Below are 240,363 nucleotides of genomic sequence, written 5' to 3' on the forward strand. Positions count from 1 at the left end.
CTCCACTAGTTTTACCCAACTGCTCCTTACATAAAATCAACCTACCCTAGAATTTTGAACCACCCACTCTACCCATTCAACACCATAAACCACAAAGACTTCTCTCTCTTCCTTCCCTTTTTTTCCCCCTCCTCACTCCAATTCCCCCTGCAATTCCTTCCTATCCTTATCACTTTCTTCCCTGTGTTTACGTTTTGTCCCAATCGGGTAAACACCTTTAATTCCTCATACTCTATCTTCTCTGGCACTTACCTAGCACCTGCCTGAATCCATGTCCACTTCTCCGTCCCGTCTGCCTTTGCGTCAGAACAATAGAGTTATTCTGGCCTCTACGGGTCTTTGCAAGCTACAACTTTCCCCAAAAAGACAGCCTCAGGAAGCTACTACTAGATATGGCCAAAAACTGCCAAAACTGCCAAAAACAAAGCTGAAACCGCTTCTTCAGGTGGAAGCTGCACAGCCAGAGCCAACCAAAAACGAGCTTCTTTCGAAGTTGGCTCAAAAACAGGCTAAGCTTACGGAACTCGAGAATCAAGCGGAGCTTGTGCGTTTTGAGCTACTAGAAATTCAGGCCCAGCTCAAGGAGACTTATGAGCCCAAAGATAGCGCATTGAATGGCCTTTCTAGGAAAGTTTCCACGATATTTCTGGCTCCACAAGCTCCACAACTTCGAAAGACAGCATCAAAAGTGTTCAATACGGAAACCACCATGTTGAAGCAAAAAGCCTCTCAGATATTCAACAATAATCGCTTTTTTGATGATGTCAAGAGGAAAATGGACAAGCAACAGGCAGATTTCGAGGAGTTGACAAAAAAGGGACAAGATTTCGCTAGGAACTTTTTGGGGATGGCAAAACCAAAAGAAAATTCGACAAATGCCGCCGATTCGTCGTTTGTGCTTGACAATTTGGATACTGAACAGAAAACCATGGAGAAATCGATTCTTTTGAGCGAAGAAGACCTGTTGATAGACATAGACGACTACGACTCGGATTATTCGAGGTGAAAGGCAAAAATGAACTGTGAAATGATATAGAGTGGGTATCAGCACTTGTAGATTTTCATACATTATAAATATTTCTAGAAAGGTAGTCTAGAAAGCTAAGTAAAATGAGGCTTTTGGTATCAATGAATGGACCACTGAGGGTATAAGATAGCTCAAAGTCAAGGTTGGCGCAGGTATAAGGGGAGCTTAGTCGTCTCTATCCTCATCGAGCCAGCCCCTGGCTCTCTCAATGGCCTTTTCCCAGCGCTTCCAGTTCTTTCTTCTATCGGCATCGGGGAGTTTGGCCTTGAAAACATTGGCATCGCCATCTTTACCGCTCAAAGACTCAATCACATCATCAAAGTTCTTCCACAAGCGCTCGTTGGGGTCCTTGAGTCCAAGACCAGCGGCAATGGCTGCGCCCAACGCCGTACACTCGGCATTTTCTGCTCTCTTCACAGAAACACAGGGCCCAAGAATGTCAGCCTGGATTTGAAGCACCTCATCGGCCTTGGACATACCGCCATCGACTGCCAAAGTGGACAATGGAGATTTTTCAGACTGTGTGGTCATTGCCTCTTCCAAAAAGTCCTTTGATCCACCAGCATCCTCTGACATGGCTCTCAAAATGGCTCTCACCTGGAAACACACACCTTCCAACGCAGCACGAGCAATGTGCGAGGACGAAGTGTACTGGGTCATCCCGAAAATGGTACCTCTGGCGCCTCTATCCCAGTATGGAGCGTAAAGACCAGAAAAGGCAGGAATGAACACCACTCCTCCGGAATTGTCCACCTGTGACGCCAAGGGCCCAATGTCTTTGGCATTATCTATGAGCTTCAAGTTGTCTCTCAACCACTGGATGATGGAGCCAGCAACGGCAACGGACCCCTCTAGAGCAAAATGAGGCTCACCGTCGTCGCCATCCAAATGGGGGAACCAAAACCCAAAAGTGGTCAAGGCACCGTGATCTGACACCAATTTTCTCGTGCCTGTATTGTAAAGAAGGAAACAGCCAGTACCGTAAGTACATTTGGCCGAGCCTGGCTTCACGGCCATTTGACCTACCAAGGAGGCCGACTGGTCACCTAAACAGCCACAAATAGGCACGTTGTAGATGGTCTTCAACATGTCGTAGGCGTCCTGGGTGATCTTGTTGTGGAAACCCAAGTGGGATAAGTTTGGAGCGGCAAAAGAACCGTAGTGTTCAGAAGAAGACACAATCTTGGGGAAATGGATCTTGTCACGGTCGATTCCCCAAAATTCAAACAACTCGTCGTCGTAGTCGTGCGTCTCCAAGTTCATAAACGACGTTCTCAGGGCGTTGGTCACGTCGGTCACGTACGACCTCTCCTTGGTCAAATGGTAGATGAGCCAGGTGTCGACCGTCCCAAACATCAAGTTGCCCTCGCCAGACTCGTACTCTTCTCTGATCTGGTCGTCGTTGTCCAAGAGCCAACGAACTTTAGCAGCACTGAAATACGTCGACAAGGGCAACCCTGTTTTCAGATGCAAGGCATCTTTGGTCTCCTTATCTGTCATGTGCTCCAAATGCTCGACAATCTGGGCTGTTCTGGTATCTGTCCAGGTGATACCGTTGCACAACGGCTTACCTGTTTTCCGGTGCCATATAAGCGTGGTTTCTCTCATGTTGGCTATGCCAATGCACTTGACCTTGTACTTGATCTTGATGTCTGGATTCTGGTTGATCTTACGCAACGTGATAAGACAAGCCACAAGACACTCGACGGCGTTGGCCAAGATGTGCACGGGCATGCACTCGACCCAGCCGGGCTGGGGAAAACGAAGCGTGGGGCCCAAAGAAGCAGCGTTGTTCTCGATCTCCACGTTATCGGTGATCAGAATCGCCACACCCTCGGCAGTGAAAATGGGCTCGTTGTGGCGCATAAGCGACGACCTTCTACGGTACTGGTCGGTGTTCAGTGACGTTTCTGGAGCCTCGGACGCTGACGTCGAGTACTCGATCTGGTGTTTGGCCACCTCGGTGCCGTCTTTGGCGAAAAGAATGCATCTGGCTGACGTGGTGCCGATATCGATGGTGGCCACGACGGGGTTCAGGGGGGCGTTGGACGAGCGACGGGGCATGGCGGTGGGATTTTGGTGATGACGTGTTCTTTTCGGGGGGTTAGCAGGTTCACGTGTTCTTTTCGGGGGGCTTTAGCAGCTTCTTTTGACTTTTGATAAACTTCAGTTGGGGATTGTCTCAGTTGATGTGTATAGTTCAAGAGGAGTTTGATGGATCAGCTGGAGGGGTGAATCAGCTGGATTGCTCGAATTGAAGCACGCGGAGAAGAAATAATACAAATTCAACAAAAGGAGGGCGTTTTTAACGAGCCAGGGGGAGAAAGAAAAGTGGTTGGTTGGGGTGATTTTTCACGGCGCGAGCCGCAAACTAGCAAAAATTAGAGGGCAAAAGTCGAAGATGAACTGCATTGGAAAGGGAAACAAAATGAAGGAGAAACTCCAAGCTTTCGAAGGAGCTTCTTCTACTTGCAATTTTCGGAAATGGCCGAATCGTTTAGTTGTTGGAGCATTTTACAAAAGTTTGTCAGGAAACTCGATTATCTCTGGAGTGCAGACAGCACGGGGCATAATTGAAACGAATGCCCAGAGAGTTTGGAAGAAACTACCTTTGAAGAAGCGAGGTAAAATTTTTTTTTAGACTTTTTGCTTGATTTTTTGGGGATGTCGTAGTTTATTCGGAGAAACCAACAAACGACCGAAATTGGGGTCCCTGAGGTTGCTGAATCGTGTGGGTGTTTGTTGCTGTGCTGGCTGCGAAAACATGTATGCCGAGGCAGAGGCCCGCTGGAGAAACCGAGACACCGAAAACACAGGTAATTGTGTTCAGATGAGGGCAAAGAGAGGCGGCCCCGAGACTCGGTGGGTTGAAAAGGTGTAATCACAATTCCTATTTGGGAAAGTCTTTCAAATTTCCCTGCTACGCTTCTCTTTGTGGCCACAGACTTGCAGCCGTGAGGTGACTTTTTGTGGGGCCCCACGAAACACACAAAAGGGTGCAGTTGGAGGGTCCCCGAAGATATTGACACAAATTGATTTGCAGACGTGAAAAACGGGGAACTTAAAATCTCTACTAGACTTTTGAAGAATTATAAATACCACTGTTGCTTCCTCTTCATTGGTACTTGCAAATGTGGGGGGCCGCGGATGAGGGCTCGAACCCCAGAGAATCCAGATGAACCAGACAGTGGAAGAAGACAAAGTAGGGAGAAGCCTGGGTTGTCGTATATGCGTCAAATTTCTGCCGGAAAATGGTGTTTTGACTGAATCTTCTTTTGGCTCAATGTGAGGAATACAGAGATTACAAATATTGCAGTCTAATGCTGAAGAAGCTCATCAGACAACCTTATTGGGTTGTACAGTGAAAACGCCCTCATTGTAGAGATCTGGTGGATTTTAAAGAGTCTAACTCTTGTGGACTACCTGGTCTGAGCTTGTTATAGTTAAAGATGTGGAACCTAATTTAGTTCTTCATGGACTTTTCGCAGCCATTTAATGCTGAAGTATTCGGGAGATGAAGTAGCTTATTTTCGCTTTTTTCTCTGCTTTTTTTTTTTTTTTTTTCTTGTTTTATTCTTCGTTTGAATTTATCGTGGTGATTCTCCTCGGAAATCTCTTCTTTAATCCTCCTTGCGTCTGCTTTTTGTATGTTCAGTATTGTTGGTTTTTGGTTTCTTCCATTTTCCTTACACTCAAGTTCATTTCAACAATCTTCCGAAGTCTTACATTAGACTCTGGATTTTGCTACACAAATGCTTCATTAAGCTTCCTGCTTCAATACAAAATTGCCTGGCACGCTCCTTCTCTACACCGTATAATTCAACTCTCGAGACAACGTCTCATGCTTAAATATACCTGTTCTAACATGCTATCAATGCAATAGAATTTTTTTTTTCTAAATCTGGTCGCCGTCCTTGTACTCTTTGCCCTTGACAAACTCCATGTGCTCTCCGTGGTAACTTGTCAATCCTGACACCTCCACAAACGCTCCTTCGGGAACAATGCCTCCTTGCTCTCTGACCCACTTGGTGCCCAACTCAAGGTAATGCTTCTTGCACGTGTGGGCATTGTCGTTGGCGGCAGCAGTGTTGTTCTTCAACGGACTGAACTCCTCGGCTCTCTCCACTTCCAAGCACCCAAACTTGTCCAACTCAACCGAGGGAAACACATCAAAAATGAACTGCTCCAACTTGATACCGTTGGGCACTTCGGGCTTGACAAACTCGCCAGTTTCCAAGTCGAGCGAAGGGATCTTCTTCTTGGCAATATGGAACGGTAAGTGTTCTTGCGACGACGTCCACTTGTCCAACATCTGCTCGAGCAAATCCACCGAGTAGTAGTGGTTGACAATGTTGGCTGCACGCAAATACAACTTGGCCGGATCATGCGGATCAGCCTTTTGAGCCAACTCGGGCGAAATTTCACTGTACTCAATCACACAGGGTCTTTGCTTCTGCTCATCCAACACTATGAGCCCAACAGACTCGCCGGCATCACGCTTCCTCACGGTCTTGGTGGCCAAGGCAAACTCACGCTCAATAGCAAAACCAAGGAATTGCGGATCGGCCACTTTGACAAGACAGTTGTCTACGCAGTACATGTGTATGTGCTTAATGTGCTTCTTGTGGAAATCCTCCACGAGGTTGGCCTTGACGATCGCCTTGTAAAGACCACCGTTGCCGTCGGGAGACTCGCAAATAGCCGATTTCAGGCTCATCAACATCTTGGAGCCGTCCAAACTGAAGCAGGGCAACGTGCCCTGGTTGAAGAACGTTATCTGGTCCTTTTTCAAGCCAAAGTTGTTCATCTTGGCAAAATGGCTCTCTGTGGCTTCACGGGTCGCTCCCGAAGTCATAATGTACCACTGGACCGTGGGCTCCAGCTGAGGATGCTTCTCCTTCGCCAACTGCTGCACCTTCAAGATCTTCTCTGCCTGGATCTGAAACAACGTCTTTCCCGAGGGCAAGCCAATGTCGTAGCAGCCCTTTGGATCCAGACACCCCAAACGAGTGCCCTGGCCACCAGCCAATAGAAGCACCGCCACCTCGTTGTTGGCAATGGCCTTCAAACCAAGATCAAACCAGCGGTCCAAGTGTTCTTTCAGCTGTTCGATGGTCGACGACGTCAGTTGCTTGGGGAGCTGGGCAAACGATTTTTCGCCCGCCAGTTTTGAGAACTGAATGGCCTCTTGCACGGTGGCCACGAGGTTCTTTGGGTTTTCGATTTCGCTGAGCTGGAGCTCGAGGTGCTTCTTTTCCTGATCCAGCAACGAGCCGTAGTGCTTAAACAAGTGGGCCTGGCCGGCCTCGACAAATGAATCCATGCGGCTACGAGTTGAAAGAAGTATGTGAAGAAGGGACTTTTTCTGAAGCTGCTGGGAAGCGTCTTCTTTTATAGATCAGGTTAATAATAGCAGGGGTCGCGGTTTTCCAGGCCCATGTAATTTATCGAATCAGGAAAGTCACCAAAACAAACTGCAGGGCGGGCGAGGCAGACAGCAAATTCTGGTTGGCCAGAAAAGCATAAAGATGGTGGGTAGTCAGGAAACAAACGGCTTTGGTCAATGTACCATTGATTACAATTATTCTAAATTTCTCTTGCGTCTGCCTCAACATGAACAAGCTGCTACTACCAATGTTACGTAACTTAGATCATTAGTGTACTGATCTTTTTGATCTTTATTTTAAGTAGAGAAACTTGACTGGCCGGCTTCGTAGATAAAAAAGTACTTGCGTTATGCCTGTCTCTACCTTGCCGTCAAGGTGCCAAATCTACCTCAAATTGAAGCTATCGATCATGCATTAGACCAATTGCTTGAGATTCACAAAGTGACAGATTGTAGTGGAATCGTTCTTCAGCAAATTCACTAATCCTACATTTGTGCCACGATATATCCTCGACATCCGGTTTTGTGGTTCCTCTCCTGTTTTTGTTTACCCCTGTTAACCGCCTTGCCGTATAAACACATTACTGCAAATGGCCAGATTCAGATCCGACCGTGTTTGTATTTGAAAACGACCGGCTCTGAGATGCCGTTAAACAATTGACAGCCATTGTCGTTCAAACTAAGCGAAGTTCTTGACCTTTTAAATTCACCGCAAGTACAGAGAAATGTGGTAGCAGTAGTAGACATAGTGGCTTCGATGGAGGAGAATACGTCTCCAACGATTCCAGATGTAAATACCAGATTGTATATTGACCAAAGCTAGCTAAACGCAATTAAAGTGTCAAAGGTGTGACGTTGTTTCAAACAACTTACACCAAGAGGGCAAGAACAGTGCCCACGAGCGAAGACAAGAACATACCTGGGGTCAAGTAGGCAGCAGAAGATTTCTTAGAAGAAGAAGAAGAAGAGGAGTCGCTTGAACCGGAGCCAGAGCTCTTGGATGAGCCGGAGCTCTTGGAAGAGCCAGACTCAGACGAAGCGCTAGTAGAAGAAGATGGCTCAGAGCAGTTGAAGTTGTGGCCCTTGATCTTCTTCTTGTCGTGCAACTCCTTGAATGGCTTACAAGAAAAGTCCTCGTTGGTGGAGCTGACGGAAAAGTCACCGTCGACCTCTTGCAACTCTGGCAAGGAGAAGTTGCCAAATTCACCGTCGATGTTGATGGCACCCTTGACGGTCTCCAATGAGGAAAGCTCCATCTCCTCCAACTTGGAGTTGTTGAAGATACGGAGCTCGCCGTTGATCTCAGTCAAGTTGTCCATGGAGAAGGCAGTCAACTCGTCGTTGGCGAAAAGCTGCAAGGAGGAGCCCACGCTCTTCAAGTTGTCGAAAGAAACCTCCTCAAAGAGGTTGTAGGCAAGCTGGAAAGAGCCGTTGACGTACTCCAAGTTGGAGATCGACAAGTCTCCCACATCCTGGATGGTCAAGTTGGCGGCCCACTGCAAGTTCTCCAACTTGACGGTGGCATTGTCGGCGTTGAAAGACAAAGTCAAGCCCTCAGAAACGGTCTTCAAGCCAGACAAGTCGATCGAGGTGACGTTCTTGTTGTTGTTGATGTTCAACACGCCAATGTTGTCGAACTGAAGAAGCTTGTCGACAGAAGAAATGGCGGTGTCGGACAAAGTCAACGACGAAACCTCGGCAAGGCCCGAGTTCAAGTTAAGCAGCGAGAACGAGGGCAACGAGATGAAAGAGAGCTCCTTGGCTTTCTGCAACTGGTTGAACTGGATAGCGTGCAACTGGGTCAAGGCATCGAACGACAAAGAACCGGTGATGTTGCCCAAACCGGAGAAATCGACGGCAGTGATGGAACTCGAGTTGAAGATGTGGATGTCACCCTTGACGGTTTGAACCTGGCCCAACTGGAGGTTGCCAATGGCGTCACCGGTGATTTCAATGGTACCATCCAAAGTAGGACACAGGGCAAGCTCAGATACGGCGGAGGCGGCCGAGATGGTTGTTGAGTAGGAGCATTTCTGGGAGGAGGAGTCTGCGGCAGCGGCGAGGCCGGCAAGAGATAAAACGAGGGACTGGAGCAACATCCTTGGAGTGAGAAGAAAAGGTGGGTGAAAAGAAGAAGGGAAAGAATGCTGGAGAATTGAGCGTTGATAAATGGTTGCGAAAAGCCCCCGGGGGGAGGCTTCAGGACATGTGCCTGCAGTCCCCACGTGACAGTATGCATACTAAGCACAATCAGTTACGAGGGCAAGCCCGAGGGCGCCGCCGGGGGCCAGCGAAGCGTCAAAAGTTCGCTAGCGCCCGCGTCAGTAAACAAACAGGGCGTGTTCCCAGGCACAGCCCACGTAGGCTGTGAGGGGCCCACAGGGATCCCAGCAGAGCCGGTAATAAAAAAAAAGAGTCCAAGAAAATGAAGAGTCTGTGAAGAACCCGAAATTGAGCAAAAATAAAGGTCAATTTATATGAGCATTGCTAAATGCAATTTGATTCTTTTCGATTTTCTCACCCTTCACGCTGTCATTCTCGCTTCTGGTTGACAGGGTTGCAAAATTCTTGGGCGGCAGGGGCAGCATTGTGAAAGGTGCCATTCTCGCGACCCGCTAGAAACCGAGGTCCCCCGGCCCGGAACGTGATAGAACGAAAAAAAAATAGCTAGAAGAAATAGTTTGAAAAATAACAGACAAAAAGGGAAAGTAGGCAAAAGGAAAATAAAAAAGGATACAGAAAATTGTTCAAATCCACCCAAATATGTAGCTTCAAATGCCCCATGTGAGACTTGGGCGGGAAGGAAATTTTTCGCGGCCGGCCTTGCATCAGTTTTGCAACCGTGTTTTCCACGCTGTGCGGTAAAAGAGGATTAAAGAAAGGAAAAAGGAAAAAAGAAAAAAAAATCCAGCCAATTGGCCCCTTCTGAGCAAGAAAGTCAAAAGTAGCGTGCTATTTTCAATTCCTTCTCTTCAGGGGATCGCCTCAATGGAAGCCTCTGAGCACAAGTTCGCGCCCAGAAAGCCCTTCGCAGCCTCCAGCTGCCAGCCTCCAGCGGCCGGCCTCTGGCAAACGCTCTCACATTCGAACAAACGCTGTGCTAAATTGCAACTTTCGGAAAGCCCCAACTGGCCAGTGTCCAGCGCCCGGGCCTGATTTTGATAAATATGCTGTTTGTTCGACTTCAATCTGTCAATCTTGCTTCACTGACTTTGTTGTTAAATTTTTCTTTGGTCATGTCCAATTAGGCTAATTTTCGTCTTTTTGTTTTCCCTCTTCACCACCTTTTTTTCTCACTGCCGTTCTCATCCCAAACGTCACTTCAGGCACCGCACAAACTTTTGCACGTCTTTTTCCCCCAGGCTCCTCTGAAATGTGGCCTCTGCCCGCGAAAATGCCCTCGGTTTGCCAATGGCTGTGCAATGGCTTGCTACACTTGAGCCACTGGATATCCACAATTTTTGTTAGGAGCCAGTAGCTCTACGAGGTAAGTTGCTCAAAATGCTCAGGCAATTTCGTTCTAGTTGTTGTTGTTGCTGTTGTTGTTTCTTGGGGGCTTCGGGTGTTGCTAGATTGCTCGTTTGGGAAGCACTGGAAATGGCTGCAAAATGCTGCAAGTAGCTGGGTGCAGTGAGGTGGAAGAAGTACTTCTGCTCTAGTTGTAGAAAGTGTTGTATGCCGTTGATTTGGTCAATTTGGCCTGGCTTTGGATGGTGCATCTTACTCCTTACTCAAAACTTGTCTATGGAAAACGGCACTTGCCTGTAATAATAACTCTGGGAAGCACAGTCTGTAGCTTACAGTGCTGGTGAGATGCGTAGGTCAAAGTGGTCAGATTCCGTTCTGAATTAATCAGTAGCCAGGATTCTGGAGATGACAAAGTAGACTTCGTTATTTCCACTTGATCGGGACCTGTCAACTCTTGAGTTTGTGAGTTGCCTGGGCTCGTCTTTCCTCTATCCTCTCATGACACTTTGGCATGACACTCATGGTGAGTTTCTAGAATGGGTCAAACCGGAATGTGATTTCTTCAGCGAAATTTTTCGAACCTGACCTTGGCTTTCGACATTTGTGCAGCTTGGTCTCAAATTAGGGCACTACTGAGACATCGCAAGAGATTCATTTTTGTGCTTTCTCTACCACTATGTCGAGGGCAAAACACCAAGTGAGGTAGTGTAGGCATGCCAAAATGGCAAAGATGCTGTTGTAATCTAGCTGTAGCACAAGTTCAGGCTGTCTCCTTGGCTTCAAATGGAGTTGGTTGTAACGCTAGGCAGTGCAAGTAGAAGGTGATGAGTAGAGTTTGCTCGAAGTATTGTTACGGCAAACTATCATAGTCAGCTTTTGGTAAATGCATCGTTGAAATATTAAAAGTTGAGCATTTATCTTGCAACTGTTACAAAGCTGCGTATTGGAAGATATTTGATGGACGGTAAGCAGTTTCAACAAGCATATAGAATTTTCACAAATACTACAACCAGCTACAATTACTTAAATAGCATCATCTTTTAGCGGTATGGACTATCCCACCTTGAGTTCGACAACGACTCTATCAGTACTCAATCTACCCCAAAATAGTAGGAAGTCTCCAAATTCGTGCTTCAACAATTATCCCTGATTCCGGTGCCTCCCAACTTTCCCCTTCACTTCTTTTCGTATACCAACGGATGGGTCTACGTCTTGTAACTGCAACCATGGTATACTCAGTAAACGAGTCTTAAATTTAAACGCTGTTCACACAGTTGCAGCCGTTCCACTATAAATCAATGAAGCATTTACGCCACCTTTTTAAGTAAATGAAAGGTTTGCTTGACAGCCTACAGAAGTCGGCCATAAGTTATTGAAGCAAGCGCTACGGGCCAACTCAGGTACACCAAACAGCCGATTTCAGCCTGAATGGGTTGAAAAATCAAAACAGATCATTTCTGCAGATCACCTTTTTCGAAGCCTTCCGTATTCCATCTGGCGCCTGATCAAGATCACCTGAATGGGCCCAGCCGCCTGCTGAAGCCTTATTGTTCTCTGGGGTATTTTTTCTCAATCTGGAGTCCTCGATCCTACAGATCGCGTTTGGCAACCGGTCAAGACTGCCCACTAAATCACCCAAAACTCAATACTCCCATAAAAATTAAAAGCACCATGAGCATCAGAAAACAAACGTCGCTCCAATTGACATCTAACCTCTTACGTACGTCACGTTGCTCATTGGCAATTGCTGTTATTCGGCGGGCGCCGCTCCAACGTGGTCACGTGATCACTGTTTACAATTAACCCGTTCCAGGCTCGAACCAAACATCAAAAACAATAAACCCTACTCTGTGTGCTCTTCCCTTCCCATTCTTCTCTCCCAGCAATGACCGCTCTGCCTGAAAAGCAGTCGCTTTTGCAAGACATGGATGATCCCTTCACCCACGAAAACCGTACGTATCATTTTCTTTTGGCCATTTTTTTATTTTTTTTTTCACCCCATACTAACCCTCCCCCAGGCTCAGTAGACTTGCTTCTACAGCAGATCGATCCAGAGGGACTCAACGCAGAAATCGACACCTCCTTTTCCGCCACGGCGTCTCCAACAAAACCACTCAATTTCCCGCAAATGGGATCGAGACCTGGCCCAGACATCGACAGCTTGGAAATGGCCCGCAAAGAGTTCAACTCAAGCTCAGATACCTACGTGAGCGAACATAGCGACCGAATCGACAACAACAATCACAGCGACAACCAGAATAATCTTCACATCGACTCCTTCGACCGCAACTTTGCCACCGAGGCCAACCTCAACAAAACCATCAGCTTGAACCTCGACCAGATGGCCAGCCACTTGACGTTACATGATGAAAGAGCTCCTTCTCCTTCAAGATCGGCTATGAAGTCTCCTACAAACCCCAGCTCTCCCAGAAAAAGCGTGGCGTTCCCAGATGCCGATTTGGAGGTGCATCACCACTACGCAATAGAGAACGAGCTGAGCTCGAGAATCGAAGAAGAAGAGGTCCCCTACCAGCCCATGAATCACGCGTGGTCTGGTGTTCCGAAATCACACTCACAGCAAGCTTCCGAAAAGCTGGTGCTGACTTCACCACCACAACCTCCTCCTCACAAATCAGACACTATTTCCAGTCTCCTAGGCAATTCCGAAAAGTCAGCAGACGTGGACCGTAATGTCCTATCGCAGTACCGTGTCAACCAGAAAAACTTTAGCAGAATGTCCCTCCACGAAAAATTGGACCTCTACTTAGGCCAGAAGCACCAAGACGACTTGGACATCCATATGGACCGCTTGGACAGGTTGCACCAGGCAGAAACCAACGAAACAAACCAAAACATCCGCAGTCTCTCGCATCACATCGAGTTGAACCACCCCCAGGTCGAGAATCCGCTCAGCATGCTTTCAAACTCGAAGGAAGTGCATTTGCGCTCCGCCGGCTCTTCGCAGTCTTCCCTCCCGTCCTTGGTCGACCTGAACCGATATTTGTCTGGTAGTCCTGTGAAGAGCCACAGTCCTGGATTGGCGCTCAATGACGGTATCAAAGGTTTCCCCGACCACATGGCCGATGCCTTATTTCCACAGACAAACGAAGCTCACCACTCCGATGACTCTGGTGTGATCACTTTTGGTGTTCGCCAGCCAGCAAGTCACGAGGAACTGCTGGGTATTTCAGACAACAATGAGGAATCCGTGGAGCACTCTTTCAATTCGACGAAGCAATCCATCATGGACCTTCTCAACTCAGCGTCCAATCATGAACTTGAAGCAAGGAGATCCAGTGACGAGCTTGAACAAGGCAACGAAAAGGGAGTGGCCTTTGAAGAAGCAACGAATAATAAAGACGAAAAAGTGATCAGGATGGAGGGACACCAACGAGAAGATCTCCTGCGAGAGCAATTTCAGCATGAGGAAGGTAGATACCTGAATCATCAGGAAGAATATCATCACCACGAGATTCAACAGGAATCTGTGTCAGATGTCTCTGTCAAAAATGAAGAGATGTCCTTCGTTAAGCCAGAGGAGACATCCGATATAAAGCAGGAGCAGTATTCATTTGTCAAGCAAGAACAGAATTCTTTTCTTGGTCAAGAAGAGAATGAGCCGGCAGCCCTTGGTCTGCCTATCAAGGAAGAAGAACAAGAAAGCTCACCTTATCCCGATGCGGACGATAAAATGGCAGGTCCATATATCAAACAGGAGGATCACACTGTGGAATTTGCTGAACCTCCTCAAATGTTTCTCTACCCCGTGAAGGAAGAGACAGAGACCACCCTCAGTGCTCCCCCCACATCTAATCAAAGCGAGGATGCATTCGTAGTGCCTATCAAGGAGGATGCAGAACAAGATAAGAAGCCATCGCCACAAAGCGTTTATGAAGAAGCACAACAAGTAGGGAAGGGTTTTTCAAAGGATGATCTCGATAATGATACAGGTTCGTTTTGCGAGCAACGTTCTCCAAGCCTGTGGGATGAATTTTCGAAAGCATTGAAGCTACGAAACTCAGCAGAGGATCTTTCTGAACCTAATGAAGTCGATGACGATGCACCAAATGCTCGCAATTACGATAGAACGGCGTCTTTGCTTGAATCAAAGGATCTCAGCAGACTTACAATTGAGCATCTGGACAACACAGCTCCACAGGTTGGTATTGCTGAGAGAGGAGTCAAGGCGCAACCACATCAGGTCAAGCTAGTGAAATCACCAATAAACTCGTTGTCTAATACTCCGATTATATCTCCACTTGAAGGCAAATTTAGAGACGATTTCAAGGACTCGGGCGTTGATGGTGACGATGACGACTCCGAGGAAATGCAAGAGAAATTAGCCACGACACATCATACTCCACGGAACTCAGACGCGATTTTCCAAAATGAATCAGGCGCATCATCAGTGGACAACTTCGAAGACTCGTCGGAAGTCCCTCTCGGTAAAACTCTCGCCCCACCTAAAGTCAACCAAGTTGTTGATGCTACGAAGCCCCCCGCCAAACCTGAATCAGACGCTGAATCGAAATCGAGCGAAAAGGAAGCAATTGATGCTGATAAAGATTCGAGTGCGCTTGCGAATTCTTCCAACGTCAATCCGCCGAATGACATAAGACTTCCAGAAGTGGAGACAAATAATGCTTCGTTCGCAGACTTCACCGCCAAGCTAAGAGTATCATCTGGAAATTCGGCAAATTCGATGTCGTACGAGGAGCTTCTATCAGCCGAACATGACAAGGAGAAGGCAGCCCTCGATTTCTTATCTATTTGGCATTCTCAGCGCAAACAACGTCAGAGTCAAAACTCAGCATCGCAGTCTAATGTCTACGATGTACCATCTGTGCTGAACTATAACACTGCTGACTTGTCTCAATACGAGAGGTACAGAATTCCCTCTAGCTTACAGCCTAGAAAATTTAAGGAAATTAACCTCGTCTCAAAGCGGATCGTTAGCCCAGATCATGTTGATTTAAATGTCAGTGGATTCTTGCCTGAAATTTCTCAAATGTCTGGCTTTGAAGATCACTTGAATGATTTCATCAAACCTGAGGACGAGACTTCGATTAGATCCATGAGCCGTACCAATCTGAAGAGAAATGTTAGTGGAGGTTTGCAAGGTGCCAGAAGAGTCTCGTCGAGATATAACTCCTTGAGACCAGTAAGAGTCTACAGCAGGGAGATTGTCCCCTCTCTGTTCGTCAATTCTGAAGGAGGTCCTAAGCGTTCCAGATTCCATGTGCCATCGTTTGAGATCAAGAGATCCAACTCAATCTTGTCGCCTAAGAATCAGTACAACGACATTTTTGAAGACACCCAGCCAACAATCAGGGCAAGCGGAATGAAAACACTTCCAAGCATGGATAGAGATGATGTGAAGCGGATTATGCAATTAAAGAAGTCCATGAGCCAGGAAGAGTATTCAAATTTAAAATTTGGCGGTGCAAGTCAGAAAATTGTTCAGGGACAAGCGGGCAACTTCGAACATGTTCAGCAAAAGGCTTCTATTTACTCTTCAATGTTATCGTCCATCCCAACTCATACTGAAGAGAGGACCACGCTTGATCACGTTTCAAATGAACTTTCTGCCAAACCTATTGCCCTCGAAAGCCATGAGGCGTTCGTACGCGAGGCTGATCAGGATGACATGCCAAGTTCTAATCGCCAAGTTGCTCCCAAGAGTAGTGAGCAGTCGTTTCTTCCAGATCCAGAACCGGAGTATGTTGGGTTCCCAAGCGAAAACATTGATGAAAAGGAGAGTCACGCAAACGTCACCCCCTTGGCGGAAAGCGATAGCAATAGGCTCAATGTTATTCCTGGAGCTTACGATATTTCTGACGCTTCTAGGACTCCCAAGAAGGAAAACATGAACACCTCCCCTGTCAAAGTGGTAATAGCACCATACAAAGAGGACCAGCCAAGATCTCCAATCAAGGTCAATAGCTCGCCTATCAAGCTTGTCAGGCAAGGCTCGTCGATCACAGGGATCAAGCTTGAAGATAAATTCAATGGAAACGCTTCCTTCGATGGGACGCAAATCGTAAACAATAAAATCAGGGAAAATAAGGGCCATCACTTCGCTCTAAGCACGGTTTCCGTGCCGACACTCAACGCTGATGTTGAGTCTGAGCAAAGATCAACGGGACCAGAGATACTTGACGATTCTAAAGTTCACTCAGGGACTGCTTCTGCTGCCAGGAGCAGGGAGCCTTCTGCGGTGCAAGAAATTCCAAAAGAACGTGGAAAGCTATTCTTACGTGTTACAGGTATCAAGAACATTAATCTTCCTGACATACAAGAAAGAAATGGTAGGTTCAATATTACCTTAGACAATGGTGTGCATTGCATCAAGACTCCAAACTACAAGATGCACAAGTCGGCTGTCTATGTTGGCAAAGAGTTTGAGTTGACAGTCGGGGAGTCATTGGAATTTATTTTGACAATGAAGGCAATCTTCGAGAAGCCCAGAGAAACGATGAAGGAAATCAAAGAGAGACGTGTGGTTAAATCCAAAAACAAGATCGGCAGAATGTTTGGATCGAAGGATATCATTACCACCACAAAATTTGTGCCACAGAAAGTGGAAGACTCGTGGAGTCACATTGTTGCGAATGATGGCTCTTTCGCAAGATGCTATGTTGATTTAGATCAGTACGTTGACCAAATAACTGGCACCGCTGCTAATTTCAACCTCAACTGCTTCAATGAGTGGGCAACTAAGAGCGGCAGTGGTGCGAGATGTGAGCCATACACAATTGCTCAGCTCGAAGTCAAGATGCTATTCGTTCCAAGAACTGAGCCTTATGAGATTTTGCCCACAAGTATTAAATCTGCCTACGAGAGTCTTGACGACTTGCGTGCTGAAAAGGACTTGAAGCTTGAAGGGTACTTACATCAGGAAGGTGGAGATTGCGAGACGTGGAAGAAGCGGTTCTTCAAACTTTCCGGTACCAATTTGATTGCCCACTCTGAGTTCTCCCACAAGACCAGAGCTAAAATCAACTTAGCGAAGGTCGTCGAGGTAATCTACGTTGACAAAGAGAACATGAATCGGTCTTCATCGAACTATAGAAACTTCAGTGATATTTTACTCGTCGAGAATGCCTTCAAGATACGTTTTGCCAATGGGGAGATAATTGACTTTGGCGCCCCTAACAAGGAGGAAAAAATTAAGTGGATTTCGACCATCCAAGACATTGTTTACAGAAATAAGTTCCGCAGACAACCATGGGTAAAAATCATGCAAAAAAACAACGTGGGAAAACCACGGCCTCGGTCGATTATGTCATTTGCGAGTGATTTGAGGAACTAGCAAGAGTGAGTAAGAGAGTATGGATGTTTCGCAGCCAATGATATTGGTGCACGGGTGTATACTATAATGAAAACATGTACCAAAATATCAGTCAAAACCACGAGACATACTAGACTAGAATGGCCAATTCAGATGACGAAGACGCCTATCTATATGGATCTGAGGATGAGCTGCCCGCTACCAAAAAGCAGAAAATAGAAGCACCTCCCGCAGACACGAGCTCCAAGGAGGAACCCAATGATGATATGGACCAAGATAAAGAAGACGACAATGAAGATGAGGACGAAGACGAGTCTTCAGACGACGATATCGAGTTTGTAATTGGCGACCTGGCCCCAAAAATCAGTACCACCACAACCACTGCAACGAGCGCAGCGCCAGCAGCGGCAAACGATACCACAGAAGCTAAGGAAGAAAGCAAAGACAAGGAGGGTATCGAGGTGGCCAAAGACGCAGGAGCTTCGCTGATAGACATCAACAAAGTTGCAGAATTGGATGGCAAACCACTCACTCAAGTGGACTTGAACGAGCTCAAAGACAAGCCGTGGAGAATCCCTGGAGCGGATATCTCTGATTACTTCAATTACGGGTTCGACGAATTCACGTGGACAGCATACTGCCATAAACAAGATAAGCTACGGGGAGAGTTCAATCCGCAAAAAGTGATGGCCGACATGATGGGAGGAGGATCACAAGGAGGTATGCCAATGTTCCCATTCCCGATGCCCAACATGCCGATGCCACCCAATATGCCCAACATGCCAAACATGCCAAACATGCCAAACATGCCAAACATGCCGAACATGCCAAATATGCCAATGCCTCCAAATGTGTCTATGCCTCCTGGAATGCCCATGCCACCAAACATGCAAGGGATGCAAGGACAAGGAGGAGGGAACTCGAAAGCACCTCAGCAGAAGCCGCAGAACCAGCGATCAGGGCGTGGGTACAGAAACTCGCCTCAGCCGCCTAAGAGGTGATGCACGTGGGATTTTGGTGCAAGAAGGACGGTCTAGTCTCTCACTACGGTTTCAATCATGAACTCTATTGTAGTTCAAATGGCAAGCGCTAAGCATGGTTAGTCTCTTGAGACGAGAGAGCTCAGTGGACCCTTGAGCAAACCTAACAAAATGCATTGCAGGGTGTGACGGGATAAAAGGACTTCATAAAAGCGCTCGATGAGCCGTCGATACGAAATCAAAAAATTATATACTTAAAACATTTGGCGCAGTTATACATCGCAAGCACAGCACCCTAATTGAAGCTTTTACTAACGTAATCGGGCCCTAAGCAAGAAGCAATTCCAAGATTTGGCGGTCTTCACAACCCTGCAACAATGAGAGTTGTTGAAGCCCTTATAAGTGAGATTATGTTCAAGCAACCGAATCCTCCTTCACACTGTCTTGAAGGAGAAAGGCATAGGACAGCAAAGCAAGCCAACCAAGAATTGCTGACTCTGTTTCATGACATTGAATTAGGCTGAAACAATCTTGTTTATGTCGCCTTGAAATTCCAAGTATTTGCAGCCATTTCAGCCAGTGGCAGTTTCACAGTCAGGACAAAAAAAGAAACGTAAATCAAAAAAAAACAGACAGCAATTCTCTACGTAACATACATGTACATTGAAACTTCAAGGTTATTTCCAAATCGATCAAGTCTCCTCGTATGCTTTCACAATTTTATAATAGAGCACTACGGATTATTTGAACATGTGGGGTTTCTGGTATCAAATTCTATCCGTAAGAGTATTACTATCTATGAGATGTGGCAACCTGCTTATTTTCTTTAACGACGCTTGTCGTGTATTTTTGTTGGCTTCTCAAGATACCGCTTTGTGCTGAATCTCTGTTAAGTGGTTAAAATAATATAAACTGCAGAAGCAAAGCAACGGAAGAAGATAATGTAAACTTTGCTAGAAATTCACTTGAACAGCAAACAAATCGAACATTATTTCTTCGAGAAAATTAAATGTTTTTAACACTTGAGCATCTTTCAATTGTGTAATTTCGAATTTGGCTATCTCACCTCGACTTGGTATTTAGATTTTCACTCCTACAACAATAAAATGGGCTAAATTTTCGAAGACAACAAACAGACCTTTCAAATTGATTCCGTTCTGACCAAATTACCCTTGAGATAGTGATACTCTGCTTACACTTCAACTCTATCAAAACCAATGAAACCACGATATTTAAGATATTCAGGAAGCCCTTCCGTACATTGCTGGACAGGTATCCATCAGTAAACTGATGCCCGTGCTAAGATACATTAACTATTGACGTGCTCGTCCCACGCCCTGCTGTGATGCTATTTATTCGTCGTCCGATTCCTCGTCGGCCTCCTTCAACCACTTGATGAATGGCTTGGCGGCCTTTCTCACCTTTTTAGACACATCCTTGGGGACGTACTTCTTAGAAACCTTCAGACCCCAGTTGAGAATTTCCTCTTCACTTGCCAAATCCTTTTCGTACATCTTAGCGAGAATCTTTGGCACAAGAGGAATCAACTCTGGTTTCTCCAAGCCCAAGAATCTCTCAAGACCACCCAAGAAGGCCTTTTCATAGTCGCTTTTCTCTTCGATCAACTTGACCAACAATCCGTGATGCTGATCGAGCTGCTCGAGAATATCCTCGTCAAACAACACTTGACCCAACACGAGCATCACCTCTGGCTTTTCCAAGAGCTCCAACTCGACAATCTTCTTGTAAATATCAATGTCAGAAGGCAAATCTTCCTTGTCGTCGCCGGCGTCCTTCAACACCCACTCACCAAATTCGGTAAGCTTTGTCTGAGAGTCGTTTAGCGAAAGACCTTCCAATTCTCTGGCTCTGGCCTCAATAGCTTCCTTGGACATGTCAACGGCCCAGTCGTCATCCGCGACCTCGACGGTTTCGTTAGCTAGAGCAGCTGCCTCGGCATTGATCTTTTTCGTCAAAGCATCATCGTCATCATCACCGTTGGCCTGCTTGGCCTCGCCGTTGTCGGCGGACTGAGCAATATCGGAAATGGACTTACCACCACCAACGACGTTCGCCTGGGCGGTGGCGGCTTTTTTGCCACTGGACGTTGGTGGAGGATTCTTCAAGATGTACGAGGACAACTTGTGTCTCAAATCAATATCAGTGATACGACCGCAAGCTTTACAGTCTTTCTGCAAGAATCCTTTGCTCTTGATGATGATCTGAGTCTCTGGGTTCTTACAAGCGCCGCAGAGAACAAATCTGTTGATGAACCCGTCCAAGGAGTCTTGTAGTTCAGCTTGCGAGTGGGCACCGTTAACGAGGAATCTGTCTTCGTCCTCGTTAATCTTCGTCTGCGCACCCAATTCAGAACCAAAATACTTGACCACGTATGCTGGAGGTCTACCCAAGGCTCTGGCAACTTCGCTCAAGTTGGGGATGGCCGTCTTGATACCGTTACCTCTACCTTCCACCTTCGATTGGATTGGAGGCATTTTATAACGGTAAAAGGGGTCCGTGTTCTCACGGCAGATATTTATGAACGACATTCTGGAAACACGATGATTTTGATGTAGTGGAGATGAAGATAATGTGCTCAGGAAATTTTTCCATTGACAAAAAAGCTCTTTATGAGAGCATGCGAACCCGTGCACCCACACAGATTTCCTTGTTGGAGAGTCACGTGGACTCAAGTGGCTGCAACACTTGGTTTGGGAAACGCTTCAGTCTTCAGTAGAACAATACATTTGTTGGTATGAGATAGGTAGCCCTTGACGCGTCGCTGGACTATCAAGTTTGCCAAAATACACTCAACCTCTTCGACGGGTACTTCCTCTTGGTCATCTTTAGACATCTTAAGCGCCCTTTGCAAATACAGGAAGGGAACAATATGGGGATTCTCTTGCGTAAACAGTTTGTAGTAGAGGGCTGTCTTCTTAAATAACAGTAGATAGCACAAGTATTTGAGTTTGACAATCAAAATGTAGATGTGTCTATTGAGAAAGATCTTGTGGAGCTTTTGCACTGCCGCTTCGAAGCTGAGGACGTTGCCCTCTTTGATTGCCTTCAAAATATTCTCCTTGTAAACGAGCTTCAAGTGGGGGTACTGGTCGTATATTTCATTTGATGGCGACATCCCCTTCAAATAGTACGTCAATGGGATCAAAAGCATCAAGATCTTCTCTATGTGAGGGCGGACCCGGGGAATTTTTTTGTAGCAAGATAGAAATTGCAAAGCGGTCTGTAGCTTGAGTTCTGCAAAGGAGAACTCTCCGTCATCAAGCGATAGGAGTGAACTATAGTACAAGTATGTTACCACATGTTTTCTGTAATCCACTGGGCAGTACTGGATTGTCGGTATCATGGAATTTGTGCCCAAAAGTGCCTTCTCCATGGACCTGGCAAGTTCAAGGTGATCGAGCTTGAAGTATATTTTAATAAGTGCTGCCAAAAAGAAATGGATACACGATTTTTTAGACGTAGCTGGCTCCACCGATTTATCTGTGAGACAGATTTTGAACAGTCTATTAATGACCACGCCGACTTTTTCTAAAGATGCATCATTTTCCGCCTTATCTTTAGAAGCAGAGCGTACTTGATGTAAAGAAAGAAGCTCGTTGCTGCTATTGATCAAGGCAAGACAAATCCAGTTTGAAGTCACCTCAGCGACTCGATTAAAGTCGCTCATGAACGCGAGAAAGTTCTCAAATGCAGTGTCTATGGCTCTATGTACGTGAATTGACTTCATGAGTTTAATATACGAACGAATGAGCGGCTTGAACTTGTCAGGAAGCAAATATAGGTCTATCTCGCTGGGATCAGGGAAAGAGGCGATGGCAGCCGCGGTTTCTGACGGAGGGTTGATGGTGAGTTGTTGTTCTAGCCATTGGGAGTTGTAAGTGCCGACTGACTGATGGACCCCATAGATGTAGGTCTGAAGATCGAGTCCCATTGGGTCTTAGGAGGAAATTAGGAGAAGAGGAAGTGGTAGCGAAATGTTGATGTATATCATGTGACATCCATCATGTGACTACAGTAGGTGTTGCGGGCTCTTCAGGGGACCGAATTTTCTGTATATCTCTTCGTCTTCATATAGGTTTTATGACCAAAGTTACATCAAGTTGATAAAATTGAATATTGAAATAGCAATTGACTTGAATTTAGATTCTCATGGTAGCGTCCCTCCAGAAGTTGAACACTGACAGATCTCAATTGCGGGCTTGTCTACTCTGCCACAATGTTTCATAGATCACAGAAACCCATTAGAGCGTTTTGACGGAGGCAAATTGATTACTCATAATAGCAACACTAATGCAACAAGCAAAATTGGGTGTTTCTAAAACGGTTGTGAGGATGTGCTGAGGTGAAACACTAGTAATACCTCCTTGGTACTTGGTTCGCACGGGAAGTGGATTTTGCAGCCATTCGTATTTAACGTGAACGGGTCCGGGGGAAGCGGAAATCACTATTATTTGCTTTTATTACTATATAACAGCTCAAGTAAAACTTACCAATGAACTTGGATCTTACTAGGCCAGTCAAGAATGCCTATATTCCGCCCACACCGGCTAGTATCGCGCCGAAGGAAAGAAGAGAGTTATACGTACACACAGAGGAGCAGGTAGAGCGTCTTTGTAAAGGAAAGTCCGGAAAAGCCAGCGAAAATGAAGGAATTGCTGATAACATTGGGGAGGAGACTGGTCTGGGCGACTCCACTGAAGAAAACGCAGAAGAGGACTCTACTGCGGAAGCAAAAGATAATAATGATATCGAGGAGTCCGTTAAGAACTCAGACCAAGCCGGAAGATGTGAGCATGACGTTACATTTCATGTTGATGTTGAAGAGGGCCTGGCGCTAGTTATGGGGATTAGTGATAGGTCCAGAAACAAGTCTGATTCTACAGACGGTGAAACCTCAGGCATAGGAGTAAAACCAGCGAGAAAACTGGTTTCTATAAAGCAGTTGCTTTCAGATATTTTCCTTGACCCCTCTGCAGAAAGCTCTTCTGAAGAAGGCGCTCCACTCGCTGCACAAGATGATGATTCGCCCATTTGGTCGAAATCCTCGAGCCAAAGTCCCCAAATAGGAACATATTTTTTTGAAGAGGTTGCCAATGAAAATGAAGCGGCTCCAGGCGTTGAGCTAGGGGAGATTCCAGCTCTCGTTGATAGAGATCGTGGTGAAACCAACAATGGACAGGGTAAAATTATTCATGAAGAAGAGGAGATACCTTCTGAAGACTTTGCCGATAACGTGATACCTGAATTGGACGAGGGAACCTTTCTCGGCGATATAGATCAAGCTGAAACAATGAGAGCAGTGGAAGACTTCTGGAACGAGAACGTGGATATGACTGAAATTCTTGAGTCATCGCCGGAGAGATTGAGAATAGAAGTCTTGCGTCGTAGTGGAATATTCAGTTATAGTGTTGATGAAGGAAATGCAGAATTGCCTCAGGAGAACTATGAAGAAGGACAGGAATACTGGATCAACATCTCAGATTTAGATGATCCTCCTGAAGATACGAGGAGTCTGTTTTGTGACTTCTCATTCACAGATAGTCGTGTCAACTTGGAAGACGAAGTATCGTATACTCTGGAGTCAGAGCTGGATGAGGAAATCCCAAGAACAATTCAATATTTGCAGTATCTTGGCCATTTTACTGCCATTGTTGACTCATTTAAAACGTACCTATTGGATCTGCGAGTTGCAAAACTCGTAAAGTACTTTTTAAGAGGCCTATACGATATTCTTGAAGACGCATTCAGACCAACATTGTATCTTTTGTTTGTTCTTGTGCCTGAGCTCAAACCCATTATCGACAGTTTGCGTCTCGAGTTGGATCTGACAGTCTTGCATTGGTTCCACACAAACAGGCTTTTCAAAGGTCTCAGAGGTATAACACCAACTCCTAGTAAGATTCGCTTAAATTCACCTATCGACATTATCATGGGAACTAGCAAGTATGCCAGTCTTAGGAAGATGGTTTCTACGGCCAAACAATTGCGTTCGATGCTGACCAAAGCGATGTCAACAAAAACGGAACCATCAGGAAAGAGAAACTCAGTCATTTTTGGCACAAAGTGCCAAAAAAAGCTTCATCCAATCGACGAATAAGAAAATTTTTTTATAGTAAGAGGACTTGACTTTTTATTTTTTTTTCCAGTAGTATGTATGAGCTCTTGATTCTCTACCACTTAACAGCAATACAAGTATTAGTCAAATCAAAGTAGGCCCAGGACGCAGAATGTGTTTCTGGATTCTGTAAGGTCATTGGCCAATTTGGTGAGTATTTCGCCAAGTTTTCACATTTTACTAGTACAATTCTCAATAAAGTAAGATCGGATTCAGGTTTTGGACCGTACTTACAATTGGCTTTTGAAGAGCTTTCAAGGTAGAGTGTCGGGAACATTTGCTCTTTATTGTCTACAGAGTCAGAGCTGGAATTGATCTTTAAAATTCAGGAAGAGCCAAACTACACATCTTTGATTTCCCGATGATTCAAGATTAGAAATGCCAGGCACAATGTCAAAATTCTGCAAATGCAATTCTATGTTACGTCAGCTGACTGAAGTGGTTTTCAGAGCTTGAATGACCCGTAGCACTTTTTCAACGATTTACCTCTTTACCTCTGGCGAGTCCGACTTTGGTTAAGACATATCCAAAGGCATGAGATTTAACAAACACTATTCGCTTTCAACACCATTCTAACCAGCCAATGGGATCACTCAAATTTTACAAAGCATGAACTTTATATCATACCACTATTTGAGGACTAAAACAGAAACTTTCTATTCGTACCTTTCGCCTGCACTGGGCGCAAAAGGACGTCAAAACGCACCACATGGAAAAAAAAAAAAAACGTTACTCGTGGATGTCCACCACTATATACAGTACAAACAATCACAGTTCGGTTCGAAGCGATGCACCAGGCACCACTTACAAAGAAAGTTAACTGTCAGGGGTGAATCGCAATCGATGAGAGTACGATGACAATGGCTGGGGAAGGGGCTTTTACAGGCATTTTCGGCGGGATCACGTGACCTGAGACCACTGCTCTGAGATAGGGGTTGATCAGGCCTCTGAGCAGCACAATCACAGCTTTTTCGCAGCAACCGAAGCGATCAGGAAAAAAAAAAGATGGGGTGGAGCTCTTTCCAGTATTTGACCAATCAGAAAGCTTCAACTCGACCAGTAGTAAAGAGAGTCGTGCGTTGCCAAAATTTCTACAAATGTTTGGGCGATTCACGATGGAGTTGGTCCAAGAAATGCTAGGCGGTTGGCGGTTGGTGGTTACATCACAGCACCTCTAGTTGCGCCAGGAGGAAGGAAGTGCGACAATGTCGTGGTGCCCGTTGTCAGCAGAAGCGACCACCAGCGAAGAAGAATATTTCGAAACCTAGAAGGCAACCATTAAATTTCTCACATTTTTCTGATCTCAATGGTGTAAATCTCATTGCTCTACGGCATCTGTGGCGAAATTTGAATGGGGGTAGTCGAGTCAAAGAACGACTGACCAAGCGACGACATTTTTCGCAGCCAACGGCAGAGGCAGTGGTAGTTTTAAGTGGAAGAATTGGAAGGGCCCAAAGAACAGAGACATTTTGCCCAGTATAATGGGAATAAAAGCATTACGTTGACTCAATTTCATCACACACAAAGACTCAAATAGCCATATTGCAATGCATGGCTAAACCTGTTCATCAGACGTACCTACTGGCTTAGGCTTAGCGAGCGAGGAAGGCTTCAACCGTGTTGTAGTGACTATGCGAATGAAAACAGCAAAAAAACGCAATAACAAAACGAACTCGTTCAATTGAGAGAGCCCTTAGTCAGCTCACAGTTTCTGTATTCCATTTTTTCTCGTTTTCCCCCAACTTCCATATCCTTACCTCTTCCTCTCGCCTAGCGCTTCTTTGTCGCACTCTCGCCTAGAAACCGTTGACCTAGCCCACTCCGCCTCCAGGCACTGAAACCGAACAAATAGAAGGAGCAAAAGAAAACAAAAAAAAAATAAATAAAAAGTCCATTAAAATCATCAATTGACACTGGCCAATTCACATTATCTCTCCTTTTCCATCAATCTCTTCCCCTCGGCACGTAGTCACCCTCCCACCCTCAAGGCAAGCTTCTTCGCACCCTCCGACATTCTCCCGCCTCCACTGGACCTTTGTTCTGTCACTTTCTCACTTCTCCTATTCTCAGGCCAACACCCACTAGCGTCACCACCGAGGCCGTCAAACACGCAAACACCCCTTCACCTTCAAAGTTTTAACAAAATTTCGAACCCTCCAGCAAATTAGGTCATAAAACACCAAAAGAAAAAAAAAGAAACACCCTCCCAAGACCAACATTCCACCTCTCACTCCATTTTCACTCCCAACCGCCTGCCTGCCTTCCTCACTCCTCCAGCTTCTCCCATGGTGAACCTATCGCCGCCGACAATCTCGCTTCTGGCGCCCGAGGGAAGCACTCCCAACCCGCAAAGTGCCACTGCCAACACAAGCTCCACCACCGCCTGGCCATCCCTGGCCCAGCTGATCCCCATCCCGCAAAGAGACCTGTTTCTGCTGCTGACCCTGCCACTTGCGCTGGCAGCGGCTCCTGGCGGCCTTTCAGTAGCCACCGAAGCTCCCATAGCGCTTTCGGCGTCTCCATCCCACGACTTTGGTCTCAGCCCGGGCGCAGGGCCTTCAAGCAATGGCCACGGCAACACCAACCCCAACGGCCACAGCAACGGCTCTGGTTCTGGCAACGGCAACGGCAACGGCACCAGCCGCCGGATGCGCCTGGGGTCGCTATTTTCGACGATGCTGATCTGGAACGACGACGCTGTATCTCTTAACTCGCCGGGCCACAACCTGGGGCTGAGCTTTTTGGACTTTGGTGATCTGTCGCTTTCTTCGAGTCAGGGCCCGTTCATTAGTCCCACGCTAGGCGCCCAGCCGTCCTCGTTGGAGAACGGCCTCTTGTCGAATCCAACAGCAACTGCCACGAGAAACAGGTCCCACACTACTAGCGGCGCCCACGGCTACCTGCTCCAGCACCCACTAGCGGATAGCTCCTCCCAGCATTCCCAGCTGGCGCAAAATGCTCAACACCACCAGCATTCTCAACAGGCCCAGTTCCTGGCCCCTCACTCTGAAAACTCCATGTTTTTGGATAATCTTATGCTTAATATCCCCGACTCCGCCATGGCCTCCTTGGGCACCAGAAATAGGTCCCAGACATACCTGGGCGTTGCTCTGAACGTGCCAGAGCTCTCCATGGCGGCCAACCTGATAATGCTTCTTCAACAAGCGCAAAACCAGGGCCAAGGCCATACACTGGCCCAGTCTCGCGACAGAACGCAGACTCCTAATCAGCATCCTAATACTACTTTCAACTTGCCCCCGTTCCGTCCCCACCACGACACCATCTCAGGAACCGCTTCCAACTTGTACCAGCCGCTTTTGGAAAATGACTTCAACTTTGCCCTGGTGGTGATCACCACCAATTTCGAAAACCCAAGCTTGGGTCCCACCTCCACCCTCCTTCTCGACAATGTGCCCCAATTCATGGATGCAGCGAAATTGTGGCAATTGATAGCAAGCTTCCCAGGCGCTATGGGCAACCCATTGCACGGCAGAGGCGTAATCTACATCAGAATGAGCCCTACAAACACTACCAAGTTGGCCTTGGTGGAGTGTTCTTCGATCGAGGTGGCCATGAATTTGAAGGCCAATTTTAATCACTTGGAGCTTGTTCCTGGGCTTATCTTGTACGTTGCGTTTGCTAAACTCTCCGAGAGACCCCTTGCATCTGTGCCTTCATCTGGTCAGTCTCAACAATCGTTCAAACAAGGCAACGGCAGCTACAAAAATGACTCGAGCAACGTGTCTGTCAAGTCAAACTCTGGCAGTTTGAACAGGTCTCTGAGTAAAGCCAAGAAAGCCCGTCCGCAGGGGTCTACTGAGGTTGATCTTGAAGGTATCCAAGGGGACTTGGTCCACTTGGTGTCAACATTGTCTATGCTCACTAGTGTGGATGTGAACAAGGTAAAACTGTTCTTGAGCGATACCTTGAAGTACCCAAAGGAAAACTACGAAAGCAACTTTGGTCGATTACCTGATCCAATCCCTGTGCGCCAATTTGACTCTCCTAAGTTGAGAGAGTTGCGTAAGGTTTTTGAAGCAACAGAAAAGGCCACCTCTGCTGGTCAAAGTGACAAAGCCGACAAGAACGATACGGAAACGGAAATCATGACACAGAAAGAATTGGAGAGCTTGTGCAACTCCATGATGGAGGAATTGCCTGAGTTGTGTTACGATCACATTGGTAATACCATTGTGCAGAAGTTGTTCACTCTAGTGGAGTCTCCTCAGATCAAATTGGCCATGGTCAAACAGCTTGCTCCATACATGACCCAGTTCAGTATCCACAAAAACGGAACGTGGGCAATCCAAAAAATTATCAATTTGTGTCACGATGATAACGAACAGAAGGCTATTATTGCTGCAAGCTTGAAGCCTTATGCCGTGAAGTTGTTTAATGATCAGTTCGGTAACTATGTGTTACAATGTTGTCTCAAGTTCGGTCCACCGTACAACAACTTCATCTTTGAGGCCATTTTGCAGAACTTCTTGGAAATCTCGTATGGCAGATTTGGAGCCCGTTGTATCCGTACGATTCTTGAAACTGCTTGTGACACGAAGTCTCCAAACAGGGGTTGTGTGACCAACGAGCAAATGTTCCTAGTTGCGGGCATGATTGTAGAGTTTGCCAATGAATTGGTGGTCAACAACAACGGTTCACTTCTCATCACCTGGTTCTTAGAGACCTTCACGGGTTGCAAGTCGTTGCAACATGACTATCGCTACGAGTTGATGTGTGACAAATTTTTGCCACAACTAGGTCATTTGTGCACTCATAAATTGGCCAACTTGACCATCTTCAACATTCTCAACAACCGTACGGACATGGCGGTAAGAAATCGAATCATGAATGAGATATTTGGCCCTTTCAACGAACATGACCTCGAAGGAATGAGCGCTCGTCCTCCTACAACACTCTTAGAGACCATTTTGGCCGAGAATCAAGAACAAACCACAGGTCCACTATTTATTTACAAAATCTTGTCGAACCCCATGCTTATGAACATTGGCAACGAGCTTACGAACGCGAGATACAAGCAGTATATTGTGGGTCAGGTTAAGCGAGTGCTCATGGAGATTCAAATAACGAACCTCCAGCCGTACAAAAAATTGGTCGATGAAGTCGGGCTCTCCACCAATCGTTTGAGTCGCTCTGGCCTGTCTACTAGGAAAGGTAAGCGTGATCGTCGTGGCAACAAGAGCCATCCTCCACATCATTCGCTGCAGCCATTACCTCCACACTTCGTTCAGCCAGGCCAGGGAATGCCCCCAATGGGTTACGGAATGCCAAAGATGGCCATGGGAGACAACGGCCAGGCCAACATGATGCAACACGGATACTATTCTGAGATGGCCCCAGGGGCCATGTACAATGGAGGCCCAAACGACTTCAGCCCAATCTACCAGCAGAGACCCCCAGCTCCACCACAGCAGCTTCAGCAAGATATCAACGTGATGCAGCAACTTGAGCAGCTTTCGTTGAGCTCAGCCGCCATGGGGTACACTTCGAACCCAGACACTCCCAACACGGGCCACGGCACGCGGTTCGTTTAAAACAAATATAACGATATCATTACGATCATACATAGTCATAGAACATTTACGCAGGCAAGTGTAGACAGTTTTGTAGATAAAATTCTCTTTGCAACCACCTCCTCTTTAGATCACCAGAAGCGACGCCCGACATCCTATGAATTCACTAAATCTGACTAGTACCTATATATCTCATAATCGTTCCAAAAATGGGATACACCGAAAAATCACCATCCATTAATTTTCACATTTAGGTACTGGTTTTACTTTTCCCCAATTCACACCATGGGTCCCTTCACAGCCCTGACCTTCACTCTTTTCAATTTCAACCTGACCACTTGATGACTGAGGCCTTTATTTGCTTGTTGTCCTCGGAAGATATGCTTTAAACATGCCCTTAGCCGTCTCATACGCTCTGCCATTTGAGTGCACTAGAATCAAGTGAATGTGGCAGAAAACAGGGCATAAAGGTCGCTTATATGGCTTTTCAACTGAATTTTCATTTATTCCTGAATTTCTCCTTCCCAAGTCACCCCAAATGGCATTCTTAAAAATGGCTGCAAATTGCCATACTCTGGGTGGATACCCACTTGCACCTGCATACACCCACAGGACAGGACATTCAGAGAAAAACCGCTCCTTATAATGCGACTCTGGTGGTGTGTGTCTAACGTGATCGAGGTGCCACCATTGCCATACAACTGGAGGCAAGAATAAGTAAAGGCAAGAATAAACACCAAAGGCGATTCAGCATCGACGGTTCAGTAAAGAAAAGCAGGCGAAACACCCGTGCACCACACCACTCTCTCACCACAGAGTTGTCATCCACCCCATCCTCGATTTGTCATAATCATCACATCATCAAATCCACCTACATCACTTTCAATCTCCATAATTTCCTCCTTCCATGGTCGCAAACACTAACCAGGACGGCCAGCGGCTGGCTAAACGCGGCAAGGTTGTCGGGTTTTTCCGGGGCCTGAGCAATCAGCACAGCAGTAGTCAGCCTGCGTCTCCCAAGAACAACGATCTCCACTACGTTCTCAACGAGGGGCGTCACTCGCTTGATAACGACCACAATGACTATAACGACCTCAGAGAGCTGTTGTTGCAGAAACGAGGGCTGGGGGCCAACAAAGTGAGGACCCAGATCCAGGCGTACAACTACCACAATTCTCGCCTATTGCAGCTTCCCACAGAGGTGCTTCTTCAGATCTTCAAGCATTTGGACAAGTCTGACTTGTTCTCGTTGCTCACGGTGTGTCGAGAGTTCAGCGAATTGATTGTGGAGATTTTGTGGTACCGGCCCAATTTCCAGGTGGACTCAGCTTTCCATAAGATCACAGAAGTCATGAAGAGGCCGCGGCTGCAAACGCATTGGGATTACCGCAACTACATCAAAAGGCTCAACTTGTCGTTCATGACAAAGCTCATGGACGATGAGCTGCTCTATTTGTTCCGGGGTTGCCCAAAGCTCGAGCGGTTGACGTTGGTGAACTGCCATAAAGTGACCAGCAAGCCAATAACTGAGGTGCTTCAAAATTGCGAGCACTTGCAGTCCATTGACATGACGGGCGTTCAAGATATCCAAGATGAAATCTTCTACGCTTTGGCAAAAAATTGTCCCAGGCTACAAGGGCTTTATGCTCCTGGTTGCGGCAACATTCTGGAAGACGCCATCATTCTGGTGCTCCGAGCATGCCCCATGCTAAAGCGTGTGAAATTCAACAACTCGGAAAACATCACTAACGACACCATCTTGGCCATGTACGAAAACTGCAAGCTGCTAGTAGAGATTGACTTACATAATTGCCCAAAAGTCACCGATAAGCACTTGCGCAGCATCTTCTGTGAGCATTTGCAGCTACGAGAGTTTCGAATCTCAAATGCCCCGGGAATCACTGACGATTTGTTCCTGCTGGTTCCCGAGGACCAAACTCTCGAAAAGTTGCGTATCATTGACGTGACGGGCTGTAATGCTATTACGGATAAGTTAGTTGAGCGCATGGTCCGCTGTGCTCCTCGTCTTCGAAACGTTGTGCTTTCCAAATGCATGCAAATCACAGACGCCTCGTTGCGCCATTTAACAAAATTGGGCAGGCTGCTTCATTACATCCACTTGGGCCACTGTGCTCTTCTCACGGATTTTGGCGTCCAGGCTCTTGTAAGATCCTGCCATCGCATACAATACATCGACTTGGCATGCTGCTCGCAGTTGACTGACTGGACGCTAATAGAGCTTCTGAGTCTTCCCAAGTTGCGGAGAATTGGGTTGGTCAAGTGCAATTTAATATCAGACGCAGGCATCATGGAGTTGGTTCGTCGGCGTGGCGAGCAGGACTGTTTGGAAAGAGTCCACCTTTCATATTGCACCAACTTGACCATCGGACCAATTTACTTTTTGTTGAAGAACTGTCCACGATTGACCCACTTATCGCTCACAGGTATATCTGCATTTCTACGTCGCGAGATCACCCAGTATTGCCGTGATCCACCTCCTGATTTCACCGAGAACCAGAAGTCATCATTCTGTGTCTTCTCGGGGCATGGTGTTGTACAACTACGTAACTACCTCGACACCTTGATGGATCAGCGTGCGTACATTCTCGAGCATTACGGGTTCCAGGACGACGTTGCACCAACATTCTTACCTGATAGAAGACGCAGGCAATTTGGAGATAACGAAGAGGGCGGGACATTCCCAACAGGAACCCAACTTCCAGCTAACCAAATGGGCTTTGGTCAAGTGTTGCCGTTGCCAACCTTGAGGGGCCGTATTTTTACTCAACAAAACGCAAATGCAGATCCTCCTAGCAATCAAGGACAAGGAGATCAGACTCAATATCCAACTCCCGAGCAGTACAACCAGCTTCGCATGGCAGGACCATGGGATGCTCAGAGGAACGTTGGAGCAGGTCGATTTCCTGGAGCCGGTGACGGCAGGAACTTGAATAATGAGGAGGACAATATGTCCACATGGGCTGCTCAGAGAGGACTTGGGGAGTTGAGACAGGCGAGAGAGACGACACCGTCGAGAAGTTGGAATCCGCCAAACATGGAAGGGCTGGAAGGCATATTTAGGCAGCTTCTTGCTGTTGACGGCCAGAACAGACAACGGTTCGGCGCCTTGTACCATCCACTCAACTCTCAGCTTGACAATGTCAATCTGCGGCTTCGAGAACAGGGCCAAGCCCAGGGCCAAGGCGGAGCACCAGTACAAGTGAGGCCCGGCAATGCTCCGCATATAGCCCAGGCACCCGTGTTTGGCAACGACGAGCCCATGGAAGGCGAGGAGGACTCAGAGATGGAGGCTGTTGATTTGTTCCCTCGGATGAGATGACGAGGCATTTAAAAGATAAAATTAGGCTTAGCTCAACGGGTAAGAATAGAAGGTTGCAAACATCAAATGTAGAGTAAACCTATTGCCTTTAGATTGGCGAAAGGTGGTGATGAAGTCGCTCTCTCAATTCGTGAAGTCGATCAGACTCGTTCTGGATCCCCCGCAACCGGAGGTGAAGACAGGCCACGAAGTCAGCCATTTTCCTTCCCAGATGCTTCAGGATCTTGCTAACAAAAGCCCTTTTCAACAGCACCCTGTTCTGTTTGCTCAGTAAGTCGCAGGACTCCTTCGAGCACGTTGTAGACCTCAAATCAGCCAATTCTTCTTCTTCTTCTTCTTCGCCATTCGCCTGCCGCCAAAAGTACTGGTAGTCCAGCAACAATTTCACCAAGCTGCGTTGTCTTGCAAACCACAGTGGATACATTCTCTCTTCCTCCACGAGCCAGCACAAGTGTCTCAGTCTCGTAACCTCAAGCTTCTCAGGAAGCGTATGAGCAGAGCATCCCAACAGCAGTAGGCACATTTTTCTGCCACCAGAAACCACTCCACAAACAAAATCTGTTGTTTTCTGCTGAAGCTGGAGCACCTCGTGTGGACGAAGCGTGACCAAGGCGTTGAACTCTCCATTCTCGCCGAGATACTCGTCGCCGAAACTGCCGTTGGCGTTTACAAGTTTTCGTGGGGACAATGAGACGGGCATGGGATGGATTTTGTGGAAATTCAATGAGGGGGAAGAATTGTTTGATTTTCGAAAGCTTGGGATGAGGAGGGCTATTTTCTTGTGGAGTTGAAAGAGACGGTGGATTTTGCAGCCATTTTGGAGCCAAAAAAATGGCTGCGAAAAGAGAAAGGAAGTTGAGTACTTAGGGAGTTTGGGCTGGGGAACATGTGAGCACAGTCGAATGGCAAGAGAATTCAGAGATGGTATCCGATTACTCTCTCTTCAATGAATACAAAAAACAAAAAAAGAAAAAAAAAATCTTTCAGCAACTTCAATTTCATGCTGGAAGCATTGCTTGGATTTTGACTGTGTCTTAACTTCAGTGGTCACTCTCCATGTGACTATGAGAGTTAGTTGTATAAGATAAATTGCTCATACTACAACTGCTGGATTCAATTGTGTCATCATTCCATGGGATTTAAGATCGTGGCTTCATCGTTTCTGGGGAGGAAGACAGACTATGATAAGTTCTCGCCACTTTAATTGGCCTTACTTGCCATATGTCTCACCCACCGTCAGCAAACAACTCAAGAAGACTGTCATCTTTCTTTGTACTCTATCGTAACGTTTATTGATTTACAAAGTACATCAGAAAGGTTTGGTAGCTTGTAGTAGTTGCAAATGTGTATCCTCAGTGGAAGTGGTGGCTGCGAAAAGAGTCTCATCAAAAGGAGTATTCACCATCTCTGTGAGCCATTTATAGGGTTTTGATGAGTTTTTGGTCTTTGAATTAGTGCATAATTCGACATTCACAGCTTTTTATCAAGTCATGAGCCAAATTGAATTCACCTCTGACACCTGCAGGGTTCAAGCCCTCATCTCTCTTCTTGCCACGTGACTACAAGATCCTGCTCACTGTGCACTTTTCGCCCTGGCACTACTGCGATTTTTTCCACCCCAGCGCACCCAGTAGGAAAAAAAAAAGTCCCAGTAGAAGCCTGGTTTTTTTACCTATCACCTACAACACACAATGTATGTTTGAATAAGACATGAAAGAGGCAGAAGTACTTGAAGAAGCTGTTGTTGTTATTGTTTTTGATATTATTATGATTCCAAAGCCGTCCATATAATTCAAAATAACCACCTCCCCGAGAAGATCCCCAAAAGATGAAAAGTCTATCCAATGAAAATCAGATCAAACTGATCAGAGTAAAGAGCGATTCAAAAATCGTACAACTCGATCTAATCACGAACCTGTAAAAGTATCGCAGAAGTTTCCAAATCCACGATGTCCATCGCCGCTCACTCATCGTCATCGACTTGTTCCACATGTCAAACATGGTGTTCACCACGCCCTCGTCCATAGATTTCCACTGATTACTCCACTTCTGCCTCCATCGCACCCAAACATCTACTAACAAAACAGGACTAAGAGAACTAAGAAGGTCGGCATCACCGGTAAGTTCGGTGTGAGATACGGTTCTTCCTTGAGAAGACAGACCAAGAAGTTGGAGGTGCAGCAGCACGCCAAGTACGACTGTTCTTTCTGCGGTAAGAGAACCACCAGAAGAACCGCTGCTGGTATCTGGCACTGCAAGGCTTGCGGCAAGACCGTTGCCGGTGGCGCTTACACTGTGTCCACTGCCGCTGCCGCCACCGTCAGATCGACCATCCGTCGTTTGAGAGACTTGGCCGAGGCCTAAGTAACCTAATGATATACATTTAAGGAGAAGACTGTAGAAGTAGGATGGCGTGAAAAGATTCAAGGTGCTAATAGTACGTGTGAGTGCATTATCTGGCAGGTGGTCGTTCGAGTAAGTGACATGAGATGTTGGTATTTAAATGATTGTACTCTTAATCTCTTGGCTCTGTTGTGTGGTCATTTGCTAGACGACAGTGCTACGGAAGGCACTAGTAAGATGAACCTCAAAGTTGCTTACCGAGACCCTCTCCCGATTGAACCCCCACAGTAGGCTAATCTACATTTTCTAAATCCTGCAAGTTCATTGGTTCCTTTTTTTTTTATTTTTTTTTTTTTTTTCTTGTTGTGTCCTTGCATGTTCCTTATATCTATCTGCTTCTCACCACTAAGTCTACATTTTCGCACCCACTGTCTACTACTACTCAATTCCTACTGCTAACATAAAAGCGATCGACACCTCTACCTCCACAACTTGAGGTCACAACCACAACAATTGATAAATTCACCAGTATAATTCACCAAATACAATTCACCTGCACATGTTCGAGTTCCCCAAGCTACATTCCTTCCCGCCCTTTTTCACCAAACAGAGCAACTCCACCATCCTAGAACACCAGCTCGAGGCCTGGTCCCTGCTCATTCTCTCCTACTGTGAACACTACCACATCTACAGCCTACTGGCCACGGGATCGGTGCTTTCTGCTCAAAGCAAAGACGAGGAATTCCCGCCACTTTTCGAGAACAAGCTCGTCAACAGATCCTGTCTGGACACTTTCAGAAGAGAAATCCTCAGCCATATGATCCACAAAAACCACAGGGCCATGTACATCGACCAGAAGAAGCTGTATGCGGGCGTTCTCATTCTCTGGCGCACGTTGCCCGAATGGGCAAAGCTTTTAAGAGACTACGTCGACAGCACGGGCCAGCTCGGAACGATTTTGACCGTGTACGAGTTGACGCAGCTGGAGGACTCGACAACGAGTGAGGAGTTCAGGAACATTGACTACAATTTGTTTGTGAAGATCTTGCAGTTGCTCATGAAGCAGGGCAAGGCGCAGATCTTGATGACAGAAGATAACTCGGGTCAGATCGAGGGCGTTAAGATCGTGTGAGGGAGGAGAAATTATAGAGAAGCTGCGGAAGCAGCTCCAAGAAATGCATTGATTGGTTAATTGTTATTGTAGGGGCCTCTGCCCGGTTTTGCCAATGAGAGACGGTGTGTCATCGTCCTCAACAGGCGAATATTGAAGTCTGAAAGAGTGCCGTTTGAAGGTACCTTGGCTGCATCTACAGTCGAAGGCGTATACAACGGCAGACATTCAAAAATGATATGATGCGATAGGTAGCAAAGAGCGCATGATATTTATTCTTCTATGTGATTTTTGGGGTGAGCCGATGAAAGGGAATAATTACAAGGAGCAAGTATGAAAGTGCTAGGAGACGATCTGAAGGAGGATTGATCTTCCCTTACAAACGAGGGCATCCGATTCGGATTATTCCCCATGAAATTCCCAGTTGAAAGGATCAAACGTGTTGATATGAGGCTTTCCTTGAGACTTCAAGCCAGATGCTTCTTTCCTGTGACACTAGAAGCAGAAGATACACTGTTTATCCTGATGTATCGAACTCAACAACTAGTGAAGCACGTCTTTCCCCTCATTTACCTCTACCAACACAAAAATCTGCTTACACCTCCAGATTTTCTCCATTCTTCCTAAACACTCCGTCACTGTATTTGTCGTCCCCAACGACCTTTGCCTTCGTTCTATCATCTCCCCAAATTCATCTCCCTTTGCATTATTCTGTGCATATTTCGCAGCCATTTCCCAGCACATACTCTGTCTACCATCACCAGCCAAGAACCTGAAATTCAGCTTTTCACCAAGCTCACAACTATAAGGGTACCTTAACATGCAAAAAGCATTTATAACCCAACTCTTTTTTCAACTAGCTCTTTCTTCCAAGATGAAATTTCTACCTAGTACTATCGCTACCACCGTCTACTGCACCTCATCGCACGCGCCAAAAATTCTCACCGTTTCCTCTGATTTTTCTTCTTCTTCCCGCTTAATTCTTTAAGAGGGTCCAAACATTCCAAGCCTCAATACTTTACCATGAAATACGTTGTTGTCTCCGGTGGTGTCATTTCGGGAATCGGTAAGGGCGTGCTTGCGTCGTCCACCGGTTTGCTTTTCAAGACCTTGGGTTTCAGAGTCACCTCCATCAAAATCGACCCATACATGAACATCGACGCGGGTACAATGTCTCCCTTGGAGCATGGTGAGTGTTTTGTTTTGAACGACGGTGGAGAGGTCGACTTGGACTTGGGAAACTACGAGCGGTACTTGAACATCACCTTGACCAGAGACCACAACATCACCACGGGGAAGATCTACTCGCATGTTATTGAGAGAGAAAGAAAAGGTGACTACTTGGGCAAGACGGTGCAGGTTGTTCCACACATCACTGAGGCCATCCAGCAGTGGATTGAAAGAGTCGCCAGAATCCCTGTGGACGAATCTGGCTTGGAGCCAGAGGTGTGTATCGTAGAGTTGGGTGGTACTGTGGGAGACATTGAGAGTGCTCCATTTGTGGAGGCCTTGAGACAGTTCCAGTTCAGAGTGGGGCTGGAGAACTTCGCCTTGATTCATGTTTCGCTCGTTTTGGTGATTCACGGTGAACAGAAAACTAAACCAACCCAGGCGGCCATCAAGGAATTGCGCTCCCTCGGTTTGAACCCAGACATGATTGCGTGCAGATGCTCAGAGGAGTTGGAAGTGGCTACCGTTCAAAAGATCGGCATGTTCTGCCACACGGGTCCCGAGCAGGTGGTAGCCATCAGAGACGTCAACTCCACCTACCACGTGCCACTCTTGTTGCAAGAGCAGCGCATGATGAAGTTCTTGCTGAAAAAGTTGCATTTGGATAAAGTCGACTTGACAGAAGCCGCAAGGGCCAAGGGCGCAGCTCTTTTGTCCTCGTGGAGAAAGTTGACCTCTGCTCACGACAAGTCTGTCGAACAAGTCACCATCGCCCTTGTAGGTAAGTACACCAACTTAAAAGACTCGTACCTTTCAGTGATCAAGGCATTGGAGCACTCGGCCATGCGCTGCTACCGCAAGTTGAAGATCGAGTGGGTCGAGTCGAGCGACTTGGAGATTGAGACCAAGGAGTCCTCTCTCGCTGACTACCACAAAGCATGGCACTTGGTGTGCCAAGCGGACGGTATTCTTGTTCCTGGAGGTTTCGGTTCTAGAGGTATTGAGGGAATGATCGCCGCCGCAAACTATGCCAGAGTTAACAATGTGCCATACTTGGGTGTGTGCTTGGGTTTGCAGGTTGCTGTCATTGAGTTTGTCAGAAACATGGTGGGCATTGAGGGCTCTACCTCGATGGAGTTCCACCCTGAGGCCAGTGAAGAAACCTCCTCCGTGGTGTACATGCCAGACGTTGACCAGATCAACTTGGGAGGTACCATGCGATTGGGTATTCATGCTACGAAGTTTGTTGAGGACTCAGAGTGGTCGAAGTTGAGAAAGTTGTACGGCGGTGCCGACTCTGTGCTTGAGAGACACAGACACAGATACGAGGTCAATCCAAAGTTGATTGACAGAATCGAGACGAAGGGGTTGAAGTTCATTGGTAAGGACGAGACCGAAAAGAGAATGGAAATCATTGAGCTTCAGCATCACAAGTTCTTCGTTGGCACCCAGTACCACCCAGAGTATTGTTCCAAGGTGTTGGACCCATCGAGACCATTCTTGGGATTGGTGGCTGCCTCGGCAGGTATTTTGGATGATGTCATGGCCAGACCCGACATCCACGAGAAGGGGGAGTTTTAAGGACCTTCAAGTTTATCAAGGCATTTTTGCTGTAACTTTCTTTTTAGTGTACACTAAGCTATTTTGCATTCTATAATTTTCATAGACAATCATCATGTTATCACGTACGCAAGGCACGCACGCTCCACAATCTTAAGCTATGAGACTCAAGAGGGCCATGTAGAGCAATAAATTTCATGGATATTATGCCGGTTCCGGATGGGCATGCATCGGTAAAATCATTATGTTTGAAACTTTGCAAGCCAAATTTGGTGAATTGAGAAGCTCTTCGCCATACGTCAAGATAGGGATTCATGTTCCATTAAAGCAACGCACGGAAAGTTTGATCAATTCTTTTGTAGTGGCTGCAAACACACCTGGACCTTTTAGACTTTTCGAAGGCCATTGTACCACCTTGCAAATGAAGTCCTGTCCCCAATCAGCCACTCAGAGGCTAATTGGGCCTCTAGAACGCGATAATGAGCCCACATACCTTGAACAAACGGCCCCCTAACGTCCTGGCAACTATATTCTAGCTTTCCACGTGATGGGCTGACCCGTTATGCAACTATTATCGATGCACGGGTTTGCTCCCCGCAGACCCGATCCCGGGTATATAAAGCTGGCCAGCTTGATCAAAAAAATCTCCTTTTTTTTACCCACTCATCATAAATTCAACAACAATGCTTAACTATAACGAACCTGAGAACTGTCCCTGTGGCGACAACTGCCAATGCGGTGAGACCTGCAAGTGCGGCCTGAAGCACAACTAGTGGTGACTTCACCCGATGATATCTATGACATTTGTATAGGAATTTGACAATTGACTTGTTTTACGGACAACATTGTAGCCAAAAGCGCTCTGTCTCTTGACAATCGCCAATTGATTTCACTTCAATAGCTGGGTGAGGTCGGCGTCGGTGGGAAGCTTCTCAAATTCCCTGACCCTCAGCTTTGCCAATTCTCTAGTCTGAATCGTCTCTTTGACAAACTTGGCAACTTTGGAATCACTCGCTAATTTCTTGCTGTCTTCTAATCGCTTGATTATATCGCTGTCACCAACAGCAGCAACACCCACCCAAGCTTTCGTATAGGTGGCACTGAGCTCCACTGCACGAAGGAAGGAATCCCTGGCCTCTTGGAGAAGTGGGTAGAGTGTGAGTAGATCCTTATCCTTCTCTGACTTTGTCTTATCCTGTTGCAAGAAACGATAGAATTGATAGAGACCAGCTTTATAGAACATGTTGTAGGCCAAAGGCTCATGAAGAAGCACCTCCTTAATACAGAAGACGGCCTCGTCGTAGTGACCAATCTTAGCGTACTGATCGGCCAACTCTGCCCAGGTGACCACATCGGCAGGCTGAATGTTTAAGTAAAACACCAAGCTCTTGATGTACTCCGGAACGTTTCCCGACCCGTCAGCCTTGTATTTGGCAAACGTGGCCAACCTTCTTGACGCTCTAAGTTCAGCCTGGTCCAGTCCAAGAGCGTCCACGGCCTCTTTGTCCTTGCCCGTAGCCTCATAGTACATAGACTTCAAGATCTGGTACTTCTGGCTTTTTTTGCCGGAAAACTCATCGTTGAAGCGATCAAGCATCGACTTGGCCAAAACATCGTGGTTGGTGAGAAGCGACACGTGGAAGTATAACTCGTAAACGTCAAAAAGGTCCAGGGGCTCTAGCGTTTCCTGGGCAGTGGGGAGATACTTGCCCACTTGTTGGTGGAGGTCATGAAGCTTCTCTGGGGTGAAACGAGCGTACGATCCCGTGTTGAGGATTTGGATGAATCTTTGGGCAACTCTATCAGACATCGAAAGAAAAGAAGAAGAAAAAGAGGACGCTGCGGAGGAAATCAGGCAGGGTATATATACTTCAACTGTGGTGGTTACGCCATGAGCAAATTCTCCTGCACGGCCACAGTGCTAGCCCAGCACCTCCTCAATCTTCTACAGCTACCGATGGTACTTAACTATGGGTATTCGACGATAAACTTTAGTATTCTGATAGCAGCTGAACTCTGCTTTATCAGCCAAATTTATGAAATGAAGGCAACCTCTAAGATGGGCTCCACTTCGGCTCCGACTTGGGCTCTACAGTCAGTATCTTCATTTTTACAGGCTCGTTGCTCAAGGTTCCACTTCAGCAACAATCTGCTTTTCGCCCGACTTACGCTGTAGTGTTGTAGCCTTTCTCGCTACTCTCTTTGCCTTACTTGCACCTCTTTTCTCGCGGTTCTTCAACACCCTCTCTATCAGCTTGTTCAGTCTCCCTTATTTTTCCACAATTCTTCGAAATCTCTGTTCATTTGTTTCAAAGATTAATTCTTGAGGCCTGGTTCAGCCTAAATCAGGTCATTGAGAGTGGTATCGCTCTGAAAGGTCTCTCTTGCTCTCTGCTGAATATCACCATCACCAATTGGAGGAAACACTCCTTGAAGCAGTTTCTTCGTTCCTTCTCTCCTTCTCCTCCCTTTCCTCGTCTTTGTTGTACTCAATAAAGACTTTTTTTATCTTCTGATTGGAATTGACTTGCAAAATGGCAGTGGGAATCTCCGTGGCTGCAAAGTAAGCACTTGTTCCCATATATGTCGCCCTGAGGGAACTATATAGTCCAACCGTCCTCACGTAGAGTAATTTGAGCTTGTGCCAGTAAATCTGCGGCAACCTTGTCTCTGGAATGGAACTTCGCCACGGCTAAACGGTAGTGGGTGAAGAATTGGGCCAATTCGTGTGGGCCCCATTCGATTGCGACCATGTAGTTGTCTGGAGTCAAGAGTGAACCGTCAGAAGTCCAGATGGTGTTGCATACATTTGCCGAAAACGAGTGACCGTCATACGTTCAGTAAAGTTGTGGACGTGGAGGTGGAGAAGGCGGAAGTGAGTCCATGACTCTGAGGTTGTGTTTGATGGAATTGATACGACGGTGCCGATTATATGAACGTTTATAATTTTGGGTAAGAATTGAGATTTTGAGATTTAATTTTATTGTCAACCGGCTCTTTAAGAAGATGTTGAAAGTAGGCTAGGTGGTAGGTGCCAGATACATTTGCAACCAATTTCAAACGCAGTAGGAGGATTAGAGGAACGCCGTTCGTGAAGAGGGAGCGAAGGGTTGCCTGATTTGACAGGAATCGTTCAATTTACAAGACTATGATGTTTCTAGCCTCATTCGAGTTTACAAATATTACCTCATTTTGGTGTACCTGAACTCTTGATAGGTTCTATAGGGGCCAGGTAATGGCTGCGAAAAATGAGATACTAAGGTGGCCAGTGGAGGCATGAAGACATAAAGGGAGATATCTATGGATTCCAATTACTGGAGATAACGCTGGTCAGTTAGTCAGATGATACGATACTATATGTTTTTTTTTTTTTTTTTTTTTCTCATTCTTCATGATATCTTCACATCTCTCTCCAGATTCTGTCCGTTCCTAACAATTTTGCAACTCTCGCTTTCACACCATAGGGAAAAGTGCACATCAAAAATTCAAAAATCAGCTATGACAACCTAAGTAACCAAGTTCAAGGTTAAAATCACCTCTGCTTACCATGCAATTAGCTTTTGGAGAATCTAAAGCTCCGATTTCTACCTGTCTACATCGACCTTACATGGCACAGAGGTAGTATCGGGGCCAACCCACCGGTCACCAATTAAGACTTTCGTCAGAATCGCTCAAAGTGTACAACTTCACCTTCCATGATTCATTAGGTACCTCATCCCCTATCTCAATCCCAAAATTGCATTGTCAACTGTGAATCCCCAGATTATCAACGCTAATCATACTACATCGCGGTTCGCATCAACAAACACTACTACTTGAACACCTTCAACCACATTCCACAATGTCATTCAGCGAAGCGTGTGACGAGCTCCTCAAAACAGGAATCCTCGACCATGAGCACGGAATCCCAAAACTATGGCACAAACTGGCAGACGAACTCCAGAAACCTCAGGGCCCCCATGATCAGTACTATAATCTCAACAAGAGACTCTTGGCCAATCTAGACGAGATTGTCTACAAAGATAAGTTCAAACAATTGAGGGCTTTGTCCGCTGACGAAATTGATTCCTTGTACGAGGAAATGATACAGCTGGAGCCGTTGAAGCTGTTGCCTCCTGGTACTGATCTCGACGCCTTCTTGGAGAACCACACGAAAGCATTCAAAACGGGAGTGCTCATGGGAGACTACCTTCCGTCTGCTTTGCCTATAGTTCGTGCAATCCACCATGGAAACAACAATTTGGCTGACCTGGAGATCTCAATCTTAAACAACCTCAAGAGGCTCTACTCGCACTATAACGACCACCCAGCCAATGTGAAATATCTCATCAAGGCATACAGAGAGAAGAACAATGTGACAGCAGAGACAGCTTCAGTGGCCGCTGAAGTGCAAAGCTACATCCATTCAGTGTTGCTACCTAAGCTTCAAAGGTTAGAGAAGCTAAACGCAGAATTACAGGTGCTCCAGAACACATACAACAACCAGGTGGAGGCGAGATCTAGTGCTGCGGAGAAGGCGCCTTTGGAAACGAAGAAGCTTCGTGCGGAGGTGCTACTGCTCTCTAAAAGACTTACTTCTCTAGCTGTTCTCTGCGACTTTCTTCCGAACTTGATCTTGTGCCAGGCTTCTAACTGGCACTCAGACAAGCTGCTACGCACCATTCTTGGAGACTGCCAAAACATCGCTGAAGCAATTGAAGGATATATACCCACCCTTCATTACAGAAAAGCAAAATCCTTGAGAGTTGATGACCTTCTACAAATTGATTTTGAACCGCTTGCGAGCGTGTAGTATATTTACAAGATGAGAGTCTATTTGGTTTCTTCAAATCTCAAACAAACGCTTGTTGATAACTTCCCAATTGATGCAATCCCATACCTTCGACAAGTATTCAGTTTTGCCTGTGATGCCATAATCTGTCAAGTAGGACACATCCCACACGTTCAACGCTAAAAGGGGCAAAGTCAAATCAAGCTCCTTGTTTCTGCCTTTTTCCTTGAGCGCATTCAACGCATCAAAGCTCTCTTCCGAAACAGCACCGTTCATGTCCAACAGTTGGTTCTTACCATAAAAGTATGGCGTGCCGTCGTTGTTGCACCGTATAATCTTCATCGACTTATCAGGCAACTCCACCAAAAAAACCCAACCTTGGCCGTTGAGCTTTTCCGCTTCCCTGAGCATGCTATTTTTGAACTCCTCCAAAGTAGGAATATCCTGGTCCGCCAAACGGTCCATGATAAATCTGGACGGCCTGGTGTGCTTCACTGCTTCCTTGTCACCTAGCTGCTGGAAGAAGAAATGGTTGTTATGGGCCTGAGAAGCGTAATGGAAAGTGTGCTGCTCTGTGGTCTGCTTTGCTGTGTTCAACAAGATGAAGTACGCTGTTCTCGTTTCGTTGGCTGTGCCCACAGTTTGTAACGTGAGGTTTGTCGTCAAAAACTTCTGGTAATCGAGCCAAGCGGTTTTGAAGCCTTCCGGCGAGTACAAACCTTCAATGCCGTTTTTCGCATAGTGGCTCTGATTTTTTAAAATGGGAACAGTGTGGATTCCACGAGTAGCTCGGCGTATCGTAAATCCTAGCCGGCGGAACATGACTAGGTTTATATATTCAAGGTGTGTTCTGCCTATGGAGTGAAAAATGCTGCAACACCTACAAGTTTTTTTGATACTGTCGCGTGCACGACCTACAAGGATGTAAGGACAAACAGCACTACAAATGAAATTGAGTAGCTTATACATGCTTTGATTGGTTGAAATGACTAGTGGGGAATCTCTAAGACATTAAATTTGTTTCGAATTGTAGTACCGAGCTCGTCGTATGGTGGTCTCCTTTTCAAAGGAGCCACACCGATACTGCGAAGGAGGCCATGAAGACTACTTCAACTTCACGAGATAAATGTCCGGACACACGATCTTGAAAATGAGACTATAACTGTTTTCATAGTCTGAATGATGAGCCAATGCTTATCACTAAGGTAATATGGCATAATTTTGTGCCCTTCAGGACTGTAGACTGGCTTCTTTACTCAGCTCACCTACGAGCTCTTCTATTTCACGATTCACTAGAGGCATGTTTTGGGAGACCCAACCAGCGTCCCGCAAATGTCTCTTTGGATCAGCTGTTCTGGGTAGTTTCTGGCACATATCATCGTACAGAGCCTCCTGGGTCTTGTACTCTCTCAACACTTCGTTCGACTCAAAGTCAATGAAAACCCTCGTGTCTCTGATTCTGAAGGCCACATCATCCACACGCAAGAAGAACCGACACAAGAGAAGCAAGCACAGGTGCATCACTCTAACTTTGGTGGAGAGCATCGAAATGCCATTGTCGCCTAGCTCGTCCTCGAACAAGATGGACTCATCAAAGAACAAGATGGGGTCGGGTCGAAGAAGCTTCTGCACCGGAATAGCCTTTTCTGTAGGTTTAAATTGAGCCTTCGTTAGTGTGCCCTTGTAGTTTGTAGAGTAGGTCCAATCGTAAGGTTTCACAGATTCAAGCTCTGACCCCGATACCGAGCCAGACCCAGATGCGGGACCGGATCCTGATAAAGCCTCTTTGTTCACGGCATCAGCTTTAGCCTTGGGCCGCGTGCTGAGCCACTCTTCATAGTAACTGACCTTAAAATCGGCCTCTTCGTTTAGTGAGTCCAACGCATCCAAGGTGTTGAATTCAATAGCTGCGCCCGTCTTGTCGTTGACCAATCGCACGTGGTTATTGCCAAATATCATCTCTGGCAAAGGAAACTCGAACCTCGTGTCATTCAAGTGGTCCAATTCGTCCAGCAGGAGAATTGGACCCTTCATCGTGTATATGCTCCAATCGTTTACTGTAATCGAGGGGTTCTGCTCAAACGGAAACGACGCCTTCGGCAGAGGAATGATCACAGTGCCACAATGGCCACACTGTGGGTTCTCACATTTCCCATTGTGACTTTTCGCTGGCACCGAAACTTGTGCCTTTGTGTAATGATTGTGATGGGGATCACTGTAGTTTGGAGCAGCTGTAGTACCTAGAGAGGGGTTCCTCAAGGGCACTCTGGCATGAAGGTCCTGGGTATTCTGAATAACTGTGTTTGCAGTATGTTCTGGACCTCTGGCTACAGCACTGGCGCTAGCGGTAGGCGGTAAACGGCCCAGTGTGTGAAGCTTTACTTGTTCTCTTGCTTGGTTTATATGGAAGGCGCTGATACCGTGTTGCGAAGCCGAGGTCGGAGGCACTTTCGGGTCTGGAGGGTGATCGGGTTTGGAGAATTGCTCTGGCAGAGACATGGAAAATGGTATATAAGGATGTAGGAGATGAGGTTCGGAAGACTGGCGGAAGAAGGTAGGTGTTGAGGTTACTTACTGTCTGGGGTGCCCTTAGTACAGGAAAGGGTAGTTGTACGAAGAGGCTATGGAGATGGGAATAGGAGACGGGAATAGTGGTAAGAGAAGACAATTTTTCTGAATGATGTAAATTCGTCTAAATAAAACTCTAGAAAATAGATGGGGAAGATTCGGGGTGGTGTATGAGATTGTAGGTGAAGGTTAATCAAATGGTGATGATGGTGAGAAATGGTTGCAAAACTCTTTATGAGTCGTCTCACTATGTGGCCAAATAACAATGAGGAATGAGCCGTAGACCCCTATGAGGAAGCAATGAACAGTTGAAGAGGATAGTGTTTACTCTGTTGATACAATCAACCTTTATTCTAGTACACTGCCTCTTCTTCCTTTCTAAGTCCCTCTCTCACCGCCAACACAGAGTCAGCGATCACAGCATCGACACCAGCCTTCATCTGGATCTTGCATGCCTCTGGATCGTTGTTTTCCACGCCGTAAGTCACGCAAACCAAACCGGAGCTCTTGACAACCTGGGCAAGTCTAGGCGTCTTGACCAACGTTTTGGCATTGCTGACAATACCCAATAGATTCCACTTTTTGGCAAATCTGATGGCGTTTTGCAACGAAGATGCTCTGATGTCGGCCATAGGCTCAGTGCCTGCTTCAGTCAAGTATAAAATCGGCATCGTTGGCTGCTTCAAAGAGAGCAAGAGACATATATCAGGATGGAACGACGAGAACAAAATGTCTCTTCCACTATTGTTCTCCTCGTAAACTGTCTTCAAGATGGTATCGACATAGAAGTTCATATCGTAGGCAACCTCTCCCATACTCTCATGCTGAGCCTCATCCAACATAGGGTACTTGAGTTCGATGTTGAAGCCAACATTCTTGGGTAATTTCTGGAATAGCCTTTTCAAGGTGACAAAGTTCGACGCAACAGACAAACCTCTTGCGTTACCCTTGAAGCCCTTCTCCTTCCAAGTTTTCGTAAGCTTCATTCGGTTGGATATCTGGCTCTGAAATTCTCTGTCCAACTCATCCTCCTCTGCTCTGGATGCGAAGTTGGGCGCCGATGGGTACGACGACATCGATCTAGGTCTGTTGTATTTTCCTAAAAGCTCGTCATCAAGGGCGAAGTTTTTTGTGATGTTCAAGTTGTTGTTGACCTTGTCGTAACTCAAAAATTTGGCATTCTTCTTTGTGGATGCCTCATGCTCACTGAGACCCAAGAACTGCTCTTCCGTCAATGCATGCATTGGAATATCGACACCAGACTCCGCAACCAAAAAGTCGTGGTAAATAACAGGAACATGATCTTTGGTGAGTTGGACATCAAACTCTACGTACGAAGCACCCAAAGAAGCAGCGGCGATGAAAGACTCGACCGTGTTTTCACCCAACTGTAAAGAGTCTCTTTTGTTCATGTTTTTGCCCAAACCTCTGTGGCCTATAACTCTTGTGGAAACCAACTGCTTCCAATAAGTGTCAGAGCGAGTGATGGAAATCTGATGGTGGTCGAACGACTTGGCGCACATGTACTCACATTTGAGAGTGCCCAACATCTCAAGTGAGTCCAATTCCAAAATTGGAACGGTGATAGTGTTGTGAAGCGAACGCAATTTTTCGCCCACCTTCGTGTAAGCACTATTCAACAAAGCGACACCTCTGCCCAAAATCTTGCCCTTCATGGCACCCTTGTGTGTGTTCTGAAGGTTACTCGTAGGATACTGATACGTTGGCACGATGTCAAAGTTTACCACCATATCGTCAGCGCAGAAGCCAGCATCGAGCTTAAATGTGATTGGATCGGTGGCACTGCCATGCTGATCTTCCAATGGCAAATCAACCACAACGGGAGCTTCGATCACATCTTTTGTAACTTTATGACGACAAGTGACAACCAACGAAAGAGCAGTATCAAGTTCAGTAAAGAAACTCTGAGACATGGAGATCTTGTTGAGATCAATAGGTTTCAGCTGGTCACGCAAATCTGTTGTACCTAAAGTGATCAAGATCAACAGCTCACCCTTAGCCAAGTATCTATGACCAAAGGACTTGATGGGTTTCATCTTACGACGGCTAGCAGGAGATCTTGATCTGGAATGACTTCTGGCACGCGAGCGGTCTCTGCCATGACCATTCAGACCCCCATTGTTGATGTTGCTGGTTGAGCTGCTGTCGATCTGCTTGAACTGACGGTAAACCTCGTTCACAGCGTTTCTGTTCAGCTCTGGAAGCTTTTCAATAGAAGAAGTTGACATGAGCATTTCCTCGCTAGTTGGATGCAAGAAGGGCGACGTAGTGTTTGATCCATTTCTTGAAGACGGGTTGTGAGTTCTTGGGGTATTCTTTGAAGGGTCGTCGATGTTGTACAAAAGCAAGTTGTCGTCGGAGGGCTTCAACAAGTCTGCAACAGCTAAATGACCACGCAAGGAAGCGTGCTCCATAGGCAACCAACCAGAATCGTCCACCAAATCGTATCTGGCTGCATAATCAATCAAGGTCTTGACGACATCTTCAAAACCTTCTGCGGCAGCAATGAAAATAGGTGTCCATCCAAAAACACACTCACCCAATTCTGTATCAGCACCTTTTTGCAATAAGTACTTGACAGTGTTCAATTGGTTGAGCTTGGAAGCAACATAAAGAGCAGTCTCCTCATTGTTCTCAGCATCAGTGTAGTTGATGTCAACAAGATTACATTCAAGAAGATTGCGAAGAATGTCCTCACAATCAAGCCTAGTTGCCAAGAGCAACAAGTTTGGACACGACAAAGGCAGACTATTCACAGCAAGAAGGTTTGCTGTCGTCTTGGGATGCTTTCCAATGATAGAGAGGTGCAAAGGAGTCAAACCTTCTTGGTCACCCCATGCTTCCACCAGGTCAATAGGAATAGCAGGATCAATCAAGTTCCATTTTTTCATGTACTCCAAAAGCAAAGAAGTGACGTCTTTGGTACCGTATTGAGCAGCATAGTGGACAGGTGTTCGTAAATAGGTATCCTTGGCTATAAGGAGACTTTGATACTCAGGGTATTTCTCTACCTTCTGCAAGATGTGAGCCAAACCATCGATACGAACAGGGGAAAGCTGAGATCCGTCAGGTCCACTCTCGTTTCCGTACAAACGCTTGATGTCGCTCGATTCTCCAGGATTAGTCTGCTTCTGCTCCTTGATTAGCTGCTTCTTGCCCAAAGAAACAACATGTTGATGGAAGAAGTTTCTGCCGGAAATATCTATTGAGTCAAACAAAGCATTACTATCACCCACCTCTGCAGCGTGCGTTTTGGTGAAATCGACTAAATAATCGAAAAGGCGATCAGTACACGTTACCGAGTTAGCGAGAGTGGCCTTGTTGAGCAACGAGAGAAACAACTTGACAGACTTTTGGCCCCAGTCCAAAGCGTCGAGCTCAGCAATAAGCTTGTCTGCTTCGTTCTGGTAGATGAGCTCATAGAAGTTCTCCATAAACTCCTTATCGAATGAATAGCGCCTGTTACCACCAATCTTCAACACGTTCAAGTTCTGCGTTGTTTTCGATACCTCCTTCTCGGCCTCTAAGGTATTCTCCAACTCAATTTGCTGGTCGCCCAATTGGTTCAAGATCTCATTGATCGTATCCAAGCCGGCCTGAAGTTCGACGCCGTTGGCAAAGGGCAAAGCGTCAACTCTGGTGGTCAAGTAGATTTCTTTGTTGTTATTAGGCAAATTCACCTGGGGCACGTTCTCCTGATTGTCTTCATCGGAGCCCAGCGCATCTACACGCAATTGGTCGTTGGCCAAGTTTGTCAAGTAGAGCAACTTCTTATCGAGCTTCTTTAAGATCTTGATGAAACCCTTGTGATTCAACTCGCCGAACCACTTCAAGTTCCTGTAAATTGCACGAAGCTCCAACGAGATCGACACGATCTCATCAAGCTCATCTGTGGTGTCGACCTGGTGGGTGATTTTCCCATTGGTGTAGCCCAACACATGGACAATCCGGGCGGTTCTTCTGGAGTACTCATTATACTTGGCGTTGTAAAATTCAGACACTCTTTCGATATCTCTATCAAGCTCGTAAAAAAATTGGGAAAGGACTGTCAGAATAAGCTCCGGGAGCTCCAAGGGCGAGTAGGTGTGGTAGTTGATGAATTTGTCGATGGTTTTGATCACTTTCTTCAAGTGCTTATAATTCATGTAATGGACCGACCATTCTGGAATCTGGTGGGACAAGAAGGTCTTGCCGAATTTCATGAAGGACGATACAAGCTTTTTTTTCTTTTACTTTCTGTTGTTGTTGGTGTGTCTACGAGTGATATATAGGCATGGCGCTTTCCCGATGCCATTCCTACACTTTGTGCTCGCTGTGGGGGAGGGCGAGCAGAGAAGGATAGACGGGCTCAAAGGAGAAAGCAAAAGCGGGCTGGTTCGGCAAAGCGTCACGTGGGTGGCAAGGGTCCTCCTGAGCCAGGGAAAAAAGTATAAATAGAGAGGAATTTCCCACACTTTTATTCCAAGCTCGTTGTTTTTCGTAGCTTTTCTTCTCGCCACGTGGTGGCCATGTGTGTCACTCCTCGTGGCCCTGGAGCTGTTTTGGTTGCAAAAAGTCTCAGTGGCACACTCCGTTCGCGCCACGGGGACCCTCGCGGCCCTCGCAGAAACGGTTGGCTTCAGCGTGGAGTAAGGGAGAAGACGAAGTGGGAATAAGATTTGAAAAACGAAAAAAAAAAAAAAAGAGGGATTTGATATTCAGTGAGTTGGGGGTTCACTCATTACTTTTGCTTTTGGCTTTCTGACAAAAGCAAGGGTTCGGTTGAGTGCTCAGGTCTCGGAGGGTGCTCGGTGGAGTGGCCGAAAAAAACGTGGTCCAAGCGGGCGCCTGGAGGCATTGACCCTGACAAACAGGGAGTCCAGGGGGAATTCGAAGATTCAAAGATCACTTTACTTCCAAAAGGTGGTCAGTACTTTTTGGAATGTAACTATAATACATCGTGGGTTTTGTGGCTTTGTGGCTTTGTGTGTCTCTTGCTGGTGGACGCTTCTCTGAGATAAAGTATTCTCCACCGTAGAAGTCAAACTTTAAATTTGCAGGAGATTCTGGTGACTCACCTTCACTATGAGTTTGAGCTTTGATTTTTCTGCTTTTTTCTCTTTCTTCATATATTTTTATATATATTTATTTCTTTTTGTCAGAAGTGCTTTCATTAAAGACTCTAATTTCCAGCGACCGATGTGGTTTTGGTGCTGCAAAATGGAGACCAATTGGCACTTTGACGATTCTCGGGGATCTCTGCAACTATGTCGTCATTTTTCAAATCAAACTTGAGATCCACTTTTTTCGACTCTATCATCTATAATAGCCTTGCTGGAGTTGATTTCACGGAGAGTACGGGTACCAATCGTAGAATGAATACTTTTCAGAAAGTATAAAAGGTAATGATATGAGATTCAGCGTGTCGTTCAGCTTAAAGGTGTGGGGCTCTCCCAAGAAAGCAACCGAAGGTTTAATGCGTAGGGTCAGTCACTTAAGCTTACAGTTAGCGTTCTAATAATGCTCGAAGAGGTACTTTGGGAGCTTGATTTTTGCATTCAGATTGAAGATAGAGGGTTACGAATGGGGAGCTACGAACAAAGATATGATCTCAAATGCTCCAGCAGGCTTCAGTCCGCCGTTCAGTGATAAGAAGCACATTCTTAGTACTATTAGTGAAAGGAGGCCAATCTCCATTAGAGAGGGTAACATCAACGAGCCATTCAACAAGTTTCTTTTCCGTTGTCGATTTTAAATGAACCTTCAGGTGAGATAGTTTTGCTTGACATTTCTTCTTAGACAGATACTTTTTTTTACATTAGGTCTTGTGGGTAGATGAAATTTTAAGCTTGTATGTTAGGTGACTCCGGGCCTGTCGTAAAATCTACCAGTCCCGAAAAATTGTGTACGAACCTGGGACATTAGGCTGAGCACACTAAGCATGGTCAAGAATGTTGCGTAAAAATGTATCCTTTCAATAAACAAACCTTTGTAATTAGCAACTTCGAGACTTAGCATTCTCGAGCTTGGAGCACTTCTTGGATAGGTAATGGCTGCGAAATAGTGTTCGAGCAACTTCTGAACAAAGCAGGGGCAGAGTATCACTAAGGTCTGCCGTGTTTCAGGAACTATTATTGAAAAGTTGAGGACTCAAGGATGGACGTCAATTTTTTTTTTTTTTTTTTTCTTTTTTTTTCAATTTTTTTTTTTTTGGACTCAGAGAGTTTATCCCACACATCGAAGACCCTACATCGGTGCTCTACAATCACGACCGGCATATAGCCCATCAACAACACTTCAGATTTCGCTCGATACACTAAGTCAGGTCAACGTCTATAATAAATACCCCCCAATCTAAGCACATTATACTCGACACTCAGAGCAATCTCTCCTCACCATGTCATACTATCAGCATAATCAACCAGATAATATGCAATTCTACCAGTCAAACTATGCCAATGCCGCGTTTCAGCAACCGAACGTCGCCAGCCCCAACTTGGGCTCGATGGACCTGATGTTTGGGGCTCATTTCGACGTCTCTGGCGATATGGGTGGTGAGCTCACGCCAGGCATAATTGCTGCTTTCGGTACCTCGGGATACCCGGGAGAACCGCCATTGTTGGAGGAGTTGGGGATAAACTTTCTGCATATCAAGGGCAAAACGCTAGCGGTGTTGAATCCCATCAGGAGGGACGTGAACCCGGAAATTATGGCTGACTCCGACTTGGCCGGGCCAATCTTGTTTGTGTTGTTGTTTGGCACTTTGCTACTATTATCCGGCAAGCGACAATTCGGTTATGTGTACGGTGTGGGTGTGTTTGGCATTGTCAGTTTGCATTACCTTTTCAAATTGATGAGTAGAGACGTTCAAATTGACTTGACACGCTCAGCGTCGATTGTTGGCTACTGTCTATTACCATTGGTGTTCATATGTGCTTTGGGTCTCGTCATATCATTGGACTCGACAATTGGCTACTTGTTGAGTGCATTTGCCGTTTCTTGGTGCACCTTTAGTGCCTCTGGTCTTTTCATTACTGCTTTGAAATTGCACAACATGCGTTCCTTGATCGCTTACCCCCTCGGCCTTTTCTACTCAGTTTTTGCCTTGATGGCTATCTTCGTCGACTCTAAGCACGGCGACATCAAAATGCTGGCCACGTAGCCGCTTTTTATAGAGCTATTTAACAAAAAATCGAGCACATCTTCGATTAAGAGTTGACTTCTACTTCTTGGTGAATACGACCTGCATACGTTGTCTATGTGTGTTGATTTCCACTATACCCATATCACAGCTCTTCCCATGAAATCGAGCATTCTACGTCATTTTAGCCGACATAGCTCTTCTAAGCCATTCTATTGTACCACTCCCATATTCTATGTGAATGCCAGCCCTCATCTAGGGCACCTTTATTCGATGCTTCTAGCAGACACAAGAGTGAGGTGGGAAAAGCTCAAGAAGGGCCAGAAATCGTACTTTCTCACAGGGACGGACGAACACGGATTGAAGATTCAGGGAGTAGCAGAAAAGCAAAATGTCGAACCCAAGGCTTTAGTCGACAGTGTCTCACAGAATTTCAAGCACATGGCCCGTAAGATGAAGATAGACTATCTGCGATTCATCAGAACCACAGACGATGATCATGTCGAGGCCGTCAAGCATTTCTGGAATGTCATGATGCAGAAAGGGCTTATCTACAAAGGCATACATGATGGGTGGTACTCGGTGAGCGACGAAGCATTCTACACTGAGGCCCAGATAGAGGAAGTGAGTGATGGTAGTGGAGGAGCCCGTAGAGTTTCTAAAGAAACAGGAAGTGAGGTTGTGTACCAAGAAGAAGAAAACTATTTTTTTCGGTTATCTGCTTTCCAGGATAGACTTATCCAGTACATTGAGGAGAATCCCACGTTGATTCAGCCGCAGCACAAGATGAAGCAGGTGTTAGAAGAACTTAAGTCAGAGCCACTCAAGGATTTATCTGTGTCACGCCACACTTCGCGTCTACAATGGGGAATTGAAGTGCCGAATGATCCAACGCAGAAAGTGTATGTATGGTTTGATGCCCTCCTCAACTACTTGACTGCTGCCGGATACCCACACAGAGATCTCAAGGCGCCAAACAACATCTGGCCCGCATGCCACGTTCTTGGGAAGGACATCATGAGGTTCCACTGTATATATTGGCCAATTTTTCTCATGGCCGCCGAAATCGACCTCCCCAAGATGATCTTCGTTCACTCACACTGGCTCTGTGATGGCAAAAAGATGAGCAAGAGCATTGGCAACGTGGTCGATCCCTACCTTATGGCAGACTACTATGGCGTAGATCCGTTGCGGTTTTTCTTGATGGAGCAGTCGAATATCAATACCGACAGCAACTTCAGTGAGGATGCCCTATTCAACCATAGAGGTATGCTTCTTAACAAGTTCGCCAACTTGACATCTCGAGTGTGTGCGCCAAAATTTGAGATAGCGGAGGGTCTAAGACAAGCAAACAATGGTGTCTTCAACGATATAGATAGCCTCTTGTTGGCTGATACCGTCACATCGACAGACAAGAAGAGAACCATTGAGTTAAGAAACGAATTGGTGGTTGCAATTGACAGCTTGAAAGAGGAAATGGATGCTCCACTTCAGCAATTTGATCACATGAAGGCACTTAAATTGTGGTGGAACGTGGTGGAGCTCATCAATGGGTTTTTTCAGGCAACTGAGCCATGGGCATACAACAAGTTTGCGGAAGCAGAGAAGGAAAGAGCTATCAGAAATTACTTGGTGTACGTTGCAACTGAAGGTATTAGAGTGACTACGCTTTGCATCCAGCCATATATGCCAGACTTGTCTGCTGCAATTTTGCACCGTCTTGCTGTTAGCAAGGACAAGAGAGCACTAGACTATGCGAAGTTGGGCGGGGACGCAGACTACGGGAAGGGTTCCAACCGACAGCACAAGGACAAGTTGATGCAAAAAATCGAGCCCAGAACTGAAAACTTGTAAATAGATTGTATAGAGGTGATTGCAGTTGACGGAGGATTTGAAGCACCGTGGATGTGGCGGTGCGCGCACGACCACAAAAACACCCACCCCCGAGCTTGTTCTGAGCAACGTAGACAAGCTACCACCGCCAACCAAAAGCAAAATTTGCCAAAGAAAATGACCTATTTGATTTGTTACCCGGATGCTGCTGCCCATGTGTCCAAAAATCAGAAACCTTCTTTGATATCGGCGAAAACACTATATTCTCTTCGAATCCCCTTCACCAACGGCCCACTTCAACATTTCGTTACTATATCACCTTTTTCTTAGTCAAATGGCAATGTGCATCAGCGTAAGCAGGGGTCTCGTATTTGTCGATAAGCGACAAGGAGGTGGAAAAAAACTAGAGGCGAAAACCTTCGGTGCTTGGGTTTTCTGCAGGACCAACAGCACCGCCGTTAAACAACAGACGTCAACTGTACATATAAATCTGTCTATTTTGACGTGGGTCGAGTTTAATCGAGGTGAGGCGAGCAAGGGGACACGTTCGAGTGGGAGGAAGGAAACTGCAGACAAGACAGCAAACCGGGTAAATTTTGGTACCGTTTGAATCAGCGGCGTCTGAAAATGATGTTTAAGTTTTTAAAATTTCAAAAAGTTGCAATATTTCCCTGTTTTGTCTTGGGGTGTCGGTGACTGGTCACAAAGAGACCCGCCGAGAGGCTTTCGCACGTGACCTAAGCGACAGTGCGGGAGGTTCCTTTCATTTTGTACAGTGCAACTTCTCAAAAACACCCTAAAGCGATCAAGGCAAAGAGCAGTCCAGAAAGTAAATCTACCTGGGTTGTTCATTTCCCCAGATTCAGCTTCATTTCCCGTTTGCACTACTTTCCACCATAATTGTTCCTGTCACATTATCGTACAACCCAGCCAGAGCTAGTAAAATGGCAAGATCTAAAAGAGGCTCTAGGCACTTGCCCAGCAGCGACGACGAAATGGAAGAAGGTGGCCGCCGGCTGAGAAGACCAGTTTCATACTTGGAAGAATCAGACGATGCGTTTGACGAAATCAAAGAAGAAGATGTTCAAAAAGAAGAGGACGGTGTGAAAGAAGAAGACGGAGAGGTCAATGCAGAGCCGGAGGCTGATGCAGAGGAGCCAGAGGAGCCAGAGGAGCCAGAGGAACCTGACTCCCCCGAGGAAGACAATTTAAAAGATGAGGATTTCGATGAAGATGACGAGATCATCCCCGCTAAAAGACTGCGGTCGCTGAGGAGAGTGTCGAGGCGGCTCAGGCAGAGTAAAGGCAGCGACGATTCTGACTTCAAGGAAGATGAAGTCAGTGGAGGCTCCGACAACGAAAGCGATGCTTTTGAGGAAGAAGACGACTACATGGAGAGGCTACGAGAAAAGCAATTTGTGGCGTCTGACGAAGATGGCGAAGAAGACAACTACTATGGCTATTCCTCTACAAGCAAGAGTCGGCTGCGGAGGAAACCAAAATCAAGATCACGATCTGCAGAAGCAAGACGACTGAGGAAGCGCATGAGGCGTGCTGCTGATGATGACGAGGAGGAGGATGCAGAAGACAATGACGACGATGTCGGCGACATCCAACAGGAGATCCAGGAATTGTACGACTCATCGCCCGAGGAAGAGAGCCCGGTCAAGCATAAGCTCCGAGAGCGTGGTGAGAAGGTCAATTACACTATTCCTCCCGCAATCACCAACGAGCAGGACCTCGATGCTTTAAGTGCAGCTAGATATACACCTCCGCTGAAGAGAATCCGGAGAAATGTGGGCAACAAGAGCGATTTCAGAAAACTTCTTTTCCCCACTGCTGGTCCTTTTGGTGGTAGCGACGTCATTTCTCTTTTGGGTCAAAATATTCCTCCTGGCGGAATTCCCATTCCGGGCATGCCAGCTGACGCTCGTAATAACTTGATTGCAGACAACGATTCAGATTCTTCAGATGAGGAGTTCGTGCCTTCGTCGGCTGCTGGAGCCCAACCAAGACCTTCGGTGAGTGGGTCCATGGGCAAGGTGCCAATGGCTGCTAACAACGCAGCGCCAGCCCCTTCAGGTATGCTCAATAATACAAAAATTGTCGGGGCGCTGTCAGTTGGCGATAAGGGCAAGAAAAAAAGCACTCTCAGTGACACAGATCCATTGGGTGTTGATATGAACATTGATTTCTCAGCGGTCGGCGGCCTTGATGGCTACATCGACCAGCTTAAAGAAATGGTTGCACTTCCCCTTCTATATCCTGAGCTTTATCAGAATTTCTCAATTACTCCACCTCGAGGAGTATTGTTCCACGGCCCTCCAGGTACTGGTAAAACTTTGATGGCTAGAGCACTAGCTGCTAGTTGCTCCACCCCGTCTCGAAAAATCACATTTTTCATGCGCAAAGGTGCCGACTGTTTGAGTAAATGGGTTGGTGAGGCAGAGCGTCAGTTGAGATTGTTATTTGAAGAGGCGAAAAATCAGCAACCGTCCATCATTTTCTTCGATGAGATTGATGGCTTGGCTCCAGTCAGATCATCTAAGCAGGAACAGATTCACGCCAGTATCGTGTCTACTTTGCTTGCATTGATGGATGGTATGGATAACAGAGGACAGGTTATAGTCATTGGTGCAACCAATAGGCCAGACTCTGTTGATCCCGCCTTAAGAAGACCAGGCCGTTTTGACAGGGAATTTTACTTCCCACTTCCTGGCTTGGATGCTAGAAAGCAAATTCTCTCAATTCACACAAGAAAATGGGATCCTCCTTTGTCGCCTGTATTCCTTGACAAGATTGCAGGTCTTACTAAGGGTTATGGAGGTGCAGATTTACGTGCTCTTTGCACTGAAGCGGCATTGAACTCTATTCAAAGAAAATATCCTCAAATCTACCGTTCCTCAGACAAACTTAAAGTGGACCCAACGAAGGTCAAGGTGATTGCAAAAGATTTTATGAGAGCAATAGAGAGAATAGTTCCATCAAGTGCGAGGTCAACATCGACGGGTTCTTCGCCTCTTCCAGAGCGTTTGCAGCCTCTTTTACAAGGCTCTCTCGAGCAAATAGTTGAGAAGTTGACCACTTTGCTTCCAGATTCAATCAGCTTAGGTGGCAAGAAGAAGTTGACTAATTTGGAAGAAGCAATGTACCTAGACCCGACTGTCAAAGATGCCGACGGCGGTTTTTCAAAACACGAATTACTTAGAAGCTTAGAGGGCTCGAGAATTTGCAAGCCTCACTTACTTATCTGTGGCGAGGCTGGCGCCGGCCAACAATATCTTGGTGCAGCAATTTTGAACGCTCTCGAAGGCTTTCAAGTGCAGAATTTGGATCTAGCTACGATTTTTGGTGATGTGACTAGAACACCAGAGCTGTGCATTGTGCAGACGTTTATCGAGGCAAGAAGACATCAACCATCGATCGTATTTATTCCAAACATCGACACATGGTTTGACGTCATGACACATTCAGCCAAAGCAACACTTGCCGGCCTTCTTCGGAACTTGAAAAGTAATGAAAAGATTCTTCTACTCGGCATCGCCGAAAGACTGTTCGACGACCTTGATCCCGAAGTCAAGCACACTCTTGGAATTCTGGGTGACAGCAACAACGTGTACCTTGAGAATCCTGACATCGTGGCAAGAAAGAATTTCTTCCAGATTGCCGAAAAAGCTTTGAAAATGAAGCCATATGAGTTTGTGAATGATTTGAGCAATAGACCAAAGAGGAAACTCAAAGAGCTTCCCGTAGTACCACAGGAGACTGTCAGTGTTGCACTGCTAGGTAAGAAGCGTGACAAGCAGCAGGAATATGAAGACAAGAGACTCAAGAACTTGCTCAAGATTAAACTTGCAGGACTTATGGATCTCTTCAAAAACCGCTACAAGCGTTTCAGGAAGCCAATTATCGATGAAGGCTACTTGCACCACTTATTTGAGCCCTCAATTCTTGATAATCCAATGATCACATATGAAGTGGCTTACACAATTTCGGAGGATCCAAAACATCCCAACATGATCAAAGAGCTCAGCACAGGTAAGTTTTTCTTCAACATGGACTTGGACACTATTGAGGAGAGAATCTGGAATGGATTCTACTCTGAAGCTAAACAGTTTCTCAAGGATATTCGGATGATTGTGAAAGATGCTATCCAATCTGGGGATAGAGAGCGGATCCTCAAGGCAAATGAAATGATGACCAACGCCCAGTTTGGCATTGATGATTTCAATAATCCGGAGTTTGCAAAAGCTTGCAAGGACCTAAGAGCCAGAGAAATCGAGAAGCAGGCGAAATTACTTGAAGACTATAAAAAACTCAAGGCCGAATATGAAAAGCAGCAAGCCGCAACTTCACAGGTGGAAGGAGAGCGTCCCAACGGCACAGCACCCATGCAGCTTCTTGGGGACTCTGATCAAGCTACATTGGTAGGTGCTAATGGACACACACACGAGGCTACTGAAAACTCTGTCGAAGACAAACCAGAGGAAATTGATGAGCGAACAATGGAAGACGCTAAGGGGGCTTCTGAGAATGCACCTCAGAATGAGGTGAGGTTCGATGGGGCAGTGGAAGAAGAAGCAACAGACGTCGTCGACGAGTCTCCAAAACTGCAAAAAGTTGTGCCTGTCACGCAGCCTCCAGAGAGTGAGTCTGAGGCGGAAGAGGAGACTCTCACTGACGCCACCCAAGAGTTGGTCATTCCGCCCGAAGCCTATGACTTCTTTGAGGACCGCATCGTCAAGCTCACCGAGGGCTTCACAGTGGAAAAGCTCGAGTTCACCATGGCCAAAATCATGGATATTATCTGGGCAGACCGGTCGCAGTGGAACAAGGCCCAAACCACAGAAAAGCTCTACAAGGTCGCCGAAACACTACACCACTACATTTGAAGGTAAAAGGCAATGTGCTCCAGTTCCAAACTTTTCCGTTACTATGTAATATAATACAAAACATTTACTTCTTCTTGACATGTCTTCCCCACTAATCTTCGGCACTGCCGTCTCTGGGTCTATAACTGATATTCTGATCCTCCAATTCACTGATGATATGTGGCGGCAACTTACCATTCACTTTCACAGCGTACAACCCAGCGACAAAGGAGTCGATACGGAGCCAGCGTGCCACCCACGATGCCTTGTTGTCGTCACCTAAAGCGACCAATCCTTCAAATGCTGGGGACGTGCAATCTTGGATCTGCCCATCTTCGTTGTCGGCGTAATGCAAAACAGACTCGCAGTTCGGGCACCCTACTTCAAGAAATCGCCTATATGGCTGGATTATGCCACAGAGCATGCACGCTCTTTCTGTTTTTGAAGACATGGGTGGATGTAGAAAGTGTAGATGCTGGAGAAGAACACTGAAAATAGGTCCGCCATCACGTGACCGACTAAGGAATTGGGTCGGTTGCCTTTGCCAGAGGGCCAATTGAGGAACGACAAAAAATGAAATATGAAATGTATATGAAGTCTTCCGCATAGACTGCAAAACCTCTTGAAACACCCAGTTGTTAAAGAAACTCATGGTGGTCTTACCTTTCATGCTCTCTGCTTTCTCTGCAGGCCCTGCTGTGTGAGTAACTAAATCTCAGTCCATCTAAGGCAACAATCCATAGTCTATATGCTACGATTGCCAGTTTCTAGTGTCTATGGGTATTCCCTGAGGTCCACAACTTCTCTACTGCGAGCCTCACCTGCGGTATCTACGGTTTTTAAACAACAGCGTCGAAGCTTCTCGGTGGAGCCTACCACCATAGTCAATGTGCTTACAGAATCAGTCGAACATATACATGCTTTCACAGGATTGCCTTGGTGGGCAGTCATACCGTTGACGACGTTCACGCTTCGAGGAGTGTGGACACTTCCGTTGGCAGTGATGCAAAGGCTTCGAGTACAGAAGCAGAACGCTCTCAGGCCCATAGTGGCAGCAACAGGACCCATCTTGAGGTCAAAATTGGCCAAAGAGGCCGCCAAGGCAGCTAAGGTGGCCACGAAACTGACCACCGCTGCTCTTTCGATGTCTCCCACAAAGAATATGAAGTATGATGAAATCATGGTGCTCTCAGCGAAAGAGACCAGGAAAAGACAGAAGAAGCTATTCAAAGACCACGGCGTGCAGCTATACAAGAACTTTTTTCTTCCTGCTGCTCAGGTTCCTCTTTGGGTATGCATGTCGTTGACATTCCGAAACTTGAGCGGATGGTCGACGTGGGACAGTCTTGCAAACAAACCACTAGACCCCACACTTTATAACGAGGGAGCGCTCTGGTTTAATGATCTCACATCTCTCGACCCTTTGCATGCATTTCCTATTGCCATAGGTATAGTGGCTTTGCTCAACGTAGAGTGGACTTTCAAGACGTTTCAGATGATGAAGCCGCCAGGGCGCAAGCGGGCATCTCGACCCACCATCTTCGACTCCTTGGGCAACTTGTCTCGAATGGGTGTTGTGTTTCTTATGGCCATCTCCTTGCACGCTCCCACGGCACTTACGCTATACTGGCTCAGCTCACAAATATTTTCGTTGATTCAAAACGTTTTATTGGATCTTGTTTTCCCATTGAACTACACTCCATATAAGCGTGTGGACTTCAAGCAGCTGAAATCCCCCACCGCCAAGCTGGTGATTCTGTAAATACATATAACCACGAAGACGACCATATAGAATTTAAAAATGACCTAGATTCTGATTTTGAGTACTCGAGATGTCTTATTTACATTTTGCAGCCAATTCTGCTGATTACTAGACGCGCGCATTAGTTACCATCTATACTATGGTTGACTACAAGTTCTCTTTGACTAAAGCTGCTGAAACACTTTACCCTAAAATCATAGATGAGCTATCTTCACAAATTCTGAAAAAGTACTCGCAAGAAAAATGGGACTTTTCGCAATTGGACAAATGGCGAAGTGTGGACTTTCCGAAAGTGCTCGCTAAGAGACACGCCAAGGGAGACTTGAACATCAAAAAGGACGAATTGGCCTTGCTCATGGACTGGAAACTTGCTAAAGGAAAGTTCAGACCAGCTCTTCCGAAACTTATACGAGATAATGCAGAAAGTACGGTTGAAAATGTTACAAGGGAAGGTTTTGAAGCTTTCATCAAGTATGCGCTAACGATATCAAGCTGGAATGACATTGATGTATCACACTATTGTGCTGCTCTTCGCTTGAGCTTGAAGAAATTGACCGAATTAAGAGGCGTGGGACCTGCTACTGCCAGCTTGCTTTTGTCCTTACTTGCCGAAGTGACACCGCTGGCACCGGCTTTTTTCAGTGATGAAGCATTCATGTATTTTGTTCAAGAGCCTCTTCACCCTGGCCAATCGATAAAGTATAATCTCAAGGAATACGTTGATGAATACATTTCTTTGCTTATTTCAGTAGCGAGAAAATTCCAAATTACTTCGCTAAACGAGCTAGAGAGGGGCGCATGGGCATTGAAACTGTACGATTTACATCATATAAACAAGTATGCTGCAGTCGAGCTTCCCTCAGACATCGATATAGGTGCTACTGAAAAGTTTGCTATAGCAAGTGAGTTTGCAGTTGATGCATCAAAAACGTCGACAAAGAAACGCAAGACTTCAACAAAAAGTGAAGCCGCAAACAAAAAGGTGAAAAAGGAAACCTAGATGTCAATATACTGATGCTCGTAATTCACAAGCTTGTAAGTATTGTCATTCTCGGCGCAAAGACTGTTGATATTGTTGCCAGCACTTTGTATCAAGTGTTCTAATTTAGAAACCTTTTCAAAGTTGAGCAGCTCTAGTATCGCAGCATTAAGCCTCCCTGCTAGTTTTTCCACTTCATTATCCTGAGAGTCAAGCTGTTTTTGAGCTAATGGCATTTCGCTCAACTGCTCTCTGTTTTGTATTAAAACAACTCCTGAAAACTTTGCAATTCTCGCTTCTACGGCAGCGTTACCTGAGGCCAGCTTAGATAACATTTCTCCATATTTGACAATGGCCTTCAAGAGTTCTTCTTCCGACATTTCTCCCGAACTGAAATTGAACTCATGACCATATTTTAGGTTGAGGTATTTTTTCACAAGTGAAACATAGTGCTGAAAGCGTAAATCGAACAAAAATTGGTCTAATGATTTGAGATTAGGATAGGTTTGAGCGAGAAATTCAGCTGCCTGTAAAAAGTAGTGCTCGCTTATCATCTTTCGGATCTTTTGCCTTTCGACAGCGTGCGATTCTTCCACAAGAGTGTCCTGTTGGCCATTCATTTCCATTGGCACATCGTCTCGTGTATGGGATGTGAGGTCCTGAATATCTGAATTAAAAGCTTGTAGTGTTTCCAAATATCCATGTTGAATCAAATACCCCTTTATGAATTCGTTCAATACCTCTGGATCATTTCGGATGTCAGAAACGGCTTTCTCAAACGAGTGGTCATTGGCGAACGTCAAATCTGGGCCTGATTGGCCCTCTTCAACAAGCTTACTTGAAAGCTCCTCAGCTTGCATCTCGGTGAACTTTTGAACGTAGCGATTGATATTGAACTCAAACTCCTTCAATCCAAAGTTAGTTCTCACAACTGTCTCGGGAAGTTCTCCTTCGGCGAGCTCCTTAGGAAGCTCTGAGAGCTGAAAGCCTATCATAGGGAATAAAGAGCCCATTTTCATATCATGCTCGAAGATGCTATCTTTGTGTCTGTTGGATTCGATCATCTCTTTTGCAGTGATTTCTTTGACAATGATGCCATTCAATGTGATGAAAAGCGTTTTATTGATAAAATTCACACCACAGCCAACTATGTCTGTCTTGTAGCGTTTCTTTACTCTGTCATTGCTGCTGGAGTGAACACTGAAGGGTACTTCAACGTCAATCTTGCTTGTATCTTGGTCGGCTGGGGTCTGTCTATTGAATTGCGAAAACCTTCTGTTGGTATTTAACGAAGACGTTCTGTAAGTGCTGTCTCCGTGTTTAATGGATGCATATGAGCACGTGTTATTGAAATTAACAGCAAAGCTGCCTTCGAAAGACACTCCAGGCTCAGCCCCGAGAAAAGTGAGGGTATCGTCATCGATCCTTTTGTTGTAAACATTTTGGTTATAATATGAGATCTTGCTTTGTACATCTTTCAAATCCAAACTCTGGTGGTTTATCCCGGTGGTTGTGTTGGTAGGCATCTTGTCGAAACGAACTTTGCGCTTTGTGTATCCAAGGGTGAAGAGCAAGGATGAACCAGCGGCCAACAGTGAGCCATTAAGACATATTAACGGCTTATAATCTGAAGCTGCAGTGGCAATCTGATCCACCAGCACCTCATAGTAATAAATGCCACATTTCTCTTGCACGTCATTGTTAGCAAGGAAGTTGAAGTAGCGTTTCTTACGGTAGAGGTCCTCCAAGGGTAGTCTATCACGCTGTAGCTTAAATTTTAGCAAGGAGTACCCCGTGGAGGTGTCGATCTCCATAGCCAAATTCTTTTCCAAATGCTCTAAATGCTTATCAACGGAGAGTGGTGTCCAGTACATTGGCAAGGGAGAAAGAAACGACTGCTGTCCCACCATCAATGAAGGAAAAAACGAGTATTTGTGTTCAGAGCTCTCCTTTGCCCAATTTATTAGCGCTTCCAAAGAGTAATTGGACAAGCACGAGTTGATATTGCCCAAGAACAGGGGCCCGAACGTGACTTCCCCAAGCTTTGACGACCAAAACGCCGATTTTTTGTGCACAGCATCACCCAGCCCATTGGTAGAGTGATCAGGAGTGGCATTTCGTGAGTTTCCAGTCATATTAGCCTCATTGGACGACCCGTTTTCCTGTGCCATACTAAGTCTTTCCTTGAAGATCTCATACAATTCATACAAGTAGTCGTCAGGGACTTTGTCGGCCGGAGACAGACCTAGCATGCCCAACACAGCAAACTTATCCATGAGTTTCTCCTTGATCATACTGTTGACCGTCGGATCGTTGCAAAAACCGTGTTTTGAAGTTTCAATGTCGCTGGGTTGTCTAAAGTGTACCTGTTTCAGAGGCGAGAACACATTCCTTGCCGCCAAATTGGCATCGATTGCCGCCACTTCCCGCTGAAGATCGAGTCCCACGCATGTATTGAGAAGGTAAGGAGGAACTACGTAAACGAGTTCAGCCATTGTGGGTGGGAGGTGGTAAGGTGACTTGGTGGTGATGGTGGTACTATACAGCGGAAGCGGTATCTGGTCGCACTACACAGGAGGCACCAATGGCTGCAAAAGTTGTTAAAGTGTGACAGAAGCAGAGAACGCTGATGCGACTAATTGAAATCGGGGAAGTTTCGAATGGCACTTTGAAAACAAGGAATTGGAGAGATTTTGGGAGTTTTCATCCCTCAACTATAAATCGATCCAGTTTCGCTGTATCTGTGACGTCTTGGCATTATAAGAAGAGGCATATTTATAGTTCAGCTGTGCAGTTTCATGAATAGAGTACCCCATTCACTCAAAGGTAAGAGGTATAAATAATTTGAGTCGAGATCATTAGGGGCTCGTTTTATGGCCAAAATGTGCCCTGAGAATAATTGAGCACCACCTACATTTGACTTCAGGCATGATCTGTGCGTAGAGAACAGCAACAAGTCATAGTTTGTTTTGATGAAATCCTGACCATTTGTCAATTTCCTGGATTTCACCTTCTTGAAGTACAAGAAAAATCAATAAAAGGATTATTCGAATTTCTATGCTATACTCAATTGGCCAGACATTTGGAGCACCTCACTCTCTCTAGTTTCTCTCTCGCGCTGCTAAGTGGTTTCTCCAATCTACATCTCCAACTAACAACCAACACCTTCAATTCATTCCATGACGGACGCCATTCTCAAACAAGTTCAGCAAGCAATCCCCAACATCCCACTAAGCATTGTTTCGCAAGGCGCTGAAGCTCTCGTTTTCTCCACAGATGTGCACCCATATCTGCCCGAGCCAAGGGCATCGCAATTCATAGTGAAGTTCCGCCCGCAAAACCGTACAGACACCCAAAGATCGATGGACTCATTACGAAGTCACGGACAGTGGGTGAGGCCAAGTTCATGGCGAAGTTGGCGAAAATCGGCGTATCTGCTCCAACGCTCATTCTGCTAGATGCTCCTAATGGAGTGATCTGGATGGAGCATGTAGGAAAGGATCTCCCGAATGGGACGGTGTCGCTGATCAAAAATTACTTGTGGTACTTGGAAAAGGATGTGGGAAGAGAGGCATGTTTATCTGGCGAAGTGGAGCAGGTCTTGAAACGAACAGGGTCTGTCATTGCCAAATTGCATTTGAACGATATGATCCACGGCGACTTGACCACGCTGAACTTGGTTTTGCAAGATGATGATGTCTACCTTATTGACTTTGGGCTTTCGTCGTACTCAAATCTTCCAGAGGACAAAGCCGTTGACTTGTACGTGATGGAAAGGGCCGTGTTGAGCACCCACTCAGACTTTGCCGAACAGTATAACCAGTGGCTCTTAAAAGGGTATGAGGAGCTTCACGAGAGTATGGCTAGCACGGGAGGAAGAAAAAAGTACAAAGAAACGATCAATAAGCTAGAAGATGTCAGGTTGCGTGGACGCAAGAGATCCATGTTGGGCTGAACCTTTATACACATATATACCCTTTATTTATGCATGATGATCATTTCTAGTCCTCCCTGGCTTGCACAGGCTCCCTGGTGTTCTTGCGTCTGGGCCACATTGACGGCAACCGAATCACCTGAAACCGGGGCTCCACACAGCGGTCTTTGAACCAGGAACGCAATTTGCTCTCTATAAGCTCCAGGATCTTGGGCACATCTTGAAGCTTTGCCCTGGACCCAATAAGCGACTTTACGGAGAATTCTAGTCTGTAATCGGGAGAAAATGAGAACATGAGCGCAGTGCCGCCCGAATCTGAGTCCTTGCTGCCACCAACAAAGCCAGTCTCGTTGGTGTTCACCAACGATACAGTAAGACAACCAGAGAAACGCACAATCGACACAGAAATCAGCACTGGCAACGCAGCAGTAAGCGGACGTGGATGGTTGAGCAAAAGACGTGTCTCAATGCCCAATGTGAGCGTGTCAGAGAGGTCCACGTCTATACGTGCCTCTAAGCGCCCAAAGTCGTCTCCACTATGCTTTATACGGCAATTGGAGAAGATGGGGAAGTCGTCCCCGATATCGATCTCGACGAGCCTGATTTTGTCCAAATAATCTGGCGTTTCCAGCTTTTCAAGGAATGCATTCAACAGGTGGTATATATTGTCAGAGAGAAGAGCTTCAGCACGAAGCTGAGAAATCGTCTGAGCCACAAGTACATTGAACCAGTCCAACGACTCTGGCGCATGGTTTTCCACATCGTAGTACGTTTTCTCCAAAATCGCAGCCACTTTCGCTGCATTGTTGCTGCTCTCATCGCCGACTTCCTCCTTTGGTTTATCTCTTTTCACAATCACTGCCGCCACATCTCTTTTTGTAGATTTGCTCAGCGCCGAAGGAGGCGAGCCTTCAGCGAAAACAAAGAATTTAATAAATATCAATATCACGAAAACAACACTCACCTGGCCACATATTAGACCCTGCGTGAACGACCAGGCATTATTGGAAGACGATGCTTGTATCATGGGCATGGGCATTACAGGCGGCTGTTGTTGCTGTTGCTGGAACTCTTTGGGCTGCTCTTGAGCCCATGTCCTCAGAAGGTCTGTATCCTCCATGGTGAAGGCAGTATATGTGGATTGATGATGCTTGGAGTTTTAAGTAGTGAGATTGAAATCTCGATATTATTTCGCACCCAAGTCTGGGGAACCTTAGCAAGGAAGCACTACAATTGGAGATGGGAAAATACATTCAAAGACCACAAATATTGAACTCGATACGCTCTACACTTGGCTGATGAAATAATATTACTCTCATATACAACCGATAGTGGCCGGCACATGCAGTTGAATGGTGCTGAGGACCTCATATATGGGTAGCTCCACGTATCAGTGTTTTTTCATCTAATGCTGCTTTCTTGATCTGGGTCTCTTGATCTTGCGGGGCAGAAGAGGTGCCGCTGGCGCCAGCATCGTCGTTTTCATGCTGGCACTGGAGTTGCTTTTCCTTTCCTCGGCCGACTCCTCATTGTGCGACTCGTCTCTGGAAATCCAGCTATTGAGGTTGAACCCTTTGAATAGCAGGCGCCCTGGTTTCTCGTTTTTGTTGACAATGTATTTGGAGGCAAACTCCGTCAAGGGACTCGACCCACGCGAGGCTTCGTCCAGGTCGCTCACGAGACTAGGGGTGCTGTTGCTGTGGGGCAAATGATTAGCAAGATTAAATGGAAGCTCTGATTTTTTGCCTCTGAGGTACTCTCTCACTTCGAAATAGAGATCTTTGGAAACATTGTTGATGTTGGCCTTGTTGCGCACCCAGTAGGTTCTGAAGTCGTTGATGTGTTTCTTGAAGTCCAACTCGTTTTTCTTCAACCACGACACATTGAGCTCTTTTCTCGTGGCGCCACGAGCGAAGTTTCTCATCAAATACTTGTCGTAGTCTCTGATGATCTTGGTGATGATGTCGGACGTTGAGATGCCTTCGGTTCTCTGGGTGGTCAAGAACATGCCTCGCTCCTTGATGGGCTTGTAAATATCGTCAGAGTCAGCAGAGGCGTACGGCAAGTCGTCATGAGCCACGTAGTCGATCTTGTGCTTCAACAAGAAATCAGCAGTAACACACCACGGAGCATCGGGGATCACCTCGTCTACCCAACGGCAATGCTTGAGGGTATCAATTCTCTGTTTGTCGGTAAGCACCGTGAGCCCCTTTCGCTTGTGGGTTTCCTTGTCTGAGGGAATACCACACACCAATTCGACGTTTTCAAAGCTCTTCTTCGCCTGCTCCAACTGGCGCATGTGGCCCAAGTGGAACAAGTCGAACACACCGTCGGCATAGATTCTCACCGGCCGATCGGTAGGAGGAAGGTTGAATTTGTGACCCTTGGGCCTGAACTTGCGAAGATGTTCGGGCAATTCCGCCTCGTACTGCTTATCTCTTCTCTCAAACTCTTCCTGGGCCTTGGACTTCTCCACCTTCCGCTTCTTAACACTGGCTTCGTCCAGGTCAGAGTCGCTGCCCAGATCAGATGAGTTGTGCCTGTCCAGGTCGGACGAAGACGCCGATCTCTTTCTTTTGCGGAAAAATGACGTCAACGTGGGCGCCAACAGGTCCACCAGAAGAGTTTTCTTGAGGTGGCCGTCGCCCTTGTCTGTGTCTGAGTCAGGCAGCAGCTTCAGCATGATGGGTAGGGTTTAGAGAAAAAAAGTGTCTCAGGTTCTCACTGAGGTGATTCTTCGCCCAACGTGGTGCAGGATCCAGGGTCTTCTCACTTTGGGAAGAATAAACGGTGAATTTGTGAATTGTTGTGGAAAAATAGATGAAATAGCGAAAAGGAGAGGACTTGAGGTGTTAGAGTCATTGCTTGGTCTCGTGGGCCATGTGGAAGCAAGGTCGCTTAACGGAAAAGCTATTACTGGTTGCGAATGTGTGGTTGCGAAAAAGATCCGGGCAGATGGGGTACAGAGAGGGAGAGAGAAGCTGGGAAGATTTTATGGATTTTGTGTGGTGATGTTGTCTTTTGTTTCTATATCGACGCTAATGTATTTTGGGAAGCAAATGACTCAACACTATGGTGTAAATCGTGATTGCTATGTGGTAGGTGCTAGACCATTATGTAGGAGGCTGTTCAGGTCAGCAACTAGGCTAATGCTCTCTTTTTATTGATCCAAAAAAAGGTTCGTCTTGTAGTGATTTTGCACAATTGCGTCTGAGTATTCTATTATATTTGATTCGTTTCACTTCGACTTCCTGCCTTCGGTAATCTGAGCGTACTTGTGGCAGTTCACACAGTTGCTCGAATAAGTATGCGCTTTAATCATTGGATGATGAGCTTTTCGTTTCAGATGCTCCTTAAAGATTGGCTGCAAGTAGATCTCCGCTGAGAAGGTAACATTCACATTGTTTGTTGGGCTTTCTTTCTCCAGGTTCATCCTCACATCGGGTGGTTCTCATTTCGCAGCCATTACAGCCCTATCCTGCCAAAACACATACCCTGATTTCTCTTCCAATAATGTTCCCTCCATTTGCATGCCTCCCGCTAACGTGACAAACACCCTTCATGTTTGCACCATCTCATATATCTCCATCAACTTTATCACCATCAACACTATCTATCCCCTAGACCCTATGCGAAGGCGTCTGGCATAAAGCAAAAGCAACCGCCATCGCCAAATACAACCCACACCCTCCACATTCAACATCCACTTGCAGTTTTGTCGCCTATTCGTTTCCTCAACCAACTCAATCCCTTTAGACCATTTTCATTCAAACCTGCCCGCATGAGCAACGTCACTCTTTCCGACCTCAAGTTCGTGAAACCTTCCACAGTGAAGTCGTGGTTTGATCAAGGCGCCAACTTTGCTGTGGTTGACGTGAGAGACTCCGATTTTGCTGGCGGCCATATCCGCGGGTGCTGGCACTACCCAGCCAATGAGTTTCCTTCAAAGCTAGCTGAGGTTCGACTGAGGCTAGAGGAGAAGGAAGTGGAGAATGTAGTTTTCCACTGTGCTCTATCGCAGGTTCGGGGCCCCAAAGCAGCCCTCTTGTTCTTGAGGTTTCTTGAAGACCAGCCTGACGACCACAAAAATGTCAATGTGTATGTGTTGGAAGGAGGTTTCACCAGGTGGGCCCGGAAGTACGGAGAGGATGCTTCTGTGACAGAGGGTTTTGCGTCAGACATATGGAACGAATGAAGGCGGAAACGGACCCGCTCAAATGCGTTGGATCGGGCACTTAGGTCCTCAGAGAAACGGCGTTGACGCCATGCTTGAAGCCTAGGTTTTGAGCCTGGAATTGGGCTTCTCTAGCGCAAAAATATTTGAGACTCTGTGCCCTTGGAGTGGGTTCGTTTGAGACTCTGGAGGACCAGCGTTGGCTTGAGCTCGCTGTATATAGCTCGTACATCAGCAGGATTGAAATAGGGAAACCTGAGTATGAAGCCATGGTAGTTTGTCTCTCAAGACCACAGGCAGCAAGTGCCAGCACCTTGTTTGAATCAAGAAGCTTATTGACACTTCTGCTCTTGATGCTCAAAGTTCACGGCATCAGGATGTGCTGACTCTGATTCTGTACCCCATTCCCTTTGTGGAACACAAAACACACATGTTGAAAGGTCGTGAATACCTTCCAGGAGGCTGGTTGCTTGATTGCCCTACTCAGAGGGGAATAGTGATTACAGGGACCTTGCAAAGTCAATCACCAAGTGCCTTTTGACTTTCAAGAGCTTGAGGTTAGAAGCTTGACTTTCACGACATTTTGACTTTGATGTTTTCAATTTACCCAGATAGTTCAACCAGCAATCAAATCCTAAGGGGCATTCTTCTATTATTATCACCGACGACGATCAATTGAAGATGGAAGAGCTCGAGGACGCCGGTACTCACTGGTCAGCACTGGCTGCGAAAAAGGCTTCATTTTGTCAAGCCCTCCGCCAAGCAGCGCCCTTTACGAATTCTTTGTTTCGCCCGACAATGCCTTATCTGAATCTCATCATAGTTTAAGCTTCCACTGTTGTGGAACTATGTCCCTTGTTCTACGCTCAATGACCTGTGCTCCATGGGAAGTGCTGGCTCATCTTCCCGAATAGTACAATCTCTGGATGTGCCCAGGAAGAGATCCGCAAAAGGCCACCTCCTTCGAGCTTTTTTCAAATGAGCCTCTTCAACCCCCATATTCTAGACTTTTCCACCGAGCCAATGCCATTTCCTCTCAATGCGGTTAATTGTGCTCTTGCAACCGTCTAAGCCAGACCATGGGCTACAGTGAAGCTATGGCGCGGAGGTGCCTGATACGCGATGAAGAAGCGTGAAGTTGAATTTTGGCTGGAAGGTGAATCACGACAAAATGTAAACCAGTTTGCTTCGAGAAAAAAATTTCACACCGAAACCGACCTTGAAAATTACGCTGGTGTGCTTATTTTTTTTACGGTTATAGGTTAAACTTCATTTAGGCGGGGGCCTTTTTTGGCGACCATTGGCGTCACTGGCGTCACTGGCGCTCGGCTGCGAACATTTTTTCTATTTTTGGCCGCGTCACTCAGCCCTCCCCAGTGACTCCTTCGTCAAAAGCGTGTTCAGGCTCTGGTCATGGACCTGACCAGAACATAATATAAAGAAACACGAATTTCCTCCGGCGAAGGCACCTCAGCGGAAAGTTTGAACCTGCTACTTTTCATCCATAGCCCCATTCTCCACAAAAACATCCAACCATGCTATTCTTCCTAGCGTTGATTGCAAATTTCGCAGCCATTTTGGCAGCCACCTCTGCGCTGTGCAACCCGTTGTCGTCGTCTTGTTCGCCCGACAAGGCCTTGGGAACGGGTCTTGTTGAGCTGTTTACATCGGAAAGCGACCAATTTAGCGTTGTGGCCGTGCCCTCGGGCGTATCGTACACAGACGACGGGTTGGAGTTGACCTTGAAAAAGAAAGGCGACAACCCTGGCATCAAGTCGAACTTCTACATCATGTTTGGACGTGTGGAGGTGATCATGAAGGCAGCGCCCGGCAGAGGCATTGTGTCTTCGTTCTTTATGATGTCGGACGATTTGGACGAAATCGACATTGAGTTGTTGGGCGCCGACGACACTCAGTTCCAGTCGAACTACTTCTCCAAGGGCAACACCACCACATATGACAGAGGCGAGTACCACTCTACACCAGGTTCTCCTCAGGACAATTTCTTCAACTACACCATTGTGTGGACAGAAAACGAGTGTGTGTGGTATTTGGAAGGCACCCCAGTAAGAACCCTCTCGAGCGACAACAGCCAGGGTTACCCTCAAACACCCATGTACATCAAAGCAGGCATTTGGGCAGGCGGTGACGACACCAACGAGCCTGGAACCATTGAGTGGGCAGGCGGGTCGACTGATTACAGCCAGGCGCCCTTCACGATGCACATCAAGAAGTTGGTGGTGGATGACTACTCCACTGGCGATAAGTATGAGTATGGCGACAAGTCTGGAAGCTGGAAGTCGATCAAGGCGGAAAATGGAGAAGTGAACGGGAGAAGCGGGTCCTCCTCCACTAACAAGCAAGGCGACGCAAACAAGTCGAAGTCCAGTTCTTCCAGTTCTTCCAGTTCCTCCAGTTCCTCCAGTTCCTCCAGTTCTTCCAGTTCCTCTAGCTCAAGCTCTTCAGCTGTCTCTTCGAAGAATTCTCCTACGTCTTCGGCTGCCTCATCTACCAGCACGGTTTCTGCTTCCTCTGCCAATGCCGTTGCAGCTTCCACTCACAAAGCTTCGTCGACATCTGGTGATTCCGTGTCTACGAGGCTGCCCTCCACATTGAACACTGTGTTAGCTGCTTCTTCTGGCTCTGGCTCTGGCGGCAGCGATGCCTCATCTACTACAGAAGCTTCTTCCGCTTCTTCCTCGGGTGCTTCGGTGGCCACTGTCTCTTCTGGGGACTTGGCTGCGTCTACTTTCGTTTCTGGTGTGCTTGTGTTTGTCGCTATGGCATTAAACTTTTAGAGGCCGTATATAGAATAATATCAAATTAAGCTGGGTTCGCTGTAAAATGCCTGCTGCTGCTGCTGCTGCTGCTGCTGTTGTTGTTGTTGTTGTTGTAATTGTTGTTGCTGCTGCTGCTGTTGTTGTAATTGTTGTAATTGTTGTTGTAATTGTTGTAATTGTTGTTGTTGTTGTTGTTGTTGTTGTTGTTGTTGTTGTTGTTGCTGCTGCTGCTGTTGCTGTTGAAATTGCTGCTGAAAAAATGTATTCTGAACACTCTGCGGCTGATGCTGTAGATGTGGTTGGCCGTATTGCTGAGTTTGTCCCGAGAATCCTTGTTGACCAGTAGCTTGCAGTATCAAGTTCGCCTGGGCATTCTGAACATAGGCGTTTTTCACTTGCTCACGCTGTGTTTCAGGAAATGCTGGGATCGTGGGCAAGTTCTCCAACCCGCCAGCGGTCGGTTGTTTTTGTAACGCTTGCGTCCGATTGTTCTTCTCTGCCTGATCGAATACATTTGTTGTGGTTTGTGATACCTTGAAAGGGTTGCTTCCCGTGGCCGTCACCGAGACTCGTTTGTCTCTATCCTGCGAAAACGAGTATGGTGTAGTCTGCGGATTGGCGAACCTTGTATTGCCAAATGGGTTGGTAGAATTGACCGCCACAGGCTGACCAGTAGGGTTACTGACCAACTCTGAGAACGGGTTCCTGTTATTAGCTTGTACAGCCTGTTGGACGTGGTTTTGCTGTCCCGTTGGTGCAGCTTGGAATTGCTGAGGCTGGAACTGCTGAGTCTGTTGAACTTGTGGTAAGTTATGCTGCGGGAAAGTCTGTGTTTGTTGCTGTTGCAACTGGTTTTGCGCCGGTTGTGCTTGGTGGAACAGACCATTGTAGTTGGCTGTGTTGTTTTGCATGAAGGGATTAGAGCCGGTGGCTTGTGGTTGGGCACCGTAACCACCAAAACCGACTCCAGTAAAAGTTGGATTGATTTGCGTGGTTTGTTGAGGAATGAAGGTGTACTGCGAGGGGCTGGCCACACTTTGAGCCCATGGATTAAAAGTTGATTGCTGCACCAAAAGAGTGCCCGACCTCTGCAAGCCAACGTCGTGTTGAAGTGGCTGAAATTGGCCGTTATTTGGCACCGGAGCCCCAGGAGCGAAAACTTGGTTCTGAGCGGGTTCTTGCTGCTGCTGCTGCTGTTGCTGCTGCAGAGCCTGTGAAGCCTGGCCTCGCACCTGGCTTTGGAGATCTCTATTAGTTCCCTCGCCGGAGCCCTTAGGCTTATCCTTCTGGTTCTTTTCCAAGATGTAACGGCGCCTGTTCTCCTCGAAATTAGGATCGTTGAGATACTCCTCCAAAGACGAGGTCAATGCTGTGGGCGCATGCTTTATTGTAGGGACATGCAACTCCGTGGCGTATTCAAGGTGCTTGGCAACCCGCAAGTAGTCAATAACGTACTTAGTCTGATCCACAAACTTCACGTACACCTTTAAAGCTCTCTCTGCGTCAAAGCGGGACATCTCGAAGTAGTGCTCCAAAAGGTTGATGACTCCCTCGTTGAGTTCCTGGAACAACGCCAAAAGGTCGTTCACCAACAGTCGGAAAGCCGTCAAGACAATGTCGTTCTTTATTTCGTTTTCCATGAAGCTGTTCTTCAAAAGCGCATCGATCTGCTTCTGCAAGCCTTCCAGCTCCCGTATCAAGCCCTTTTCCACCGGCAACGTTCTCAACCGCCCACCTTGCTGGTCTGTCAGGTTTTTGACTCTCTCGTCCCTCACGTAATCGACGTGAGTCTCACCAAACAGCTTCACTCGCGTGTGCAAATACCGTGAGTAGCGCATGATAAACCTGACGTCGCTGTTTCCCTGGATCCTGGCGATATTAGAGTGGCTCAAGTTTAGCATCCCTGGAGCTTGTGTCGAAAGGTAATCCAACGTCACGTCTCCATCGCCTTCTCTGATCATTATATGGATCACAATAAGCGCCTTGTATACCACCAGCCACGAGCTGTCCTGAAGCCTTGTTCTCAATGTTCTCATGATGGTGTTGAAGTTCTCCAGCGACACCAGATGATTCATGGACGTGGCCATGAGAATAGGCTCGATGTACTTTGGCTTGGGCGCCGCCACCTTGACTTTCGTGGCGCCCTTAACGATCTTTTCGTATGTGGTCATGGAGCGTGGAGGCGAAGAATCAGAAGTGAAAAATGAAGCCTGTTGAGGTTCAAGATTATAGAAACTTGTTTATTCGGAGAGTGCGGGAAATGCAGTCCCGGGTAAAGAGTGGAACTGACGAGGCGTTGAGATTGGACAGCGGGCATGGAGAAATTGGGGCTAAAGAGGAATTACTTGAGTTGATTTAGAGGAATTGAGGCCTTGGTCATAGTTATTTTGTTGTTGGAAGGTTTGCGTGTGTGGATTTGCAGCTGGTGCCCGTGGTAGTCGTTTGGGTGCAAATGTCTCAGATAGATGTGGGGCGGAGCAACCAAAGTTAGTTCTTCAGGTGATTTGAAGATGAGACTACGAGGGGCTGAGAACCTTTGTGATAACTGGGGCTGAAGGGGAAGAGCTGCTTTTTGCTTGTGTTTATTTTTTGTAAAGAAAAATTTTCTAAGGGGATTGGCGGTAGGGATCCACCTTATTCGCAACCGTGGACAAGGACACTGTATAGGAGAAGGAAGGGTGTTATACAAGAAGGTTACTTCATCTGAAGTGGGATCGGATCAAACTATGCAATGGGTTGAAGTGGAACGAGATCCAGTGGAAATCAAAACGCTATAGTCATGCCAGACAATTTATCCGCCAACATGTTGTATACTAACACCACAATGAATTTGGCACCCTCAAGCAGTACAGGACTTCTGTAAAGATTCCCGATTTCTTTTGGTAGCTTTCAGTACACCATAGTTTCAGAATTTGACGACACACATTCGAAGTTCGGCAATGCACTATTTACCGTAGTTCGCTCAACTACAAACATGTAATCGATATATGTATAAGCTCACTACAAGCCCTCTGATCAGATTATGCCAACACCAAAAGAATATTCACCAGTAAATTTGAAGTGCAACTCGGCTTTCTGCCAAGCATCCTCGGTCTATACTATTTACACGCTTGTATCTTATTTATCCTTCATGCCGCCTCTCTTCTCCAAAAAGTCCTTTGCCTCGTTCACTTTCGTGGCCAAAAAGGCCGACCCACCTTTATCCGGGTGGTTTGCCATCATCAACTTCCTATGCTGCTCCTTCAACCTGGCTTTTGACAAGTTTGTCTCTTTCAAGTTCAAGATCTGGAGGGCCTCCTTCGCCGTCATCTTTGGGCCAAACGAGCCCTTGATAAATGCTTTCCCGTGTAGTCCCGGTTGGTTCAGTTTGAACATGCCTGCGGCCACGTAAGCCAACCCGAAAGCTCCAAGTCCCGTGAGCCATGGGTGGTCGCCCATCCAGTCACATGTCCTGTCGAAGTACCACTCAACCGAACCTTCGGGAGCTTTCTTTTTTTGTAACTGGCCCGTGTATGTGGGCTGCTGATACACCTGCTGGGGGTGCTGCAGGTCTGCTGGGGGTTGTAGGGCAGAGTTCATGTGGATATGGGGGGATCAAAGTTGGAGGTGGTGATTTGAAAATCTTCGCCTTTCGCTAATGGTAGTGGTGAAGGCACGTGACTACGGCTGATAAGCTCAACTTTTTCAAGATTGGGCCACTAATTTGGAAATGTAAGAGTAGAAGACTATTATTCAAGGTAATATAGATGGAGTAGAATAGAAGCTCTTCTGAAGTTGGGTTATGGTGTTTCGCTAGGGTCTGGCTTGGACGTATGCTCACACATCAAAGTCGGGCGCACTCAACTTTCTGAACATTCAACCACTTGGGCCAGTACATAAAAAAAAAAATTAAACAAGATCTGTAGAGAACTAGCAGGGGAACCAATGTCTATTATAATTGTCAGGTCAAATTTGGGAGAAACATTGGGGGAACATATGCTTTGGCCTGCATACAACTTGGAGATAACCATAGTACTTTTTTTTTGAATCGCATCTCATCTCTTACAAATCTGCAGCATAAGCCCAAGGGCACTTTTCAAATACATTTAGCATTTTATCACAATGAGAATCTACTCGTGCCATTTCTGCTCGTCCCCGGTGTATCCCAGTAAAGGGATCATGTTCGTAAGAAACGATGCCAAAGAATTTAGGTTCTGCAGAGCCAAGTGCCACAAGGCATTCAAGCAGAGGAGAAACCCTAGAAAGTTGAGATGGACCAAAGCCTTCAGAAAAGCCGCTGGCAAGGAATTGGTTGTGGACTCAACGTTGACGTTCGCTGCTAGAAGAAACGTCCCTGTCAGGTATAACCGTGAATTGGTGGCCACGACGTTGAAGGCGATGTCGAGAATCGAAGAGATCAGACAGAAGAGAGAGCGTGCGTTCTACAAGAACAGAATGAGAGGCAACAAGGAGAGGCAGTTGGCTCTCGACAAGAAGTTGGTGGAGCAGAACCCAGAGTTGTTGAGAATGAGAGAAGTGGAATTGAAGAGAAAGGCAGAGAAGAAGGCGCTCAAGGAAAGTGCCGCCGAGGAGGTGGAGGACGAAGACGAGGACATGATGGATGTGGAGTCCGAGATGGAGTCGGAGTCGGAGTCGGAGTCGGAGGCCGAGACTCAGAAACAGAAGGTTGTGTTGAAGGCCAAGAGGAAGGCGAGAGCCTAAACGCACGGGCACTGGCAAGAGTATGCGCTAAAGCGCTGGTTCAAGCATTTCTCTATTCCTCGGGAGGGCATTTTGGCTCACATAGTTTTCTTCATATCGTCATTCAAGGTTCTATAGACAAGGCATCCAGATTTACCGTTGCCCCTGCTGAATTCCAACGGGACCATCTAACGGCCAACTTTCAAGCATTGCTGCGTGGGTCATCATATATACATTTCGGGCTTTCCAGGCTCCGAGTTAAGGAAAATAATGCAAAAGTACAGGGATTCAAGGTTGTAGGCTTATCTTCTGGCTGACTGTAGAGCAGGCCAAAATGGCTTCTGATAGTAGTTGCATAAATGGCAATCTGTATCACTAGCAGCCTCTTCCTCATCGTCTTGGATCTTGGGAAGCTGTTTTTGGCGTCTCAGAGCTTCCATGAGGGAATTGACTGTATGGATGTGTACTTCCGTGTGAATCTGATGCTGCTGGAGTTTCTTCGTGGGAGAAGAGAAGTCAATCTCATCTCGTGACCGTTTTCGAGATACCGCAGTATCTTGTGACGAGGGAGATGACATGAGCATCATTCAGGGATGTGTTTGGGAGAAGAAGTAGTAGTTAAGGTGGATACGCGCCTAACGCGACACTTATAAAAAGATGAGTATGGCAACGATAGATACCATCAAAATCATGAACTCATAAAGGAATCGAAAAATGACTTTTAGCTGCTGATAAAGATTGATTTCTTACTGCTTTCAAATAGGCATGACACTTAGGGCCAGACCTCCAAGCTGTCTTGAGTTCAGACTAGTACTTTCGCATCTAGACTGAAACTCCATGAACGTGCAGTGGGTCTTTACTTTCACGAGATCCTGAATTGTAATTATGTTGATTAATCTATGTTTCAGGTCAAGGGTACTCAGAAATCTGTAACCTTCAACCCACTTCTCATTCCAGTCCATGGTGGGCATAGCGGTAAAAGTTCAATAGAAAGAAGACAAACAGAGTTTAATCAATGAGCTCACATTGAAAAGGATTAGCCAATGCATTTTGTATTAATCTGGGAACTATTTTCTTCTTTCATTTTTTTTTTTCTTTTTCCTTTTAGCCGACTGCTGCCAGATTGATATTCCTGAGCGGGACTCTAGCAATGATTTTGCAGCCAGACGAAGAAAAACTGTGTTCACAAACCACAGCAGGCCCACAAGATTTTGAAAGCTGTGGAAAGCACTACAATCCACCTCAAACATCTTCATCCAATTTCTTCATGGCCATTACTGAGAAACTACTTTCACTGATGCTTTGCTCACTACCACCACACTCCCCATGTGCTGACCATCACTATTGGAGACACAATTGAAGCAAATAAGAGTGAATAGAGTTGAATAGATACAAACAAGAAAGTATCTCTTCAGAATCTGCAAGTTTTATGCTTAAATGTAAACCTGCTTTAAAATCCTTCGCTTTCTGTCTGCTATTCCTTCTTTCCCTCTATACCATACTATATCGCATCGCTACATCAACACTCTCTATCAGGATGGGCACCAAAATTGTGAAACACAACCCAGACACAAAACTTCGAAGCAAAACTGCGCTTGACACGACCTTCCTTGTGAAAGGATCTACTCCGTTTGTTTCTGCTGTCAAGAGAATTGACAGAATGCTTGAAAAATTCGACACCAATGGAACCGGTTATCGAAAGTATCAGCTGGGAGAGTACAAAAAGGTGAGGTTTCTCACCATAAAGGGAATGGGTAAAGCTATAGATACGGTGGTGTCTTTGGGTCTTCACTACAAGCACAAGAAGCAGTACAAAGTGGACGTGAAAACAGGAACCGTGGAGGTGCTAGATGAGCTCAGGAAACCGCTGGAATACTCGACCAAAGAGAGTGATGACGAGGAGTCAGAGTTCAAGAAAAGAAGTGCAAGCTATGTAGATGTGAAAATCTGGCTCAAAAGAAACACATGAGAAGGTGAATGTCAACTACTACTAAACAGTGTATGGCATTGACGTATTGAAGCTATTGACTACGGCGCTTCTTTAGACAGGCTTCTTTGATGTGTAGGAGATCCACAACGTGACGTTCCACTTTCAGAGACTTTTTCGTTTTCCTTCCCGCCAGAGCAAAATCGTTTTTGATGTCCTCGATGTTGTCGCTGGGTGCTACTCCGAAAAGCTTCTCTGCCTGAGCTATTAGCTCAAGGCATTTGTCGTAGTCACGCATGTAATATGCCTTTTCACACGCATGGAGCATGTGGACTCGATCGGTTTTCTTCAGGTTATCAAGGTTATCTAGGATTTGTTGGTCGTAGAGCCAATCTAGAGTATTGATACGGGGTCCCGATTCAAGAAACTGTGCTTTCTGAGCCTGGAATTCTTCTTCAGTCTGCTGCTTACGCTGCTTCTTTTTGGTCACTGTGAGGTTCGCAACGCCATCTGTGGCTTCCTGTGTTGCTTGGTCTGTGGGTGATGGGGTTGAGGCAGAAGTGTCTATGGATTCTGGTTTTGGTGTCGTTGCGGCCATTATTCGAAATATTCCCGGTAGTTTGTATGTGGTCTGCTTAAATGCTTTTAGCATGAATTTGGCCAGGGAACTGGGTAGTCTTGATGAGTGGAAGCGTCATCGCTTTTGAATCTGATTTCGCAGGTGCGATGAGTGTGTACGAATACGGACATCGAAAGGGACATGGGGGATGAACATGGGTGCACTAAACTCAATGAGTGAAGGAAGAAAATACATTTTTTTGGGCACATTTCATTAAGATCCTGTTGATTTGTGCATTTGGGGGCTGGAGATTCAATTGTATGTTTGGGTGACGAGCGTGGAATGGCTGCGAAAATTGTCATTCTCCAACCATTTCACCTGATTCCGTCGAATGAGCCGGTAGAGCACATAGACACTTCGAGAGGATTTTCAAAAAACGGAAGACAAGTTCATAAGGGCTTCGACATTTCTTCATCAACAATTGTGTACGAATGTTCCAGCATTGGCAGAGTACCTCCATCCCTCTCTCTTGGCGACGAAACCAACCTCAGACCACCTTGAATGAGACAGAAATCATATTCGCTGCAAAGAATATCTTTGCAACACAGCTTTCTTCACGAACACGCTTTTGGCGGTGCCTGTTTTCATCCTATGTGGGGCTCCTGCACCCACTATATGGACCATTTATCACCCTAGCAGTTACACATCTCCAGTGCACGTTTCCACACAAACACTTATAGATTTAGCCCTGATATGAGAGAGAGAATGTTTACAATTTACAGGGAACGGCAAACGACGCGTCCCTTCTTAGTCCGGTTTTTGTGGATCACTCTCTTAGGGGCCATTTTGCTCTCCAGCTCAGTGGCATTGACTATTTTCGTGAAGACAAAGGAGTCTAAAGCAACAGAAAACCTTTTCTTGGACTATGGAAACACTAATAAAGAATCCACGAAACTTCAAGACTGTTTGGGCATCTTTCTAGACCGCATACAAGAGAAGTCGTGTTTAGAGGAATCAGTATTCAGCATCAAGGACCTCCAACATGTTCAAGAAACGTACATATCCTCCTTAAGAAAGGTCCCTTTGAGCTGGTATCATGCTCTGCTTGACCCCATTCCTGATACTTTGTGCCAAAAAACAGAAGTTCGTGACCTTACTAAGCTTGTCATAGCGACAAAGGCGGAATTGCAAAACGCCTTACAATTCGTTGAAATCCATATTGCATCAACCCAAAACAATATACGATCAAGCATGTCAGGTCCTGTTTTCGCCACTTCCCTGGTGGTTGCAAATTGCAACCTTATGGTGGTTACCAGGTACGCTAAAAAGACAGCCGAAGAATTACAGACTTTAGTCGAGAAGGGAGATCTAAGTAGCGCCAAAACATTGTTTTGGGAGATCTTCGAAGCTGTTTCAGTGATAAAATTTTTGGGAAAGTTGGCCCAACTGGATTAGACCTGTTTTTATCAGCGGTGCATTTCCGCACAGGAAAATGCCCATATCCACAGTGGTAATTAAAGTGTCTCACTGAAATTGAGTCACATTGCTTTTTCCACATACCACCGGCCATGACCAAGAAAGCACTTTCCACGAAGAAAATCAGTACCAAGGAAGAAGCTTTGAAGCTCTTAAATCATTATGACCATTTCCTCTTTGATTGCGACGGCGTGATCTGGCTTGGGCCGGACATTATCCCCGGGGCAGCCGAGCTCATTGAGCATTTGACCAAAATGAACAAATCGTACGCTTTTGTTACCAACAACTCTTCTGTTTCCAGAGAGAATTACATGAAAAAGTTTGAGAAGCTTGGAATTTCAAACGTAGCGAAGAACTTGATCTTCCCCTCGTGCTATGCTGCTGCTCTCATTCTCAAAAGAGACTTGAAAATTCCCGAGGGTTCCAAAGTATGGGTGCTTGGTGACGAGGGAATCGAAACGGAGCTCAAGGAGGCAGGATATGTGCCTGTAGGAGGTAACGATCCAGCCTTGGACGACGCGTGGCTGCCAGATCATCCTTTGCTTCAAGTGGACGAGGACGTGAAGGCAGTGGTTGTGGGATCCACGAAGAAGTTCAACTACATGCGTGTATCTACAACGTTGCAGTACCTCTTGCACAAGAACCGGTCTATTCCGTTCATCGGCACAAACATCGATAGAACGTACCCTGGGCCCAACGGCACCACGTTGCCTGCTGGAGGGTCGGTTGTCTTTTATATGAAGTTCACCGCTGATAGAGACTTCATTGATGTTGGCAAGCCCAGCTTGAGACTCCTTGATTCAATCCTCAAGAACTGTCTGTTTGACCGCTGCAAAACTTTGATGGTGGGAGACACTTTGTACACGGATGTAAAATTTGGCAATGACGGAAAACTTGGTGGAGAAGCCGGCTCTTCGTTGCTCGTGCTCAGTGGAGGCACATCTCAGGAGGAGGTTGACCAGTTGGATGGAGAAGACCCCTCGACGGTGCCGCTGTACTACATTGAGTCTGTGGGACATCTTGTGGACCTTCTCAGAGGCTAGAGACACTAAAACATATGCACAACGACAAGCGCATAGAAGGACGCCGCCGTGAATGCCTTGGCTGTTTTACTTTCGGGAAACACGAAGCTGGCGAACAAACTGAACCCAAACGCAGTCAACAAAAGTGCAACTGCCTTTTGCCTAAATGTCGAAACATCCTTGCGGGTCACAGAGCGTTTTGGTCGGGTGGTTCTCTTGTGGTGGTGAGGCCCGCTCGAAAGCAAATTGGGCGTGCTGATGACGATTCTTTGGTCTTTCAAGGTTGATGAAGAGATGCTGCTTTCCACGGCGAAGCTATCTCCCCCGAAGTGACGAGCGTCGCCAAGCGCCTCTTCTTGATTGAAGGGAACTGGTTTTGTCTTCTTTGAGACGATTTTATTCCATCGCTTGGTGAGAAATATCGGCGGATGGAAACCTGGAACCTTAAGCTTTAGGTTCTTGAGAGGAAGGTTTGCCATATTTGAAGTGATGAAATGGGTGCAAAAAGTCAGAGAGCGCGAAGTGAAGTGTGAGGTAGCTTAGAATGAGGCGCCAGATAGACATGAGATCCGTGCTTTTAGAAGATTATATTGTTAGAGTTGAATTTCATTAGAAATAGGGTCTACTTTGCTATTGATTTTTATGATTAAAATAGAATGATATCATCGTTTTTATCATGTTCATCTGGCTCTACACTTGTCTGGTAGGAACTGAAGGCTCTGCCTCATGCCTCCTTGCAAACCTTGAACAGCGTCGTGCCATTCGCCCAAACTATCAAAATTCAATTGTCTAACAATACAAATTCACCTACTCAAATCAGTGAAACCCTCTGCAGGTGACGTTCCTGCTCGACAATTGCCCTTCATTTTCACTCCCAGAATACATCCTGGCTGCGAAAAGCGGTTCCCATACTTTGTAATTGAAGGATCCAACACAGACAGGAGGCGGCATACTTCAAATAAAATAAAGTGAGAGCAACTCAGCTGAAATTTCTTTCTGACACTCCAAACACCAATCTCCATTCTGGTTCTCCATCTGCGACACCTGGTGGTGGCACCAGTGATACTATTCTGCAATGTCCCGGTTTAAATATTTAACAACAATTAAATGTAAACTACCAACCCACAACTCTAATATTAACATTATTTCTATTAACCACGTTCATCCATCTTTAAACTCCTTTGTTGTACTTCTCTGATCTCAGATCCTCTCGGCTCGGTTCCTTTACATAATCTATATGGGCCCTGAGCATATCGGCTCTGATTACCAACCACTTCCTTCTCCATGCTTAACTTCACTGGCACAACAAAAAAGAGAACGGTCAACTTGGGCGAAAGGCGTGCTGTGCCTCGAGGGAAGAACTTCCTCGAGCAGACAAAATTACAGAGACAGCAGAGGGACGAGCAGCGTGCTCGAGAACGCAGTGCTACTTTAATTCAGCGATACGTGCGTAGATGGTTGGAGTTGCACGCTGTCCTGGAGGCGCTAGTGGAGGGTTGGAAAAGTGATGGCGATTGGAACAAATACGCCTTTCAGCTTGAGCTCTTTTCCAGGTACTGCTCGAAGTCTGGTGATTTGGAGAGTGTTGTTCGGTGGTTTGTGGAGGGTCAGAATGGACAGCTTTCACAAAGAGCAGCGTTGGCTGTGTACAAGCTGATCAACAGGCTACTAGGGAAGTCTTCCACTGGAGCTGCTCTCAGCGAATGCCTATATGCTTTGCTAAGGCAATATGGGGCACCGGCAGAACCGCATAGCGCGTTCAGCGGGATCATTCTGAAACTACAGGCGGTGGACAGTGACTTGGCGACGAAATGTATCTTCATGATCAACTCTGCAGATCCTGAGGGCCAATTTCTCGTTTTTCTTGCGTCGTATCGTCCCGAGGGACCCGATCTGGATCTTGCACAAGTATGTGCCTCGGCGATTCACTCTAGCGATCAACGCAAAATCATGTCGCTTTCGAATGAGCAAAAGGTCTCGCTTCTCGTAAACACATTGACTCTTCAGGGAAATCAAGTGGCGCTGCTGAGTGCATACCTTGTTCACGCAAAGATTCTATCCACAATGTCTACGATTACCTTGTCCACAGAACTTCCTGATGAGGATGAGGAAGAAAGCCATCAAAAGTGCACCTTTGTCTCTCAAAAGGATATGGACACTGTACTTAGACTCTTTACTTCCCAGTATGTTTCTATAGTGATGAATCTGTTGGTTAGTATGCATGTGGGCGCTGACGGCGCCAGTATGGCGTTACAAACAATTGCTACCATGATGCACCTAATTCAGCCACCAACAAAACTCTGCATGCTCATCACAATTACACCAGGCTCACATACCAGGTTCTTTCAAGAGCTAAAGAGCAGCCCTATCTTCGATTTTTTCGTCTCTGCTGAAGCCTCGAGAGACTACCTACTGGCTGATTACATTGAGCTGAACCGCCAGTTACTAGATAACAGTGTTTTTTGGAATATGCTTTACACTTTTCAGGAGATCATGTCGTATTGGTTGTTTGTAAGCAACGATACTGAAAGCTTCAACGAAGATAAGATATCTCGAGATGATGCTAGTCAGCTTGCAACTTTCTTGAAGGTCTTATCCCTTACACTCATCTTTAACACCAACAGGCTAGAGCAAGCGAAGATCTTCGGTGATCACAACAAATTGAAGTCGTCTTCCTTGGCATTGCTCAATCTGTTGTACTTCAAGAACTTGAGGATCAAGTTCCTTCTGAAATCTTTCTGGAAGCTCAAGCACCTCAACTTCGACATTGATAGCATGATTGCGCTTGTGTTGGACGATCAAACGTTTACATCTCACGACAACGACGATAACGATTCAGATCATGCAGCAGTTGGTCATGTGAAGTCCAAGCGGACAAACGATGCAATTGCAAAGCTTGAAGTCTTAGATAAGGCATCATATTTCGTGGACTTCAAGGACCGTGTCAAAGTATTCCAAAGCTTGATAGAAGAAAATCGTCAGTCGGAGAATCCGTACAGCTTCTTCATGGATAATCCTCCGCTGCGCTTTGAAGCAGACATCTCAAGAAATGCTGTCCTTGAGGATGCTTTCAAGAATTTCTTTCCTTTAGGACACAAGTTCAAAGAGAAAATTTCCGTCACTTTTCATAGTGAGCATGGCCCTGAAGCCGGAATCGATGGGGGTGGCATCACTAAAGAACTTTTGACGTCTGTTGCTATGGAAGGCTTCAATCCACATCTGAAACATGCATTATTCAAGGAAACTCCGTCACATAATGAGTTGTATCCAAATGATGATATATACATGAGCGTTCATCAGCGGATCGACTTGAAGAGGCAGCAGGAGAGACTTCTATATATTCAGTTTCTCGGCATGGTAATCGGTAAATGCTTTTACGAGAACGTCTTGGTGGACATCGAGTTTGCTCCGTTCTTTCTTACTAAATGGACTAGTGCTCACAGTGCATCCCGGAGTTCAGTGAACGACCTTCAGTACTTGGATGTTGATTTGTACAGCAACCTCATGAAGTTGCTAGAGATGAACGACAAGGAGATCAGAGCTCTCGATTTAAATTTTACCATCAACGAAGTGGTCGATGGCAAAGTTGTGAAGTTTGATCTCCAGCCACCTCATGGAGAGTCTGTGAGTGTCACTTCGACCAATCGACTCAATTACATCCACGAGGTTGCCAACTTCAAGTTGAACCAATGTCTCTATTTGCCTTCGAGACATTTTCTTGAAGGCTTGCACAAGATCATCGACCGAAAATGGCTCAATATGTTTGATCCTTTCGAATTGCAGAAATTGATTAGCGGAGGTGAGAGCAATGTGAATATCGAAGATTGGAAGAACAATGTGAGCTATGGTGGATACTTTGACGATGATATCACCATCAGGTTGTTCTGGGAAGTTGTTGAAGAGATGAGCCCCAAAGAGCGGTGCCGACTTATCAAATTTGTCACTTCGGTCTCTAAAGCACCCCTTCTTGGTTTTGGATCTCTCACGCCAAAGTTTGGTATTCGCAACAGCGGCAAGTACCCAGACAGATTGCCCACGGCGTCGACATGCGTAAACCTTCTCAAGCTTCCCGATTACCAAGACAAAGAGCTCATTCGACAAAAGCTTCTCTACGCCATCAACGTCGATTCCGGTTTTGATTTGTCCTAAGTCAGGCAGGCCCTTTTTTATAGACTATATAAACCTTAGGCTTATCAATCTAGATACTGCACGCCCTGCAGGGGACATGCACCGAAACCAGTATATAGTGGTTTGCCGAAGATTTCCAACGTTTTGTTGATATCGGGTGAAGATGTTCCGACCCGTACTAAGAGCAGCTCGAGTGTCTCCTCGTCTCTCCAGGCAGTTCCAGCTCAGTGCGCCTAGAAGAATCATCAATCCATTGTTGCCCTTCGATGTCTTGGAGGAATTGCAAGACGATGAGAGTGATGAGAACAAAGATCTTAAGAAGGACAAGAAGCGACTCATCCAGCAGAAGAAAAAAATTGTGAAGAAGTACAACGACGAAAAGCAGAAGAATGACGACAAGGGCAATGGAGCGCCTTCAACCGTAACCAAAGACATCACCACCGAGGTGCAGGGACTAGGATGGACAGAAAGCGTCAATGCTGGAGGAGCTGGTGGAGGCGGAAGTGGAGGTGGCGGAAGTGGAGGTGGAAATGGACCGCCAAATAAAAACGAAGACGAAGAGCACAAGCGTAGAAAGGAAGAGGAAGAACGTAAACGGGAGGAAGAGGCATTGGAAGAAGAAGGAGAGAACTTAGAGGAAGAGGAGGGGCCACAATCAAAGTTCAAGGAGACCTTGGAGAAGCTTGGGCGGTTTCTTTTCAAATGTTTAGAAACAATTGGCATCACATTGAGCTCTGTTGGCATTCTAGGACTCTCTGGCTACTTGTACCACCAATTCTACAACCGACACGTTTTGGAGAAAATGAGCGAGGCTTTCCAAAGCGGCGACCCAGCGTATCAATTGGCTGTTCACAAAAAGACCAACAAGCGCCCGGAGGCGGAGGAAGATGACAACACTGAGGACGACTTGTCTGCCTTCTGGGTTGATCGGCCCCAGCAGCGGTTGCTAGATGACATCATGTCAGGGAAGGTCAAGGGGAGATATTTTCTTGTAGTTGGCGAGAAGGGCACGGGCAAGACGACGTTGATCATGGAGGCCATGAAAAAGATCGACGGGCGGAACGTTGCCATTTTCGATGCCCACGCAGACCCGGAGATTTTCCGGATTCGGTTGGGGAGAGCGTTGAATTTCGCCTATTCTGAAGACTACATTGGTTCCTTGTTTAGCATGAGAGGACCTCGTGACACCACTGCCCTTTTGGATATTGAGAGAGCCTTTAATAAGTTGGAAACACTTGCAATCGAAAGGAGAATGCTGGGCAAGAGTGATAAGCCGTTGATTATGGTGATCAATAATCTGCACTTGATCAAGGAAAACGAAGAGGGGATTAAATTATTGGAGCTTCTCCAGCAGAAAGCAGAGGGGCTTAGTGGGAGTGAATTGGTGACCATGGTGTTTAATTCAGACGATTACTGGGTATACGAGAAGCTCAAGCGATTGGGCACAAGACTCGAGCTTGTCCATGTACGAGATTTCAATCGTCACGAAACAGTCAAGGTGCTCCAATTTATTCGTGGCAAGTTCTGGCCCCTGACGAAGTACCCTGAACTCAAGCTCGATCCGAAACTCTGCCATAAAGTGTATGATTTGATTGGTGGGCGTCCTCAGCACATCAGTCAAGTTGCCAGGCACAAGGATGTGATTGAGGCATGCAATGAGATAATCGACCGGGAAAAGACGTGGTTCCTTAATCAGTGCGGTCTTTTGGGAGAGGACATGGACGACGATGTCATGGAGTTTGGCAAGTTTGCAACGAGTGCAATGCTCCTCATGCGGGCTTTTGTGGAGATGGACCGTCAGCGAATGAACACGCTTATCCAGTCGAAAGCAAGTGATGAGGATGTAGTGTTAGAGCATCATGAAAACCACCATCTACCTGAACTTCCCCTCTGGAGAGCACGGCAAATCATGACCCGGCCAGATTACATCCAGCTGTATGACAACCTCAACATTTTCACGGTTGACTCTGATTCACGAGTTCGGGCCGACTCAGTGCCCATGATGCGAGCGTTCCATGAAATAGCATCGCAGCCTCACTTTGACGAGCTTCTACAAAACACTGCCGAGAGAGTTGCAGCCATTGAGTCTCTTGGGCGGACGCGAGAATTGGTGATGAAGGATTTGGTTCATGGCAACCGGTACGAGATAACCAAGAAAGGCGAGAGTTTTGGCGTCACCATGGACGAAAAGAAGAACGATGAGGAGGAATGTGAAGACCAAATGCTTATGGAAGAAGTGAGCAAGAGCGAACATCGCAAGAAGTGGTGGGAGCGACGCATGGGCTCGTTTGACGAGCTGTACATGCCCCGGGAGCCCGACGCTGGGGATAGTAGACAGGCATAAGAAAAGAAGAAAAGTGCAGCCTAGTGAATAAAGTCACAATATGGTGACAATGGCAGTGGCTGAGAAACAAAGAACTGCTAGGTTTGGTAGCGCAAAGATTGAGGATCGTCAGATGCAACTTAAAGCGAATGTTGATTGCCTATGGGGTAAAGGGAGAGATTGAAGAATTTGATTAAGAATAGGCTCTTGATTTACAAAAGAAAACATTGTTCAATTCCTGAAGAAGCTACTTGTCTCGGCAAGAGATTGTTCTAAGGACTCACACGCAAAAAAAAAGCATTCCCACGTCAAGTGTTTACAGGCAGGGCATACACCGGCACATTTTCGCTTCCTTAGCGCACAAATCGCTCGGAACATTTCTCGGGTGATTTCAGGTTGCAGCGCTGGCGCCGGTGCCGCTACTCCATGGGGCGGTCTGTGGTGTGTCGCTCAATAAGCGACTTGCTTCTGGGCCTAGGAGATAACGTGAAACGGTCGTGTTTTTGTGGCATTTGCGAAGAAAAAGGGAACAAAAAAAAGGCATGGCAAGGATGATGAGCGGCGACAGACACCGTGCCGTATACTATTCAGGATGGCTTTATGCCTGGCTTTGTTTTGCTGTTTAGCGCAACTTAGCCATTCATACAACATTTATTCCAAGAACACCTAAACCTTAAGAGACTCCAGAGACGTGCCAAGGCAGTGCTTGCATGCGCGCGCAGAGAAGGGGCCACAAGAAGGTTAACCAGAAGACGTAGTCGGCGAAATCGAGGACAGAGAAGAAGCACATTAAATAGAAGAAACTCTACTGACGGAGCCAGCTTTTTGTTTTTTTGCAACCTCGTCTCGATTATTGAGGATGTGTCAACAGTGCATGGAGAGTGCGTCAATTACGAGGGCGGCTGCAGGCAGTGCTTGAAGACACAAGGATGATGATGAGATTAAATCCGAGAAATATTGGGCGGCGTCTAAAAACAAGGGGCTTTTTGCAGTATCCTCATAAGTCTGTGCAAGAGCAGTCCCTATAGCGGTATTTATTCTCTGCCCTCTATTCATCTTAGAATCGCATTCCCCTTGGGGGCAGGAAGAAAGAATTACCAAACCACAAAGACGAGGATTTACGACGGCAACGTTCCATCAGTGGCCCGGGCAATGTCGGCATGCAACTTTAAGAGAAGAGGAGGAGTGGTCTGTATAGGATTCTCACACGCAACAAAGCGGTCGATTGAGCAACCCGGTGAAGTGATCATGTTTTAGGGACAACGCAACCGCGGAAATTTCGTGGAAAGTTCACCAGTATCGAAGTGACTGCTTCGTTAAATCTAGGGCGGCCCCCAGGCATGTTTTCTTCCACACCTTTGTTGTTGGCTCAGCCATCGCTAACACTTGCTGCACGCTGCATCTTGTGCGCTTCCTAGGCACCGTATTCCGACAAAGTGCCGTAAAAACAGGTCACCCCAGACAGCCACTAACGAGGAGATTTTCCGCAGAAACTTACAACACCAGCCAATCACAGCGTTCCCAGGGCTTTGTCGACTCCCACTCCGTGAACGTCGCTGCCATGCCTCGTATTTCGCTTCGTCGTTTGGTGACCCCCACTCGTATATGCTGCGCGCGCCTGCACACAGCTGCCGTTTCCTGGGCATCCTACAGGCCTTGTAATGGACCTGATAGTGTTTTTCCGCCATCTGCGAAAAACCGGCACAACGTGAGCCTTTACCCATACGACTCTTTTTCTTCCTGAGGTTTTGTTGAAGCTGGCCTATAAGAAAATAGCCCACGCCGAGAAATCCACCTACTCCACACTGCAAATCTAGCAAAAACAGCCTCCCCAGGTGAGCACCTCCAAAAAGTCCCAAATTTCAACCACCTTTGTCCCGGAACAGAGTTGCCGATCTCCACAGCCATGGATGTGTTCAACCTGGCGTTGCGAAACCCGTTGCCTCCAGCACGAAAAGAGGCCGATAAGAGCCCCAAAACACGGAAAAGGGAAAACGGGAGCGAAATCCCCAAGTCGACCCCTTCCAACGGCTCGTCTCCAGGAAACAGCAACAGTGAAAACGGCAGCACCTCCAGTCAAACCAACCAGAGCAACGCTGGCGAAACGTCCCACTCTGACGAGGAAGACCCCTACCGCAAGCGCAAGACGTCCAGAAGAAAACACAGAAACTCCCACTTGGGATGTGGCACTTGCAAGAAGAGAAGAATCAAGTGTGACGAGAACCTCCCGCAGTGCTTCAACTGCGTCAAGGGGAAGTTGCACTGTGCTTATTTGAACTTGGATGCGCCCGCAAGAAACGCTCTTCGATTGGCTCAGTACAACCAGAACTTGCGCCAGGATAACGTCAAGGACAAGAAGGACGAGAACGGTAGCAATGGCAACACCAACAATAACACGAGCAACAACAACAACAATAATAACAAAAACTCAAAAGAACCCATCACCCATATTCTCCTGGGCCACCTCCCGCATCACCCAGTGGCCGCCGTTGCTGGAGCACCGCCAGTCGAACACGTCCAAGCATACATGCCCTACCAGATCGTGACTCAGCCGTCGCTGGACCCTCAGGCGCCGCCAACTGCCGTTCCTGTTCCTCACCAAGCGCCGCCTGGAACAACGGCCACAATCTTGCAGTCTCCATACGGTCCGCTCTTGTCGTTTCAACCTGTGGGTGCTGTGGCCTACTCGCCAGTGCCGGTGCAAATTATGGCCCCACAGGTTCCGGTGATGTATGAGGATCCTTCTCTTATGCCACCGATGCAAGCGGCTCCTCATCCACCACCGCCACCTCCTCCTCCTCCTGCTGCTGCTCCACCTGCTCCAGCAACTACGTCTCCACTCAATCCGTTGCCTAGCCGAGGCACCGCATCGATGACGAATCTGCCGCCCACAAAAAACAGCTCATATACTGATTTGAGTCGAGCCAACATGGCGCCTACGCTGCTCCCTTCGCTGCTCCCACTGGTTTCTATTGCTGGAGGAGCCGCTGAAACGGTGCCTCCACCCCAACTCCCTCAGTTGGTGGTTTCTGATCCAGCACACTATTCGTCGATGTCTTCAGCAAATGGGCTGCCTGCAAACGGGTACGCTCCGGCGATCAAACAAGAGCACGAGCCTGTGAAGCTTCCCAGCATCCAGACGCAGCCCCCAAAACTGACTACCCATTCGACGGTGGCCTCTGCAGGGAACTAGGTTATCAACTCGCATGCGCCCTCCAAGAACAATTCGGCTGCATCGTCGTCAGTTACATCCCCAGTGCTCCATGGCAACGACAAGGTGCCATCAATCTCGAAGTTGCTCTCATAAAATGGAAGTTCACTGGGGAGGTGTGACAAAGAGGGTTGATAGAGATGCACCTCTAGGAGGAAATCCTGCGAATAAGCTCATTTTCAATGCCCTTGCAAAATTGTTTACTTTTCCTCCATCAACTCAGCTATTTATTACGCTGTGACTCAGTGGGCACTGTCTCTTCGGCCTTTTTGCAACCGGTCCGATGCCTGAAAATATCCGCGCCGTATATGTGTGTCTTAAGAGTGTACCCTTGGCACCAATTTTTTTTAGACGTGGGCATGCGCGCTGATCACCACTTAACGCGCCTGACAATAACAGCCGAACATCATTTACCATACTCATGGACAAGTCTCGGCTGTATTATTCCAATTCGCTTTTAAGTGCTTATCTTGATGGCAGCAATGAAAACGTCTCCGACAATGAGCCGTCAGAACAGGCAGAGCATCACGTGCCGAGAGTCCCAGAAATCTCTGTGGTGGCTCCTCAGGAGGCAATGTCCAACAAAGACGCCGGTGCTACATTGAATCCACTAAAGCTGACCCTGTCTCGTCCAGAGTCTTATCGATCACAAGCATCTAGTTGCAATTCGTTGTATTCGTCTCTTTCCAACTTTTCCGACGATACTGACCTTGAGAGTGTGAAGCTCAAGTTGCAGCATTGTTCTCTTGAAAAACCCCGTGGAAACTTGCACAAGCTTCGGCAGTTTTTCAAGCGAAATGGGAAGGTTGGCACTTCCGAGCCTGAAGATGACAACGCTTTGTTTCTTCGCCACGTGCATATGTACTGGAATACCAAATTCTACCACTACGGCAAGAATGAGACGCTAGATGTGAATTGGTCTGAGTCTTGTGAAGTGTTTCTCTTTGGCGACACGCTTCAAGCGATCCTACCGAATGAAGGAGACTTGCTACGTTTCATTTCAGAGAGCGAGTATGAGTTGGGGGAAGTCAAATTTTCAAATTTAAGGCGTTATCATGCTTCTGAGCTGGTCATTCCGGAGGCACTTTTGCAAGACGTTCTTCCTGTGATCAATGATTTCAACCACATTCTTGATCTCTACGCAGAGTCAAAGGCTAATGCCCAAAAGCCTGAGCTCTACGAGAAGCTCATTCGTGATGCCAACCGGTCATCAGGACTTTGCGTGCCTTTGGCTACTGCCATGTTTGGAAACTGGCTACTTTCATACAAAAAGAGTGATGAGGGAACGAGCAATTACGACAACGTGCTTATCATGAACTACTTTCGAAAAGCTGCTCGCTTGTCCGTAGCGCTTCGCCATTTGGCGCCGAAGCTCGAGGTTGCCGTGCCCAATTTTGAACCTCTGGAACAGATTCTTCTACGGCGTTTTCTCAATAAAGATACCGACAGTGCACTTGCGTTGAGTCTACACAATCTTGGCGAATATTATCACCACATCGGAGACGAAGACACGGCGGTCACGCTCTGGGAGCTCAATTGTCACCTCACTGGGGACCAGGAGAGCGCCAACTTGGCGATTCTTGGCCTCACTGATGGTTTTGGCTTGGGCAATAGACTCAAAGAACGCAACCTGATTGGCAAGAAGTCAAAGACCAATAAGTTTAACACCAAGCGGCGCATCGCCCACATATATCGAATTCTCATGAAGCGGCCCGACTACGACGAGTACGGCGTTTCGTGGGCTACAAAAGAGAAATACGACTGAGTGGTCAGTACTATTATGACGAATTTCACCACTAAACCATCATATCATGCATCAATAGAATTCATTACACGCTCCCATAGACATTATATACTGTATTAGTTCTTCCCGCCGGCGGCAGCAGCAGCAGCAGCGGCCTCCTCCCGCTTCTTCTTCTTCTTATCGTCGATCTGCTCCACCTTGACTTCATCCAAGCCTTTCTCCTCTAACAACTTCTCAATGTACGCCCTGGCCTCATCGCTCACATCACCCTGAACGACAATTTCGTCTTTCTTCTCGGCGTTCTTCACCACCGAGGCACCTGTGGCAAACTTCTGCGCAAACGTCTTGGACAATTTCTTCATGTCAATGTTGAACACCTCTAAGCCACCGATGGAAATGACGTGCTTCCTTCTGTTTCTCTCGATCCTCTTGATAACCACCTTTGAGGCGAGCTTCTTCTTCAACTCCCGCTCCGCCTTGGCCTCCTCCTTTGCCTGCTTCTTCTCCAAGTCCTTGTGGATTTTCTCTTCCTTCTCGATCGACAACGTCAGGGTTGCGTTGGCCAACGCTTCATCACTGTACAACTTTTCGAAAATCTCCTTGTGGTTTTGACTGAGCCACTCTCTGCACTTTTTGAACTGGCCTCCAAACTCGCAGTATTCAGGGGGAAACGAGCAAACTTCGCAATATGTGACAGTCTTGGGAGCAATCTCTGTCATGGTTGTGTAAGTTGAAGGGTGATGATGGAGTTTAAAGATGAAGAGTGAAGCCGATCGGTTCTCGTTATGTGTAGGTCGAAGAGGAGGAAGGAGGAGGCATGAGGTGGACGACTTGGGAGTAAGACTTGGCAAAATGGTTTCTTGAATAAGTTTGCAGTAAGGAGTGATGAGTGTTGAGGTCACTTTTAAATTTGTCAGTACTTGTGTGTGCATTGCCGATTTTGAGCTAGGTTACTTGTTTGCAGACATAGATCAAGGAAAGTAGTGATCAGGGCGTTGGGCCGAACCTACCACTTCGATAACTTTCAAGACATTCAGTGGTGCTATGGTGATTTAGAATGATCAAAGATGTTGAAATTTGTAGTTTACGACTCGACCTTCTTACTGAGTAGTGTTTACTCAAAACAACGTGGGTGAATGAGACAACACAGGTGAACTCTCATGGTTCTGTGCTGGAAAAATACCAGATCCCGATTCGCTGCAATTTAGCTGACACCGTGAAGTTATTTATAAATTTATATATAGGTTCAAGTGTGTGGTCCGTTTCTTTCACTCAGTTTTATGGTTATCCTCACGATGAGGTTATTGGCTGCGAAAAGTCATTGCAGCACTTAGATAACGAGTAGCATCTAAACTAATGAGAATGCTTAATATTACGTTGACATTGCCACATCAAAGCTCTTTTTATTTCATCCTATAATTACACATTCTTTCTTTTGTCTCTTTCTTCATTTTTTTTCTTTCTTTTTATTTTGGGGATGCCCCTCTCATTGTCACAGTCTATTTAATTTCAAACCCAGTCCTCACACACAGAGTATGCTCTCACGGGGCGTTGGTTCTCAAGCTCAACACACTTCCAGAGTGCCTCGTTCAACAAGAGCTTGTCGTCAAATTTCTCGTAAATTGCGCTCAAGTAGTACCAAACCTCAGGGCAATTGTATCCATATGGCCAACAGTGTGTGTACTCCTCCAAGTAGTTCTTGATACGGATTAGACCGGCATCAACATCCTTGTTGGAGATGAAGAGAGAGTTGCTTGGATCGTCGTCCTTTAGGAAAAGCTTGCACATGCCAAGTAACGTGACGCCATAGGCTTTTTTGTTGAATTTCTCTTCTGGGTGATGGAACTCCTCCAAAGATCTCTCAAACTCCTGGAGTGACAAGAACTTGCGGTATTTGGACGTCAAGAGACCCAAGTACGTATGTGTCTTAACGTTGGGCGGTGATACCGTTTCCGCCTCGACGATACACTCCTCGGCCTCCTCCATCGATCCCAATCTGAGGTAGATGGACGCAGCCCATAACCAAATCTCTTGCAAAACACGACGGGCGGGCTTAGAAGAGCTAACTGCCTCTTGATGTGCTTTAGTTGAAGTCTTACCGGCGCTGTTGCTCTCAATTCCAACTCTGGACAACCTCTTGATCTTATCTTTGGCAGCACGGTGCTCTCTCAGAGACGACTTGTCGACCTTGAGCTCTGGCACTGAAGGGTCAACCACACTTGGGCGATGTGACCATTTGCTCTCGGCTCTTGAATTAACCACGGACAAGCGTGGAGGCTGGAGACTCTTCTGGGGTGGCTCTGGTTTGGAATCGCCCAGTTCAAATAGCTCACGGTATAAGACAAACACTTCGGCAATAGACTCTAAAATATACTCGATGCCGTGCTTCGCCTCCCACATTGCTAGTTGCGTCATCTTTAATTGCAAAATAGAGTACTTCTTCTGAAATGAAATACTCGTACCTTTCTGCTGACATTTTTGCATGTAAAGGCCAGCAATGTTCAATGCATCCTCCACAAAACTTTCCAGTTCAGATGACGTTAATGGCTCGCTACGAGACTTCTTGAGGTCGTCCAAGACAGCAGCATTATTAGCTTCGTTGGATCTGTCATCAACACTCGATGCCTTTGTTTCATCGGCCGAAAGTAGCAAGACAAGCAAATTCCACACTTGAAATTGCTCCGGGTACTTCTTCAAGATAAATTTGCACAATTTGATGGCAGGTTCCACGAACCCGTTATACGACAACTCCAATGCATAACGGAATAGCAAAGTCGAATTCCCTGTCGAGTTCACAATAAGACTGTTCTTCCAATACTTGAGCACTAAATCGACATTCTTTTTCATGATTTCCGGAGTTGGCGATTGGTGAGAAGTTAAATAAGAATAAAAGTCACCAATGACAAACCACGCTTTTGCCACAGTTTTGACAAACTTAGACTGGTCAGACATCACTAAATTCGTGTTATATCTGTGATAAAGGAATGACAATCTGTTGCTTTGCAAACCGGCCTCTTCGTCGTAGTGCAAATCTGCCACTTTTGCAAGCTCACTCAAGTAATGCAAAAGCTTCTCTGTGAAAACCTTGAGCTGCTCCACTACCGTATACAAATCGTTATACTTGAACTTTTTGGTGATGTCGCCTTCTCTTGCAACTGGAATGAACGAATGTTTGGGATTGAAGTGTTGGAGACACACGGTATAAACGTCAATGACGTCAAGGATATTGTTTACACGACCGTGGTTTTGTTCCTGATCTTTCTCAACGTAGTCAATGTAAGTCTTGAGAGCAGCAATGGCTTCATCGTACTCTTCCAAGTCTAGCAAAGTTCTAATCAAGTTAGAAAGAATCGCAAAACTCTGATATGTCTTTTCCGTCATATTTACCAAAAACTTCTTTGAAAGTTTTGGCTTGAGTACCTGGGCCACGAGCGGTCTCTGTGAGGAAATGTCATTGATAGACTCGTAAAGAGAGTTGATGAAGGTTTCTTCCTCGCAGTTCTCAACAGAAGCATCTGGGAAGTCTTTTTTTTGCTTCACTTTAGTGTTGATGAGCTCCGTCAAAAAGACGTTGAAGTCATTTTTGAATTCCTTGATCACGTACTTTTCGTTCTCTGGTCTCAAGCAAAAGCTCGAGATAGCTATCACACTGCATGCGTTTTCGCTAAATGATTGAGAGATGATATCTTTGAATCTCAACGGCCTGGCGCCATTGGAGCTCAAAAGGCCAACAACTCTAAGCAAGATTGTGTCCTGCCACCTGTTAGCAGCAATCTGGCTCTTAGTACCATAATTCGTCAATTTAGCCAAGTACTCGAGCCAGTGCTTGTAGGCACCCTCTCTCTTGCCCGAGCCGAAAAGAGCGTAGAATCTGGCAGTCAAGTACTCAATGAAGTCAGTTTGTGCTTCAGATTCCAGGTGTGGAGAGCCACTTAACGAGAACAGCGAAAGCGTTGCCGACATGTTCTCATATTCGAAGCTCAAGTAGTGCAAGTCTGCCAACACAACGGTATAATACAAAGATTCTGAGTAAGATTGGCTCCTTTTGGAGTAATTGGCATTGACTGAAGTGATGTAATTCTTCAACTCGGCCAATTTTTCAGTGGCTGACCGGGCAGCCTCGGTGTTCTTATTCGACGAAGCAATAGCATCGCCTAGATCGTGCTGAATTAGCAACTGAAGTTGATAATCGACAAAAGCAATCTGCTGGAAGAAGTCGGGCGACTCTTGAAAGTCTAACACATTTTGTGGGAAACTTCCTAATGAAAGTGTCCTCATATACCTCTCATTTGGAGAGGCCTCGATAAACATTATAGCAGTGATAGGGAAAAACTCTCTAGTAGGAAATGTTCTGAAAATATAAATAAATATCGGGCAAGGACGACTCAAGGAAAGAGGACGCTGAAAAGATCGCTCTCACGGGTAATTTCTTTTACTCGTGCCCAGCTGTCAAAAAGGTACCCCAAATTTTTAGCACCTCCCTCGCTTTTGTCATGTTCTTCACATAGCCGTGGTTGAATGTGCGCCTGAGAAAAATCACACTAATGTCCAGTTCCCTGTTTGGGCAATTTTTCGCAGCCATAGGAAAAAGAAAGTTATGCAAACACATGCTGGGCGCTTCACATGGTTAGAAGTGTGGGGTTCAGTTTAGCATCTTTCGAATACTTTGTAAAGGCCCGGGAGATCGGCTAACTGGACAATATGGTCCATGAGCGTTGCAGGGGCAACGAGACGCAGTCTCACTTGGGGAAACACAAAGTTCTCTAGCAGATCGCTTATGGGATTGCAGTGGATTTGGTCCACTGGTGGTGGAACGTACAAAAGGGCCAACTCGTGTAAGATTTGTGAAAGACAGATTTTCTCGTTCAGGTAGTCGACTTTCGTGCCTAACCTGTAGAGGAAAAAAGGCAACTTCGATGGGGCTGGTTCTGCGCCGGCCAAGAGCAAGGGCACGCAACGAAGTATTCCTTCACTCACGTCGATTTGGAAGTATTCTCTGAACATATCGGTCATAGAAGTAATAGTAGACACAACATCCTGGCGGGGAACGAGGTCAGTGCGCTTATCATAGAGGGGGCTCAATATCTCCTCCAACAGCATGGCTGGCTCAAGTATGAAGCGGCCAAAGTTTGCAAACTCAGTGAGGCCAACCTGGTAGTAAAATTCCGCAAGCACGGCAGCGTAGTCACATAAGAAAAGTTTTACATCGTATTGGAAACAACAAAGTCTTCGCGTGCTATCCACCACTCCCACATACACCAAATTATTAAACACGTTGGTAAGGGGACGGTCCACTTTATCTCGCACTTCTTGACGAAGCTCTCTGATACTGTCAAGATCAATCTCTTTTCGCTCTGTTTCTTGAGAGCTCTCACTTGCTTCATCCTCCGTGTGTCTTGCCTCGTCTAAAATGCTGGTAATGCTCCGGGGTTCCTTGGACACAAAAGCCTCTAGTTTAGGTTGAGATGCATCAACTCGAACAAGCTTATTCTCTTGTCTATACTTCTTCGCCTGGGTGGCCACATCGTCAACACCCTCAGTGACTCTCTTGAACGTGCTTTGTTTGAATGTTCGTGAAGTGTCGTGTGATGAAAGCGTATCGTGAACAAGGCCCGTAATCCACTCAATGATCTCTTCCTCGTGTAAAAAGCGTACTTCACGCTTCGTAGGATGAATGTTGACATCAACGTTTTGTGGTTTGATCTCCAAACTCAAGTAGAAGAACGGATAATTGCCTTTAGGTAGAAATACCAGGTATAAGGAGAGAAGAGCCCTTTTGAGAGGATCACACGTCACAAGCCTGTTATTTATGAAAAACACAGGTATGGCTCTTCTTTTGTTGTTGTAGTTTAGTCCAGTAATGGCTCCGCTGACTTTGGCAAGCCCGTACTCTTCCAAGGGACCGTCCTTCGAGAACTCAATTATATCACTGGCCACACTCACGCCAAAAACAGTTCGCAAGCGCTCTTTGAGCGCTGCCTGTGGTCTCGTGGCTAAAGCTGGTGTCGACTCCCCAAATTTCTTGCAGCTGAACCCCACACCATCAGTATGGATTGCGTACTTGCCCACAACGTCCAAGATCAGAGCAAATTCGTCCAGCTTCAGTTTCATCAGACGAAGACGGGAGGGAACATTGTAGAATAAATCCTCCACGGTGATTTGTGTTCCGTCTTTTCCGGCAACCGGTCTAGGAGCAGTCTTGTCGCTGCTTTCCACTTTGAACTTTGGTGTGGCCAATTGACCGCCCGTATAAAACGCCTTATAAGCCAATTGAGACCCTGGGGTCTTCAGCACCACGCTCAACCTTGCAATGTGCGAAATGGACGCCAATGCCTCGCCACGAAACCCGTAAGTGGCCAAACTTTCAAGATCATCGAACAGCGAGAGCTTCGATGTAGCAAATCGTTCACAAAGCAAAGGCATATCCTCCACGGCAATACCGCAGCCGTTATCTGTGATCTGTAGAAGTTTCAAGCCGCCATCCTTGACAAGAATGTCGACACTTGTAGCACCAGCGTCTATCGAGTTCTCGAGTAACTCTTTGAGCGCGTTCGATGGCTGGATGATGATCTCTCCAGCGGCAATCCTGTTGATCACCAGGGGGTCGAGTTTTTTGATTGCCATTCCACAAATGTGCTTAGTTTATCAAATCAACTCTACTCTGAAAGGACTCTGCTATTAAGCGTGGGTGATAGCGGCTGCAAGGATATTAGCAGTATATGAGCATCGCGTACCCCATAATTCGCACCGAATCATTCACCGAAGCTACTACTCAATATGAGCGAATCTGATCTCGAGAGTGTGGCCCAAAACATCGACAATATCTCTAACAACCTCAAGACCCGCGGGATCGGTGTAATTGCTGAGGCATATGAGCAATATCAGAAAGAGGTGGCAAAGGCAGAGGCCTTAGCATACAAGGGGGAGGCAGGAAAGGTTGTCATGGATAAGATCAATGAATTAGCGCAGATCTTTGCCCAAGTGACACAGAACGATATCAAGGAATTGCCCATGTTCATGAAGGATTCAGAGGCGTTGAAGAAGACAGCGGCGTTTGCTGCGTTGAACGCTGAACATATACGGTTTGGAGACTACAGCGAGTCCATCACTGTCGAAGAGTTTGTTGATGCTGCTAAGAAGTACATGAACCCTGATCACTTTGAGGAAGGAGAGAGAGCGGTGGAGGAAGCTGTCAATAGTGACCAAGCAGCGGCCAATGAGTTATTTAATTCGTTTGACTGGAGGAAGTTGGGCACGATGTTCTACCTGTTGGGGTATAAGCCTATCCAGTCGCAGTTTCTCTACGGGCCTTTGGCTACTCAAAGGAGGAGATTGGGTCCCAGAACAAGGAATGTGGATGATACACTAAATACACAGGGGAAAACCACAGCGCAGAAGGTGTCGGTGGAGGAAATCCATACAGACCCAGAACAGAGCACATCTCATATGGTGAGAAGCATATACAGACAATTGGTGACGAAGAGCGCCGAAGAGAAATTGAATTTCTTCGTATTCTTCTTGAACCCATTTTCATTCGCGCAGCTGGTGGAGAACTTGTTTTATATTAGTTTCCTTGTCAGAGATGGAAAGATCCGTCTAGATAGCGACGAAGACGGCACCCCCTATGTGGAGGTGCTTGACGAGGGAGATACAGCTGACGACGGTGCTCCCATTTCACATCATATTGCCACTTTTGACCACACCACATGGAGGCAGCTTGTTGCTCAGTACAACATCACCGAGCCTTTCATTCCTCATCGGGATGTTCCTGAAGACGAGGATCTTCCGTCCACCCCGTGACTTTTTCAAATTCATAATTATCAACGCTTTCCCAACCGCCTGCGTCTATAAGCTGATCGAGGGGCCACTTCCTTATGGGCAATACGTCTAAAGTGGACTTGAGCCTCAATTGCTCGAAAATTCCCATTCCGGCAACGCCAATCATCAGAGCATTGTCAGTACAGATTTTGAGGTCGGGAAAATGAAAATTGAGCCTGCTTCCAGGCTTCAACTCGGTGAAAAGCCTCCGTCGAAGTTCCTGATTGGCTGCAACGCCTCCAGAACAGACAAAATCTTCGACGCCAGCAAACTCGCCATCTGCCAAATGCTTTTGAAAGGCCAAATTGACCCTATCTATCAAATGCTCAAATACCAGATCCTGAATTTTGTACGCTAGGAATTGTTTGGTATGCTCGTCTATATCGTGACGAGCCATGTGGTCCTTGATCGAGCTGAGAAGAAATGCAAATGTGAAAGTAATTGTGTCAGGCACTTTCTGATGTTTGGCCTTCCGCAAAGGTGGCTTTAGTTTGAAGTTAAAGTGGTTATTTCTATCTAGAGTGCGAATTGTTTGAAACTGTTCTAGTGTGCTCGATGGTATTGATGCAACATACTTTTCAAGCTCGGGTCCTATCATGTTGCCTCTCATTCCCAACTCTCGAGCTGCTTTGTCAATTGCATCGCCACAGGCAATGTCCATCGTGTTTATGATAATCCTGTGATCTGTGAAAGATTTCAGCAAAACTAGCATCGTGTGACCCCCACTACATAGGAGACTGAGAAATGGATATTGTGGAGGAGCCTGCTGGGGATTATGGATGCTAGGCAAATGCAGCGCTAGTATGTGGCCTAGCATATGGTGAGTCCCGATGAAAGGCACATCCCACGCTAAAGAGAGCCCTTTGGCAAATTGCAAAGCCAGGCTTAAGGAACCGACCATTCCTGGTCCTCGTGTGACACATAGTAGATCAGGCTTGTTTTGGGCGTCAATCTTATGTTTCCGGCAAAAGTCTCTTACCAAATCGGGCATCACCTTCAGATGAAACTCATGTGCTGCCGTAGGAATCACTCCTCCAGCCTCAACTGATCTAAGGGTCCTCTTCATCTCATCAATCACCACTGGTTGCGAAGACGGATGCTGCTTCTCAAGCAAAGCCACGCAAGAATCATCACACGACGACTCAAGCGCAAGGGCCCGATAACTTCTAGCAGCAAGACGTTTATTCAAGAACCGTCTCGAAGGAAGCATACATGAGACAGTTGATTGATGATGAGCTAATGTGGGGCGCTTGAAGTCACGTGACATGGACTCAGATCATGACAACGATTTTTTGCATAGCCCGGGGTTAACACATTCTTCGGGGTTATTGCTTGGACATTCTTTGCCTTGGAATTCGAAATTTCATCCATCATCGTGGAATTTATTTTGTTCCGTATTATTCGGCCGAAACGTCAATCGCGCCAATCACCGTCTGCTAAGCGAGATCGCTAGTTGAAGCTCCTACACCACACATCTTACACTCCAAAAACAAAAAACAAAAAAACCATAGAAAACCGCATCCTAAGAATAGCAGTTTTTTGTGATATCCTCCTCGATTTCCACCTTCCTTCCTTGGGTATGCTGCTTCGTCAATGACCTCTTCATGAGTTGGTGTAAAGGTGTGGCCTCGAAAATCTTCACTCGCTGAGCTCTGTTATTAGGATTCCCTTTTCCATTCCATTTGCAGCTTTCTCGACAACTAACGCCGTCACGGCGCCATTTCATTAATTGTTTGCCCCACGCATGAAAGCTTCTTCAAGTAAGGCTGCCATTATTTATTCCTTCGCATTTCCCATCACATAAATGTCACAGTCGTTGACAACGTCCGCTATACCGACGCCGTTCCAGCCCCATCGAGAAGTTCATATCCATCATGAAAAAACGCCACCCTCATCAGAAAGAGAACCATCGAAATCGCCAGAAACTGAAACCGGCTCTCCTCTATTGAGTTGTATGTTGGCTGGTGGCTTCGGCGGCGCTATCGGCGACTCGGCCATGCACTCTTTGGACACAGTGAAGACGAGGCAACAAGGGTTGCTGTTCAATCCGAAATATAAGAATATGGTGCCTGCGTACCTAACGATTTTTAAAGAAGAAGGATTTTTCAGAGGTCTCTACGGAGGTTACACACCAGCGATATTGGGATCTTTTCCATCTACAGCGACGTTTTTCGGCACTTATGAATTCTCCAAACGTTTCATGATAAACACATTGCACATGAACGATACTGTTTCGTACTTCATTGCAGGGATTTTGGGTGATTTGGCCCTGAGTGTATTTTATGTGCCTTCCGAGGTTCTCAAAACGAGATTGCAGTTACAGGGCCGCTACAATAACCCATTTACACAAGGATGCGGATACAATTATAGAAACCTTCGGGACGCCGTCAGGCTGATAGCCAGATCAGAAGGAACGTCGGCTTTGGCGTACGGGTATAAGGAAACACTTTTGAGAGACTTGCCTTTTAGCGCCTTACAGTTTGCGTTTTACGAGCGGTTCAGGAAATGGGCCATCTTATACAACAATTCAGATCAAGATTTATCCTTTGCGCTAGAGTTACTGACAGGTGCGGCGGCAGGTGGGTTGGCGGGTGTACTCACTACTCCCTTGGACGTGATCAAGACGAGAATCCAGACTGCCACCGTTGCCACTGCAGGGTCCCACGCACCATACATCACGTCATCTAAAGGTGTCATTGGCAAATTCCTTCATAAATTCTCCACCATTAGTGCTTTGCATTCAATCTATAGAAACGAGGGCATCTACGGGATGTTCTCTGGCGTGGGACCCCGGTTTATCTGGACGGGTATCCAGAGCTCGATTATGCTCTTGCTTTACCAGATGACACTCAAACGATTAGACGCTGTGTTTACTTCCGAAGATCTGTTGGAAGCTTAACAACAGCCACATGTATATATATGGGCACACAGGTAATACACAACAATAAAGATCCAGTGGGGCGTTATGGTTGCAAATTATTATATGCAGGCCGATTGTCTCCCAAGGTATATAAGCTCCCCTTCAACCCTCCATAGAGAGAAAAATATTCACATCTTTCCTAACTTCTAATTTAAGGCATGCACGAAACCTCGGAGTTCGCCATTACTAGGGCGTCCCAATTAACTGTTCCCAACAAGGATTGGACGCACTACAGACTGGGGTTGAAGCTCAGGTGCACTTACAACACCTCAGGAGTAACCCTTATGATCAACTCCCAAGGCAAGCCCATCGTATGATGCACCCTTCGTAGGCTCATTACTCACTTCTTTCTAATACATAGGACACATCGCATATCACCGAGAAGAATGTCAAGTTTCTCACCAAAGAGCCCATTGTCGGACTCAAGATCTCTGAAGGGGAGACGTTGAAGAAACGCGTGCAGATCACATTCGATTCAGCTGGTCATTTTAACCATTTTGCCCTGAAAATAAAGTTATGGCTTGGACTCAGTGTTATCGGACTGGGCTCTTATCATGGGGACCTTGCTCTGGCATCGCAAAGTGATGTTGGGGCCCAGAAGCGTCAAAATGACGAGGCAGTACTTGATTTGAAAAATCACTTGAGCACAAATGTGAATTTAGGGCAAAAGGATCCCTTAATTTCGTCTCAGCCTACACAAATTTTTCTGCAACCGCCACAAAAAGAAACGCTGATGTCTTCGGCTGTAGAGGGTCCTCAGCAGCAGACCTCCCAACAACCCCTCCCTGTGACCATACCTTCCTGGCAAATGAGTCCCCCGCAGGTTCCAGCGGGACAAGAAAGAGATTTTATTACCCCTCTCGCTGGTAATTTTCCTAAAAGCTTCCAAAAACTCATGGATGCCGCTCTGTGTCTTCATCAAGAGGCCACATTGCCCTTTGGTAACATGCATCAAGCGAGGCCATTTCAGATCGCACCTTCGAAAGAGTATTCGTCAGATCATCTGTTCGATCCGACTAACTTTTTACATATGTTCAACAAAAGGGCCAATGACCGATTTGTGCTCTCAAACCCGGGACAGACTGGGGTCCCTGACGACACCTTCATGTCGCAACTGACACGCCAGTTCGACAATAGCTGTTTCTCTATGAAACAGACTCACAATGTGACCTCCGATTCGGCAAACTCCACTGTTGAAATACCTTTAAGGAGATCGAAAAGATCATCGAAGACAGAGGTCACAGAACAAGATTTGAAGGATGCCCTCAACGACGTGCCCTTCGATGTGCCATTGGAGAATACCCGCAAGAAAGCCAAAAGCGTTGTGAACTCCAAAATGGATAATTTTTTGAGTCAGGCCTTGGAACAAGCTATGCAAAACGAAGCGAGTATGGAGGAGCTTGACGATAAAGCTTTACGGCTAAGAGTAGCTCGTAAATTGAAAAGCAAATCATTTAAGGCGTTAGCGAAAAGGATTGACCGGTTAGTAGGGGACTGCAAGAAGAATTAGAATCTGTATCATGTTTCTATTATCCAAACCTATTGTTATATATTTTACTCCATTGTGTGATTACTAGTCCGTCATCTAGTTTTGTTTCCTCAGGTATGAGATGGTAGCTGAAAAGACGAGGTCCAGCTTCAAACATACAAAGCCAATAAATCCCAGCAAGTGCTAAACTCAACAAGCCCACATATGGATAGGGCAACCAGTTCTTCAAGTCCTTCGGATTAGGGTTATCTCCCACAAGTGGCATCACCACAAGATAGACTGAAATTAAGATGACAACTATCGTCCCGAGTATTGTTGATCGGATGGGCGCCACAAAGTTAGGGTATCGCTTCCTCATGATAAATACTCCCACGGCGCACAAGGCGACAAATATCTGCTGCGGATAGCTTTCGAGCGAAACCACGTAGTTGTAAACGTCGCCATGAGGCGAGCCAAGCACGACAATAGTGGATAGAGTGCAACTTAGAAGAAGCGTGGGAAGGGGTGCACCTCTTGGCCAATTTGACGACATGAACCGAGAAAATGGCAAGAAGCCTTCTCTGAATACCTCCTGGCTCACACGGGAAATAGTGTACAAAACAACAAAAACGTTTCCAGCTGTGCAAACGGCGGATGCAATGGTAAGAAATTGTCTTCCTATGCGAAACCCAAAAATCTTCTCGAATAAAAGCGAGCCAATTAGTTGACCGCTTTGCATGATCTCTTGATCAGGGATCACCACCAAGTACGCCATGTTTATGAAGAGGTAAGTCACGGTGATGATAAGCAAAGAAATCGGTCCAGCTATCTTCAAGGTACAATACGGATCTTTGATTTCATTGGTTACGGTGTGAATGGAGTTCCACCCGGCGCATGCGAATGTCCCCTTTATCACAGCACTGGCAAAAGATCCCAATGTAATTTGCGTTTTTGTCTCGAAAAAGGAACTCATGTGTAACTGCAGCTCTATGTTCGTTACGCTCTGTGGAAGCACTGTGACCCAGAGACCAGTCAATACTATCACTGCTGCTAAGATCAACTTCAAACCGCCAATAAAATTCTGAATTCTTATTCCATGGTGAACACTGACTCCATGAAATGCACATGTGATATAAAGCAACAAGAGCCCAGTCCACCTGATGTTCTAATCTGAGGTTTTGATACCAAGGGCGTGCAAGAAGTACTCACCAAAAACCAAGATGTTCAGAATCGTGAAGCCAAACATCACCGAGTAGATATAAATGACAACACTAGCCAACCTGTACGGTTTGTCATATATGACCTCAAAAAATGCCTTTGTTCCACCGCTTCTCGGGATGAACAGGCCGAGCTCCAAATATACATAGAGCCCTGCAAACGCCAGTCCACATGCTATTAACCATGAGAGGAAAAAGAAAAAAGGCGACCCTCCGCAATCACTATACATGCCACTGGATATCGCTAAAAACCCGGATCCCAAGATTCTGCTAACGAACAAGACTATCGTTGAAAAGAGCCCCAAATGGCGCCCTTGGGGTGCCTCTTCAAGTTGCGGACAAAAGCCGTCAGTTTCTTGTGGGAGAAGATTTGATGAGGAAAACAGCACAGTAGACTCCGTGTCGTCTATAGCAATAGCCACATATTTGTGCTTTTTTGGTAGCATAACATTGGTTGTGGATTCCAAAGTGTGGCTGCTCGGGATTTCTTATCTAGATAAGGCGCGTCAGTCTACGCAGGATTATCAAATGAATACAAACATACAGATGCTACTGGTGTTGTATTTCTCTAATGACGTGGATTTGTAATAAATATCGTTTGTTGTTTGTCGGCATGGCACAACTACTTCTTGTTTTTCCTGCTGACATACGATTCCTTAGCGAGCTTGGTGAGTACGTCCAACTCTCCACTGTTCTCACACATGCTGTAGAACAATGACTCCTTGTTGACAATTAAAGTATATGGGTCGTCGTACTCGACAACTTTGCCAGCGTCCATCACCAAAATCTTGTCATAGTCGATGATCGACCTCAATCTGTGCGCAATGGTGAGAATTGTGGATCCAGAAAACTCCTCTCTGATAGTCTGTTGGATCATAGCGTCCGACTTGTAGTCGATCGATGCGGTAGCCTCATCCAACAAAATCACCTTAGGGCTCTTCAACAATGATCTGGCAAGACACATCAACTGTCTCTGTCCTTGGGACAAATTACTGCCTCCTTCAGACACAGCAGAGTTCAAGTCCAAGAACTTGTTCTTGTTCTCCTGAGAGCTATCAATGTCCCTGGCACGTTCGCCACGCGATATTAAATTCACTCTCTCCAAAGCTTCAAAGATCTGCTTGTCATTGTACTGTTCGAATGGATCCAAGTTAGATCTGATAGTACCTGTGAAAAGAGTAGGATCCTGCGGGATGATAGTAATCGCTTGTCTCAAGTTGCGTAAACCGATGCTGCAAATGTCCACATCATCGATCTTGATGTATCCAGTCTCAGGATCCAAAAATCTGAAAAATGCCGTGATAATGGTGGATTTACCAGCACCAGTTCTACCGACAACACCAACCTTGTTGGAGGGCTCCACGTGGAAAGACACATTCTTGATCACTCTAGGCAAGTGTGGAGCATATCTTAAGGAGACATCTTTAACCTCAATCTCACCTCTAGTTGGCCACTCCGGCTTTGGTTCATTTTCAGGAATCTCGCTGGGTGGCTCTTGGTCCACCTTCATGAACTCTTGTAAACGTTCAACGGAGTTCATGTTCATCTCTACGTTGGCGTAAAGACGAACAATCCACAAAGCATTTTCAGAGAAGGAAATCGCGTACGACAAGGACAAACCTGCCAAACCTGCGTCAATCTTGCCGATGGACAAAATGACAAATATTCCAGCAAACAACATGACAAGAGAGCCTACCGCATCAATTCGCAATGCAAGCCATCTGTTTGCAACCCACATGTAGAAGAAGGGCCTATTATTTTCGTCAATAGCAGCCAAGTTCTGCTTCATGAAACGAGACTCCACACCATATGCTCTAATGGTGGCCACACCAGTCAATGACTCTGAAAAGTGCTGATGAATAGGAGATTTGGTGATAGAGTCGTATCTCTTCAACTCTCTAGAAAGGGTGATGTAGAACGATCCAACCAAATAGTACAAATAGGAAATAATGACAGCAAAGAAAATAAAGCCAGGGGTGATGACACTAATAAGAATGAAAATCGAAACGCAGGACACAAGACATGCGAATGTTGCCTCGCCAAAAGGTGTCAATTCCTGATCGACGGCCTCAATGTCTTTCGAGAATCTGTTCATGATACGACCAAGAGGTGTTTTGTCGAAAAAGCCTAACTTGGCTCTCAAAATTCTAGTCAACACGCGTTTGAAAATTCTATTGGAAGCTCTGATACCGGCAAAAAACGACACAAACACTCTGATGGTCGCCAAAACAGCGTAGCCAAGGCCAATCAATGCGTACCAAATGATGTAGTATTGGACAGTGTGATGAGTCTTGAATGCCGTGACAGCATCAGAGGCGAGCTTGTAAGCAGATGTGATTGAGCCAATAGCCAACTGTGTATTCGCCAAAAAGGTCTTGACAAGAGCAGGCATAGAGTCACTAGATACACCAACAACATTCATAACAGTGGCAATAGTTTCCGGTGTATCCTGAGCCCAATATTTCAACCACCAGGACTGTCCAATGTAGACGAGCTGGGTAAATCCGTAGGTAAAAATAATGATGGACCATGTGGGCCAGCCACCAAACTCTTTAACATACCCTGCGTAGACATCTAACCCGACAACACCTTCAGCTTTTTCCTCTTCTTCAATCAACTTACCGTCAGTACGGATACCCTCCATTTGCTCTTCTTCGCCAGCGAGATTCTTTAACTTGCTCTCTATGATAGCAGCCTTGGACTTCATTTCGGAGTTCTTCGAGTCCAAAGACTTCAAGTTAGTACTAGACTGATTACGAGAGCTCATCACTGAGGACTTGACCAACTCATCGTCACCTAAATGACCATTTTCCAACAATTCATCTGGAGTACCTTGCACCTTGGCCCTTCCGTCTTCCATAACAACTATCCATTCTGCCTTTTGTACAGTCAATGCAACGTTGTGAGATACCAAGATACAAGTTCTGTTGGCCATCAAAGGACCAGAAATACAGTTTTCATAGATCCACAAGGCGGTATGAGAGTCCACAGCAGACAAGCAATCATCCAACAAAACGTGCTTTGAGTTTGAATACAACGCTCTAGCCAAAGAGATACGCTGCTTTTGTCCTCCAGATAAAGCGATACCCTTTTCACCAATCTCAGTTTGATCGCCAGCGGCCAATATCTCCAAGTCACGGGTCAATCCACAAGCTTCAACGACTCTATCGTAACGCTCGGGAATAAAAGGTTGAGCAAAGATGATATTATTTTTAATAGTGTCATTAAGCAACCAAGCTGACTGAGAACAGTAAGCGACAGACTCAGTGAGACCAGTAGCTGGATCAACAACCAATTCATCCCTTGGAATTATACCTGGTAAAAATACTTTACCGTTCAAGAGTTCCATTTCACCCAAAAGTGCCATGAGCAAAGACGTCTTACCAGCACCAGTAGGGCCAATGATCACGTTTAACTTGCCTGGCTTGAATGCGATGTTCAAGTCTCTTAACTTGAAGTCTGCATCAGATGAAGAGTTCCAAGAGAAAGAAGCATTCTCAAATCCAATAAGTGGAGAGTTTTCGGTACGTTTCTGACCCAACTGTTCATACTTGGAAGTTTCGTCTTCCTCCAAAAAGTCACTCACTCTGTCAAGAGACACCTTGGACTGAATCACGATGGCAGTCATGTCGGCCAATTGGTCTAATGGTGCTCTTAAAAGAGTAAAGAACGATAACGCGGTGAAAGCAATAGGAGCAGTCAAAGGCTTGCCCTCGATCATGGTGTAGCAGTAAAATGAAATGACTGTGATGATAGTTGGAATACCAAACCAGATCAAACTCTGGAGGCCCCACAAAATACTTCTCAATTTAAGATAGTATAACTCCTCGTGCCTGATCTTCATGATGTCCGAGAAGAAGTTGTTTTCCCAGGCGAAAAATTTAATGATTCTGATGCTTGAAAAGGTTTCGTTCATCTTTTGAATTCTCTTATCAGTAGTGCCCAACATTGTCTTCTGGGCCTCGCCGGTCATCAAAGAAAGCTTGTAATTGATGGGCAAGAACACAACGATAGCAGCAGAGCCTACCAATGCACTCCATCCCAACAAGTTGTACAAAAGAACCGTACAAACAACAAGCATCAAGGTGCCTCCGACAAAAAAGTGCAAGTAACCACAGACCTCCGACACTTTGAAAGCATCAATTGCCATTAAATTGATGATGGCACCCAACTCTGAGGTGCCAGAAGAGTCAGTGTCCTTCTTTTTATCATCGGAATCTGCTGACTTTTGATCAGACTCAGGCTCATCGTCGCTCACGTCCTTAATGGAGATTTTTCTTCTCAAGGCCTTTGCATACACTTCGCCGATAATGATGGCTCTCATTCTCACGCAGACACGTCTGCCAATGAACAAAGAAAACCCAGAACTCAAGGAGTCGATCAATTTGGTCAATGGCATGAGCAAAACTAGACACCATGCCATGGAGCGTGTGGTGGTTGTGGTGTCCTCAACGTACTCCAAGACTTTCTTGAGCAATATTGTGGGGAGAAAAACCAAAATGGACTCCAACAAGGCCCAGAAACCCTGAAGAGCGAATAACCACTTGAAATGGGAGAAAAGCTTGAAGGTAAATCTAGCGGCCAGTTTTGAAGAATCAAACACCTTGAGAACATGCAATGCATAGTCGTCCTCACGCAAGCCCCAAATGTCTGCCATAGTCAACGGCGACTTGCGGGCTCTCCATATCATCTTATCGATCCACGAGTACGTCGAGAACGACCAAAGACTGGCAATGTTCTCTGGTGATGGAGTAGCACCATCAGAAGTGACGTAGATTTTAGCCGGCTTGTCACCCACGCTGCACGACAACGTAAGGTAGGCAAGAATGACGGTGACGGGGAAATCAAGAGTGTAGTAGTAGGCAACGTGCGACCTCTTGACATGGCCGATGAGAGCCGAGCGGAAGAACACCGCCGACGAAACAAGATGGAACAAGTACAACGCCGTGGAATGCGCCCACAAGTTGGGCAACACAAGACGCTGCTTCTTCATGTTGAGCGTGCGGGCCCCGCACAAGAGGAATGCGTAGCCCCAGTTAGCCGTCAAGCAAGCTTGCACGAGAAACGACGACCTCCACTCATACCGGAAGCCGGCAATGAAAAACGTCAACACCGCCAAAACAAGCTGCAACGTCACCAACACAAACTCAAGCGAGAGACGCAACCGGTCGCCTAGAGACTTGGGCTGCTCCACGCTCTGGCCATGAGGAGTGCCATCATCGTTGGTAAAGGTCAACCTCATCATGTCGAAATGGCGATCTCAAAGACACATCGTTGGTGTTCTTGGTGGTTTGCGTTCCATCGTTGCCAATGGCCCCGTAGGCGTCTGCGCTGGCGAGAAGCGGGCGGGACTCTTCAAGCACAATCTGCTTGGTGCTAGCACAGTAGCTCTTTATCGAAGACACTTGGAGCCACGCCAAGGACACAGCAGCCACGGCCAACGGAAAGAAGGCGGTGATTTCCGTGCGTGCACATCGTGGAACGTCATCGTAGTCCCATAGTAGGCAGGCCATGACGAAGGTGGTTGTACTTTTGGCAAGAAAGGATGAGGAAGAGAAGTGGAAAGAGAGGCGCTAGATATATAGTTAGCGCAGCGCGATGGCAGGAAAGTGCAGGTTGGTGCCGTGCGAGGCCTTGTGGGAGCTGCTAGGGAAAAGTGGAATCTGGGGCAGATTGAAAAAGCAACAATATCCAAGAGTGTACTCTATGAAGTTGGAAGTTCACAAAGGTGTACGTTCAATTTTTTTGATTTTTTTTTTTTTTGTTGTTGTTTAGTTTGTTTTGTGGCGCTTAAGGTGTAGGTGTTCTCGCTCACCTCGCTTCTCTCGGCTGGTTGGCTGCGAAATCGTCTATCCGGGCAAGGTTTCCGCACTGTCTATTATGATTGATTGTGACTCACTTGAATAGAATGGGGAAGAGGCTTGGGAAGAATGTAGCGGGAGGCGGACGGAGACGGACGCTGAAGAAGGCGGATAAGAATTGTTTGGGTTGATTCTGCGTTGGCTGATCGTGCACTGGCTTTTTTCGAACATGGGGTCGCCTCGGTTGGATAGTTGAGGAGCCGACCGGTGCGGTACCCCGACTATGTGGAGCCGCTGGGCGAGGCACAAGATATATTGGTGGTGGCAGGGAAACAGCTGTTTAACGCGGTTTTGACCCCAATTCGTATAGTATATGTATGTTTGAGTTGGAACTGATCTATGGGGGTTGACAATGTTTCATTCAGAGGTCGTGCTAAAGAGGTAGTACGGAAGCCGGGTGAAACGCTGGAGTGAGGGAGCTTTTCGCAGCCATTTTTCCCTGTACCCAGAAGCTCTTAAATGGATGGTTGGTCGGGTGTTTGAGACTACTGCTTGGGCAAACCTTACCTATCTATCAAAAAAGACATTTATTTATAGGCTGTGCATAAAGTTTTCTACTCATTGCTGCTTCTACTTTGTTTATTTTAATTCGTGGCTTATTTTTATTCGTGGCTCTTCAATTCTTTGCCCCATGCGTGTCAGATGAGAAATGGCCATTCGGTGCTGATAATGTGGGGCAACAAAAAGGCCTCAAAAATGAAGCAGCTTGTTGCTCAACCCGACCTGTCGATTTCTGATGATGGTCTATCCAAGGTTTCCGTGTGGACGCTTCGTTGAACTCACTGATTCGAGGTTGGTATCACCTCTCTGGCTATCAATGGAGTCCAGAAGTGAAAGTTTATACATTTTATGAGCCGAATGGTTGAATTTTTCATCCTGATTTCCCCATTACTTGGGCTTGTCTCCCTTCAACAGAGGATATCTTGTAACTTTTTCGCAGCCATCAACAGTCCTTCTTTTGGTGTAATCCCAATAATGCTCGAGCAAGCTACTTATCAAGCCTTTCCGCTATCACCCATCGAAATTGCTTTGTTATCACTACTCAACCCCATTTTCTTTGTCTTCATCCAGCCAACTAAGCCCTTTGTACATTCCCCAGCAATTCCAATAGCTGCTGTATACGAAGTACCTACACCAAATGTCTTTGCAAATTCTTTAATTCAACTAAAACCTGCTCCCTTGATGCTTTTCGGTCGCTCTGGCACCTACAAATATCTCCCGTAACATGCATTATCCTATCTAATCCTGGGTCTTCTGCGTACCTCTCAACAAACCGGTTCTTCTGGCGGCAATCAAACCGGCCTTCTGACCAGGCACGGCGCCTCTCGATATGGTCGATGCTTTACCAATGTGCTGGTGGTTACCACCACCGTGAGGGTGGTCCACTGGGTTCATGGCCACACCTCTGGTCTTGGGCCATGAGTTTCTCTTGGCCTTGTACTTGTGGAACGCTCTGCCGGCCTTCAACAATGGCTTGTCGATTCTACCACCACCGGCAACAACACCAATGACACCTCTGGCGTCGGAGTTGATGATCTTCTTCGCACCACTGGGCAATTTGACTCTCGTCTTGCCCTCATCGTGGTTGTGGCCAATGATGATCACGTAGTTACCGGATGTTCTGCCCAAAGCACCTCTGTCGCCGACTTTCTCTTCAACGTTCGATACAATGGTACCTTCTGGACAGGCGCCCAAGGGCAAGATGTTACCGACGTTCAAAGATGCCTTCTTACCAGCGTACACAAACTGGCCGGTGTAAAGACCTTCGTTGGCAATGAATGTTTCTTCTCTCAACTTGTATCTGTATGGGTCTCTGAACACAACTTTGGCTAAGGGAGCACCTCTACCGGAGTCGTGGATGATCTGTTTCACGACACCACGGATGTACCCGTGGCGCTCGGCGTAGTCAAGGGTCCTCAACTTGGCGGCGCCCTTTCTCAACCGCGTGTGAGCGGTGAAGACGGAACCGGCACCTTTTCTCTGGTTACGGATGACTCTACCCATGGTGGTTTATTAACTAGACGATTGATAGAGAAATTTTCTACTTTGGTGAGGTTTACACGTGATTGATAATCATGTGACTTGCAAACTAGGGTGTTTCATAGATCCCACTAGCCTACCCCTAACAGTTTATAGTGGGTGCGAACATTGAGCCTACTGCGATGAAGTGATCACGTGAGCATTGCCAGGGCTGAACCCCGGCGCAAAGCCAACCCCACGCTACAATCTCTACACTTTCGAACCTCCAAATAGTGTGTTTTATCATTTTTGGCAATCTTCTTCTTCAATAGATTATCTTGCCTTCGGCTGACTTGCACTGGCCTTCGCTTAAGCCTCGGTCTCGGCTTTACCACTCTCAGCAGCGTCGGAGCCCGAGGAAGTCTCCTCGTCCTCATCCGACTTGGGTCTGTCCACAGCAGCCTCAACGATGATCAGTCTGCCGTTCACCTCTCTGCCGTTGTACTCCTCGATGGCACGCTTCTGGGTCTCTTGATCCTTGAACTTGACAAAAGCTATGCCTCTATTGTACACTGGCTTGTGGTTGGCCTTGATTTGCTTGAGAATGTGGCGAGGCACTCTTCTAGTTGGCACATGGATCCACATGGGCTCCAAGTCCTTGAACACAGCGTCCAACACCTTGACGTTCGCCTTGTAGTCCAAGTTAGTGATGAACACAGTGTCTGCAGAAGGAGTACCTTCTGGAGTCTTGGTTTTGTCTTGCTTCTTAGACTCGGCGTCACCATTGGCTGCCTCGTCCGCCTCGGACTTCTCAGCCTTCTCTTCATTCTCATCACTGGCTGCCTTCTCCTTCTTGCCCTTCAGCTTCTTCTTCTTCTCGGTTGCCTGAGCCCTCTTGGCTGCCTTCTTAGCCAAAAACGCCTCGGTTCTCTCTTTCTTCTCCTCAGGCGTGGCTGGAGGCAATGCTTTTCTCAGGTAGAGCGTTCTTGTCTTGAAAGTCTGTCCGTTGGACTGCTCAAGCGCCTTGTCGGCGTCCTCCTTCAGGGCAAATTGAACAAACCCAAACCCTAGGCGTCTTGTGACGGTTTTCTTGCCCCTGGTGAACGTCTTTGTGGGGATCTCCACAGACTCCACCTGCAAACCTTGGAAGAAGTCCTTGAGCTCATCCTCGGTGGCGGAGAAATCCACGTTCCCAATGTAGATTCTCTCTTCAATGACTGGCTTCGACATTTCAGGCAATAGTTTCAATTTAAGATTTCAGTTGGGTTTTTTCGCTCAGTACCGATATGGCAGTGTTTTGCTCAATTGATGTTACGGATTTCACAAGTTGGAAAGGGCCCGTTGTTTTCTCAGTTTATGATGTGACATTGGTGGCATATTGCTTAGAAGGTTCGATCACCCGCTTGTGTGCAGGTCGTGGCCCTCCAGGTACCCGAACCCGCCGACCATCCAGTTTATGATATGTAATTGGGCAAATCTTATGACAGTTCCCAATCACTTGATGATGATTGACCTTGTAAACGAAATTCAACCGTTACTTCTTTCGCTGAGCAACTTGCAGTGACCATTTATTCGTGTTGCCGATTTCGCACCCACTCGGTTATCTTGAGCAATGGTTGCAAATGAAATTCGGTACTTGTGGCCAGCAGCGAAGCTGGAAGAAAATACACAAAAACACTCAAGTAAATGTATTATATTGAAGATGCTAACTGCTGGTTTCAGTCTATTGGCATTGGAGCTGCTTATTCAGAATTGGCGAATCGAAGGTTTGTGGCCCCACTGATTTGAGTAGGAATTTGCAACCGAAAGGGACGTCAGTCGATGGTCGTATACGAGTAAAAAGGACAACCTTCAGACAGAATTGCATCGAGTTTACAGGCCAGTGGGTACTCCCATGACTAAAATGCAAAGAGTCGTAGATTTTAGTTGCAGTATCTGTCACTCAAGCCCTGATCGTCCTTGCTAGTAAAGCCCAGGATATCAAGAATCGAGGCAGATTAAAACAGCAATGGGTATTGCGAGGGACTTTAAAAGTTTCAAGTGGAGCTAGAATTATTTTAACCTCAGGCTTGAGATACGTTTCTGAGGTTTACTTTCACTTTGACAGGCAACTGAAGAGCCAATCAAGAAGATTAAATACCTGCTGCAGTTGTCATGAAACTTGAAGACTTAGCGAGTGAGAGACGCGGCGCAAGCTGAGAGCTCCATTGAAGCCAATTATTTTACTTACAAAGAATGGGTGTTGTAGAGTCAGCTGTTGCATCCAGTTCCACAGCAACACGAAGTAAGAGCAAGACTCAATACAAGGACCCAATTTTTAAACAAGAACTAAGATCACAAACAGATGTGGTCAAAATGTCACAAGCGTGGCCATGCAATCTTTAAAAAGAACAGATGTGAATCCTTTTGAAAAACACCACTAGCATTGAGTGGCTGTCCCTCTGGTTGCTCACTGCTCATCTATTTAGCAGCCAACGTCTACCAGCATCACCTCTGAAGGTCGGGACCGATGTCTAAAGCGTGTTGGGGTGCTCGTCCAGCCCCAGCAAAGCGACTCCTCTACATAGCACCAGAGACTCTGATGCTCTACATTTGTTCACCAGACCCAAGCCCAGTGTCTCAGTACAGTAGCGATTCTATTTGTAAATGCCCTGGTAGCAGAGCGGATGGAGAAAGTGAATGAGGGAGAATAAATGGACATGCAGATATATTTTTTGTGGCAAGCCAGAGACCGGGGCATCCAGGCTGTAATATCAGCCAGAGGCTGCAACAGCCAGAGGCTGGGGCAGCGGCCTCTGCTCTTCAAGTGACGCTCAGGCACTCACTTCAACTTGTAGAACAACCTAGGGGCGGCGCAGTCGTTGATGCAATGCTGCAAGTGGAAGAACTCCTCGACACAGTCCTCCTTGTACGCCTTTTGGGCGTAGTCCTCTTCTTCTTGCTCCTTGTGGACTCTCTCAACACACTCGTCAAAGTGGTGGACGTAAGGCACACACGAGGCGCTCTTGCTGCACTCTTCACGCAATTCGTCAAATGGGTCGGTCACCTCCTCCTCGTCCTCGTCATCTTCGTCCTCGTCGTCTTCATCTTCGTCGTCATCGCCGCCTTCTTCAGCATCGTCAGCGTCTTCACTGGCCTCATCGCTGGCACCCTCGTTGGCGTCCTCGCTGTCATCTTCGCTGGCGTCTTCGCTGGCGTCGTCATTGACTTCGTCGGTGCCGGCCTCAACCTCTTCGTCTGGCTCAGCAGCGTAGGCAACTGGAAAAGTCAGCTCGAGCAAGTCTCTGAGAAATGACATATTTCGAACCCGATCTATTGGAAAGCAAAGATTAGAATTAGTGGTAGTTCACGGATCCTCCGTATAAAGAATGTCCTGTTTCCAGAGGGGTGTCTCTAGAGTGTTGATTTGATGGGACTTTGAGAGTAGCTTTTTTAACACTTGGGTGCGAATTGTTGCAAATCATGAGCCTAGCGATTGGTCAATCCCGCCCGCTAGTTACCCGCCGCCATACAGGAAGAGCAGAATGGGTGGTTTAATGGTGACTTTGGTGCACGGGTTTTACCATGGATTAAGGGCTTTTTGCAAAAAATGAAGGGCATTTTATTCTGGAAATTTTATCCTGAACTCACCATTGCTCGTTACGTTTCTCTTGTGGTGCTTGTAAGGCTGGGTAGTGTGAATTGCTGGGGCGCTGAATGGCTGCGAAAAAAGTTCCCATAGTGAGATTGTTTTATGTGAGTGAAGAAGTGAGCGAGGGACATACAAACAAAATGAAAGATCAAGCAAATGGTTGCCTGAGGAGAAAGCGGGGTTTTCGTGATCTGCTTTAGTTGCTTTGCAGGGTTTGTGTGATAATTAATTCATCTTCAATATGCTTGTATATGAGTTCTTAGAATATGCTATGTACAATAAGTGTAGCACTAGGCAGATATGGTAGTACAGTTCCCTCAGGTAGGGAATCGTCTCTCAACTATCATCTCGTGTCTTTAAATGACACTTAGTGTCTCTCAAGATTGCTCGTGCAGATGAGATCCACTCAACTCAGATGGTGGACAAAGGCTTTAACCTCCTCACTATATGTGTAGTCATACACCCAATCGAAGATGATTTGAATCCTCACGATACAAATAAAAATCATACATACTCACTCTCTACTGCAACCACTTTCTATCAACGTTGACACATCTACGTCAAGCCTCGGTTCTTAAGTTGTCTTTATTAAGTATACATGCAACGCTTAAGCGGAAACCTTTGGCTGAGCAGCCTCCAAAGCCTTAGCCTTCTTGGCAACCTTGTCGTTGTGCTTCTTGCCCATGATACCACCGCCCCAGTGCTTTCTGTGCTCCTCGTACTTATCAATGAAGTTGGCGTTGATGGTGGACACCAACTTGGACAATTCAGCCTCGTCCTCGGCAGCAACCTCGGTCAAGGCAGCAACAGAAGAGGTCTTCTTGTGAACCAAGGTACCCAATCTGGCCTTACCCTTGACAATGGCGTATGGAACACCCATCTTTCTGCACAAAGCAGGCAAGAAGATGACCAACTCAATAGGGTCAACATCGTTGGCAATCAAAACCAACTTGGCCTTCTTGTTCTCGATAAGAGAAACAACGTGGTTCAAACCGTACTTGACAACCACAGGCTTAGGAGAAACATCGTGGGCCTTCTTGCCCTCAGCAATGGCGGCAGCCTCCTTGGTCAATCTCTCCTTCTTCTCAGCAGCAGTCTCAGGTCTGTACTTGTTGAACAACTTGAAGGTCTGGGTGGCGGTGTTCTTGTCCAAAACGTTCTGGAACTGAGCAATGGCAGGAGGGACCTTCAATCTCATGGACAAGATCTTCTTCTGTCTCTGCAATCTGACGTACTGAGGCCATTTGACAAATCTGCTCAAGTTTCTCTTAGGCTGGATGTCCTGACCGATACCGTAGTTTCTCTTTCTTCTTTCAATCAAAGGGTTGGCTGGAGTGGCAGAGACGGCCTGGGCCTTGGCGGCCAAAGGGAGAGGAGCAACTTTCTTAGCTGGAGCCATCGTGATGTAGTATACTAACTAAGCAGGTTGATCTTTTTTTGAGGATTTTTTCGCTACCCAGGGTATGGAGCATGGATTGTGTGCAGGGCGATGGACGCTCTGAGAGTGTGTGTGGTGGTGCCGTGGGTTGAATGTGAGTCATGTGATGGGTGTGACTGCGAAACCAGAGTAGCCCAGCTGGCCCTCTATTAAGATCTACGAAGAGAAAAAGTGTTGCCAATCAAATATTTCTTCATTTCAAGCATGGCAATTTCACATACTTAGTGCAGTCTGCAAGTGCAGCCGATGAATTGGTGGAATTCCAGGTATTCTCTTAATTTCGCAGCCATTAGACGTCGGTGAGAAGAGGTTGGGAGAGTTGAAAAGGTATGTAATCAGTCCAATGGAATTGTGCCAATGGCTGCTTAAAATTGTATATTTGTTAAACACTTGGGAGGAAGAGCCACAAGAAAATATATAGGAGATCCATGATTTTTGGGACACGGTCGAATTTTTCACAGCTAGCAGCTTCGCTTGGCTTCTCCTTCGACGAACGTGTAGTTTCAGTCTCGATTATGGCGTCCACCAATGTTAACATCAGTACAACAAGACATTAGTTTAATGCATTTTGACAAGACAAGCCCACGGTTGTTTTGTGGCGCTTGCAGGGTTCGCTGGAAGAAATGGCTGCAATCGAGCATCGTCAGTTGCCTAATAATTTTGCTGTTTGACTGATCATTTGCAAACAAAAAGGTCCATATACGCTTGGTTGAAATCAATCTCGGCAGGGGCACCAATAACACGATCTGGCCAGCAAATGTGGTTAGTACAATATGCTTTGTAGAACACAATCAGTAACTCACAGTTAGCTACACCATCATTTAGTCATTACGTCATTAAGGTATATAGGCTGTCCGAGGATGCTCTATGTAATGCTATCTCGAGCTCTCTAGTCTATTTTGGCAGCCTAAGAAACTAGGGTATCATGATGAGATGCGTTTTGGAGCCATAGTGCGGTAACTGGGAGAGTGGCCCCGTAGAAACCGAAGATGGAAAACATACACCAGTTAGCAATGTCAGCATATCGGTTGAGACGCGCATTCAAAGTGCATTCAGACTCGCCAATGCCCATTTCAATTGATATAGGTTCATTCTTGACTGGTACTTGCCGATGGTCGTGTGGCCGCTGGTGGTGTCTAAATGGCTGCGAAAAATGCGACTTGCAGCTGAGCCCACTCGAAGAAGCTGGGGATGGAAAGCAGTCACTGAGAACAATGTATAATTAACTGGTCATGCCAGCCGAAGTCAAAAACGGCCGGCCCAACCATCGAGTCAAAACTGGTCGACCTCGTCGCCCAACTTCGCCGGCCTCGCCCTCTCCGGAGCCCACCCCTTCACCGTATACTGCACCACCCGTTTCCCCATCACCAATTCCCCTGCTGGCCGAAGCCACCGCCGGTGAGGCGCCCACGGCACCACTCGACTGGCGCCCGCCCTTCGTTCCATCACAAGCGCTCCTCTCCTCGCACCGTCTTCTGTTCTCACATACTCGCGCCAGTTGGCACACCGCCTGGGGAGCGGGTCGCTGCGCGGAGGCAACACCACACCGTCCCAGAGTTTTCTGGTGGAAAGCGCCAGGATCCGGGCCAAGTCGTGCTCCTTGTCGAACTGCCGAAGCGAGCGCGCCCACTGCCTGGTGCTGGCGCCAGTGGCGCCGCCGGCCCCTAGTACTCGGTTGTATCTGGCGCTGGTGTCGTGCGCGTAGAGACGAAGAAACGCCAGGTTGGCTCTGGCCTCGCGGCTTCGACATCGGCTCATCGCACCCACTGGCACCTCTTCGTCTGGGGGTGTTTTGCATCCCTTGCTGGAGAAGGTCACCAACTCCACATCTGTCTCGTCTGCGGCAATCTTTGCTTCGTCTGCCTCTTCGTCAATCTTTGATCTGCCTCCCTCAATCTTTGTTCCGGCTCCCTCGATCTCTGGCTCCTTGTCCTTGTCTCTTGCAATGATGTACGAGAGCTCGGCGCGAGGGTCTCTGAGGAAACTGGCGGTGGCCTGCGCGGTGACAGCGCACCCAGGCAACGGTGGGTTGCTTTTCGTTGATGCTGCGGAGTCGGTGTCGTGCTCGCCTCTGCTGCCTCTGCTGGCTCTGCTCACGCTGGTATTTGTGGATGCGATACTCTGGCTGCTGTCGCTCATGACACTATCGTCAAACAGCTCCACACTTGCCGCCAGCGACATCAGGGCCACGTCGCTCATGCAATGGATGATAAAAGCTCGATCTGGAAAAGGAAGAAGTAAAAAGCAGTAAAAGAGTTTGATTAAATCAAATGTCTTCCTCGACAGTTGGGGAACCTCGTTTTTATATAGGAGCAAGCCTCTGCCCAAGGCTGCTGCCAACTGCCGCAGGAATCGAGAAGGGGCCAGTTCTGGCTCGGTCGCTTGCGGTGCGGCGGCCCCACAAATAGCATCCTCTGCTCCAGAGCGCACCCAAGCTTTTTTCACCACCACCTGCGAACATGATGTGGGTACCCACCTGAGAAGTGAAGAAGGGTGCCTGAATATTTTGAAGGCTTGCTACGTGGAGGACAGTTTTGGGCCCTTTGTGTTGAAGGCTTTCACGTCCCCTCTTACTTGGATATCAGCTTTCCTGCTTCCTTGCTTCCCTGCTTTCTCTGCATCTTTTTGTGTTTGGCGAAGAGTTATTTTTGCACTCCGTTCCGTTGCATCGCTTCTCGTTCTCACCTGGCCTTCGTTTAGCCACTTTTCGAACGCCTCCTCTCACCCTCCACAATTCTACATCTACACTCTAAGACTCTTCTTAAAAAAAAATCTAATTAGCGCTTTTATGGTAGCCTCTTTTGCCTTCTTTTCACCATGACTCGCTATCGCTCGTCGTGGCACCGTTGGGTACGCACAGCGTCTATCCCACCGTCACTTCGCTTGCGGTGCTCTAATCATGGTGCCGCTCGTTATCTAAACCAAAATGCCTAGCTTTTGTGTCGTCAGGCCTACTCTGCTGTTGGCCTGGCTCCTTTGATCTCGGTTCCCTCCTCGGGTCCCGGCTTGGCCACTCCGAGCTCGTAGTCAAACTCGTCAAGTTCCATCGCAACGTCTCCAACTTGTGTGTATCCAGCACTGACCGTGCCGTAGTACTCATCAAACAACTGGTCGATGTTCTCGAGCTCCACCCCCTTCGTCTCAGGGTAAAAGTACATTACCGTGCATATCGAAAGCGCACAGCTGCTTGCTGGGAAAATATACATGGCCCATCCTATAGTCTCCTGGAAGATTGGCGTGAGCTGGCCCACAATGTAGTTGGCTAGCCAGTTGGTTGCCGTAGAAAGCGACACACCCTTTGATCTCACCGCCAAGGGATACACTTCTGGTGGGATGAGGAACCCGATAGGACCCCAACTGTAGCCAAAGCCAGCATTGTATATCACCACCAAGAGAGCAACCAACAGCGGCGTCGCCTCCACATCGAGCCACATGACAAACGCAATGAAGCTGAGACACACCCCCATTAATAGGCCTCCGCTAATAAGAATAGGTTTGCGGCCCCACCGGTCCACTAAAAACCAGGGCGCAACGGTACTGAGTAAGTATACTGTAGCATTCACTCCTGTCATAAGAAGTGCCATGGAGTCCTTGAAGCCAGCTTCTCCAAACACCATGGGGGCGTAGTAAGATATGATGTTGATGCCATTGAATTGGGCGAACGCCAACGCTGAGCATGCGATGAATATACGAAGCCTGTAGTGGCCGAACATGTGTCTCCACGATCTCTCCTTTTTGGGAATTTTGATTCTCTCCTCGAGAATACTATTTTTGATAAGGAAGAACTCGTGCTCCGCTTTAAGCGGGTCTGGGTCATCGTGATACAAAAGACAGAGCACATGGAAGCCTCGCTGATCCATGTCAACGTCCAAGAGCCATCGAGGGCTTTCGACAACAAAGAAACCGCCTAGGAATAGAATGATCGCCAATATCACTTGGATAAAAAGCGGAAGCCGCCACGAAACATTGGCAGCAAGAGCGTCTGGGTTCTCTCTGGCGTCTCCAATGTCCTGAATGAAGTAGCAAGCGTAATCGATCCACACACTCAAGCAGTAGCCGGCAATGTTACCAGTGAACTCACCACAGACAAGCTTACCACGATCCTCGGACGGAGAGATCTCACATTGGTACGAGGGAACCATAGTGGATAATATACCGACGCCAAACCCGCTGAACACTCTGCCCACGCCGAAAACCCACAAGTTGGTTGCAAATGACTGTAGACACCCGCCCAACATGAAAATGACTGTTCCTAGCAAGATCGTGCGCTTGCGCCCAATGCTGTCAGAGATCTTCGACACCATGAGCGATGAGATCATGGCGCCAATCTCCAAGATGGAAATCACCAACCCAATCTCGGTGGCTGTCGGGTAGTTGAAGTACATCTTGAAAGTGACAAACGTCAAGATCCCCGAGCACACGCCCTGCTCGTATCCGAAAAGCGACACAAACAACGATACAAACGCCGAGGTAAAGTAAACCAACTTCTTCCCCTTGAACTTGAGCTTCCGCGTGTACTTCCTTGCATCGAAGTCTACATGCTCATATGAGTTGCCGTAATTATCCATCCGGACTCCACTATCCACCAGAGGGCCCAAGTCGCGCCGTCTGAGGCGATCTTCCTCTGTTGCCGTGTCAATGGTATCCCACTCAGCGAAGGAGTCACCACCGTCGCTGTTATCACCGTCTCCAACACTGAAGTTATCACTGCCGTCGCCCGAGTCATTAGCTTTGCTCTTTATCATCACGGGTTCCGAGTCAAGGGATCCTCGGCTCCCCGAGCTCGAGCTCACGTGCTCGTGTGCTGGTTTTTCGTAGCTGCTGTCCAAGTTGCTCAAGTGGCCCAACGGCTGTAGCGGGTGTTTCTCGCCCTGATTGTTGGTGTAGTTGGACGAGTGCAATGGGGAAGGTCTGCCTGGCGGGTTTGAGGAGTCGACGGCGTCGTAGTCCAAGTCAGAGTTGGAGCCGCCGCCGTGCTCGTTTAATCTGTGATATTTGCTCATGTCGGCATTTAAAGAGAGAAAACGGGGAAGGTGGTAGGTTGAAGGTGTAGGTTGGTTGGAATTGGAGCTAACTTTAGAGCGCGATCTCCAGTGTGAAGGATTGCTTGGGGCCAACCATGTGTGACGAGGGAGTCAAATAGCCAGGAGGGTTTGATATTTTGATTACTTCACAACATTTTGAGCCTAAACTGGCTTGTTGATGCTCTCGTGTGCTGCTATTTACTTTGTTTACTGACTTGAACTTTGTAGATCCTAGGGCGTTGCAGCAAGGGTCTCGAAAATTTGTGGGGTCAAATTTCGCAGCCATTCTACGCTACTACAAAAACGTGTACTTATAGTTTTGTGTCAATTGCGTGGGAGGACGTCAAGTGGAGAGCAGAAGAAAGAGGGAAGAACTTCCAGATTCTCCCAGAATTCTCTGCATGGCTACTGCAATCTCCTAGTCAGCGTCCCGGCATTAAATAGTAGGCAAAAGTCTATAATACGCATACCAGTGCAAGCAGATTCACTAGAATCCAATGGATCATCTTGTCTCATCGATTTCTGGTCAACAATCACTTCTTCCCGCCCTTGATGTAGCTCTCAATATAGAATGCCGCGAACAACATGGTCAAAGGAGTCAAGTAGGCCACATTGATCATGAGAGGCATCGCCTGCTCAGCATTGTGGATGCAGTTGTTGTACGAGTTGCTCAGGGTGTCGTAGTACCACACAAAAGCGTGGAACACGGCCAAGGAGCCGCCAAACACAAACTGGCAGATTTGGAGCGAGGTGAGTATTCTTTTGGCTATCACTGGCACCCTCACTCTGATACAGCACAAGGAGAAGTAGAAATACATCAACGAGTGGATAAACGAGTTGAACACCACAAAAATCCAGATGGGAGGCGCCCTGTAACGGATGCCGCTCCACATACACATCATGGCGCCCGCATGGTGGTAGCTCTGCAAAAGCGACGAGGGCTTCCCCTTGAGCAAGATGATGATGGTGTCGATGACCTCGTAGAATTTCAGCATGTAGAACCACCAGCCGAGAATGGTCAAGTTCTTCGTCATGAAGTCCTGGTTGAAAACTCCGTTTTCCACGTCACACACGGCGTACACGAAATTCGAGAGCCTGCTCTGGGAGTTGTACCTCAACGACATGGAGGCCACCGTTTTGCCAAAGCACTGGAGCATGCTGACAAACGTCCACACCGAGTAGACGCAAAGAAACACGTTGTGCAAGAGCACGAACAACTTGAACAAGGGCGATTTTGCTATGTGGAACGGAGCGGGCGCCAAGCGCTTGACCTGGGTCTCGGTGAGTTTTTCATTCTCCAAGTGGGCTTTCTTCTTCTGCCTGGCGATCACTAAAGGATTGACGAAGTGCACCACGGAAAAGTACACGATGGCAATGGTCAAGGGCATAGACACTTTCATGGAGGCGTCGAAAACGGCCGCCAAAAGGGCGTTTTCAAAGGGAGCCGAGGGGGGCCCCAAGCTGGTGGATGGGTACTTGAAAAAGTCCGAGTGAGGAAGCCCAAAGTAGTGCATCCTGAGGGATAAAACTGGAATGTGGATGAGAAAGAAGAAGAAGAAAGAAAAGAAAGGGCAATGAAGCGAAGGAAAAAGAAGAGTGGGTTTTGGTTGGCAATTGGGGGTAGGATGGTAGCTAGATGACGGCACCGCTGCCTAATGCGGAAAGCGAAACGAAGAGGGTAGCGCCAGGCAGGTGGATGAGAGACGCTTTTTGGGCGCGAAGCCGTTGCAAGGGTGGGAAGTGCTCGAGGGTCAGGAGCACACACAATAGAGAACAATATAAATGCATAGTCCATATAAATAGTTATAGATAACGGAATACAGAATCCGAATTGTTCAAATTCCATCCATCGAAGTTGTTGGTTTTCTGCTCTCGGGTTTCTTCTTTTTTTTGTCCTTTCGCTCTTCCTCTTCGCTTCCTCGGCAGTAGATTAGCTTTTGGCGCCAGACTGCGGCGCTTGTCTCAGTGCGAAGCAGCTTCCCATGGGGCCACAAATCGACAGCAGAATTGGCACACAGAACCCAATTGGAGGATTTGGTGAGAGCTTTTCCATCTACAGCCAGCTAAAAAGTTCACTGTGCTAATTTCACTTCTCAATTGCTCTTGCTGAAAGTTTTGTGTAGCCATGTCTCACTCAGCTTCGCTTCGCTCGGCTCGCAAGAGGGAGGCACCGAATGTTGGGCTTTTGCTGCCCAATTCCGACCCCAGCCTTCGGAGCGCTCGGTCCACAAGAGAGAACACAAAAATGTCGTTTGACTAAAGCCCGGCGGGTATTTGTTTTCCTGTAAATTTACTAGAGTTTATTTTTTATACTTTTTTTTGTTTGTTGAAGTGTGCTTCTTTGTTCATTCGATTCTTTGTTCACTGTTTATGGTACTTCTTTTAGCTGTTCAATACGTATCGAAATTCACTCTCCCTCCACCGCTTGGCCCTGCAAGGTCTATTACTTCACCGCATCTGGTTTGCAGCCATTGCGGTTTGTGGAGCTACCTCTTGAAACAAAGAACCTTGATTGCCATCCTTTGCAATGGAAAGAACAATAACGACACATTACTCTTTACCAAGCTCTTCCTACACTGTAATTCTTATCCTTTACACTCTCAATCTCTTGTCATGATTCGTTACTTACCAGCAATTGGACTGGGAATTGCGCATGTCTGGGGCTAGCGGGGCCGCAAGACTGGGTATCTTTTTCATGGCGCTGACGTTGTTGGGCTGGTTGGTGATGGCCCGCAACGGTTGCATTTGTGGAGGCCTCGTTGGCGTTCTTTTGGGGGATCCTCTGGGGGACCCGCTGAATTCGCTCGTGTAACTTCGTACGGGCGATCTAGCAGGCGACCGCACTGGCGATCTCGTGGGAGACCGTGCGTAGTCCATGGCAACGTCTACATAGCGCTCGGGAGATCTCGTGGGCGATCTCACGGGAGACCGAACGGGGGAGTGGGCGGGAGATGCCATTGGTGTTGGTGGGAGCATCACCGAAGGGAGGATGGGATCGAAGTGCAATTCCTGCTTGTCCAAGATGAGGAAGCGCTGGTCTCTGAGGAAGATTGTCAAGTCAGCAATGGCCTTTTGGGCTTTGGCCACGTCAAACGAGCTCAAGAAGATTTGGTGGTATGGGAGTGGTTCCTTTGTTTCTGGATCGATGGGGTTGGCGTTCCATGAAAGCTCTACATCCAAAAGAAGTCTGAATGGGATGATGATTTTCTCCCTGATATCCTCGTTTTTCTCGTTGAAGGTGCTCTCGAACTTCCCAAGAGTAAATGTCACTTGGAACTCCCACGTTTGTGGAAGCATCGATGCCAACTTCATCGCACACTGGTGAGGCCTGCTGTCGTTGCCCTTGATCGCCAACAAATGGTAATTCTCGCCTTTGAACGAGTCTAGAGAAGCTGGGAAGTCGATGTAGGTGCTGAAGTCTGACTCCAAGTCGTTGACAAACCGGAGATTCTGGCCCTGTCTCCGAATAAGCATTCTGTAGTGACTCTTCAAAAGCCTGAATCCGACGCTGTTATAGATGGCGGACATCCCACGCAGCTGGGCCAATGTGTTCAGACAGCATTGGGCCACCAATTGGTCGATTTCGTATTTCACATACACGATATTCTTCAGGTTCTTCATTGGGCACTTGATCAACACATTGTTGTCTCTTCTGAAGGAATACAATATTCTGTCGTCGTTATTTTTGTCAGGATTTTTCCTCAGGCTCGAGAACTTAATGAATACATTGTATTTTTTCATGATCGACTGAATAATGGAGCCTCCGTTCCCGATGATGCTTTTATGGAAAACCTCAGGAATGTTGAACTCCATTTCCGCTGGCAACTCCATTTCAATGAGCGAAACGCTTTTCAGTAAAATATCAAACACGGAAGAAAGCTGTCTGTTCTTGACTCCCGCTGCAACTGCAATAGATGAGCAAATGGTGAAGTTGTACTCGTTATGAGGCTTGAATCTGATTTGGGGCATGTGGTTGAGCTGGTTCAAAATCTTGATGACTTTGCCGTTTTTTTTACCACTAAGAAATTCTCTGTGCTCATTGCGGAGCTCCATGCTTACTGAGAAGCGGAACTTCGAAGACTCGTCTGTATTGCTTTCTTCCGTAAATAAACAGCTGGCTTGAAATCCTGCAATGAGATCTTTGAGAAGCAGACGAACCTCACTCTTGAAGCCAACAATGCTCATTCCGTTGCAATTGTACGTGAGAATGCATGTCTTGCGGACGTTAATGAGCTTGATCAAATAGTACTCAAAATCGACAGATCTAAAGTTTGAAGGAAACTTGATATCCAAGCTGTAGTAGTTGCAACTGAGGTTGCTGATCTCTTGAATGGTCTTTTTGACTTCCTCCACGCTGTGACCCTGGACAACAACCCTGTTGTTCCTAGCTTCTCCAAGGCTTGGTATCAGAATGAAGGTGCCATGCTGAAGCATGAGCGACAGGATGTCTCTCTCCGAGTATAAAGTGATGATGTCAAGCTTGTCCTTGGAAAGCTCGATCTCCTGCAAATACAAATTTGCTTTGGAGTTCACTCTCGAGTCTACCGTTGCGATCAAGTCCAGAATAATGCGTTTTGCCAAAAGAATTTCGGGAATCCTTCTAGACGTAATCCATATATAGGAGTCCTCGTTTGTCTTTGCCACCTTGCAGTTGAAGTTAAAAGGCATCAAAGCTGGCAAGTATATGTTCACATTCAGCTGGCGAGCAACCTCGCCAAAGTTGGCGAAGTTGACTCCTCCCAAACCGGGAAGTAAAGATAAGGGCACCCCGATTCTGTGCACTTTAAACCCATGCAACGAGGCGTCAACCAAAATTCGGCACTCTGTTTCTGCCACCCTAAGATTCTCCGTTGGCCCTGCTATGTACAAGGCGAAGGGCGAATCGGTGAGTGGGACCGCCGAAGCCTGCAAGTTCTTAAAGTCGATATGTTTGTCGCTGATCATGATCTCCACCTGGCATTTTGTAGCTATCGCTTCGATTCTCAGCACGAATTCCGGCCCTATCTGAGCAAAATCAGCATCAGAAAGGGCAATCTTTTTAACGTCCACCCTGAAGTAAGTGCGCAATAGCTCGATCCTTGAGATATTTATGAATGTTTCCAGCCCGTTTATCAGAATGGTGATGAGCTGATTGGAAAGCTGTGGCTCGACCAACTTGACGTGGTTCACGTCGTCCATTCCGTTATGGTTGAGTTTCCTTACTGTATTCCTCAAAGGCGCCATGTTGTCCATGATTCTGACATTGGGAGAGGGACATGGAATCAACGTGGGAGTGTAAGCAGCCAGGCTCTGCCAGAGGCCAAAGTCGGACTCGAATAACCCAGCCAGCGGGTTTACCAAGTAGGAATGCTCCAACGAGAGAATAACGAGATTGGAGTCCATGGAGGGGGGAAAGGTTGAAGAAGAAGGTCTCTGGATGTGATAGCAAAGGTGTTGGAGAGTATGACCTATATAAAAGGGGCCTTTTTGCAAAACGGTTTGAGCAAGAAAAAATGGCTGCAAATGTCAATAGGTAAACAAGCGTATGCACCAGGTGCCTATTAGACTTCCCGAAAGAGGAAATTGATAACAGCAGCGCAGGAGACGCCTGCCTCTTTGGGAAAAGACATTAAACCAGGTGCAGGATGGTATGGTCTTGGTGCCTGGTTGCGGTTGGTGAAGGGAAGAATTTTGAAGGCTTTGGGGAGATTATGACATATCACACATAGCAGGCAATGATCAGTGTGTTCGGTAAATCTCCTTATGGGAAGAGGAGGAGGGGGTAAGGTGTTGACAATCTTTTGAGATGAAGCCACAAACAGACCATCTTTTAGAAATCACTGAGAAAGTTATAAGAGCTCCTTTGCAAAAGGCGATAGATGCTCCTTGGGTTTTGTGTGACTCTAGGTTGAAGCAGAAACTTGTTTTCAAGTCTAGAAGCATATATATGGTGCATCGTGGAGTGTCAACATCCATCAGCTGTAGTACAACTACTGTACAACTCGCCAAGCAGTAAGAAGGCTTCGTTATTCCATCGATATTGATATTATTCTGATTTGTATTTTTTCTCATTCGTGGGTGCCAGTCTTCGAAGAAACATACTGGAAGGTCAGATTACTGTTTTTGAGGATGGCTCCGTACGGGCCAATCCACTATACGATTTGCTTCACTTACAAAAGCAAGATTCCTATCACTCCAACTTGCCTCAACTATCAATGAACGACTCTTTACACTTCTACTTGATTTTCAACAGAGTGGCGTTGATTTATCGCATACAACATTGTAAACGGTTCCCGATCCACTTCCAGAGGCAGCAATGGAGTTGTAGTATTGATCTATGGTCTCTCTTCAATTGACAACGATCGTACTTCATAATCTCATTGATGTTTGTCCTTTAAGAATGGCTAATTTGATAGACTCACCGTGATGGAAGTTCCTTGCGTTAACCTCACACTATCTAAAGATCAATATCTTGTTTGAACTTAATTCTAGTTTATCCCCTCAGAACTCATTATCACCCCATGAGTTTTGCAGTCAAGTAAAAGTGCTTCTCACTATACTCGAACCGAAATGGACTTTGTTCAATCAAGATGTTGAGGATCTCACACTTATAATACTGTTTCTTTACTTGTCTAAGAAGACCATGCAAATTAATGTCGCTGTTAGTTCCAATTCTAATTTTGAGCCTTCCAGTTGTCTGATTATATAAAGCCCGACGGTCCGTATAACATATCAATTTGTAGGCATGAAATAGCTAAGTATTTCAAGAAGTGTGGCTTGAACGAGGTGAAAGCGTCACGAACCGACCTTCGTCTAAGTTGAGATCAATTGTTTCTAAACCTTGTAGTCAGGACGTATGCATCGACTAAAGAACCTCATAAATATCATCCATTGATTTTTGTAGAGCATAATCAATTTGTTATCACCTTGGTGGAACCCTCTTCGTGTCCCAGATGTACACCATCTCGTCCCAACCCGTGGTTGCACACCACCCCGGATCTCCCCAGAGACTGTAGTCACAACCCAAAACAAACTCACGGTGCTGTCGCATCACACCTTTGCAGCCGCTACCACCATTATGCAAAAAGCGAGCCTTGTCGTCCAGCTGGTCGATCCAAACCCGGGATGTCATGTCATAAGACGTGGAAAGTAGTTCCTGGCCCAGGTGGGGAGACCAAACGACCTTTCTCACGGCAAATTCGTGCCCTAGCAACTCGTTAAGTGGAGTCGGGCCACGTAAGTGGTATGCTGGCAGAGGCTGGCCCGGAATTAGGTTATCGAGTTTAGCTATCATTCGCAAATCCCACACCCTCACCGACTTGTCCGTGCCCGCAGACGCTACAATGTTGGGCTTGTATTTGTTCCAATCACAAGATAGCGCCTCGAGTCCGCCGTGAGCTACAAAGTCAAGCTGGAGCGGCTGCGGAGCACGAATATCCCATATATTAACATGCGACGACCCATTGCAACTGATGATCGTCAGCGGTGAATGCGGCGAGAATGTCGCGTTGTAAACACACTGAGCTGTGTTGAAGGCGGCCTGGCCCTGTTTATGGCTTGTTGGAGGCGCCGGCTGCGAGTTGGAAGCCTTGGCACTATGGTCCACTTTTGAACTCAACGTGAGCATCGATTGTTGTCTCGAAGGAACCCAGAGTTTGATGTTACCGTCCCACGAGGACGTGACAAAATTCTGTTTTTCAACCAAATTCCAATTGACAGAGAAAACCTCTCGCTGGTGCTCTTTCCAGTTCATCACAGGGAATTGCGGCACTTTGGCGTCGAAAAGCTTCACCAGACCGTCTCCCAGAGCCACAGCTAGCTGGTTTTCGTTAATTTCGCTCCAAGAAGTATCAAAAAGCCCATCCTGGGTTTCCCATGCGATATCGTTGTGGATCTGGCCGCTTGGGTCTATCGATAGAACAAAGAGTTTCCCGTTTCCCACGAGCCCGTAATTGGCTGCTGTGGCCACCGCAAGCTTGTTGTCGAAAAAAGGTGAGTATCGCACGCCGTAGCCGTTGTAACCTGCGGTTCTGAAGGAAAGCATTTGGATGGGTCAGGTTGGCTTGAAAGTGTTGATAATTGAGGGTCTACTTTGAGTGCGCACTACTACTGATGGGACCCCAGAGTCAATGCACTGTTGATTCGATCAACCGATTATATACAGAGATCTATGAAACATATTTAGACGTGGTCTAGTGATACACCCACGAGCGTCTTGCTACTCAATGTCTCTCACGTCTGCGACATCTAAATGTCAAATGTGCGTGTGTCGAGGAACTTGATGAGATTGTGGTGCTCGGGGCGGATGTCGTTGATGCTCAAAAGCCCGAACGAGATCATGTCGCCGACAATTAAGGCAGCCTTTTGCTGCGAGTACTTAAGGTAGTCAAACTCGTCGTCGGTGGATGCAATTATCTCGTCGTCATCTACCACGGCGATGTCGTCGACACTCAAGGCGTCGATACCCGTGGTGATTTTAAAGGTACTTGTAACACCCTTCTCTTCGGAGTTAGACCCTAAAGCCGATGCGTCGGTAGATTTAGGTGGCCCGTTTTGAAGAAGTCCCCAGATGCACCAGAAGAACTGAACTGTGGACCGCCACAATATCACTTCATTGTAGAGCTTCTTCACCTCGTATTCTTGCATCTGCAGCACGTCCGACTCATTAATTGAAGGTTTGCTTATTGTCTTTAAGTTGGATGTAGGGATCCTGAAGTCGTACTCAATGTACGACTTGATCAAGTTGATGATCTCCTCCTGTTTTGGATACGCCTCCTCGTGGATAACATGAGGCTGCTTCTCGTCAGCGTAGTCTGACATCCACTCGGCAAAGTGATCAGCGATATCAAATGCTGGGAAGTTTGCACCAGAGTACTCGAAATCAATCACTGCCAAGTCATTGTCTCTTCTGTTGGTGGTGCTGATCATGCTGCCCTCGGGCGCAGGCTGTATCACCTCTTCGGGGTCAAAAGTGTTTCTCAAAAGCAAATTGCCGTACTGGGTATCGTTATGGCAAAACTTGTAGTTCTCGGAGAATCTTGCCTGGTCATACTTGGCAAAGAGCCAGTCCTTGTAAGCATGAAGCAATTGTTTGAACTGGGGCCACGGCAAAAGCAAAATATCGGTGATTTCGCTTTCTTTATACATGGGCAAGAAGTCCCGTTCGAAATTGCCCAACCACTTGAAGATCTGAATCCACGCCTGCGGAAGCTCGCAAGCACGATCCTTCTCGTCCAAATCAATTTTGTAATGCAAATCCTTCATTCTGCGCCCAATCATCTGGGAAATCACCGGGCTCCGCACATCGTCCTTGGTCATCGTGACGAAACCTTCCAAAAACTGCTCAAAGCGGCCATTGGAGAAGATTCCCAAAAGTTTGGGCCCGATTTTCTTGGGCGAAAGCTTCACCAAGATCCCTAGCTCGTAGTCACGATCAATGATCGACTCCACGTTCTTACCGTACACTCTCAACAACAACGACGGCGCAGAGGTCACGGGGTCCTTCAACTCCACCTTGTATATGCTGTTGGTAAGTGCTCCCGAGATACGAGTCACCACAACGTTTTGCACGGTCAAGTGCTTCTTGTGCCATTTGCTGATCCTGAGGGCTCTAATGAGGGCAATGAGCTCCTGCTTGAAAAAATCCAACGGCAACGTGTTATCTAGCGTCACCAGCACCAGGGGAATCGTCATCTCTGCTCCATGCTCGAAATGCTGCTGCGTTAGCGTGAGACTAGCCAACGACGAGGACGAGAGTGATCTCCTCAGACCCAACGAGGGTCTTCTTGTAGCCAGCGTGGAGCGAGAGTTAGCGGTCGAGTTTCTGGTTCTCGACCGAGAACGTGACCTTGACCGAGTGGTCTCGTAGGGAGTGATTTCCATGGCGAAGACGAAGTGGTAGTAATAAGAGTTGTCAGATTAGATTGGCTAATAATCTGTGAGATTATGTCTTGCGACCTATTCCGGTATATGGGTAGGCAGGGGAAAGTGAAGGGGACATGGGTAGATAGACGTTGGGCTTGGAAAACTGAGTATTCAGGGGTTCTGATATGTTTATTAGGTACTGCTGAGTGTGATAATGTGATTTTTATGAGAATTTGTGGAACTTTTGTGTAACTTACACGGGCGCCTGTAATGGTAGATTTCGCAGCCAAATGCATGGAAGTACATCGAAGGTACATGTGTTGATGATATGAGGTAAATGTATGGCAAGTGATGAAGAATGGTGAAGATTACTTATTGAGGGTGACGAAGTATTAGAGGCACAATTAACTGCCTTTCTTGTGAATTGTAGACGGTTTTGCCGCCCAGAGATTGCGCAAAGATTGGTGAAAATTTTGGTACCGATCTGGTGATATTTGCAGCCATTACGAGACACTATAAGTGACTTCGGATGAGCCTAACATTGTACTTAGGTTGTGCAAAGTATTCATTGTGGATACGTAGTCGTGATTTTGTAATACAGTGAGATCACTTACTTGCTTGGTACAGCTGATTCTCTTGTCTGGACATTAAAGAACCGATGTGCTGATATCCAAGTTACATACTATTGTATTGGAGAATTTTAGATTCTTTTTTTCTCGAAACTACTACTCTTTGAGTGGTTCTCCGATTCCTTACCGGGTTCTTTCTGGAAAGCCAGAGAGCTGGGTTTTAGCCAAAAAAGGTGTCAGTTGGATGAACAGTCTCTAGAATATTTGCCGATACTATTGTATAATAGACATATTGTACAAAATGAACGTATTCAATTGCGTTCAGTCTGCTTGAACTATACCTGTTTGCCAGCATAATGTGATTTTGATTACACATTACTCATTTTCGGATCACTAAAGCTATTGCAGCTACGACAGCCCTCAAGACAAGAATAATTGGGAAAACCTGTGTTGACGTTCAAAAAGAACAGTCCATTGAAGGAAGAATCTTGGTGAATGTTCTTTTTTTATCATTCAGAATCAAACGGGCTGAACTTCATTTCAAAGTTAAAAAAAAATTGAATAGTTTCCAGGACCATGAGAAACAATTTCATTGATAGTCACCCACAAGCAACTCTGTTAAAATGTTACCTCCTTCGATCAATTCTGCCCTTTGTAATTGTCCTACCCGACCCAACTTGAAAATGTCCAACATTATCTGTAGATAATGAGACACCTATTGTAAACAAGCCTCTCTACATACTCCTTCATACCAATACATACATAGACAAAGCGAAACAGTCTGTACATAGAAAGGTCTTCGCTTGCCCATGTCTCATCTTAGACTCAACAATAACCAATCCATACACTAAGTAATCACAGCAGGTAGAGAACACAAGCAAACGGCAGAGAAACAGATAAGCAGCAAGGATAAGCGGCCACAAAGACGTTAAGGAATACGAGTCCTTCATTTTTTGGAGAGCAGCAGATAACGCAAGAGATAACAAAGGGTGTCAAGAGCAAGAAGCACAAAAGTGCAGCGGTAAAGGTAAGACAAGTTCAAAGGTTACCATCGGAGGTCAACACCAGCCAGATTCCAGCCGCTTACAAAAACCGAGCAAGAATTGACAATTTCAAAGGCTCTCTAAGAACTACAGGATTATCGTCAATGGAACCATTGCAGGCTTTATTTCGACCATCACATCTCGTTCCCATTATCTCATCCTCGGGTCCAAATGTGTGCGAACTGTGTGTCTCAAACAGGAATCTGAGCACCCGATGAGGCAAGAGCAAGCAAGGCGGAAAAGCTTTAGGCTTAGCGTTGGAGAAGAAGTTCTGTCAGAGATGAACAGCGAAGACGAGGAGAAACGTTTATAGAAACAACATGAGACAACGATTGAGGGAAGCATGAGTTGGACTTGGCCCAGGAGCATCGGCTGGCCCGGTAATGGCTGCGAAAATATATTAAAGAAAGTAAATAAATAAATAAATGAACAAATGTACCACTACCACAACCACACCACCTTCTTTCCTTGATCTCAGTCCGATCTCGTATAAACATCCCCCACATCAAGCTTCATGACCTCATACCAAACTGTCCTTGTGAGAGCCTCCTTTGAGTTTTTTTCCACCCGCTGACCCCCTTCCATTGGCTCATTGACGGGTGTCTCAGCCACCACCGCGCACACGATCGGCCCAGGGCGCAAACACCACACAATGTGGGCCCGGCAGAACACCAGGCTGCCCACGTTACAAAATTGCCTCAGATGCCCCAGTTACAAAATTGGCCAAGTTACAAAATGCAATTGTTCCAATAGCCCAATTGCCTCGATTGCCTCGATTGCCTCAGTTGCAATTGCCCATTTGCTCTGGTCATCAAATGCACAGAGACGTTGCCGTTTTTCGTTTTCTGTGTTTTTCGTCTCTCTCCCTGACGCTCTCTCTGGTTCGTTTCTGCCTGCCGCTCCCTCCGTGGGCTTGCCGCCAGGCGCCTGCGCTTCCTGAGGCTGCCGATTTCGCAGCCAGGATGAGCTCCAGCGATGACACTTGAGCTTTGGCTTTCTTTCCACGTGAGGGGTTTTACTGTCAAGTTGGCTTTATCTTGCTTGCTTTATTCTTCCTCTTTTTCTTTTTTTCTTTTTTTTTACCTTTTTCTTTTTTTTCTTGCTTTGCTTCTTTTCTTATGCTGCTTTCCTTACTTTCTTCTCCTTCCTTCTCTGTGCCTGCCCTGCCCACTTCGCACCCGCTTCTCAATTGGGCCTCTCAGAGCTCCTTTGGGCGGCCAGGGCCACCTCCAGATGCCCCCAAGCCACCAGCCAATATCCACAGCGATGCCACGAGCTTCAGCTCAAGTGAGCATTCTTACTCTAATAATCTTTTCCTTTTTTTTTCTTTTTTTTTGGTACAAATTCAACCTTATTATATCTCCTTCAATTTCATTCCTCCAACGTTTTTCTCTTCTTCGTCTTCCGCACAGCTTCGACCCTGTCTCTCCTGTCGACTCGCCTCACTCTCACTTTCTTTTGTTTTTTTTAGCTTCCTGCCTGCCTGCCTGCCTGCCTGCCGCCTGCTGGACCTGTACCGCTACAGTGGTGTTTGGTTATCACCAGCAATCTGCTGCCGGGTGCTTCTTTGCTTCACTTCTTTTCTTCGCCTGCTTGCTTGTCAGTTTTCCTTTAATCCTTTGGGTCATCCATTTCGTTTTTTTTTTTATTTCAGAACATCTTTCTTCTTCACTGTTTCGGTGCTCCTGTCCCTCGCTTAAGCTTACTGGCGTGTTTTACCATCCTCACTTGTGCCAAACACCTTTGAATCTTCCCAGCACTAGCCGAAGTCGGGACTCTCGGTTGTTGACTTTGAAATCCGTCGCTTTGCTCCTTCGTTGACCTTTTTTTTTCCAATTCCCGTCCTGCCAATTTGTACTGTCTGTTGAAAATCGCTTCCTAGTTCCCACTCCTGTCGCCTAAGTCTAACAAGCTCACGCTCCCCCCCTTGGCCCCATGCCCATCATACGGTCCTCCTCACTGAGTCGCCGCAAACTGTTGCGTCTGGCAAGGCTGCTGTCGCTGTTGGCGTCTCAGAGCACCTACACGGCCGACGGCTCGGCTCTGGCGATGCTGTTTCTGCCGAAACAGCATCACGACGCTCTGGCCCTGCAAAAGCCGTCTCCCGACGACGACCGCCTGATCAAGTTGCTCTTGAAACAGTACAAGAAGCTCGAGCTTGCCTTGTCGAAGTTCAGCTCCAAGCACAACTCCGTGACAAAGGCCAACTTGCTTAGAACCGTGTTGCTCCCGTTTCTTCGCCTGCACCCGCCTTTAGAATCAACCTTTCTGCCGTCCCTGAAGCTCTACGCCAGTTTTTGCTCCGTTTCAACGTCTATCTTGGGCAAGTGGTGGCGCCTGTTGCTTCTGGCCTTGGTGTCTCAGAACCAGACCTCCCCGGTGTCTGCTCTGGACAGAAATGCCTACTTAGAGTGCATATCTCGCATCATGGCTTTACGAGAATGGGTATCTGCCGATTCTGAGGCTCTGGCGGTGTTCTCTTCGTGTCTAGCGGATACGCTAGATTTCTGTGTGCGCCGGGTGCAATCGTTGAAGATCGTGCCCATTTCTATGTGTGCATTTGTGGGCAAGGTTTTCGCATATGCTTTTTTCAACTTGCCCCATGTTTGCAATGCCTTGTTGTTTTTGCTCAATGTCAAGCAGGCTCTGGTGCTGGCGTTGGTGTCGTACTGTGAAGAGCCTTCTACAAGTGAGGTAGCGGACGCAAAGGCCGCATTCCCCAAACACCTATCGCATCTCATCGCTTTTAAGGGCCTAGATAATGTTCCCAAGGCGAAGCAGGGGGTAATCAACTCGATCCCACCGCCGTCTCATCCCGTCAAGGGCATTCGTGACCCTAGCGGCGTCTGGGTACGTAAATGGTCTTGTTCAGATAGCGATATCTTCAATTCTTTTTTTCGTCATTACATCAGCCTTGCCGATATGTTCTTGGCCAATGCCAACCGCAACAGGGAGGTGTTGCCTGCGGTGCTTCCTGGTTTCTATATCATTGCAACTCACGTTTATCAGGTTTTTGAGTACTCCATCAACAGAATAGTTCACAACATGAGGAATCCAGAAATTCCAGCGGGAACCGTTCCTCCTGTGTCTGCTCAAAGTCCATCGAAGCCATCATCCCCGCCACGAACAAATAAACTGCCAGCATCTCCGGCAACAGCGGGGCCTGTTCCTCAGCTGTCCAACTCGTATCCGTTCAAATCGAACGATACAAATTATACTTGCATTTCAAAGATTCTCAAAACCACCAGAGATATCAGTTTCTCCTCCATTCCATTCGCAAACAATCTCACCCGCTTTATAGACTCGATGTTTGTGAATATTGCTCGCTCCACCAGTATTTATGACTGCAACCGAAACGGGCTCATTCTCAGTCTAGTTCATGTGCATTCAACCCATGTTTTTGACACGAGTAATATTGACTGGGATTTTTGGTTAGGCTGTGTCTATCTCATGCTCTCCGAGACCCACCATCTTCAAATCACACAAAGAAGCATGGCATTCTTGTTCAACGTCTGGGACAGGATCCCTGACCAATTGTGCAAAGTGGAAGTGCCGCAATCGATTCTGTATTTGAAGGGCTGGCTCAGGGACCCGCTGGAGAGCATCAAGATGAACTTTTCAAACTGGTTGACCTCAACAGAAGTATGGATGAAATTCTTTTTACATTGGAACCCCATAGTCAGATCTTATTTCTTGCGGCTTTTGGTTTGGAGAGTCATTGGCATAAACAACTATGAGTCTTCATCTTCGATTCAAACTACGCGAAGAAGTAAGGTGAAGCTCGATGGCATGTTCGATGCCTTGAAGCAAAAGAAGAATCTCCTAACTCCGGAGTTGAACTTGTCTCCGGACAGCCCAATGGTAAATCGAAAGTTTGGGATTTTGCCTTTGAACCCTGCTCTGACTTACTTGGGCCCCGATGACATTGCAACTAGTTACTTGACAGGAAATGCAACAAGAACTAGTGACCTCAGAAAGACGCATCCATATGAAGTGTTCGATGAAGCCATTTACTCTTGCACATCTTTACCCAGCTCTCCAGCTCAGCAGAATGGAAAGATAAGTCCAGCTATGACCCCACTCGGGAAGGCGCAAAAGAACGGGTCATTAATTAATTCCTTAAGCAAGTTCTTCAAAGGCTTATCTACGGAAGACAAAGGCTCGAACATGGGATTGCAGCCTCCACAAACTTTTGCTGAAAGAAAACCGCCAACGCATATGAAACGCAATTCTCGGTCATTCAGCTCGTTAACCAGTTCTCCAAGAATCCCATCGAGAAACTCAAGTCCCAGTCTAGCATCGCATCGTTCAGTGTCTACAGACTCTTCTGTTACATCGGACTCTGAGTCGTCCATGTCTGACTTCATTGCGTCATCTAGCTCATCGTTTTCATCGAGATCCTCAAAGCATACTCAACCGCCAGAGCTTTTGAAAGTGCCTCCAGAAATTGTTCGTCCAATATTTAAATTCGATATTATTATCGATAATGAGGTATTGGCTCATAAGTTCACTCAAATGCAAAAGGCAAACGCTTCAGATATTAGTGGAAAGTTCTACATGCAAGGACAAAACTACTTGCCTTCATCGTTACCGAAGGCAGTCAAGGTCCCATCTGTTTCTGTCTTTCTCAATTCAGATATCTACAACCCTTTTTACATAAGCACCGACAACTACCTTATTGATGAGGAGATCTTTGACGAAGGAGAAGAGAGTGAAAAGAAGCACTTCGTCAAGGAGATCACCCACTGGTGCACCAACAAAGCGTCATTGCAGTGTTTGGGTAAAGCTATCAATGAGTGGAATCTGATTGTTGAAGAATTTGAGCGCTTTTTGTTCCACACCATCGAGGCTGATCAAGCTAACTACATGGCCACAATGTCATCAATACCTGGCGAGGATGTTGAAGGATCTCCCAAGAAAAAGGAAATCAACGAGGAGGAGTACTTCCAACGACTTGTTCCGTTCCTCCCGATTGACAGTTTCACGGAGCTCAAGCTACTCAATGCGTCATAATTATTTACATGGATACCTCATACAATTCAAATTTCATTATCGTTACACATCTATTGTTCTCGTAAACCCGTGACCGTCACTTTGAACTTGATGGCTTTCTCTCTGAGGTGTCTGAGGTTTCCTCTTCCTCGCTGAACTTATTGTAGTAATAGACTGTAGAAAGCATACATATGAAGGAACTCGACGCCCAAAATATCAACACGCCAATGAAAAGACTGAGAAAGTAGTACTTCACAAGATAGTAGCGAATGCCATCCCACTCGATGACGAAATCTAGCGATGTTCGTGAGTTGTCTATGATGATCGGCCGAGTGTCAAGAAACTTGAGATAGCTCTGTTGGTCCCGTAACAATTCAACAAGCTGAGCACCCGTACTGTAGAACAATGGCCAATCTACTTCCACTGTTTTGAAAATATCCACAAATACCGGAGGAACCCAATACCGTAGGTGGTACGGGATCCAACTGTTTCTGTCGACATAGATGTATCTCAGATCGCAATTGATGATGAAGCTGTTCTCTCGAATCAATTGCGGCGTAAGCTTGAACACGTATTGCAAAAGGTGGTACGACTGCTCAACAAAACACACGGCCCTCAAGTTGATCCTCACAGAAAACCGAAGATCAGCGTTCCGTCGAAGAAACGGCAACGCCAACGAAGGGTCAATTTCGCTGAAAACAGGCAGAAGGCCCTGGCCCGATGTATCCTTGAAAAAAGACGCTGGCACGGCAAATCTCTCCACAGGCACCAACATCTTGTAGAAATTCAAGTATGTGACAATGGAGATCGGTAAAAGCACCATGACAATTGCCGAAAAAAGCGAGGCGCCATAGAGAGATTGCCGGGTCATAAACAAGCTAGCTCGAGCATACCGTGTGGCCACGGAGCCTGCCCACGCTAAAAGTCGATCAGTAAGGGTAGCCATGGACGCTCTGTGGTGCACGTTTGCACATGAATCGTGGGGAAGGGAAAAAAACATAGTAGGGTTGGCCAATTGAGTGATGGTGCACGGGTGTATTGGAAGTTGCAAAAAAAAAAAATGGAGCAACGATAACGATGGATACAAAATTAAAAAAGACAAAATGACAAGTTCAGCGAATAAGGAGAGTCGTAATACAGCAAATAAGCAGATCCCAAATAAAAGTGACTAGTTGCCCGCCCTCCTGCGGGGCATAGAAGAAAACGTCTGATGGCACATGTATGTAGATGTAGATGTGGTAGTAATGCAGTTTAACCGTAAAAAAAAAAAAAAGGAAAAAAAACCAATGCAAAGATGATAGGGTGGTGAATGGTTGCTGGATGAAAGGGGAGGCGTAAGGTTTAATGAGTGGTGTGTCCCCTGTGGTACTTGAGCCCGTTGAGGTTCTTGTATCTCTTGCCGCAAACCTCGCAACGGTACGGTTTGTCTTTCTCCATGCCGGCACCATCGAGGTAAGGGGTGTTGGACTCAGGGTCAATGATGGAAAAGGTCCCGTCTTCGTTCTCTTTGAGCGTTTGGTTCTGGTGGCCATGCAAACGGTGATATTTGAGGCCGTTTTGGTTCTTATAGGTTTTTTCACAGCCGATCACAGGACACTTGAAAGGCTTATATTCTTCATTCTCCATCACATACAAGTGTCTAGCTGGATCGTCAATATACATGCTGTCGGAGTCGGCGTCTGCCACTTGAGGATTCACCTTATGGGGCGGAAGATGCCTCTGTTGATGCTGGTTACTGTTGTTGTGGTGGGGCGCACCATTTCCGGTGCCGGCATGGGATATCGACCCAGAAACGGACCCTTGGGCAATCGTCTGGTTCTGTAGATTAAAATGGCTTGCCGGAAGGTGTAACGAGCCCTGTTGCTGCTGCTGTTGTTGCTGATGCTGTTGCTGGTGATGGTGGTTGTTCAAGAACACATCGGTGGTGGAAACGGTCTCCATGACATTGTGGATGTTGTTGAGGTTGTTTCTCTGGCGGTGCGCCGCAAGCAAGTGGGAGTCTGCCTCCTGTTGCGGCGACGCCAGAATGTGTGCCTCCTCGTAGTGCCTCAACAAGTCGTGGAGCGTCGGCAAGAGCTGTCCACAGCACGAGTAGTCTTTACAGTAGTCTGCTTCTAATGTGGTGAGATACAGCGTTGTGTTTGGCGGCGAAAGCGTTCCCGCGTGGAGACTGGCGGCATTTACCGGCTGAGACACCGAGCTCATACGAAACAGGCCCCTTCTTGGGTTTATGAGGTTCCCCGGGAGATTGGCACCGTTGGCATTATTGGAACCCCCTGGATGGTTCTGGTACATCATCACCTCGTCCTTGAGCCACAGGCCAATGGTGACAGAACCCCAAGAAACGCCGCCCATGCCCTGGGAGTGGGCAATCAGCTCTCTGCGGAAACGGGAGTTGTTGAAGATACTGGGTTGTCTCTGATGAGTAATATCTATGGGCTGGGGCACATTTAGAAAATCCTGGGAAGGTTCCAGCAGGCCCGAGCCGCCGTTGTCGAAAATGGAGGTGTTAAACATGCAATGGGATGGTGCACTGGGAGCTGAATGTCTGGGAATTTGTGTTATTAGTGTGACTTAGTTCCCTTAGTTGAAGCACTGGCTAATCTGTCTATTTGCTAGCTCCAGGTGAGACTGGCTAAAAAAGATATAAGTTGATAAGCGAGGCTGCTTTCTTATTGGCTGCCGGTGCACTAACACTAGGAGGAGCTGGCGATACTCTTTCTGAAGTGGCCCTCTATATGGGTGAACTTATGGATTAGTGATAACGAACCTATAGATTGGGACGGATATGGGTATATTTGTCAGGCGTGCATATAGGCGCCGTGATTTCTTTTTTGGGCACAGCACTACCGGCCCTAGCATGGGCCATAATATGTTTTATGAAGTATGAACATCGGTACTAGAGCTTGAAATCAAGGGCTCTTTGATGGTGCTCTTTAATTTTTTTAATTCTGATTGTGTTGGCGATTGCATGGCCTTGTCGCTTCTCCTAAAAGAGTGTACTGCATATGGTTGCACATTGCCTCTCTCCATTCGTCATTAAATTTCCCTTGAAAGCGGGAGCTCAAAGTAGAAAAATTGGTCATAAAGGTAAATTGTCATTCGGTAGACTGTGTATCAATTTTTGGGCTATCTGGGGTCACCGGTTCATGTGGAAACGGCATAAGGATGCTAAATCTAAGGAGACAGTTCCGTGCTGTGTACAGTACACGCTCCAAACTGACCCCCCTCAAATCTGGAAATTTCACTTTGTGACGGCAACGGCATCTCTGGTCACGTGATCTCGTTCCGATGCCCTGAACCAGCCAATCACTGAACACATCAAATAGCGTAGTGAACTTGAAGTCCAGAACAGACAAGCTCTTTGATAAAAAAAAGGACGCAAAATAAGCTTGCAAAGAATAAGAAAGCGCTGTGAATCTGTGGTGATTGCGTAGTTTTGTTCTACGTTCTGTTATCTACTCAGTGACAGCGGTTACGCTGTCTTTGCCTCCCTCGGTTGTTGCACTGTGAGTTGCATCTGCGTGAATTTTGAGAACGTTACTGATCGGGTGACTATAGTCACGTGTATATGGTCCGTCCGATACTCACTAGTTCTGTGCGTCGCATGCAGGGGCATGGCGTCAGGCTAAATATCCCACACATCAAAGAAACACAGATGAGGAATTAGTGAAGATTCCATGAACTTGATAAGATGCAGTCGCAAAAGAACCCCTAATTTATCAAAGAAGAAATCGGAGTTTGCCAAAACCCAGCGAAAGTATCACTACACCGTTCCAGCTTCAAATGGCTGCGAAGTTTTTAATTGTTTGCCAAATGCAACGCTTTTCCAGACTAGCAACTAGCCACGAAACTTCTCAGATTCTAAATGAGTATTGATAAGAAGACCTTAGGTTGCCTCCAAGAAATGCTACAATAGTTCTAATTTTGAAGCAGGCCACGATATTGCAGCCCTTGTGACTCAATACAACCTATGCCATCCAACAGTATTGGTAAATATGGTCAACTCAAAGTCGGCTACTATGATGAAGTTGATCTATTTGTCATTCCCAATATGAAACTCATATTCAATCTTTCTCTGAATCATTTGTTCAGTCATTTGTGTTGTTTGGAGGGTAGCTTCTGATTGCAAAGAAGCACATGAAGATCAGGGTGAGGGCACCTACAAATCTTAAATGGGTATGATTAGATATAATCAGAGATTCTCACGGAGAACTTCTCAAAACACCATCTACTGGTAACAAAAATCAAAGTGCTCCTGCTGCTGTAGTGCTATTTGTCTACTTTGGCACAAGCTTAGAATGCTTCTACTGCCAGGTGCGAAATGGCTGCAAAACGTGGCAGTCTACCCAAACAGAGCACACGAGCAGGGTATGAAAAGAAGAATTAAAAAATATGAACACCAAGAGTCTGAAATGAGAATCTTTCTTTTTCCAATCTGTCAGGCTTCAATTTTCGACATTCATATATGGCCTCTCCCCTTTCTGGACACCACAAACGAAAATATCAGCAATGAATATGCAAACGTATTATTTTTCCCAAATACCACTCTTTTCGTCACAAATTTATTTACATCTTGCTGTTTGTACATGTGCATTGATCATCTGCTGCATTTGATGCACCTGCTTTGCGTATTCCAAACTCTCGGACCTCGGCCAGGGGGACTGTGATTGTGCCTGAATACGCGATTGATTGAATTGCACGTGCGCGAGATCACGTGCAACAGCCACAACTACTACACTTCTGGGCCCTGTCTTCCCTGTACGACTCCGGCCTCTGGTCTCTTTACATCATCTGAGACTTCTTCCGAGTTATTAGCCCATAGTCTCCAAAGAAGCAGACTCGCTCGTCGTCAAAACTCCCATGGAGAACACACCCGACCCAGCCTCTCATTCAATCACGTGATCTCTCCGACTCGGATACCGCCGCCCTTTTTGCACCCAAATGAGCAAATCGGTGCTTCACCACGGTCTGTTGCATATAATGCAAACACTTTGTGGTTTCTGTCTTCACTTTTTTACCCTTTTTCCTCTCCTGTTTCTTCTGTTCTTCATGTCTCTGCCATGCTTCAGCTCCCCTCGGATGTGATCGTCCGCATTGCCTCATATCTACCCCAGGAAGATAAGCTTAATCTCGCTAAGACATGTCTGGAGTTGTACAACACGCTACATCCGCTCATGTACGAGGTCATAGTGCTTGACTCGTCCCGAGTGCACTTAAACGAGCTCCAGGCGTTTGTCAATCGCCACAAATGGTTCGAAGAATACGGTTTTGACTGCTACCCTACGGTGGTGAGGTCTCTCTATGCGCTAACGAGGCTCTTGAAGAACCTCTCGAAGAATGTGCATTTGTGCAAATATATTAAGTACCTAGTGGCTCTGGAAAACATTCCTGATATGCCCCACGTGGAGTTGGTCGGGTTTCTCTCGGGAATAATCCCCAAGTTGACCAACTTGTCTTCTTTCCAATGGTACTCAGTCCATCAGCCCTTGGACGCCCATTTGATGTCTCAGTTGCCTTCAAGAGTCCAGCAGGTGAGAGGTAATCTCCAGTTTTCCCTGGCGTTTTCCACATTCAGCTTGCCTGAAAGCGTGGAGATTTTGGACATCTCCAACTTTGGCTGCGAAAAGAACTTGTACAACCTCGTGGGCTTCCCCGAGCAGTTGTCGTCGCTTACGGTGCTGAAGCTGGTTTCTCCAAGCAGCCGTATGTTCACCACAACGCTTTCACCCTGCTGTTCAGCCGTGCTTTCAAATACCCAGGAGCTGATCTACTTGGACGCCCCCACATACATTTCGTCGTTGTTCAACTCGCTATCGTTGGACTCACCAATCAAATTGATATCTCTTAAGCTTAGGGATATTTCTGTGTCTGTGTGTGACGCACACATCTTGAAGAACTACGTGGATTTGGCCTGCCTCACGAGCTTGGCTTTGGAGGATTGCACGGAGATCTTGTTTGACCATGTCTTGCCCCATAATTACATCTCCTCCACTTCCTCGGCGTACATTCGGCGCAACGCTCCGGCAGAGCTTTTCTTGGACCTTTTGGTTCCCGAGCTCACTTCTTTGAGGCTGCTTCACATCAGCATGACCAATGAGCTATACTACAACAACTGCATCATCTCATCCATTGCTGCTCTTAAGGGATTGGAGAAAATAAGCGTCCATTTGAAGTACCTTTATCGTGGCAGTGAACCGATTGACTTGGACCCATTGGTTGAGGCTCTCGAGAAGCACGCCCCAACTTTGAGGTATCTCGATGTGTGCTTCAACACTATAGACAACAACGTCTCTCCAGGCCAGAAGAAAAAACAATGCTCTCTTTCGACGGAATCGCTTGCCAGGCTTTCCAATCTCACTCAGCTTGAGTACTTGAAGATTCCTGTTTTCAGAAACCAAATGGATACACTCCATGAAAGCCTTCAGCATATACCAAAATTAAAAGTTGCCCAAGTGGGTGTAACAGACCTGGGATCGAACACTACTAGCAATGGCGACACCTTAATCTATGCTCTTTACAACACCAATTGCCTCATTTCCCAGGACTATTTCACTTCGCCAAACTCCTTCACGAGCCTGATTCACGACGAGAAAAAGCACGAATACCTCACCTTGAGTGAGAAGTTCAAAGATAGTATCAGTCTGTTAAGGTACATGAGATACGATCTTAAGAACCAGTCGCTCGTCTACGACTGCCATGGAGCAGTTACTGAAGCTGAGGATGGCGCGGTAGAGAATTTCGACACACTTGTGTCGTCTGTCATGATCTGAATCAGACAACTCTTCCAATTGAAGGCTTACTTCGTCTGTGACTGCAATGCATCTCTAAAATACATAGTTATACAAAAAGAAAGAGCTATTCATTTGCTTACTCTCCATCGTCGGCGTCGTCAACTTCTTCTTCGAGCTTCTCTTTTCCATTTTGCATGGTTTCCTTGAAAACGTCTAGCGCCCGCTGTCTGCCCATCTTATAGTCGACGATTGGCTCGGGATACTTGTTCTGCTTTGCAAGTTGGGCCAGTTTAGCGTGGTCAAAAGGAGCATGGATCAACTTCGACTCGATATCCTTGAGCTCAGGACACCACTTCTTAATAAAGGCTCCCTTGGGGTCAAACCGCTCCGACTGACTCGCAGGATTAAACACACGGAAGTATGGCTGGGGGTCGACACCAGTAGAAGCAGAAAAACCCCACCCACCGTTGTTTGAAGCGAAATCCCCGTCGATCAACTGAGACATGAAATACTGCTCTCCATACCTCCAGTCGATAAGCAAGTGCTTGGTGAGAAAACTGGCGACAATCAAACGGCCCCTATTGTTCAAGTGTCCTGTTTCCTTTAACGCTCTCATACTAGCATCCACAATAGGGTAGCCTGTGTTGCCTTCCTGCCACTTCAAAAAGTGATCCTTGTTGTATTCCCAAGGCAAGTCGGAATATTCCAAGTGGAAGGGCTTGAACATGGAAACATGCGGCCAGAAGCACAAAATGTGCTTGTAAAAATCTCTCCACGAGACCTGTCTGAGGTACTCTGTGATTCCTGGAGCGGCAGTTTCGTTTGCCTCTGTCAATAACTCCTTCTCATGCAACATCCAAAGAATTGTCCTAGGGGAAAGTGTGCCCGAAGAAATGTGAACACCAAGGTTGGAGGCACCGCCCTCAAGGGAGTTTCTTGTGTCGCCGTATTTCTTGATGGCATCTGATTCTGTCCATTTTTCCAAAGCGGCGTACGCATCATCTTCGCCAATGTCCTTCCAGTATTTATTGAATCTCTTCTCATCCACCTTGATAGTAGGAAGCCCGTGGCCCTGCTTGATTAAGTCTTCTTTGCCAACCTCTTGCTTTACAGGACTATCGACGATAATCTTGCCCTTGTCGATATAATGGGCATTGACGTAATCTACCCACGCTCTGTACCATGGCGAGAAGACGGCAAATTGTTTACCTGAGGACTTGGTGACCAATTCACCTGGCTGCACGACACACGTATCGTGGCAAACCTGGAAGTTGATGCCTTTCTCCAAGGCCTTATCGATCAACTTAGTCAGAAGTCGTAACTCGTCCACTTCGTACTCTTGGTTCACGAAAAGGTGAGAGACCTTGTGCTTCTGTAGGAACTCGAGAATTGAGGGAATGATCTTCGCCCTGGTTTCAGCATTGATCGTGACAAACGCAATATTCAAGTCCGCCAACTTCTTGTGTAGTTTTTGCATGCTCAACACACGATAGTGCATCTGGAACTTTGACTTCCCGTGTGCCTTGGTCATCTCCTTGCAATTGACCCAGAAACATACCAAGGGCAACTTGTTTTTTGCAGCCAACTTGCTTGCCTCAGACAAGCCCTTGTTGTCGAAAGTGCGGAAGTCTCTGACAAACCAGTGGGCAATGCAATTGGCCGGTTTGATTTTGGACCTTTCTTTTTCCGTGGATTCTACCTTGTTGAGGAGAATGTTGTATGGTTTGTTCTCATCCTTCGCATACTTGGTAGCTGCCACCGCTGTGGGCAATTCCTTTGGATAGAACTTAGAGCTGAACTTGGGAAGCTGCTCGAGCTTCTGTTTTTTTGACATTGAACCCTCTCAGACTGCTACACGATGTTCAGCACATCTTATATGTTGGAGCAACTCACTGTTGCTACTGGTGCTTGCGGTCATGTGATCGTCTGTGAAAGGACCATTTTCAAGGGCTTAGATGAGCTAGTTGGACGTAGCAAGGTCGCAAATGCTCACAAAACCACGACAGCCCTGTGTATGTGATGTAGTTCTCGTATTGCTACCGATGTGCGTGGTGATGATTGAGCAACCATAGAGTGCGAGACAATGGACGGGGTTTTTGTGATTTAACCAGCGACGAATTTTGTCAATTGCGAAATTTTGGACACTTCTCGTGTCTTGGATCGTAACCCTTGCAAGAATGGTGACAGGTTGACGTCTTTTTGTGATACTTGTTCTTGTTGCATTTACACTGAGCGCATAATTTGCACCCATTTGGAGGTTCCCTACCGTCTAGAGATGTAGCTACAAGTTTACTGAGTATACGAGCAGTAGACTCAAAGAAAGTGTCTATGACAAACAAATCGCTGAAGACTTAACGTTTTAGTCCTCAACGAGCCCTCCTCTTATTCTTCCTTTTTTGTTCAAATGACTCATAATGAGACAGTACTAAAAAGCCACGCTCTCCTATACCAGTAAATGGACCATGGCTATCCATCCATGTATCGTAAACTCTACAGTCACTCTTCTTGTAACACCTGGGTAGATCAATACTTATATGGTCAGAAAGCAAAAGGCTACAGTTCTGGACGAAATTGCCGTCACTTCGGAATCCTCACGTTTCCACAATGAAACTCTAGAGACACTATCTAAAGATGTCTACTTGAAGAAAGTCTCTATCTCTGTTGGCCTAAAAGACCTTCTACTCGACGCAGATGTGAGACTCAACCACGGAATCAAATATGGGCTTATTGGTCCTAATGGATGTGGGAAAACGACCCTCATGAAGTGTCTTGGAGACAAAAGAATTCCTGGGTTAGCTGATAACCTTCGAATTTTGTACGTCGAACAGTTGCCGGTTGAGAGTACCTCAAAGCTGGTGTTAGAGACCGTTTTGGCTGCTGACAAGGACAGAGTCAAATTACTGCTGCTCTTGTCTACATTGGAGGCAGCATTGAGTTCAGCCGACCCATTGAAGATAAAGCAGGCCATAAAACAGGTCAAGTTGGAGGAGCAGAAAGCCAATCTAGCTGCAGCACAAAAAACTGCCACTGAGAGAACAGGAGCAAGAGGACATAGGGCTCGAAAGGCATTGGTAGAGCAAGAGTCGCTTGTTGCAGAATTGGAGGCTCTTTCTTTGGATGAAGTTGTTGATTCTAACACTGATGAAGCTTTTGTTGCCCAAGAAATGGCATTACAGTTGAGTGAGCAGCTCAAAGGTTACGATTCAGAGGAAGTGCTTCGCTCCAAGGCTGCTAAAATCCTCAAGGGTCTCGGTTATTCAGATAAGAAGATGCAGCAGCCAGCCAAAGTGCTCTCAGAAGGCTGGAGAATTCGTGCCTCATTGGCTGCAGCGTTGCTTCTTCAGCCTGACATACTTCTCCTTGACGAGCCAACAAACCATCTCGATTTGCCCACTGTTTTGTGGCTCCAAAATTACTTGCGGGATCTTGAAGACGTAACTTTGGTAGTAGTGTCTCACAATCGAGCATTTTTGAACGAGGTGGCCGAAGAAACCATCGTTTGCAAGAAGCAATCTTTGGAATACTATGATGGAAATTACGATGAATACATGGAAAACTTCCAAAACAGACAATCCTTCTTGCGGGCTAAAGCTGATGCCAATCGAAAAAAGAAGGAAGCTTTGGAACACAGTATCGAGAAAGGTCTCAATTCAGCTAAGAAAAACGGCGACGATAAGAGTGTGCAAAGAATGGCAGCACGCAAGAAGAAGCTTGACAGAATTGGCATGGATGTGAACAGTAAGGGCCACAAATACAAACTTAACAGAGACAGAGCTGGATATCACGAAAACTTCCTTGAAGAAGTTGAAGTTGAAGAAATAGTGGAGCCTGATCACTGGAATGTGGAGCCCCCACCGCCAATGCGCTACAGTGGGGATTTGTTAGTGACAAGCAATGTCGGGTATAAATATCCCGAAGGCGACGTCATCTTTGGCAGAGTTTCCTTCAGCATAGGCCAGAGAGCCCGCATAGCCCTAATCGGCGCCAATGGCACAGGTAAATCGACTCTCATTAAGTTGCTCACGGGCAAGATTCTTCCCAGTGTTGGACACATAGAAAGGCCAGGAAATGCCACTATAGGCACATTTGACCAGTTCAATGCCGAGGTCTTTCTAGCTGAGTATAGCTCGGAGGCTACTCCACTCTCTGTGTTCATGGAGAAGTACCCCAACGGTAAAGAAAGCCACTATAGAGGGCATATGGGCAAGTTCGGGCTCCGAGGATCCACTGCTATCAAGCCTTTGGCCACGCTAAGTGGAGGAGAGATGGCACGCCTTAAGCTTGCACTCAACTTCTTTGAGCTGTCGCCGAACTTAGTGATTCTTGATGAGCCCACCAATCACTTGGACATGCAATCTATCGAGTCGCTCATTGAGTTGATTGATAAGTACGAAGGCGCCGTGGTCATTGCCTCTCACGACCAGTACTTCGTGACGAAAGTGGCGAAGGAGATCTACACATTCAAGAAGAAGCAGTTGAAGCAGCTCGAGTCTATGGATGAGTACATCGAGGAGGTAAGTGGAGCATGAAGCGATGGTAGAGGCATGTGTTACCACGGAATGTCGTTTCTTTGGAGTAGCAAATGAGTACCGATCAATTCATGTAAGTAAAGATGATGCTGGTCATCAGTGTTCATGACCCAAATACGATGCCAGCATAGGTGAGCAAAGAATGGAGGTACTCTGTCCGTTGGTAACTACTTGGAGGAGGACAAAGAACCCTAGTTTCATTCGTTTTGTTTTAAAATAGGCGATTTAATTGATTCAAGCTTATCCACTCACCAAACCCTGTTCATCGTATTTTTCCCTCGCTAAGTGTAAGCCACATTGGGTAAAGTTGGCTTTGGCAACCTTAATGGCTGCGAAAAACGTTCTCCAGCAGCACCCTCACAGATGCTATGATTTCCGAACAGTGACACATAAAGCATAAGAGAAAAGAACAAAAAAATACTAGAATCAGACTATTTGGGCAGCCCGCGAATCAAATAAACATTCCACCATTTCGTATCCGCCAGCTCCATGAAGTAAATCTTACATTCTCTCGAAGCTCCCTCACCTGCCTACCGCGCCTCGTATAATGCCGTCAGGTCAAAACTCTGCTATACTTCCCTTACATAGCCTCGCAGCACAGCCTTCAGCACCCCCATTTCCTCAGCTGGCCCTTCACTTTTTCTTGCCCTCAAAAATAACTTCCTCCGAGTACCACCAGCATCTTCGGTGGCTATAAGCATTCACTCACCCACGTGGTCAACACAAGCAGAGCCTCATCAGCCCAAAATCTTCAGTACCCACTCCATTCGCTTAACCACCCAAAACCTCCTACCATCAGTATTCGCCTAGCTTAGCCTACTCATGAAGGCCAGAACGCGTTTTGGCTTACTATGCCTTGTGGCCATTGGGTTTGTTTCGGTGTATCTATGGCCCTCAAGAACGCTCCACACTGTGCTGGCTGGAGACGTATTCTCGCTGAGTCAATTTCTGGACCTGGGGTCGCTCGAGCAGATGTGCTCATCCTACTTCGATACTCTAGCTCATATGGCTCCCGAGTGGGCTTCAAGCTCGCGATTCCAGCCGCTTCCCGGGGTGGCCAATCACATTGACCACTTGCGCATCTACAACAGGTGCTACTTGGAGAACGGGTTCCAGCCTACGATTGCTGCGTTGGCGGCGGAAAAGCAGCTCCTACCGTTTTTTTCGGGCTCAACTCCCCTGGCGCCAGACTTCAACGTACTGTACTTGCGTAACCACTTGAAGAAGGCAGAAGGTAGGGGCATTGTAGTCAGTATAAGCGACGCTGAGGTTGGCAGAGCATCCAACCTACTACGTGTCCTCAATTACTTGGGGAACGAGCTCCCGGTGCAATTTGTCCACTTGGACGAGCTTTCGGACGTGTCTGTGAAATTGCTTGAGTACGCAGCAGTGTCGCCTCGGGCTCTTGGCCACGACCAGAGACTCACTTTCATAAACGTCAAGGATTACTTGACACCCAGCTTCGCTGAGCATTTCAAGGGCTACAACAGAAAATGGTTTGCGGCGGTCTTCAACACATTTCACGAAATGATCCTTATGGACGCTGACGCAGTTCCCTATGTGCTACCTGTGCTGTTCTTCCTGCTACCGGGTTACAAGGAGAGTGGGGCGTACTTCTTTCGAGACCGTGAATTAAATGTGCTTTTGAAAAAATGGAAAACCGATTTTTTCAAGCGCCTATTACCGCTGCATAAGTCCCCATTTGGATTTGAGGTGGACCCCGTTCAGTTGCAAAACAACTTCTTTCTATTTAATTCAAAGCACGTTGCCGAAAGCGGTGTGGTCATCATAGACAGGAAAACACATATGTCTGGATTGGTTATTCCTGTTGCATTGCAGTACTTTCGTAAGAGCGGAAGGATTCTTTATGGCGACAAGGACTTGTTTTGGCTTGGTCAGTTGATAAGCGGAAACTCCAACTACACATTTCACTTCAATGCTGCTGGCGCCATGGGGCAAATCGAACCAACAGGTGAAATATGCTCGCCGCAAATGGCCCACTACGGCTCTGATCACCTCCTTTGGTCTAATGGAGGCTTAACTAAGTGCAAGAAGCCGACGTGGGTGCGTGATTACCTCTTATACTCGAGATTTCGTCAGCAGTTTAGTTCTATTGAGGAGCTCAAACAGAGCTATAATGGGCCTGTATCGGTGTCGGAGATCATTATTCCCGCTACTTTGAAGGACAAGAATATTCCAGGTACGGGAAAAAGGCCAGTTTCCAACTTCAATAAGGCAGATGATCATGGCTGTGCTGCAACGTATTACTGTGCCAACGCAAGGGATGGGGGGCGACTAATTATATTGAATGAAGAGGAAAAAAAACATATCCAAGCTGTCATCGAGGTGTGGAATGATCGTCGTTCGTGGGGAACTTTATAGAGCACGGCAATCATCCTAGGGATAGCAAGCGTATATTATATTATTTATAAAGCATATTATGAGAAATCTAAGCATCTAAAGAAAAAATTTGACGATGTTGTCAGGTCATCCGAAAAATTAGGTCTGTCTGATTCTGTTCTGGGAGTATTTGGCGACGAAGGAGGCAAAAATACTTACGCCGAGCATCCCGACAAGAACCATATTCGAACCCAAGTACATTCGGTTTACATCATCTGCCCACCCCGAGTACAAGGCGTAGGTGGCCGTCACGGAGCCGAGGTTACCCAAACCAGTGACCAAGGCAGAAGCACAGCTAGCGCCGACATCGCCGTAACGGCCCTCGAAGATCTCAGCCGACCAAGACATACAAATGGGCACTGTGGGGCCCAAGCCATACCCTGCAATAAGCAAACCACCATATTTGCTCCAGGGTTTCTCTGCAAAGGTGGTAACTATCATACCGACGATGATGATCACACAAGCACCACTGAAGAATAAAAAGCGGAACTTTTTGAACCGGTCCGCAAAGGGAGTGATGGTGAGAATTCCAAACAAGTCAAACACCCAAATAGGAGCGTACAAGAGCGAAACATCAATATCCGAAAGATGTGGATTTTGCACTGAGATTATGGTGGATCCAAACACAGCAAGACCAAAACCGGTTCCTACGACGCCAAAGTACATGATCACAATTGGCCAAAGCCTGAAGTCGGAGATGATGAGCACAATGTCTTTCCAGCCCCAATTCAACTTTTTTTGTCTGCCAATCATGTCCTTGCAGTGAAGTTCCCTCTCTGGAGTAGAAAGTGGATGCGTGGGAGTAAAGTACTTCCTCAAGAAAGTTCTAAAAATACCTGCGTCCTCTTTGTGTTTCTTGAAAGGTCTATCTGGAAGCCACCAGAGCAAAGAAAATCCGGCCACCATGGTGATACAACCATAGATGAGATAAAGCCATTGCCAACCAGTGTAGCCTCTCACACCATCCATTTTCTGAAAACCAGCACTGACTAAACCACCAACAGCGCACGAAATCTGGGCAGCCGTGAAGTAGTACCCTACTCTTTGAGTCATTCTGTGGTTGGGGTACCACAAGGTGATGTAGTAAGACATTCCGGGCCAAACTCCAGCTCCAACGACGCCTCCAATGAATTGAACAGCGTACAATCCTTGATAGTTCTTCAAGGCACAAAAACAGGCATAGATTAGACCTACCGTGATAGCAATACGGGCCAACCATGTCTGAGGGCTGACTTTGGTCATGACTAAATTCATGGGCAAGTCGAACAAGATCGTTCCGATGTACCCCAAAGCGTTCGCTGTAGAGAGGTTCAAGGCAGACAAGTTCAACTTCTGGATTAACGAGTGGCCCTCTTCTCGGTTCATGGTCAAGGTGACTCCATAAGTGTTGGATCCAAACGAGGTGAGGAAGTAGAGAGTCCAAAGTGCCGGGATGATTCTTTTGTCCAACTTTCTGTAGATCTTGTCGAGCTGTTTTTGCTCTTCAATGTTTGCAGCTTCGAGCTCTACGAAGCTGATTTCCTCAGTCTTCGTCATTGAACTAGAGTCCTTAGACGTTTTGGGGGGGATCTCCATGGTCATGTTGCAACGAAAGAAGATTGAATTAAAGAATTTGCAGGCGAAATCCGCTAGTATTTATATCCAAAATATTTAGCTCTTGTTGGCCCCTTTTCACAGATTTTAGTCTCGGTGTAACCCAAAAAATTCAGTACGGACTTTTCACGCATCAACCAAGCTCGAGCGTCTATTGTGCGGCAGGATGACTACGAGTCATCCAACAAGAGTCATCATGCCCCCATTACAAAACCGTTGGGAATTCAGAGCTCACCTTGCATTTGTTGGCACCAAGGAATGCACTTAGATCACCAACGACGCATATCCTTGTAGTTGACGCACTGCAACGCCATAGGTATTCTGTACCGTTCGCCATCGAACTCAAAGTACTTATCGTTTGCTCCCCAGCCCATAGGTCCGGGGCCCCAAGTAGGCGTATAGCATACTTCATCCCACTTACATAGTCTAGAACAGCGGGTGAATATCGACCAGCGCAAGGCACCCAAAAGATCCGCGAGCTTCTGCTTCATGGTGAGCAAACTGTGCTTGAACTCGTCATGCCTATCATTTTTGGGCTCAATGTAGATGTCCAGCATCATCTCCCTGACATCACGGAATATTCCAAAAACGGTTTCCACCACCTCTCTGGTCACTCGATACAAGGAGGAGTAAATCAAACTGTCTGACCTAGTTGTCAATGGAAACGTGTGATAAGCATAGTCCTTGATGGCCATTTTGATCGCATCCTTCTCTTTTGTCTCTTCATCCTCGGTGTTATCGTCAGAATACCTTCTTACGAAATTGAAAGTCAACCGGGATAGGTCAGAAATTGCGGTTTCTAAGGCTGCACCAAGATCACCCTCCTTTGAACTTGCTTCGAATACCCCAAGAGTAGTGTTAAGCCCCGAAAGCATCGGGGCAAACTTCTCCTCGATTCGTCTGGTGAGAACCTGCCAGTTTGTTTGATGAAATGGATCCACAGGCTCTAACACGCTCTGACGAACGTCACTTATGAGCGCCTCTTTGAGTTCCTCGGAGAGGTTATGAATTCTTCTTTTGTACGGATCAGGATTGAGCCATGTATGATTGAGAGGAGTGACCATCTTTGAGAAGTCAAGCAAAATTCTCTGGTCTCCGCTATCCACGCCAGCGCCAGCTTGTTGGTGCTCGAATCTGTTCATATATGACCACTTGTCTACGAGGTGCTTTCTTTTTTCTTCAAGAGAAGTTTTTGGAGTGGGCTTTTCGTAGGGCAAGTGAGCCAAACTTGTGATGTTGTTCAAGGTAACGTTGGCCACGAGCTCGATTCCGTCGTGGAAATCACAGAGAACCATTTCGAATCCGACTTCAAGACGAATGAATCCTTGAAGGCCGAATTCCTTGCCCCATTTGCAAATCTTCTCTGCTGCCTCGTACTCGTTCACTTTTTTGTTGATATCCTTCTGTCTGCTCAAAATCAACTGCTGGTCCATTTCTCCCGTGTTTGTCTTCGCTGCAGAAGCACCATCGAGATAGATGAGCTTATCCAAAGGCTTTGTGTTTCTGAATGTAGAGAAACGTGCCTCTAAAGGGATGAACGAACTCTTCTGTGATCACTTCCTGGCTCCTCTCTCCCACCATCGACTTGTGGGGTCTCTTGTGTGGTTTTCCGAACCGAGGAGGCCCATTGCCTCTATCGAACCCAGCAAAGCTGTAGCTGAACTCATAATCCATGGCAATCCACTCATAGGACTCCGGTACGTGGGGCAGCCCTGTGGAGTGGTACATGAGGGTGTTGGGTGGAATATACGCTGGAATGAACGACACCCCCACGGGAAAGATACTGTTATCCTTCTCTTTCAACGCCCCATGGACTGTGTTAAATACAGCCGAGGCGTTAAGCAAGTCCACTGGGTGTTTTTCGTACCATTGTTCCGCATCTATGTTCTGGAAATTGTGGGGTCTGGGTTGTCTGTAGTTGCTGAAGGTGCTCAACGAAAACCAGATGAGAACAGCGTTGAGCAGCAAGGAAAGCCAAGTAAGGGAAAGAGGCATTGGGGAAAGAGGTATTGTGGAAAAGAGAGAAGTGGACGTTGATAGGAGCTGAAGTGGAATTGAGGATTATTGTGGGGCCACATCCGGGGCGGATCGAGAGGGTTCCGAGATCGGCGCAGTGATGAGATAGATAGCGTGAAATGACTGGCTTTACTGGAGGTTACCGGAGAAAAGTGTGGTTGTTAAGTTTGGTCTTGGTAGAGAGGCTAGGAATTGACCGTTTTTTTTGCCGGAGAAGGGCCAACACAAACAACGTGCTGTCTGCGTGAGGTTCCTATGAGACGGCCCGATGAAGCCGATTTGCCGATTTCACCGAAACCAAAAAGCGTGTTGCTGAAGGGAGCAATAGTTGGAAAAAAAACGTCATGTGATACTTTCTAAAACGGCTTTCGTGGATTCCATGAATATATCGTAGTCGATTAAGGCTTCACTTGAAATGGTTGCAAAATCGACGCCGGTGGTGCACATGGTTAGGTGGCTAGGGCTTCCCTCGTTTATAGATGCATCTACATTCTATTGAAATGTTGAAAGCGCCGAGAAAGTACATTTGGACTTGTAATCTTAGCTAGCAAGATATCTTAAAAGAACTATCCAGGCTGTCCGTTCTTGCTGGGAAATCTTGTTTGTGTGACTGGTAAAGTTCTAGTAATATGTGCGATTTTGGCTGAAAATCGATCCCCACATTTTCGAGCCATGAGGTTCAAATTGGGTAATGAGAGCTCATGGTAATTGTTTACGGGTTGTATGGATCTCTATATTGCAATCAACTGGTCCTTTTTGGTGGTCTGTGATTTTTAAAGAAATGTTGAGGTAATTGCGTTTTGTAGATACTACGAGGAGTTCACTAAATAGTGCGAATAATATGTGGGAGTGTGCTATTTCAACTAGCAATAAGAGGCTATGCAAAGATTTATAAAAAAAAAAGGTAATAGATGGGAGAAACAAAGAGCTTAATATCAAGGTGAGCATTGGCTGAAGCATTCTTCAAAATGTACCAGTGAGATGACATACTTGTGGATCTCCAGTAGCTTGCTCTTATTAGTGCTTGCGAGGAGATCCCCAGTTTACTACAGTATTCATAAGCAAAGCTTTATCTTCGACTACTAACACACTTAGGCGGACGCACCAACGGCAGCAGAGTCCAATCTTCTGTACCCGCCACAAGCCTTGCACTCCTCCTGGATCTTACCAATCAACTTCTGGGCCTCCAAGGGGTCAGCAACCTCCTTGGGCTCAGGCCACGAGAGGTACTCGTTCGAGTAGTTGGGCTTGTAGTCCGCAGGCAAGATCTCCAATCTCTTGCCATAGGCATTCACCTTTCTCCAGTCTCTGTGGACGTTGTACAAGGAGTCCGAGAAGTAGGCAAAGCATCTCTCGAACATCTTGCCATTGACCTTGGAGGTCATTTGTGGCTTGAAGTCACAGTAGAGCTCCCATGCCTCCTTGGGGTTAGCAAGCATGTAGTCGGTGGACTTCTTGAGCGCCTTCAAGATTCTTCTCACTTTCTCAGGGTTCTCCTTCAAGAAGGTGTCGTTGCAGATGTAGAGAATGGTGCAGAAACAGCAGCAGCCCAATTCAGCCAACTGGTCAATTCTGAGCATCTTGGCCTCCTTAGGATCCTTGCCGGACTCCTTCAAGTACTCCTCTAACTCCACTTGCTGAATACACTCAATACCAATGCCAGCATCGATCTTGCCCTCAATGATGTACTTAGCCACGTTCATGCCGCATCTGACGGCGGTGTAGTCGTCTGGAGTCATTCCGTAGTGCTTGGTCAACTCGTCGACTTGGATCTTGCCGAACTCTCCCACATAGCCGATTCTCTTACCCTTCAACGAGGTGAAGTCGTCGGTGATGCCTGAACCCTCCAAATACAAGATTCCAGTGAAGGGCTCGTCCAACAAGGAGCCCACCGAAGTCACAGGGAAACCACGAGCTTTTGCAGCCAAAGTATGGACCATAGCCTTGAGACCCATGTCGACCTTACCAGACCCAATCAACTCGGTAACGTCAGAAGGGTTGGAGGGCTCCAACACAGAGACATCTACGTTTTCCTCCTTGAAGTAGCCCTTCAATTGAGCAAGGTAGATAGGAATATGGTAAGGCGTAGCCTGCCAGTTGAGCAAAAAAGACACTTTTTCAGTAGACATGATATATATAGTTGGTTGCAAAAAATGAGTATGGCAATTGGGTCGGTGAATGCCTCCTTATATACCCGGTTTTTCTTCTGATTACCTCAATTGCTTTCCCCTTAAGCGCATAATACAAGACCCCCAGCCCCCTAATCAATGTCGACCTCTGGACCTCTCCTTACCAGGTCCCAGTTTAGTGTCTCAAACTAGACACTACGAGGGTACTTCACACTAAAAGTGCTCATAGCCCTGCCTTGTAAGCGCATAAACGCTAAGGGGCACCGGTGAAAAGGGAATTGCCCGGGTCTTGGTACAACTGATTAGGGGTCTCTCAGAGTATGCTTATATGGGTCCTGCTGGGTTTTGATATGCCCTTTGCTGATTGGCTGCGTCCCCATGTGAGACGATCAAGGATACCTGGAATGCGACTAGCCGGGATGGTTTTTGACATAAGATGGACTTGCAGTGGCCGAAATCGCCACACATGAAAGCAGTGTCTTTGGATATAATAGGATGATAGAAGTAGCTTGCTTTTGAGAATTTGAGAGAAATGACTCAATTATCCACACCTTTCTCCTTAGAATAGTGGTGCGCTAAAGCATCGCCGTAGCTCAAAGGGTTACTCGAAGCACTAGTTGGGAAAAGCTATGAGTATTTACCGGATGGCTTTTGTCACCTCTGTTCACACTCTCTTCATCTCTTGAAACATTGTTCCTTGCCAATTACCAACAGGAGAAAATTGTCATGAAAACCCATGACAGAGCGCACATACTAGTTTAGGCGGTACTATATCGAGGACCTACTTTAGTAGAGCAAATGGTGAGCAGCTTGTATTATTCTTCCCTTCGTTTTCTTTGAGTTATTGAGACGATTATTCAAAAAAGGATTTCTCAGATCATAGTAATGACGTTGGTGCAACAAAGCTCCACAAATGTAGAGCCAATCAGCGAAACGACCTCCAAAACTAAGAACGACACAGAAACGTTTGCAATATATGATTAAGGTTCTTTTGTAATGTCTGCAATGGTCTGCTTAACTTATAAAAAGGATATTCACAAGCAAAAATATGTATGATTCACGTACTATACTAACTGATTAATATAAGCACAAATTGGAGACTTAAAGCTTTTCTATACCGACATAGTTATAAAAAGTGGTATGATTGTTCTTCATGATGACCCAGAGACTGTTGCCAGTAGACTAGCATCGTTCTTATAACGATTTGAATCAAGTCCATGCAAAAGAGTTTAGGCTGAAGTTAGTAATATCAAGATCGAGAAGTTTGAAACTGCGAACGGATAGTGACGTTTCGTATAGATCGAGAGACTCATGTTCAATTGAGCAAGGGGGGAAAAATAGATTCATGGTTAATGAATCAACTTAAAAATGCCACAATGCAAATACTCAGAATCTACGGCATAAGTATAAAAGACAAATAAAGGAAATAACAAAAAAAAAAAAGAATCAAGTGAAAAAGAAGAAGAGAAGAATCAAAATCACCACATTGATCTTATTAGTCTAATAATTAACAAGATCCATAAGTGTCAAGAGAAAATTACTTTCTGTAGAAGGGCTTGCAATGCAAAAAGACTCTGCCTAAGGTTCCTGTTCCAGAAGTTGCTTGTTGCTCAACGAGGTGGGCTGATTCAAATGCATTGGTGCTCTTAGTATTTTGGTTTTCTTCACCGATGGCTCGAAGGTTAAATTAATGTCTTTACGGACGCATTTCTTCTCGATTCGCTGCATAACCTTATTGAGGTTACTTCGAGGTCGAGAAAACACTACGTCGTGCACTGTTGCTCTATGTTTTGAGTTTGTAGGTGGTCTGCACAAGAAATCAGTAGAGACACTACGAAAGGTTAATAGTTGCTGCCAGCGGCCCTTTTAGGGAAGAAAAGTGGACCATCCAGACCTGCTTAGCACAGAGTGCTGAGCGCAAATTCAGACTCTTCGAGAATAAGGATGTATTGCCGAATTGTGCCACATTTCTACAAATCAAGGACAAACTTGTTATTGTGAGCCAAAAACGTGAAAAAGATATCCTGGTTCGGGCGTCACTGAGACAACTCAGGGGCTGGTTTGAGGCCCATGGCCACGATCGCAAGCCCAATTGCAATGACAGCAAGATCAGAAAATGCCCTCGTGGTGTTTAGGTAAAAACGACTCTAGCAATTCCAATTTCAACAAAATCTGCCTCTTCATGTGATGGAGCAGAAACGTAACCTTATTGGAGAAGGTAGTGAAACCTAGAGGTTGCATAATGTTTGTGGAACGCGACACAATTGAAGCAAATCCAGAATGAATCTTGAAAAATCGCGAGGCCGTTTTCACATCAAAGAGGTAATCAGGTCACTTCCGTTGTCCTGCCTCGGGCAATTACCCGAAATCTGATACCAAAATTGTTTCGACTTGCAGTTAGCGGCTGGCGAGCGTCAAGGTACAAGCCTTCACATTTGACGCCATGCATATGCACGATAAGCCACCTTTTGCATTCGCTACGAGTTTCGTCTAAGACGTGCATGTCGCGTTTTGTCTGTCATGATTGTCCTCTCCTGAGAAATAGAGGGCTCATGGGCCCTTCATAAATGTAGGTGGGCTGGTTAAAAAAAGGTTTCTGGTTTCCACGTTTGAAGAGAGACACACGATGCAAGCAATGCTTGATTGACTGGATTTGAGCAACAACTTGAACTACAAAGCAATGAAGTAATGTTGTGGAAGCTAGGTCAGATATCGTAACCAGCGGAAGACATGGAGATGATTTACTTCTGCAAACTAAATGAGTAGCTCATATCTCCATAATCATTGTACAAGGTTTTGAGGTTGCTAAATCCTTAAGCAACGTACTCTGTTCTCTACATTGTGATTCTACGTATACTTGATTAATAACGAACAAAGGGAATAGAACAAACTATCCAGAGCTTCTCTCGTACTATTTCAAGAAAGACCCTTGAAAAAATTTTCGATGCCTTCTACTGGTTCTTATGATTGATGAATTGAGCAAAAAGTCTGGAAAAATTTCCACGATGAACTGGTTCTTTGCTGGCTCAAGTTTTTCTTCAAGGTGTCACAAAAGAGGGAAGGAGGTTTCCAGAATAGTGATCAAGACCGTGTATTCAACGCCCCAATAAATCATAAGGATAAGAAGCGCTGGAGCAGATGGAACTACAGCTTTTCTTTCTCTTTCTCTTTTTCATTTTCATCCCTTTATTTTTGCACGAAGAGCAGAAAGACTGCTGACACGAGGACCGCCTTAATGTTTTTCCACACTCAAGAAAAAAGTTAAGGTTTTCGTGTTTGTGAGAGTGTCAAGGAGTTCCATATTTGCATAAAAAATCTTATGATTTTACACAAAAGTCTAAATCACGCCGCTAAGCACACAAAAAAAATCATTACAGAAGAAATAGGCAGGATATCTCTGGAAGTTTTTGAAGTTCTCAAAGAAAACACCAGTATACATTAAAAATTGACATTGCAAGAGATTAAACAGGGCGCAATGCTAACCTTGCAACTACAAGGGTCCCCAAAGACCTCAGTGGCTTTGATGAGTTCAGCTTTCAACTCTCCACACCGAGTCCAGAGAAATATTGGCGACCGTGCGTCAGGTTTGCTTTAGCGATATGCATTCGGCAGGGTGGACCGCCAACCGTCAATGTGCACATGAAAATCGATCGCACAGTCGATGATTAAGGTTTTAGTGAGATTCAGCAGCGCCATTTGTGGCCTGAGAGCAGGAAGGTGAAAATGTAACAGTATGACAAATGTAGCTTAATGCTGACATGAAAGTGGTGCCCCTGCTATTGTTTCAGAGACAATGGGTCCAGCGTATAGCCCAATAGCTAAAAAATTGCGCAATCTCATACTTCCTCGGGAACATATTTGTTAACCGCTTGCGCTTAACTTTAGACATCTACGTTAAAGTGCGCTAGTGTGGTCAAATGTAGCTTTCGAATTTCCTCGTGAGACTACGGCTACAAACTTGACTTGCTATTCTGTTTCATTCATGATCTTCACAATCCTTAGAAGATTAGTACGTAATTTGAAAGTAGACCAAGCCTTCTATAACTCACGAATTTTACGTAGCGTGAGACCTCCGAGATTAAGGAGATAGCAATTGGTAAAATTACCCGCACTTGTTGACTTCTCGGGGAATTGGCATCAGCACTCTCGAATTGACGGTTAAGACTTTCCCAAACTCATTTCTTACACCCGCCTCAGAACTCTTGTAAGTACCTTTTTTCGCTTAACACAACCTACCAAGCTATACCTGCATAAAAAGAACGCAACAACTTAAGCCTTGCATAAGGCGTCTATGCAAGCACCCTGCACCATGTAAGACAATGCATATTTTGCATCCACAGGACCTTCAAAAAACGGCCACAAGTACGTCCACATGGGTGTTGAAATATATTTGCTACCAGCTCCTTTTGGTGCCAGCACTCCAAAATAAAGCTACCAAAGGCAGAGCGGCAAATATGGCCTACAAAAACTGAGGTTTTCATGTAGCTGTTCGGGATTTTAACGCTCAGGTGAAGGGCTTAGCATCCTTTGGGAAGGTGAAATACCGAAAGTGACCGGTAACATAGCAACTCGTCGCCTTTATTGACGTTGGGCCAGCATGTAGCATTTTGGCCAAGGTGGGTTCCGCAGGCGCGTAGTACACACAGTGAATATTTGCAGCCACACAAGCTCGAACACTGTAGAATACAGTTCAATCCCAAACTATATAAGAACGCTTTTCTTCCCCCATCTTCCTCTCCATCAAACACAAACGCATGACTTTGATCTCCAAATTCAGTAGCACTTTGGCTACCTCGCTCGCTTTATTGACTTCCGCCTACGGTCTTGATGTGTCCAAGGACACCATCTACTCCGACTTGACCTCGGTGGACCTCTACAACCTTGACGTTGAGAAGGGTGCTTTCTTCACCCTCTTGAACATCGGCGACATCTCCAACTCTGGCTCCCTCAACAACAAGGGCGAGTTGTACGTCACTTCCAACAACTACAAGCCTGTGTCCTACTCCCAGAACGGTCAGGACTTCATCAACTCTGGTAAGGCTTCTTTCGACTCCAGACAGGCCAACAGCGCTGGTAAGATCAACATTAATGTCGACAACTTTGAGAACCACGGTGAGGTGTGGTTCGGTACTTCCGACTCCTCTCTTTTCCCAAAGATTGGTCTTGTGTCCCTCAAGAGCTTCGACAACTACGGTAAGCTTTCCGTTGCTCAATCTCGTGGTGACGCCGGCCTGGTCAACTTCATCGACGGTACTTTCGATTTGAACAACAACGGTGCCATTTGTGTGGAAAACCTCAGATGGTCCCAGCTCACCGGTATCAACGGTCCTGGTTGTATTGCTCTCGGTGAGAAGGCCGAGCTCGACCTCGCCAAGCTCATTTCCATTGACGAACAGCAGACCATTGCTTTCACCGGCAAGGACTCTGTTCTCAGCATCCTTGGTTTGACCGAAGCCCTTACCGGTACCAGAACATACAACGTTGCTGGTTTCGGTTCTGGTAACAAGATAGAAGTCAACCTTGGTTTCACTTCCCACGAGTACAAGGGCGACACCTTGTCCCTTTCCTTCCTCTTTGGTGTGTTCAAGATCGACTTCAAGATCGGTGAGGGCTACGACAGTGACAAGATCAAGGCCGACGGCATTTTGGGCGGCGGTTTCGCCATCACCTACGATGCTGACTCTCCAACCAGCGTCCCTGACAAGTGTCACTGCGACCCATTCCCCCAGGCCAAGACTTCTGCTGAGATCACTTCTTCTGCTGCTTCCCTGGCTTCTTCTGCCATTTCCTCGATCTCCTCGTCCCTCGCTTCCGAGGCTTCCTCCGTGAAGTCCGAGGTTTCTTCCAGTGAGTCTTCTGTGAGCTCGTCTGTGTCTTCTGCTGCTTCTTCTTTGAGCTCCGTTGCACTGACCATCTCCCTGAGTGCTTCGTCTGCTGTTTCTTCTGCTGCCTCGTCTGCTTCTTCTGCTGTCTCCTCCGATTCTTCTGCCGCTTCGTCTGCCGCTTCCTCTGCTGCTTCTTCTGCCGCTTCGTCGTTGGTCTCGTCGGCATCTAGCTCGCTCGCTAGCTCAGCTTCTAGTTCAGCTTCTTCTGCTGGTTCTTCTGGTGCCTCATCCTCAGCTGGTTCATCCTCAGCTGGTGCCTCCTCTGTTGGCGCTTCTGCTGGCGTCTCTTCCGCTGTTGGCACTACCTACCTGACTGATGTTGCCACCACCTACTCTGACGGCAGTGTTGCTTCTGTTTCAGGTGAGGTTATCGTGACTGTCGGTCCAGATGGCAAGCCAACCACAACCACCAAGACCTTCCCTTACGGTACCAAGACCATTTCTGGTACTATCACCGAGTGGGAGACCTACTGTCCTGTCTGCCCTGACCACAAGACCACTGTCTCTGGTTGGGTCTACACAACCACTGTTGGTGGTACCGTTACTCTCACCACTGAGGTTTGCCCACCAGGCGCCACTGCTCCAGCAGGTACTCCACCTTCTCCAGTTGCTTCTGGTTCTTCTTACACCTCTGTTGTCAACGGCAAGACCGAGTCTGGTGTTGTGTACAAGACTACCATCGAGGGTACCAAGACCGTCTACACCTCTGTGTGTCCAGAGGAGACCCCAGCTCCATCTGCTGCTCCTTCTTCCGGTCCAGCTCCAGCTCCATCTGCTGCTCCTTCATCTGGTCCAGGTCCAGCTCCATCTGTTGCTCCTTCCTTCGGTCCAGGTCCAGCTCCAGCCCCAAGTCACCCATCCACTGTTGCTGGCGAGAGCACCGGCCCAGCTCCATCTGTGGTTCCAGCCTCTTCTGCTCCTGCTCCTTCTTCTGCACCAGCTGTTTCCACTTACGAGGGTGGTGCTGCTGCCCAGGTCATCAACTTCTCTTGGTTAATCTCATTGGTTGCTTTCGCTTTCTTCTAAACAAAAGACGAAACCTTTATATAACACGGACCTTTTAACCCAAGTCTGCCCTGCTGTGAACAAAGCAGGCTTGTTTCTTCGCAACGGTTTCAATAACCATTTCCCTTCGCTTTAGAGTTATATATCAGCGCTTTTGAGCCTTATCTTTAATATAATTCCAGTTACAATAGTTTTTGGACCATCTCGTAAGAGTCAAGATAAACTCTCTTCAAAGCAAGTGGATTTTACATGCAACCGGCTATTACAATGTAATTACACCTAAAATACAATCACTTCACATCGTTGGCATCTTAAAATAAATCTATATTAAATAACAGGTAGTTGTATCATATCTCATATCTGATTATGAACTGGGACCACATCAAGGGATCTGCGCTTCGCACATGTGCATCAGATGACGTTAAGGTGCATGCATGAGCTGCAAATCCTATTGTATATGTGCATTGCCATAAGGAAACCGAGATGCGCCAAATCACAATTTATGATTTCCTCTTGAATATCTTAGGCATTCTCCAGGTAGTCAATCTGAAGATCTTGTATAGGACAAGACATATGATGATGTTGAAAATGATATACACGCAAAAGAACCCCACGTTTCGCCAGATATAGGAATACTTTGTGTACACCGTCAATAGATATTGATCCGCATCAGTGTACCGACAGTATCCACACCTCTCTGTGCTATTTGGGTCTTGCAAGTAGCCCCCAGCATTTTCGATAAAAGAAGCCATATATTCACCACAACTCTTGCCCTGTGGAGGCTCCAAGTACGACAATTCTTTTTCTGAACACTTAACCTCCCTCTCGTGGAGAAATGAGGAGAGAAGGTTTTGTACGATATAGGTGTAGGGGCTGACCTTCCACATAAACGTCCAGAATCCAGGCATCAACTGCTTTGGCTGAACAACGCCACAAAATCCAACAATGAAGGAGAAGAAGAACGAAGCCAACACTGCAGCAGACAGAATATCGGGCGCCATGTAGACCAACATGAAGGCAAACGAAATGTTAAATAACTGGAGGAATATACCGTGTGTCAAGTAAAACACACCCGCATGCGAGCCCAGGGTGTCTGATTGCGTAGGGAAGTAGAGTGAAACAATCATGATAGCCCCACCAACAAACATATAGGGGACCTCAGTCACAAACTGCGCCAACACCATTAGCCACCATCTATAAGTGTTGGACATCCTCTCACGACCTTCAAAAAGCTCTCTGGTAGCGATACATTGTTCTTGAATCTGGTTAATGAGCGGGGCTGAGACAACCACAGACAAGAAAGAACAAAACATGCCGTTTTGCAATCCAGTCAAGGTATGCTTAAGGCCAAAGAACGTGAAGCCAATGAAGAGTCCACTCATTGTCATGAGAAAGATTTTAGACATCACGTATTCTGGGTTTCTCCAAAACGCCCGGTAGTTTCTTTTGACAAGAATAGCAAACTGATAAAATGTAGGTGTTGCGTAAGTTTTGTGTAGCTCACGCAATTCCTTGGGTGTGAAATCTGTGGAGGTGTCATGAGCCTTACCTTGAGCGATGAACTCTTCGATTTGATCATTCGCTATCTTCTTCTCTGGCGAGTTCTGCCAGACTTCAAACCAGTCCCGATCCACAACAGCAGTAGCACCTGCTCCAATAACTTCCAAAATGTATTCAGCAGGGTTTTCATGGATTGAGCACTTTCTTGCACCATTTCTCTCGAAGTAATCTAAAATGACTCTCGAGTGATCGCCAATGTCACCGAAATAGACCGTCTGACCCCCTTTCCTCAAAAGCAAAAGTCTGTCAAACTGTTCAAATAACGTGGCTGAGGGCTGGTGAATGGTGCACAATATTGATTGACCAGCATTAGCTAGGGAACGAAGAAGCTTCACAATGGCCCATGCAGACTGAGAGTCAAGACCAGAAGTCGGCTCATCGAGGAAAAGCAACAAGGAAGGCTTTGCAACAAGCTCAACACCAATAGTCAACTTCTTCCTTTGTTCCACATTGAGCCCTGAACCCAATTGGCCGACAATAGCGTCAGCATACTCGTTCATTTCAAGCACATCAATGATACTTTCAACATATTCGACCTTCTCTTTATCTGGTACATTTTTCAGTCTTCTGAGTTTAGCTGAGAACACCAAGGCTTCTCTAACGGTAGATTGAGCAAGATGAATGTCTTGCTGCTGAACGTAGCCAGTTCTTCTGGAGAAAGATGCATCCAAAGGACCACCATTCACCAAGATATCACCAGAGACAACACCTATATCTGTTCTTTGCGCTAAAGCGTTCAAAAGTGTAGTCTTACCTGCTCCAGACTCTCCCATCAATGCGGTCAACTTACCAGGGACGCAGTATCCAGACACGTTATCAAGCAATCTTCTGTGGTCGCCATTGTAGGGGATATCATAGTCCACATTCTTCCACACAAAAATATCCTTACCTTGTAAGTCTGCAAGTGCTTTGTGGGTCTCTTCGTCGCTCAAAGAAGCAGATTTCTCTAAATCACGTACCTGAGATGGACCATTTTCCTCACTTGAGTCCAGGGACAGGGCTTTCTCGTTGTCGATTATGATGATATCGTTCTTGGACTTACTTCTGAGGAAAAACAACCGGTCCACACCGCCTGAAACAGGTCTCACTACTTCGAATCCGATAGCAGAAAGACAAACGAAGAAGATTAAGAAGCCGATTAAAATACCAAAATTTCTCCACACATGGCTGTAACTGTAATTGAAAGATTGAGCAACGTATCGATCCCCATATACAATAGTTTCACCTGGAAGCGAGCCGGTGAAGCCACAAACAGTGTTTTCCGTAGTATAACCAGGCCCACGCGGAATCAAGTAGTTGGTATCGCAAGGCATCTCCCGACCATGGAATTCGGCAGTGATCATCGCTTCGAATCCGTAAAGAACAGGATTGATGTAACCGATCCAGCGAAACCAAGGGTGCATCGATGGAGTCTGGATCATGTACGACGAGTACATCAATGAGGCTAATATGAGCACACCAGAAAACGCATTGGCAGAAGAGATTGTCTTATTCCAAGCTGCGACTGCTTTGAACAAGGAGCCCATCACCAAAGAAACCAAGTAACTGAACAAGATGAAAATGAAGAACTTGCCCGCATCTCTGTTGAGATTGGAGAGAAAGTAAAGCACAAGACTGAAAACCGTGGTGATAACGAGGTTCACAGGGGCCACTGAAATGGCCTCTGCTATTGCAAACGAAGCGGGATGGTATAAGGAGTAGTTGTGCTGCTTCAACAAAATGGGCCTGGCCTTGAACGAGTTGGAGACTTCTGCTAATCCAGTCAACGACAAGTACAACACAGAGAAGAAAATGACGCCTCCTCGCGAGAATGATCCAGTCACGTTGTCTGGAGTGTTATAGTAAAGAGATCCAACAATAAGACTTTGCACAAGCGCAGCAACTGCCTGAATGATGGTGTATGCCTTGTCTCCCCACGTATTTTGAAAAGCCCTCTTCAAATTGAGTCTGAACTGCTCATAAAAGTTAACGGTGAAAACAGAGCCAGCTCTCTGAAACTTCTGCTTCTCTTGTTTCACAGAGATTTTCATCTGTTGTCTTGTCTCATCAGCAGAAACAGAGGCCTTGTAGCTAGCAATTTCTTGAAGAACTTTTTTGTAATTAGGAGACTTCTTCCAGTAAGTGACAAATTCGTCGGGGGTTCTAGGAACCTTATTCTCAAACCCAGGCTTTGGAAAACGGCCAATAGGATCAGTCACAGCAGTCAAGAACTCAGCCGTGGTCTGTCTGGCAGGACACTCATAGCCCATCTCCTCGAAATACGCCTTGGCCTCGTCCACTGGCCCAAAATACACTTTCCTGCCCTTGTACAAGACGAGAACCTTGTCGAAAGTCGTGTAGATGTTCTCAGAAGCCTGGTAAAGCGAAACAAAAGCAGTAGATCTAGCAAATTTTGTAGAGACTCTAATTGCCTGGGCATACTCCAACGCCGTCGAGGCGTCGAGCCCCCTGGTGGCATTGTCCCAGCAGTAAACAGACCCCTGACAGGCCAAAGCCTCTGCTATGGACACACGCTTTCTTTCGCCACCAGAGCATCCTCTCACGTACTCATTGCCCACCTTCGTTCTGTAGGCGTGCCTGAGGCCAAACACCGTGGCCAACATATCCCTCATGAACGCCACATACTCTTCCTTGGACATGTTGTTGACCCTGCGATGTGGCGTCCGACACCCAATGGCAAAGTCGAGTGTCTGTTGCACAGTCAAGTGGGGAAAATGAGTATCGAGCTCTGGGCAGTAGACCAAATCCTGCTTAAACCGTTTGAGCATCTCCTTCTGAGAAATGCCGTCGTACTCAACTGAGCCCTCGAGCCTCGTGTACAGCTGCAAATCGGTGCCGCTGAGCGCCTTGAGTAGCGTCAGGCACCCAGCACCAGGGCGGCCTAGCACAAGCACCATCTCGCCCTGCTTGGCGTAGCCGTCCATGCCCAGCAAAATGGCTCGTTCGGGCCGGTGACGGGCTTCCTTCACAGCACGGTAGATTGTCAAGGGCAATTTCAACACGCCGCTGACGGTGGGCAAAAAAGCGTAGCTCTGGTCGATCCCGTGCACCGAAAGGTCTTCGAAGGAGACGCCCAACTGGCGCAAATGGATGCCGTCATGCTCTGACTGCTTGACGTAGGTGTGAAGGAGCCGAGATAAGTCGAAGTCTGGCGAATTCACTGGAAGATGGCCTCCCTCGTACGTCAAGCGGGAGAGCTCGCGAGAGAGGTCTGAGACCAGGAACCCCTGGGCCAGCTGGCCCACCGCCAGCGAGTCCACGTCTCCCTCATATCGTTTTGGCGTTGACTCCCCAGACATCTGAAGAAACTCTCTTTGGTAGTCTGGAACAGGCTCACTGAAAAATCTGGAAATCTTTGGAAATGGCTGCGAATGCGAATGCAAGCGCTGCGCAGGTACAATGTATGGAAGGCAGGGGCAGCCAGGAGGAAGGATTGAGACAATTGAGACAATTGAGACAGTTGAGACAGTTGAGCCTGAATTGAGATAAGGTGTAATTCAGGGAAGGCTCATCACGACGAAGTGCGAAGTGGCGTCGTATTTATACTTTTTTCACGCTCGTGCTCAAGCCTTCGGAGCCGGAACCGCACGGCGGAACTAATGCGGCTGCCAAAGACGATAGGGAATCAAAGAACGGACGGGAACCGCTGGAAGGAAAGGAAGTGTAAAGTTCGGCAAATGAATGCCTTGATCTGATTGGCCGCTCGGGGGTGTTCGGCTTTCATTTTGTCATATCTGCTGCTTTTCCGCTGCGATTGTTATGAACGTTGCCTTTGTTCTCCTGAGGCATGACTTTGAATTTACGAGAGTGAGAGGGATCTCAAGGAGAAGTGGCTGAGGATGGCAAACTTGTCTGAGTCAGCAGGGAGGGGGCAAATAACGTCTTCCATATGACGGCGTGGGGTCGGAACACGTTTCTTTTGCTTTCGCTTTGTTACTTTTACGGGTTTTTAGTCAACGCCCAGTAATCACTGGATTCGCTTCTGACTAGGAAAACTTCCTCGGCCGTTAAGGAGGGTGGGGCCAGGTGCAGGTGGTGCCGCTTACGTCAGACATTATCTAAGCGGCACATACTGCATGTAAGCTTTGAGTTGCCTACAACGGCTCATGCGCTGTCAGTGACGCTGATTAAGCAGTTACGTAAGCGCCACTATCACTGCTCAGTTTTCAAGAAGCCCTTTCACGATTGGACGGCCCAGCAGGTCTTTACAGGTTTCAAACTTTAGTGACTGCGAACACCCTCGTCTTTGTGGAAAAAGCCGGCTGCGAAAATGCTCGGCAAGAATTCGATTGTATACCGTTGCCTTGTTGACATTTGGACAATGGGATGAATCGGGAATTGCATCAAACAGATTTAATTTCCATGAAACAAGTAAAAGATGACTTCTTCGCGAGCATCTCACGAGTGCCTTGGCGGAGATAACATTTCATAGCTCCAACTACGTTTGTAGGCTGTTTGAGAAACCGAACCCTTCATTAATTCCATAACCATAACTCATTAGAGAGACAGCGAAAGCATGTGGCGGACCTTAAGTAGCTCATTGACAGCCTTACAAGAGAATCACGGCTTCATCCGTCATATCAACACCGTCGGCGGCCATGACGTAGTCTTCATGGCCTGTGCTCTGCAACAACTTCTTCTCCACGTCCTCTATCAACACAGGCGACGCCAACGTGGTCTGAGGCTCACTGGCATCCTCGAAATAGTCAGTCTCACCACTACTTTCAGAAGAAGAGCGAACTTTCCTGGACAATGCCTTGGTAGTCTCTTGCTCAGCACATCCCAACAGAGAACCGTTTGTGGCCTCTGCAACAACTAGAACACTCTCTGAAGTTGTAGCCTTAGTAACCACCGCTTTCTGCTTTTTCTGCTTCCTCTGCCTCTTTTTCTTACTCTTAGTAATCAACATAGAAGCCTCTGGGGCTTCCGGTTCCTCACCAACGCCCAGCTCTGCGACCATTGGGGCCTCTTTTGCCCGCTGTTCTTCCACGATATCTTTTAAGCCCGTCAACACATCCAATGCATCCTTCAGCAATCTCCCCAGCTTCTTGAGAGCTCTGAACGCCTCCAACACATCGCCCAAAGGCTCCAATGTATCACCCAACGGCCCCAATGTATCTCCTGGAACCTTCAATGTATCGCCTGGAACCTCCAAAATATCGCCTGGAGCCTCTTCTGATATATCGGGCTCTACAGTTGCTCTTGGCGCTTCTGAAGTATCATTTGAAGCCTCCTCTGATTTCTCCATTACCTCCTGCTTCTCGGAATGAGATCTGCGTGTCTCCGTAGCAGTCTCTGCAATTGCCTTGGCGTCTTTCAAAATCTTCGACAGCAAACGGAAGGTGTTTTGAACGCGACCAAATTGGACCGACTCGTTTGGGTAGATGTTCCACGCTGGAGGTGCCGGTCCGCAAAATATGGGCTTGTGCAACGAAGACGCTTCAAAGAACTCGCTGAAAAGCGGCGTCAATGGCTCCAGCGGGTATCGATTGCTGAAGCTGGGAAACATATCTTCAGAATCTCTCACTTCTGTTCCCTCGCCTGGCCAAAGATCAGGACCCGCCAGCGCTTCACTTTCAACGTTACCGTTGCCGTTGGAGGAAACGTTGCCGCCTGCCTCCAACAACTTACACGCCGCGTCGTAGTTGTACACCATAGCGTGGCCACTGGGCAAGTAGCCACAGAATCTGAGTTCTCCCCGTTTTGTGAGGAAAGGCACCTCTCTCCATCTTCTAGGGGGCAACGAAGCGGCAACGAAGAATTGGCGAAGCGCCTCAAGCGGAAACTTCATGATGGCCCGTAAAAACACGCTTAAGACGAGTTTGCTAGGGTGTGCCAGCTTTGAGGTTCCCTTTGGTTTGGCTGCAAATCTGCGCACATCCAAAGGTGGATATGGTCGACACACCGTGAGGTCGAGCTGGTTGTAGTCAAGTTCGATGAAACGGAAGAGGCAACCTTGGTTGATGATGAGCCTGGACACGAACGGAACGGTCATGTTTGGAATTGGATGGTGCTGGGGAATATATGAATAAATGGGAAGAATTCGCACCCAGGCGAAAAGGGTCCTATTTATATGTGTGGAATTTTGGTGAGATACGTCTGGAGGAACACCAAAAACAGATCAATTGTAGATCAAACGCTGAAGGGATGATGAAAACTTAGCAGGGTTGAACTTTCAAATTGTCCTGATATAGAACTTTCTCTGGGAAGATGACGCCTACTGATCGCTACGGTAGCAGAAGACCAATTCGGCATTCAACAATACACCTAGATTCAATTGGCAGTTCTCTACGGCGGTCAAGTCGTTCTGATTGAAAAGCAAGCAGTTGCAGTGCCAAAACGTAAGCAGGAGCAGTGTCTAGAGCTTCAGGGCTTGCCTACTTTCTTCAGGACTCCACTCCAGCATGCATTCATTTCACAAATGGGCCTCGAAAACCTTCTCTAGCTCTTCAGGAGACGACCCGCTCGACACTCCAGGCTCGACAATGCCGTCGATGCTCACGGTAGGCGTCACATGGACCCCCACGCCTCTCAAGTACTTGGTGAAGTACTTGATGTCAGCGGTAGCGTCGTTGCCGTCGTTGTTTGCATCCAGTACAGACTTCGAAGGCTGGATCTCCAACTTCTTGATCACGTCGTCCTTGCCAAAGGGGAGTTCCTTGACGCCAGCAAATACCGTATCGTTAATCTTCTTGTAGATCTGGTTCCTCGTCAACTCCGCCGTCGTCGAGTCGTAGAACTCCTCCTTGTTCTCAAAAATCACCTTTGAGATGTTCCAGAAAAGCTCGTTTGACTTGTCTGCTTCCTTTTCCCGCAACAATTGGGCCACAACTACAGAATACTCGTGCAAGAGCAGCGAGCTGGGATGCCATGGCTGCACGACATTGACAAACACAAATTGAAACTTGCCAGGATACTTTTTATCGAGAACAGGAATCACATCGAGGAGCTTCTTGTACAACTTTCCTGAAAAAGGGCAGTTGTAGTCCAAGTACAAATTGACCACATGAGGAGCCGCTTTGTTGATGGCTTGCGCAGAGCGCCAGTAATGGGTCAAAGCGTATTTTGGTGAGATCATGGTTGCTTCAAGTGGTCAATTGAGTTTTCTAGGTCAAGTTTAGGAAGAATGTGGTGGTGGAAACATCCAAGCTCGTTGGTTGCGATCCCCATATTTCGCGAAAAGTGTGGCTCCACACAATGGCCTGGAAAGGGATGGAAGAAACAAGTTGTACGGAGGTCGAGTTTTCACGAGATAACCTTTCAATTTTCCATTGACGCAGATTTTTCAAACCGATGGATTCAATAAATCACAATTTTTGTGCTTTTTTTGCAGCCATTGCTAGCTGCTCTCTTCTCTCTTGTAGCTGTTGAGCTAAGGACTTCTGCTTGGGCTTTACTGGAGGACTAACGCTCATGGGAACCAACTTGATGCGTTTGGCTCTGGGCTGCTGTACTGTGGACGAGCTTAGGAGTGACTGATTCCAATCTAAAGCAGCAATGTTGAATTCTTGACTGATCGCATGAGGCTTCACTGTTCCATCCGCCTTCTCTTTCTTGATACTTGTATCGGCCCTTGTCTCGCTCTTGATAAGCGCATCCTGCTTCGTCGTCTCTTTCTTTATAATTGTGGTCAAAGGCCCCTTTCCGGACTCAGGTAGACGCTCTTCGTGGCTGTTTACAGGAGAAGTTTGCGAGGAAAGACGGTACGAAGTCTCCTGTTCTTTGGTAAATGCTTGAGCCAGCAGGGGAAGCGGCAGACTGTTTGGGGATCTTTTGTAGTTTGCTGAACGAGAAGGGCTTAGATTAGGATAAGCAATATTAGACAGAGAAAAGGAACGTGACTTTCCCTTCATTTGAGCTTGCACCGTTTTCATGGGCTTTATTTCATCAGCATGAGCGCTCTCGGTTATCATCGACGTCCGGCTCGTGGGTGGGAGTGTGGTGGAGGACGGCGGCTCCAAGGCAGTCGTCGAGCTGCTCGGAACCACATCACCGGGCGCCAGCGCTGGTGCTCGTGGGTATCGTGTTGACAACTGAACTGAAGGAGGTAGTTTGTATTTGGCAGGAAGGATGACTCGAGGCCGCTTGTGCAGCGCCTGCTCTGGCAAATTGTGCTCAACAAATGGTTTCTTACTCTTGCCAACTTTAGGAGACAGGGCGTCGTCAGAGTAGTATTCCGACTCGTCATCCAGATATTCCAGTGACTTGCCATTGTCTGATTCATCAACAGAGAGATCAGCATCAACTGTAGTATTGTTTGACTTGGAACAGTTTCGCTTGGTGCGGTTAAATGCTACCACTTTGATGTCACCAGATGCTTGTGATTCCTTAACAGTCCTCATAGGGTACTTTTTCGAGGGTAGAATTGTGCTCTTGTTTTCAGCAGCTTCTTCTTGCTTGCCCATATTCAGTTGAACAACTCTAGGAGACACATTCACAGGTTCACCCTCCGTGAGCTTCTCCTTCTTCACATCTATAAATTCCTCATCAATTCCTGTGATTTCTTCATTCCCAGTGGGCCACAATGGAACACTCGTGTCTTGCACTCTGGACTCGTGATTCTCTTCCTCCTTGTCCATCTTCTCTTCCTCCTTGTCCATCTTCTCTTCCTCCTTGTCCTTCTTCTCTTCCTCCTTGTCATTCTCCTCTTCTCCCTTGCCCTCCTTCCCTTCATCCTCATTCACCTCCTCATCTCCCTTCTCTGATTCCTCAGCATTCTCACCCCAGCCGCCCATCTCCTGAAGCTGCCTCTCGAGCTCCTCCAAGATCTCCCTCTGCTTCTCTCTCAAGTACTCGCTGTCCTCACTCAACTCCTCCACATGTGAGGACATGACTATCTCCTGCTCTGACTCCTCCAGCTCCAGCGATGGATTGATTACTCTGCGTCTGGAGGTCACTTCGTACCGCTTGTACCTTCTTTTCGGTTTTGCTGGCTGCTTGAGAGGCGTGCTGGACACAATAGTTGTTGCGGTTTCTTGCGGGGGCTTATCGTCTTCTTCTGGGTCGCTTAGAAGGTCGGCTGTCTCTGCTGGCTCTGCTGGCTCTGCTGGCCTTGCTGGCTCTGCTGGCTCTGCAGATTCTGCAGATTCTGCATTTTCAAATGCTTGCGGTAGAAGAGCTGAAACTAGTTTCATAAAGTGACCCTGTTTACTAGAATTCTTGTGGATTATTGGTGGTTGCAGCCCGCTGTTTCTTTGTCTGGGAGGAGAGGGCTGACCTTCACCAAAAATGATGTTTTTGACTCGTCGCATATCTTATTAGATTCTATAGAGACAATTTTATAGATTTACAGCTTTCAGCCATTGGAGTATTGGGAAGTTCTGTTCGTGGCTCTGATGTTTCTCTATGTGGAGACTTTCATGTTATATTTTGATTTTTCTACATATCGCGTGTGGGTAGATGGACAGATCCTAATTACAACGTTAAATTTCATTATCTTCTACCAACGAAGAGAAACTGCAAAGACTTTTAAGGACACATTGGAGATCATGCGGAACTGAAGTGGAATAGTGTCAGATAATATGCAATGCACCGGTAGACATGCTTAGTGTAAGCGGCATTTTCGTAGATCCTAGAAACCTCATCGATTAGTCACAATCACGTTAGTAAGAAGGGGCCGGTAGAATGACTATCTTACATTTGTCATGCAAAACACCGTGGAACCTCGAGTCGTCGCTTATCTCTTTCTCGTAGAGAAGTGTCCATTGCTCGTCACTTAGGCTTTCAGACACAATGTGGTGGGCGTCCATGAACTCCTCGTACTCCTCTTTCAAAAAAAGCGAAACCAGCTGCGACGAATCTGGCTCGTCTGGTGATTCTAGCCCGAGACGCTTGGCAAGCTTGAGTTTCAAGTCCAGCAACTTAAGTTGCACCGGCAAAAGCAACACAAAGATATCGTCTTCAAAGTAAAATTTCACCTTCACCTTGGGCTGCTTGCCGCCGCCCGTACTCTCGTTTTGCAGACCAAGTGTAGTGTTGATTCCGGGAGACAGCCCCCTGTTGTTACTGTAGGAGTCCAGCGACGGCGTGGTAGAGCTTCTGTTGCGTTGTTGGAGCTGCATATTCAGATACTGCGATAGCCTTTCTTGTTGGTAGCCCAGCTGCTGGTTGATGGGTTTCGACAGGCGGTCGCCTTTACTGACGAACTCTCTATCGAGACCGTTGTTCTGCACTTCAAAAAGCGCCAATACTTCGTCACATCGAGAAATGTGTGGAGGCAACGCAATTAAGCTGCGCAAGTAGTAGTCGAACCCTTCTCGGCGTTTCAGCGTCACCTTCTCATTAACATCCTTCAACGGGCCCAGCAATCCAGGAATCGTACGCCGGACTCCCTCCACTTTCCCAGCCTCCTCTGGGAACTTCTCAAGGAGCCTCACTTGCAAATTAAAGAAATCCTCATAGAATCTGTACAACTGGCGAGTGTTGCCCGTCAGCGTGCGGGCAATAATGATGTACTGGTACCTGCTTGTATCGTTGTACGCAGCCAAGTGGTACGAGTCGACGGTGGCCTCCACGATGACCGTTCTTGAGGAGGCCGACGACGACCGCGTCAGGGAGTTTTCATTGTGGGAAAATTGCGATGGAGCCAGGGACGAAGCGTTTGTGCCCGTGGGCCGCGTACTTGCCTGGTAAATGGCCGTCAGCTCTTTCCACTCCTCGACAGTGGGGATCTTGAACCTCGTGATCACCGCCTCCATGTCATTCCCGGCGGCTGCCTCCACCGGCGCCAGCGGATTGTATTTGTCTACGATACTTACGTAAGACGCTGGCACAAGCCCGGGGCCGCCCAACCGGTTGATGGGTTTGGCAATGAACCACTCGTAGTCGTGGTGGGCACATATCACCAAATGTTCTCCCGGAACGATGTCCAACTCGTCTTCACGTTCTGCCCTGAAATCGTAAAGTGTAATCGCATACAAGGTTCTGTTCTGGCGCAGCGCTGCTGCCTTGTGGAACTGCTGCTGCTGAATATTCTGAATTGTCTGCTGCTGGATCTGCAAAATCTCCTGCGGCAGCTGTCTTTTGCCCAAATTCGGGTCCAGCTGGTCGATCTCGTTGCTTCTGGCCAGCTGATGCCCGCTTTTATTGATCAATTCAAAGTACAGCTTAGGAACCATGCCCCTCTGGTGGGTCATCGGGTTTGTTGCCTCGTACCAGCCTTTTTGCTCGGCTTCAAGCGCTGCTTCGCTCTCTACAAGATGGAAAAAATCGCCTTTTTGGAATGAAAGCTCCTCGGGACCTTGAGGACGGTAATCGTAGAGGGCCTTGATCACTTTTGTTGGAGAATTGAGCACCATGTTGAGATCATTGTGGGACGTCAGCGAAACGCGTGAAATTGAGTGTTTTGGTGAGGACGTTGACGAAGAGTTCGACAGACGTTTGCTCCGGCGGAACGATTTGATCATGTTTTGCACTTTGAAAGAATTTGGTGCAAGCTGGGTAGGCGATTTAACTTTTGTTACTATGAGGAAAGAAACACCCGTACACCATCTACAGGTAGGTGGCTGCGAACGAAAAAAGCAGGGTGCCTTCTCGAGCAGGTTAGGCAATTCTAAGGGGCACCTCGAAGGCTTCGAGACAGTTTGAACATATGTATTAATAATTGGGCAGGATTTGAGGGGTTTGCTATTTAGTGGCGCGTAGAGGATTTGATTCAAGGCTGAAACCACAACACGTGACTTTTTCGCCTCGATCGTCTACCACGCTTATGTGTCTGTGAACCCTGACAAGACGCGACTCATTGGGGGTCTGGCAGGTTTTTCCGTGATGACGGCAAACCCACTGTAAGTTTTCGAAAACAGGCCATAATACCCCAAAATGTGTTGATTTTACGTTTTAGAAGTCCGAAGAAAAATCATGATAGCCGTTCTGTCGTTGTTAGTGGCCGGACGCTGATGGTCATTATGAAGGATAAATGCATCAAACTTGTAAACCGGTAATGAAAGATAGTGTGCCAACAAAAAATCTGAAAAGAGCAGTATAAAATCCAAAGATGGTTAGCCATTGACATTGTTCACGGTGGGAAGCCAGTCCATTTCAGTTGGCCTGCTTGATTCTCCTGATCTTGAAATATGCGCCTCAGTCGCCAAAGGTCATGAAGCTCAGAGAAAAAGAATTTTCTTACATTCGCCTTTCGTCCAATGGGTACACTCTGATCAAATCTGCCGTCAAGATGAGTCTCATCGACAATGTGCTCTGTCTCACCTTCTTGACCTCCATTCTTCGAACTTCTTAGTACCTTTCGAAAGTCGTCAAATGGAGCCTGCTTCGAAAAGCCCAAGCTTGCCTGTTGGGTCATCCACTAGCCTGCCCGAGGTAGTCAAAGTCAGCGCTGAAATCGACATAATCCTCTGGAGTCAACTCGTACGCCATCTCGTTCAACTCGTCACTATCGCTGTCACGAGCGTATCTTTTCCGAGACCGGCCCGCTTGCCTTCTTTCCGCCTCCATCTGCTCATACTGCCTATATTTGGCAAGGTAGATCTTCAACGTTTCAGCATAGTGCTCAAACCCTAAAGTGAACATCGCCCAAAGCATGTCTTCACCATTGAGCGTCTTGCGTTTCTCGAGCTTGCTTTTATCGGCCGCCTGCGACGTTATGAAACTAATGAACTCTGAAACACACTCTTGAACACATTCTTTGGACTCCTTTGAAAGCTTAGCGTGCGGTGGGAGCGCCAGCTTCATCACCCTGGCAACGTTGGCAATGGGCAAAAACCGATCCTGCTCCTTGATCTCGTAGTCACAGTTCCTCAAATCATCTTCCACTTCCTCGTCCTTGACTTTCTTGTGCTTCATTGCATCGCCTTGGGCGTGTTTGAATGGGTGCGAAATTCAGTACTATATATGTTTGCGTCAATGTGCGATTCTCGGACTCCCAGCCGCACTAACAACTGACATCCAAGAGACGGTAGAGAGAAGGGACACACTCAGCCCTCTTCGACTCTTTCGTACACCATGCAGGGTTCAACAGATAAAGCTTTGTGATTTCGACTTTGCTGTTGGCTTCACTCTCTAGAGCGCATCAAGACAGAGCTGGATTTGCTCAATGTAGATGTCGCAATCATTGCTCTCTTCTTTCCAGTAGTTCAACATGAGCATGGTGTATTCCAACAGACCTTTGATCAGTTCACGATTAAAAACAAGATTGAGGGCCTCCATGACCTCATCGCCGGCAGCAAAGGCATTGTTCTGAACAAGCATCTGGATTGCCTGCTGCACTTTCTTGTATAGCATGAAAAGAGATAAGTTGCCCAACACAAGCTGTCGAACGTAATACCAGGCTCCTGAGTGGCGGTGCAGACCGATCTTGGGGATATTACCTTTGGGGATGGTGACTAAATTTTTCACAAATGACTGAAGCACCCGTCTCCTTGCAGCAACATAGTCCTTGACAATGAGGAAATCTGGGTGATTCTCGTCTTTAAGGTGGTCATACTCAACAATATCGTTGAACGTGTCTTCACTGGAGTTGCTTCGATTTGGGTCAGGCGCCTTTATGGCCTCGATATACGCCTCTTCACCGTCCATAAAGTTGTTGGCAAATTGAGAAGAGCTGCTCGAGCTGTCTGGTTGCAAGCTGTCGTTGTTTGCAGACGCTGTCGATGCCGAATACAACGGCGAGTTATGCATAGCCATCTCCTTGTGAGCCGACTCTGTTTTAAGGTGCTTCAAGACAGCAGCAGCAGCTTCAAGAAGCTCTCCAAGCAGTACTTTATCTTCAAGAATCAAGTAATTAATAGGGCGAAAGAGAGCGATCTTGGAAGCAAGAAATCGTGTCTTAATGAACATGATCGACTCCGATTGTGCTCGAAGCAATAAATCTTCGTCAATGAAGAATTCGTCAAGATTGTCCAAAATGTCCGGATCAAACGCCTCCTGGGCGTTTCTCTTCTTGATAGCTCGCCTCTTCATGCTGGCATGAATTTCATTGGTATCAACCTCCAGCAAAACGAAGCTTCTGATACGAGGCGATAACGACGTGACAATTGCATCGTACTGCTTCAAATACTTAATTTGAAGTTTCCAAATATCTTTCTCAATGAAGGCTTCCAGATCCCACAAGTTGTCGCTTACAGCATCCACAGAGTATAGCTCGTCAAACAATTTATTGTCGACTTTTCTCACAGCCACCTCAGTTAAAAAGAAGTACCACGAGTTCTTGTCATCATACTTGTTGGCAAGATTGCCACTGTCTGGAAGATGCTCATCGATCAGCACCGGATCAGGGATTTTGAGGAACGGCGATGGCGGCACTATCTGAGTGATACCAGACAAAGGAACGTGAGGACTCAACTCTGCCCTGAGTTCACATTCAAGCTTCAAGCAGGTCCAGAACAACCTGTCAACCACAGATCGTTTCTCTGCAAAGAAATACTTGAGCTTTTCACTCGAAGACAGCCTTGTGTTTTCCTTCTCTAAATAGTACATCATGTCGGTGCTGGCTGTGACGATGGCCCTGTGAGCGCTAAGAGGATCCATGTTGTACAAATAATATTGGTTGAGTAGAATGTGGAACATGACCGAAACAAGGGTATTTCTCTTTAAGCTCGAGGGGTACACAGAAGATACAATCAAGGCATATTCTATAAAACAGCGGCTCAACAAGCGGCGATTTCTCGGAATAGATGACGGTAATTTGGAGAAATCGATCCCACAAGATTCCACGGATTTACTCTCCTCCAAGGAAGTGTCGAACCGCTGATGATTATCGAGCTTCACTGGACAAGCTATGATGCCCACAGCACAAACCACCAAGATCAACGGGACAGATTCACAGCAGTCTTTGAACGCACGGCGCCTGACGGCCAGATCCTCTATTCCAAGCGTGAGAAGAGTGTCTTTATATGATTGCGGAACAGGGTTTCCCGCGTAGTCCTCGAGCATGCTGATAAAAGTGGTTTTTGGGTTGGCTCGTTGCATGAGGGTGTAGATCTCGATGCTTTCGAGCAAAGTGACAATGTCAAGACAGGGCACTTTCGTGTGGGCATGGAGAAAAAACGAGTTGGTGAAGGAAGAGATGTACTGTCTTAGAAGATCCTCCAATGCGTTACAAGTGTCGAACCGTTTGGGGAAGGATCTCGGGAGGCCCAACTCGGGAGACTTATCGTGTTTCAAAAGGAGCCTTCTCGTCCAGTTCGCATGGTCAGAGTCAGAGATGCCCAACACCCGCTGCACAGACCTCCACCTAAACATGCTCATCAACAGCATGTCCCAGACGCAATGCTGTAAGTGAGTCAGCAGACTGGCAGATCCACGGTCTGAGCCGTCACCTTTATTCTTGAGATGCCGCAAAACGGTATCGAGCTTCAGAATGATCGTGAGCAGCGCTGGGTCGTACAGAGAGTAGTCTGAGCCGGGATAATCGGATCTGTAGCGGCAGTTCATGTTGCCAGCACGCACACAGGCGCCACAGCGGGGCCTGACGTTGTCACACTTTGATTTCTTCTGTCTACAAGTATCGCAAGCGGTCAGAGAGCGTTTCCTGGGATGAGCAGAGACCAAGCGAGGTTGTATCTGGCCAGGCGAATTCTGCACAGGCTGGGCAGCAACATGCTGACCAGAAATAGGTTGACTCGAGGAAACAGCCAGCCCTGGCTGCCCAGGAATGGACTGTAGGCTCTGGTAGTAGCCCATGGAGGCATAAGGGACTTGGTTGGGGAATTGACTATGGTTCTGAGGGTGAGTATGCGGGTGACTATGAGGGAGACTCTGAGGATGACTCTGAGGATGACTCTGAGGGTGATTCAGATGCTGGGTCTGGGCCGGAAACTGAGGATCCGAAGGCTCGTAGCCGGGATACGCCCAGTAGCCTTCTGCTAACGGCTGGTTCAGCTGGTGGTTTGGGTACGGCTGGTTTGGGTACGGCTGGCCGGCGTTGATGTTGATGGCGGGAAACGGCGCACCGGTGATGGAAGCCTGGGGAGTAGGAGTTTTGTTGGCGACATGGGACGAAGAAGGCGTGGTGATGTCCTTCGAGTTCTTACTCATAGAGTACCTTGCTGACTAAAGGTAGTATAAGAATAGTATTTGGCAGAGAGTGCGGTGAGGCTGAAGACATTTCGCAGAGAAGGACCCAAAGAGGAAATAAAGGGTCCACCGGGGCCGTTGGGCGAAAGTACGGGATCGGCGGTGGCCATTTGGGTTTTTTGGCTGGAGTAAGAGAAGATGTCGAGGAAATGGGCTTCTATGGGGCATTTGTATGTGGTTTGACAGGTACAAGGTGGGGAGAAGTGGAGTGCCCAGGAAAACGAAGAATGAGAGGTAGATGCAAGAGAGGTGGCCAAGACGGATGAGATAATCAGTGGCTGAAGGTTTCGACAGGAACGGATACAGTTTTTTGCTTTTTTTGTCTACTTGTCTTTGTTTTCAACAGAGAATATAGTCACTTGGATATGGCTGCAAAATGGCGTATGATGAGCGCATGTGCGCTTATGCTAGGTGCTTAAATCCTTGAGTGATTGGCGTGGAGTCGATGAGCGGAAGAAAGAGCTAAATGCCACAAAAAAGAGTTAAATGCCAATAAGGGAAGGGTACCTGGGATGGACCTTTGCTGAAGTCATTCTCCAATCAAAGTACTCGAGCCAAGTTTGTGGTTGAGTCAACCCTCATTGAACAAAACCTGCTAACTTTGTGTCTGTTGGACACCAATGTGGCAAAAGCAACCACTGCCCTCTGGCAAACGTCACAGATGGTCACATTCAAGTGCATTCTTGGATGATGAAGACGCGCAGTTGAAATGAAAAGCTGTTTTATTTGCACTTTCCGATCTTTCTTTGAAGACGAGAGCAAGCTTTTGTATTAAAGCTCATTGAAAAGGAGAAGACTGACTGTCTTGCACATCAAAGCTCTGCAATATGCTAATCCCACAGCTTCAGATAACGTGACTGTACGATTCTTCAATTGAGTTGAATTAGTCTGGTCTTTACTTCTGTGGTTTACTCCATTTTGGCATCTAAATTAGCCTTTTTTCTTTGTTGACAATACTTAACGCCACTGGGAAAAGTGCTAGCATCATGAAGAGCTCTTAAACTAGTTTTTATGGCTACTATCTGCTCTAGGTGTATTAGAGTTTCGCTTACCTGCAAGGGGTAAAATAGCTGCATTTCAAACGGCTTCACTTATGTTGACTGCGAAATTGTTGTTAGAGATATACTAAAGAGAAAAAATGGCACAATTTTTTGAGTAGTTGAACGAGGGTTGTTGAATTCGAACTTTTGAGCATAATCCCGTTACTCATCACAGTCTGCTCCATTGAGTCATTTTCAAAACGCTCTTATTTTGATCTCCTTGCTCTCCTAAAAAGGTGAACGCTTGGATCAACACTTCTCTCGTGGCAGTAACCTGAGCTTGAAATAACTTATTCACGTTATATCGATTCCGCTTGGTTTCAAGCAATGTCCATCTACAACTTCCTAGCTTCTCATCATCAAAATCCCCCTTCTTTCTACAATTGCTCAACGTCTTTACTTTTTACAAGAAATTCTTACAAAATCACCTCAAGATCAACCTGGAGGCAACTGCGAGGCGTCCACAATGTCGTTGGCGTCAACACTCTCCTCTTCCAAATGGCTGTGGTCCAAGGGGGTTCTTGGCAAAGCCATCATACCAGACCTGGCGATCTCCAAAATACCGAATGGCTGCAACAATTGGATAAACGAGCTGATTCTCGAAGGCTTGGCGCTCAACTCCACAATACAGTTTCTGTCGGAAATGTCCACGACACGGCCACCGAACTTTTCCGTGATCACAGAAATGTTCTGCAAGTGTGTGTGTTTCTGTCTCAATGCCTCCGAAGGAGGCAAGTTGCTGGGGTGGAACTCAGACTCAGCGGCGCTCAAATCAGGCACAGCAGAGCCGTCGGAAGTGTGGGAGTTGTGGGCGGCAATCAACTCCTGGAAATACTCGGGGCCCAAAAGCGAGATTCTCGCCAAAAGCAACTCCCTCTTGACGATTTCCGCATTGGTGTAGTCCAACACAGCGTAAACTGGCACCAAGTCCTCAATCTGTCTTCTGGCCTGTTCCACAACGGCATCTTGCCCGCCTAACACGATTGTCATTCTCGACAAATCCTTCACTTCAGTGTTACACACCACCAATGAGTCAATATTGAAGCCTCTAGCAGCTAAATGTCCCGACACCGAGGACAAAACACCCGGTTCGTTTTGCACCAAGCAGTTGAGCACGTGCTGCTTTCTAGGAGCTTTGCTTGGGAAGGGAGTCTCGTACAAAATCGACGACACAGCAGCGTCCGCTGACCAGTTTGGGGTATCGAACGTGGGCAAGGGAGGTCTCTTCAGGTTTCTGTGCAAAGTCTTGTACGCCAATGCCGACGTAGACGAGGACAGCACCTTGTGCCTTGTCTGGAGCCACCTGGCGGGGATCCCAGGGCGAAATGCTGCTTTCATTGAAGAATTAATGGAGGTGAAGTGAAGAATAGATATGAGATGAATCATATTTTTTCTGGTGCCGGTTCGCCGGTTCAGGAGGGCTGTGTACAGGACACAACGTCCGGGGTAGAGGAGCCCCCACGTTAGTGATTTAGTGGAAACGGTTGGAATGTGGTGAAGATTTGTGTTAGAGCATGGTTATAGGGTGTTTGGTCACATATGTTGTTCTTGGAGATTTGATGTGGCGAAATGGATACTTTTGTTATTCGCACACTAAGTATTTTGCAGCCATTGGAAGCACTGGTAGTAGCGACAGAAGGCGGTGTTATTAGCTCAGTCGGACTGAATTAGGTGGTTAGCTCGAAGGCAAACAAATTTGGTAAGTCATTATTGGTTTGCCACTTTGCCACTTTTCAGAAATTTGTGGAATGTATTCAATCTGATGAAGTCTTGAGAGCAGCCAATAACAAACTCTGCTTTCATTTACAATCCTCCTGAGCGTCCAGTCTGTTGGCTAATGGAGGTAGGTATAAATGAAATATCATTCAACCAACCTTTGTGCTGAAATTTGAACCTTGGGGCTATTTTCGTTGGGAGCAAAATTATATAGATTCTCATTAGATCAGACCAAACAAGTCACTTAGAAAGAAGGAGTAAACCTCGGCACTGTCGGTGCAAGAGCATGTGTCGTCGTTGCACAATGCTTTCCTTCATTTCACCTTATCGACCAAAAGAGTCAAAATCGGCAAACGTAGTTATATCTCAGTGTCAGGCCCGAAAGAAAAACACCCTGAAACTCTTAAGACGCTTTGAGAGTTCCCAAGAGGAAATCTCAGGACACAATTGGCCCGAATGGTTAAACTGAAATTGGAGGAATATAAAAGGACAGCTTTTTCCCCGTTTTGTCGTCGTCCTCAATCCCAAATTCACCCTGGCTGCGCAGAATACTCAAACTGAAACCAACGCGCCAAAGGACAACAATTTGAACAAAAACGCCGGCTGTGGTGCCGTTCCCTTCTTGCGTACTACTGTATAGGCAATTCACGAGCTATACTTAGTTGAGTTGTAGAACATTGTAGAGAAAAACGAGATTCGGATTCGTCCAGTGGAATCCGAGGCAGAGTCATCAGACAGAAGTTGGCTCTATTTTTCAAGTTCACACACCGATAACCTATCAGTTTTAAGAGAGCGCACCTCACAGTTAAAACATCGAAATAGTGAAAAATTTTGGAAATCAACGCACAAAGTAGAGTCGGTGCATGTTCATGACACTCTTCTCTTTTTGTCATTCCGCAGAATTTTGCAGCCACTGCGGAATCTCCCCATACTTAATGGACCGACCAGACCAAATAGCTGCTCACAAAAAAAAGGCTAAAGACAGCAAAAATATAATAATAACGACAGTCCTTGGGATTCAGAGACGTTTCACAGAATACAACTCTCACTTTATCCGAGAAGACAATTTCACCTTTTTTGTGCTCTTTCTGCCTCTTCCTCCGGGCTTCGCCTCGGAGTGCACTCGCCTCTTTTAACCGAGCGCACCCTACCACTCCTAAAGCTACAACTACTACTTTTCTTCACATCTGCTCCACAGCATGTCTGCTGCACTTATCAACAGATCCCTCACAAACATCAGAACAGAGTTGGAGTTTCTCGTGGACCTGGCGGTCATTGACGAAAAACTCATGGCCGCTTTGCTGGAGGCGCTTCCTCCAAGGTACTCCAAGGGGATGGAAACATGGGGCCCTGAGAAGTTGAGGAAAGGAGCTGAAGCTGAAAACAGTGACGTGGCAAAAAGCGATGAGAAGAACGGCGGCGATGTCGCCTTGGTCCTGCAGAAGTTGTCTGAAACATCGATTCAGGAAAAGATATCGCCTCCAGCAAATGCTGTGGCTAGGTTGCCTCCAAGAAAACCGGCAGCGCCTGTGGGCTTCTGCAAAGCGTTGTACAACTACGAGCCCCAAGAAAAGGACGATTTGCGCTTGGTGAGAGACGATAAATTGGCGGTTGTGGAGCACCTTTCGCTGGACTGGTGGAAGGGATACAAGCAGGGAGAGGGTCCTGATAGAGCGGGCGTGTTTCCCTCGAATTACGTTAGTGTGATTTCAGAGTCTGAGTTTGAGCAGCTGGAGAAGGCTCAGTTTGAAAATCGCTATGCTTCTCCTTCGCCTGCTGCTCCTCCATACGATCAGGTGGTGCCCCAGCCCACTTACCCTCAGTACCCTGTTTACAACAATGGTGGCTTCTCTCCTCAGGGCCAGCAGATGCAGCCTTCGTATGGAGGCTACGCCCAGTACCCTCCTCCCTCGACAAACTACTACCCACAACAACAATTACAGCAGCAGCCTCAAGAGCAGCAGGTTGTTGAAGGCTCGCTGCATCACGGCAAGGCTCATGACGAGGTGAAGAAGTTTGGAGGTAAACTTGGAAATGCTGCCATCTTCGGTGCTGGTGCCACCATCGGCTCCAACATTGTCAACTCCATCTTTTAAGGTGGCTGGGGCTCCCCTTTGATGGTTCAAGATTACATTTGTTTTATACGTTAATGGTTTAGGTTAAGAGGTTATATGTTAAGTAGAATACGATACGCTTCATGTTCATCGTCGTTAATAGGGCGTCTCGGGGACACGGCTATGTACATTATTTTCTGGTGTCGGCGACAGTGTTCAACAACAACGTGTCGTTGTCCAAAAGGATTCTGTTAGGAGAGTTGGCCAAAATTCTGGCGATCTCACGCGCAGTGTCTAACCTCTTCAACTCAACGTAGTCCTTGGACTTCTTGATGGCCTCACCAATTAACTCGGCAGACTTGGCCTCACCGGCAGCCTTCACGACCAATTGCTGCTTCTCTTGAATCGCCTTGTCAACCACGAAAGCAGCTCTTTGCGCATCTTGCTGGGCAATCTGCTTGGCCTCAACAGCGGCACTGAACTCGGGTGAGAAGGTCATGTACGTCAACGAAACGTCGTCCAACAAAATGTTGAACTTCGATGCACGACGCACAAGATTCTCCTTGACTAATCTGGAAACTTTCTCTCTCTGTGTGATCAATTGCGAGGCGTTGAACTGCGCAATAACAGATTTCAATACTTCATTCACAATCGATGGCAACACCTTCTCGTCATAATCTTTACCCAAAGTTCTGTAGATTGAGGGCAATTCCATCACGTCTGGTTTAAACAAAACACGACATGTGATATTTACCATTTGCAAGTCCTTGGTACCTGTCAATGACGAAACGTTTCTTGGTTTAGCTCTCACATCGTACACCACAGGTCTCTGAAACCAAGGTAGCACGAAATGGGTACCTTCTGGGTAAATACGAGACTGGACTCCGCTCAAACGAGAGTACACGATGGCTCTCTGACCACCATCAACGTTGAAGAGAGAGTTTCCAACAGCGTAGATAGCTGCTGAGGCGAGAATCACTCCTCCAACGGAAAAGAGTCCCCCTATGGGCATTTTTGGGGGACCGCCACCGCCAGTGCGTGCCTTAGCCGCGCGACGCCTCAACTCATTGGAGAGTCTTTGCCAATTTGGATCGTTCATTATGAGAGTTGAAGTTGAAGGTGGATTGGGAATTGATTGGAGTGAGAGTAGATGGCAAAGGTTAAATTTGTGGTGACTTGCCCCAGGAGTGCGACATCCGCGACATTCGTGGTTGGCGCGACATTTATGGTTGCAAATGGCAATTAAGGTTAGCCAGGTGGTATAAATATTAATTAAAGTGAATGCAAAGGGAGATTGATGATGCAAATTGAAAGATTGACAATGACAATTTCCAAGAGTCAAATGTGGTCGAGTCCATTCTTCTGCCGTCTACGAGGGCACCCCCTCGTAGTCATTCTTCTTGTAGTATTGATTGATAACTCGTTTCCAATGCCGGCGTCGATTGGAGTGGATTGGAGTCAGAAGGAAGAATCTTTCGTAGAAGATGAGCAAGAGAATCACCACAGCAACCACTGCCGATGGCGCAATCAGCCGGATCAAATTGCTTGTAGTCACAGCACGTTTATACGGACATTCTGCGTAGGGTCCTCCGTCAACGAAGCAGCCCAGAATGGTGATGTCATTCAAGTCTATCCAGACGGGATAGATCACTTGTGAGGCGTTGAGGAAGTTCCTGAGTGCTAGTTGCTCGGTGGACAGATGAGGAATTCCGAACTTGAAGTTCTTAGGACACACCTGCTGGTTTGTGCTAAAATACAGAGCGATTTCTTCAGAGAGCTGCCATTCAAATGGGTTGCGGGTGTTTTTGCAAGCCAACCGGTACTTGTTGTAGCAATTTTCAACGGCCCAGCCGCCTTGTTTCATCGCTACACACTTCTCAGCCACCTGACTCTCTGCTGTTTCCTGCCAGTCAGGGTCATCCCCAAAAGGATTATCTACATCATTGTCATCGTCGTCATCCTCATCACGAGTTCGAAGGTCGTCCTGGTCTAATGCAATCCTTGTCTTGTTGACAAACGAAGCGTTGGGCTCGTTAGAGCCCCACGACCAGTATGAATAAGGAATGTACCGATTAAGAATTCTGCCGGTATAGTCATCGGATATGTTGGACTTGTTATCAGCAGGGTACCATGATGCATTGAGTACGGGCATGTACCCACACTGAAGGGCATTGTGGGCATCATCACGAGACAATGGAGCTTCGTTAGAGTCTATAAGCGTGCGAAACTTTGTCGTATGGACCCTCTGAGAGTAATAGTTTGAGTCAAAAACTTCTGTTAGTCGTTTACGACACAGTTCAAGAACAAACTCCGAGGTGTCGTTCAAGGTGAAACCAGAATCCTCATAAAAAAAGATCGAGTCCCTATCAGCCAGGGAAAGGTTATAAGTTCTCAGGGTATTTCGAAAGTCAGTGTTGATGGCGGAGATCAACGTACGCTTGTACATGTTGAACATGAAGTCTTGCATGGTAGGAAACTCACTGTCATAGTTCAGCGTCACATTGATTTGGACCGACGTGTTCAAGTCACGAGGAGAGTAGAGATACGAGTTGAGTGTGGAGATCGGGCCACTGAGCGAAGTATTGCCCACCTCCATGTATTTGGGCTGGTACACCACCATCCCCGTTTGGAGAGACGTAGGCGCCGGCCGTGTGGCCACGGTTCGATTGCCTGTAGTGTTTGTTCTAACGACAACCGTGTCGTTTCGAATCAGCCGCAAGTTCAAGATCAATTGCACGACATTGGCCTCGCTATTGATGTTGGATGACTTGATATAGTCTCGTAGCGTGGCGTACACGTCGCTATCGGCAAAGCTCGGCTGGCACCGATAAGTTTTATCCTGCCATGATACTTTGACTGTTTCTGACAGGTTGGCAGTGGCATCCTCGGGAATGGGAGCAGGACAGAGCTGCCATCGGTGGGTGTACTCGTTCCAGTACATATCTAGCATGATAGCATTGATGCCCACGTACAAGACGTTCAGGAGGGTGGCCAAGGAGTCGGCAGTATAGCCCTCAACATCAAATATGAGTCTATTGGCGCTGATTCCAAATGGTGTTTGTTGATCTATGGGAATGTCCAAAGCTATGTCTCGCTCAGCTCTGTAGGCCTGGCTGGAACGAGTAGATAGTCTGGGCCAGTTGGCCTCCGCAAGGCATACGGGGAGCAAGAATATCCAGAGCCACATCAGGATGCGTGGCAGCTGAAGATTGTAGGGGGATGTGTTGTGAGTATGAGCTGTGTAGATGAATATCAGTAGAAGTAATAGGTAGACGCATTTCTGTATCGCGACATTTTGGTTGCAAAATATGACCCAGGGAAGAAGGTTGTAGAAAGAGAGCGAGTAGCGGTTGGAGTGAATAGATTGGAGTTTTAGAGGTGTTCGGTTCTGAAGTTGATTTGGACATGAAAATGGATGTCCAAATAGAGAATCGAGAGCAAGTTTTTGAAACCCACAGTTGGTCAAAGTATAGTTGATATATCAGCATGAGTGGTTACAAGAGCAGAGAAGGCAACTGTACCCTTTTTATTCGGTTCAACCACGCAAATAGTTGTTAGAACGACAGAAATGATAATTCTACACTTTGAAATGCATTTATCACTCAAAGCATCCTTCTTGGTTGAAGCAATTGGAGTGACAGACGACTATAGGTCTTCACGAAAAGAGGACAAAGCGGAACCTATAAGTGGCCGTTGAGTTTGTTGCGAGACAAAATAAGGCCAACGTGATTTCAAAATGATTACGTAAAGCAGAAGACAATTGTAGATCTAAGGTGGTTACTTGGCAGGTCGTAACTAAGAAGAATACAGTGAAAAGCGGCCAATAGTGAACGTGTGAGTTATCCTCACACATATTACCTTCACAACATAAAAAGACAAAATGTCTCATTTCAAAATACAGCAAGGTTTCAACAGAGGATCCTTATTATTATATTTGCCATCTTGCACCTTCCACTCAACATGGCTAACTGTGTAGCTACTCATCATTTGGCTGCGAAAAACTATACTCATACAGCTATTTTCGAAGGGCATGTCACTTTCACCACACAAAATAATGACGTATGACGTGGATTGAAAACACTGAAAGGACATCTCACAAGAGATTTAAGCTAATAACAACCAAGTTTCCTCAACGTTTTCAAACGCCCCAAATCTTATGTATATGTTATCACCACAATCGCCTACTCATCTGATTCGCGCATATAAACATATCAACACTAGCTACCACTCGCTAACTACCTCGATTTCCCTTGGTATGCGCCAGCGAGATGTGTTGGCACGGGTCTTTGCCGGGCTCAACGAAAGACAGAAGCAGGCTGTGGAGGCGCCGGCGCTGGGGGTGCTCCAGATCGTTGCTGGGCCTGGGACAGGCAAAACCAAGGTGCTTGTAGCTCGTGTGGCCTACTTGTTGCTTAGCGATGATATCAAGCCAGAGCACATTATTGTCACGACGTTCACAAAGAAGGCAGCCAATGAGATGTTGCAGAGATTGAAGGAGCTCCTTAAGGGGACGGAAATTGCTGTGGAGAGGCTTCTCATTGGGACTTTTCACAGCATCTGCTATAGGATCATCCAGAAATACGGATCCAGAATAGGAATGGCTAATTTCACTATTGCCGATGAGAGAGATTCTCAACAGCTACTATCTGAGGCGCTTGAAGATTTATCAGAGGACGAATGGCACGTAATTGATGGCCTTCCTGAATCAGAGACGAACTTGTATAAGTCAGACAATAACCAGAGCTACAGAGGTTTTAGCCCCAAGAGCATTCGCAAGGCAATATCTGCATTGAAGTCAAAGGGCCTACGTGTGGACCAGTATAAAAAACAGCGGCAGCTGAACAGGCTCCTTGAAATCGTGTATGACGCCTACCAGAGCAGATTGACGAAGAACAAGCTTCTCGACTTCGACGACTGTCTTTTGTACTGCCACCAAATCTTGTCGAACTATCCAGTGCTCAGTCATATCGAGCACACCCTCGTGGACGAGTTCCAAGATACCAACGAGGTTCAATTGCAACTCATGTATCTTTTTGCTAAAGGAAGTCTCACAGACAAGAACGGCCAGGACAATGTGACAGTGGTTGGAGACCCAGACCAAAGCATCTACGCTTTTCGGAACGCCCAGACCGCCAATTTCGACAAAGTGAGGCAACACTACAAGAATCACAGATTGCGAGTCATTACTCTCGAGGAGAATTACAGATCCACCTCGGGAATCCTAGGACTTTCAGAAACGCTTATGCTCCAGCAACAAGGAAGAACAGGTCGTAACCTTCGATCTCAGTCAGCGTGTGGATTGCAACCAGTCTACGACAAATTCAACTCGTCAGAGAAGGAGGCTGCGTGGGTGGCGCTTCAGATCAAGCAGGCTATGAAACTACCGGGGTTTGTGCATTCTGATTGTGCAATCTTAGTTCGCTCAGCCTATCAGACTCGAGCCCTAGAGACTGAATTGACGCGAAGAATGATCCCTTACTACATGGTCAAGGGCAGAGCATTCTGGGAACGCAAGGAGGTCGTTGCGATTATGGACTATTTGCGATGTGTTGCAAATGAAAATGACCGTGTGGCCCTCTTAAGGTGCGTAAACTTTCCAAAACGTGGGCTCGGTGCAAAGGCAATTGGAGATTTGGAACAGAGTATTGATGCACAACTAGCCAAAGACGGGAACAGGCTGATCCTCGGAATTTTGAGAGGAATAACTGATGGTGATGTCGCTTGCTCCTTAGGTCCCAAAGCGAAGGATGCTCTTAAAGGATTCTTGAATATTATAGGCAAATGCCGTGAAATGTTGCCGGATGACATAGATGGCATTCCTGATCTTCTGGAGATTCTCGATCGAATGTTCATGCAGCTCTACAATCAGTCTGGGCTCAAGAAGGAGTTTGCAGAGAACATTGACTGGGAATTGAATATCATGGAGGTCAAAAGTCAACTACTAGCCTTCGAAATGCCTGAGGAAGACTTCTTGCCGGACTACTTGGAAGAGGGAGAAGAGCCGCAACCCACAGAGATCGAGGTTACTGGAGCAAAGTTTCTCCAGTCATTCGCTGCATCGGTGAGATTGTTTGACAACGATCCAGAGCAAAATGATGAGGATGCAACTCCTAAGGTAGCCATATCGACCATTCATGGCGCCAAGGGTCTAGAGTGGCCCATAGTGTTTGTTCCTGGATTGTCAGAAGGGCTTCTTCCCGCTTCGTTCGCCATGACTGACGAGGATTCGGTAAATGAGGAGAGACGATGCTTCTATGTGGCCGTCACACGAGCAAAAGCGTTGCTATTCTTATCTTCCTACATTGAAGAGGAAGGAGGTAATCGCTGGAAAGCAGTTGTAAAACACTCACGATTCTTGAAAGGTGTTTCTGAAAGACTTCATCGGGCCCTACATTTTGATAACGCCGAAACAATCGAACATTTGTATCAATTGTTAGGGAAGCAGATGCCTGAATCCATACGAGACGTGCTTCAAGAATTCCAAAGTAAAAACGATGGAAAACTAGAGTCGCAATTCAATGACTATCCGGTTGAATTCAGCACAGCAAGAGACATGCCACCCTCGTCAACAAGACCATCGCTGAATAGATTGAACCAAAGATCAGCAGAGTATATGAACTCGGTTTTGCTGAGAAAAGCGCCTGTTAGGCAACAGATTAAGCTTTACCGGCCCCCTCGTGTTGAGCAGGACTCAGCACCTTTGGGCAGCACCGAATTAGTTTCAAAAGGTGTGAAGAGGGCACCAACATACATTCCTTCAAGACCTGGATCAAAAAAGCGTCTCGGGATGAGGTAGTCGTGATATTCAGAGCTACAGCATATAAGCATATAAACAAGGCATAGAGCATATATAAGATGCCCCTAGTCATATCAGCACGAACTCATATTAAACTCTTTAGCAAGCTATATCATCTAGATTCTCTAAAGCTGATTCATATACTTGGATGTGTCACAGTGCAAGCAGCAGACGTTGCAAAACGCGTTTGGGTGTCTTTCAAAGGTTTACGATGACCCTCATTTCGTGATCTGGAACGACCAGGGAAAGCTCAAATGAACGGTCTTATCGTCGTCCACAAACTTGGTCACGGCAGAGTACGAGCCCCTAGCCAACAACCCCGAAGGCGCCTCCACGGCGCCCAAGGACTTCTCGTAGTAAGGCTTCTCCTTAGTGTTGGGAGCATACGAGCCCAAAGGCTCCTCCATCTTCTCCACACGGATGCCAGCCTTCTTGACCGAATGCAAATACTTCAAGCCCGTGATGATCTCGTGCTGTACGCGAAACTTGACGTGCAACTCGTACACGGCCTTCTCCTTGATGGAGAACTTGATCTCCTTATCGATGGTGTTCCCGCTCGCGTCCTCCAAAGAAATCACAATTGGCTCGAGCAGCTTATCTTCAGGAAACGTTAGCGCCATCTCGACAATGACCACGGTTCTCTTATCGCCCGCCTTCACCGGATAAGCCAGGCCCTCAGCACTCAACCCCAAAGACGCCTTCCACTTGGCAAGCGACTCGTCCTCAGCGTCGAGCTTCGTGTACTCAGCAATGGTCTTTTTCTCGCCCACAGTGTAGCCTTCTACAGATTCGGGCACCAAGTCGTCGTCAGCAGACATTGTAGATAAAGAAGGAGTTGTTGAAGGTGGAAGAATAGAGTAGAGTTGAAGGTTTCAAATTGTGCACACCCGCGACACGCTAACACTGGAGACGGTGGGACTAGGAAGAGGAAGGCACCCGGAGGTTTTTTATGATTTGAGTAGTTGGGTGGAAATTTTATTAAACTGTAGGGAGGGAACTTTTGTGGGTACCTTTAAGGTAATCGTGGTGTTTAAGGGAATTGTGTAACTTGTTACATGGAAGTTGAATTGGAAAGTGACACACGTACCATGATCCTAGCACAGGACAGAATAATAGTAGCGTAGAATGCTACAGGCAGAAAAACAAACGAGAATTGAAAATGAGGTAAATAAAAAAAGGCCACTTGGGTTGGTCTTGTGTCAGTTGGTTCAGGATGAACCTATGAGGTCAGAGAACGAGAAAAGGCTGTATTGGAAGGCCTAGAGACCCGGTAGCCCTTATGTGAGACTTCAATTGACCTTTCCACAGAAACTGATCTAGGTGGAGGATTCCAGGACTTGATTGCTTGGGCGGTGAGACTTTGTGGTTTAGAAAATGAAAGTTTCTTTGTTCATCATGATTGGCTGCAAAATACCAATAAACTACCACCTTTCGGTATAACCTAGCTGAATTTGGCGTCAGTAAAGTGCCAATGGTTAAGAAATGTGGAATTTTCCCAGAATCTCTACCAGAGTTCCCGAAACAACCAGGAAACCTGACTCTGTTGTGGAAACTCTGTTCTGGAAGTCTGGTACACAACAGGAGACCATCAAATCACTACACCCACTGCATCCATAATCCACAGAATTCACAAAGGTACAGAACACTCTGAAGAACCCGTGCCTCTTTCCCACTTTACCTGTGTTTTGCCCTTGGGCTGCCTGGGCTCGAGAGCAGAGGCGTTACCGTATCGGGAAATGGTTCAAAGAGGTTGTTCAAAAAACATGTGTCAAGGGTTATTGCGCACTCCACGCATTGGCTGCAAACAGAGCCTTCCTTCTCCTATCGAGGCTCCCACTGAACAAGAAAATGAACAAACAATAATAGAAGCATATTCTCAAATTGAACTAATACGCTGGTTTTCTCGGAGTCTGAGGCTCATTTTCCCTGGGAGGCACTTCCAGAATCCTGTTCAGCAGTTTCAACGAATCTCTGACCTTACCTGGACACTTACCTTGATTTTGCTTATGCCATTGGTTATTTCAAGTGCTCTTGCCAAACGATCATAATTCTAGAATTTTCACCACCTTCGCCAGGTTGCACATTGACACTGCTTCGGAACCTTGCCGCTTTCTATGTCGATCTCCTTCTGCTCGGGGTGCATTCTCTCAATTCAGACGAGAGAGAGGCTATAAGCGAGTCCCAAAATGGTAAGCAGTCCTCCACACTCAGTAAGCGCTTACAATAAGACCGTACTGACCAAGCATCTAGGAAAAGAGGACGAGGTCAATTGAGGAACTTAGAGGACAAACTAACAAGAAGAAGCCGAAGAAAACGAACAAAAGGTAGCGGATCGAAGAGAATCACCAATTGAGTCGAACACCCACTCAGTCACTAAACAGCGTCTTCTCCACGGCCCGCCTGATCCCCTTTCTTCTGCTTCTTTCCCTTCTGTTTTCTTCAGTCTCCACCCCAGCAGATCTGGGTGGTCTCCTTTTCCAGTGTGGAGGGGGGTGGAAAATTGCCCAATGCGGACCGATTCCCGTTTCGAGGATGTATCGTAATTGCTGCTGTGAATCCTCTGTTTAACGTCCTTTTCGCTGTGCAGCGACGACCACTTTTGCGGGGACAGGGCCCAAGACGTATTGTTTTGTGGATTTACGAGAAATGTGACAAGTGACGAAGCAAAGAAGACTTGAAGAGGGCCAGTGGTTCCTGAATGGCTGCTAAAGCCAAAACCACCAGCAAATCCGCAAAACCCAAACAAACACCACAAATCCTCTACAAAACCAAATACAGTTATTTTGGCTTTCCTTGTCCTCTCTTGGAAATATATACAAGGCTTTTCCCCCAAGCCCTGGGGATATGGCGAAGCCAGAGATCCACTCTTGACTAAGTGGGCGTGAGGGCTTCCATTGGGTTTTACCTGATTAGGCAAAGTGTGTGCAGCGGGCGAGGGTACTATTCCCTGTTGAGGAACCCATGTTTGGCGGCTGCATGCAGGACAGACGTTTGGCTGCGAAAAAAGTCTACCACCCCCATTCAATGTTGTGACAGAGAAGCTTCTCTTATAAAGCGGGGGCGTTTCCCTACTCTTCTTTTTTTTCGATCCCTACAACCTTTCATCCATGAAGTTCGTGTACCTCCCTATAGTGGCGATCTTCTCGCTTTTGTCATTCTCGACGGCGTTGCCCATTGAGTTGCAGGCTCTCAGAGCCAGAGACGAGTTCAACGTTCGTCTGGAGGCCGATGTTTCTCCAGCATTCGTCTCTCCCTTGGACAAGAGAGAAAACACCTTGCTCACACAGTTCTTCACCTCCTTGAACAAGACAGGCACCGGTGTGACCCTCGCCAAAGCGGCAGTGAGAACTCCTGTCATTGACGACCAGATCGTCAAGTTCGTCGCCAACTTGATTGAAGAGAAGAACTTGACATACCTTTTGGAAGTCGCAGACAGCAGCGGCCTTGCCTTGGACTTGGTCTTGTTGGTGTTGACGCACTACGAATTTATCGATGGTCTCACTGATTTCGTCAAGTACTACAAGGGCAACAGCAACCTGACGTCTTCCGGCAGCGGAGGCGGTGGAGGCTTGATCGGTGGTCTCCTTGGCGGTCTTGGTGGTCTTCTTGGTGGAGGCGGCTCTCTGGGCTCCAACAACACGACTTCGTCGGGTTCTGGCGGCGGTTTGATTGGAAACCTCATCAGCGGCCTCACCGGCGGTCTTTTTGGCGGTTCCAGCGGCTCCAGCAACAACTCCACTTCTGGAACATCTTCGGGCGGCTCCGGTAGCGGCTTGATTGGCAGCCTCCTCGGCGGACTCTTCGGCTCTTCGGGCTCCTCGGGCTCTGGTTCTTCTTCTGGCAACTCAGGTGCCTCGGCTACTACTTCCAGACCTGCTTCTACCGGCACTGCTTCTGGCTCTGGCTCTGGAGGCATTGGTGGTCTTTTGGGCGGTTTGTTCGGCGGCTCTAGTGCTGCTGGCGGAGCCTCTTCTGCTCCTGCTGCTGATACTGCTGCTCCTGCTGCTGCTACCACTTCCAACACAGCTGCCGCTGCCACTTCTGGAGGTGTCTTGGGTGGTCTCTTGGGCGGTCTTGGAGGCAATTCGGAAACCGCCGGCGCTGCTGCCACTTCTTCTCCAGCTGGCGCCGCTGCTGCCACCTCTGCTCCCGCTGGTGGTGCTGCCGAAACAGCTCCTACTGGCACCGCTGCTGGAGCTCCAGCTGGTGCTAATACTGCCACAGGCACTGGCGCAGGTTCTGCTGCCACCACTTCTGGCTCTGCTCTCGGTGGACTCTTGGACAACCTTCTCAAGCGTGACGACGAGGAATTGGCCAAGCGTGATGTTGAGGCTATTACTGAGCACTTGCACGAGCTTGCTAAGCGTGCTGAGACCGCCAGCTACCTCGAGAGAAGAGACATCTGGGACTCTGTGTACCAGCAGATGATTCGTCTTATTGGCAGCGACGCCAACATCGAGGATGTGGCTGTTTCATTGAAGAAGTCTGGTCTTGCGATCAACGTCATCTACAACGCTATCATGGACTCTGATTGGTACGGTTTCGACAAGAAGTTGGTGAAGTACCTTGTGGACAACAACATCGTGACTTGGTCAATCTTGTTCAGGTCTTTGATCGACTCTGGCGTGGTGTTCCTGGTCATTGGAGACATCATTGGCAACTCTGACTACATCAAGCTTGTGATTGACTTTGTCATTGCCATTATCACCGGCAGGGTCAATGTGATCGGCTTGATCTTGGCCTTCTTCTAATCTGCCGTGCCATTCACTTCTTCCAGGATGTTTTTGTAATATACCACTTTCAAATAAAACGAACTTTTGACGATTAGACTGCTTTGTAGTTTTCCTGACTGCTGTACTACGACAAGACGATGCTTTTCTTTACTACTCAGGGACCCTTCGTTTCCAAAAAGAAAAAAAAAAAAAATCACTTCATCTAAATACTGGCACTTTTTCAGTCTATATTTGAGGAACGGCGGCACCGTCACCTCTCAAATCAGAGCCTCCTGACCACACAATATCGGCACCCTTGGCCTCATTTTTAATACATTGAGACCGCCCAAAAGTACCTCTGTTCCATCCTGTCACGTACTCCACGCAATGGCCCATCTGGCGCAATTCTTCTACAACTTCCTTATCGATCCCTTCCTCGAGTTTTACCAACGTGTGTGGAGTAGACACTGGACCCCCCGAACCTTTGCCTACATCCAAATGCCTGTGCTGCTCATTGGGCTCAAGACAAAAGCGTGGGGCATCAAGCGCCTCCTGGGCATCGAATCCAAAAAGAACCATATTGAGCAAAATTTGGACATGTGCTTGCGGCTGGGCCCATCCTCCCATGCAAGCGACAGAAGCGTAGAGCTCGTGCTGCTGAGACTCGTTGAGCTGAGTGATAAGTGAGGGAATAATCGTGTGGTAAGGTCTCTTGCCGCCTTCCAAACTGTTGATAGCGCCTGGGGTGAGATTGAAATTGCCTCCACGGCTCTGTAGGGCAAAACCGTAGTCGTTTGGAATGATACCGGTGCCAAAACACGTGAACACAGAGTTGATGAACGAACAGGCGTTTCCATCCTTGTCGGTGACGGTGAAATACACAGTGTCACCTTTATACATGGGGTTTGGAACTGGGCCCTTGACGTGCTCTCCTTCTATCTGTTCACGACGCAAGACGCTGTCTTTTTTGATGAGTTTTGCTCTCTCTGCAAGTGCTTCCTCACTAAGTGCCTTTTTGACATCGATTTCTGGGTGGAACTCGAGATCGGCGACCAACTCCTCGGAGTCGTAGAAGGCAAGTTTCACTGCCTCGGTCACAAAGTGCAAGTACTCTGCAGAATTGTGCTTCAAGGCTTTTAAGTCGATGTGTTTAACTTTAGCAAGCTCTTTGATGTACCCAAGAGCCAAAAGAGCGACGATTCCCTGTCCACTTGGTGGAATTTCCCAGAGATACTTGCCCTCAAAGTCCATGCTCAAGGGGTCCACATCTAATGACGTGTGGTTCTTCAAATCGTCCAACTCCATCACGCCTCCTTTCTCCTGAACTTTCTGTACGATTTTTGCAGCCACGTCTCCTTCGTAGAATCCCTTCTTGCCTTCCTGGGCCACCTTTCTGAACAATTTTGCCAACGGCTTGTTGGTGAACACATCGCCTGTTTTGCAGAAGGAACCGTCAGCATTCAAAAAGACATCGGCGTTCTTGCCACTTTGTTTGATCAACTTTTCCAGTGCATCGTGCCACATTTGTGCAGAAATTGCCGACACTGCAAACCCACCTTCAGCCAACTCAATTGCTGGCAGAAAAATGTCCTCCAATGTTACGTTTCCCGAGCCCCATTTTTCAACAGCGTCTATCCAGCCGCCAATGGCGCCAGGAACCGTGATAGCGTGTACACTGGTCAAGGGTAACCGAGGACCCTTGATTTCAGGTGCTCTCTCTCTCACCACGTCAATTGAGAGTTTCTGGGGCAGTTTCCCGTGCCCAGATAAACCATGGACCTTCTTTTCGTCCTTGTCATAATAAAGCACAAAACAATCGCCTCCAACTCCTGTGGATCCTGGTTCCACCACACATAATGCTGCCAGAACGGCTACTGAAGCGTCTACACAGTTTCCTCCTTTTTCAAGGACTTTTAAACCTGCTGCGTTGGCCAATGGCTGCGTAGATGCAACCATGCCTTTCTTTGAGTACACAGTAGAGCGTCTTGAGCTGAAACGAGAGAACATGGTGGAATTGTGGAGTATGGAAACTGGATAATTTTGCAATTTGTGGGGTCGATCAAGATCTAAATATGTGCAGGTATAGACAAGCTAAAGGCTCATGTGGGTCGTTTTTTTTTTTGGTGACAAACGAGTATTTGTGAGATATCTCGAAGCTTTGTAACTTTTGACTAGATAATCATTGTATGAGCTGCTCTTGACTAAGATATGGGAGGGTTCTGAGGAGTTTCAAGAGTACTGTGAATTCCGCGTCACGTGACACAGCCTCGCAGAACGATAGGTGCCGCAGAAGGGTGGTAAGAGACATTTTATGATGAATGAGTGATTTGTTATATAAACTTGTCGAGTAGATGAATGTCGAAAATGAACCTTTTTTTTATACTTTTCTGAGCATAGCCTTGTTTCAAATTCTAGCTGTGTGGGTAAGACTATCAGTGTTTCAGAGTGTGTTTCAGAGTGCACAGTGAGATAGTGTCTATCTGCAAGTGCCTTTGCAGCACACAAAGAAACAATAATCTGACCCCAAGATGAATCTGAAACGCAAAATATGATTCATGGCTGAGCTCCATAGCATCATATATTACAGAAATTTTTCTGCCTGTCATGAAAATTAAGCATTTTTGAAACCTACGTCCTCGAGCTCGAAAATGTCCTACACAAATGCACAGAGCCGTGCGCTCAGGGTTGAACTTTATAAAGATGGCACCGCTCTTGATAACAAAGCAAGCGATCTTCACCTAGTATAAAAGACAGCGTCTATGCCTTTGGAGCTGCTTTGACCAATCAGTGCGACAGTAGAACAATGCCTTCAGTATAATCGAAATTTGATGTTTCGCTGACGATTTCGACTTCCCAGTGGAACTGTTCTGGTTATTTCGCAGCCAAATGGAGGTTGTAGCAAAACACTAGAGACTCTGACATCCAACCAAATAAAAATCCACCAAATCGACACCAATCGAGGCAAGTGGCTGCTCTAACCATGAAAGGGGAAAAACCTAATTCCCACTGAAAAGCACCTCCTCCCAGTCGTCATTTGCTCAGACTGCACCTCATGCCCATTTCAAGCACGTATTGTGCCAATACAACAACCACATCACCTAAATCTTCAGGACCAGTCAAACAAAGCGCAAAACCAGCTAAACCAGACTCCCACTATACATTTCCGCACGACTCGAGCCTCCAATCGAGCCTCCAATCGAGCCTCCAAGTCTCGCTTGCTATACCATTGCTTCTATCCATGCGCAGCAACAAAACGAAGGCTACAATGTACCAGTGATGAGTAGACGGAATTCCGAATTCCAGTTGCCAGTTGCGGTTCCCCTAAGAAATCCAAACCAATCCAATAAACCAGCCGCTAGAAGAATACCTCTAACCGCCTCATTTGCTACCGCCAAAAAATGGCTGCGAAAAAATCCACTCACACTAGCATACTGCGGAAGAGCAGCAACAGTAGCGTAAAGTCCAGCAACCAACGCAACCTAAGTGCAACCAACGCAACCAAAGTGCAACTCAAGTGCAATTCAAAGAAAACCCATCCACACTTGTCATACTGCGTGGCAACCAGCAACCGCAATTGCTTCTCCTGAGTATAATAGGCTCGAGATCCCGTTTGTTCCTACATTTCTCCTCCACCAAGAATGACCACTCCAGCTACCGATATCAAGTTCAAGCTCAACGACGGCCACTCGATCCCTGCGTTGGGACTCGGCACGGTGCCCTCTAAAGACCCCTCTCACACAAAAGAGGAGGTCATTACTGCTGTCAAAGCCGGGTTTCGCCACATCGACACCGCCTGGTACTACGGCACTGAGCCTTATGTGGGAGAAGCCCTCCAAGAGCTTTTCAAGGAAGGCGTGATCAAGAGAGAAGATATTTTTGTCACGACCAAAGTGTGGCCTTCGTTCTGGCACAGCCCCGAGAAGTCGTTGGATCTTTCGTTGCAGAAATTGCAGCTTGACTATGTGGATTTGTTCTTGCAGCACTGGCCCATTGCCTTGCACGGCGACGAAAACGGGTTGCCGGCAGAGCCCAGAGACGAAAACGGCAACTTGAAGTACGACGATGATCCGGTGAAAGGAACAAAGTTCATCGATGTGTACAAGGAGATGGAGAGAATCAAGAATACCACCAGCAAAGTGCGCTCCATTGGCGTTTCCAACTACAACATCGAGCGGTTGCAGTGGCTCCTAAAGGAGGTCCAGACGGTGCCTGTGCTCAATCAGATCGAGTTGCACCCTCAGTTGCCCCAGCAGGATCTTGTGGAGTGGTGTGAGAAACACAAGATCTTGATTGAAGCTTACTCGCCCGTGGGAGCCGAGGGAGCGCCCGTGTTGAAGCTTCCGTTGATCCAGAAGCTTGCAGAGAAGTACGACGTGACCACCAACGAGATTGCTGACGCCTACCACATTTTGGAGGGTAGAATCACGTTGCCTAGAACGTCCAACTTGGACAGAATCAAGAAGCTCACGAGATTGCCCCAGTTGACCAAGGAGGAGTTGAAGGAGCTTCACGAGATTGGCGAGAAGAGCCCAAAGAGATACAGAAACGACCAGTGGGGCCACGGGCTTGGGTTTAAATACTGGGAAGGCGACAGGTTTCCTCCCAACGCCTGATTTAATGAATTGATGTGCAACGCGATGTAGCTGAACTTTCTACGACTTTCCAATGCAAATATTACTTATATGCTCTACTTGTCTCCAACCTTTCCCAAATACAATCCACGCAAACCGTGCTTAAAAAGGATCCATCACCTCACCTGAATCAACCAAAGGACTCCGTGTAGCAGTAGATATTTGGAGCGTGGGTCATTTTTCTATTTTTCTGGCAGCTCAAAACGATTTCACCATTGAACAACTCGGGACCACATCCCACACACGCCAACGCTTTTCTGTACTGAGGGTCCCGAAGCTCAGAGGCAGCGTCAGTGATGATATCGTCAAAGTGGGGCCTATTATAAGAAACAGAGTAGCCGCTCCAGTCTTGCAAAGATGCCGAGGATGACCCATACAGCGCCTGTCTGACAAACGTGTTCTCCACCGTTTCGGTGCTTTTCGATTCTTTGTCCTTTTCAGAAACAGTCACGAGTTCAGGCTCCTCCTGGGTCAAATGAAGCGCCAAGTGGGCTCTGCCCTCATTAAAAAAAGGAAGAAATTCCGGCCAGAGGTGGTCGTACCACTGAAGATTGGCCTTTTTCTTCATCGACAACACAATCTTCACTCTGGTGGTTTCTGGTCTGTATAAATAGTCGCCGGCGTCGTCTCTCTGTTTGAGCTTTTTGAGAAGATCCAATGCCACCGGGAGGGTGAAAGAAGCGCCAGAACCGGCGCTGAAAAACAACACCGTTTCGAACTTTGTAAGTGGCTGGTACTTGGCTCCGTAGGGCCCGTTTATTCCTGCCTTCATCTTGTAGATTCTGGGAGCGCTAAACAGGTCAATGAGGCTCTTCAACTCCTCGATGTGTGGTTTAAGTGTATCTTCGCTTCCCATAACAAGATTCTTTTCGCTGGTGGTGGACAGAGAGGGACTCAAGGATCTGGAGACAGAAGACTCGGTGGAAGACTCTGTAGAAGACTCTGGATCTTCATCTTGGTTCATCTTCTCCAACTTCTTCAAAAGCTTTCTTGTGAAGCCCTTCATAACCTTAAGAATGATCACCTGCTTGCCTGAATCCGGCAAACTGGCTATGGTGAACGGGTGGTACTGGAAAAGGCTGATTTTCATCACGTTCAAGTAAACGTGCTGGCCGGCTCTCCAGCCGCCGTACCGAGGAATAAGAAACCACCACCAGCGGTCGTGGTTGATTTTCTTGATTTCCACGGGAATGGTGATTCTGATGGTGGTTTCGTCCAAGATTTCAAAGTCAGACACACCTTTTGTCGGGCCCCTGCGCTTGGTGACGATTCCAAGCACTCTGGAGGTGATTCTGTCCAAAACCAACAAGTGCACGCCGAGAAGAACGGCTGCTTTGTTGCCTCCGTTGTGGAAAAACGCCAAAAGGAGCATGATGAAGTTGAACACTCTGTGCTGGGCCAAAAAGAAGTCAAAGGCGAAATTTCGTATGAACTTGAGCGACGCAAAGCACAACATGAACAAGCACCCGTAAGAAATCATGCCAAATATCTGGGGCGGGATTTGCACCATGATGTAGAACTCTAGCGAGAGCCAGTAGTACAAAGAAAGCGCCATGTGGACGGTAACGGCAATAAACATGAACCTGGCAAGCCATTTATGGAAAAAAACCGACTTGTCCAAGTCGAGGCCGCTTACAGTGGAAATGAAGTCGTTTTTGGCGATGAAAAGCAAAATCGCCGGAAGATTGCCAATGGCAATGCGCCCGACTCTTTTGGAAATCACATAGTGCCGAGGCTCGTAGTCGATATCTGCGGTTTCCACAAAGCAAAACACGGCGTTGATGGCCACATGGATGGCCATGGCCACGAGAATGGACGGCTGGAAAAAAAACGCTTTCTTGAAAACCACCACTTTGTACACTTTGGTGAAAGCGGCGTAGCGGCTCAAAAACGACCAGTATTTAGTATGGTTGAGCGATTTGGCGCCTCTTCTGTTTCGTAGGTAGTAAGGGATCCACGAAAAGAGCACTCCGTGGACCGCCGGGAGGAGAAAGCTCACCATCATGGCGAGAAACTCGAACTTGTAGTTTCTGTCTTTTTCGACGTAGAACTGGTCATAAAGTGAGATGGCCATGGCGAGCTCAAATGACGAAAATGGGTGTTGGCGCTGCGTGAATGATGCAAAAAAGCAATGAAGGCTGTAGAATCAAAAAAAAATCGGGTACTTTTGGTAAATTTAAATAGTGTAGTCTGTAGGATAAGTTTTCAGGGAAGTTTCAGACTGAAAAGTTCTTTGATGCAACTGGCGAAAGAAACGCTGACTAAGCTTTGTGAAAAGTCACTATGGAAATCAAGAAGTCCAAGTCAGATTGTGTGAAAGTGATTTTCGGAACGTCTGAAGGTGTGAAAAATAATGATCTTTTGAGATGGACCTGGAATTCTTCAAAATCAGGTCTGAACACGAGGATGCAAATTCGCTTGATTTCACTTTTTTTTTAAATTCACTTCTTTAAATTCACTTTTCAAATTCACTTTTCAAATTCACTTTTCAAATTCCTTTTCAATCTTGTCAATCACCTGAGTTCTGATGGAATAGATAAGAAATCGGTTCTCAAAAAAGTTCAGAAAGCAAGTTTTCCTGACAAATAATAATTTTTCCAGATTAACTGCTTTTGCCGCTGGCTGGTGGTATTTTAAGGGTTCTGGAAACCTGCCTGATTTTGATGAAAGAATTTGACTTTTGCTAGACCCGATGCGATGGTGATATCGGGGTTTTGAGCGCATGCACAGAAGCAGAAGGAACAGGCCGAGGACAAAAAAGAACAGGGGCGGGTAAAAACAGAGGGAAAATTGTGGTAAAATGCGATATCTCCATTAGTTGGAGCGATTTTATTGGAGGCGGCCCGGGGGATATCGGTAGAAGGAGGAGACTGGCTACCCTCGGAAGTGAGTTATCTGATGGGATCCGTGCAGGCCCACGGCACTGATGGTCGTAGATTAGTCGTACCATTTGCAACCAGGTGCAGGACGACAATGCTGCCCGCCGGTAGAAGATCGGCGGCTTTTCTTGGCAGCCTCTCTCGTAAACCGTGTGCCAAGCCCCGATATAGCCGACGGGCTCGGACTCTAAGCGGTTGAGGGCTGAAGAATCAACTAAAAAAGAGACGACAGCGCTTTGGACTGTGGTCTAAAGAGCTGGAGTACGGAACCGTCGGTGCATTGGTTAGGGAGTTGCGGAGGGCATGGCATTGTGACGCACGAGCGGGCGGTGCGGCGCAGGCGGAGGCGTTGATGTGCGTCATGCACCATGCGTCGTCAGACGCAGTCTGCGTCTGTCTGCAGGCACACTCTTCACCCAAAGTTAGGCGACGGGCAAAAGCCCCTCTGGATTCCATCCCCCTAGGGAATCGAACCGAAGAACCAAGAATCTACAAACGTCGCTTAGGCCCAAAACCCCCCAAAAACAAGAAAAACCCCACCCTTTCCCAGCCGAAATCCAAGATTTGGCCAAGCTTGTCCAAGCATTTAAGCAGCATGCCCTCCTTGTCCATTTTGCCCCGGCAGCAGCGAACAAAGCACCAGATAATCAATTTCCCGTTTGCAGCCAATAGCCTAGAGTTCCGTAAAAATGCCAAAAGAAACGAACAAAGCTCCCCGGTAAACTACTTAAGGAAACTTCCCTGCCGAAGTGTGTAAAAGTCTCAAAAGTACAAAGCTGCTGCAATTGAGTGCCCAGCCTCAACTTTCAAGGATAACTAGTGCAAACCAAAGCTGAAAAGTCTGCCTCGTTAACCTCCATCGACTGACTGCTGAAATTTGTGCCGCCCACAGCCGCTGACTCTGACATTTGACTCGGAACGCTGACTTCGACGCCTTTGACTCTGATCCTTTCAGCTTTCCCACTCAAACATCAAATCTAATGCATTTGCACGTCGTCTCCCTTTTTGCCACCGTCGTGGGCCTCGCCGCCGCCAAATCCCTGAGCTTCGCCATGGACAACTGGTCGGCGTACCCCTCGGTTCCCAAAACTGCGTCCATCAACGGTTTTGCAGACCCCATCTACGAAAAACTCCCCGAATGCGCCAAACTGTGTGTTTCCATGTCCGCCAGCAACTTGCCCTGTCCCTATTGGGACACCGGCTGCTTGTGTGTGTGGTGGCCGTGGTCCCAAGTGGTGGCTCTGTGTATTGCCAACGCTTGCCGGGGCGAAGATGTGGCCAAGGCGACGTCTTTGGCGTATTCTTTGTGCAACAGCGTTGGCGCCAGCGTGTGGAACATGCCTTCTTCGGTTTCGTCGGCACTTTCGCTGGCGGCGAGCACTTTTCAGGTTTCGGCGTCCACCACAGGCAAATCTCCATGGTCAAATTCGAAGAGCTTGTCTCTGATTATGGCCACAGCGAAAACTGAGGATGCCACGAGGTCGGGGCCTGCTTCGAGCTCTTCCAACGGGGCGGCGATTGTTGGGGGTGCTGATTTTGGGGTGGTTTTGTTGGTGCTTTCGTTGTTGGGATGAACGGGGGTGGAAACTCGACTTTTGGTGAGGTTTTGATGAAGTTTTTAGGAAGTTTTTAGGAAGTTTTTAGGAAGCTTTTAGGAAGCTTTGATGATTTGATGAAGTTTTGATGAGCTTTTGAGGAAGTTTTGATGAAGTTTTTAGGAAGTTTTTAGGAAGCTTTGATGATTTGATGAAGTTTTGATGAGCTTTTGAGGAAGTTTTGATGAAGTTTTGCCCTGTTAGCTGATATGTAGGTTTACTTGATCCAATGCTTGTTTGAAGGTGTAGATTGCGTGAATGTGTCTCCATATTTGGTTTGAGCGTTTGGTTATTTCTGCTGTAAGCTACAATTAACAGCCCTCCTTCAAGTTATGGAGTTTATCTATTTTCCCTGATTTAATTTTTCACCACCTTTGTATCTTCTCTTTGAACAATCATACTCAGGATATTCGTCTCAGACAAGCTTGGTAGTGTGTTGCTGTTCTTAAAAACTGCGTTTCGTGTATCGACGACACGAAATCAATCAACTTTGAAACCCTCCAAAGTATTCTGTTGTGCCTGGCTCTGTATGCTCTTGTGATTTTGTCAAATCAGTATTGAGGAGTTTACTACAAAAAAATCACACCCAAACTGAAAAATATATATCCTTCCATTTTTCTGACAAGTATAATCTACTTAAAGTCCATTTTGTTCAAATGACGGTCCTTTTTAAGCTTTCTCTGTAATCTGCTGAAACCTGGCGTCCTGAAAAGAACGCTGATGATTTTAGGGCCCCCACTCTTGATTCTTTGCATAAAATCGTTCACAACTCTGTTTCTTCCAACTTGTTCGGCTCCAAAATTTGTAGTTCAGTGCCACCCAATAAAATGTCTTCTGTCTCGAAGTCAAAAACTATCTTCAAATGCATAGAGACACTGTTGGGAAGCTTTGAGTACTTTTCTTTTGTCAATTGACTCTCTCCATGTCATTTGGGTCTCTAAAACTGACAATATAGCAGAATATCTACATGAGCGTTTTAGAGCTAATCAATTTGACTCTAGCTCTCTCTTTTTTGTAGCTTTTTCCCCACTTCCATCTTCAACTGAACCCAGCAAAATTCTCTATCTTTTTTTCTCTGAATTGCATTCCGTCCAGATTTCTTCTTGATTTTCCATTTTGCCTTGTCTTAATTTTCAGCTTCGCTATGAACTCCCAAACCCATTGAAACTGAACCTTTTCATTTTGGCCATCGGTCACAGCGCTCTCGTGTGATTTTCTCTATGTGGGGTTCAAATCTGTCAGCAAACGCCGCCTTTGTTAAAATTTTGATTTTCTGACTTTTACAGTTTCTACTCAAATCCCCAAACTTTTTTTTTCTATTTATTTCTCAATCTCTAAATCCACTTTAATCTCCTTAGATCTTTTAGATATGATCTTCTAGATAACGCTGGGAACTCGGCCGAGAAAATCCCGTAAACGTCAATTCGGCAATATCGGTGCCGTGGACGGGCCTGCACCGGGAAAGAGGTGAAATACCCGTTGTTTTTTTTTAGAAAAAGGATGCCAGCTTCATTGATGCAAATTCGTTCATGTCGGCGTCCTGCAGATAAGCGCCCGATCCACTGACTTGGAGAGTGCCCCCTGGGGGGGGAGAGGCGAGATCCGAGGGTGAAAAAAAGAAAGAAAAAGATCGTGGGGCCCCCCGGAAATCGCCACACCCGTACACCACGCTTACTTCCTTGCCCTAAACTCTTTTACTGAAGCTCTCCCCCAAACGTCGTCAGCTGAGTGCGGCTTGCGGCGAACTCGGTTGCGAACTCGGATTGCCGCTGGGGGTTGAAGCTTACCACCAGCGCTCATGCTTATATGCAGTACCATCTTATCTGCAGTATTTTGCAGCCGCGAAAAAAATGATACTCCCTATATAAAGTAGAAAAAAGTCCCCTAGGGGTCTTTTTTTTTTCACCAAAACCATAAAAAATGCAAATCTTGCCTGTTTTCGCCCTCGCTGCCCTCGTTTCCGCCGGCCAGTGGGACACGTACCCCAAAGTGCCCAAAACAGCATCCATCAACGGATTTGCCGACCCCATCTACGAAAAACTCCCCTCTTGTGCCAAAGAATGCGTGAAAGTGACCACCAAAATCACCCCTTGTCCTTACTGGGACACTGGCTGTTTCTGCGTGATGCCCCAGTGGTCAGGAATGGTGGGGTCGTGTTTTGCCGAAAAATGCAAGGGCTCTGACGTTGCCAGCGCCACTTCTTTGGCCTATTCGCTTTGTGAAAAAGTCGGCGCCAACATCTGGATGATGCCTGCTTCTGTGTCCACACAGCTCTCGGAGGCTGCGGGCACGTGGCAGGTTGCAGCTGCCACCACGAAAAGCTCTGATTTCGGCGACGGCGCCAAGTTGTCTTCGGTGGTAGCTTCCGCCGAGAAAGCCGAAAAGACCGAGTCCAAATCGTCTCTGGCCGAGTCTCTGGCGGCGGTTCCTGCTTCTCTGGGAAGCTCTGGAGCTGCTGCGGCCACTTCTGGCACCTCGGGCGCCGCTGGGGCCAATAGCACTGGAACAGGGGGATCGGGCTCTTCCAACTCGAGTTCGTCTTCTTCAGTGGGTTCAGGAGCAACGTACGTTCAAGGAACCAGTGTTTTGGCGTTTATTCTTTTGGCGGTGGTTTCGGCAATGAGCTAGGTTGTTGGATACTGAAATGGAAGGACAAAGCGAGGGGAGGTGTGAGTGGAAAGAGGAATGGGCAAAATAGACGGTCATGTAATTAATTAGAGTAATGAGACGGTGAGTGTGAGGTTCATGAAGACTTTGTGCTTGTTTGGAGTATTTGAGAAAAGTGTAGTGATTGTGGAGGTTCTTTTAGTAGCAGAGGAGAGAGATTGATTTTGGGCTTTGGATTTAATGAATAGATAGATTGGAGTTGATTGGAGATTTTTGTAGAGATTGCTTGTGTGTTTTTTTTTGTAAATGTGAAGAAGTCACAGCAGAGTATAGAGCTTTTCTAGTTTTCCTTCTTTAACATATTATTACTACCATGTTTGAAGGTATTCGTTTTGAGGTCTTTTAGACTTCTTTAGAGGGCTTTAGCATTCAAAAAACAACCAGAAAACAAGAAAACAAAGGTATTCTCTCAGATCAATGCCAAAAATCAAGAGATTGTGATATTGTTAACAAAATTGCAAGATCCCACCCGTTCTCTCTTGTGTAGAATTGTCGAATTTAACAGCATCCACAGATCAGTTGCAAGAGCATTATTCAGGGCACTTTTTGAACTTTCTATACTTGATTTTACCCTCTTCAACTACGAAATTTCCCTTTTCTGATGGATCCATCACCAAATAAAAATAAACCTCACATTGCCCCAGCAAAGTCCAGGTGACATTTCAAAATCCCACAAAAAACAGGCCCTCTTTCAATTTCCAGCACGATTTACCCATGAAATAGCCCTCAAACCTTAACTAAAGGTCAAAAATCACAATCTGAAAATCGAAATTCCCTGATCTTCGTTTCTGGTCATACAAAAAATGGAAATCCCGAGAATGCCTGGCGATGTTTACATTTTTGGCCAATTTGCTGGTTCCTTCTTAAGCCAATTGCTTTTCTTTTTTCTTATTTTTTTTTTCTTCTTTTTTCTTTTTTTCTTCTCTTTTGTCTTTTCAACCCAGTTTGCTCGTCGCTTGACCTATTTTCTTCTTGCTAAGTAAATCGCCGTCTTCGGCACATTTGCTCCAAAATAGAGTTCCGTGCGTTCCACGCAGCTCGTGTAAATGGTCGCCAATGTCATGAAAAATCAGGAAACGATTTTGAAAATTGGAAGAAAAACACCGTTTTGGGAGGTCCCGAAACGCTGCAAACGTAACCGAAAAGAAATATTTGTTTTTCCACATTTTTAGCTGCTGCAAAAGAAACCTGGAGTTATCGGTTTCGGCAGAGACGATGGCAATTGCCGAAAAGAGACTTTTGGAAGCTTTCAATGCATACCCACCTGCGACAAAATACCTGAATGGGGTTTTCGGGAACTGACACATTGGGAGCAGAAAGGGGAGTGCTTGGACAAAGGCAAGAGAAATCAGCACAATGGGGGTGTTTTTCAAATGGGGACGCTACGCTACGCCAGTGGAGATTTTGGTGAACTTCAAACACTTCTAGTTGTTTTGGGTTCCTCAAAGTACATGGGGGGAGATGAAATTATCTAAAAAATCTAGCGATATCACCGAGGGCTAAGCCGGGGGTGATGTGACCCCCGGAATGCACAGAGGCTTTGGCGGGGCTTGGACCATGGCTCATGGCTCGTATGCAACATACGAGGACGATGCCCGAGTCGGGCCCGATTTCTGTGTGGGAGGAGCGTGCCCTCGGAATCACCGCTTTCAGCCCCCCTCGGCTGATCTGGTGCAGCGTGCATCGCGCACAACGCATGGCGCATGGCGCATAGCGCCTATGCAAGCGCGCCGCACGCGGATGCCCATTCGCTCTCTTGCAAGTTCCGGCCTGCCAATGAAATGCCACTATCCCTCATCTGTCTGCTTTGGGAATGCCCATAACTGTAAACAGAGCACCGTCAGGTCCAGACACACCCAGCGGCGCCCAAAATAGACCACACTTGAAAAAGAAAGGCCGTCCTGCAGATAAGCACCGGCTTCTTTTTTTTTTGCACCCAAAAGTATATAAACCCAGCAACTTCCCCTAAAACTTCCACTTTTCCTTCTCTCTTTTAAAAAAAGTATCGTCCCTCGCTATGTTCGTCGTCCCCCTTGCCGCTCTCGTCGCCTCCGCCCTCGCCGCAGACAACCCTTGGGCAACATACCCATCAGTCCCAAAATCTGCCTCCATCAACGGTTTCGCCGACCCCATCTTCGACTCCCTTCCCTCTTGCGCCCAACCCTGTGTCAAGCAGTCCGTTTCCTCCACGCCCTGCCCTTACTGGGACACCGGCTGTCTCTGTGTGATGACCACGTGGTCTTCGAGCGTCACCGAGTGTTTCGCTAAAAACTGTAAGGGCGATGACGCCCAGAAGGCCCTCGACACTTCGGTCAACATTTGCAAGAAGGTTGGTGTTTGGGAGCCTTACTGGATCATCAACGCCCAGGCCTCGGCTGCCATTGAGTCTGCCATCAAGGAGCAGGCCACCACGCAGCAGGAGACCACTTCTTCCAAGCCAGAAACCACCTCTACTTCTGCTCCTGCTGAACCCACCCAGGAGACCACCGCCACCACCGGTGCTCCTACTTCTGCCACTTCCTCGCAGGTTGAGCAGACCTCTGCGCCAGCTGCTTCTTCTCCAAAGGAGACTTCTGCTGCTGCGTCTGCTCCAGCTGTGTCTTCGTTTGAAGGCGCTGGTGCTGGTGCCAAGGCTGGTGTGGCTGTTGGTCTTGCTGCTGGTGTGGCCATGCTTTTGTAAGCGAGCCCTGGCGCAATTGGCCTGATTCGGTTTGTTTAATAGGTGCTGCTCTGCAGCAGTAGCGCTGGTTAATACATGTAATGATTTAAGACGAGTAATGCAAGTAGAGTTTAATTGGGTTAAGTCGATGGAGAAGTGAGGAGGTCCAAGAAGATGCTGTGGGGTAACTTGGGGTGGTGTGAACATACTTTGAGCAGAATTAGTGTAGAATGTCAGGGGAATTGGCTTAAAGTCTGAGGGGGAATTGAGTAAATTTGAGGGGGTTTGGAGTATATGGCTGTGAGTGGATTTTAAGAAGCTATGGAGAAATTAGGTTTTATGTGGGTGTCAAAATGTGGTCTAGGTAGCATCAGTGGATTTTTTGTAGGTTTTTAGTGGATTTTCAGAGGATTTTCAGAGGATTTTCAGAGGATTTTCAGAGGATTTTCAATGGATTTTCAATGGATTTTCAGTGGATTTTCAGTGGATTTTCAGTGGATTTTCAGTAGATTTTGGATGAACTTTCAGTAGATTTTGGATGAACTTTCAGTAGATTTTCAGTCAATTTTCAGTAGATTTTCGATGAATTTTCAGTGGGTTTTCATAAGATTTTCAGTGGAGTTTCGATGAACTTTCAGTAGATTTTCAGTGGAGTTTCAGTCGAATCTGTGGAGTTTCAGTCGAATCTCTGGATATACTAGAAATCACCTAGGTATCATCAAAGTATAATCCAAGTATCATTTAAGTGGTATCTAAAGAGGATGAATCTAAGTAATGGCCTATTGGAGTCTAGGTAGAATTTGGGTACATTATAAGTAGAATTTTGCCATTTAAATACCATCAAAGCTACATTCAAGCAGTATCTTAATAGACGTTAAGTTTGATTTAAGGAACTCAAAGTACACTTTAGCTGGAACCTAAGTAGATTCTGAGTATGATTTAATTAGAGCCTAAGAAGGATCTTTGTACAACACGTTAATTTGTGTGGAAGCTAAGTATCATCTGAATATAGTCTGAGTAGAAGCTAAGTATTATCTGAATATAATCTGAGTAAAACCTAAGTAGAATCCAAGAAGAACCTATGTAGAGTCCAAGTAGAATCTTAGCTTCCCATTTAAATCGAATCTAAGTACAAAAACAGTAGACAGTAAGCATATACAGAGTACAACCAAAGTATAATTTACGTGGAGTCAGACTATCATCAAAGTTGGATCTTGGCGAAACCATGTATTTAGATAAATTTAAAGTAGAATTCAAGTAGGTTCTTCATCTTTTCCCTCACATCCTGGCAATATAACAGGCCGTGAGCTTATTATGCTTGGGATAAGTTGACCTCTTTAGAGCTCCATCCGTAGTCATCAAGCTCAAAAGTAGCACTCCCTTCAGTATGATCAAAAGAATTGTGGTGGCCATGCAAAAAATCAGAAGTGAGGATGAGATCTCTCAACCGAGTCAATTTAGCATCCTATAACTACCACACTTGTGAACTTCTACCAAAAGACCTCTAGGATATTTTGTGTTTGATAAATCAAGTTATTTTTGACCCCACCAACCCTGTAGCCCTCCGTGTGTCCAAAGACGTAGCCACAATCACTCTACTTCTATCGAAGACATACGATAGAATTGATGCCGTTAATACCGTTAGATTTGATTTGAACATGGCACCAATTTGGCAAACATAGAAGCCATTAAAGTCCATTTTTACCATCAAAACGCAGTAAAGATTGACTGACAGAATTCGAATCCTCGATTTTGAGGCGGAATGTGAAAGGCTTTAACAGTGCCGTGCATGCCAAGTGACATTATGATGAGTACCCTGGAGGCAGTGATCCCACAGAGGGCTTGGGCTTATAGGACAAGTTCTCCATCTTTATCATATATCTGAAAATCGCCACAACATGGGTAACACAAGCGAACGCTAGCAAAATGACGAAGATGAATTGCTTACCACGGTGTGTCCGAATGCCGTTTCTTTTCAACAACAAATTATCATCGTAATCTAGAGGAACTAAACTTGCTCCAATCGAAACAAATCCCCCAAGAATCGTTATCGCACCAAATCCTGCGATGAGACCGGCCTCTTTCTTCTCAATGAGCTGCAGACGATAAGCCAATCCGGCGAAGAACGTCACAAGAACCGCAATATAGGTCGCTAGCACGGCTCCTCGATGGGACTGCTTGCTGTTTCCGATGCTTTCAATAACGTGTCTCACTTCTCTTGGTGTTTTGCCTCTCCACGCTGCCTCGCTAGTGACCTTCTCGTAGGCTAGAGCAAACTTGTCCTCCCAGACTCTGGCCAAGTGTTCTTTATTCTCGCCACCCCTAGCCTCAGCCGCCTGATACCCGAGATACTTGGCAATGAAACCGGCATCGCCATATGGGAAACATCTGCCTTCAACGCATACACCATGGGACAAAAAGTAGAATCTGCGGTCATCAGGTGCGATGTTTTGCGGTACTTCGAGTCCTTTGGTGACTCCAGGAACAATGCTTTCAAACAGCTCCATAATGGTGTTTCCAACATCCGTCCAGCTGGCCACCGTAGTTTCCTCCCAGTAGTGAGACGCAGAAATAGGAAACGAGGATTCCAAAACCAATATGAAAATTGTGGCGTAGGCAACCCAAGCGAGGTAAAGGCGGAAACTGAGGTTCTGTGCTGCTCTGGCCTTTCGCTTCAATTCATATGTTCTCACTGTTTCTTCCGATGCAAGCGCTTCTTCGACAATTGGGACGTCAGGAGTGCTTTTGATGAATTTGTCGGTTTCACCGAGTTCTTGAAGCTCAACGCCTTCGTGGTCAAGTTGCATTGGGGCAAAAAAAGCGTTTGTCAAAAATTGACTTCCTTTGGCAATAAACACACTGAGAAGAGGTGTCTAGGTTTCTAAAAGTGACACAAAATGACGTCAGGAGAAGGTTTGATGTGCGGCTTGAAATGGCAGAATCCTCATCTTTTTCAGTTTACTTACATTTATACATTTTGCGGTTATCCTCGTTGTTGATGAGATGACTGTGGTACAATCGTAAGTGGGAGGCTTAACCTCTCGGCTAATTTTAAGCCTTCGCTACGAGCGTGAGATCTTGAGATTCTGACACACAGTTCAAGCTCCAATATTGAGCTTGTGCTCACCAGAAAGACCTTAATTTTGATGGCTTCGTTTGTTGTGATCTATTGGATTATTCTCCAGTTGGCTAAGTTTCATATTTATGTCAATTGTGTTTGATGCGAGATATTCTTTCCAGCGTAAACTTCAACTCAGAGTTTGCTTCAGGAAGATTCTGGCATGCCAGAAAAGGAAACAAATTTCTGAGTAGGTTATGACAGTCTGAATCACATAATTTAAGAAAGTCCTCATTGTTCAAAAAGCTAGCCTCACTTTCTTTCTAAGATACAACTTCCTTCTATAATCTCTGCTGATTTTAGACTAAATCCAATTGTCAAGGAAGTACATCAATGCCACAAAATGTGGAACGTAAAAAAACCACTGTAGAAAAACAAACACAACAAGAGTGCCCCTATGAGACAGAATTCCGTTCAGCTCCAACAACAAGTGCTGAGGGTAATTGGCAATCGCAAACCCAGCAAGTAATCCAAAGAAGGCCCCAATATGAACAAACGTTAGAATGAGCCTAGGATACCCCTGTATCTCTCCCACACGCAGCAACGGGTAAGCAAATCCCGCCAAAAACGTGAAAGAGGATACAATAAAGATAAAAAGCCCCATCAGCAGCCAGCTGGTGTCCTTGCTCTTTTCGATACTTTTGATAATCTGCTTGACTCTCTCTTCTGGGCTGAACCAGGCCGCCTTCATGCTGACCTTCTCAAAGGCCAAAACAAACTTTTCTTCCCATTCTTTTGCAACTTGCGTTCTGTTGTCGCTTTCACTAGCCTCACCAGCCTGGAACGCAAGAAACTGGGCAATGAAGCCTGAATTGCTGAAAGGAAAACATTTTGTTTCAACACACATGCCGTGGTGGAAAAAGTAAAACTTACGTCCACTTACTGGGATTTGTGGGATTGTAAAGTCTTTCGTCACTCCAGGAACTACACTTTCAAATTGCTCAATGATGGTGGTTCCCACATCAGTCCAGCTGGCCACAGAAGACTCTTCCAAATAGAAGGTGGCAAAAGCAGGAAAGGAGGTAAAGCGGGGGCCAGCGTAGAGAAATAGAGAGTATAAGACCCAAGCAGTGTAAAGACAAAAACTGAGTTTTCGTGCTTCTCTGGCTTTCAGCGTCAGTTGGTGTGGTTCGACTGAGGACAGAGCGACGTTACTGTTCGGGATTTCAGAATGGTCATGGAGGAATTTGTCTGTATCTTGGACACCTTCAAGCTCAATGGCGTTTTCCAATTCTGGCTGCATCGAGTGAAGCAATTGTTGGAGGAAAAAGTGAGGGGGGATTTGGGGTGGGTCTTGCCGAAATTGACGCCGAACGGCAAAGAGCCAGGATCAGTTAGTCTCTATGGATCTTTGAACTCCTTGGTAAAAGAAATTTCTTGGGAATGAAGAAGTGTGTGTTGAACAAGGTGAAATTTCACCATGTTGAGATTTTCGGAATCGAGCGCACTTTCCCGAGAGAAGTTGGGAACTTGCATTTTCAACTTCAAAAGAAAATCGCCAAATATACATCAATTGAAATTGAGAAATTTTTGGTCAAGAACGTACATTCTTTTTGTTGAGAAGCGCTTGATAGAACATTTCTTGAGGCTGGGTAAGGGAAACTTGGTTTTTTTGGAACAAAATTTAGCTTCCGTATAGCTTGCTTTACCTTAAGTTAAAGTACCTTGAAGAAGCCTTTGATTTACATTATCTGCCTTGATTTCTGGACTTCTTTCAAAACTCATTCTTGCACCAAGATGTGTTTTCCTGCACATACTCACCAGAATATCCCCTGGACACCTTTCTTATCAACACCTACACCCGTACACCACGACGGGGGTAGAGTCCCCAAATTCCACTAAGAACACCCTTTCAGCACCAAAAGCACCATTGTAGCAGTCTAGTTCCGTGACACAGGTTCATCTTGCCCCAACTTTGCTGTTTTTTCTGGTTTCGCCGCCTCGGCACCGGACTTTTTCCGGTCTTTCTCCTTCCTGCATTGATTATTGTGGAGAACCCAGATTGTCACAAGCAAATACACAAAACACACAAAATCAAAAGAGAAAATCCAGCATTGGTTGCTTATTTTTGCCTTCGAATTCATTCTTGAGCGCCTCTACTCCCCTTTTACCAATGTTTCTTGTCCCGTTTCTCCTAATTGTGCTCATTTTACTAGTGGCTGCAAAATACATCCACCTCTACTTCTCCCACAGAAAACTAGCTTCCCAATGGCACACTGAGCCCATCGAATTCCACAGAAACACGCTCCAGACGCTTCCGATTCTCTTCAATGGCAGCGAAAACATCACATCGGGCCGTTTTTTGCAATACTTGACTGACCGCTTTGAAATCAGAAATTGTACTGCTTTTTCTCTCACAGTGCCCTTTTTCAGGCAGCTTATTCTCAGCAGAAGCCCAGAGGTGATGAAGGCGATGTTTTCTACGCAGTTTGGCGATTTTAACTTGGGTGTTCGGCGCCCTGCGTTCTTCCCGCTCTTGGGTAATGGCATTTTCGCCTCTGAAGGCTCTCAGTGGAAGCATCTGAGAAATTTGCTCAAACCACAATTCTCCAAAGAGCAAGTAGGGCAAGTTGAGATGCTTGAGCCGCATGTTCAGAGTTTGGTGACTCTTATCAAAGGCAGTAGCGGCTTTTTCGATATCGAGGCGTTGTTCTATGCGTTCACGTTGGACGCAGCGTCGGATTTTTTGTTTGGCCACAGTGCAGACGTTTTGGGGGGAGCTGTGGTGGAAAGAAAAGAACGATCGGGCTCTTTTTCGGGAGAACTTCTTGTCAACCGCCTGTCGTTTGACGCTGCGTTGGGATTTGTGGGCACATACCTCCAGATCAGGCTGTCTCTCTTCGATCTTTACTGGCTTGCCAACTCCAGAGAGTTTCAGAAGAATATAGGCAGGATACACGCCTACACTGACCAGTATGTGGAGAAGGCGCTTCAGCTCACGCCAGAGGAAATCGAGCAGAAATCAAGAGAAAGCTACATTTTCCTCTATGAGCTTGTGAAGCACACAAGAAATCCTGTGGAGATAAGAGATGAGCTTTTGAATATCTTGATTGCAGGAAGAGCAACCACAGCACTGCTTCTTCTGCTGGTGTTCATGGAGCTCTCAAGACGTCCAGAAATATGGGAAAAGCTTCGCTCTGAGGTTTTGCACCATTTCGGCGAAGGTACGTCTAAAATCTCCTTTTCCAGCCTCAAAAGGTGCACATATCTACGCTACGTTGTCAACGAAACACTCAGATTGTGGCCGCCTGTTCCTCAGAATCTCAGAGAAGCCGAAAAGGACACCACGCTTCCTGTTGGAGGAGGAAAAGACGGCAAAGCTCCGATATTCGTTCGGAAAGGATCAATTATCGTGATCCTCGTTTATTGTGTCCACCGGTTGAAAAATCTATACGGAGAGGACGCAGAGGCGTTCCGTCCAGAGCGGTGGGCCGGTCTTTCCAAGATTGGCTGGGGATTTATGCCATTTGGAAGCGGTCCACGAGTTTGCCTTGGGCAGCAGTTTGCACTCACAGAGGTCTCTTATGTTTTGGTGCGTCTAGCACAGACTTTTGAGACAATCACTTCGGGAGAGAGAGAATACCCTCCGAAAATGTTGGCTACGGCAGTGTTGAAGTATAAAGACGGGGTGAAGGTGAAGTTTGGCGAGTAAAGTGAAGAAGGATTTGCTGCAATGCAGAAACTATATTTATGGCGTATTTATGATGTATATATAGGTGTAAAACGAAGGAGATTCGATTTGAGTTGCTCTTGTGGTGAGGCTGCTCAATGCTTAAACAGTGAAAAGCAATATCCCAAAGTCTTTTAAGTTTACTCGTGATTCGATCTTCAGGTGATCTGGGTCAGTGGCGAAAGTTTTCTGTCACAGCTTAGTGGCTGGAAGGTATACTTGTAGACAATTACGCAGAATAGCTCAAAGCCCTGTGCCAAAACATGGAAATTTGTTATTTCAGCACAAATAAGACCTCTTTGAATGCTTTTCTGTTTAAACTGTGCAAAAAACAGTGGCTAATTTTAAGTGTCTTATAAAGGGTTTTTCTCTTTCTAGGATTTTATCTCCACGTATTAGAATAGGTTTCATATTCTGTAACAAAACTGAAAAGAAAAAAATGCAATGTTACTAGAAACAGCCTTCATTTACACTGTTACGATTTGCAGAGGTGAACGAGCGAAGAAGATTTGTAGCACAAACTAATTGGTACACAACGCATCACGTTCTTAGACTGAAAAAGACAAAGTGGTCAAATTGAGAATTCTTCGCCTATTGCACTTTTTAAAAAAAAAAAGAACAAAAATTCTTTCCATTGTAATTCACTACTTTTCGATAAAACTTCAATCTGCACCCTGCCACTTTATATGCAGTTCGTTTGCATATAGCTCATGGAAGAAACTAAACTTAGTTTAGAAGGTTTCTCTTGTTTGACGGTTCTTTGGCCAATTTGGGTAAGGCGTGGTCCGTTTGTAACACCAAGATGAGCAGTTCGAATCTGCTAAGAACCACTTTGTTTTTTAGGTTTTTTATGCATTTACTCTAATTGAGTTCACTATTTCTCTTGTTCTATAATGTACACATCTTTTCGTTCAGATTACCATTAACATTCGCTTCACTGATCGATTTATAACTCTCAAAAGCAAGATTGCCAGACCTCATTGAGCAATTTCATTTCCAGCCTCTTCTTCTGCCAAAATGCGTTCGATCTTCTCTGCGATTTTGATCACATCACGCCGATGTCCCTGAGAAACAATTTCATACGTAGTTGGTCCCCCACGCGACGTTATTAGATACCTTTTCTGGACGTCAGTGAGTTTTTCCTTGATCTCAAATGATTCTTCGCTTATGCGGTGACGAACCGAGGACGAAACCTCGAATTTCATCGTAACAAAATTTCGCTTGATATCCTCAATTTGTTCCTTCGCATAACGTAGAGACAGCTCATCACCTTGTAGCTCGACTGCATCAGCATACGTTTGCTCATAAGTAGATTTGATAAGGCGAAAGTCACAGCCACAGCAGATGAAGTTCCTACTATTCAAAATAAGCCATTGGTCTTTACGGCAAAGCATATCCTCCAAATACTCGATAGGAACTGTACCCGGATCAACAGAACACACTCGGCTGCTCATGAATACGTACAAATATAGATCTTTAACGCATTCTGCAGCCAACCCAACGCTTTCTAATGGCCCAAATATACCAACTTCGTTTTTCTTGAGCTGTGGGTATACAACGCTATTTCCGTTATCGATGCAGACCCCGTACTCGTTCATGATTTGCTTCAAGTTTGAATAATTGGGACCACAAATCCTCAAGTTATATCGTGAATCAACCTCGACGATCGCGAAGCATCGATCTTCAAAGTTTTTTGACCTTTCCAATATACGATCCTTAGCTCTTTCCACATTGAACTTGATACCTTTTATCAATATACGGGTTTTGGAGGTGAAATCACACCCAATCTTAAGGGATTCTTTCCCATTGTCAAGGATTGAAAGTTTCACCCCGAACTTCTTCCGTATATACAGCCAGAAGTAATAACGACGAATGGCTATTACCCGCAGGATGATAATAGAGGGCACTTCTATCATTGTTTGGTAAAAACTGATTTTGTCTGTACTATCTGACAAGACTTGCATTATCACGTTCTCAGCTTCTTCCACATCAGACTCGGGGCCAAAAATGGTTATGGAATCAGCCGAACGTTCCATCTCATTGAACCCCAACTCTATCTTTAAGGGCCTTTCAATGTAAAGGTTTTCCCGTGAAAATTCTTTTTTCAAGTCTCGACCATGTGTATTGTCGTCTAGACAACTCCCATACTCAAAGCCATGAACAGACTTTTCGTCAAAAAGCCTATCATCTTCGAACATGGACATGATGGACGAAAGCGTTGTGCCGTTCGGGCCTTCTATCAACCGATGTTGATGTCGAGGAATTTGTAAAACTTTCAGTATACAACGGTTCTGAAATTCCCTAATCTGATTCACACCCTCCTCAAATCTGTCACGCACTCTCTGAGATGCGTGTACTGGCTGATTCTCAGACAGAGTATATCGGGTGATTAGCGTTATCTGCTTCTTGCACACGTCAAACAGAAACATGGGATGCAACCACTCTAAAAAATCACGGAGGTCATGCCGAAAATGTTTGAGTAGCAAAGGATGAAAATCTGTGAAGGCTTTGACGTCATCAGGTGAAAAATCCTCCACAATTGAGATGAGCCTGTCCTTGTAGAGTTGCTCATCGTCGCATCTGGGTATATGAACGATATAATCGTCTTTCAAAATAACTCGGATTTCATACAGTTTGATGAAATGATAAAGATTATGGAGAGCGGGTTGCTTCTGATACTCAGCCAAGTTCATGCTGAAAAAGAAGCCTGTCTCGGGATATTGTAGCAACTTATGCCTGGCGGCCAGAACCCTATCTCTGAGGCCGACAATTTGATACTGCGGATACTGCTCGTGAATTTTCACCAAGAAGATTGACTCGAGCTCACTGGTTTCAACTGGATGAGTTACGGTGACCGTCAGAACTGAATACCTTACAAGCTGGACAAATATCATGTCATCCAAGCGCCGTTTGGCGTTGGCCACAGGCTCCGCGTCACCTCTTAACGTTATTCTGATTAGATCTTTGTACTTGTTAGTGAAAACTGAGATTGCGTTGTCACAAAACTGCTCATCAAAAAAGTCCTTCCATATCATAGAATCCGTCTTCAGTAGAGTTACACGATATTGATCTTTCAGCTCGAGGAGCTCTAAGATGCGGGCCTTTGCTCTCTCACATCGCAGTCTGCTTCCAGCAATGCTCACGGTTAATTCCTCCACGAATCTCTCCTCCTGATCATTGGTGTATGTGTACATCGGTGTTTCAAACCCCACAACGTCATACTGCAACCAGCCGGGCTTGAGTGTTTTCCGCTCAGCTTTGATTCTGACGCCAAACTGCTTATTGAGTGCTTTCACTGTTTTCCCTTTTTCGCCCACCACAAGACTTCTTTTCCAAGAGGGAATCTTGAACGTGATGGTTACTGGTTTCGTCAACTTGTCAAGAATCATATCTTTGGCCGTCTCAACGCAGACCAAAAAACCATGGATTAGAAACGACCTCTGGCCCGTCTGTGGGTCTCTTGACGTTTTGATAGCAGCACCTGACACCTTCTTAATTTCTGCAATCAACTCCCTCAAATCGTCCCCATTGAACTTCAAGTTGTCGTCGGCGCCAAGCGACAAAATCTCCTCGTGTGGGTGAAAAGTCTCTAGCGACAAATCAGGGCACGAAATCATTGGCTCTTGACGACGGGAAACACGAGTTTTTTATAATTGGTGGTTGTGAACAGCCAAAAATAATGTGCAGAGCTTTTCATGAGTCATAACGCCACCGAGGCAGAAAGGGGATTTTTGGGGAAATGGGAGAATTCCATGCATGCTGTGGACATGCTGAACATGCTGGTAAGGTATGAACGGGTGTCACTGCCAGAAAAGAAGGATTGAACTAGCTAATGCTGTTTAGAATTGCAAGCTAGGCTTATAGGGTGTGGTGGACTGCAGATAGGTACAGGTGTTTCGGTTTAGATGCAGGACATTGGAATCACACACTCAAGCCGTTTGGCAGATTTGTAGTGAGACCAATTGTCAGAGGGAGGGGATGGTAGGTATAGACATCTGATGATGAAATTTGGAACGGATAATCACCGTGAATCTTGCCAACAAAAAAATAAAAAATAACCCTTGTCGTGGTTATATGCAGGATTCATCTTGAATTGGTCAGAAAGGCATAATTTGTCAACCCGTGGATCGAAACTTCCGGCAATGTCCTCGTTACATTGATAAAAATCATAGTTTGAAGGATATCCATTGTGTCGAAAGGTGGTGTCTGGGTGTTTCCACAAAGCTAATACAGGTTATGAGAGAAGAAACCCCGAAAAAATTTTGAAGTCATACAATAACTGGAAGCCCCGAATGTAAGAATGTTTTAGTGTCTAGGACTTTCTAATTTGACCCCGAAAATATCCTTTACTGACTGTTGCTAACAAACTCCATATTCTTTAGAATAGTGAAAGCTGTCTTGTTTAGTCAAAGAGATTTGAGAAGTTGTTGTAAAATTCGGGGAGGCCGGTCCCAAAAACCACTAGATTTTGTGTGCGTCGGGTCAAAATTACATTGTGACTGATGAAGTTGATCGAGAACAAAATTTAGTACGAGGTACTTGCAGCAACGCCGCACAAAGACTCCATGTTGGCTTTTTATCTCACAATCAGGTCTATTTCTGTAAACAGTCTTCAAAACGTGCTGGTAAAACGGTGGTCGAGATAGAATGGTAAGTTGAGCCCTGGTAATTTTGTAAATTCCAAAAGTAGCATGGCTGAAACCATTCGAGTATGAGAGGTGGCGATACTTTGAAAACCCTCTAATCACCCCTGTGAACAATGATCTTTTTGCTTTAATTTTCCTCTTTGTTCTTGAAAGAGTATAGAAACAGTAACGACTACCTTTGTTTTGTGAGGCTTGTAGGCTGACAAAATCGATGGCTATTAAGCAACGAGATACTAGCATATATCGTAAATTCACTTAGTACTATTTATACTTGTCTGTCTACCATATGTGAAATCAAAGATTGAATTAGTAAGACAATAATCAGGAGTGGCCATCAACGCCTCTTACGTAATCTCGCTAATGTCCTAGATTACACATTTAGCATATTTTGCAGCTGCTGCATCTTGTCGTTCTCGGTGGGTGCAAAATAGACTTTAGCCGTACACCGTAAATCTGCATGCAACTGTTAACTCGCCTTATCCATTGGCTCACACCAATAGTCATTACAGTTAGAAGTACAACACAAGTGCTCTTTCAGTTCTGAAAAGGGAGGCTCAATTCCTTTTTTGTACAAATCGGTGCAAAGCAATAGCTGATAATGTATGAAAACCCCTTACTGATGACACAAGCATGAACCCATCAAGGGTACATGAAAATGCATAGTCGAGCATGTCAAAATGGTGGCTGAAAATGGCATAGCCTCAAACACATTTAATGAAAAAAAAAATTGAGGGAACTACGGGAAGAGCCGTTTTCTCTCAATTCGGTCGCATAGTTCCTCACTTTAGAATAATCCTCTACTTCCTCTGAATGAAACCTCTTCATTTCTTCATTTCTCGTGACCTCTATCGCATATCCACAAAACTAGTCCATACTTTCAAAATCCCACAAACAATGCCAGTGTTTTTCAAAGGAACACCGCATTCATTACAGCCCCACAATGATTCTGGTTACCAGAACGCCTTGTTCTGTAGTTCAGCCATTTTTGTTGATCAATATGTGTCCTCAGGGAAGGGGTGGCTAAAGTGGACTCCTGGGGATTTTTTTTTTATTTCTCTGTTAGTTAGTTGAGGAGTCTTTAAGATCTCAGAGTGTCTATAATTGCCAAGAGTAGACAACTTTTTTTTATCAAAGGACGTTTGAGAGAATTATCCCTTCCAAGTATTCATTGTGTAGCTCTCGCGTATGTAATTTGTAGGTTGAAGCAGATATAGTTGAAGCTTGCGCTATGCTTTCTTTGAGAATGTCATAAGGTGTAGCAAGTCTTGAATGCCCCATAAATTACGGATGTTTTATGTGGGTCTTTTCATATTCAGGCTTTAAGTTCGTCAGACGATTCAAGTATGTGGGTGAAACACAATATTAAATCAGAACTGTAGGGTACGGGCAACTTTGTAGGCACCAAACAGCCCTTTTCATAATACTCTTCATTTTAGAAAGATGTTGACTTATCTCAGGGTGTCATCATGTATATATGAGAAGTGCCATCACTAATTATACGATTCATCGGCGTTCTCTTTTCTCCAATGAAATACTATTTGAGAATTAAATATGACACCTCTTTGCATGATTTGAGTGGCAGCTACTAGCACATCCTCCTTCAGGATGATTCTCACCAATCTGGATTTGAGGTTGAGGATAAGTTCCAGGCTAAGTGTCGATGTCAGCAATTTTCTCCACATGATGAAAGGCCAGAGCTGCAAGGACATGATTGACTGAAGAGCTTTTCAATTTGAGGAAGCGTGGTCTGAGACTTATGCAAATCGATACTGCTAAGTATGTGTACTTCTGCAATATCGAGTGACCATAACGACTGTCCAATGATTCTAGAATGGAATATGGTATTTAAAAACTTGCTTCGCTAAGCAGCAAGGCGAAGGAAATTGCGTTCTGTCCAAAACCTCAAAATAACGCCACAGGAACCGAAACTTACCAAGTCAAACAAACCAAGAGAAATGAAAAAGGCTGGATGCTCTGCAGTATGTACAGCCTAATCAATCTCATGAGCCCCATAGGGTCTACACTTCTGGAGAAAATCTTTCAGGGGTGCTCACTTCGAGCTATTGAAAAGACTTTTGATGAAAGAAGTTTGCTGTCTGGCATGGATCTTTGGGATCCAATGAAGTGGAGTCAAGGGTTCAAATGAAACTTGATTTCCCTGGAGCAGCGAAGTGGACTTCTAAATATCTTCTTTGAAGTTTTTGACGCTTGAGATCCCACCGAAGCTTTTTAGTGTCAAATCACCACTTATAACGTTCGAGAGCTTTCTCATCAGATGCAAGGTTCAGTTTCACCCAGATGTCACTTTGGATGTTAATAGATCAGATGGAAGTATAATTTGCACAAATTTTCACCTTATGGAGCCAATTATCTCCCTTCCGCTTCCTTCAACCATGATGGAGAGATCTCTTTCTGACTGCATCAAGTGCAACAGAACAGGTTCTTCCAAGTGAAATGGATGAGTCACCTCCTGAAAAAGTCACGAAGTCGCTTCAAGAGGGTCTACGCCATTTGGTGAAATTATTGACTTTTTGGAAGTGGATTCTCCATTGAATTGAACGATAGAGCCTATCAGGCTCCACAAGTTACTTACATTCAAAGATAGTTTAGTTTTCGAAATGAATTGTCTTTGATTTGCTTTTAAAAGAAATTCTGATCCTTAATTCAGTAAAGAAATCCAGGAGGTGGTAAACGCTTAGCTTGTTCCTTGCACTACTTGAATTTGCCTGATTCAACAGAATCACACTTTTCACGCCGAGTGGCCAAGAAACTAGCTGATTCTAAAAGAAAAGAATTAAATTCTGGCTACGATCTTTTTCATCAAAGAATCATTCATGACAGCTCCTTAGAAGGTTGTTTTTTTTTATCTCTTGTCGGGATGTCATTTCATGTATACTTTATAAAACAGTTACTTTCATGAACTCCCCTAATTATTGGCATAAGTTTCTGTTCCATTGTTTTATTAGCGGCATTTTCTTCTTCTTGGACACTATTATTGATTCAAACCTTTAGTAAGCGATAAGTCAACTGAATAATAAGATTCCATTCTATCTCGTTCAAAATAATCTTTCCTCTGTATCTTTGGTTCAAAGGTCAAGGTGAATTCGATAATACATGTCGAGAACAGCAGTCCTCTCTACAACGGAAGAGACAGAGCTTCTAGGACACTATTAGCAAAGGAATCGCTTCTTTTGCCAATTATTAATTGGGTGGGATGATGTGCTCTAATGCAATTCGACATTGCTACGCCTGTATACTTCTGCAAGGTAAAGTTTATTGACATTGATTGTGGAGAATAAAATCGGGTTTATAGTTTTCGACTTGCTTTGCTATGCAGAAAGGCGAAGCCATTTGCAATCCAAAAACTATATAAATACCCCTAGAGCAATTCATTCAACGTGAGTCAACCAAAACTAAGAAGAAAGCTCTTAATGATTTATGTGATTTACAGTCTACTCAAACTCGATGAACCTGAAAAGGTCCACACATCTGGAGATGTTCTCGCGGGGGTTCTTTACCTCAAATTATTGAGAGATATCTCCATGAATAAGCTAGCTGTCAAATATTTCTGGCGTGAATGTTGGGGAGAAAGAACTGTGGAGTCAAAGGGCTTGACAACAGATCTTGAGATTCCTGGAGCTGCGCAAAACTGTGAATCAAAAGAAGCCACGAAAGTCCCACAAGGTTGGTATGAAATACCTTTCCGCCTTTATCTAGCGGATGAGCCTCAGGAACGTGTGATAGCGCCCAACGAAGGGAGTGCTCAATCATCGATCGACAGCTACGAAATGCCAAAAGGCTCACTTAAGTTGAAGCCTAGGGGCAGAAAGGATTATAGCTATATGCCGCCGTCGTACATCGATAAAGATGAAAAGTATTCAGTGAAGCATTTTGTGAAGATATCTTGCGAGTTTGCGAGTGAAACAGTTTGTCTCGGCCTCGAAACTTTCAATTTCACCCCTCCCTTGAGCAATATTCAGTATTCTGATAAGCTTTTGAAAGGAGAGTACTCTACCCATAGAGTGTTGAAATACTTTTTAAGTGAGATGGAGGATGCCAACCTTGGTGCTCTAGAGCTTGAATTTAAGGAGAATAAAAACGCCAGCTACTTAAGAGGTTTGACCACCCAGTCTTTCCGCATACTTCATCCAAAGGACAATCTTTCCGATAGAGTCAAGTTGCGCTTCTACCTTGATTCTAATAAATGGAAAAGTGCAAAACGTGACCGGGGTCCAGTTCCAAAAGTTGAATTACGACTGATGGAGTTTGGATTACTAAAGTGGGACTATTGGCGAAATGACGTAAGCAATCCAGACGAAAAATACAAGACACAAACTCTCAGACATGACTGGGTTTTTGAGAATGCGGAAATGGAAGAAGTTGACAGACCTACGGGGGTCGATTTACCTTCTTCGGAAATCTTGAAGATCGAGATTCCATCTAGGTTTCTTGATTTTGTACTTGAAGCCTCACTTATGTCGTTCGAAGGGTTCTACATTGGATGCAAGCTCGAGCTCAGTTTGGATGTCGTTTTTCATGTTCAAATATCACAAGAGGTTCATGATTTAAGATTTAAATATCGCATACCCATCCTTTACCTTCCGCCGCTCCCAGCTGAACTGGAAAAGTCTTCATCGGCGGAAAAAGAACAGGCATCTTCAGCTGAACTGAAAACCTCAACTTCTGAGATGAAGAAGTCTCCTTCAGATAAAAATGGCGAGTCTTCGCCAAAGAAGAAAACTATGGATTATGTTGATGTGAGTCCTCCATTGAGATGACGAAAGGACGTTTTGAAGGTATTTACTCTGCGTCAACCAGTGTTATTTTTTTTTTTTAACAATACTTTTTATGGATATAATACTATTGACTTTTATGTTTCTTATTCACAATACTTCCAAACTCACGCAGAAGTGCAGAATGAACCTAAATCAACTATGAAATTTGACATCGGGGTTTTCTTTATTTTCTCATTAGCCATTCTTGAGGTAGAACTTAGCAGTGTTGGTAATTCTAAAGGCAATCGAGATCAAATAGTGTTTACAGTAAAGCAAGCTGAGAATTTAAGAGAACAGATCACTTGCAAGAGCCGAGTGCACTTGAAAATGTGCACGTTTTACCAGATTTCAGGTGGATGGATAGCTGGTTAGTCGAAAATACTTGGACGGGCCTGAGTTATTATTAATCTAATTCCCTCAATACTTGTGCTTGAATTTAATGAAAATGACAATGCAATATCCACTAGGTGCGATAAGTCAGACGACTTGCTTTCTACATAAAAAAGACAACTTCCCTCTTTCTATTATCGTAAGAAGTAACATTCCTTGCCCTTCGTACGGAGCACAAAAGGCATCATTAGGCCGTCTTCCTGAAGTAATATTGAACCTGATAGAGATCGGGCTAAATGATGTGAAAAAACCAATTATGCTTTCGATGATATGAAGAGATAGACGTCTAGAATATTTCCTCATTGAAAGTCCTCGTGGTTGAGAATCCTAATTGTACTTCTTCTTGTAAAGGATTCCCCTTCAAAAAAGAATGAATAAGCATATTTTTATCGCCCCGAAATTGTTCACAATAAAGAATGGCCATAAATTGAGACGCCAGATTGCTTTTTCAGACCTGTGATGCTTGATTTTGAGAGGTAGGAAGATTCCTCGTCACTAAATAAAGGTTGATTGGCGAAATTCTTGTTTAAATAAGATTTTTGGTCTACTGTACTGATATTTGTTGTTTCAAGAAGACCCATACTGATTATAGGTCTACCTACTTCTTGATACGTGTAGCATACATTGAGTGCAAAAGAGGAAAGCGTTGCATCTTTGGCGTTGGTGAATCGAAAATTAGTTAAATTCAGTGGCTTCAATTTACCCGTAACGTAGGTTTTTAAGCTATAGGTTGACGATTCTCCTCTTGAGGCAAGCTTTATTGTGGCTGCAAATATGCAGAAGCCTGTCAAAAAGCTGTCAAACTTAAACCGTGCGTCACTATACATACCACTTCTTTTTCAGTAAAAAAAGAAAATAAAAAAGATAAAGAAGAAGTGAAAGACTTCAAACAGGTAGCATGTAAAAGACGAGGAGAGGTAAAATTTATATTCTCGAGTCACTGACTGGTTCCACTTCTAAAGCAACTGGCAAGCAAATTATACTACTTCTTTCTGTACTTAAAAAAGTTAATACTCACAAGCAGCTTCAAAGAAAATAAACCACCTTTAGTGTGAAGACTGCTTCAAACCTGAAATGAGCTGCTCTCAAGGCTTCTTTCCACGGATATCAGCGAATCATTCGACGCAAGTTCTGGTCATTCTGAGCAGGCTATGCAAGATGAAAAGATTATAAATAAAACAGGTTCAATGTCAATACCCAAAAGTGTTTCTCCACTTGTGGCACAAAAAAAACAATTCCTTGTATGTTTATAAATTTTATTTAGGGCATCTTCTTCTTGCTCAGTAACTTTATTGGCACAATTTTCAAAATCCATAATTCTGTATACTCAGCGTTCCTGATGCTTTTTTACATGGTTTTTCGACAAACTTTGGCCTTCTTTTCACGATCTAAAGAACTCAAATTCCGCTTGCCCGCCGAACGAGCATTTCAGTAATATCTCAAGCATCAATTCACAATACACGTGGATTCATGACTTTAGGAACTTCGAAAACGCCTCTTGGAGAGTTTCTCTCTTATAAAGCACAAGGCAGCCATTTAAGTGGTCACAGACTCTGTAAAACTAACTGAAACCCTCATTGGCAGGATTTACAACTGTTTGCTTGATTCGTTATCTCAACATTTAAACCAAAAGGTGCGTTTGCTGATGATTTTAGTGTATTAGTTGAAACCTTCAAAATCAATGAGTTTTCCTGCAAAAAAGAGAACCAGTTCACGCGTGGACTAGGAATGTTTCAGGATTACAGTGAAACTGAACATCTGAGACACTGAAGAATGCTGGTGACGAAAAATTCTGGCTGTTCCCTGGAAATATTCATGATTCTATGTATTGGCTGGAGATCAACCGTGTTGGTGTCAAAGTCTCTAGATTAGGCAATTTTTGTACGTGCAATGGATAGCCAAAGCAAAATTGAAGGATTGTGCAATTGGAAGTAGAGAAAGTTAAACGATTCACATAATTGTCACTTGAAAACTACCACTACATCAATATCCAACAAAAATCGTGAGATATCCATCTTCAAGCTCTTCTAAAACCAAACGGCTCTTTTTGAGTCAGATAGCGAGACACAATACGCTTTACAATTCGTGATTTGCTTCGAGCAGATCCAAAAATGATGCTTTCTTTAAATAGAATACAACTCGTGCATCTGCCTTGCTTGTTCGTTTTCGCTAGGTTAAATCGTTCCAAGTCCAGAAAAAGCCCAACTTCGAGTCCCCTCACAAGACGTTCCTCTGCATTTCCACGATGCTGAAGAAGTTAAAATGAAAGCCAATTACATCACGCTGAACAATTCAACGTATCTGTAGTTTCCCATTGCCCGTTTTGGCCGGCTAAAGCTGCACAAGGGGAAAATGTGCTTCGAAATCGGGACCTGGGGAAACGAAGTCGGCTAAAAAACGCAGGATGGGGAAATCTGGGGAAACAAAACGGGCTGGAAAATGTTCTTACGTGTTGAAATTGGGGGAATTGGCTTGGGTCAGTAGGAATTTAGGTTTCTTCCGGTTTTGTCCCCACCCAGGCCATTGTTGGCTAAATCACAAGAGCATGGGCAGTTAAACAATGGGGTATTTTGCCCGTGAAAGGTCTCGGGGACAATGTGGGAAAGATCTGGTTGGGCATTACCCGATGAGGAAATTCCCCAGATTATCAGAAGAGGAGGAGGGGGGGACCACCGTAAGGGCATATGTCGCGGAGGTACGGATGTACAATGTCGCGGGCGGTTGGCCGGCGACTCGATGGTGGGGTTGGTGCCGGGCTTGGCGGTTGCTGCAGTACATACTTCCGCATCGGGCATGAGCGGAGAGGTACGGGTGTTGCTTTTGGCAGGCGAGGATCACGTTCACTGCACGTGATATGCACGGGCCCCCACCTGGACGCACGAGCCGGGCATAGAAGCTCTCGGCGTGGGCTGCCCAGGGGCGCGTCACATGCAAGTCACGTGACCGGTCTCCCCAACGTCCCAACATCCATTCTTCCGCGGCCCCCCCTCACCGTTTGAAAATGTCGCGTCCCTGTGTTATCGCCAGCACTTGATGGTGTAAGACCCGTACACCAGATAAGCACCGACCGTGTGAGAGCAAAAGAAACACAACTCCAACGCCCGCAAAAGCAATTGGGGCGGGGCCACCCACCCGCGTTAAGCCCACAAAAGCAACGCTGCGGTTCTCCCGACGCAATTGCTTTTGTGGGGTCTTGCCCGACGAACGAAGTAGTGGGAGAAAAAAAAGAAATTCCTGCATGTAGGCGGGTGAGATTGAAAGTTTCTCATTCAGTTTGAGAGTGTGTGTGTGCAGGACGCTGCCAGGCGTGGACCCCGCAAAATCCTCAATATATAAAGCGTGAAAAATCACCATCAAAAAATCAACCCCCATTCCTATTTGTCAAAAGTAAAGTAAAAAAAAAAATGCCCTGCAAACCAGACAGAGTGTGGTCGATCGAAGGCCAGCACGAAATCGTGTTCAAGCAAGTTTGGGCCGCGTACCTCAAGCTGTTTGGCTACGACCTCGACGACCTCTCGTACCACGACATCGAAAGCGGCAAAACTTTGTTTCCGGCAAGGCCAAAAACGCCCTCCCAAAGTGTCGTCCACGTCGGCCCTCGAAACGCCCCCAAGTTCTCCGAACGCACCCAGAAGACCTTCGACGCCAACCAGGGCAAAGCAAACTTCTGGGAAGGAACCTACGACGTCAAGGCCAAGGCTCCCTCCAAAGAAGTGTACTCGCATTTGGCCAAATTCAAGCCCGCCGAGTTGCACCAGGCGTTTTTCTCGACGCTCAGAAACGACTCGCCAGACAACGCGCTCCTCAGGTTTGTCAGAGCCAGAAAGTTCAAAACAAACCAGATCATCGACATGGCAGCCAAGTGTCTCGAGTGGAAAGTCAAGGAGTACCCCGTGGACAAGTGGGTGATGGACGGCGACTTGGAGATCTACGAGAGCAAGAAGCACCCGGAGATCATCAAGGCGTTTGAGATGGAGAAGGCGTACTTCCGGGGCGTGGACAAGAACAACGGGCCCATTGTGGTGATTCGCGTCAAGAAGCACTTTGGGCTGGACTGTCCCGAGAAGGACTTTGAGCGGTTCATCTGCTTGATCATTGAGTGGGTGAGAATTGCGCTCAAGGACTACGAGCTTGGAAACGACGGCGCCAACATTTTGTTTGACATGAAGGACTTTTCGTTGAAGAACGCCGACTTGGCTGCCGTCAAGTTCTTGGCCAAGGCGTTTGAGGCCAACTACCCGGAGTCGTTGAGCGCCATCTGGATCCACAAGGCGCCCTGGATCTTCAATGCCGTGTGGAAGATCATCAAGGGCTGGTTGGACCCTGTGGTTGCGTCCAAGGTGCACTTCACCAAGACTGCCGACGACTTGGCCAAGTTTGCCGACAAGAAGTACATTCCCAAGGACTTGGGCGGGCTTGACGACTACGCTCCCAAGTACATTGTGCCCACGCAGGAGAATGCTGGCAGAAAGCCCAAGGACGCTCAGTTTGAGGAGTTGATCCAGCAGAGACGCGAGTTGCTCTTTACGTTCATTGAGACCACGTTGGCGTGGATCCGCGCCAAGAGCGCCAAGGAGCTGACGGAGTTGATGGACTTGAAGATCCAGTTGGGTGCTGAGTTGGCCAAGAACTACCTTAAGTTGGATCCTTATGTGAGAACCAGGGGTGTTTTTGACAGAGACGGACAGATTGGCACTCCTTCGATTTAGGTCTGAAGAACGCCCCAGGCGTTGTTCAGGCGCTGTTCAGGCACTGTTCAGGCACTTTTTGAGTGTAAGAGTTGATGCTGAGTGAAGAGTTGATGCTGAGTTGGAGAAGCTTAGTTTTGGAGTTGGAGCGTTGAATTTACGAAGTTTGAGCCGATTTTAGGTTGAGCTTCCCCCCTTCAAAGCTTCGAGCTTCGCCTTTTTTATTTGCACCCGGGCGGGTTCCGGGCTAGATATACAATAGATGTTGTTCAGCACTGATGTTGAGTTTTCGCTTGTAGCTTGTAGCTTGCTGGATTTTGCAGCCACTAAACCCGTGCACCACGCTACCCCAGGACCAAACGGCCTTTGTCGAATCCCGCCAAAACGGGAATTTCGGTGTTTTGGCGGCGTGAGGGTATTTTTTACGTTTGTTTCAGTGGATAAGTTTTTTTTCTGGGTCTTGTACTGTGATTTTGACCCCTTTTGCAGTGCCCTGAAATTCCCCATAGTTAGCAGCATAGTAACGCTTTGAGCTTCCTCCTGCCAGGTTAAATTTATATAGGTTTTCTCGATTTTGCAGCAATTGAGTCATTTGGTGACTCCAGGGACAGCGTGTGAAAGCAAGCGGCTCTCTTGGTTGACTAAAGCAGGCAGGTGACTCAAATGACTCGTTTGGTGACTCAGATGACTCGTTCAGCACTTGAATCGACTTCCTGGTGGCTCCAATTGATATAAAGTGATTTTTCCTGATTGTTTCGTGGAAAACTCTCTCAGAATTTCAACTTTACAGTGCATTTTCAGAAAAAAAGTTTGTTGCTATGAACTTTCAAATATCTCGCTTGGAGAAGCAAATGCGTCACTTGCATTTTCTTTCAAGATCTCTTTCTTGTTGCTTCATTTATCTTCAATTACTGCATCTTCGTGAAACGTTCCATGATACATAAAGCACCGATTCTTTCTCCTCGGCCAATTTTACTAAGAACTCTGATGCACCTTCCACTACATTTTTCATGTTGAAGCCTGTTTTCTTCGATCTTTCCTTTTAGGAAGTTTCTTAGGTCTCTTTAGTGTCTTCTTAGGTGGTGTCTGGGTTTCTTAGGTGGTGTCTGGGTTTCTTAGGTGGTGTCTGGGTTTTTCTTAGGTGGTGTTTCTAGGTGGTGTCTGGGTTTCTTTAGGTGGTGTCTGGGTTTTCTTAGGTGGTGTCTGGGTTTCTTAGGTGGTGTCTGGGTTTCTAGGTGGTGTCTGCTTTCTTAGGTGGTGTCTGGGTTTCTTAGGTGGTGTCTGGGTTTTCTTAGGTGGTGTCTGGGTTTCTTAGGTGGTGTCTGGGTTTCTTAGGTGGTGTCTGGGTTTCTTAGGTGGTGTCTGGGTTTTCTTAGGTGGTGTCTGGGTTTTCTTAGGTGTCTGGGTTTCTAGGTGAGCAATACGTACTGAACGAAGC

The 240,363-nt window shown here is 46.4% G+C and overlaps 96 protein-coding genes and 1 pseudogene across 97 annotated transcripts; 43 read left to right on the forward strand and 54 right to left on the reverse strand. All coding sequences in view use genetic code 12, as the record gives it.

The window, feature by feature from the left end:
* Nucleotides 1-271: 271 nt before the first annotated feature.
* Nucleotides 272-1,006, forward strand: CJI96_0005401 (uncharacterized protein; the record flags this gene model as incomplete). Its single annotated transcript, XM_029036397.2, has 1 exon — nucleotides 272-1,006. One exon carries the CDS (start codon nucleotides 272-274, stop codon nucleotides 1,004-1,006), a length of 735 nt encoding a protein of 244 aa, XP_028889288.2.
* A 186-nt stretch (nucleotides 1,007-1,192) lies between these two features.
* GUT1 (glycerol kinase) lies at nucleotides 1,193-3,091 on the reverse strand (the record flags this gene model as incomplete). Its single annotated transcript, XM_029036398.2, has 1 exon — nucleotides 1,193-3,091. The coding sequence occupies one exon, from the start codon at nucleotides 3,089-3,091 to the stop codon at nucleotides 1,193-1,195; it is 1,899 nt and encodes a 632-aa protein (XP_028889289.1).
* A 1,831-nt stretch (nucleotides 3,092-4,922) lies between these two features.
* Nucleotides 4,923-6,350, reverse strand: UAP1 (UDP-N-acetylglucosamine diphosphorylase; the record flags this gene model as incomplete). The annotated part of the gene is made up of 1 exon (XM_029036399.2): nucleotides 4,923-6,350. The coding sequence occupies one exon, from the start codon at nucleotides 6,348-6,350 to the stop codon at nucleotides 4,923-4,925; it is 1,428 nt and encodes a 475-aa protein (XP_028889290.2).
* A 932-nt stretch (nucleotides 6,351-7,282) lies between these two features.
* Nucleotides 7,283-8,512, reverse strand: ECM331 (Ecm331p; the record flags this gene model as incomplete). The annotated part of the gene is made up of 1 exon (XM_029036400.2): nucleotides 7,283-8,512. One exon carries the CDS (start codon nucleotides 8,510-8,512, stop codon nucleotides 7,283-7,285), a length of 1,230 nt encoding a protein of 409 aa, XP_028889291.2.
* Nucleotides 8,513-11,766: 3,254 nt separating this feature from the next.
* On the forward strand, nucleotides 11,767-17,193 carry INT1 (Int1p; the record flags this gene model as incomplete). Its single annotated transcript, XM_029036401.2, has 2 exons — nucleotides 11,767-11,833; nucleotides 11,900-17,193. The coding sequence occupies 2 exons, from the start codon at nucleotides 11,767-11,769 to the stop codon at nucleotides 17,191-17,193; spliced, it is 5,361 nt and encodes a 1,786-aa protein (XP_028889292.2).
* Nucleotides 17,194-17,312: 119 nt separating this feature from the next.
* On the forward strand, nucleotides 17,313-18,173 carry CJI96_0005406 (cleavage polyadenylation factor subunit FIP1; the record flags this gene model as incomplete). Its single annotated transcript, XM_029036402.2, has 1 exon — nucleotides 17,313-18,173. The coding sequence occupies one exon, from the start codon at nucleotides 17,313-17,315 to the stop codon at nucleotides 18,171-18,173; it is 861 nt and encodes a 286-aa protein (XP_028889293.2).
* Nucleotides 18,174-19,504: 1,331 nt separating this feature from the next.
* Nucleotides 19,505-20,647, reverse strand: TIF5 (translation initiation factor eIF5; the record flags this gene model as incomplete). The annotated part of the gene is made up of 1 exon (XM_029036403.2): nucleotides 19,505-20,647. One exon carries the CDS (start codon nucleotides 20,645-20,647, stop codon nucleotides 19,505-19,507), a length of 1,143 nt encoding a protein of 380 aa, XP_028889294.1.
* Nucleotides 20,648-20,841: 194 nt separating this feature from the next.
* On the reverse strand, nucleotides 20,842-22,104 carry CJI96_0005408 (uncharacterized protein; the record flags this gene model as incomplete). The annotated part of the gene is made up of 1 exon (XM_029036404.2): nucleotides 20,842-22,104. One exon carries the CDS (start codon nucleotides 22,102-22,104, stop codon nucleotides 20,842-20,844), a length of 1,263 nt encoding a protein of 420 aa, XP_028889295.2.
* A 561-nt stretch (nucleotides 22,105-22,665) lies between these two features.
* Nucleotides 22,666-24,270, forward strand: CJI96_0005409 (uncharacterized protein; the record flags this gene model as incomplete). Its single annotated transcript, XM_029036405.2, has 1 exon — nucleotides 22,666-24,270. One exon carries the CDS (start codon nucleotides 22,666-22,668, stop codon nucleotides 24,268-24,270), a length of 1,605 nt encoding a protein of 534 aa, XP_028889296.2.
* A 2,303-nt stretch (nucleotides 24,271-26,573) lies between these two features.
* CJI96_0005410 (uncharacterized protein) lies at nucleotides 26,574-29,840 on the forward strand (the record flags this gene model as incomplete). The annotated part of the gene is made up of 1 exon (XM_029036406.2): nucleotides 26,574-29,840. One exon carries the CDS (start codon nucleotides 26,574-26,576, stop codon nucleotides 29,838-29,840), a length of 3,267 nt encoding a protein of 1,088 aa, XP_028889297.2.
* An 886-nt stretch (nucleotides 29,841-30,726) lies between these two features.
* On the forward strand, nucleotides 30,727-33,159 carry GRR1 (SCF ubiquitin ligase complex subunit GRR1; the record flags this gene model as incomplete). Its single annotated transcript, XM_029036407.2, has 1 exon — nucleotides 30,727-33,159. The coding sequence occupies one exon, from the start codon at nucleotides 30,727-30,729 to the stop codon at nucleotides 33,157-33,159; it is 2,433 nt and encodes an 810-aa protein (XP_028889298.1).
* An 88-nt stretch (nucleotides 33,160-33,247) lies between these two features.
* Nucleotides 33,248-33,859, reverse strand: CJI96_0005412 (uncharacterized protein; the record flags this gene model as incomplete). The annotated part of the gene is made up of 1 exon (XM_029036408.2): nucleotides 33,248-33,859. The coding sequence occupies one exon, from the start codon at nucleotides 33,857-33,859 to the stop codon at nucleotides 33,248-33,250; it is 612 nt and encodes a 203-aa protein (XP_028889299.2).
* A 790-nt stretch (nucleotides 33,860-34,649) lies between these two features.
* Nucleotides 34,650-35,523, forward strand: RPL43A (60S ribosomal eL43 domain-containing protein; the record flags this gene model as incomplete). Its single annotated transcript, XM_054702310.1, has 3 exons — nucleotides 34,650-34,685; nucleotides 34,815-34,852; nucleotides 35,247-35,523. The coding sequence occupies 3 exons, from the start codon at nucleotides 34,650-34,652 to the stop codon at nucleotides 35,521-35,523; spliced, it is 351 nt and encodes a 116-aa protein (XP_054558285.1).
* Nucleotides 35,524-36,061: 538 nt separating this feature from the next.
* On the forward strand, nucleotides 36,062-36,634 carry CJI96_0005414 (ESCRT-II subunit protein VPS25; the record flags this gene model as incomplete). The annotated part of the gene is made up of 1 exon (XM_029036410.2): nucleotides 36,062-36,634. The coding sequence occupies one exon, from the start codon at nucleotides 36,062-36,064 to the stop codon at nucleotides 36,632-36,634; it is 573 nt and encodes a 190-aa protein (XP_028889301.2).
* A 1,002-nt stretch (nucleotides 36,635-37,636) lies between these two features.
* URA7 (CTP synthase URA8) lies at nucleotides 37,637-39,364 on the forward strand (the record flags this gene model as incomplete). The annotated part of the gene is made up of 1 exon (XM_029036411.2): nucleotides 37,637-39,364. One exon carries the CDS (start codon nucleotides 37,637-37,639, stop codon nucleotides 39,362-39,364), a length of 1,728 nt encoding a protein of 575 aa, XP_028889302.1.
* Nucleotides 39,365-40,232: 868 nt separating this feature from the next.
* Nucleotides 40,233-41,153, reverse strand: CJI96_0005416 (uncharacterized protein; the record flags this gene model as incomplete). Its single annotated transcript, XM_029036412.2, has 1 exon — nucleotides 40,233-41,153. The coding sequence occupies one exon, from the start codon at nucleotides 41,151-41,153 to the stop codon at nucleotides 40,233-40,235; it is 921 nt and encodes a 306-aa protein (XP_028889303.2).
* Nucleotides 41,154-43,184: 2,031 nt separating this feature from the next.
* CJI96_0005417 (uncharacterized protein) lies at nucleotides 43,185-44,135 on the forward strand (the record flags this gene model as incomplete). Its single annotated transcript, XM_029036413.2, has 1 exon — nucleotides 43,185-44,135. One exon carries the CDS (start codon nucleotides 43,185-43,187, stop codon nucleotides 44,133-44,135), a length of 951 nt encoding a protein of 316 aa, XP_028889304.2.
* Nucleotides 44,136-44,168: 33 nt separating this feature from the next.
* CJI96_0005418 (mitochondrial 37S ribosomal protein mS42) lies at nucleotides 44,169-44,936 on the reverse strand (the record flags this gene model as incomplete). Its single annotated transcript, XM_029036414.2, has 1 exon — nucleotides 44,169-44,936. One exon carries the CDS (start codon nucleotides 44,934-44,936, stop codon nucleotides 44,169-44,171), a length of 768 nt encoding a protein of 255 aa, XP_028889305.1.
* Nucleotides 44,937-45,344: 408 nt separating this feature from the next.
* Nucleotides 45,345-46,613, reverse strand: TIP41 (Tip41p; the record flags this gene model as incomplete). The annotated part of the gene is made up of 1 exon (XM_029036415.2): nucleotides 45,345-46,613. One exon carries the CDS (start codon nucleotides 46,611-46,613, stop codon nucleotides 45,345-45,347), a length of 1,269 nt encoding a protein of 422 aa, XP_028889306.2.
* A 422-nt stretch (nucleotides 46,614-47,035) lies between these two features.
* On the reverse strand, nucleotides 47,036-50,905 carry GDE1 (glycerophosphocholine phosphodiesterase; the record flags this gene model as incomplete). Its single annotated transcript, XM_029036416.2, has 1 exon — nucleotides 47,036-50,905. The coding sequence occupies one exon, from the start codon at nucleotides 50,903-50,905 to the stop codon at nucleotides 47,036-47,038; it is 3,870 nt and encodes a 1,289-aa protein (XP_028889307.1).
* A 2,174-nt stretch (nucleotides 50,906-53,079) lies between these two features.
* Nucleotides 53,080-53,844, forward strand: TIP1 (transporter YIP1; the record flags this gene model as incomplete). The annotated part of the gene is made up of 1 exon (XM_029036417.1): nucleotides 53,080-53,844. One exon carries the CDS (start codon nucleotides 53,080-53,082, stop codon nucleotides 53,842-53,844), a length of 765 nt encoding a protein of 254 aa, XP_028889308.1.
* A 252-nt stretch (nucleotides 53,845-54,096) lies between these two features.
* MSM1 (methionine--tRNA ligase MSM1) lies at nucleotides 54,097-55,677 on the forward strand (the record flags this gene model as incomplete). The annotated part of the gene is made up of 1 exon (XM_029036418.2): nucleotides 54,097-55,677. One exon carries the CDS (start codon nucleotides 54,097-54,099, stop codon nucleotides 55,675-55,677), a length of 1,581 nt encoding a protein of 526 aa, XP_028889309.2.
* A 923-nt stretch (nucleotides 55,678-56,600) lies between these two features.
* On the forward strand, nucleotides 56,601-60,548 carry CJI96_0005423 (uncharacterized protein; the record flags this gene model as incomplete). Its single annotated transcript, XM_029036419.2, has 1 exon — nucleotides 56,601-60,548. The coding sequence occupies one exon, from the start codon at nucleotides 56,601-56,603 to the stop codon at nucleotides 60,546-60,548; it is 3,948 nt and encodes a 1,315-aa protein (XP_028889310.2).
* A 91-nt stretch (nucleotides 60,549-60,639) lies between these two features.
* On the reverse strand, nucleotides 60,640-60,978 carry CJI96_0005424 (transcription elongation factor SPT4; the record flags this gene model as incomplete). Its single annotated transcript, XM_029036420.2, has 1 exon — nucleotides 60,640-60,978. One exon carries the CDS (start codon nucleotides 60,976-60,978, stop codon nucleotides 60,640-60,642), a length of 339 nt encoding a protein of 112 aa, XP_028889311.1.
* A 552-nt stretch (nucleotides 60,979-61,530) lies between these two features.
* CJI96_0005425 (membrane insertase COX18) lies at nucleotides 61,531-62,289 on the forward strand (the record flags this gene model as incomplete). Its single annotated transcript, XM_029036421.2, has 1 exon — nucleotides 61,531-62,289. The coding sequence occupies one exon, from the start codon at nucleotides 61,531-61,533 to the stop codon at nucleotides 62,287-62,289; it is 759 nt and encodes a 252-aa protein (XP_028889312.2).
* A 996-nt stretch (nucleotides 62,290-63,285) lies between these two features.
* CJI96_0005426 (glucose-induced degradation complex subunit) lies at nucleotides 63,286-65,763 on the reverse strand (the record flags this gene model as incomplete). Its single annotated transcript, XM_029036423.2, has 1 exon — nucleotides 63,286-65,763. The coding sequence occupies one exon, from the start codon at nucleotides 65,761-65,763 to the stop codon at nucleotides 63,286-63,288; it is 2,478 nt and encodes an 825-aa protein (XP_028889314.2).
* Nucleotides 65,764-66,674: 911 nt separating this feature from the next.
* On the forward strand, nucleotides 66,675-67,223 carry CJI96_0005427 (serine/threonine protein kinase BUD32; the record flags this gene model as incomplete). Its single annotated transcript, XM_029036424.2, has 1 exon — nucleotides 66,675-67,223. One exon carries the CDS (start codon nucleotides 66,675-66,677, stop codon nucleotides 67,221-67,223), a length of 549 nt encoding a protein of 182 aa, XP_028889315.2.
* A 46-nt stretch (nucleotides 67,224-67,269) lies between these two features.
* On the reverse strand, nucleotides 67,270-68,322 carry CJI96_0005428 (ERMES complex subunit MMM1; the record flags this gene model as incomplete). Its single annotated transcript, XM_029036425.2, has 1 exon — nucleotides 67,270-68,322. The coding sequence occupies one exon, from the start codon at nucleotides 68,320-68,322 to the stop codon at nucleotides 67,270-67,272; it is 1,053 nt and encodes a 350-aa protein (XP_028889316.2).
* Nucleotides 68,323-68,607: 285 nt separating this feature from the next.
* PCT1 (choline-phosphate cytidylyltransferase) lies at nucleotides 68,608-69,885 on the reverse strand (the record flags this gene model as incomplete). The annotated part of the gene is made up of 1 exon (XM_029036426.2): nucleotides 68,608-69,885. The coding sequence occupies one exon, from the start codon at nucleotides 69,883-69,885 to the stop codon at nucleotides 68,608-68,610; it is 1,278 nt and encodes a 425-aa protein (XP_028889317.2).
* A 1,098-nt stretch (nucleotides 69,886-70,983) lies between these two features.
* CJI96_0005430 (phosphatase YCH1) lies at nucleotides 70,984-71,397 on the forward strand (the record flags this gene model as incomplete). Its single annotated transcript, XM_029036427.2, has 1 exon — nucleotides 70,984-71,397. One exon carries the CDS (start codon nucleotides 70,984-70,986, stop codon nucleotides 71,395-71,397), a length of 414 nt encoding a protein of 137 aa, XP_028889318.2.
* Nucleotides 71,398-72,911: 1,514 nt separating this feature from the next.
* CRH11 (transglycosylase) lies at nucleotides 72,912-74,174 on the forward strand (the record flags this gene model as incomplete). The annotated part of the gene is made up of 1 exon (XM_029036428.2): nucleotides 72,912-74,174. One exon carries the CDS (start codon nucleotides 72,912-72,914, stop codon nucleotides 74,172-74,174), a length of 1,263 nt encoding a protein of 420 aa, XP_028889319.2.
* Nucleotides 74,175-74,194: 20 nt separating this feature from the next.
* CJI96_0005432 (uncharacterized protein) lies at nucleotides 74,195-76,327 on the reverse strand (the record flags this gene model as incomplete). Its single annotated transcript, XM_029036429.2, has 1 exon — nucleotides 74,195-76,327. The coding sequence occupies one exon, from the start codon at nucleotides 76,325-76,327 to the stop codon at nucleotides 74,195-74,197; it is 2,133 nt and encodes a 710-aa protein (XP_028889320.2).
* A 946-nt stretch (nucleotides 76,328-77,273) lies between these two features.
* On the reverse strand, nucleotides 77,274-77,735 carry PAM18 (Pam18p; the record flags this gene model as incomplete). The annotated part of the gene is made up of 1 exon (XM_029036430.2): nucleotides 77,274-77,735. The coding sequence occupies one exon, from the start codon at nucleotides 77,733-77,735 to the stop codon at nucleotides 77,274-77,276; it is 462 nt and encodes a 153-aa protein (XP_028889321.2).
* A 522-nt stretch (nucleotides 77,736-78,257) lies between these two features.
* Nucleotides 78,258-78,857, forward strand: RLP24 (ATPase-activating ribosome biosynthesis protein; the record flags this gene model as incomplete). The annotated part of the gene is made up of 1 exon (XM_029036431.2): nucleotides 78,258-78,857. One exon carries the CDS (start codon nucleotides 78,258-78,260, stop codon nucleotides 78,855-78,857), a length of 600 nt encoding a protein of 199 aa, XP_028889322.2.
* Nucleotides 78,858-80,373: 1,516 nt separating this feature from the next.
* Nucleotides 80,374-80,805, forward strand: CJI96_0005435 (ribonuclease P/MRP protein subunit POP7; the record flags this gene model as incomplete). Its single annotated transcript, XM_029036432.1, has 1 exon — nucleotides 80,374-80,805. The coding sequence occupies one exon, from the start codon at nucleotides 80,374-80,376 to the stop codon at nucleotides 80,803-80,805; it is 432 nt and encodes a 143-aa protein (XP_028889323.1).
* A 52-nt stretch (nucleotides 80,806-80,857) lies between these two features.
* On the reverse strand, nucleotides 80,858-81,361 carry CJI96_0005436 (uncharacterized protein; the record flags this gene model as incomplete). The annotated part of the gene is made up of 1 exon (XM_029036433.2): nucleotides 80,858-81,361. The coding sequence occupies one exon, from the start codon at nucleotides 81,359-81,361 to the stop codon at nucleotides 80,858-80,860; it is 504 nt and encodes a 167-aa protein (XP_028889324.2).
* Nucleotides 81,362-82,075: 714 nt separating this feature from the next.
* On the forward strand, nucleotides 82,076-82,777 carry CJI96_0005437 (uncharacterized protein; the record flags this gene model as incomplete). Its single annotated transcript, XM_029036434.2, has 1 exon — nucleotides 82,076-82,777. The coding sequence occupies one exon, from the start codon at nucleotides 82,076-82,078 to the stop codon at nucleotides 82,775-82,777; it is 702 nt and encodes a 233-aa protein (XP_028889325.2).
* A 113-nt stretch (nucleotides 82,778-82,890) lies between these two features.
* On the forward strand, nucleotides 82,891-83,841 carry CJI96_0005438 (uncharacterized protein; the record flags this gene model as incomplete). The annotated part of the gene is made up of 1 exon (XM_029036435.2): nucleotides 82,891-83,841. One exon carries the CDS (start codon nucleotides 82,891-82,893, stop codon nucleotides 83,839-83,841), a length of 951 nt encoding a protein of 316 aa, XP_028889326.2.
* A 5-nt stretch (nucleotides 83,842-83,846) lies between these two features.
* On the reverse strand, nucleotides 83,847-84,299 carry CJI96_0005439 (uncharacterized protein; the record flags this gene model as incomplete). Its single annotated transcript, XM_029036436.2, has 1 exon — nucleotides 83,847-84,299. The coding sequence occupies one exon, from the start codon at nucleotides 84,297-84,299 to the stop codon at nucleotides 83,847-83,849; it is 453 nt and encodes a 150-aa protein (XP_028889327.2).
* An 805-nt stretch (nucleotides 84,300-85,104) lies between these two features.
* CJI96_0005440 (ubiquitin-ubiquitin ligase HUL5) lies at nucleotides 85,105-87,969 on the forward strand (the record flags this gene model as incomplete). Its single annotated transcript, XM_029036437.2, has 1 exon — nucleotides 85,105-87,969. The coding sequence occupies one exon, from the start codon at nucleotides 85,105-85,107 to the stop codon at nucleotides 87,967-87,969; it is 2,865 nt and encodes a 954-aa protein (XP_028889328.2).
* Nucleotides 87,970-88,111: 142 nt separating this feature from the next.
* On the forward strand, nucleotides 88,112-90,292 carry CJI96_0005441 (uncharacterized protein; the record flags this gene model as incomplete). The annotated part of the gene is made up of 1 exon (XM_029036438.2): nucleotides 88,112-90,292. One exon carries the CDS (start codon nucleotides 88,112-88,114, stop codon nucleotides 90,290-90,292), a length of 2,181 nt encoding a protein of 726 aa, XP_028889329.2.
* Nucleotides 90,293-92,177: 1,885 nt separating this feature from the next.
* Nucleotides 92,178-93,464, forward strand: ZCF21 (Zcf21p; the record flags this gene model as incomplete). Its single annotated transcript, XM_029036439.2, has 1 exon — nucleotides 92,178-93,464. The coding sequence occupies one exon, from the start codon at nucleotides 92,178-92,180 to the stop codon at nucleotides 93,462-93,464; it is 1,287 nt and encodes a 428-aa protein (XP_028889330.2).
* Nucleotides 93,465-93,903: 439 nt separating this feature from the next.
* CJI96_0005443 (uncharacterized protein) lies at nucleotides 93,904-95,247 on the forward strand (the record flags this gene model as incomplete). Its single annotated transcript, XM_029036440.2, has 1 exon — nucleotides 93,904-95,247. The coding sequence occupies one exon, from the start codon at nucleotides 93,904-93,906 to the stop codon at nucleotides 95,245-95,247; it is 1,344 nt and encodes a 447-aa protein (XP_028889331.2).
* Nucleotides 95,248-95,342: 95 nt separating this feature from the next.
* CJI96_0005444 (uncharacterized protein) lies at nucleotides 95,343-95,945 on the reverse strand (the record flags this gene model as incomplete). The annotated part of the gene is made up of 1 exon (XM_029036441.2): nucleotides 95,343-95,945. One exon carries the CDS (start codon nucleotides 95,943-95,945, stop codon nucleotides 95,343-95,345), a length of 603 nt encoding a protein of 200 aa, XP_028889332.2.
* A 790-nt stretch (nucleotides 95,946-96,735) lies between these two features.
* On the reverse strand, nucleotides 96,736-99,537 carry CJI96_0005445 (uncharacterized protein; the record flags this gene model as incomplete). The annotated part of the gene is made up of 1 exon (XM_029036442.2): nucleotides 96,736-99,537. The coding sequence occupies one exon, from the start codon at nucleotides 99,535-99,537 to the stop codon at nucleotides 96,736-96,738; it is 2,802 nt and encodes a 933-aa protein (XP_028889333.2).
* Nucleotides 99,538-99,873: 336 nt separating this feature from the next.
* On the reverse strand, nucleotides 99,874-101,850 carry MLH1 (mismatch repair ATPase MLH1; the record flags this gene model as incomplete). Its single annotated transcript, XM_029036443.2, has 1 exon — nucleotides 99,874-101,850. The coding sequence occupies one exon, from the start codon at nucleotides 101,848-101,850 to the stop codon at nucleotides 99,874-99,876; it is 1,977 nt and encodes a 658-aa protein (XP_028889334.1).
* A 153-nt stretch (nucleotides 101,851-102,003) lies between these two features.
* CJI96_0005447 (Smc5-Smc6 complex subunit NSE4) lies at nucleotides 102,004-103,026 on the forward strand (the record flags this gene model as incomplete). The annotated part of the gene is made up of 1 exon (XM_029036444.2): nucleotides 102,004-103,026. One exon carries the CDS (start codon nucleotides 102,004-102,006, stop codon nucleotides 103,024-103,026), a length of 1,023 nt encoding a protein of 340 aa, XP_028889335.2.
* A 1,822-nt stretch (nucleotides 103,027-104,848) lies between these two features.
* On the forward strand, nucleotides 104,849-105,943 carry CJI96_0005448 (uncharacterized protein; the record flags this gene model as incomplete). Its single annotated transcript, XM_029036446.2, has 1 exon — nucleotides 104,849-105,943. The coding sequence occupies one exon, from the start codon at nucleotides 104,849-104,851 to the stop codon at nucleotides 105,941-105,943; it is 1,095 nt and encodes a 364-aa protein (XP_028889337.1).
* A 179-nt stretch (nucleotides 105,944-106,122) lies between these two features.
* On the forward strand, nucleotides 106,123-107,474 carry CJI96_0005449 (uncharacterized protein; the record flags this gene model as incomplete). Its single annotated transcript, XM_029036447.2, has 2 exons — nucleotides 106,123-106,275; nucleotides 106,326-107,474. The coding sequence occupies 2 exons, from the start codon at nucleotides 106,123-106,125 to the stop codon at nucleotides 107,472-107,474; spliced, it is 1,302 nt and encodes a 433-aa protein (XP_028889338.2).
* Nucleotides 107,475-109,271: 1,797 nt separating this feature from the next.
* On the reverse strand, nucleotides 109,272-113,894 carry CJI96_0005450 (bile acid-transporting ATPase YBT1; the record flags this gene model as incomplete). The annotated part of the gene is made up of 1 exon (XM_029036449.2): nucleotides 109,272-113,894. One exon carries the CDS (start codon nucleotides 113,892-113,894, stop codon nucleotides 109,272-109,274), a length of 4,623 nt encoding a protein of 1,540 aa, XP_028889340.2.
* A 1,855-nt stretch (nucleotides 113,895-115,749) lies between these two features.
* CJI96_0005451 (60S ribosomal protein uL2) lies at nucleotides 115,750-116,514 on the reverse strand (the record flags this gene model as incomplete). Its single annotated transcript, XM_029036450.2, has 1 exon — nucleotides 115,750-116,514. One exon carries the CDS (start codon nucleotides 116,512-116,514, stop codon nucleotides 115,750-115,752), a length of 765 nt encoding a protein of 254 aa, XP_028889341.1.
* A 324-nt stretch (nucleotides 116,515-116,838) lies between these two features.
* On the reverse strand, nucleotides 116,839-117,699 carry CJI96_0005452 (uncharacterized protein; the record flags this gene model as incomplete). The annotated part of the gene is made up of 1 exon (XM_029036451.2): nucleotides 116,839-117,699. One exon carries the CDS (start codon nucleotides 117,697-117,699, stop codon nucleotides 116,839-116,841), a length of 861 nt encoding a protein of 286 aa, XP_028889342.1.
* Nucleotides 117,700-119,290: 1,591 nt separating this feature from the next.
* CJI96_0005453 (ubiquinol--cytochrome-c reductase subunit 6) lies at nucleotides 119,291-119,767 on the reverse strand (the record flags this gene model as incomplete). The annotated part of the gene is made up of 1 exon (XM_029036452.2): nucleotides 119,291-119,767. The coding sequence occupies one exon, from the start codon at nucleotides 119,765-119,767 to the stop codon at nucleotides 119,291-119,293; it is 477 nt and encodes a 158-aa protein (XP_028889343.2).
* A 940-nt stretch (nucleotides 119,768-120,707) lies between these two features.
* RPL8B (60S ribosomal protein eL8) lies at nucleotides 120,708-121,499 on the reverse strand (the record flags this gene model as incomplete). Its single annotated transcript, XM_029036453.2, has 1 exon — nucleotides 120,708-121,499. One exon carries the CDS (start codon nucleotides 121,497-121,499, stop codon nucleotides 120,708-120,710), a length of 792 nt encoding a protein of 263 aa, XP_028889344.2.
* Nucleotides 121,500-122,810: 1,311 nt separating this feature from the next.
* Nucleotides 122,811-123,737, reverse strand: CJI96_0005455 (uncharacterized protein; the record flags this gene model as incomplete). Its single annotated transcript, XM_029036454.2, has 1 exon — nucleotides 122,811-123,737. One exon carries the CDS (start codon nucleotides 123,735-123,737, stop codon nucleotides 122,811-122,813), a length of 927 nt encoding a protein of 308 aa, XP_028889345.2.
* A 752-nt stretch (nucleotides 123,738-124,489) lies between these two features.
* HGT5 (Hgt5p) lies at nucleotides 124,490-126,541 on the reverse strand (the record flags this gene model as incomplete). Its single annotated transcript, XM_029036455.2, has 1 exon — nucleotides 124,490-126,541. One exon carries the CDS (start codon nucleotides 126,539-126,541, stop codon nucleotides 124,490-124,492), a length of 2,052 nt encoding a protein of 683 aa, XP_028889346.2.
* A 554-nt stretch (nucleotides 126,542-127,095) lies between these two features.
* On the reverse strand, nucleotides 127,096-128,076 carry CJI96_0005457 (uncharacterized protein; the record flags this gene model as incomplete). The annotated part of the gene is made up of 1 exon (XM_029036456.2): nucleotides 127,096-128,076. The coding sequence occupies one exon, from the start codon at nucleotides 128,074-128,076 to the stop codon at nucleotides 127,096-127,098; it is 981 nt and encodes a 326-aa protein (XP_028889347.2).
* Nucleotides 128,077-129,187: 1,111 nt separating this feature from the next.
* Nucleotides 129,188-131,944, reverse strand: CJI96_0005458 (uncharacterized protein; the record flags this gene model as incomplete). The annotated part of the gene is made up of 1 exon (XM_029036457.2): nucleotides 129,188-131,944. The coding sequence occupies one exon, from the start codon at nucleotides 131,942-131,944 to the stop codon at nucleotides 129,188-129,190; it is 2,757 nt and encodes a 918-aa protein (XP_028889348.2).
* A 1,519-nt stretch (nucleotides 131,945-133,463) lies between these two features.
* PEX7 (Pex7p) lies at nucleotides 133,464-134,585 on the reverse strand (the record flags this gene model as incomplete). The annotated part of the gene is made up of 1 exon (XM_029036458.2): nucleotides 133,464-134,585. One exon carries the CDS (start codon nucleotides 134,583-134,585, stop codon nucleotides 133,464-133,466), a length of 1,122 nt encoding a protein of 373 aa, XP_028889349.2.
* A 203-nt stretch (nucleotides 134,586-134,788) lies between these two features.
* CJI96_0005460 (bifunctional choline kinase/ethanolamine kinase) lies at nucleotides 134,789-136,423 on the reverse strand (the record flags this gene model as incomplete). Its single annotated transcript, XM_029036459.2, has 1 exon — nucleotides 134,789-136,423. One exon carries the CDS (start codon nucleotides 136,421-136,423, stop codon nucleotides 134,789-134,791), a length of 1,635 nt encoding a protein of 544 aa, XP_028889350.2.
* Nucleotides 136,424-139,952: 3,529 nt separating this feature from the next.
* Nucleotides 139,953-143,030, forward strand: CJI96_0005461 (uncharacterized protein; the record flags this gene model as incomplete). Its single annotated transcript, XM_029036460.2, has 1 exon — nucleotides 139,953-143,030. One exon carries the CDS (start codon nucleotides 139,953-139,955, stop codon nucleotides 143,028-143,030), a length of 3,078 nt encoding a protein of 1,025 aa, XP_028889351.2.
* Nucleotides 143,031-143,106: 76 nt separating this feature from the next.
* Nucleotides 143,107-143,832, reverse strand: CJI96_0005462 (uncharacterized protein; the record flags this gene model as incomplete). The annotated part of the gene is made up of 1 exon (XM_029036461.2): nucleotides 143,107-143,832. The coding sequence occupies one exon, from the start codon at nucleotides 143,830-143,832 to the stop codon at nucleotides 143,107-143,109; it is 726 nt and encodes a 241-aa protein (XP_028889352.2).
* Nucleotides 143,833-144,350: 518 nt separating this feature from the next.
* SFP1 (zinc-coordinating transcription factor SFP1) lies at nucleotides 144,351-145,526 on the reverse strand (the record flags this gene model as incomplete). Its single annotated transcript, XM_029036462.2, has 1 exon — nucleotides 144,351-145,526. The coding sequence occupies one exon, from the start codon at nucleotides 145,524-145,526 to the stop codon at nucleotides 144,351-144,353; it is 1,176 nt and encodes a 391-aa protein (XP_028889353.1).
* A 2,546-nt stretch (nucleotides 145,527-148,072) lies between these two features.
* On the forward strand, nucleotides 148,073-149,782 carry CJI96_0005464 (uncharacterized protein; the record flags this gene model as incomplete). The annotated part of the gene is made up of 1 exon (XM_029036463.2): nucleotides 148,073-149,782. The coding sequence occupies one exon, from the start codon at nucleotides 148,073-148,075 to the stop codon at nucleotides 149,780-149,782; it is 1,710 nt and encodes a 569-aa protein (XP_028889354.2).
* A 97-nt stretch (nucleotides 149,783-149,879) lies between these two features.
* CJI96_0005465 (deoxyribodipyrimidine photo-lyase PHR1) lies at nucleotides 149,880-151,577 on the reverse strand (the record flags this gene model as incomplete). Its single annotated transcript, XM_029036464.2, has 1 exon — nucleotides 149,880-151,577. One exon carries the CDS (start codon nucleotides 151,575-151,577, stop codon nucleotides 149,880-149,882), a length of 1,698 nt encoding a protein of 565 aa, XP_028889355.2.
* Nucleotides 151,578-152,277: 700 nt separating this feature from the next.
* On the forward strand, nucleotides 152,278-154,272 carry CJI96_0005466 (ABC-F family ATP-binding cassette domain-containing protein; the record flags this gene model as incomplete). The annotated part of the gene is made up of 1 exon (XM_029036465.2): nucleotides 152,278-154,272. One exon carries the CDS (start codon nucleotides 152,278-152,280, stop codon nucleotides 154,270-154,272), a length of 1,995 nt encoding a protein of 664 aa, XP_028889356.2.
* An 822-nt stretch (nucleotides 154,273-155,094) lies between these two features.
* On the forward strand, nucleotides 155,095-156,654 carry CJI96_0005467 (alpha-mannosyltransferase; the record flags this gene model as incomplete). Its single annotated transcript, XM_029036466.2, has 1 exon — nucleotides 155,095-156,654. One exon carries the CDS (start codon nucleotides 155,095-155,097, stop codon nucleotides 156,652-156,654), a length of 1,560 nt encoding a protein of 519 aa, XP_028889357.2.
* Nucleotides 156,655-156,771: 117 nt separating this feature from the next.
* CJI96_0005468 (uncharacterized protein) lies at nucleotides 156,772-158,253 on the reverse strand (the record flags this gene model as incomplete). Its single annotated transcript, XM_029036467.2, has 1 exon — nucleotides 156,772-158,253. One exon carries the CDS (start codon nucleotides 158,251-158,253, stop codon nucleotides 156,772-156,774), a length of 1,482 nt encoding a protein of 493 aa, XP_028889358.2.
* Nucleotides 158,254-158,534: 281 nt separating this feature from the next.
* On the reverse strand, nucleotides 158,535-160,260 carry CJI96_0005469 (uncharacterized protein; the record flags this gene model as incomplete). The annotated part of the gene is made up of 2 exons (XM_054702311.1): nucleotides 158,535-159,768; nucleotides 159,809-160,260. 2 exons carry the CDS (start codon nucleotides 160,258-160,260, stop codon nucleotides 158,535-158,537), a joined length of 1,686 nt encoding a protein of 561 aa, XP_054558286.1.
* A 1,112-nt stretch (nucleotides 160,261-161,372) lies between these two features.
* Nucleotides 161,373-162,410, reverse strand: THI13 (4-amino-5-hydroxymethyl-2-methylpyrimidine phosphate synthase; the record flags this gene model as incomplete). Its single annotated transcript, XM_029036469.2, has 1 exon — nucleotides 161,373-162,410. One exon carries the CDS (start codon nucleotides 162,408-162,410, stop codon nucleotides 161,373-161,375), a length of 1,038 nt encoding a protein of 345 aa, XP_028889360.1.
* A 4,754-nt stretch (nucleotides 162,411-167,164) lies between these two features.
* On the forward strand, nucleotides 167,165-169,321 carry CJI96_0005471 (uncharacterized protein; the record flags this gene model as incomplete). The annotated part of the gene is made up of 1 exon (XM_029036470.2): nucleotides 167,165-169,321. One exon carries the CDS (start codon nucleotides 167,165-167,167, stop codon nucleotides 169,319-169,321), a length of 2,157 nt encoding a protein of 718 aa, XP_028889361.2.
* Nucleotides 169,322-169,800: 479 nt separating this feature from the next.
* On the reverse strand, nucleotides 169,801-174,159 carry CJI96_0005472 (uncharacterized protein; the record flags this gene model as incomplete). The annotated part of the gene is made up of 1 exon (XM_029036471.2): nucleotides 169,801-174,159. One exon carries the CDS (start codon nucleotides 174,157-174,159, stop codon nucleotides 169,801-169,803), a length of 4,359 nt encoding a protein of 1,452 aa, XP_028889362.2.
* Nucleotides 174,160-175,409: 1,250 nt separating this feature from the next.
* On the reverse strand, nucleotides 175,410-176,855 carry CJI96_0005473 (uncharacterized protein; the record flags this gene model as incomplete). Its single annotated transcript, XM_029036472.2, has 1 exon — nucleotides 175,410-176,855. The coding sequence occupies one exon, from the start codon at nucleotides 176,853-176,855 to the stop codon at nucleotides 175,410-175,412; it is 1,446 nt and encodes a 481-aa protein (XP_028889363.2).
* Nucleotides 176,856-177,275: 420 nt separating this feature from the next.
* On the reverse strand, nucleotides 177,276-177,938 carry CJI96_0005474 (uncharacterized protein; the record flags this gene model as incomplete). Its single annotated transcript, XM_029036473.1, has 1 exon — nucleotides 177,276-177,938. The coding sequence occupies one exon, from the start codon at nucleotides 177,936-177,938 to the stop codon at nucleotides 177,276-177,278; it is 663 nt and encodes a 220-aa protein (XP_028889364.1).
* A 229-nt stretch (nucleotides 177,939-178,167) lies between these two features.
* Nucleotides 178,168-179,994, reverse strand: CJI96_0005475 (uncharacterized protein; the record flags this gene model as incomplete). The annotated part of the gene is made up of 1 exon (XM_029036474.2): nucleotides 178,168-179,994. One exon carries the CDS (start codon nucleotides 179,992-179,994, stop codon nucleotides 178,168-178,170), a length of 1,827 nt encoding a protein of 608 aa, XP_028889365.2.
* A 468-nt stretch (nucleotides 179,995-180,462) lies between these two features.
* BEM1 (phosphatidylinositol-3-phosphate-binding protein) lies at nucleotides 180,463-182,265 on the reverse strand (the record flags this gene model as incomplete). The annotated part of the gene is made up of 1 exon (XM_029036475.2): nucleotides 180,463-182,265. One exon carries the CDS (start codon nucleotides 182,263-182,265, stop codon nucleotides 180,463-180,465), a length of 1,803 nt encoding a protein of 600 aa, XP_028889366.1.
* Nucleotides 182,266-183,154: 889 nt separating this feature from the next.
* HAP3 (Hap3p) lies at nucleotides 183,155-183,658 on the reverse strand (the record flags this gene model as incomplete). Its single annotated transcript, XM_029036476.2, has 1 exon — nucleotides 183,155-183,658. One exon carries the CDS (start codon nucleotides 183,656-183,658, stop codon nucleotides 183,155-183,157), a length of 504 nt encoding a protein of 167 aa, XP_028889367.1.
* A 216-nt stretch (nucleotides 183,659-183,874) lies between these two features.
* On the reverse strand, nucleotides 183,875-186,850 carry ZCF27 (Zcf27p; the record flags this gene model as incomplete). The annotated part of the gene is made up of 1 exon (XM_029036477.2): nucleotides 183,875-186,850. One exon carries the CDS (start codon nucleotides 186,848-186,850, stop codon nucleotides 183,875-183,877), a length of 2,976 nt encoding a protein of 991 aa, XP_028889368.2.
* A 1,514-nt stretch (nucleotides 186,851-188,364) lies between these two features.
* Nucleotides 188,365-189,267, reverse strand: ILV6 (acetolactate synthase regulatory subunit; the record flags this gene model as incomplete). Its single annotated transcript, XM_029036478.2, has 1 exon — nucleotides 188,365-189,267. The coding sequence occupies one exon, from the start codon at nucleotides 189,265-189,267 to the stop codon at nucleotides 188,365-188,367; it is 903 nt and encodes a 300-aa protein (XP_028889369.2).
* Nucleotides 189,268-190,844: 1,577 nt separating this feature from the next.
* On the forward strand, nucleotides 190,845-191,741 carry PIN3 (Pin3p; the record flags this gene model as incomplete). Its single annotated transcript, XM_029036479.2, has 1 exon — nucleotides 190,845-191,741. The coding sequence occupies one exon, from the start codon at nucleotides 190,845-190,847 to the stop codon at nucleotides 191,739-191,741; it is 897 nt and encodes a 298-aa protein (XP_028889370.2).
* Nucleotides 191,742-191,889: 148 nt separating this feature from the next.
* On the reverse strand, nucleotides 191,890-192,798 carry PHB2 (prohibitin subunit PHB2; the record flags this gene model as incomplete). The annotated part of the gene is made up of 1 exon (XM_029036480.2): nucleotides 191,890-192,798. The coding sequence occupies one exon, from the start codon at nucleotides 192,796-192,798 to the stop codon at nucleotides 191,890-191,892; it is 909 nt and encodes a 302-aa protein (XP_028889371.2).
* A 270-nt stretch (nucleotides 192,799-193,068) lies between these two features.
* Nucleotides 193,069-194,886, reverse strand: CJI96_0005482 (uncharacterized protein; the record flags this gene model as incomplete). Its single annotated transcript, XM_029036481.2, has 1 exon — nucleotides 193,069-194,886. The coding sequence occupies one exon, from the start codon at nucleotides 194,884-194,886 to the stop codon at nucleotides 193,069-193,071; it is 1,818 nt and encodes a 605-aa protein (XP_028889372.2).
* Nucleotides 194,887-195,954: 1,068 nt separating this feature from the next.
* CJI96_0005483 (DNA helicase SRS2) lies at nucleotides 195,955-198,495 on the forward strand (the record flags this gene model as incomplete). Its single annotated transcript, XM_029036482.2, has 1 exon — nucleotides 195,955-198,495. The coding sequence occupies one exon, from the start codon at nucleotides 195,955-195,957 to the stop codon at nucleotides 198,493-198,495; it is 2,541 nt and encodes an 846-aa protein (XP_028889373.2).
* A 218-nt stretch (nucleotides 198,496-198,713) lies between these two features.
* Nucleotides 198,714-199,313, reverse strand: RDI1 (Rdi1p; the record flags this gene model as incomplete). Its single annotated transcript, XM_029036483.2, has 1 exon — nucleotides 198,714-199,313. One exon carries the CDS (start codon nucleotides 199,311-199,313, stop codon nucleotides 198,714-198,716), a length of 600 nt encoding a protein of 199 aa, XP_028889374.1.
* Nucleotides 199,314-201,602: 2,289 nt separating this feature from the next.
* CJI96_0005485 (uncharacterized protein) lies at nucleotides 201,603-203,246 on the forward strand (the record flags this gene model as incomplete). The annotated part of the gene is made up of 1 exon (XM_029036484.2): nucleotides 201,603-203,246. One exon carries the CDS (start codon nucleotides 201,603-201,605, stop codon nucleotides 203,244-203,246), a length of 1,644 nt encoding a protein of 547 aa, XP_028889375.2.
* Nucleotides 203,247-203,453: 207 nt separating this feature from the next.
* ECM38 (Ecm38p) lies at nucleotides 203,454-205,214 on the reverse strand (the record flags this gene model as incomplete). Its single annotated transcript, XM_029036485.2, has 1 exon — nucleotides 203,454-205,214. The coding sequence occupies one exon, from the start codon at nucleotides 205,212-205,214 to the stop codon at nucleotides 203,454-203,456; it is 1,761 nt and encodes a 586-aa protein (XP_028889376.2).
* A 1,631-nt stretch (nucleotides 205,215-206,845) lies between these two features.
* ARA1 (D-arabinose 1-dehydrogenase (NAD(P)(+)) ARA1) lies at nucleotides 206,846-207,820 on the forward strand (the record flags this gene model as incomplete). The annotated part of the gene is made up of 1 exon (XM_029036486.2): nucleotides 206,846-207,820. One exon carries the CDS (start codon nucleotides 206,846-206,848, stop codon nucleotides 207,818-207,820), a length of 975 nt encoding a protein of 324 aa, XP_028889377.2.
* Nucleotides 207,821-207,968: 148 nt separating this feature from the next.
* On the reverse strand, nucleotides 207,969-209,912 carry FRP1 (Frp1p; the record flags this gene model as incomplete). Its single annotated transcript, XM_029036487.2, has 1 exon — nucleotides 207,969-209,912. The coding sequence occupies one exon, from the start codon at nucleotides 209,910-209,912 to the stop codon at nucleotides 207,969-207,971; it is 1,944 nt and encodes a 647-aa protein (XP_028889378.2).
* Nucleotides 209,913-211,697: 1,785 nt separating this feature from the next.
* Nucleotides 211,698-212,291, forward strand: CJI96_0005489 (CFEM domain-containing protein; the record flags this gene model as incomplete). Its single annotated transcript, XM_029036488.2, has 1 exon — nucleotides 211,698-212,291. One exon carries the CDS (start codon nucleotides 211,698-211,700, stop codon nucleotides 212,289-212,291), a length of 594 nt encoding a protein of 197 aa, XP_028889379.2.
* A 1,941-nt stretch (nucleotides 212,292-214,232) lies between these two features.
* On the forward strand, nucleotides 214,233-214,940 carry CJI96_0005490 (CFEM domain-containing protein; the record flags this gene model as incomplete). Its single annotated transcript, XM_029036489.2, has 1 exon — nucleotides 214,233-214,940. One exon carries the CDS (start codon nucleotides 214,233-214,235, stop codon nucleotides 214,938-214,940), a length of 708 nt encoding a protein of 235 aa, XP_028889380.2.
* A 2,056-nt stretch (nucleotides 214,941-216,996) lies between these two features.
* On the forward strand, nucleotides 216,997-217,659 carry CJI96_0005491 (CFEM domain-containing protein; the record flags this gene model as incomplete). The annotated part of the gene is made up of 1 exon (XM_029036490.2): nucleotides 216,997-217,659. The coding sequence occupies one exon, from the start codon at nucleotides 216,997-216,999 to the stop codon at nucleotides 217,657-217,659; it is 663 nt and encodes a 220-aa protein (XP_028889381.2).
* Nucleotides 217,660-219,440: 1,781 nt separating this feature from the next.
* On the reverse strand, nucleotides 219,441-220,445 carry CJI96_0005492 (uncharacterized protein; the record flags this gene model as incomplete). The annotated part of the gene is made up of 1 exon (XM_029036491.2): nucleotides 219,441-220,445. The coding sequence occupies one exon, from the start codon at nucleotides 220,443-220,445 to the stop codon at nucleotides 219,441-219,443; it is 1,005 nt and encodes a 334-aa protein (XP_028889382.2).
* Nucleotides 220,446-221,060: 615 nt separating this feature from the next.
* CJI96_0005493 (uncharacterized protein) lies at nucleotides 221,061-221,999 on the reverse strand (the record flags this gene model as incomplete). The annotated part of the gene is made up of 1 exon (XM_029036492.2): nucleotides 221,061-221,999. One exon carries the CDS (start codon nucleotides 221,997-221,999, stop codon nucleotides 221,061-221,063), a length of 939 nt encoding a protein of 312 aa, XP_028889383.2.
* Nucleotides 222,000-222,869: 870 nt separating this feature from the next.
* CJI96_0005494 (cytochrome P450) lies at nucleotides 222,870-224,408 on the forward strand (the record flags this gene model as incomplete). The annotated part of the gene is made up of 1 exon (XM_029036493.2): nucleotides 222,870-224,408. The coding sequence occupies one exon, from the start codon at nucleotides 222,870-222,872 to the stop codon at nucleotides 224,406-224,408; it is 1,539 nt and encodes a 512-aa protein (XP_028889384.1).
* Nucleotides 224,409-225,180: 772 nt separating this feature from the next.
* On the forward strand, nucleotides 225,181-225,256 carry CJI96_0005495 (annotated as a pseudogene). The gene has a single exon. The product of its transcript is annotated as a tRNA-OTHER (tRNA).
* Nucleotides 225,257-225,403: 147 nt separating this feature from the next.
* On the reverse strand, nucleotides 225,404-228,043 carry CJI96_0005496 (KH domain-containing protein; the record flags this gene model as incomplete). Its single annotated transcript, XM_029036495.2, has 1 exon — nucleotides 225,404-228,043. One exon carries the CDS (start codon nucleotides 228,041-228,043, stop codon nucleotides 225,404-225,406), a length of 2,640 nt encoding a protein of 879 aa, XP_028889386.2.
* Nucleotides 228,044-232,614: 4,571 nt separating this feature from the next.
* On the forward strand, nucleotides 232,615-233,850 carry CJI96_0005497 (uncharacterized protein; the record flags this gene model as incomplete). Its single annotated transcript, XM_029036496.2, has 1 exon — nucleotides 232,615-233,850. One exon carries the CDS (start codon nucleotides 232,615-232,617, stop codon nucleotides 233,848-233,850), a length of 1,236 nt encoding a protein of 411 aa, XP_028889387.2.
* Nucleotides 233,851-240,363: the final 6,513 nt, after the last annotated feature.

This window comes from Candidozyma auris, chromosome 7 (assembly GCF_003013715.1).
Source record: "Candidozyma auris chromosome 7, complete sequence".
Taxonomy (NCBI): domain Eukaryota; kingdom Fungi; phylum Ascomycota; class Pichiomycetes; order Serinales; family Metschnikowiaceae; genus Candidozyma; species Candidozyma auris.